The 288,358-nt window shown below is 41.2% G+C and overlaps 3 protein-coding genes and 2 long non-coding RNA genes across 14 annotated transcripts in view; 3 read left to right on the forward strand and 2 right to left on the reverse strand.

The window, feature by feature from the left end:
• Window positions 1–7,684: 7,684 nt before the first annotated feature.
• Window positions 7,685–14,498, forward strand: LOC135984270 (uncharacterized). Its single transcript, XR_010602186.1, has 4 exons — window positions 7,685–7,837; window positions 9,552–9,647; window positions 9,729–9,810; window positions 12,002–14,498. It is a non-coding gene; the product is annotated as an uncharacterized LOC135984270 (long non-coding RNA).
• On the reverse strand, window positions 13,432–74,250 carry LOC101935607 (cardiomyopathy-associated protein 5). 5 transcript variants are annotated; one of them, XM_005286428.5, is made up of 13 exons: window positions 74,019–74,249; window positions 60,606–66,177; window positions 56,413–56,508; window positions 55,467–55,700; window positions 53,240–53,262; window positions 50,049–50,170; window positions 44,426–44,575; window positions 41,589–41,735; window positions 35,981–36,128; window positions 28,190–28,323; window positions 26,660–26,759; window positions 23,271–23,447; window positions 13,432–21,871 (listed from the first exon to the last, which is right to left on the reverse strand). In XM_005286428.5, exons 1-13 carry the CDS (start codon window positions 74,129–74,131, stop codon window positions 21,619–21,621), a joined length of 7,269 nt encoding a protein of 2,422 aa, XP_005286485.2. In that variant the 5' UTR covers window positions 74,132–74,249; the 3' UTR covers window positions 13,432–21,618. The 5 variants fall into 5 exon arrangements, 2 of the variants coding, with proteins under 2 accessions (XP_005286485.2, XP_023966888.2); XM_024111120.3 differs by lacking the exons at window positions 13,432–21,871; window positions 23,271–23,447; window positions 26,660–26,759; window positions 28,190–28,323 and having other exon boundaries at window positions 35,990–36,128; window positions 41,589–41,778; window positions 74,019–74,250; XR_006172513.2 differs by lacking the exons at window positions 13,432–21,871; window positions 23,271–23,447; window positions 26,660–26,759; ... (2 more) ...; window positions 50,049–50,170; window positions 53,240–53,262 and having other exon boundaries at window positions 41,596–41,735; window positions 74,019–74,250.
• A 7,632-nt stretch (window positions 74,251–81,882) lies between these two features.
• TENT2 (terminal nucleotidyltransferase 2) lies at window positions 81,883–155,514 on the reverse strand. Of its 5 annotated transcripts, XM_065599070.1 has the most exons (17): window positions 155,283–155,464; window positions 146,606–146,658; window positions 146,275–146,466; window positions 145,379–145,504; window positions 143,767–143,836; window positions 142,966–143,215; window positions 141,129–141,243; window positions 140,932–141,023; window positions 139,545–139,611; window positions 138,016–138,085; window positions 126,083–126,159; window positions 120,427–120,555; window positions 116,038–116,081; window positions 101,677–101,813; window positions 90,061–90,152; window positions 85,103–85,182; window positions 81,883–83,021 (listed from the first exon to the last, which is right to left on the reverse strand). In XM_065599070.1, the coding sequence occupies exons 4-17, from the start codon at window positions 145,434–145,436 to the stop codon at window positions 82,947–82,949; spliced, it is 1,356 nt and encodes a 451-aa protein (XP_065455142.1). In that variant the 5' UTR covers window positions 145,437–145,504; window positions 146,275–146,466; window positions 146,606–146,658; window positions 155,283–155,464; the 3' UTR covers window positions 81,883–82,946. The 5 variants fall into 5 exon arrangements, with proteins under 5 accessions (XP_065455142.1, XP_005286490.2, XP_065455141.1 ...); XM_005286433.5 differs by lacking the exon at window positions 143,767–143,836 and having other exon boundaries at window positions 155,283–155,514; XM_065599069.1 differs by lacking the exon at window positions 143,767–143,836 and having other exon boundaries at window positions 155,141–155,374.
• A 12,131-nt stretch (window positions 155,515–167,645) lies between these two features.
• On the forward strand, window positions 167,646–184,190 carry LOC135972461 (uncharacterized). The gene is made up of 3 exons (XR_010588916.1): window positions 167,646–167,834; window positions 167,940–168,092; window positions 183,974–184,190. It is a non-coding gene; the product is annotated as an uncharacterized LOC135972461 (long non-coding RNA).
• A 17,059-nt stretch (window positions 184,191–201,249) lies between these two features.
• The window catches only part of HOMER1 (homer scaffold protein 1), a 144,083-nt gene continuing 56,974 nt past the window's right edge, over window positions 201,250–288,358 (forward strand). The window contains exons 1-5 of one of the 2 annotated variants that reach the window (XM_065550054.1): window positions 201,250–201,270; window positions 257,671–257,827; window positions 267,373–267,504; window positions 274,514–274,606; window positions 278,710–278,852. In XM_065550054.1, coding sequence (XP_065406126.1) covers window positions 267,403–267,504; window positions 274,514–274,606; window positions 278,710–278,852 — 338 coding nt within the window. In that variant the 5' untranslated portion in view covers window positions 201,250–201,270; window positions 257,671–257,827; window positions 267,373–267,402. Of the gene's footprint in view, window positions 201,271–213,279; window positions 215,144–257,670; window positions 257,828–267,372; window positions 267,505–274,513; window positions 274,607–278,709; window positions 278,853–288,358 lie in introns of those variants that run through there. The other variant, XM_005286435.5, reaches the window with a different exon arrangement.

A 288,358-nucleotide genomic window follows, 5' to 3' on the forward strand; every position in this document is an offset into this window, starting at 1 on the left:
ATCCTGACTGCTAGAACAGATCCTTGGTACTAAAGGCATCTGATCACAAAGCCAAACTAGCCCCAGAATTGAGAACTTGCTTAGCAGTCAAACAGCTCCTATTCCCCACCTGCTCAAGTCCTGTGATGAGCGCAGCTTGCCTGGACCCAAAATTCAGGGTGATGGCGTACTGATGCACGAGGTTCCTGTATTCTAGTCTGTTTCCCTTTTGATTGATGTGATAAGATATCCCTCCTGTATACCTGTCTGCTTGTTTTTTCCTATTCCTAACCCTGAACCATATAACACACAGTCTATACAAGCCTCTTCAGATCACTGCTTGTTAACTTCCTGACAGATCCAAAAAGTCAGAAAGGACACTTTCTATTCTTTATTTCTACACAATTTTATCTCGCCCTCTGCTTGAAAATAAAAGCCAAACAAAGAAAACCTCCATTCATAATTCCAAAGCATCTTGGTGCATATAGCTCCACTCGACTGCCAGTCAGGCACAAAATTGATTTTAGAAATACCATAGTCGATATGGGGAGGGGGGAGTCCTTATTTTTCCTTCTCATACAAAAGGAGATAAACTGTTCGATTAGAGAAGCCAATGTACACTTAATCTTGTGTCTTGCTAGTACTTTCAGTGAGACCCAGCAATTCTGTTCTTCTTGACATATATTGCCCCCTTATGGACAATGAATAGTTATAAACAACAACAGCAAGCACATTTATTAAAACAGTTTTATTTGCAGACTATTTACTGGGCAGTACAAGTTTCTCACTTTGAAAAATACACATCTATAACCAGATGTAACTATGTGGGACATTTTGTGATGGCTTTGTACAAGGGACCTTGTGTAAGAGAGACTTTCCAGTCCTCTCTTTGCATTAAATTGCACATCACTATTTTACAGTACTATTTTATACCACACTAGACATGGGCAACTCTCAATACCAAAGAGATCAACATTTCAAAATTACAGTTATAAAAATAGTCCAGCAATATTGTCACAATGACATAATGTTAAGATGCTAAGTGACGTCAAGCACATCAGATTATATTTCCCAAATGACAATGCAAACCACAGAAAAACAGGAGAAAAACACATTCCCTAGGTAGGAAAATACTGCTTATTTAGAACCAGGGAATAGATAGTTTAAAAGAGAGGGGGGGAGGTTCATGGCTTTTTTTTCTTAACTACAAATAAGTGAATGATTAACTTTTAAATAAAGCAAATGTGGAGAATAGCTGAGAAACATATTTTGCTTTTTTCTCCTCTCCACATACAGTCTCTTGTTGTCTTGTCATAGGGTATGTGTATGTGCAAGAGAGCCTTTATTCTTAAGGAGAGGGCAACATATATTATTATATAACATATGAGGCCAACCTCAGCCAGTAACTCATGTCATTCACCTCATTGCTGGTGGCATGGTGCTGGAAGGACTGGGGACCAAGCAACCGAAATAAGCCAAATTTGAGTGGCATTGTGGCATGCACCAACTGAAAATGCCACCCACTCAAATTTGGCCTGGCCACCCCTCCACCATGTCAGTAGGGAAGAAATTCTGCTATTACACCAGTCCACTTTGATGAGGGGCCAAAGGGGGGGAGGCAAGTTCAGGTTCTCAAAAGGGTGTTCTTGGCCCCCGATTTAAAAAGGGGGCATGGCCCTTTGCTACCCCCCATCTCCAATGCCCATGGCTGGTGGTTCTTCTGCTGGAACATACTCAGAGGTGGACTGGGTTGGTCACAAGCCTCTGCTGATGTGCTTCTTCCCTAATATGCACATTCTCCATAACCCCCAGTTCAGACACCCATCCCCTCTTGTCTTCTCAGCAGGTGCATATAGACATTAAATGCTGGTCCTGGGTGCTTGTGGGTGGTCTCGGTGGATGGTGGTGCTGTGATTGTGATTGCTGGGTTCAGACAAGTGCTGATAGTGCTACTGGGACTCAGGATTGAAACTAATTTGCTGAAGCATATAAAAGTTCTGTAGTCCAGCTGATTGTGAATGACTGTTCATTGCTCTCTCTGCAGCAACCTCAGGACTCTTGCTCATGAACTCAGCCTTCTGGAGGAAAGAATTCAGCAGGCTTTGGGTGTTGGGAGCATCTGGGAAGCTATGACCGATCCAAGAGCAATGCTGTGGTTTGTCTCTGAGACATATCTGGCTAAGTTCAGCTATTAGCAGAGTTCTTAGGGTGAAGAATAAACCCACATTTAGGTACTGGAGGTCTTTGTGATGCTGTATGCCACTGACCTCATACGATTGCAGCTCTCCTCTTCCTTATGATGACAGTCACAAGAACCAGCTCCCAAACTGTGAAGGATTTTTTTTTCCTGAAGCTGTTCTCGGTTGCTAAGCAGACTCTTTGGGTTACTATGTGGGCATTAGGCCTCTGCAAAATTTCTGGGATCTGTTTCACCAAAATGTCACAGGGAAGCAGAATGATTCCACTGAGATGTGATTACACTCAAGATTTCCAGTGATTAGTTTGCTGTGGTGGTGGCTTGAAATACATTTTTAAAAACCAAGAGGATTTGCTATTAGTTTTGCTAAGAGCTTGGGAGGTCAGGTGGAGATGAATGAGCTTTCAGGCTTTTGAGAACTTGGTAACACAGCAAGCAAAAAGGAGACAAGCAGCACTATTTCCCAAAGCAAACAGCTTCAAAGATGGTGATGGACTCACTTCATTCACCTGACTTTGAGGACCTGGGGCAGTGCGGGGGAAGTAGGATACAAGAACTATGTGACCCACCAGGATTGCACAATTTTCTCCTTCTGGAAATCCACACGTGAGTAGCAGTTAGGGTGAAATCACCACCTCGGACAGAGTGATGAGTTAACATAATGAAGTCCATGCTAGAAATTGGGACTACCAGAAATCTCTTTATCCTAGTGTGATAGTTCCAGGAGTGGTATCACAGAAAACTGTGATATCATCATACCTGTGGGTATGTAGAGTATTTGGTGACACTCCTTGATAAGCTATACTATATATACAGTACTGCTGCTGAATATATTGTAGAATAGGTAGGAGAAAGAGAGAGACCATCTCATGCTGGTGTATTCCCTCAGGGAGCCCACTTGTCTAAATAGGATTCAGTGTTCTAACTACCAGCTGCATGAAAGATGGAAGAGAAGGTGCAGTACTTGCTACAACTTCTAGTGTACTTGTTATTTTGTTCTCCTGATGCTATTCCCCTGAGGATGAAAGCCATAGGCTGTTTCTACCATCTAACCCACTTCTGTTAGTCTTTAAGGTGCCACTGGACTCTTTGTTGTTTTCATCTAACCCACTGTATTTCTGTAAACCAAAGAAAGCAGAATTGCCCCATAACATCGCAGACAAGGCCTCATGTGTTGTACAATGCATCAAGGCTCAATTATGTGCCTGACCTCAAAAGTTATGGTGAGGAGAACCACAGTGAATTCTGCAGCAAAACAGCCTCTATGCGGCAACACTAATTGATTGCAGACTTCTTCAGTGCCTTTTGCTTTTACTGCAGGAATTCTAAAATGCACCAGCAAAGGAAAATAATCCTGCTAATATTATTTATTTGCACGGTAGAACAGAGGGACATGCCCTGGCACATCCTGAACTTTTGTGAGTCTGTTGGATAAGTGGGCTGGGAGAGAAGGGGCAGAAACACTTGTTAAACTGGAAAACTGGGAGTAGCAGAAGAATATTCTCTGCCATACCCTGGCATGCCTGGTATTCTGCTGTGGGGGTGGAGGGGGCGCTCTCTAAGCTCCTAAACCCTCACAACTGGAGCTCTATGCAGGGGAGTTGCTGGAGAAGGCGGTAGCTGTCATGCCAAATTCCTATGATTCTCATGAAGGGAGTTCTGGTCCTGAGCCACTTAGGAGCTACACATGTAATATGCTTTTCCCTCCTGTGCAGTTCTTCCCCTGCAGAGGAACAGAGCTCCCCTTTTCGCACAACTCAGGGTTGGGGCATGGGAGCAACCTTCTGCTCCTGCATTTTCTTTGTTGTGCAGGAGTGGAGTTCAGAAAGGGAAGTCAGCTGCCATGCAGAGCTACAAGCCCAGCAGGAAGACATACTGAGGTCCTGTGCAGGCTCTTTCAATAAGGTCACCCATTTGCAGAAACAGGCTACACATTTAAGCCTGGTTTCACCTACCCCTCCAGCTGGCTAATGCATGTATGTTTCTGTCACGCCCCAGGCACCAAGACCCATGAAATTTTTTAATGCTTTGCTGGATCGGGGCCTCTCTAAATGTAACCTTCTGCCAGATGTTACCAGCAGCAAAAAGAGCCAGGTTCAAACAGCTTGAGTTCCCTCTGAAAACTAACTACAACCACCAGCTTGACACAACCACCCAGAAAGTCACTAAATAGCTTCCCTGGGCTCCCTTCACAGCCAATAGTTCCCCACCTGCAAACACTGAGTCTGTGTATGAAACAAGGAAAATGGTATTAGGGGAAGAGAACACAGCAGTAGTACATCTATATGAATGATCAGTAGATCACTTCGGCATGGTAACTAATTCTAGTAAGTCAGTTCAACACCCACAGTGTCTATGTCCAATAAGCAAATGTGTTTCTACTGTGTCACTTCTCCTTCCCCATCCACTAAGCCAGACTCATGGTTTGATGTCAGTAGGCCACATAGTCCCACAGTCCTGAGGCGCATGCATGCAGGCCTGTCTGCGGTCCCTTGGGACGTGTTGCCTACGCCTGTCCTGAGGCTTCACCATCTCATTCAGCCATAGTGATTTCAGCTTTATTTAGTGGTTGAGTAGGAGGGCCCTCACTAGAGTTCACTCAGCTCTGCTTCTGTTCTCAGAGGCTTTAGAAGAGACTTCTCTGCATTGCACTTCATCAGAGAATCCTCCTAACAGCACAGTACTCCCATTGGAAAGGAATCAGTAACAAATAGGACCCCAGAGCAAAGTCCAGGCCCCAGGGATGCACTCCTTGCCACAATATAGGAGCATTTCCTCCTCTCTCTTCTCAATTCAGGTCCACTTTTCAACTAACTCTGGACATTGTATGTGATTGTGGTGAGTCCCAAAGTGCCATTGGAGGAATTCTGGGTAGAAAGTTTATGCAAATAAGGCCCTCTGTAGCCATACTTCCACCTGTTCACCAAGTGATGGGAGCAGAGAGCTTCTTACTCTCTAAAGTTTCAGGCCACAAGGCTTACAAAAGAACCACAGCACACAAGTGTTTGAGAAGGAGAGGCTATTCTCCCTTGTGCAGTGTTAGGGGGCTTATTTTTTTTACCCTCTCACTTCCCTGGTCCTTCTCACACGAACAGAGAGCAACAATACCCGAAGTCCAAAGGCGCAAACAATGAGATGTTTATTGGGGTGAAGTTTCAGCAAGCATGATTCCAGTTTTCTCTCTGTGTCCCCCTTTCCAGCTTTGACACTGCAGAGCCTTGCCTGTCTCCCTTTTTCCATTCCCTGTTCCCATTTCCACCCCCCTTAGCAAAACATGATTTCAGTTCCCCCACCCCCACTCTCTGTTCCCATTTCCCCCACACACTTCCTGATTGACTGCAGACTATATAGTAAAACTTGAGTTTTGCTTAGCTATACCTTAACCAATTATTTTACTGAAATTTAACTAACCAATTCTAACACATTGTAACATGGTTATTTAACCAATTATATCCCACCACCTTAATTGGTTTACACCCAACAAAATTAATTGTACAGCAGACAAACAATCTCAGAACCAGACAGAGATTATACGGACAAACAATAGGAATGTGAAGACTACAGTGATAGAACAATACAGAAATGAGGATTTTACATTCCAGCTATTGATAAGTGAGTTCTTGCCAGACAGGATGTTACAGACTTATTATTATAGTGGGCCCGAGAAGGTTGGGTCCGGGTTGTATTGCACACTGCGGGGTGAAAAGTGCTTACTACATTACTTATAGGTTATTTTCATATGCAACATAACACAGGTACAGTTAACAATTTAACTTTCACCAGAGTTCTCATTACTTTTCACTTTCATCTCCTGCTCCAAAACACACAGAGATCTGAAAAAGAAAGCACAATCTACTATGGCTCCTTTTGGAGCCCTAATAGGATTTTAATTAAGTATCATGTTTTGTTTGCATTTCTTTTATCTCTTTTTCAATATACACTGCACACATCCTGGGAAATAGTTTAACCTCCATAACATTTTATTAGCCATATTAATTTTACACAAGGTGTAACTGCCTCCCCGTGCCCACTTCCTCCATTTCCTTCTTAATCTCATCCCAGGCTGACCCCTGTACCTGGTATGGGCCCTGGTTCTTCCTTATCCATTTATCCAAAAAATCCTTTACCCTGGCTTGCCAGAACCCGCAACTACCATCATGAGAGTTCACTATACCCCCTCCAAGCAGCTGCGCAGACTATTGGGGAGGGGGACTTACAGGCTGCCACTCACCTATCCGATGCGATGCATCCGAGTCAATGGCACCAAGATGTTAGGGGACTTATTTTTTCACCCTCTCGCTTCCCTGGTCCTTCTCACATGAACAGAGAGCAACAATACCTGAAGTCCAAAGGCGCAAACAATTGGGGTGAACTTTCAGCAAGCATGATTCCAGTTTCCTTCCTCAGTGTCCCCCTTCCCAGCTTTACACCCCAGAGCCTTGCCAGTCTCCCTGTTTCCATTCCCTGTTCCCATTTCCACCCCCTTTAGCAAAACATGATTTCAGTTCCTCCACCCCCTGTTCCCATTCCCCCCCACACTTCCTGATTGACTGCAGACTATATAGTAAAACTTGAGTTTTGCTTAGCTATACCTTAACCAATTATTTTACGGAAATTTAACTAACCAATTCTAACACATTGTAACATGGTTATTTAACCAATTATATCCCACCACCGTAATTGGTTTACACCCAACAAAATTAATTATACAGCAGACAGAAACAATCACAGAACCAGACAGAGATTATACAGACAAACAATAGGGAAGTGAAGACTACAGTGATAGAACAATACAGAAGTGAGAATTTTACATTCCAGCTATTAATAAGTAAGTTTAATAGCATCCTGTCTGGCAAGAACTAAGTTTTGTTTTTTTTGTTTTTTTTTAACATTTTCTAGGCTCTTCCCTTTCTCTGGAGGTAATAAAAATATCAGAACAAAATTGTATTCCTAACAGCCCAATAGCACCTTATTTTAATGTAACTAGTTTAAAATGTGAGGATGTGACCATTCACTTCTTAGCTTATGGCTGCCTCTGCTGCTTAGCCAAAGGCCTTACTTAGCCTAAGAACAGAGCCTCAGACTGTCACAGTACAGAAAGGCTCTTACACAGACAAACAGTGATTTTAATTCTTTTTTTTATACCTCTATAACTAGCTAAGTAATAAAAATGCATGTAAATTCTTAAAGTATAGACTTTTGCAGACAGGCCTAAATATCTATATCCTAACATGCAGTAAATGGAGTTCTGCAAGATGTGTACTCCTGTGTGTGTTCCACGTCAGCTGTGCTTGTTCCCTATGCCTTTGATCAAAAGTTTTTGGTAGCTATGCCCATTTGGCCTATTTATCCTAATGCTCCACACTGAGGCTATATGGGGCTGCGCAGGTGAACTGTCCTCAGTTCCTTCTCCATCGCAAAGACCCACAAGGAAGACTCCAAAGCAGAGGAGCAAAATGACAGGTAGTGGAGCATGCATTGGGACACACATCTTGAAGAACTCCAGTTACTGCACAAGGTCTGTATGCATCCGAAGAAGTGGGCTGTAGTCCACGAAAGCTTATGCTCTAATAAATTTGTTAGTCTCTAAGGTGCCACAAGTACTCCTGTTCTTTTTGCAGATACAGACTAACACGGCTGCTACTCTGAAACCTGCACAAGGTCAGTAACCTCTCCTTCTTCGAGTAGTGTCTATGTGAGTGCTCCACTTCTGGTGACCCCCAAGCAATACCCCGGTGTCCAGAAGCCCAGAGGGAGCCAGCTGAGGTCACTTAATTAGGGTGAACTGCAATGGATCAGACAATCCCCAAAGCTGGTGGATATTTCAATACTTCTACCAATTCCAAAGGATCGGACACATTACCTCCCAGGTTAATAGTCCAGATCTTATCCAAATACACTCTTACAGCCAATTCTTATTAACTAAACTAAAATTTATTTAAAAAAATAAGAGAGAGAGAGAGAGAACGGTTAAAAGATCAATATACATACAGACATGAGTTCAATTCTTGAGGTTCAGATTCATAGCAGAGATAGTGAGCTTTGTAGTTGCAAAGAGTTTTTAGAATGTAGGTTATAGTCCAATGTCCAATATCATATTCAGGGTGTACCAGCTTAACAGAGATCTTATCTTGTGACTCAAACTTCCCCTGATGAAGTTTAAGCAGATCTGAAACGACAGGATCAGGACCCAAGGATCTTTCATACAATATCAAGCCTTCTTTGACAAGCTGGTGTCCCTTGGCTTACAATAGGTAATCAGGGCGACTTTGAAGTAGGTCCATCACTGGTACTTAGCTACAAGAATGAACATAAGGCAATTGCCTGGTTTTTGCCATTCGCAGATGATCAGCAATACATTTCAAAGAGAGATGAATACAGCAATATCCCGTGTTTACAGTTCATTTAAATGCTAGGATGTTCTTTTGATCTTTGAATTAACAGAATACAGCATAGACAGGGACCATTGATTACATTGTTGACCACTACCTATATATATGTAAATACACAAAACACAAACATTATCGCCCTATATGTCTTTAAGGGTTGAATTTGAGTAATTTATCCTTCAGGATGTTTAAACCCCATTATGCAGATGGGAGATTCCGAACAGGTATCAAAGCATAAGGATTAGAAAAAGAACCAGATGACCAATTTGGCACTCTATGGCTGTCCTTAAGTAAGGCTATAGACATAGTTAGTGTTCTTGTGCAATATGCTATCGCTTTCAAAGAGAGTTGAACATGAGGTCAGTCATAGCAAATCTTTATATAGCCAGAGATCCATTTTGATAACCTCTGTTTTGAAATTACTGAACGCTATTTCTATCTGCAATGGATACAAATAGCCCAGGAGATCTTCTAAACAGTTTGGTCCTACCTAGGTAGTAGGTTAATGCCTTTTGTACATCTAGAGTATGGAATACAGCTTGAGTGACCTGGTGCGGTTTTAGGGGGAGGAGGGAGTGGTAGATGAATGGTTTGATGAATATGAAATTCTGAGGACACCTTAGGTAAAAATCTTGGATGTCCCCATTGTGACACTTTCTCTCTGATGAATACTGTAAATGGGGGGCAGGGTCTGCCATTAAGTCCCCCAATTCTCCGACCCTTTGGACATAAGTGAAGACTGTCTTCAATAAAAAACATATAGCTAGTGACTCAAAAGGGTGTTTCATAAGACAATTAAGTTCTGAGTTAAAGTCCCAGCTTGAAGTAGGATCTCTGATTTGTGGGCAGATATTGGGTAACCCTCTTAGGAATCTTGTTGTAGTTGGGTGAGCGACAAGTGAAAAATCTTCTATTGGTGTGTGAAAAGCTGTTATTGCTGCTAAGTGAACCCTATTGGAATTCATAGAAAGATCCAATGTTTTCAGTTCCAATAGGTAATCCAATACCCTGGAAAGAGAAGAACGAGTTGGAGAAATCTGATGACTATTACACCAAAGATAATATTGTTTCCATTTCTGGAAGTAAGTATTTCTTGTAAATTCTTTTCTACTATTTAATCAAATGTGTTGTACCGCTGATGAACAGGATACCTCTATTCACAGAACTACTGAGGTCCCACCATGCTTGGAGCCTGAGAATCTGCAGGTTGGGGTGAAGCGTTGGACCAGCATCCTGGGTCAGTAGGTAAGGACTGAGCTGAAGCCTCCACAAAGGGTCAGAGGTCAGTCTGACTAAATAGGGGTACCTCCAGACCTGTCCTGGACACACAGGTGCAATCAATTTGACTCGGTCTTGATCTTGTTTGATCTTATTGAGAACCTTGAATAGTAATGGTGTCAGTGGATATGCATAGAGAAGTGCTTTCATCCATGAGTTGAGGAACACATTTCCTATTGCTCCCCCTCTGGAGCAATACTTAATGCATTTTGTATTGGCTGCCATGGCAAGCAGTTCGACCTCAGGGTCATTCTGCACTATAAAGATGCAAGCTGACACATGTCCCAGCAGTTGAAGACAATCTCTTACTGTTACTTGAGGCCTTCTCTGAATCTTTGAGATGAAATTCACTAGTGAGAGAAATCTGCTGGACGATAGGCATGCTTTGCCTGTATCTGCATCCAGGGAAGTGCCTATGAAGTCTAGACACTCTAGTGGAGTAAAAATGAACTTTTGGAGGTTTATTTGAAGGCCCAGGCTGTGAAACAGGGAATACCTAATTTTTGTTGACATGAACACTTCCTGATCTGATCTTCGCTGATTAAACAATCGTCTAGATATGGGGAAATTATTGTATTCCAACGACATAAGTGAGTGACAACTACTGCCAGAATCTTTGAAAATACCCTTAGTGCTGAAGATAGGCCAAAAGGGAGTACCCTGTATTGGTACTCCTCATTGTTTATTAGAAAACAAAGACACTTCTTGTGTGAAGGGTGAAAAGCAAGGTGACAACATGCAAACCAATCTCCTACTTCTAACAAAGGAAATATTGCTGCAAGGGTCACCATCCTGAATTTTTGTTGCTTTACATATTTGTTTAGAGACCTGAGGTCTAAAATTGGCCTCCACCCTCCATTCTTTTTGGGAATCAGGAAGTAGTCTGAATAGAATCTGCTTTCCCTGTGTTGCACAGGAACTGGTTCTATTGCTCCTATACTCAGAAGAAAGGTCGCCTCTTGCAATTGATCATGAGAGGGGTTCCTGAAGAGGGATAGGAAAGGTGAATGGGTAGGTGGGAGAGATTTGAAATGGATAGTGTAACCAGGTGTTATGGCTTCCAAAACCCATTTGTCCAATGTTATATGCTCCCAGGCATCCTGTGGGAGAGGCAGCATCTAAAAGGATGGAAGAGGGGGTAAGATATTGCAGCCATAACAACTTGTCAATTGGATGGTTGAGACTCTCAACCAAGCCATCAAAACTGTCACTTGGAGGACAGGAATGGCTGACACAATGTAGCTGAAAGAGGTGGGTTTTTTTGAGTATGTCTGTCTCTTGGCTAGGGGTTCAGAGATTCTACGAAACGTTGAATACAGAACTGGGCATGCTCTTTCTGCCATCTGAGACCTATTAAAGCTCCTTTTATTTACAGGAGAATAAATCCTTAGGCTCTCAAGTCCTTTAAAGTGTGGAGAGTTGTATCCACTAAGTCCACACAGAGCTTGCAACTGTCAAAGGAGAGGTCTTTGGCAGACTCTGAACCTCTTGGAAAGCCCAAAAGCTGAACCAAGATACTCTTCCCATGATCACTGCAGTGGAGGTAGACTGTGCTGCAGTATCTGCTGCATCCAAGGAGGCCTTGAGCAATGTCTTTGCTAGCAGCTGACCTTCTTGTATAATGGACTTAAACTGGTCTTGATGTTCTTCTAGTAGATGCTCAATAAAATAATTGAATTTATTATAATTTAAATAGTTGTATTTGGCCATGAATGCCTGGTGGTTTGCTATCCTGAACTGAAGTGTGGCTGAAGCATAAGATTTATAACCAAAAATACTGAGCCACTTGTGGTCCTTAGTGTATGGGGTGGACTGAGTTATTTTGACTGCCTCATTCATTAATGGCCTCCACTACTAGGGAATTTGGAACTGGGTGAGAAAATAGAACATCACTAGACAGGCATTGCGGTGGAACCCCCAAGGCAAGCGGAAAAGAGGCCGTCCAAGAAACACCTGGCGACGCGATCTTCAGGCTGATAGCATAAAAATGGGCTATACCTGGAACCATCTAGAGCAAATGGCCCAGGATAGAGGACTCTGGAGATCTGTGGTTGGTGGCCCATACCCTGATTGGGGTGACGGGCATGAGTGAGAGTGAGAAAATAGAAACTCTGATTCCCTAGCTGGAACATAATACTTTTTATCTGCTCTCTTGCAGGTAGGCGGTGTGGTAGATGATGTTTGAGAAACCATCATAGCAGACCCCATAAGAGCAGCTTTTACTGGAATGGCAATCTTCATACACTTTGAAGTGTGTAAAATAGCTAGGAGTTTATGATGGGACTCCTGCAATTTCACTAAGGAAATCTGCAGCATGTCAGCAATTCACTTCAGTTTCTGAAACTGCCTGAATTCATCTGCCATAGGTGGTGGCAGAGGTATGATAGCTTCGTCAGGTGACGATGAGGAAATGTTAGTAAGAGGTGTCACCTCCTTATAGGCCCTTGCCTCTTGCCGCTCAAAGGTCTTCTCAGGCATAGGTGATGGTAAAGGAGGTTGAAGCATATGGGCTCTTCTCTTTTCCCTTCAGTGGCGTAAGAACCTTGATGTAAATTGTTGGTGATGGATCCCAGCAAGGCCACTGAGGGGGCCCAAATGGCATTGGTGGAGGAAGCCATCTGTGTTTCTGCCACGTGGATGCCATTTGAGACCTGTAATAAATCAGCATAGGAGGTAGAGTGATGTGTCCTAGAATAGGTAGGGGAACCCTGCACCGAAATTTGAGTCGGAGGAGTCCTCTTCCACATTGTCTGGGGAGATATCTGTTCAGCTTGCAGAGTAGATGAGGGTGCGTGTGGTGCTCTAGATGATAGAGGAGTCAGTGACAGAGAGGCTTGACACTGACAAACCCACAGCACTTGTTAATAGAGGAAACTCCAGCTCAGGAGATATTATCATATCCTTAGGGCACCTAAACTCTTCCGGTACCAACAGTATCAAAGATGAGGCTGAGTGGATACCTGTGGAGGACGGCTTTGGTACTGATGCAGCTGGTACTGAGCACGTGATATGGGATTCCCTCAGTACAGTAGGTGTTTTGTTTTTTTTTAAGAAAAAAAAGAAAGCAAACAAAGGGAACAATTGTTCCAACAACTATAACGCTGTAAGATAAATAACTATAAGGTAGCTATCTGAGAAAAAGCTAAATATTAGAGAACAGGCACACAGTAGACTCCGTTTGGGGCCAAAGGCAGTTGTGGAGGTACTTACGGAGGTTTGCCTGTGCAGCCCCATGTGTGGGGGCACTGCTACCAAAAATCTCTGATCAATGGGGCAGAGCAAAGGTGCACCTGAAGTGGAGCACCCATGGGATACTACCCACAGAAAAGCATTGCTCTAGACTCATTTTGTTTTGCAGCATTACAGATTCCTAAGATTTGTAATATTTCCTTTTCAAATGAATATGTATGTGATCTAGTTAGTTCAGATTAAGTCTAAGATGTCTAAACACTATACACGTTTGTTTGTTTTTTAAAAAAAGACACACCAAGAGTCAAGTTAAAATAATACAGCTCATTTCCCCTAACCTACAGTGTCTTCTCAATGATCAGTTAATAGAGATTTTTGAACAAGGAAAAACAAAAGTCATTTTCTCTGAATATGTTTAATGAAATAACCACTTCCAACAACATTTCTTCAACAGCAACCTGGGTAAAATACAGCATATTACAATAGAAAGCATATGAATTTTCATATATAATGCTTTGCTTAAAAAAGTTAGCACACTTTACAAAAATAATCTTTATTTCTACAAAGAAGAATTTAAATACAGCAAGCGTCTCAGGCTTTCCCCTATATTTCTCTCTTGCAATGTCAAACACCTAGCTGAAGTGCTGGTAAAATCACTGCTTCCATCTCTCTTTCTTGTTTCCCAGGTCCTGGGTTTACAACATTAGAAAGTAGGTTACAGCCAATTTAAATAGGCTGTTACGTGTGTATCATGTCTAAGTAAAATTCTCCCCCTTGATCTGCATGCTTGCTCTCTGATCCACCATACAGGTTCATATGGCATATTCTGCACTTGTAATATTCAATAAAGATTGCAGTACAATTCTTAAAATGCCTTTATTTGGTTTACAACTTTCCACTATCCATATGCTTTTGTCCTCCTAGCTAACTTCCCCTTCCACATCTTTAGTGGTCCTTATATTTTTTAACCTGCCTCCTTATCAACATCTCATTAAAGTACACATCTGTGGCTTTACATTAGCCCACTACACTAAAACTATTAATTCTCTCTATTACCTCTGCACTGCAGATAAAAGAAGTCAATGCAGTTTAGAGATGGGGAATTTTGGCCACACAATGTGCATCACCTTTAAAACATAGAGATCCAGGTATTTCTACTCCACAGTCATGAGAGAGAGACTTCATTCTAAAAGGTTCATTACTATCCACTGGGTATGTAGTGTCAGAGATTCCACAGTACTGTCTACACAAAATGAAAATTCTAGATGTGTTAGTTTTAAAAATCTGAAATGCAGATAATTCCATTTAATATCTCTATATTTTAAAAGAAGCTTAACTGCCGGCCCTTAGGTCAGTTGCTAAGAGATGAGCTCACTACTATTTTAAACTCCAGAAGATCAAACCAACCTGCTTAACTCAGTATCAATATTGTATTTGTTAACAGAGAGTTGCACTAATTAATTCTAGCTTTCTTTGAAAAATAGCTGACTTTAAAGAGAAGTGCTTATAACCACTCAGGGTTTTAGCATCTTCCTTATTTGGCCGTTAATGGAGATCTTTAAAAAAAGCAGCAAAAATGCTATAAACTAGCAATGAAGAGTAACCGTCCAGCTTGTTACGCATGCACAAGGGAAGCAAAAAGTGTGACACTAAATGGGCCAAATCCTCTGATATACTTTAATGAAACTACCTCCTTGAGTAAGACAAGAGGGATTTGGCCCTTTTCTTCTTTTTGGTGATTTACTTGTGCACTCTTATCTTCAGGAAGAGTAGCTTAGATTCTCATGCAGTCATTTGTAAATAAACATATGGGGCCCCGTCTTGCAGTCCTGAGTCCTGAAACTTCAATGGGAGTTTTATAAAAATAGGAATATGTTCTGCAGACACAGACCCACAGCTGTGACGGATACTTCCTTTTCCCCAGAGATGCCCCTGACTTAAGCCTCAAAGGTGCTCTGATACTATGGTGATGACAGCTATACAAACATCTGTGTAATGTCTTGTGCTCCTATAGAAAATGTGCTATTAGCTGAATCAAGGAAAAATCTTTGACTGACTGTTTTTAAAGCAAGAGATGGAAATGTGAATGGAAAGAAAATCTCATCTTTTTAAAGATAAAATAATCAACATTTATTTATTAAGCACTGGCAGTGTGATAAATCTAGAAAGTATCCATGTAAATAGTAACTTTATATATGGCATTTTATTAATATTAGAGATAAGAAAATATACATGTATAAGAAAGAACTGCATGATGATTCCTTGATATTATGTAATCAGTACATAACAGACAACTGTGTGTGTTATGGGAGTTGCATGTAAACTATTTTTTCCTCTGGTTTTGGCCTACATAATACTATTTGTATAATTTCAGTGGGGTTTCTTGGCTTTATGAGTGTGAATTTTGATAGGTCTAGTTGAGGAAACATAGGGAAAACAGGCAGATAACTAGTACATGGTTACAATAACCTTAGTTAATTTTACCTGAAGATGCAGTTCTGCTCTGAAAAGTTTCTCTGTGAAAATGGGTGTGTGGGATGACATATGTATCATGTCCCATGATCCAAGTCTGCTAAGCACCTCTCAGGAGGATTTTAGCACCTCGCAGGACTGGAATATGTAATATGTACTTGACTTCCAAGCAGAAAGATGATTTTTCTCATGGTCAGGCCTGCAAACTCAGATTAGACTCTGAAAGTCATACTGGGTTCACTCCTTCTTGTGCCTTATCACCTGAAATAAAGATTCCGCAAGGCATATTATGCCCCTAGTTACATCTGTGCAATCCCCTGGTCTTAAGTGGATTTGTAAAGGTTGGAATTGGAATTTAGAATTGATTGGAATTTATCTAACACATCTGTTGATGCATAATATGTAATAGACTCCAGTTATTAACATCACTCATCATTAACAGCATTGATTCTGCAGGGTTAGCCGCAATAAACTAAAATAAGTGAACATGTGTTTTTGTCAGTAAAATGAGCAGATGCATCTCTGAATACACTCAGGCAACATACATGCTGTGTAAGAAGGTGCCATTTATACAAAGTCATTTTTCAGAATAGAACAATACTTTAAACTATACATTTTTCACTTGATGACTTAATTATATAATTATTATCTTCTGTTTGGGGGGAATCTCTGCTCCATTCCCCAAGTGTTGTGCCTCATGAGGAACTGCAATGAGATGTGGTCCGTGACCAGAGAACACTACCCTCTGGTATGCAGAACATAAGCAGAAATATCTCTGTTTGTTACAATGAACTTTGAACTCATTTGCACAACACACTGTTGAAGGCAGAATAGGGGCTTTACTTTTCCTGGAGGGTTAGGTAAATAATCTGATAGGATCTAGCTTCTTGTTAATTATGAATTCCTTGTTTGTTAAATATGAATGACTTTATGCAGATTAGTGATGCTATAACATGTATTGCTATTTTCAAAATCCAAATTAACCCTCAACCTATCTGAAGCCCCAGTTTGTGAATGATTTTGGAAGAGGGAAATTCCAAATGAATCTAACTTCACTTTAGTCTTTATATGCTATTAAAAAAAAACAACCCAACCCTACAGTGGCAATAAGAATGTGTAGCTCACTCATATACCAAAGAAAACATCACTATAATGGGGATTTAGCACCTACATGTCATACTTTAAATTAGGCGTGGTGATTGATACCATAATCAAATTCCATAATCCATAGTTGCATCACCCATGAAAGCTTATGCTCCAATACGTCTGTTAGTCCATAAGGTGCCACAGGACTCTGTCACTTTTTACAGATCCAGACTAACAAGGCTACCCCTCTGATACATAATCCATAGTGTAAATTTTTTTTCTTTCTTCCATTACATATCTTCAAAATAAGGTCTCTCTAGACCATCTTTGGTACAAAGAAATTTAAACGTAAGTGATGTTTCCCTTAAAAAAAAAAGTACTGACTGCAACAGAAGAGGAAATTATTACTCATAGACACCCCCGCCCCCATATGCTCTGCAGTGCACTCGTAAAAGCAAGTTCTATTTGATATATACTATTACAAGCTGGCATTGAAATGAAGCATTTAGCTTTTTTTCTGGAATAGAAAGGCCTAACTGAGATTTGTTTTTGACAGTAGAAATTAATGATCATCTCTTATAGTCAGGCATATATTCTTACCTCCGAGCACAAGGATTTATGGACCTAATCCAAGCCCAGTGAAGCTAACGGGACTCTTTCCAGTGCATTCAGTGGGCTTTGGATCAGGCCAAATATTAATTAATGCTAATAACAGCTGCAAGTGCAAATCCCCATGCCTCAGGATAAAAACACACCTCAGGGTATTTCGAGCATCCTTAGTTTCTTACTGTTGCATTGTCTTGACTCTGAAGCGCACCTGTGCAATGATAAGCCTGGAATGATGAACAGACTGGGTACACATATTGCATAAACTCATTAGCTTTTGGAAAAATGTCTCAGCCACTACCAGCTGAGCTAGCAGCCTATGCATAAAAAATAATTCACACGGCTATAATGTATCATTAAACAAAAACATCCTCAAGAACATTAGCAATATATTTACTTGGATCTTGTTTTTGCATAGGTAGCTATTAATCACAGTAGCCAGAAAAATGGGTGTAACAAGCCCCAACATCTTGATTCAATACACTTCATAGTGAAAAGCAAGAGTGACTATATTTTATATTCAAATTTACACTAGAAGCACATTCTGGTAAATAAATTCTAGGAGCTCATCTCTGCCCTGTAGTCACAAAAGCACATACAAAAAGCACCATAACTGCATCTCTAGGTTCTTAAGGGCAGCAGAGTTTACACTCCGTACTGCTGTGTTTTGGCAGATCATATTGTGGGATTTCAACATCTGTACTTCTTGTAAATTTGGTAAATCTCTAACCAATATGTATGCTTACAAGTCTTGGGTAATGCATTTTATTTACCATGTGCTTTGTTCTGGCTGTCCAAGCGAGGATGAGCTTCCAAGCTTTGTTCATTCAATATTAATTAATGTGGACCAGATTAGTAATTGAGTCTGGCATTATGCAAGAAATAAACACTGATAGCTCAAAAAACAAAAGTATCCAACATCAGAGTGGGCATCAAATATATATAACTTTCTCCTCATTTCTTATAGACAGTTCCTGACAGCTGCAAACAAAAATGTATATAACCCAAGAACTAATTGTTTTTAATCAACGTGCTTTTCACCATTTAAATATATTTATCCTTTTCCTACCAGCATTCAATGTTCTATTGCGTTCTCTCACACATGGTATATTGAAACAGGTCAATTAAATAGACATTGTCCACATATTTTAGTAATCTGTACTGCATTATTCTTGAATTATTGGTTAAATTAAGATTATCCACATACTTCACAGAAAACATATAGACTGTTTGAGAAATCCTGGCCACACTGAAGCCTATGGGAATTTTGCCATTCACAACAATTAAGTTGAGATTTCATCCTGTATGTGGATGAGTAGAACCCTTACTTAAATTTATAAATCCAGAGGGCTAAATTCTGCTATCATGCACATGGATTTAACTGAAACAGATTCTGGCCCAAAATCTATCAGGGAGAATCACAGCTTCATATGATGTGTTGCATGCTGGATTTTGCATTTGTTTCGCTAATTTGCTTTGAAGAGGTGTAAAGTCACAGGTGGGCAGACAGCTCTATATTTATTTTGTATCCGACCAGTTCATCTGTCTTGGATATTTCCAGAATTATTTGGAATATATTACTAATGAAAAATGCTCCAGATCTTCTGTTTTCAGACAGAAGTATGCAAATAACAAAAGCGTAGAGATATACTGGTATACTGCTTAGGATCAACCCACAACCACCACTTCTTACGTTTGACAGGTCTAGCTTTTGCAGTAGGCAAATGGCAAAATCCTTGTGAAATCTAAATTTTGGACACAGCTTACTTGTAGTCCTGTAAACATATTCCTCTTTTTGGTGCTATGCACATATGCATCCAAGGTCAAAACTGAAGCTTAAAAATGTAAATATAAAAATACTGTACCCTCCCATTTAGCTAAACGGCCTGGGGGACATCTGAACATTTTGGATAACCAAGTGTTCAGCTAAATGGAAGTGCTATTTTGAACATAGGACTACATGGGGGACACACTGGATTTGGATGACTAGGATTTTTGGATGAAGGGAATTTGGATAACTGGAATTGTACAGTACATCTGGGAAGCCTATCAGGTAGTCCTTCAAAACAGACAGAGATCCTGTATTTGTATAATTGGAACCGTTTTGAAAAAGCCTTTGATCTAGAAGGACTATTATAATGCTACCTGCACAACAATGAATGGTTATAAACAAGGCTTTGTTTTGCCATTTGTAAATATTGCCTGAAAGATTCTAGTTTGTCACAAAACGTGTTTTTGGTTTTCTTTGCCATTCTTGCTCTCCTTAACCCTGATTTGTCCACCCTGCAATACATCATGGCATTGCTGATGAGTGAAGCTAACCTTGGCTCGTGGGACACAGCTGCCTGCAAGGATGCAGCGATGACAAGTAGTAGAGGACATTGCAGATAAAATAACTGGAAAACTGGGATTTGCAGATTTAGTTTCATTTTCATAAATATTTTCTGAATTTAGCTATTAAAAGCTCAACCCTGTATTGTTTCTGCACTCAAATCTCCAGTGAAATCATTGGCTATCTGGGAGCTCCAGGAATGCACACAGCCTGCACCTCTGACCTAGCCTCTTAGCCTCTCTCCCTCTATTCTATTTTTCTGCTTTCCACCTCCCCCAGCCCCTTCAGATCTGATAATATCACCACCTTTGGTGCCCCCTTTGTGTCTTACTTTTCCAATCATCCTGAGGCTTTTTCCATATTGTCCCCTGCACACACATGGAATCCTCTCCCCTCTCCCAAGCCAACAAGCCAGCTGAATCCCTCTCTCAATTCAAAGGACTCCTTAGGATGCACTCCTTCCAGGATGCTCCCAGTGAGCCAGGAATAATTTTCTAAAGCAAAAAAGCACTTTTAATTGACTCATCAAGATGTGCACAGGCTTAAACTAAATGACTGTGTGATCTTGTCATTCCCACCTTGTCTGTCCCTGGGTATTTGTTACACCTGTCACTGCACCAAAATCAGAGCGTAAACCCTATGGGACATGGAACATGTCTTACTATTGCTTTGTGAAGCCTCTAGTACACTTTTAGGTGCTGCTAAAATAAAACATAAATAAAATAGACTGCAGATTGGACACCAACTGTGATCTTGACAAGCAGAAACCTAAATTGTAATTAATTAAAAAACTATTTTCAACAGCAACTCCTCTCAGTTAGACATGTGAAACTCCACTTACTTCAGAGGGTACCGGGGATTAATTGAGATGAGAAGTGAGCCCAGTAGGGAACCACAAGGATGGGCAGTATGCATCACATTGCCTGCCATCCCTTAGGGTCAATACACACCAGAGGGGATCACAAGGCTTCATTGGCACCACCACCAATGAATCTGGCCGGTAGAGGAAGGGCCCATAGCACTGATTTGTAAAGTGCTTTGAAATACAGTCCTGTCTAACACTGGCCAGGTTAATACCAGAATATAGATCTGCTGGCAAATGTTTAATCATATTCTGATGCCATCTTTGTCTTCTTATCTAGCAATGTCTAGTGAGCCCATCACAATAGCCCCCAAGCATTGCAGCTTGCTAACTAGGGTCCAATGCTAGTGTAGACAAAGCTCAAATGGGACAAAAAGACAGAGTAGAGCAGAGGCAAGGAGATCATCTATGGGTAGTTCTATACTTAAGTGTGAAACTGGGTAAGGTAAGATCAAAGGCAACAGCAATTATGTCAGAGATGAAAAAGGGACAATTCACAGGAAGGTTGATGACAATTTTACTCCAGAGTCGCAGGCGATAGGACCCTATCTATTCTTTAAGCCATCCAGGCAGTAATTTTAGGACCAGAAACGCAGGCAACACTTTGGACTCCAAAATTGCACATGCATATTTTTGCTGAACATCTATTCACATTTCAAGTGGCATTTGTGCACACAAATCAGATAACTGTGACTGTCTGAACAATATGGATGGGAAATATTGAGTCTATGGATTCAAAATTTGTGTGAGCAATGTTGGAGGCTAGTTTGGGGCTGGCTTGAAAATGTTGCCCCTTTGATCTTATTTTCTCTGCCCATTTATTTTTGTAGAAATGCAGATTTCTAAAGCTCAAAGATAGAAGCACTTATCTCATATACAAGATCATCATCAAACGTAAAAAAATTCAGCTAATATTGTAATTATTTTTATCGTAGTAAAGACTGCAGTTCCTGTTCCTGAATTTATCTTCCCCCCTCCCAGTGCTTGGTTCTAATATACACCTTTTTCCTTTAGAGAATAACTCAATATATACCACAAGATACATACTAAGTGGGAGGGAGTCTATTATCCTCTCCATGCACAGAGTGCTATTTGTATAATTACAATTAGTGTTGATGTGCGGGAGAATGGTGTGGGTAACATTCGCTAAGAGAAAAATAGATACCCTCTCCCCGCCCCCCCCCAAAATTATAACGGTTTGTCTTCCGGATGGTTTGAAAGCAAGAGATTAGCTGTGTTTCACAAACTCTGGCAGCTCCATTCCTGTGTGCAGGTTAAGTACGCCAGCTTTCTCCAGAACAAAGGCAGGGTGAGCAGCATTGGTAAATTTGTGCCTGATGGTGAACAGAGCTAGTCCTCTCTCTGCATTGAAGAATGAAAGTCTCCCAGCATTATAATCCAGCAGAATGCCGACCCTGGCTGGCTGCTCCGTCATGTAAACATCACTCATTACACCATGGTGGAAGAATTTATAAATGAAACTATAGAGAATGGGAAATAGAAACAAAATGAGAATCCATGATGTCATTAATCAGAAATAAACTACCACCATTTATTTCCCAGCCATTAACAAATTGCTGCCTCTCGTACACTTTGCACAGTGCAGTTCACACACTGAAGGAGATCTCCGAGAAGTATGAAACTTACTACATGTCTAAGCTGACGTTATTTCACAATACTACCTTGTACACTCTGAACTCTTACACTAGCCCCTCAGCATTTCAAAGAACTCTCTTTCAGGAGAAAGACACCCATTTTAATCTTCTTCATCAATGCCACCTTCGTTCTTTTCTGGCCTCTGGGCCCCGTTATGGCGTCATGGGGATTTGAGGATGCTCAGCACCTCACAAGATCAGGCCCTATTGGTCTCAAATGCTTTATTTAGTTGATTGTTACTAATATGTTCAGATTTAGGATTAAATAAAAAATGTACTCCCCAAAGGTTGGCACTTTACTTGAACCTGTAGTATACTCATGTCCTATAAATAGGGCTATGATTTTGGCTTGGAAATTTTTAGTAAATTTCATGCCAAAAGTGTGGGGGGGAATAGAAAGGTCACAGAAAGGAGAACAAGCCCACCCCGCCCTCACCCCACAGCAGCAGTTCTGTCCCACAGTGCTGAGCCCGGCTCCCCTTGCTGGGCGTTGCAACCTGGCACACGGGGTCGTACCACGACTTGGGTTTGGCCCATCCACTGCTCTGCAGATAGAGGCAGAGGGGCCAAACCTGAGTGGTGCTGAACCCTGTGAGCCAAGCCACACCACCACTCGGGCCTAATCAAATGTCTTTATACAGCCATTTACAAGATTGCACTGACTCCATTCATGTTCAGGATTTCCGTAACCACAGTGACCTCCGTGACAAATCATAGCCTACCTATACAGCCCTAAGTGACCTGGGACTGTCCCTTTCCCCATGTCACAGCTGCAGCCGACAGGGGCACTCAAGCTGGATCCCCCTCATTATAAAAGAGCGGAAGGGCTGGCAGGGTGTGCTTTGTGTGATCTCCAGGACCCTGGAACTTGCTCCGTGCTCCAGAAGTGACCTTCTGCACATGCTCCAAAAGCCCTTTTTGATAGGGTTTTGCAAGCGGGTTGAGGGTATGTCCCCAGAACCCTGTACGTGATCCACTGGCTGGTTGAGCTAGGTTGGGGTCATTTGTGCCTGATAAATGTTTGTTTTTTAATGCTGCCGGATGTGCTAAGCTGCTGTCAGACTAAGTGTCAAGTACTTTTATAGGCATATTTTTATAGGTATATTTTTATCTTTTATGGGTATATTTTTAATTATGACTTAAATCTGAAGAAATAAAAACAAAGATGTCTTCCACCATGTGCAAAAATGTAACTTTGCAAGTACCTAGACTCACTCAGCTTTACCTTGTTTGTGTAGAACAACAACATATGCACCAAGAAGTATCATCCTGCCCCAGGATGCTGCCTTGTGGTGTAGAGTTACAGCAGATTCCAATCCGGTAGCCTTTGCAGCCAGTGACGGTGGTTTCCCAATAATGCCGACCACGAGCTGGCAGCAGCTCACCCAGGACAGATGGAATTCTACGAACGAAGAGAATACAGCAAAGCCAGTATTTCAGCATAATGACTGCATAATGTTCTTTTCATCGCTTATAGTCACATCATGTGGCAGCATCTTATATTGCTTACATAATAACTTCATTCTCCTAAGTGAAGCTTTTCAACATAAATAGCTTAGTTACTTTTAGCAAAAATCCTTTCTGATTCTACCTGCACATTGTGGTAAACTTGCTGTGAGAATTTAAAACTATTAAACATTCTAGAAAGCCATATGATGTCCAGTAAAAGACACACAAGGATGTAGAATAACATTTTCAAAAGTGCCTGGCTGATTTAGAAGTCCCATTCTCAAAAGAGACTTAGGCATTAAGGGCTGGTCTACACTAGAAAGTTTTTATTATACTAGTACAGTTAGATAGGGGAAAAAAACTAGTATGTATATGGTTATGTTGGTATAAAACTGCTTGTACCAATGTAGATTATGGAGGTTCAGGAAGCCAAACAAGCTATATCTGTATGAACATCTTCTATGCAGGTATAACTGCATCCACACTAGGGCTTGTACCAGTATAACAAAAAGACCACATCCCTAACTGACATAGTTATACTGGTTTAACTTTTCTAGTGCAGACCAGCCCTCAGAAGTCCCTTTTGAAAATGAGATTTAGGCTCTTAAGTGACTTAGGGGAAGTTTACACTTAAAACGCTGCATCGGTGTTGCTGTAGCACTTTAACAGAGATGCTGTAAGTCGACAGGAGAGAGCTATAAAGAGACAATAGTGAATACTCCTTATGAAAGGAAAGTAAGATGACCAGACATTTTTAACCATGGTCAATATGGCAATACAATCACAAATCAGGTCTTCTTGGGGCAATTTTCAAGACAGAAAGAGTCTCGGAGAGCCAGAGAACTGAACATGGGCCAAGACAAGGGCAGAGCCAGTCACTCCAGTATGTAGCTTATTCTCTGAATTCTTATCTCACAAAACCATGGTGACTGGGCAATAAAACAAAATTCAATGTTGATAAGTGCAAAGTAATGCACATTGGAAAGCATAATCCCAACTAGCATATAAAATGATGGGGTCTAAATTAGCTGTTACCACTCAAGAAAGAGATCTTGGAGTCATTATGAATAGTTCTCTAAAAACATCCACTCAATGTGCAGCAGCAGTCAAAAAACTAACAAAGTTAGAAACAATTAGGAAAGGGATAGATAATAAGACAGAAAATATCAGAATGCCATGGTATAGCCACATCTGGAATACTGCTGGCAGTTCTGCACTTCCCATCTAAAAATAGATATATTAGAATTGGAAAAAGTACAGAGAAGGGCAACAAAAATTATTAGGGATCTGGAACAGCTTCCATACAAGAAGAAATAAAAAAGACTGGGACAGGTCAGTTTAGAAAAGAGACAATTAAAGAGGGATATGATAGAGGTCTATAAAATCATGAACAGTGTAGAAAAAATGAATGAAGGTGTTATTTACCCCTTCACATAAGACAAGAACCAGGGGCCATCCAATGAAATTAATAGTTTCCAGGTCTAAAGCTAACATAAGGAAATACTTCTTCACACAACACACTTTTGAAAGCCAAAAGCATAACTAGGTTCAAAAAAGAATTAGCTAAGTTCATGGAGGATGGGTCCATCAATGGCTATTAGCCAAGATGGTCAGGGATGCAGCCCCATGCACTGGGTGTCCCCCTAAGCTTCTGACTGCCAGAAGCTGGGACTGGATCACTCACTAATTGCCCTGTTCTATTCATTCCCTCTGAAACATCTGGCACTGGCCACTGTCAGAAGGCAGGACACTGGTCTGAGCCAGTATGGCCATTTTTATGTTTTTATCAGTTTAATTTTCAGTGGAGGTTCAGTGCAGCCTTAACCTCTTTACAACATTAAAAAAGGTATCAGACTAACAGACATTGATATGTTGTATTTTCTCGTCCATCTGGCCTCAATTTTATTAAGGTATCTGGATAAGCCAGCTTGATGGTTTCTTCATTTGAGGATACAATGTTTTGTTACCCTTCTCTTCCTCTCTTAATATTAAATGTTAGAATATAATATTTTTAAAGTGTATATTTTGATAGTATTTTGTATCCCACTCCCCCAACCTTCAACTATTGGTTTGGGGGAGGGGAGTGTTTTAATATTTTGAGCTGTAATGGACAGGCACTACACATCTAATTTACTGATGTGAGCCAGCTACTTTGCACAGCTCCAGGACCACGGACTGTCACGCATAAAAGAACAGCTTTCAGGCTGCCTTAGCTTACACCAGAGACACTGGGACATGAGAGCAGAAAGGTGGTTGTTTATGCCAGTTGAACCACATAATCTGGCCCATTTCATCATCTGTATTGACAGTGCCTAGCATATTGTTGCTATCAGAATGCAAATAATTTAATTAATAATACAATAACAAATCACAACATCAGTGCTATCTTTTCTGAAACATTCCCTTGATACCTCTGTTTTAAAAAAAACAAGGTATTTTCTAAAGTTCCATAATAATTTATTGTAGGTGGGTTTTTCTAAATCAACTGTCATAAGCAAATAAATTGACCGCAGATCACTATCCTGTCGACCCCTGTACTCCACAAGAAGCACAAGGGGAGTAGATGGGAGAATATCTCCTGTTGACATAGCGTAGTCTGGACCCCAGGGTAAGTAGATCTAAGTATGCCGACTTCAGCTACGTTATTCACATAGCTGAAGTTTCGTAACTTAGATTGATCTCTCCCTTAGTGCGGACAAGGCCTCACTCTCTTATGCAGGATGAAGCAGATTCTTGCTCTCATTGAAGAGGTGTTCTTTTCCCTCCTAAAGCAGTTCAAGTCCAGTTTCTCTTTGTTTTTAAGGAGAATTCTCCACTTCCTTGCACCCTATATAAAAGTGGGTGTAAAATGTTGCCATTTGATTAAGCATTTTGCATCCACCTGGTGCAGGGGTAGATTACACAAGGTACAAGGCAATGAAGGCTTGACCAAACATAGGTTTTGCACCAATTTAACTAAATCAGTAGAAAAATAACTTCGTTAAACTGGTGCAGCCTTCGAGTGTAAACTCAGTTATACCATAACAGGGTGTTGCACCAATTTCACTAAATGTTTTTTCTACCATTTGAGTTACATTGGTGCAAAAACTGGGTGTAGACAAGCCTGAAGAGTCAGGCCCCATATTGAGACCTCAGAACTTCCATGCTCAGGATTCTGATACTTACCCAGTGAATTTAGTTCTCTCAGGAAGGCATATCACAGTTCCATCGGACGACACTTGCAAAGCAGGATGAGCTGTGTCACTCATCACATGAAATCTAGTTCCTGTTATTATTCATGACAAAAACACACACCAGTTCAGGGATGACTACAATGCTCATTTGAAATGAATCATAAAATACTAAACAATACAACAACATTTACTTTTTTCTAAACAAGACACAGCAGCAAGATGAGTTTCTCTTAGAGAAGGGCAGAGCCCGAACAGTGCATCCTTAGCGCAACTACTCTTCTCTTGTAATTCAGATCTGGATCTGAACGTGGCAGCTTGGATCCATCTTATTTTCAGAAAAGGAGGAGGTGGTGTATGCAAGTGGTAAGCCTTAAATCAGGGTGATACCTATATCAGCAGTGTTTTCCCTGCTTCACCCTCCCACACATAAAATAATTATACAGCAAGAGCAGCAGTGGTTACCAGCCAATTTTATTTTTGTAGCATTTTCTAGCATAACTATGAAAGTTTCACAAAAGGGAACCCAGTAGTTTTGAACTTTAATAACTTTCTTTACTAAACTATCGTGATCCAGTTCCCCACTAGAATAGCACACTCATAAACACGGCCTCACTACATAGACTTCCAAGTGAATCTGCCATAGGCAATCACACATTTAAAAATAAAAATAAGACAACTAAAGATATCCTGGAAAATTGTATGACTACTGTACATAGGGTTTGTTGCTGTAATTGTTCTCCACATTTCTTTACTAAATTTTATTGCCACCATCTGTTCTGCGTCCATCAAAATCTTTTTCATTAGTAATGGGTAATGTTATGCCAAAGAAGGTAAAGGCTCCCAAGTGCTTAGGGTAGTTAAAAAACTCTTTGGGCAACACAGAAATCCCTGGTATTAAAAAAAGTTTTGAAGTCAATCAATTATTTTTCAAAACACAGTTCTTGAAGTTTGAGCTTGCCATAATGTATCTTCTCCTAAAACACTGGACTAAGTTTTTGGGGGGTTTTTTAATTCACTTACAAACTTTTAGTTGTGTTTCAGATCATTCTGTATAATTTTGAATAGACTCTATTAGGAAATGTCTTGCCAAGGTAAAAAAAAAATCCCCAAACATATCCAGGTAAGGCACACAAGGGGCTGAAATGCAAACATGAGTTTCTGTCAACTGTTGAATTCACTGGGATTGCATAGGTCTAATGAGGGCAGAACTTGGTATTGTTTTAGGAGTTTTATATTCATAGGAGTTGTACAAAACTCCAGAACTTGAAGAACACTGGACGGTTTCCAATGGTCCTGATTTCACTTACACCAGCTTTATACTGGCATAACTCTATTAAATTCAGCTGAGTTATTCCCAATTTACACTAAAGGTCAGTCAAATCAGAAGCAGGCCCAGTATGTCACAATGAACTGGTTACTTTTGGAGACTAAATTTCAGCATTAAATTCTGGGGCAATTATGCCACCTTTGAGTGCCCTGCCACTCTACCTCATTGTTTTGATGTCAGAAAAGGCAGATCTACCTTTCGTTGAGATGAGGGCGGCTTCACTCTGCTCACTTGTCCCAGATGAGTTGGCAGCTCTCACATAGAAGAAATAATTCACATTGGGCTGCAGATTAACTTGCAGTTCAGGCTTTTTTATTCCAGCAAAAGATCTAGAAAAATTCAACAATTTTTACAATTGAAAATGCATACTAAAACTATCATGATCAAATGAAAATGATCTCTTATACAAACAGCCAAGCCATTTTAGCTACATAATACTGTACTTGGATATTACAGTGATGGGCACTGTAGGAAAACCTGAGGTTGGATAGAAGCGTAGAGACAGACAGACAGATCTTCTTTTCTTCAGATTACAGATGGATTTTGCCATTTTACCTATGACATTTTCCCTCGCTTTACTGGCTTTAAAATGACTTGAGTCTCTACTGCCTTGCACCTTATATAGTTATTTACACCTATGTAAACCAGGTGTGAAATTCAACTAATCTGATTTAGTAGCATTTTACACGCACTTTGTGCTCAGCTTGCACAGATGGAAGTGAGTATACAAAGTGCAAGGCAGTGGAGAATCAGGACCCCTAATTTTCATTGATCTTCCCAGTAAAACATCCATGTTGCCAGATGAACGAGTTAAACAAATAGAACCTGCAATAAATACAGCCACATATGAGAACACATGGCTGGTATGACCGGGCTACTTAAATACAGATTTCAACTGTGAGTGGAAGATACCACTTTTTGAATATACATGGGAACCACACATCTTATTGTGGGCTCTTATCTCACACATCATTCAGCAAAAAGAGCTGGCATCCCCCCCAACTTCGCAGTGCACTTTAACTGGCAAGCTTTGCAAGATACAGCAGTAGAAGAACTGCCTTGGCACAGTGTCCTACTTTGATTAATCCTGCCCTTTATGATTCCTCAAAAGCTCCTGCCTTCACATCCTCGACAGTCGGTGCCATTACACACTCCAGGAAAACTGAGAGAATCAGCATTCACTCGATGTACTTCACAGACACTTTGAAGTGACCTTGAAGGCACCTGGGTTGTCTAGAAAAATATGAACTTTACCTTTTATTCTGATGGAAACATGGGCTGAATTTAACGTTTTCTCACTTTCTGGGTCCATATTTTCGGAGTCCCATAGAATGCACATACACCATTGCATGCACAAAACCTGTATCTGAGTGCCCAGCTAGCAGTTACCTGCACAGATTAGGTAACTTTGCCCACAAGTACCAGTCTGTACATACCATACAGCTACCCAGTTTTCAAGTGTAAGTACAGGTTGTTGTCTACAATGTGCACGCGCGTGTGCACATTTTGGGGCAAATTCTGCCCCCTTCTGCATGCCTGTTCCTTCATAATGGAACCACATGGTTCTGTTGTACAAGGAGGAGCTGGGTGTGGGGGACCCTAACTCTGAACAAGACCCCTGTGTGCCAGCTTATGGAAGGTGGGAGGAGTTAGAGTTGGGGGATCAACCACAGCACAGAACCTCCTTCTCTCTACTTGCTGTGTCGCGTCTAGATAAAAAAAAGGCTCTGCAACTTTTCTGAAACATGGGGAAGAGGATTCCTCCCACCCTGGCTCCCACTGTGCATCTCCCCAGCACCCAGTCTGACTATTTAGACCAACTGCTCGGTTGGTCTCATTACTACAATTACTGCTCCTGCACTGACAGGGGGATGGAACTAGATTAGCCAATGAGTCTTTACCATCCCTAATTTCTATGATCCCACAGTATGTCAGACAGGCAAATGCAGTTTGCTATGCAAGTCCATTATTATTAATTTATCTAAACTGTTTTTCTGCAGATGTCCCACCAGAGAGCAGTACAAACTGAAGAATGATCAGTGCTCTTCCACTAGGATTTTCACATGCACATCTGAGCCTTGTTTATCAGCATGAGCAAAATCTCGCAGTCCTTACACGTTCTTCATGAAGGCAAAACTCGCTTTAACTTCAAAGGGAGCTTTGTGTGCACAAAGATTGCAGGATTGCACTCTATGTGCGATTTATTTCACCTCTCCATTGTATGCATTTTACAGTGCCTTTTGTCATGAAAATTTGAGAAAAAAAATCATTATGTTCTTCAAAGATGGTTCCAATCTGAGTGAACTTCAAAGGGTGGGGGGTTTTAAGCTCATCAGGACCAAGCCAAACCTTATTATAGAAATAAGCATGCAAATCCCAAAAGAGATGCAGTAAATGCAGAATCAGGTAACCCAAAGTTGATGGAGATTGACAGACTGTATCACTATCAAGTAAGTGATAAAGACCCTGATTCAACAAGGTACTTAAGCATGTGCCTGCCTTTAAGCAGGTGAATAATCATATTGATGGATTATCCTGGAAAGGCTTTGTGGGAGAAGTGTGACTAGAGGAGGGATGACTAAAGAGAGGGTGGTCTCATAGAGGAGAAAGACTGGTCTGAGTATAGGAGCAACATGGAAAAAGGCATGATGAGAGTACAAGAATAATACAAAAGAAGCACTTTGGAGGCAGGCTAAAGTAGAATAAAAGAAGCAAGAAAGGAGAGACAGCCAAGACTCAGGCAGGAATGGAGTTTTGCAAAGCTTTGAAATAAGTTGTCCACACTTACTTAAACTAGGAAGATAGCCTGGGACACTCTATAATGTCCTGTATCAGAGGGGTAGCCGTGTTAGTCTGAATTTGTAAAAGGTAACAGAGGGTCCTGTGGCACCTTTAAGACTAACAGAAGTATAGGGAGCATAAGCTTTCGTGGGTAACAACCTCACTTCTTCAGATGCAAGCCCGCTTGCATCTGAAGAAGTGAGGTTGTTACCCACGAAAGCTTATGCTCCCTATACTTCTGTTAGTCTTAAAGGTGCCACAGGACCCTCTGTTATCTATAATGTCCTAATACCCCAACAGTTTTTCCAGGTAAAGTTATTTTTCATAGTTCTCCATTAAAAGTTCTGTGACAGAAGCAGAACACACTGGAAAGGAGCCATTTTGCTCAAGTAGTTAAAAGAGTGCTAAAAATCGAGCTACAAGAAGACGTATAGAAAACTGAACAGGAGTACTTGTGGCACCTTAGAGACTAACAAATTTATTTGAGCATACGCTTTCGTGGGCTAGAGCCCACTTAAATTTATTAGTCTCTAAGGTGCCACAAGTACTCCTGTTCTTTTTGTGGATACAGACTAACACAGCTGCTACTCTGAAACCTGTATAGAAAACTGCTTGTCCGAATGAATGGGCAAAATCTCTCAAGCTCAGTGATTTCCTCTGCACAATGCCTTCCTGTTTTCCCTATGAGATGCCACAAAAGTCACTGCCCTACCATGAAAACAGGAGGTGTCCTTTCCCCCCCATTGCAGAATAATTATATCATAACATTTGAGATGGCTTCTTAGCCTAACCAAAGGCTATACAACACGTCCATCTGAGTAGAGAGGGGAGCAAGCTGCAACATTCACATCCTGAGTCAGAGCCAAACTTTCTCATAGCGCAGGGGCGTTCAGATCTGCAGTTTGTGTTCAGAGTAGGATCAGCCATCAAGTTCAGACTGGGATGTCCTCCAAGTCTGAGGATATTTGAATTCCGGCTTTGGGCCCATCTCAATATGAGAGTGCAATATTTCAGCTACAGCTCAGATTTAATAGCAGCACAAAGTTGTCTGGACTCAGACTGGACCTATCAGTAAAACAGTGATCAGGTTTGCCAGTAAGGTACTGTGCCTAGTAACCTATTTTAGCTAGCTTTGAGCTTCCTAAGAATACGAGCCCATCAATTTTATCTGAGATTAAGGCTTAAAAAATATCCCTGCTGGTGCCAACTAATGAAAGAGGATAAGCCAACAAGATGGACATTCATTTGCAACACTCAGTTAATTTCAGCCAGCTCCAGACTCACAACAAGCTGAGTCCCAAACGAGAAATGTCTTTGAATGCCTTGCCTTTTGGTCTGGCTGCTGGGGGAAGGGATGAGGTGGAAAACTGAGCCAATGAGCGCCCCTCCCCACCCCCGGCCCGAGCCACAGGCAATCACTTTTGTTGGTTATGCTTTAGGTCAGCCCTCTAGTCAGTAATACAAACTTTAGAGTGAAAAAGGCGTGATTACTGCCTGGTTTATGTGAGTATAAGGCAAGTATGTGGGAAGGGAATCGGCATTGTTAACATCCTGATGGTGCTATGGGAAAAGCCTGCTCCATTTCCAAGTCCCTGTGATAAACTGTGATGCTAGATCTCCCTTAATCTAGCATAAACCACTGAACCCTGTAATTTCTGTCATAGAAGGAAGGGAAATCAATCTAACAAAATATGCTGAGTGTTCGGTTATATACTTGCTTTTTAAAATATGCCTGCACATTTTACAGACAATTGGAAATGTAAAAAGATAATTGTATTGGCAGAGCATGACATAACTTGGCCTTTTTCCAAGAGGTTTTCTTTAGGTTTCATACTATTGCTACAAAACCTTTGACAAAAAGTACAGGGCGTTAAAAGTAAAGGAACACAAAACACCCGATGTTTTAATTTTCTCTTGCTCCTGTTTAGAATGAGAAATCTAAGTCTCAAAGCCAGTCTCCAAATTTCAGGTATTCTATTTAACAGGAACACTATTTGACTTTAAGCAAGAAGGAGTTACATTTTTCTTCACATTTAAATTGGTGAACAAGATTGTGTCACCTGACTGATGTGGCTCAATGCTCAGAAATTGCCTAGAAAACTGGAGATTTTTCTAAGTCATGAGAAATCTGATTTATAGCAGTTGTTTGTTTTCATCCACATAACAATTATATCCCATTTATTCCCATCTATTTCAATAAAAATTCTAAAGCCAATGGGTGACATATATATATTAAAATGTTCAGAATCCCCTCTGTATTTTAAATAGCTATTTTTGCTTCCAAACAATCCACCAGTGAAACCCAACATCTAGAGCTGTGCTGACATAATTGATATTCATGGTGGGAGCTGAACGTACACAACGTTTTGCAAGTATAGCACCTCACAGGATTGGGCCCACTGAGAGGGAAGGATGGTCTTGTGGCTAAAGCAAAGGCCTGGGAATCAGGTCATCGGTGTTCCATTTGAAGCTGTGCCACGTACTTCAGGCCTGCCTCTTGGATTTCCCTTGAAAAAGGGGTTCTGCAGCTTCTGGGCTTCATGGAGCTGGAGCAAAACAGGATGGGGCTAGAGATACAGGTTCGCTGTGTAAATGGCCTGTGCCTGGCATATCCCCAAGATCTGTGGTGTCTGTCAAATGTACTCCCTGTTTGCTTTTATTTTTTGTCCTTTCTGAAATTTCACTCTGGTCACAGTGAAAAGCTATTTTCTATCCACAGAAAGGCCAAAATATCAATTTGATTCAGTAATATATAGATGCATGAACATTTCTGATTTTGCACAGGCATACTTGACAATGAGGGTCAGTCAATTCTGTCATTTTGTAGGCACAGTTATCTTCACACAAGCAAACTGCTCCACACTGAACTTCTTTTGCTCACCAGTGACAGAAAACTGAACATTTTAAGCTTTGCTGTTGAGCAGAATAGAGGCTATTCCAATTAATTGTAAGTAAACTTGTAAACTTGGAGTAAACATGTACTGTATGGTCAGGAGCAACCACATTTTGCCTAGCTGAAGACAACATTGGTTGGAATTCAAGGGCCTCATAAAATTTGTATGAAACTGAGCACACTGCAGCTGCCTGTACCAGGGACAGCCATGCAGAACTCCTGTTCCTCCTCCTGCTTGGATTAAGACAAAGCATCATGTGCTGACACATTTAGTCTATGCAGGCCTCAACTCCCTATTTAAAGATCAGGAGGAGCCATGGTCTACATTGTAGAGCTCTGGGGGCTACATTTGGCACATGGGTACTGACTTTTTTTGCAGGCTATTTAAATATTCTTTTAAAATGTATTTATCCCGTTTGTTTTTCCTTTTCCTTAGAGACTATCACCAACTGCCTCTGTGTGTCACCTAATTCATTTCTGTTATTTTTAAGAACAATTAAACTATTCCCCCAAACGTCTTTGGGCAATGGAGGTTATACAGAGGGAAGAGCCCATCTTCCTTACTGTCCCTGCATCATGTGGGGCTGGAAGGTCATGAGGGGTCTGTTTTTTTTCTCATTCTCTCTGTTGCCATCCTTTGGGCAGGTACAAGAGGACAGAAAATATACTGATCAGTTATGGGGAACACACACTGAAGTCAGTGCAGTCTGGGACAGTGCTGATGTCACTGGAACCTGTCTATTACCCTCACCTGACAAATATGAGCCTTGATATGGATGATGACAACATATATACTCAGTGCCATCATTACTGTGTTTGAAGTGACGGATGGTAAGAGAGCTGGGTGGGAAATGGTTTTGCCGACCCACAAACATTTGAGATTTCGAAAATGGACCCATTCCATGTCAGGATGAAACAAAGACCCTTTGAGGTGTTTTGGTGAAAAAACAGAGAGAAATAGCTCCACTCCAGAATAGCCAATAGTCCAGTGGCTAGAACAGTCATGTGGGACATCAGCAACCCAGGTTCAAGTCCTTGCTCTGCCTGATTCAGACCCAGGACTTGAACCTGGGTCTCTGACATCCCAGGTGAGTGACATCATCACTGGACTCTTCTGGGGTGGGTCTCCCCCCTCTCCTCACCTCCTGAAATTCCATCCTGGACTTGAGAAACTTTTCCCAAAAGTTCAGTCAAAAGCAGTACATTGTCACAAAACGTTTTGGTTTCAATAAATTGGCATTTTCTGACCCCAAAAATTGTCAAAAAATTCCAAACCAGCTCCAGTCCAAGAGTTGGTTTGTTTTTCTGTGGGGAGTCTTTTTTGAGGTGGGGTAGGAAAGGTTATTTATTAGTGATGTTTAATTATTATTTATTTTCCTAGGAGAAATGGTTTATAAGTTGTATGCACGCATAATTTAGATATGCCTGTTATTGTAGTTTTTAGAGTACATGTATTACTAATTATTATTATTTGCATTGCAAGAATATCTAGAATCTGAACCCACTCAATAGCTGGGGCCCCATTGTTTTGGGTGCTGCACAAATACATAGCAAACTAGGTCTCTGCCCTGAGGATCTTACAATGCAAGTTTTTTTGATATAGCAAGATGATTTGCACAGACAGATACTGTGCCAGCATAAAGCCTGATTGAAATTACCAGGCGGTCACCCACACAGAACTCATTGATGGATCAGGTCTTAGGAAAGCTTACAATCTAATTGTAAATCTTAAAATTTAACATAGGAGAGCTTCATACCGATAGCGTACTAATACTTGTGATGTGTTTAATAAAGAAATCACATGAATGAATCCTTCTGCTATGCTCTAGTGATGAACCCCCACAACAGATTTTCAGGTCTCTTAATCTGTTTGTTTGTTTGTTTGTTTTAAGCAAACATACAGACTTCCCAGCCCCTGCCCTTTTCTGTGCAACACAAGTGCACTGGTTCTGCTGTGGAAGAGGGGGGCCTCCATAGGTGAAGAGGAGGAGGTAGAATTTGCCCCTTAATGTCTTTTATTTCCCAACTGAGAACTAGCTCAATGGAAGTTTTTCCTGAGTAAAGACTGCATAAGGACTTCAGGTTTGGGGCTGAAGTAAATGGGTTCATTAGTTTAGCAGAATAAAATTACGGTATTTCTAGTTTCTCCCGATCTAATATCAGAGATTAGCATCTGGCCCAGAAGCTGATTTCTTCTTTATGTAATTCAGGACAAACAGAATAATCACTTCTATAATAATCCATGATCTGGAAAGTGCTCCTTAGCTTCTATTTAATCTCATCTATCCACATTTCAAACCTTAGGGACTGACCTGAGACCCTCTCCTTCAGGAGAGTACTGTCTGCAGTACTCCAGTGTGAAAGACTTTGTTGCTTCTGAGTTGGCTGTGCTCCATCGGATGATGGCAGTGTCCCAACACACAGTACAGTCTTCTGCCTTTAGTAAGGGGGTAGAGGGTGCTGTGAACACAATGATGTATTAGCTGTACTATGAAGAATGCTACAGCAACTGCAATATATATGCTAGGCAGATTGAAATGAAAAGACAACCACAAAACATATATGTCACCAATCCTAAAAAACCAATAAACTGAATTAGCGTAGAAAGATCTTTTTCCTCAGATGGAAATAATGTGTGTGGAAACAACTCCACTACAATAATGTTCTCCCATCCCTTGTTAACTTTTTTTTTTGGGGGGGGGGGGGCAGGTGGCATGCTAATCAGGAAAAACACTTTACTACTTTACCCATCTCTTTAAAAAACAATAGTAAGAATTACATGCAGTTTATTCTGTAGTTTAAATGATAGTGCCCTATGCTTTGGAGCTGAAGGTCCCAAGTTCAATCCCTCCAGAAAGAACCCATTATGTAAATTCATGCAGTTCAGAGTTTCCTTAACAAGTTAATTTAGATCAGGGGTTCTCAAACTGGGGGTCGGGACCCCTCAGGGTGTCGCAAGGTTATTACATGGGGGGGGTCGCGAGCTGTCAGCCTCCACCCTCAAACCCCACTTTGCCTCCAGCATTTATAATGGTGTTAAATATAAATTAAAAACACTTTTTTACATAAGGGGGGTTGCACACAGACGCTTGCTATGTGAAAGGGCAGTAAAAAAGTTTGAGAACCACTGATTTAGATGATCTCGAACACTTTTTTCACTCATTTCTGTGGTGCTTTAAGGAATAGACCCATGAAGCAGCATAGGGTCTGGTTATACCTAGATTACCACAGCTCTGTCTTCAGCAGCCCTTGCATCAACTGTATAACAAAAATTAATATGATGCAGAAGAACTGAGTAGTAGCAAAGGGATAACTTTGCTGCTTTAATTGTGTCCAGTATATTGTTGCAATACAGCTACCAAAATTTAATACATTTCTCTTCCCTATGGCCTAAATTCAAGGACTACAAACCCTATTGCACATATAGACAAATGTACATGAAGAAGGACACGGATTGCAAGTGATCAAAGGAATATTGTGTGAAATAATGTACCGAATTAGCCTATCAGATTCAAGGTCTTATTTTCTAGGCTGAAAGTGATTTTGTTTACTCACTCAAAAAGAAGAACAGGAGTACTTGTGGCACCTTAGAGACTAACAAATTTATTAGAGCATAAGCTTTCGTGGACTACAGCCCACTTCTTCGGATGCATATGCTTCTATATGCATCCGAAGAAGTGGGCTGTAGTCCACGAAAGCTTATGCTCTAATAAATTTGTTAGTCTCTAAGGTGCCACAAGTACTCCTGTTCTTCTTTTTGCGGATACAGACTAACACGGCTGCTACTCTGAAACCTTTACTCACTCAGTTTCTCTCTACAAACTTTTCTCCACTACATGAAGTATTGGCATCATGTGAGCCTACCAAGTTCTGAATTTAACATTTCTGGGATAATATTAATATCAGTCCCTAAAATAATATCACTGGAATTTCTGTTCTTTGATAATAAACATAGATATATTTACAGTGAAAACAAGGCTAAGTGCTGTGGTGTTAAGCAATGTGGTGATCCTGAGCTGAATCTTGCAAGCTGGTATAAACTATTTCTTTGGGAACAGCAGGTAGTACTAGTAATATTGTACAAATGGATATAAACTGGCCATCAGGAAATTTAGACTTGAAATTAGACAAAGGTTTCTAACCATCAGAGGCGTGAAGTTCTGGAACAGCCTTCCAAGGGGAGCAGTGGAGGCAAAAGATATATCTGGCTTCAAGACTAAGCTTGATAAGTTTATGGAGGGGATGGTATGATGGGATAGCCTATTTTTGGCAATTAATTGATCTTTGACTATTAGCGGTAAATATGCCCAATGGCCTGTGATGGGACATTAGATAGGGTGGGATCTGAGTTACTACAGAGAATTCTTTCCTGGGTGTCTGGCTGGTGAGTCTTGCCCACATGCTCAGGGTTTAGCTGATCGCCATATTTGGGGTCAGGAAGGAATTTTCCTCCAGGGCAGATTGGCAGAGGCCCTGGGGGTTTTTTGCCTCTCTCTGCTGCGTGGGGCACGGGTCACTTGCTGGAGGATTCTCTGCACCTTGAAGTTTTTAAACCACAAGTTGAGGACTTCAATAGCTTAGACATAGGTCAGGGGTTTGTTACAGGAGTGGGTGGGTGAGATTCTGTGGCCTGCGTTGTGCAGGTCAGACTAGAAGATAATAATGGTCCCTTCTGACCTTAAAGTCTATGAGATAAGGGGCTGGACATTTCAGGGAATGATCAGAGGACTCGGGGGTTGGAGAGTAGTGTTTGTGCTGCCAGAGGCTTGTGGTTTCAGGGAGCTGATCCACAGCAGGCACAGATAAGACCGCTTTATGCTAAGGACAGGTGATGGTACCCTAGGAAGCATCACGCCAAAACAAGAAGTCAGTGGGCCTGATCCTTAGCTGTTGTAACTTTGTGTGGCTCCATTAATGTCAATTATACCAGCTTATACCAGCTGATGATCTGTCCCATGTACTGGCCCACCACAGGTTTGGTGACCGTCAGGATGTTATAAGACTCAGCCTGTTTTCCCGAGCTTTCAAGGAGGAAATAATGGTCACTGAGTGTCACTCTGAAACCTAAAAGTGTGAAATGATGGAAGCAGGTACAAGCATGGTTGAGAGCTTTTTATTCTGAATATCACAAGGCTGAATCATGCAGTCTGTTACTATCCAATTTTTAAGTTCTCAGCAATTGTGTCTTTTTTACTCCCATGACTTTACGAATTAAACTGTGCAACAGTGTGATGCTGGCAGACCAGGTGCCAGCTCATGCCAAGGCCCATAGGCCTCAACTGAAGACTGACCAATATATAGCTGGGAACCAGTCTGGCTCACCTGTTAAAATAGGTATTACAGTTATAAAAATGTGTTTCGTGTTTAGACTTTGTGAAACGCTAGTAGGAAGCTGCATGTATTCATCTAATTTATAACATCTGTACCCCATTATAAAGTTATATTAAGGGTTTGCATTGTAATCCTCTTTAATTGTATAAATCAAACAAGAATGAAACATTAATTAATGTAAAATGCTGGCTTCCTACAGAAGGTGTTAGGTCCTGCCCATCAAGAAGGCCCATTGTAACCAAATGAGACATTGTGAAACATCAAAGAACAAAGACTTTGTTAATAATATTCCTCCCTCACCCCCATGAAGAGGAGGTGAACGTATGAACTCATCCCATCAGCTTGAATTTGGGGGAGAAGGCAATAAAAATCCCTAACACAAAGAAACTGTCTCTATGCTGTTTGGACTCTGAAGGGCAAAGATTTCGAAGCGTAAGCAAGGGATCCGCAGCTGCTTAGTCTGGGTTAGCCCTAGGCTGTAACTCATTTGTGTGTGTATGTTTATCTGCTTTAATATTGGGAATAACTCTCTTTGCTTTTTCTTAGTTTATACATCTTTAGTTAGTTTATTATAGGACTGGCTACAAGCATTGTCTTCGGTGTAAGATCTAAAGCCCAATTGTCCTAGGGTAAGTGACTGGTCCTTTGGGACTGGGAGTAACCTGAACATTGTTTCAGAGTAGCAGCCGTGTTAGTCTGTATCCGCAAAAAGAACAGGAGTACTTGTGGCACCTTAGAGACTAACAAATTTATTAGAGCATAAGCTTTCGTGAAGAAGTGGGCTGTAGCCCACGAAAGCTTATGCTCTAATAAATTTGTTAGTCTCTAAGGTGCCACAAGTACTCCTGTTCTTTTTGCTGAACATTGTTGTGATTTGTGGTATAAGGGACCATCTATCGCAAATGCAAGCTTGCCTAAGTGGCAAGATAGATAGATCATTTGCAGACCCAGAAAAAATTGTGAATGGACCCCTTTGGAAATCTTAGACATAGTCTGTGGACCCCCCAAGGGTCCGCGGACCATAGATTGAAAACCTCTGATTTAAAGGATCTTAATATTCCAGCCTTGTGACCTAGCAGTCATTCCCTTAACTGATATGCTGGAGAACTAGTTTCTATTGGCAGTGATAATTTTGCTGTCCCTAGATGTCTGAGAGGGCAGGGTGATATAGTATCTTCCACTGTACAACATTACCATTAGTCCATTACAGAATGTAGCATCAGTGGACTCCAGAGGGAGTTCTCTTCAGATGGATGGGCAGTGACCAAAAGATGGAAGCAGAGTGAATAGTTCATATAAAAAAATCATCCAGCTTCCAAAAGGGGCAGGCATAAATAAAACAATATCAAACATAGAACAGGCCAAAGAGTTAGCCTTTTAAAAAACTTTAGATTTTGTGAGAAGTATGTTGACTTTCCAGCTGGAACAACTAATTTGCACTATAGCCTGATGCCAAAAATAACATTTAGCTGCCAGAAGCCAGATTTGGAGAGGTTAGATATCAGGGCAGGACAAAACTCTGGTGGAACATTTTTTGTGAAAATTCATGTGAATCATTTGGCCATTTAAATGTAAAGGATTTCGCACCCCCAAAACTGCGGGTTTTTCACAAAATTTGGCAAGTCTGAACTTTTTTTCCAGTTATTTTTTGCAAAAATCTTTGGTAAAAAATATGCACTGTGACTTAACATGCCACAGGATGAGGAGGAGGAGGATCCAAAGACTTTGTGGCCCAGTGGATTAAGCACAGGGGTCAAAGTCACAGCGTCTACCAAGTGGTCTCAATAATACTGTTGCTTTATAAACATTATTTCATTATAAAGCGTGTAAATATCATTATCCATGTTTTACCAATAGGAAATTGAATAATCCTCCTCATCCTGCGGAGTTTAAATGATCTGACAAAAGTCATCCAGCAAAGTAAGTGTCAGAACATGGATTAGAACACAGGACTCCTAAACCTATGCCTAATCTGCTAGATCATGGTGCCCACAAAGCAAGTCACAAACTCTGAACCTCAGTTTCCTAATCTGTCAAATGACGCTAATACATAATACTTATCTAATTACCTGCCGTTATTATCATTTATTAGTCGTATCATGATAGTGCCTAGAATCCCCAGTCAAATTCAGGGCCTCTGTGTGCTAGATGCTGTACATACCCATAATAAGAGACACCCCCCGCAAAGAGGTTACAATTTAAATAGACAAGACAGAAAAAAGGTGGGGAAAAGTAAGTATCAATATCATCCCCATTTTATAGATGAGAAACCAAGGCACAGAGAGACTGAGCGACTTTCCCAAAGTCGCACAGTGAATGTGTGACAGAGTCAGAAATTGAACTAATATTATTTCATTCCAATGCCTCAAGTACACGTCACAATTGGGGACATTTTAAATTCTGTGTTTTCTCAAATTTCACATATGGTAAATACATTGCTGTCATTTTACAGGTGGGGAAACTATGTGACTTGCCTATTATCTAGTGGATGGAATCAGTGAAACACTTCTCTACATTTCTAATAGCATTGTCTAGTTAATACTGTCTCAGGAACTGAGATCTAATCTTTAAATGCCAAAATATACCTACCAGTTCTGAAAGTGGATTTGTGACTTGGTAAGCTACATCCTGTGTAGTTCACAGCCATGACCCACACACCATAATAGCGATCCGGCTCCAGGTCTTCCAAAATGCAGTAGCTCTCCTTCACTGTAACTCTGTATTCTTCTACCAAGGCTAGTACAAGCACACACATACAGGTCATTAGAGAAATGCACACCTGTTAGAAACAATTTGTATGGTTTAGGGTCTCTTATATTGACCAAACAGGAGTCGATTATATCGGGGCTTGTATACAATAGGCATAACACTGCCACAAAAATATGGTCAAGAAGGAACTAAATGAGTTCTGCAGAGTAAGGAGATAATGGGAAGGTTTATTTGTGGTCATCAGGGGTGCTGGAACTAGGGGTGCAGCAGCACCAGGGCCGGTACAAGGATGTTTCGCGCTCTAGGTGAAACTTCCACCTTGCGCCCTTCCCTGAGCCCTGCGGCAGCTCCCCGCCCCCTCCTCCGCCCTGAGGCACCCCCCCGGGGCAGCTCCCCACACACACACCCGGGCAGCCATGCGGCAGCTCCTGACCCCAGCTCACCTCTGCTCTGCCCCCTCCCCGAGCCCTGCGGCAGCTCCCCACCCCACCCCGCTCTGAGGCACCCCCCCCCGCAGCAGCTCCCCACCCCCTTCCGCCCTGAGGCGCCCCCCTGTGGCAGCTGCCCGGGGAGCCATGTGGCAGCTCCCCACCCCAGCTCACCTCTGCTCCGCCTCCTCCCCGAGCATGCCGTCACTGCTCCACTTCTCCCATCTCCCAGGCTTGCGGTGCCAATCAGCTGTTTGGCACCGCAAGCCTGGTAGGGAGAGAAGCAGAGCGGGGTGGCGTGCTCGGGGAGGAGGCGGAGCAGAGGTGAGCTGGGGAATTCCCCTGCGTGCCGCCCCCCGCCCTTAATTGCTGCTGGCGGCCCTCCCCATGCCGCCCTGCCCCAGCTCCCTCCGCCTAAATGCCAGCAGTGACCAGGGCGGCCGAAGATCCAGCCGCCGCGGTCGCCGCCAAAGAAAATGCCGCCCCGCAAATCCTAACGCCCTAGGTGACCGCCTAGGTCGCCAAATAGGTTGCAATGGCCCTGAGCAGCATCCCCTGGCTTGAAGAGGTTTCCATCATATACAGGGTTTACAGTTTTGTTCAATAGCTTTCAGCACCCCCAGTATACAAATTGTTCCAATGCCACTGGTGGGCACCATCAAATTTAATTGCCAGTTGGCCTTTTATTGCACTTTGCATTTCTGGAGATAGCTCAGCACCCCCTCGGCTAATTAATGTGGAGGTATTCTAGCACTTAAATTGCTTTAACTCTTTACCATTCACTCTCAAATAAAACGGCAGAAAAGCAAAGTTAAGATACAAAGGGATTACTACAGGCAAATGTGCTAAGTTCTTCTTGCAAGGCATTGAGTAAAGATGTTTGAGAAACGGATGAGTGTTTTTCTATAGGAAATTTAGACAAAAATTACTTTTTGTTTGTTTGCTTTCCACAGAAAATTTAGACTTTTTGGCAATTTAATCACAAACCAAAATATCTCCAGTTAAAATGGTGCTGCAGTGCCTCACAGGAGTTGTAGTATGGCTGCTCTCTTGGTGAAAAACATCTCCTTCTCCCCTCTTAGTAAAGGCATGCATCATAGGAATCCCTGTCTGTGGTGCATCATGGGAGATACAGTCCAACCAGAGAGCCTGGCCTATAAATGAGAATGTAAGTGTAAAACACCCAGATTAAAATTCCCACGAGGCACTGGGACACTATTTTGAAAAGAAAAATCTTAGCTTTCAGTCAAAATTGAAAACTTTTTGGTTGGGGGCAATTGTTTTTTCAATTATATATTGAAATTTTCTCCTGAAAGTAGAGACTAGATGGGTAAGGTAATATCTTTTATTGGACCAACTTCTGTTGGAGAGAGAAGCTTTCGAGCTACACAGAGCTCTTCTTCTGAAAAAGAAGTGTGTGTGTGTGTGTGTGTGTGTGTGTGTGTGTGTGTGTGTGTGTGTGTGTGTGTGTGTCCAACAGAAGTTGAGCCAATAAAATATATTACCTCACCCATCTTGTCTCTCTACTATCCTGGGACCAACATGGCTACACCACCACTCCGGAAAGCAGACATTTTCTTTGGAAGATTTTGTTTAATTGGAAACCCAATTTTCCACTGAAAAAAAGTTCTTATTAACTCTTAGATCAGCCCTAGTGCTGAGTGCCCTCAGCTCCCATTGAAGTCAAACGGATATCAGAGCACTCAATGCTTTGAGGGACTGGACCCCAAATTTTTAGTAATACGTCAGCTGTAAACAGTTGTGAATCTTGGCTTCATTTCTGTCTTGTGTAACTAAATCTCTCAGAAATGAATTTAATTTGCTGCACATCTTACAAAAAGTGTTTAAGCAACATTCAAATACTTTAAATAATTCTTATTACTAGTCTGGTTTTTTACTGTACAAACTTCTTTATTGCACCTCAAATTCACATATTTAAAAAGTAAAATATTTTTGTGCCATTTTGAAAAATCTGTACCTGTGTGTTGAAATGTTGCATTTTTGTTGAGTTTTTCCTGCTTTGTTATCACTGAACATATTTTTCCAACTTGAGAGCATAAATCCAGACCCCTAAATCCATAATCAGGCACCTGATTTTTGGAGGTGGAGATCTGTATTTGCAGCATTATCTGTCCTTACTACTGTTAATATTAACTCTTCAGTATCAGTCATATTGTGCTCTTCCCCTTTATAGCAATAGCTTAGCCACATCTTTTAAGGATCATTTTAGATATAATTTTATTTGAGATGTTGAACTAATGTTGGTGAGATGCAGGTTCAGTCACATACCACTTTGATCTTTGTTTGGTTGAGGTTCCTCCATGCAATACACCTGGAAGCAATCAATGACGTCTCCTTCACTCACAGTCCAATAGATTGCAATTGATGTGCTTGTAGCAGAGTTTGGTTCCTGAGGTAGCAATTTTGGAGTCTGTGGAACTGGAAGATAGACTTTGGTAGTTATTTATACGGCTTATATTGAACCACATCAACTCCAGTTATGCATGTCATGAGGCAACCAGATGATTTATTTTCCCTTAACTATGAATATTTGAGATGACAGCCAGTTAAGGATTCATTAAAATAAAAAATAGGGGGACTATTTCAAATAACTGAATAAGGACAATAAGGTTGCAATTTTAGGCCAATAAGTTCATATCAATTAGGGATGGGTGAATCAACTGCTAGGAGTAAAATTCTGTCTGTCTGATTCACTACTCCCATACAATTCCACTGATCTGAGTGGGGTTGGCATAGGTGCAGAGGCTGACAGAATTTAGCCCAATATTTGTCAAATAGTAAAAATTTCAGTGCTATCCAGCTAAGTGAATATTCAGCCCATACCCAGCTACCAGTCTCAAATGGTCCATTTTCTCAGCAGCAGCAGCTCCCAGGCTTATGGGTGTTCAGCCAGTTGTTGCTACACGAGCACCAATGAACTCCTCCTCAGACAGCATGCCACAACCAGCAGCAGGTGAGCCACTGGCCTACCTCCACCTCTTCCAAACCTCACATGAGGCACCCAGAGAGACATAATGATAGTTCTTGGGAGGCTCAAGGATTGAAGCCAAACCCTGAGTCCAAGAGGAGCCAGGCACAAGGCTTCCAACACCTGGAAGGGCTAAATACAGATTATCAGGCTAAGCAGAGGCAACAGTTACACCTACAGAGGGGTATGTTTGGATCATATGCATATTTGGAGGCCAGAGTACTATCCAGTTGATAGGACCCCAGATAAAATAATCCTAAACCCAAATATTGAATTGATCACCAAGGCCTAACACTATTAGGTGAAGGCAGGTAAATGTTTTGTTCCCTGAGGTGGTGTAGAGCTTCCTAGCTCGACAGGTGCAGATTTCCTTTTTCTGCACATTTAGTCAGGGCCTATGAGTAGAATCAGAACTTCTCAACAGCTAATGATAATATCCCATCTTGTCCATTCTTTTCTTTAAAAACAAAAAAAGAAAAAACAAAACTGTCACACAGGTCTACAATCTGTGATGCAGACAATATTATTCCAGCATTAGAGGTATGATGGAAATGATGCCCTCATGAGGTTGGGAAAACTACTGCCCATTCCTCAATCCCCATTCCTTAGCCACAGTGGCAGTTCTTAGGAAATCTATCCAATGATTTGCTTCCTTTCAACTAGCTACAAGCCTCCTCTTCAGGGAATGGTAAAGTGGGACCTTCCCCACCAACCCAGAATCTGGTCACCCTTAGGAGTGCCCGTGTCACTAACTTGCTTTCTCCCAATCTACATATTAATAGATACAGGCTGCCTCTATCTGCCCTTTGGTGATATGGGAACCCGCATTCCACCACTGAGTCCAGTGATACCTTTAAAACTTAAAGCTATCAGGTATGTACTGCAGTGTAGTAAAATGTCATGGGCATCATCCCTTCCCCTGCCCTTTCCCCATGAGGCCTATTAACCTTAGTAGAAGAGAGTGAGTCCACGTGCTCAGGCATCTACTACTTTGTAGTGCACTCTGAGGCATAAATTCTGCTGAAGCCTCAAAGTGCCTCTTATAATTTAAGATGTCAGATTAGAAAGCCCAGCAGGAGGGTTACTACTGTGGGTTGCACTGTATTAGAGAGGGAAGCAGGCTGCTTCTTGGGAGAGCCTATTTTTGTGGAACTGGCCTTGCCCTGAACAGAGAGATTATAACAGGACAGCACCTGCTGAACAGGAGACCAACCAAAAGGACAAGTGAAACACTTGTTCATAAGAAATACTACACTAGAGCTAGTTAGTGGGAAGTGGAAACCTACTGAAGAAGGGAGCCAGGTTTCAGAGGCAGGAGTGGATGTACCCCACTGCTAGCCAAGGGCAGAAATAGTTGATAAGATTCCTTGGAATCTAGGAAAAGTACCCGTCGTACAATGAAGAGATTGTACAGTCTGTCAATTCTAGAGGGAGAGGTGACAGCTGAGGAATAGGTCTTTAAAAGAAAGGATGTGAACTATGGGAGAGGCCATTGCTCCCAGAGAGGAACAGACTCTGCTTGGACACAATGCTAAGTGGGCTCTGCCCTCCAGGGCTCAGAACTTAACAGCATGGAGAGGGAGAGACTCTTTGGAGTCTCACTATTGTTGAACTGTTCCCTGGATGTCCAGGGATGTTTTGTGGGGAGATAATCCTTTCAGGGGATAGACATAGAACTCTGCTTGAGCTCTGCAAGGCTGCCATACTTTGATTTTGAACCCTATATCATCTGAAACCTTGTGACCTGATTGGGGATGCCACAAAGTCCTCTAAGATTTTCACAAACCTCAGATAAGCACCAAAAGTTTGACTGCTGATCCAAATGGAACCAGCCCTTGTGAGATTGTTATTTCTCAGGATTATGAGTCAATGGAAGACAAAACCATATCTCACCATTAAATAGTCTGATTGCACAGAACAAAAATATACACTGTTTTTTCATTTACCCAGTAAATTTCCATGTTGCATGGATTCTATAAAGATCTAAGCAGAAAGTTTTTGCTCTTTTCAGTTATCTTCAGACTAATGATGATGATCGCCTGTGGCATTAACAAAGTAGATGCTGATGCTAGCTGTTTTCCTGTGATTTATACAGAGAGCTTCAGTAAGATTACATCTGCCTGTCATTGAAAAATTCATCCCTTTAGTTGCTAACAGCAAACCAGATTTGGGTTTTTTATTGCATCTAGAAAAGCCTGTCTTCTAATAGTATCTAGTGGGGAAATTATTGTGGGTTTTCAGTAGAGTTGTATGGAAACCAGAATTCCCATTTAATGGGAAATTATGCAATTTTCAAATTTGTTTCTGTTCCAAATTAGAATGAAAACAAAAAATTTCAAAATTTCCCAAACCATGAAATTTTTTGAAAAATTGTTGTTTCAAGTCAATCAAAACATTTAGTTTGTATTAAATCAAAGTATTTTATTTCAATATCAACTTTATTTTTTATAATATAGAATAAATTTCAAATTGAAAAGTCATTTCAAAACAAAATATTGATATATTCCCTTCAGAAAATGTTGAAATGGAATGTACTGACATCATCAAAATGCTTCATGTCGTGGCTTTTTTCCTGAAATAAAATATAATAAAAACTGACAAGTTTCCAGGGAAAGTTTCAATTTCAATGAAATGGCATTTTCCAATGGAAAAATAATCCATCAAAAACATTTCTACCAGCTCTAGTTTTCAGTGACATGCTGTCGCATAGATCATTTCATCCCGGATTCTACCCCCTCTGCTCACAGGAAAACCAAGACGACCCAAACATATAGCATTCCATGGAGGGGTTTTCACAAGGTCAGTGTAATGGGGAGAATGGTCAGTTTCCCCCTCCTTTCATAGTATCATTGGCAGAAAGTTGCAATCAGTGGAAGTGCTTGAGTCAAACAGTAACCTGATTTAAACAGCAGTGGCTGGTGGCAGGTTTTTATCAGTGACATGTCCTTGACCTTGGAATTTGTTCCCTCCTTTTCTTCCTGACAGATCTGATTACATTCTGGGTATGCTGCAAGGTTTATCTATGGTCCCAGGCCTTTACTGAGAGAATGGATTAAGTGAAGAGACGAATGGGTGGAGGAGAAAGTTACTGGGTGGGAAGCTCTTGGGGAGAATTTTCTGATGTGGTGGAAAGACTTTGAAAAAAAAATCTATTTTTGCTATTTTATCAACCCACAACACCTAGAGAGAGAGAGAGAGAGAGAGTGTAGTGGATGACAGGACTTCAAAGATCAAGATCTGAGGAAATTTCATTTCAGTGTCAGTGCACTGACAGAGAAGTGGAAGAAGTATGGTCCAGTAGTTATGGCACCTGGGATTGAGAAGAGCCTGGTTCAATTCCCTGCTCTGTCACAGGCTTCCTGTCTGACATTGGGCAAGTCACTTAGCCTCTCTCTGGCTCAGTTCCCCAACTGTAAAATGAGTATAATAGCACTTCCCTACCTCTCAGGGGTATTGAGAGCAGAGCTGGATGAATATATTTTTCTGCTAGTTGGCTGAAAAAACATCAGAGAAAAAAATTAGCTTTGGATTAACCTGAAACAAAAATGTTCTGGTGATTTGAAAAACTCAAAAATATTTGGTTTTGTTTTCAACTGAAAGAATTTGGTAAATTCAGCATGAATTTGCTAAATTTTCAGTTGACCCGAATGTGTATTTTTTTGGCAAATACTCTATTTGCGAAGATAAATAGATAAATACTGTGAGGCACAGTCACTTCATACAAGTACTTTAAATAGAATAGAGTGATGAAGCAGAGGTGAGCAATCAAAAGTCACAGAAGAGACAGCACAAAAAGGAGGATTAGATAGGAAGAAAAAGGAGCTAGAACTGCATAGGGAGCTAAGGGAGAGAGAGCATTACAAGGTATGGAGGAAAAGAAAAAAAGGAAGAGATGATATCTTCTGTTTATATAACAGACCGTCACTGGAATACAGAATTGCCTTGATACATCTAACTACATTTAATTTTCTTATTTCTTGAAACAACATTTAAAAATATGTTTTGAAAAGATGAAGAGAATGGTTGGCAGGATGCTGACAGGAGGGAAGCTGAATGGTGGCTTGCTGCAAAGAACTATGCTGACGCTGAGCTGTTAGTTCTCAGAAATCATAAAACTGAAGAGAAAGCTAGTAATGGATGAAGCTGATACACCATGGCCAGTAGACAAACATGGTTTGTTTATTCTCTTAACTTCCATGACTGCTGGTCAGATCTGGATGATCTTCATAGGTAAAATTCACACACACATATGGCACAAAGCACAACTAAACAAGCTTTAGTTTAAATTAAACAGGCTTGTGCACTAAGTATGGGCTGGGGAGATGGAATACACCCCATTACCCTCCATAGTCACTGCCCTTGCCTACAGAGCGGGCTGGGTCCAGCTACTGTAGCCACTGCTCCTTCATATCCATATGTGGATAGGTTTTCCAGCCACTAGATCCACATAAATACACATCCAGTGGCCTCTTTTTTCAGTCCACCCCAACTTTTCTCTCCACTCCAGAGGCCTGCTTCCCCAGCAAGGAGGTGGTTCAGAAGCACACCCTGAATGGCTGCCATATTTGTGACCCCACATACATGGGCACCATGGGGCTTCCTCAGCATGGAGAGTGTTACATAGGCTTTATGCCAATATGAGATTTTCATTTTGGAATGGACAGGTATTGTAAAGGGTGATTAGAATTTAGAATAAACAAGAGTTAGTGTTTTCTCCTGTGCTACCTTTTCCCCTGCCCAGCAATAAACCAAGCACTTGTGCACAATTAGACTTCATTTCAAATTCAGCTCTGATTGCTAATTACACAGGCTCACAACTCAACTTTTTTTTTTTTCAAAGCACATTCTGATTTTACTTTTCTATAAATTCCAAGGTTTTGTGAAAATGTTTATTTTTCACAGGGTGCGCCCATAGATTCTTACCAGCGACACATTTTAAGGTATTCTGATCACTTCTCACTGAACCGTCTGCATAATGGTCAAAAAGTGAAAATGCACTGGGCATTTTTTCTAATGAGAGAGATTTATCCATTGCAGAAAGTAACCTATTGGGAAGAAAATATATATCCAAATAAATCCCTGTAGTATTACATAGCTTCCAAAGCTCAAAGTTGAATAACATGTGACATGCACTGCTCAAAATATTTCCCATGGATTTAAGAGCAACAACCAAAGAGAAGAGAACTTCCTAACTTTGAACGTTAAGTAGGGGGTACACTGTTTAAAATTAGTTCAAAGATATCTTAGCAGTAAAGATGAACCCAATCTAACTACACAAATCTGTACACTCATGAACTGTGGGAAAGTTTAGATATGAAGTTCTCAGTAAGGCCCTCAAGAATATGGGGTTTAAACTTATTGACATTGTCCCTTTGTATATTTCAAGGCTACAGAAAATTACATCTATCTACAGGAAGCTGACTTCAGAGACATAATGTAAAGCAGCTGGTTATGAGGAGAAAAAAAGAAAAAGGAAAATGGATTGGACTCAATTATCCCTTATTTGCTTCGTTCATTATAAAAAACAACAACATATTTTTAACTTTGAGGCAAAAGCAGCTCCAAGGAAATGAAAGAATTCTTTCTACAAAGCAGTCAAGCAACCCCATTTGTTTTTACACTGAAGTTGTTAGTTGTTCACAGTTTTAACAGGATATACGTAATAAAAAAATAAATTTTCTTTAGAAAGACATGCAGCATTATATAAATCCTTTTCTTAATCTTTTTTAGTAAATCAGATACAATCAATTAAAATAATCTGGTTCATGCACAAAACAAACTAATTTTAATATGTAAACTAATGCTAGTAAATAACATGCAATAAAAATCCTTGAAAATTATTTTTGCATAGCCTACTTTTCAATAATCTACAATATACAAGTAATTGGACAGATTGCCATATGTTGGTATACAATTTTAATGTAGTGGGTGTCCCCCAGAGGTCTGTACTGGGACCAGTCCTATTCAACGTATTCATAAATGATCTGGAAAAAGGGGTAAACAGTGAGGTGGCAAAATTTGCAGAGGATACAAAACTACTCAAGACAGTTAAGTCCCAGGCAGCCTGCGAAGAGTTACAAAAGGATCTCTCAAAACTGAGTCCCTGGGCAACAAAATGGCAGATAAAATTCAATGTTGATAAATGCAAAGTAATTCACATTGGAAAGCATAATCCCAACTATAGATATAAAATGATGGGGTCTAAATTAATTGTTACCACTCAAGAAAGAGATCTTGGAGTCATTGTGGATAGTTCTCTGAAAACATCCACTCAATATGCAGCGGCAGTCAAAAAAGCGAACAGAATGCTGAGAATCATTAAGAAAGGGATAGATAATAAGGTATAAAATATGATATAGCCTCTACATAAATCCATGGTACGCGCACATCTTGAATACTGCATGCAGATGTGTTCATCCCATCTCAAAAAAGATATATTGGAATTGGAAAAGATTCAGAAAAGGGCAACAAAAATTATTAGGGGTGTGGAATGGCTTCCATATGAGGAGAGATTAATAAGACTGGGACTTTTCAGCTTGGAAAAGAGACAACTAATGGGGGATATGATTGAGGTCTATAAAATCATGATTGGTGTGAAGAAAGTAGATAAAGAAGTGTTATTTACTTCTTCCCATAACACAAGAACTAGGGGCCACCAAATGAAACTAATAGGCAGCAGGTTTAAAACAAACAAAAGCAAGTATTTTTCCCACACAAGGCACAGCCAACCTGTGGAACTCCTTGGCAGAGGATGTTGTGAAGGCCAAGACTATAACAGGGTTAAAAAAAAAATTAGATAAGTTCATCGATGGCTATCAGCCAGGATGGGCAGGGATGGTGTCCATAGCCTGTTTTTGCCAGAAGCTGGGAATAAATGACAGGCAATGGATCACTTGATGGCACTTGTTCATTCCCTCTGGGGCACCTGGCATTGGCCACTGTCAGAAGACAGGAAACTGGGATAGATGGACCTTTGGTCTGACCCAGTATGGCCGTTCTTATGCCACATGATTTCATAGCACAAATCCCGTGAATAATGAGAAATATGAAAGGATGTTTTGAGCATCACTTAAAAAAATAACCCCTTACTCACATAGAAATTTCCAATTTGATATTTCTTATAATAAAAACTTACTATTTTACAGTCTGTCCCTGAATTGGCCACATATGATTTACCTAGGCCCCAATCCAGCTGAACACTTTAAGCACATGCATACCTTTAAGTTCATGACTAAGTACCATTGACTTCAGTATTGATTAATCATATGGGATGAATATCAGTACATAACTCCGGTTTAAGTCAATAAGTGAAATCCTGGCCCCACTTCAAGAGGCGTTTTGCCATTGACTTCAGTGGGACCAGGATTTCACTCCATAACAGTGTTGTGCACAAAAGGGCTGTGGGTTCAGGCTTTATACATAATAAGAGATAACTTGTGCAGATTTTAGCAGATGGCAAATGATTTTAAGATTAAATTCTCTCTCATCAGGATGAGTCCCCCTAAACGGAACCCTCAGTGGCAAATCAGATGGGGAATAAGGGTTTGATTATGGGTTTGGGGGTTTTGTTGGTGTGTGTGTTTGGGGAGGGAGGAGGATACAAACACAGATGAAATAGTCAAATTCAAACTTCACTACAGTTGCAACCATTTATATTAGCTCTGAATTTATCCCAGCAGTTCCACCCATATAAGTGACATGTTGGATGATTTTCATTAAGATTTCATCTCATATGGAAATTACACTAGTAAAATATGAACACTTCAAAACAGGGTATTTAAGGCAGAAATCTAAGCAGCATCAGAATGCTCTTATATAATTACAAGCAGCAGCTATTTAAGAATGGCTATGCAGAATATTCCAAGTGATCTGACATTTAAAAAAAGCTATATTTATTATTATTTAAATTATGAATTATAAAACACATGCAAAACCCTTCAAAAGCTGTCAGCTACAGTAACAAGTGTAAGATTTCTTCCCAGACTATTATTTGTGGTGTTTTTAAAAGCAGAGATTTATACTGGAAGCATGCTTTCAAGAAAGTATTAAATAAAGCAGCCAAACATGCTAATCCTAATATTCACTACAATGCACCTAAACCACATTTCATGTACCTTTTATTCATTTCTTTAGATAACTAATAGAGAAAGGGGAAAAGAATGTATTAACAATAAAAAACAGAAATCAACATATGAAAGCAAGTAATTTAAAGACTGAGTCTGCTCTTTTCTGTTGATGTAAATAAGCACCACTTCATGAACTTCACTGGAAATTTCCCCATACGCACCAGCAGAGAATTTAGGTCTCCAAGTATTTTCCCCTCTTTAAGGCCATGAATGACTCAGCATGTTACCTAAGCACCTGCCTAGCTTTAAGCACAATTAGTCAGCACAAGGCTTAATTACTTTGCTGAAACAAGTCGTAAATTACATTTACAGGAGGAGATATAATTTCTACATTAAAACATTAGGGTCCAAATTCCAAGACCAAAATTGCCTCCACATTGCTGACCCTTAGAAGCTCCATGACCTTTACACCAGTGGAGCTGGGAATACTCCCAGGTCATGGGAATCCTCAGCTGTCTCTTTAGCAGCACAAAGAGGACATGGAACAGATCAGGATTAACCCTCCATTCCTTATAGAAAGGGCTAGAGGATATCGGCATTGCCAGCCTCAAGAGATCAAAAATCATGAGTTAAAGACCCCCCAAAATTAGGAGATTAGCCCCCCAAATCATGCCTTTTTTAAATAATAAAAAAAGACTATTTTGGGGAGGGTTTTAGCCTTTTTGTCTCACTCACATGTCTGCCCATCCCCTGCCCAGCAATTAATTCTGCCCCATCCAGCCCCCAACCCCATCAGCTTAGCCCCCAGCCCTCACCAGTTCAGCCCTCCAAGTTCACTCCCCCCAGCTCCCAAATCCTCAGCTTTCCCCCCCACCTCAGTTCAGCCTCCCCAAACCCCATCCCCTCAGTCCTACTCCACAGCTACATCTCTGCTCCTCCTAAGCTTCTTCGCACCCCCTCCCAGGTCTAGGGGGACTGCAGTGGGTCCCTTATCCCCCTTCCAGACCAGGGGAGAAGCACTTGGGGCTGTTCACAGGAGGAGGGAATGGAGTCACCCTGAACTGCTGCACTCGTTGGGCATGTCTACACAGCAAAGAAAAACCCGCAGCTGGCTTGTGCCACCCGGCTCAGGCTCATGGGGCTCGGGCTGCGGGGCTATTTCATTGCTGTGTAGACTTCTGGACTTGGGCTGGAGCCCAAATACTGGAGTCCTCCCACCCTGCAGGATCCTAGAGCCTGGTTTGCAGTTCAAATCCAGAAGTCTATACAGCCATGAAACAGCCCCGCAGCCCGAGTCAGCTGGCACGGACCAGTCATGGGTTTTTCTTTCCCATGTAGACTTACCCTTAAGCTCCCTCCCCGCCTGCTATGAGAATGGCTTCAGGATGTTGTGGAGAGGGGAGGAGAGGGCTCTGCCTGTAGCAGATGACTGGTTATTCTGCCTTGGGGGCAGACAAGTGAGGCCAGCAACTAATCAGGGAGCGCCAATTCTCTAGAGGGCTGGAGCCTCTTGCATTATTGAGAGACTGGGTCCAGCCCCAGCCAAAATCATGTAACTGTAATCTTTAACAACCACACATAGTTAGGGCCCCATTTTTACATCTGACCTGAGACATGGCATATCCAGTGGCACATGCCCCCCCAGATATTGTGATGGGCATTGAGTCAGTACTGACACAGAGGGGGAAGTGCCACTCACTGAGTCACTGACAATTCTTGCAACAACTGTGCATTCCTATGGGCATAGATTTTGGCCAGTGATTCCTGCATCTAACCCACAAAACATTTAGAGACTGTAAGTAATGGAGAATTTACCAGAACCCTTGGTAATCGGTTCCAATGATTAGTTCCCCTGACTGTTAAAAATGTCAGTCTTTTTTTCTGGTTTGGACTCTTCCGACTTCAATTACCATTTCCATTTTCTTCCAATTTCTTGTTACACCATCATTTGCTGTAATAAAGAATCCTCTCATAACAGATATCTTCTCTCTGCTAATTATAGATTGTGACTGAGTCATTTCCTAACCTGCTCTTCAATAGGCTAAATAGACTGAGTTCCTTTAGTGTCCCACAGTGAGGCATGTTTTCCACATGACAGATCATTCTTTGACCTCTTCTCTGAACCTTCACATGACCCAGCAGTTCCAGACTGGTGTATCTGAGATTTCAGAATTAATTTACCTCAGAAGACAAAGTAGGTCTTAGGATATTATATCAAATGCCATATGTGACTAATATCATTAAGGTTTCTATTATGAATGTAATTCATACTTACATTTAGGAAAACAACATAATCAAGTTCTTCAGTTTCTGTTACAGTTGTCTCTAAGGTTTCCTTCGCCGTAACAATACTTTGCTGAAAGTTAACCATCTGTTCATACAAGTATTCCATCTTCATCTTCTTCACCTCCTCAAAGTTCTGGGACATCTCATCATAGTGGGCTATCACTGTCTTAACCATCTCTTCATTTTGGTCTTCTAAAAACTGCTCATTTTTCTTACTGTTTTCCTGGAAAATAAAACATGAAAATCTGAGAAGTAAAACTACATCAGTGAATGAATATACATAAAACTCTCTAAATTATGTAAAACACCAACTATTAGTCAGGCAGCCTTTGGCATCCTTACAAAAAGACGTATGTAATTATCTAAGCAAGTTCATGTATAAGAAATATCATTAGGTAAATACTTTAAAAACAATGGCCAATATTTTCGAACTTGAGTGCCTAAAGTTAAGGTTTCTATAGTTAGGCACTTAAATAAGAAGCCTTATTTTCAAAGCAGCTGAACATCCAAATTTCCTATTGAAATCAACATAGGCTACAAATACTAAGCACGTCTGGGCATCAAACCACTCATTTAGATGCCCGAACATGAATTTAGGTGCCGAACTTTAGGTATCCAACATTTGAAAATGTTGATCCATGTAAAAGTTTAAAAATTAAACAAAACAGATTGAAAATGCTATCACAATCATTTCCCCATCCAGTGGGGAATATTCCACATAGTGTTCACTGTGCAGCGGCGCTGCATAGTAAAGGAACTATATATTTTTCTCAGTTAATCACTCTTAGTAAGGAAACTTTGTTTAAGGACTAGTGAAACAGATAATTCCTGTGAAAATGATAACATGAAACTACAAAATAGTATAAAATATCTTAAAAGGACTGCCAATATTGAAGGAGGAAAGAAAACAGGAGTAGTGTAGATATTAGACTTACCTCAACAGAATTAAACAGGGATTCTATTTCACTAACCAACTCCTCAAACTTCACTGACTTTTGCTGTAACTCTCCTAGAAATTCGTCTAATTGATCCTGAAATAAAAAAGTGGCAGCAATTTTCTAAATATGATGCTTGGGAAATACTGCTTTATAAAGCTTTCACATAAAATATATATGTAATGTTTCACCTTTAGATGTTATTAGAACAATTGTTAAAATTAATTTCATAGCTTCACCATGACTAGAAAGGCAAGCACAGGAATAGTGGTTGGAAAAGGTAGAAATACCAAATTCAAAAGAAGAAACAACAATTGATCCTTCAAGGTGCTTATGTGAGCTGTTTCACACCCTCCATTCTCACTGGCTGTGTGGGAATTTGAGGGCGCTCAGCACAGCACAGGAATGCTCCAGAGACTGCAGGATCAGGCCCACAATAAGAAGAGAACACCAGTAATTGTTACGGGCTAGCCTATGCAATAAAGTATCTAGGAAACTAAACATAAATATAGATGTTCCTGAGGTTCACTTTTAAATATTTTAAATAAATATACACAATTTAAACTACATATGTATTGTACACTGAAGGTCTGAACTTGCATTCCGTTTATACCCAAAACTCCCAAAGTCACCGGTTGTTTTAGATGTGCAAGCAATACAGAATAAGGCTCTAGGAACAATAAAGACAACATTGACCAGATATTATAATAATAATAGAGCTGTCTCTCTATGCAGCAGTCCTTCTTGACCTTCCTTGAGAGAGCTGGCCATCTGCTCATATGCAATTTATATTTCATAAGTGCACTCGGTTTTAATCAATTTGTATACTTCTGAATGGAAGGTTAGAGGAAGGTTGGTAGCAGCTTCCTATAATTTGGCAAACTTCCACATCCAAAACATGTTTGAAAAATACCACACGTGACTTCTGAATTATAAATATCATATTCTATTGTAAAATTTAATGTTAAATTGATAAATATTTAGGATTGATCACTTTGAGATCCCAATGTGGAATTCTGTTTGTGAAGATAATGGCTCTGTCAGTTTTTATAGGTTAACAGCTCATTTCACTTAACATGAATTTCTGCTCTAATGCCAAAAGCTGAGAAGGTGAGCATTGTGTTGTCTTCTTATTTCTTTAGCAATTATATCTGTGTGAGTAGGGAGAACTACACAGACAATCTAAGAGTAACATGAGCTTTGGCTGGTAGAAATCATGTGAAGTCAGACATGTGTTGTGGCCAGATTTAATTACTGGCTGTATCTCCAAGTTCCACAGCCAGGGAATTACATCAGGGGACATAGCCATCTCTGGAGTAACTCCACTGGCTTCAGTGCAACTACACCAGGGAAGACTTCAGACCTGTGACTTTATTAGTGACATTTTGGCAGCTGATCATAATTCACAGCCAAAGCAGGAACTGCCGTAGATAAAAAGTGATAAAATGTAGTACATGCACAGACCAGAGAAAAAGAAAAATGAACAGTTGCAAATTTTTGTAAATATTTATATTTGAGGGCAGTATTTCATCATCCTATAATTTTTTATTCTTACTTTTGAATTAGCATTATAATATACTAGTGCAACAGAACACATGCCAGAGATCCACTTTCAGGCCAAATTCAAGGGTGAAATGTATACATTTAATGTTAGTAAACCATACTGGTTTTAACAGTTAGTAAGAGAGTGAAAGTAACTTACATGCAAAGAGGCCAGAATGAGATGCAAAAAAGTGCAAGTTAAAGGTGAAATCAATAGGGAATTCTGCTTAAAAACTGATGCAACATGACTCAGAATTTTTAATAAAGTTCCAATTGCAAAATGGTTATTACTGGTGACTGTGCACAATCCAGAAAACACAGCATGACTTTCAGACGCTGGATTCAGATTGCAGAGCTGGTAACTAGAAAAGGAATACCTTTTGACAGGTAAACTGAGCAAATTGGATATGGAATAAATGAGATCATAGAGATTAGACCTCATAATACCATTTTTATAGTCACTTTTCAGAGCCGAACTGCAATTAAACATAGACAAGTTTCTAGAGGAGTGAAAAGTGTTTTCACAAGTATTTATATTGTAGGCATATCTGGATGTATTCATTATACATAGTATATTAATTAATGTATACCTATCATAATACTAAATTGTATACTGGCAAGAATAGTCTTGCTAGAATTATGGATGAGGTGAATTTTAATTTCATACCCTTATTTTTGAGTTTGTTTCAACCTTTTATATTGGATAGATCTGACAATTGCTATCCTAGAATCTGGCCGCAAATTTTTTAAAACAACAAAAATGGTGCACATTTAGGCTCCAGATCAGGCACTTCTCTCCCCTCCGCTGAAGACAATAAGAGCTCGTCTGCACTACCACTACAACCAAATGAAGGAAACTGATTAAAAAACATGAGTCTAATGTGTAGTGAAAGGTAAGATTTTAGCCATGTTTTGTAACCAGGCTAAAGCCTTTGTCTGACCTTTGTACTTAAACTGGACCGCTAACAATCTTGTGACAATGTCAGTGCAAGCATATAGAGGTTATTCTACAAAGTCAAAGTGAAATGAACCAGTGTTACTAAAGTTATGCCTCTCCACATGCCAAAAAATCCCACCTATATTAAGGATGACGCCAGGGGTGAAAGTAAGTTTTAGGCCACTTACTCGTACGGGCAGAAGGGGCGGGGCTGGGGGGAGTCAGCATTCCCCAACCAGCCCTTTCAGGCCACCTGGCCCACGCCGCCCGGGGCTCCTGTGTTGATTTAAAAGGCCCGGGGCTCCGGACACCACTGCTGCGCTAGCAGCAGCAGTGTCTGGAGCCCAGGGCCCTTTTAAATCGCCGGCTCCAGGGCAACTGCTCCCTTTGCTCCCCCCCCCCACCTGTTGGAGGCTGCGGGGGAGGGGGGAAATGGGGCAGGGACATTAAAGCACTGCAGGGCCCTTTGCCGCGGTGGGGGGGGCAGGAACATCAAAGCGCTGCCGCGGCAAAGGACCGTCCTTAAAGCGCTGCCGCGGCAGTGCTTTAATGTCCCTGCCCCTTTTGCCCCCCCTGTCGGCGGTCCTGCCAGTACAGACCCTACCAGCAGGGCCGCCGGCAAGGGGAAGGGGCAGCAACATTAAAGCTTTGCCACGGCAGCGCTTTAACATTAATAACTCCCACCTTCCAGTGGATTGGGAGCCAGTGCTGCTCACGGAGCACAAGGGTGATGTGTTCATGTTGGCCCAACCCAAGAGGTGAGCACTGCATGTATGTTCAGCACTAGCTGAAGCTTCTGAATGCAAGTGTAGGTGAAGGTAGTTGGACCCAAACTTTTTACTAAGGCAATCCACCCACTACATTATATCTTGCTTTGCAACCCACCCAGGGTCCACATTGGGGGAGGAAGGGGCAGAATCATAATCCAGCATCCTTCTCCTCTGCTACCACCTTCTCTTCCTTGTCCTGTGAAGGGGCCACTGACTATCCTCAGCAGTTTCCTCCCACCCTCCACCCCAGCACCACAACCCTAGTCCTGGCCCACGGCAGAAGAGAGGCTGGAGGCAGGCAGGAGGGGAAAGGATGCCAACCCCACAAGGGCTGCTCCTGTCCTGCAGGGCTGGGCCCGCTCCCCACTCTGTGACTCTGGCACATGACCAGGGTCACATTGCCTCTCAAGGTTTGGCCTCAGAAGGTAGGAAGCCAGGCCCAGCCCCATGGGACAGGAGCTGCTGCTGCGGGATAAGTGTGGGGTATGCTTAGTTTCCAACTCCCACTCCTCCCCAGGGCCTCACTCCACACTGGGCCCATGACCCATCTACAACCTTTCCATGACCTATTCCATGACCCACCATTTAGGAAACATTGGTATAAAGAAAGTGTATTGTAATAATCCAGCCCAAGGATGACTAAAGCATTGACAATTATAGCAAAAGGAAAAGTTCCTGTTAACAGATAGTATATATAGAAACTGAAAACCAAAATACTTGCATTCTTTCTGCTGAATCTGGAGCAGTCTCCAACTAATAATTTCCAATCCCAAATTTGGGCTAAGGTTAAAGATGAAAGATTCATATTTTAAACTACATAGTCAATCAAGTATCAGAGGGGTAGCCGTGTTAGTCTGGAACTGTAAAAAGCAACAAAGAGTCCTGTGGCACCTTATAGACTAAGAGACGTATTGAAGCATAAGCTTCCATTAACAAATTCTTACCTTCATATCCATTACAGCAGTGTCCAGTGTTGTCACATCATGGCCTTCATGCTCCCCAAAAATCTTGTCAATAGCAGAAATTGGGCACCTACACTGGCAGCAATAAGTATCAACATGGACCTTCTTAATTTCTTTTTGTTGACTCTCACTTTCAGATATGTCGAGTGATGATTTTTCAGAATTCATCATCACAAAGCCTGAATCCTCATGTTCAATGGGTGTCTCTTGCTCTGCCTCATTTACAGATTCATAACTATGGCTAATCGGCTCAAACGATTCCCTGTCTTCAAACAATAAATCTTCATGTGCCAATTCAGAGGATATTTCATCTTGCAAAAGTTCTTCTTGGGTAATCACTTTATAATCCATTGACTCAGCAAGATGTTCATCAGTCTCCAAGCACTGCTCCTCTCTTGTTGAATCTGATGGAAGGTTATCAAAATCAAGTCTAAAGGGCTGTAAGTCTAAATCACCTGATGCCTTATCAAACTTTACTCCAGGTTCTGGAAGGCCAGTCTTAGCTACTTCTAGGATATGCTTTGCTATATCGTTGGCAATATTTTCTCTGACTCTTTTTTCATTTGTCTGCTCACCTGTATCCAATAGATATTTTTCCCTGTTGATCACACTTTCAAAATGATCATGGTCTAAATCATATGCCTCTTTTCTCATGGGTCGAAGGTGATTATCCAAATATGAAATTAATTGCTCTGGTTGCTGAGAAGTACGAACATATTGATTGCTTTCACTTTCATCAACAGGTGTTCTTCCATGAGGCACGTAATTATCCATTTTATTAACTGCTGCTATTTCATGTTGTTCTTTCCGCTCATCTGTTCGAGGAGTTACTGTCTTTGATTTATCTTGCACAGATGCTTCTTTTTGATTGGCAGTTACCTCAGAATCTAGTACTTGACTGGACTCTTCATGACTCATTTGCTCTGACAATTCCTGGTGTGTTGCTGCAGGTGCATTTTCTTCCTCTCTTTGACTAGAGGGATCATTTCTTGCATCTGAAACATTAAGCTTGCTTCCAAAAGGAACTGCCTGAGTTGGTTGACAAATTGTTACTTTAATATCACTAATAAACGGGATTCTTTCTCCCTCCACAATTTCCCCTTCTGACAAGACCTGGGTTTTGGTGGATTCTTCAGATAAAATATGAACAGATTGCTGCTCCTTTTCAATTACCTCATAAAAATCCTTATGTTTGTCTCCTGAAACCCTCAATTGGCCTGACAGGTCTTTATTAACAGACTGAGCTTTTGAAACTTCATCTTTTTGAGACCCAGCCACGTTGCAAGGAATATAATCTTTAAGAATGTATTTTTCAAAATATATTCCAGTTTCATCGTCTGTGTCAGAATTTCTAGGAAAAGATGCATCAGAATTCCCACTCTCTTCATCAGAAGGAGGCTCATTTTCACCTTTTGCATTTTCTCCCACTGCTTCTGCATAGAGGTCCTTGTATAAAAATGCCAGTGCAGGTGGCTCCTCTAGAAGTTCTGGGTTAATCGCGCTGACTGATGTGGGAAACAACATGGATCGTTCTAACACTCCTTCTTCTGTATCAAATAAGGGTGTGCCTGCTAACTTCTGTTCATCTTCTATATTTATCACTTTTTTACTACAGTCAATTGATTTTTGCATAGTCAAAAATTTCTGAGCATCTACATGAGACTGCATCTTGCTTTCTTGTTCTATCATTCCATAAAAGGCTTCATCTAAGTCATTATCTAGTAAAGTAAATTCATCTTCCAAGGTATTAACATCAGAACTTCCAGTTGAAGAGATGGTTTCTTCTGTATGTTTCTTAGGGTTTGCCATTACAGCATCAAAGGGAGGTAGCCCCTGAACAGATAGTTCAGTGGGGGATTTGTCATCAATCAAAGTATACTTTTCAAAATAATCCATCTCAATGGTACTCTCATTAGGATTCAAAACTTCGCCACTTTTATTTTCTGACACAGTGGAAATTTCCTCCTCTGTTTCTACAATTTCCTGAGCATCTACTTCTTCAACCAATTCTTTTTGTTCCATATCTTTAACTCCCGTGTTATCTGCCACTGAGTTTTCTGAAATTTCTCTAGCTGTTCCATATGCTGACGCTTCATGGTCACCACATTCAAACGGTTTTGTTTTAATGAGGGTATTTGTTTCTAAGTATTCTAGTTTATCTGGCATGTGTTTGCTTTCTTCTTCGTCCACTGAAGAAATGAGTGGGACAGCATGAATATTCAATATCTCATAGCCTTCTGAAATTATATTAAACATATCTTTTTGTTCATCAGGTTCTGGAGTATATTTGGATTCTTCTGCAGAGTTCACACGTTCTGTTAATTTCTCTTCTCTTGGTAGATAATGTTCAGGCTCTTTTGACCCTGCTTCTACATTTGAAAAATGCTGTATTTCTTCTGCTGTTGAAAGGTTTCCAATGCTAGTTACTGTTACATTATTTACATTTTTATCTGAGACTGGATTACCTGGTAGTGAGGAGTATAAATTATGTGTGTGGCTTTCATTAATGGGCTCTGATAGGAGATTACGGGAAACTTCATTTGAAACAAAATCAGATACCATTGTCATGTCTGATTTATTCTCATTAGCACTTTGGGCTGTTCGTGCTGTCTGAAGTCTACCTGGAAATTGTTTTGATTCAAAGCATTTAGCTTCATTTGGAAAAGACTGAATTTCTTGCTTGTCTGCTTCGTTATTATTTGTAGGATCAGCTGAGCCAGTTTTTGACTCTTCTGACAATAAAGCAGTTTCCTCAAAAGCATAAGCTTGAAAATCTAGTTTCTCTGTTTCATTAAAAGGCCTATCCAAGGTGGTTTTTAACTGTGTTGATGGGTCACTGTCTGTTTCAGCTGAATAAGACTGATTTTCTTGCATCCCGGTTTCATCAATAAAGTCTGATGAAACAGCCATTGATTGTTCAGATGAAGTATATTGTATGTCAGGCAAAGAAGAATCAATATCATGCTTCTCTTCTTCATTAATGGAACCAGCTGAAAAGTTCAACACTTCTGAAACCAAGTCTGGCACTTCATGTGCATCAGGTTGTATTTCTTGCTTATCACTTTCAGCAATGAAGATGGGAGAAGGAGCTGTTAACTGTGCTGACAGCAAGTATTCTGTGCCCAGTGAATAAGCTTGAAGTTCTTGCCCATCTCTGTCATCAGTATGCATTAGTGACATAGTGCCTAACTGTTCAGACATCAAGTTTTCTATTTTAGGTGAATGTAGCTGAATTTCTCGCATCTCTGCTTCATCATTGTCATATGATGAAAGTAAAGAGTGACACTTTGATTTTGCAGGCTTGGGTCTATATGGCTGAATGTCTTTCTTCTCTTCATCATCAATAGAATGTGACAAAACTAAATGTTTAGGCATAGATTGTGCAGTTACAGGTGAAGAAGATTGAATTTCTTGGGGAATTACTTCATCCACTGAATAATATGAAAGTGAATGTTCAGGCTCCAGTCCTGCAGGTATATGTGAATAACATTGACTTTCTCGGGTTTCTGTATCTCCAATAGGATATGATAAAATTAAATGACCAGATTCCAATTGTGGAGTTGTGGGTGAATAATGCTCAATTTCTTCACTCCCTGTTTCAGATAAAACTAGATGTTCAGACTCGAATTGTGTGGGTACAAGTAAATATGGCTGAATTTCTTCATTCTCTGCTTCTTCAATAGAATCTGATAAAATTCGATGTTCACACTCCAATTGTGCAGCTTGTTTCTCTGCTTCATCAATGGAATATGACAAATCTGAAAGCTCAGACTCCGGTTCTGCAGTTACTTGTGAATAATACTGATTTTCTTGTGTTTCTGTTTCATCAACAGGATATGATAAATCTACATTTTCAAACTCCAGTTGTTCAACTGCAGGTGAATAAGACTCTTGCTCTTCTGCTTCTTCAATGGAATAGAATAGATCTGAATGTTCAGACTCTGACTGAGCAGTTATGGGAGTGTTGGGTTGGATATCTTGCTGGTCTGAATGTTCAGACTCCAATTGCTCTATCTCTTGTTTCTCTGTTTCACAAGTAGAATATGATATATCTAGTTGTTCAGATTCCAGTTGTGCAGTTACAGGCGAATAAGGATGAATTTCTTGCTTTTCTGCTTCCTCGATGGAATATGATAAATCTGGATGTTCACATTCAGATTGTGTAGTTATAGATGGATAAGGTTTAAAATCACGCTTTTTTATTTCAGATAAAACTGAATGTTCAGGCTCCAACTGTGTAGTCACAGGTGAATAAAACTGAATTTCTTGTTTCTCTGTTTCCTTGGCAGTATGTGATGAACTAGAACGTTCAGAGACAGATTCTGTAGATAGAGACACATATGGTTGAGTTGCTTGCCCCTCTGGTTCATTAATACAATCTGTTGAAATGGTCTTTGTGGTCAAAAATGAATTAGGCTGAATTTCCTGGTTCTCTCCTTCATCAATAAGAGATGGTGTAATGGACAGTGGCTGTTCTGAGATTACATTTGCAGTCTCAGGAGGAAAGGGCTGTATTTCTTCTTTCTCTGCTATATCCATAAGATCTGATGGCTCGGATATTGACCATTCTGATATTGATGTCAAGGGCATGGGTGAACTTGTGTGGATTTCCTGCTTCTCTTCTTCCTCAGTAAGGTATGATGAAAAAGACAGTGACTGTTCTGATGTCTCATGTAGAGTCTCAGCTGGAGAAGACCGTGTCTCTTTTCTCTCTTCTTGATCAAGAGGAACTGTTACACTCGCATTTGAAAAACTGCTAGATTCAATATTCGTTTTGACATGTTTTATATTATGAAGTGAACCATCATCCCCATCAGTGCAATCCTTTTCAAAATGCACCAAAGAAGGCGAGGAAGGGCTTTGATTTAGGAATCCTTTGTGCTGTTGTTTCTGCTTCCTTTTTATATCTGATGGCGTAGCTGGATCTTTACTACTCTTCTTTTGGAAAAATGTTGGCGTTTCTTCTTCTGAAATTGAACTGAACTTCTGGATTTTAGCTCTTACAGCTCCATTAAGGGCTGGCCTTCCTTTTTTCAGTTTATTTTCTTTACCCATGGACTTTGAGGCAATTGGAGCATGTGACACTGATTCCCCTGTAATGTCTAGCAAATCCTCTTTATCTTTTGAAGTTTCTGCATCCATAGCTTGTGCTTCCAGTTCAGCAGCATTTAACTTCGCATCCTGCACTTTTGCGGGAGCATCTCTTAATTCTTGCATCTTCATTCCAGATAAGTCACTCTTTTTGCTACACTGGCCTCCCTTCAAGTCTGATGTCCTATCTGATGATTTACACATTCTTTTCCGGACAGTCTTACCTTCATCCATGAGAAAGATAACTTTCCCTGGGGGAGAATCTACAGATGAACTTTCAACACTACAAAGATCAGAAGTAGCACTTGCTTCTGAGGCCCAAGGAGTGGAACATCTGCTTGAGCTGGTTTCCCATGTTATTCCACTATCTTCACTTTGAACTGTTACCATAGAAAAGGAAGGGTCGGACATGATGCATTGTAGCTTGGGTTTCACATCTTCATTCTGGATAATGTCCTTTAACCTACAATAATAAATAAAAGTATGGTAGGATCATTTATTATAAAAAATCAATTACAGTAAAATCAAACATACCTAAGGAAAACTATTTTTCAGATTTGTTTAAATACTGTAACAAATATAGTCATAAATAATGTAACATTTTGTCTGACAAATATACTGTTGGCATTGGTAACGTCGTATGTTGTAAGATTGTATAAAGACACTAAGGACTTCAAATTTTATCTCACTTATGCTAGCGTGAGGTCAGAATCTGGCTTTAAAACTTAAAGGAAGCTTAACGTTCAGCAAAAATCTAATCATGAAACAAATCAGCAATATCACTAAAGATCTAAGGCCTGATTCTCCAATGCCTGATACCTTGTGGAGTCATTTAAACCTGTACTATGTTGGTGTAATCGCTGACACACTGATTTGGTAGCATTTTACACCTACTTTGCACAGATGTAAATGACTAATTCAAAGCACAAGGCAGTAGAATCATAGAATATCAGGGTTGGAAGGGACCTCAGGAGGTCATCTAGTCCAACCCCCTGCTCAAAGCAGGACCAATCCTCAACTAGTAGAGATTCAAGCCCATAGTTTATTACTACCTCTTAGTTCTCTTCATCTTCCAACTTTATGAACTTTAATTTAGGTCAATTCTGTGTACAAGGGTGTTACAAATAATAAAAATATTCCTCCAAAATCATGGGTTTATCTGAGTAAGTCTTCTAACATACCAATAAATGGTTAACCATGATTTTATTAAGAAACCTAAAATATTTATGGTACATAAAATTCCAATAGCTATCATTTCTATCAGTGATTTAAGTATATTGTTGCAGGAAAGACCTACAGAACCATTTAGCCCTCCAGCTTTATAAACTACAGCAGCAAAAAGGGTTAAAATGATTAAATAATTAAGGATGAAGTCGCAAACTTATTTCAGTAAAGAAATTTGAATAGTAATATGGAGAAAATAGAAAAGACTAATAGCAAATGTTCAACCCTCTACATTTCTTCAGTACCCAATACCTTAAAAATTTCCATCGAGAAAAGCAAACCACAGAGAAGGCAGAAGCTGTCATCCATTAGCCATCTTGCTATGGAAAAGACCTTAAGAAGCCCTGTAACCTACCTAGCAACTGACTGAAGGAAAACTGCCAGTGTCACCAGCCCCATCTAATTGAGTACAAAGAAGAGCTCTGTGTATGCTCAAAAGCTTGTCTCTCTCACCAACAGAAGTTGGTCCAATAAAAGATAACACACCCACTGAAGCAACTACGAACTCTCAAAGCCTACTTCATGGGATGAGGCAAACTTGCAGCTGAAAGATCCTAGTTCCACTAAATAGAGGGAGATAGTCATGCTTTGAACTACCTTTATCTGGCTAATATAATGTAATTACACAGATAGGAATGAAGAGCTAACCTGTGATATATGAGACTCAAGGATCAGAGCCAGGCGAACTCACTGTGTTAGTGGACACAAGAAGGAGGCTGAGCAGCACTGAGTGTGAGTGAGATCTATGGGAAGCGGGAAGCCTCTGCCTTCCTCCCTGAACCATCAGGTGCGGTTAGTATTGGGTCTCTGGGGAATGAGCCCAGCGAGGAATTTCCATAGGACACTTCCTGTGAACGCCTCCTGGCTGCTGCTGATTTTGTTCCCCATTTAGTAAGGAAAAAGGGAGACCACAGGGCCAGACTTGCCTCCACTGCTTTCACCAGTGCTGGCTATTTTGAGGAAGGAGCCCCCAGATGTCAGAGGATTTCCATAGCCCACACCTGAAAGCTCTTCCTCCCTCATGGAGAGCAGCAACCAGGGAGGGAAAGGAGGCCATGGGCCTTGTGTCCTGAACAGGTCCCTCTGGGTTTGAAAAAATGGTAAAGATCCTCAGAGCTGCACATGACCCAAATACCATGGGTGAGAGAAGGCAGTGTTGGCACCAACCCGATTCAGATTAGTCGGTGGACAGGAAAAGGAAACTGCAGCAGGAATCTTGGCATAGCTGTGCAGGACAACACATCAGGTTGATCCAATGTACTGTGGTGATTTCGTTATCAGGGAGCATCTTACTGCTGTTCTTGCTATTTTACACTTGCAGTGAGTGGTAACAGAGGCATCCACCAGTTTGTTCATTTTGAGCCCTTTTACTTAAAATCTCAGCTCTAGTGGTGAATTTCCTGAGCCCAGACTACTTTGTGCCCACATTCTCGTGTGTTGTGGTAGAGTAACATCTTTACCCATCCAGTATACAGCCTACTGATTGCACGAGGCCTTTGCATACTCCACACCTTGTTTCTTTCTCCTCTCCTCACCTAGTCAGAAGGTGCTGACCTATTTGAGAGAGGCTAAAAAAATACTGAAACAAGAAAATACTCTCCAACTCCCATTTACTTTAGTAGGTGGGTCTAGAGCACCTTACAGTTTACAAACTTACAGTTACACCACTGTGACAGTCCCCTCTGGGCCCCTGCCACATCCCACCCACTCGCTGCCAGGCAGCTCTTTCTCCATGCTGGCTAGCGGAACCTCTCACCTACTCAGACCAGTCCACTACTCATCAATCCATTTCTCCAGCTTCCTTCAGGCTGAGGGCAGCCTCTGACCTGCTCTACCGCCTCTCACCATCTTCCTGGCTTTGTCTCCTTTTAATTGCAAGTAGGCTTGCCAACCCTCCAGGATTGTCCTGGAGTCTCCAGGCATTAAAGATTAATCTTGAATTCAAGATTTAATGTGATGAAACCAGGAATACATCCAAACAAAATGGGCAACTAATTGCATGGAGGGCATGTTGTTGTTTTAATGGCAATTCTCCAGACCCTTGTATTGGTCCCCCAGTTCACTTGCCTTCTGAGATTTTATCCTTAACAAAAATAATCAACCCCAAAAGGTATAGGAAATGGTTACAACAATATAATGTCTGGTTATCTTTTGTTTTCTGAATATTTGAGGCTGGGAGTCTGAAGTCCTTTTATCTATATGAGCCAGCTAATGGAAGGAGCCCAGAAACAGCAGTATCTGGACAGCTAACTGATGTTCTTTTCCTGTGATTAAACTTTAATTCCACACGTGTATCAGATTCCACAGGGAATCCTACAAATAAGGGTCTGGTAACTTGCATCATAATAGTTTGCTTGGTGTTTTTCTCAAAGATATGACACATCCTTTCCAAATACCATCACTGCTTTATAAGAAAATATTAGTTCTAAATGGCAATAGAAAAAATAGATGTCAGTCAAGAAGATAATTTCACAAGGTACAGTTCCAAAAGCTAGAGCACACAGCACAGGAGTTTATAAAAACAACTGGTTTATTCATGCCGACAAAGGACATGATGTCTTGTGCTGGCCTTACGACAGGGTTCTGACACTATTTGTTAGTCTCATTGTTTCCAGAAATGACAAAAGAATAACTGCAGTACCTGGCTTTGATAAAATGGTGTGAAAAGTAACGGACCGTGACTTTGCTGGAATTTTATGGAGACTGTTGCTATCAGAACTTTACAACAACAGATTTTAAAAAGGATAACTAGTTTCTGATAGAAACACTGCATTGTAGCACTGACCCCGATCCTGGAAACAACAACATGCATCACTTTACCCACTTGAGCATCTTCACTGGCTTAATTAGGACTACTTAGTGCAAGTAAGGATTTTTTCATTGTAGGCTCAGGCCCTTTACTTGTATGTTGCATGTTTTTATACACTCTCTCTAGCATTCTACTTTAGAACTTTAAAAATGACCATTAAGCTTTATGCTTTGTCACATCGTCTTTGCCAGTTTAAACAAACCACAAGCTGCTGCTAGCTTTTGTTTTCATAGATCTTATTTAAATCCTTCTTCCTCTTGCATTGAACTATTTTCTCCCTACCAAATAATGCTAAGACTGACTCTGTATGGTAGCCTGTCTACTATTGTGTTTCAAATGCAGCCCACCTGCTCTGTAAAGCTTTAGTCTAACTGGGAAAAAACACCAGTTACTGTTACCAGCAAATCCTCACACATTCCATGCTGGATAATCATGCTTTAACACCACTGTCCATTACTGTTGTTACTGTGCCGTCCTTGAATGCTACTTTACTAAGCACCTGCCTAAAACACTTAGAATATCTTCAACACTTTGGATCTCTTTTAGCTTATCCAAATGGCATATATTGTGTACACTACATTTTTACCTACACCACAAACTAATTACTTTTTACCTTTGTTTCTAAAGTACCAGACACCCTCTCCTAGGATGGCCTAGTCTCCAATTGACTGTACAAAGAGCCCAGTAATTTTTAATCCTGTACATTTTGTTGTATTCTCCTGTCTAAAAGGAATAACTCACAGTATTTTTAATATTTTAAAAAAATATTAGCCCTTTTTAGTAGATTCTGAAAAAGTGAAAAAAATGGTCACTCAAAATAACCTCTTCTCTTTGTTGGATACACAGGGTTTGTGTCAGGTTTTTCCACAAGCACTGCTACAGCTTTTTTTAACCAGCACTGACAAACTTTATTTTTATTTATTCATTAACTTTGCACTTATCACAGCTGTAGATAAGTACTTTCTATTAAATATACATATTGTTTCCTTAGGCTTTAGATACTGACTCAATAATCCACTGGTGTCCCATTGCTCATTGAGATCTCACCTGTGTTATATACTAAATGACAAAAAGATTAAATGAATAGTCAGATCTCTCTCTCTAGCACAATATATGAAGCTTGTCAATTTGGGTTCTGGCAGAATGTCAGAGGAAGCAAGCTCCAGAGACAAGGGCTCTCAGCTAAGAGCATCCTGTATAAAGGAACGTCAACAAAAGTGCACTGGATGACCTCAACTGTTGTAACGGAATATGAAAAGAACTGACATAACACAATCCCAGCCTTTGTCTTCCTAGCTATCATTTTTAGAACCCTACAATGCTAAAGTTATTCTGTTTGAGCACTGCTGAGGGAGTCAGGAAACCTGAGTTCTGCTCCTGTTTCTAAACAGGCCTGCTGACTTGCCCCAGGACAAACACTTGACTTCTCTGTGCCCTGGATCATTATACAGTACTCATCTTGCTCTATAAAAACACTTAGAAATCTATGGATGAAAAACATTACATAGGTTCCTCTTACGTCCTATGGCAAAACTCCCCCCCGAGTTTAATAGTGCAAGGGCAGGCACTATTAAACTGTGTCTAGAGCTGAATAGGCAACCAGTCCTGCACACAGCTCACAAATGTTAAATTGCAGTTAATGGCAGAGTTGGCTGCAGAATCAGGCATGTACAGCCTTGCAGACAGATTTAACATATCTTGGACTTTTCTAAAAAAACATTTTCAAAACATTAATAGCAATTGTAACTTGCAACAGAGGCACCAAATTTCACTTGTAAACTCACAACCAAGCTACAGAGTGCAGAATTACATCTTATGGGCTTGGCCTTTACATCTTTACTCATATTCCTGAGAGTTTTGCCTAAATAGTAATGACAGGGGAGGGCCTAAAGTTCCAAATCTTCATTTTATTTACATTTACAAAAATCCCTAACAGCTAAAAAAAAGTTTAAAAATTTACACCAATAAACCATTTCTGAGCTGAGAACTTGTTTTGCCTTATTTGCACTAAAGGCCAAATGTTAATTCCCATCACAGACCTCCTGGAAAAGCAATGGAATATCCTTAACAATCATGATGTGAGCAGAACTACACTAATTAAATTAGAAGCAAATCCAACTTAGGGCTTGTCTACACTGGCACTTTACAGCACCGCAACTTTCTCGCTCAGGGGTGTGAAAAAACACACCCCTGAGCGTTGCAAGTTTCAGCGCAGTAGAGTGCCAATGTAGACAGTGCACCAGCGCTGGGAGCTACTCCCCTCGTGGAGGTGGGTTTTTTTAGAGCACTGGGAGAGGTCTCTCCCAGCACTATGCTGCGACTACACAAGCCACATCAAAGCGCGGCCACAGCAGCACTTTAATGTTGCCAGTGAAGACATGCCCTGAGTTGAAAAAACTCAGATGCCCATTAAACACAGCTGTTTGGAAGTCCCTCAGGTAGACCCACCTATCTTAATTAAATGTGGGGTGTACATGAATTGTGCCATTATTAATATAATTGGCTGCTTAAGGAATTTATCACCATGCTTTATCAAATACTCACTGTATTAGAACATTCTTCATCTGCAGCAATATGATGCTATGCCTGAATAGGCAATGGTACTTTGCTTGTACAGTTGGTATTACAATAGCACCCACCCCAGCCAAGAATGAAATCTGATTGTGCTAAGTACCATTCAAATGCATAGATAGAGACACTTCCCGCACCCTCCACCCCCAGAACTGCTATTAAAGAAAGGATATCTGAAGATAGAAGGCGTGAGCTACTCCCATCTGTAGCTTAAAGATGATTGTTTAAGCACCATTATTAACTATTTAATTGTTGCTCATAGAAGCAGAAATATCCAGCTGATGACCCTGATTCAGAAACATACTTAAGCATGTATGTAACTTTAAACCCTGCATAGTCCCATTGACTTCAGGGGGCCTACACATGTGCTTCAGGTTACACACAGGTTGAAATAACTTCCCAAATCTGGGCTAAAGAGCTATAACAGCATGGTTAATATAGATGCCAAACATGCAAGCGATCTTTTGGGGCATGTAGTCCATTTTTTTTGCTAGTACAGGACTGCTCCTATAGTACATTTTGGTACAGTAGGCTTGGTCCCCTCTACTTTGAAATAACTCCCGTGATGGGGATTTCCACTCTTTCCTTTGGGAGAGTAACTCACAATTGAATGGATCTCACAATCAAGAAGCTTTCCTAATGCTCTGGACTAAGTTCTCCTTTTCTTAATCTCATTCCTTTACCCCTAGTTAGAGCCAGGGAGCAGATGAAAGATACCAGAGAAGAGGCTCATGGCAAAATTGGGCATTATTATGAGTAGAGTTACACCATTTTTTCTTCATCTTGTTGACCTCTGCCCATGAAGAACTTTCATGGTAAGGTTCCAAATCACTCCAAAATTTGATAGGCTGCTGAGAAGCTTTGTATAACCAAGAACAACTCCTATCACTTGGGTGGCTGGAAGTGTATTACTCAAACCACTTATCAAATAGACTTCAGAAAGTATTTTTCAAACATTATTACTTATTTTCCAACTCTGTTTACAATGTACATTTAACAATGATGATTCTGTCCCCACACAACAACCTCCTGCTCTTGATCTACATTAGATGGACAAGGATGGGCGCAAGGTGTCCCACTGATATTAGTGAGGTTCTGCAAGGGCACAAGGGTTTGCCCACATGGATCAGATTGCAGGATCAGACCCAGGATCATGGCGCAGAGAGGCTCAGAACTCAGATTTCTGGCTCCCAGTCCTACATGGAGAGCACTCATCCAAGCTATTTCTCAGCAGTTTCTCTATGTTAGAAACTTTGGTCTCTGTATAAAAATGCCTAAAATCAAACAGTATTCTGTGTTCCTTTTCACCCCAATAATCAGTCACAGAAGGCCTCAGATACCTGGTGGAAAGAGCTTAGAGTCCTCCTTCCTCACCCGACTGCTGACATGTAAATCCCCAGAATAAGTAAGATCAATATGTAACAAAAAGTCAGCCAGAAAGGGAGGGGCAGGAGATGCCACTCCAGCTGGCATGCTGCAGACTCTTTAAATAGAAAAGCCTTCAGTGCTCAGGATAGGCACTTACAGAATAAAACTTAATTACAGCCAAATTAACCAGAAAGCCTCGCTGGCAGATTCTCATTTGTTTTATTCAAATACGCTTTGGGGGAGAAAAAGAAAATAGGCCTGGATCCCAGGTCCCCCAAGTGTTACGCCCCGCCTATGCATGCAGAGCTTGTTCCTTTCTGGAGAGGGAGTACCTGTTAGTCAGCTCCGCCACTTCTTGGGGCTCCACCAACCCTTCGGGGACTTCATCCTCTATAGAGGAAATCTCAGACACTCTGTCGCACTCAGAGCCAGAGTAACCCTCCATTCAGTTCAAGCCTTTGCTGAGATTTTTACCCCCTACTCCGTCCTCCCCAGGGTTGCCTGAAGCGACTGTCATCCCCAGCAGCTTCAGTCCTCCTGACTCAGGGGAGTCTTTAAATAGAAGGCAGGAAAGTTACAACACCAAGTTGCTGTTGTTGCCTAGGTCTTACCACTGGGTCCTAGCACCAGCCTCACCCCAGCACACTGTGAATAATAAAAGGGACAAACCAGCAATTGCAGCCACTTCTCTGGGCTACTCAAACCATTCACAAACTCAGCTCATTTTTGCTACTAAGAAGCTTTTGGTAACAGTGTTTTATAGCCAAGCTCACTGGCTAAATGAGCAGAGTTACAAAAAGAAACACAAATCAGGGCTCCAAGTGACCTTCCCCAACCAGAAGAAAGGTAACACATGGACAGTGTGGGGCTATGAGAGTGGGGGAAGCAGATATGTAGAAAGAGTCGAATTGTGTCTCAATATCAGTTATTAAAAGCAAAATAAATGTATATAAATGTTTAACAGGGGGCTCTGGTGTAGAACCCTGCATGAGGGTTCAGAATAAAATGTGTTTTTCTTTAAATTTTTAATAAAGATTAAAATATTAAAAGAATACACAGCCTTAAAAATGAATGTAGTGCTTGTGAAAGGTGTCAGGTGATCCTGGGGTTTCAAGTTTCCTATCCTTACTTCTCGAAATTGGAATACTGAGTTTATGCACCATGTGAGGGGAGCCAATTCAATACCCTTGGTTTGAAAAACGTAAGTATTGTAATTAGGCATTCAGTTTATAAGGTAATGGGAGGCATGACTAGATTTACTGCTGAGACGCTACAGTATCTTGAAACAAGTTATGACTTTCCCTTTCCTTCCCATATGGTAACTCTGCTAAATAGTAGTTACTAAAGCCTATAAAGCAGGGGTAGGCAACCTGCGGCACGCGAGCTGATTTTCAGTGGCACTCACACTGCCTGGGTCCTGGCCACCGATCTGGGGGCACTGCATTTTAATTTAATTTTAAATGAAGCTTCTTAAAGATTTTAAAAACCTTATTTACTTTACATACAACAATAGTTTAGTTCTATATTATAGACTTATAGAATGAGACCTTCTAAAAACTTTTAAATGTATTACTGGCACGCGAAACCTTAAATTAGAGTGAATAAATGAAGACTCGGCACACCACTTCTGAAAGTTTGCCGACCCCTGCTATAAAGACAAAACAATTCACTAAGATGTGGATGAAGACACAGCTGCAGTTTGACAGCTACTGATACTACGTATTGTTATTGATAAGCAAACTAGCAGACTAACAACATCTGCTTTTCCTCCTCAACAGATGGAAATCAGCCACATTTGCACTGTAATTATTCTCTACTATCATACAAACTGGGCTGCTTTTCACAGGCAAGGAGAAAACTATCTTCAATATTCCTAAATTAGAATTAACCAAAATGAAGTGCTTGTCACAGTTCAGGGCAACTGCACCTGTATTTCCCCATAGTGGTTCAGCGATGGCACCCACCATCAGGCTTCCAGCTCCCCTAGCCATCACCTCTCTTGGGCGGAGACATGGGTCTCACTTCCACCGGGGAATCTCCAGGCTGCACAGTCTCCTGACTGTACTGGGATGTCCCAGTAGGAGACTCTGCCTGCTTACTTTCTCTTCAGAGTCTACCTACAGAGTAATTGCCCACAGTTACAAGTTACCATGCAGTACTTCCTATGCAAGCACATTTTCCCTCTTAAGGTAAAAGCACTACAGAGAAAACATTAAAACAAATAAATAAATAAAATGAACCTACACACATGCTAATAAGCTTACCAGTGATGCCCACAATCCGAACATGGGCTCTGGCAGGAGCAGTCCTTCAAAACCCCACCCAAGGGGTTTCCCTTGTGGTTTCGAGTTCATCACAGCTTTAGCTCAGAACAAGCACCCACTCTAATGGGGCCTCAGTAGGCCAAGTCCTTCAAATCTTCCCTAAGGATTGGGGCTCTGTTGTATTAATTTATATGGTATAAATGGATCAAAGGTGTTAACATCACCCAATCACTGTTTAACATTAAGCAGTGTTAAACAAGGTCCAGGGTTTGATATACAGAGGCCTCAACCTACTTTCTACCTTGGCAAACACACCATTAATTTTTTTTTTTTAACGATAAAAATGGAAAAACAGTTAAGGCATTTGAAATGTAAAGTATTACATAAAGCCTTTATTTTAGCAACGTCTCTTGTTCTCTTTTGAGCTGGAGAGTCTTTAGGAGGCAAACTCCCTGGCGTGGCAGTCTCTTAGGTGGTATCAGAGATGGTGATAACTGTCCTTTGGGGGAAAAAGAGAAGTTAGCAGAGATGGGCCGAAGCTGCTGCTGCTGCTGTTAAAGTTCAATTCTGTTTTTATTCCCGGGGATGTTTGGGATGCAGCTGGAGTTGGTAGAGGTGGCAATGTGATCTGGGTCCCTCTCTCTCTCTGGCCTGGCCAGGACATGTCCCAGGATCAGGAGGATGACAAAAGGCCGGGGGTGCCAGAATATGGTGGGGGTGGCAGCAGCCATGATGGTGAAACTCATTCCAGTGGCCTATTTTTCTCCCTATCGTTTCTTTCATTAGCCACCCAGCAAGGGAATGGCGGGCTAGCCCATCCCCTCATTATTTTGTCCACCAATTGGGCCTAGTTTCAGACACACCAATTTTGGATCACTGATTTCGGGCTCCATGTTTTTCTCATTTACCAAGCATGATCTTAAAAGTCTGAGTTACATCAGGAGCCTTTTCTTGGGGGTGGGGGTGGGTGGTGGGGGACTAATTCAATCTGTCTCCCTTTTGTACCATTTCCATCAACATTTGTTATTATAGGTTATTGTGATATTTTATGAAGTTTCTTACGCTTTTTACAGTTGAGTTCACAATTATGGTAAATCTGTAGGCCTTCCATGGTCGAGAGGTTCTGTCCATTTGCTGGATCAGGATATTTATCCAAGAATCCTTTGTCCATTGGTCCCTAAAAAAATCCATTTTTTTGAACTAGTATATGGAAAACTCCCAAGGCAGTGGCTTCAAAGGGCAGATAACCAGAGGAGTTAAATTAGCATCCCCATCCTCCTACACCAGATACACGCATTTCCACAACAACACATGCACAGTTGCATTTTTAATGCAACTGACGCCAAAGGTATTAAGCCTAATTCAATAAGGTTTAAATTAATTCAATAAGGTTTGTTCAGGATATAGTCAGTCTGTCACAGCACTCATTGTCGTTATATTTATAATGGGGGAACCTCCCTCAACTGAGATTTTGAATACAGAATCCTAAATGAACCAGAATGTTGTTTCTTGATACTTTGAGTGAAATAAAATAATTCCATATTTTATTTGGCAATTTAAATAAATTGCAAGTTGTAAATCAATCATCAAGCTCTGGTTGATATCACAAGATTAAGGAAGTCCAGCAGGACTAATTTCTGAATATAAGCCATCTCTCTAAAGCTAAATTACAAACTTGGGTGCCAGAGTCATCTCACCCAAAATGTTTCCTATGTACAGATAAAGCATTTTTGTTCCCCTTGCCCCAAGCAGTGAGACCTGTTAGGTACATGATGTACAATGCAGTCTCTGCATCACAGATCATTTCTTAAACAATTACCTTGATTTAAAGGGACATTAAAGTAGATTATGCCCCAGGTTTGGCCTTGGTCACTGAGATGGAGGATCAGCTGAGTGAAAGATTCTTCAAGTTACTAGAGAACAGTGTTATACCTTCTTCTATAAGAAAAGCTACCCTGGAAGCATCTCTGTAGGTACACAATGCTATGGATAACAAAGGTATAGATTCGTTCTTCCACACAGTGAGTGCAGTGTCATTGCTTGCTCCCACCACCACGGATTTAAGTGACCAGAATAGCATTCTCAACTTCGTCCTGTACCTCTCACAAATTGGCTTGTTCTGTAAGTAGACCAAAAAAGATTCTACATATCCCTTTACAGGGTCTTCTTGTAAGCACCACACTTAATGGGTAACAAAGAGATTGATTTACATTAGTACATGCAAACATTAACAAATAAACAGGAATGCGAGAGAACACAACATTAACAAGCATTCAGAGAGTTTAAGGCCACAATGCACGATTAGGTCATATAGTCTGACCACCTCTATGTCACAGGCCATTACATTTCACCCAGTTACCACTCTGTTGAGCCAAATATCTTGTGTTTGACTAAAGCATATCTTCTAGAAGGCATTCAGTATTCATTAGAAGACATCCAGAGATGGAGAATCCACCACTTCCCTTGGTAGTTTGTTCCAGTGGATAATCACCCTCACTGTTGAAAATGTATTCCTTATTTCTAATTTGACTGTATCTGGCTTCAGCTTCCAGCTGTTGGTTCTTGTGATGCTTTTTGCCAGTAGATTAAATAACCCTTCAGTTGCTGGTATTTTCTCCCCATGAAGGTACTATATACATAAACAAACCAACATTATTACTACCATTAATCCTGCTTCCTGTCAAAGATCTCACTGACTGACAGATTTATCTTCACTAATTTACACCTGCAGTAGTTATTCTTCCAACTGAACTCTAAACTAAAGCAGATCTTTGCCATGCATTCTTGTACTAGTAATGACACTCACTGATCTCTAGTTCTCCTTATAGCTCTTACTCTGGCTTCAGGGCACATATTTCAACTTTTTTTTGACTAATTTTACTCAAGTCACTATCTCCCCAGTCTAGAATTTCCAGAACCCAGCTACATACAAAATACCTCATGGGGGATTTACTAGAGCAATTCCTTGCACCATCAGTCTCTTATGTTAATTTAGAGTTCAGTTTTTTCACCCACACCCTGTCCTAATGACCTATTTTGGTCATACGTCTAAACTTATTTAATTCTGAGAGCTTGATTTAGATTTATAAAAAAAAATCCTCAATGAGTTCATAATAGTGTTTTGGCTCAACTATGATTATGTTCTCTTTAATCTCACTGACAGCATAAATCAAATAGTAAAAAAGCCAACATCCTACTATACGCAGTTCATGCTGATTCCAATACTGCTGCTATGGAAAGTGAAGCTTTTGCTATCATTCAGTGAAGTCGGTTAGGTCACCTGTCCAAATCAGAGTCTTAATTGAAAGTGAAATTATTAATTCCTGTGGCACTGGAACACTGAAGAGGGCTCTTGGAAAAGGATATAAAGTGAAACAGAATCCTACACTTGGCCAATTTCTGGCATAATGTAAACTGAGAAATGGGAAAGACATCAAGCAGCACATCGCTACCGAAACTCACATAGTATTCAAAGCTGTTTCTAAAGCAATGGAAGAGGTCTAAATTAAATCATTCCACTTCATTGCAGTGAGAAACCTCAAAGATGCTTCAGTGTCAGACTATGCACAGTGACAGAAGGAAACATTGGTCCAACATGACAAACCCTTTAACAGTTAGGCCATACCTACACTTACAAGCTTACAGCAGCACAGCTGTACCAATACACTGTAAGAGCGCTTGTGTAGCTGCATTATGCCAATGGGAAAGAGCTCTCCCGCCGATATAATAAACCAGCTCAACGAGTGGCAGTGGCTATGTCGGCGGGAGAGCATCTCCCACCAACATAGCACTGTGCACACCAGCACTTATGCTGGCAAAATTTATGTCGCACAGGGGGGTGTTTTTTCACATCCCGAGCAACAAAAGTTTTGCCAACTTAAGTGCTAGTGTAGACATGGCCTTAGTCTGTTACTTAGAGACTTTAGGTCTCTCAGAAAACTATTATTGCTGCTGATTATAAAGGAGGTGGAATCTGATTACAAATGAGGAACCTTATTTGAGTAAATTGGGGGAGAAAGATCTGAAAAAGTTAATTCATAAACATACTGGTTATTAGTGGACTCCTCACTCTGGATAGATGCCTAAACTAATTGAAGATTTAGCTCATCAAGTCATCTTCAAGCAACTACACAGGGTGAGTGATCCAAACTTTCTAAACTAAGTGGAAGATGAGCTCAAAAGTTACACAATTCAAACAAAGATTTCTTCAAGAGCTTTCATCCGGTTTCATGAAGTTAATCAAAAACTACAGCACACAATAGTACAAGCTTTACAGCATTCACAAGTTATTCTTCGAATACCTACTCCTGGTTGGCCAGAGAGAAGGATACTACAATACCTTGATATTTGTTCATTTTTTGAGTTTCCCTTATAAGTTATTCTTCATATTCCTGGGGTACTGCCACCCTCTGTGCTATCACCAGAGAGAACTACTTCAAAATAGTTACTCAGAAAGTATCTTGCTCAGGAGTATGGGAATACTTGCTGGAGGAAAGATGGTAGTGCAGATTTATTCCCACACATTTGAAGGAACTGCCACCTGGACTCATGGATTCCTGGTTACAGGTACAGCTGCTCAAAATTGTTTCAATTTTAAAATTTTTTTGCAATTTCCCTCACCGCTCTTTTTTTTTTTTTTTTTTTTTAAACCATTGAGTTGATGGCATTATTGAGCTTCATAAAGGAAGCTATAAGGGAATTTAAAAAAAGGAGACTCTATCCTACTAGCAAATTTTAGGCAAAGATGGGGAAATAGTGTGGGATACAAAACAATTATTTAAAGCTTGGAGAATGGTAACAAGGAGAGCTTTCCTTATGCAATACCTATTGCCCTTTCTGCTTTATCTGTTGGGAGAGATGCATACTCCAAGGGCTTGTCTACACTACTGCTTAAATCAATGCAACTTATGTTGTTCAGAAGTGTGAAAAAGCCACTCCCGTGAGCGAAGTAAGTTGCATTGACTTAAAGCTGTGTCTATGCCGCGCTTTGTTGTTGGGAGATGCTAATTGTCGTTGAGGTAGAGTAGTTACGTCGACAGGAGAGCGCTCTCCTGTCAACGTAGCATGTCTTCACCAGATGCGCTACATCAGCGCAGCTGCAGTGAAGTGTAGTGAAGACAAGCCCCGTGAGATAAAGTTTGTGGAAGATTATATATGTAGTTTTGTAGCTTTGACATGCCGCTCACTTGAAATGCATCTGAGATGCTGTCTTGTGTATGCATGTTCCTTTCTAGATCTTCTATTTCCATAAAGTTTTGTACTCTGTAGGCATAGGAATAGCTAGTGCCTTTTTAAACATTGTATACACACATCTAGAGTCACCAGAGAATCTTTGAATGCTGACATTTTGTGCAACAAGTTTTCATTGTTTTATGAAAAGCCACTTGATCATACTTTTACAACACATTTAAACAGTGAGTGACTCATTCAGACCAGTCTTAACATCTCAAGAAAAGGAAACAAAACCTGATTTGGAATAAAACATTTCAGTTTTATCTGCTTGATTGCCTTTGAACTGCAGATTAGATTAAAGTTATAGAAGCAAATTTGTTTTAAAAAAATTAGATGACAGATTAGAGTGAGATCTGTATAGTAAATGATTTTAGAACAGGCAACAACCTGACTGTTTAATCTTAAACATGAAAGTGTTTTGTAACTTTAAGAATTCTGCAATTGATGAAGCATAAATAAAAGTTACCTGCAACTTGGAGACATGGACTCAAGAACATGTTAAGAATCCAAATGAACATTTTGAGAAGCCTGTAAGGACTACATTGCACATAGGTACAAAATTCCAACAGCCACACATAAATTTCTGGTTTTGGACAAGACAATCCTTAGAGGACTTCTCATTCTACACAATCACAGGGAAGTAGAAAACATTTAGAAGAGCTCATGTGAAATAAGAGCAAAATGAAACAGAAAAGTTATCTGTATTTTCCATACATAAACTTTATTCCACTGGACACCATACAAAATATTAAACTTAAGAGGAAAAAAATGAAAATATTAATTTGACATCATCAAGAAGTAACAATTTTAACATATGAATTGGTCTGCAACAACAAATACATGAGAGGCACAAACTGTGCTACAGCAGGTCTAAAAGAAGTTTCACTGGGTTTTTTTTGGAAAAGTTAAAATTTTCAAGATTACTTTTTAAATTTCAATTTACAGCAGCTGACCAATTTACAAATATTTACACAAAATCAAAACAAAAACTTGGCTTATTAGCAGCTTTTCTTTAAGCAGCCATCACTACTACTTTGCATATGGAAAGGAAACATTAAAATAGATATCTGACCTAATCTGTATGAACATTAAGCATTTACATACATTGGTTTACCATGGATTATTTCAACTGTTTTGTAGTAGTTCTGCTGCTCAAAAATTCCAGTTTAGATTATAATTCCTGTGACCTGGAGCATAACAACAACTAGGGTATAATTTCATTTTGATAAATTGTTATTGTTGTTCCATGTAAGAGGGAAATAAAACTTGAAAGTGCCAAGTAGAGCAAAAGTGCATACTGCTTTAAGCAGTTGTAAAGCACAGCCTACTTATTTATCAAGAAACGTGCAATGTGTGCTATGCTTTAAGGATACAGCTGGACTTTTATACATTGCTTAGCTCTTCATTTCTTTATTTCAGTGTTAAGTGTGGTTGAATTAACCATTACACAGTTAAAGGTAACAATTTAATATACTCTGATACTTTCCTTAAAATTAATTTAGTCCTGTGGTCTGAAATTTGGGTCATAATATTCTCCTATACAAGTCAATGGTGCAAGGATTTTTAGAAAAATCCATCTTTGAATGAATGGTTATATTAACAAATGTCATAATAAAATATGCAATCTTTCTTATAAATATTTCCTTAACAAAAACTTGAAAGAGAAAACACTTCATAAAAAACTATGGGAAAACTGCATCTTGGTTTTGATATTGTTCTTTATATTTCAGCAGACTCCAGTAAGAAGAAGAAGAAAGAAGCCAATTATCTTTTCTGTATAGTTGCTCTTACAGGTAGTATACAGTTCAAGTCTCTCTTGTCTCGTAATCTCTGCCATGACTGAGGAAAAAAAGTTACAAAGTTTTTAAAAAGCTATTTTCTTCTATATCACCACCTCCTTTAAAACTGAAAGAGGTAAACCCCACACAGATCCACAAAGTTTTAAACAGTTTTGTTTTCCTCACAAATTTATGAACAGCATCAGGTACTTATTTCTTTAAAAAGATTGCTTACAGTAAGAGGGAATCTGTAGTAAGCCAGACAAAATAGCGTGTACTGTTGAGAACAAGGGCTAGTCTACGCTAGAACCGCTACATCGCCACTGTAGCGTGTCTGGTGAAGACACTCTATGCTGACGGGAGAGAGCTCTCCCGAGCATAAGAAATCCACCTCTGTGAGAGGCGGTAGCTATGCTGATGGGAGAAGCTTTCCTGTTGACAGAGCGCTGTCCATACTGGTGCTTAGACTGGAGTAATTTATGTTGCTCAGGGGGACTTTTTCACATCCCTAAGCGACATAAATTACACCAAAATAAGTGGTAATGTAGACCTGAACTAAATAAGTATATTTTCAGGAGACAAAGACAACTTGTGAAGGTGGGGGTATTAATATATTTTAAAAGAACTAAGTTTCTTATAATGTTCTGGCTTAAAAATGTTAAGTACCTTCACATTTCTGATTTTGGAGACATAGGCTAAATATCTGAGGAGATATCCCTTGCTACTTCTAAAAAAGAAGGATGTGTCCTTGAAATTGGTGACTTAAATTATATTATCTCTATTTCTGTCCTGGGTTACAGGAGTAGAGTAAGGGATAAGGTCTTTAAGGCCCTGATTTGGCAACTGACTTTATACAGGCAAACCTTGTGCCAGTGTAGTCAGTGCCTTTCAAGTAAACATTTCACAGGAACAATGGGCTGGAACGATTGATTACTATCCTCTTTATAAACAGCCCTTAGTCTTCAGATATGTTATCTGGGCCTCTCCTCGGGTCTTCTTTTTGCAAGACTAAACACACTCATTTTTAAAACTTTCCTCATACATCAGGTTATCTTTTTAAGATCTTTCATCCTATTTGCTGCCTTCCTCAGAGAACATAAAATACCTATGAAATGTGACAATATTTTAAAAAAACAAAATATTTTACTAGTGTTTGTGACACAGAAAGATATTCAATTTTAAAGGACTAATTCTGCTTGTTTCTTGCATTAGAAAAATCTGATCTTCACTTCCTTCTCTTTGTTGGAGAAACACGAACAGTGATACCTGCTATGAAAAATCTCAATGAACCCACAGTACAAGTGCAGCTATAGGTACTTAATTCCAAACAGATATCTCACATACAACACAAACTCTATGATGGGGAATAGGGGCAGGAGACAGGAAGTGGTCAGAATTTGCAGATTAAGCCCTCTAAGGCCCAAATCTTACATTCCAAGTAAAATCACCATCTCTCCCTCAGCTGGAAATAGGGAAAGTTGCAGGTCAGATAACAGTCATGTCTCACTACAGTTAATGTTCTCCTAAGATTGTGTCAATAAGCCCTTCTTGCTGAAGAAGGGTGTACCTGATATTTAAAGTGTGTACAAAGAGCAGAAAAACAATTTGTAAATTACTAGAGGCCATATTTACCCATGATAGAAGGAACAGTAAAGACAAACTATTTTTTGTTTGTTTTTGTTCTATAGGTCCCTTTCAGATTTCCATAAGAAACACTACTGAATTCAGGAAAAGTTGAAAGTGTTCTACCCCCAAAACATTAATAAGAAAGTCAGGCTGAGACTTTCAAAGCTGACTAAGGGATTTGGATGCCCAATTCTCATTACGATTTATCTCTGCCTTGGAGTCCTGAATTTAAACACAAAGACCATTAAGAAATTTTCATTTTAGGTACCCACTTCAGCGTTAGCCCTGCCCTTGCGCACACACACCCCAAAACAAAACATTCTTCCTTCATATTTCTCTCCTTCTATATATATTGGGATGAATTCCTATTACGCAGATTCTGAAGTGTAAGGCAAACATACCTCAGGCCACCACTGTAGTACACAAATCCTCTGACCCTCTCTGTTTTCATTTTTTATTCCAGAAACTTTCTTGCAGACAAGAGGGCTACAAGAATTAATGTGATGTATTTTTTACCTTTAGAAATTCATCCTTGATAATGTCAAACTTCTGCTTTTCATGTACAGCCCTAGCTGTGTTTGTTCCATCAAAAGGCTCTGCAAGGTTAAACGTAAAATTTAAGTGTTAAAAAAACCAACCTTTGCTTTATCTTCACCTAGTAAACTACAGTGAGAGAAGCAGAGGATGAGTCAACATATTGTCACTTTCTATGAAGGCTTTTAGCAACTGGCTGCATTTTCCCTTTCTGACATGTACTGTGCAGGTAACTCTCATACCGTAAAAACACAACACTAATATTCTGCAGTTACAGTAGAGATTGTTGGAGTATTACTCTTTTAAATCTAGATAGATGGCATTGTCAGCAGGAGTATTAATACAGGTCTTCTACCAGGTGCTTTCATGCACTGTACAAGTATTTCAAGTATTATAGAAGTCAGCAGTCTATTCAAAGTCTCAGAACAAGGAATAAAGCAGCCACATCCTTAACTAACGCCTTTTGTTAGTTCATAGACCATATATTTCTATCCCATTTTAAATATTGCTAAATATTCTAAACAAGGAAGGTCCTGTTACAATCAATAGTGTGTATTATACATCTAAATATGACTGTGCAACTGTTCTGAAAGGTCCATGTGCAACAATGTACTTATATCAGATCTACAAGCAACTACTTTATCTTATTATACATTATCTTTTGAGACAAAATTATACAGACTGAAGTGGTAAAATAATGTTATTTTCCTTATACCTGAATATATAAAAACCAAAAGCCCTGTAAAATATTTAAGAAAACCCATCTTTCAAAAAATCTCTATTCTTCCTACTATTTTTGTCTTTTTCCAGTTAGCAATGTATAGTTTTTCTCATTTGCTTCTAATGGACTAGAAACCAACACGACTCTGGCCTATTATTTGTCATCCGCATAATCAATATCAGCATAATATTCATAAATTTGTACTCCCCTCTGCAGTAGAGCAAATATACTATAGGGTTACCATGCACAGACCGCCTTTCAATTTCATTGCAAAACAAGTTTTAGAATCCAGTCTTTTTACACTTTTCCAGATGACAGTTTAAGTACACTATGGTGTATTTCAGGGGTCGGCAACCTTTCAGAAGTGGTGTGCCGAGTCTTTTATTCACTCTAATTTAAGGTTTTGCGTGCCAGTAATACATTTTAACATTTTTAGACGGTCTCTTTCTATAAGTCTATAATATAGAACTAAACTTTTGTTGTATGTAAAGTAAATAAGGTTTTTAAAATTTTTAAGAAGCTTCATTTAAAATTAAATTAAAATGCAGAGCCCTCCCCCCCCCCCCCCCGGACCAGTGGCCAAGACCCAGGCAGTGTGAGTGCCACTGAAAATCAGCTTGCGTGCTGCCTTTGGCACGTGTGCCATAGGTTGCCTACCCCTGGTGTATTGCATACTTGTAAAGGTACAATAGCCAATGACAGAGCCCTGAGGCAAAATACAGTCCTAGCTAGATTAGTCTCCTTTTAATGTGTCACATTCTGGGTCGTAAACTAACTTTATTTTTAATGGTTTAGGAATCCTTTTAATTTTAGTGGATGTGAGCATAAGAGTTTTATGAAATACATTAATACATATAAGATGTTCTGGAAAAAAAACAAAAAACAAAACTATAAACAGCCATGTATAAATTGAGCACAATATTGGTCACAGTTTTGTATTTCTCATATGCATTTTTAATTACAGTAGCAATGATGCAGCTGTGACTTTCCAAAGTATTCATTTATGGCCTGTTTTTACAATCCTTATTCAAGAAAAGCAGTGTGGCAGGGTGGACTAGGTCCAGAGGCCCCTGCTGGAGGCCTCGCAGTCCTGCCTCACCCCACCCCAAAAAAGAGCAAAGGAGTAGTCCTCCAGGCAGCCTAGAGCAGCTGCAGGGGAAGCAACCAATCAGAGGGGCTGCTGGAGAGCCAATCAGGGTCCATATAAAAAAAGCAGTCAGTTGTTGCCTGGAGCTGAAAGAGGGAAGACTGGGTTCCTGGTTGGCTGGAAGAGCAGCAAAACCACAGACAACTCAGTGTGGGCAGGTGTGAGCCCAGGGAGGGCTGCCGAAGACATGGGGAGCTAAGAAGAAGCTCCTGGCAGGCTGCGGGGACCAAGGGAGGACTGAGCCCAGAACCTAGCCAGACCAAGCGAGGGTACCGCGATGGGCCCTGTTGGACTGTTATAGCGGGCAGTTTCTCTGGGTAGGATGCCTTGGCGAAAGGTAAAGACTGTATACCCTGGAAGGGGTTTGTTTGTTCTTTTCCACCTACAGTGTGTGAGATTCAGCCAGAGGGCTGAGTCATTGAAGACCTGCCGATGAAGCCATCGACCAAAGGGTGGGTGGGAGGGGTGAATGCTTGCGAGAGGTGGGTGCCACCCCGTTCCAAGAACTGAGAAACTGCATGCTCACACTCGACCAGAAGGGGACGCTCGCAAGAGGTGACAGCACCAGATTACAAGCTCCCATTTAACTCACGGGGATTTTGCCAGTATAGGGACTATAAAACTGGGACCTTTCATTAGCAAAACCATCCAAATTACACTCCAAATTTAAATGAACTTCAGTACTCATAATTCACCAGCATAATGGGCTGACTGGTTTTGTTTGGCATGCTTCTAGAATTTTTTTTCCTTCCTAAAAATATGTTTAAATATTTAACTGGGTACTTACTAGCAGATTTTACTTTACAATGCGACATGCCTTTATACTGGATCAGAATATTGGCGATCTGATCCACAAGATGTTCAGCATTCTAAAATCTAGACACAGAATTTGACACAGTGACCTGTTACTACAGTGAAATGCAAATGCTGATTATATGCTATGTGAAGTAGCATAGTATTTCCTTTATCTGTCTGAAATTTGATGCTGAATGATTCTGTAACATTAGTTAGGAGCCTCCAGGCATTCCATATTGCACCCAACATCATAAAGACTTTAAACAACAAGTGAGGGGCTGCAAAGCCTTCCCAAGGTTGTCAGGAAACTGTCCCAGTGCAGACTCAAACCTTTCCCATGCTATGCTAATAAATGACAATAAAAAATTGTATTCTATTCTCCTGTCAAAAGAAAAACACTTGCATTGGAAGAGTGGACAAGAAGAATTTTGCACGACTATGTATGCAACATTTTAATTAAAATAAATCAACCGTTAAGTGTCCCTCAATTTTTTCTAAATGTCAGGAAGTTTTCAAAGGAAAACTCCAGTATAATGTAAATTTTACTCACTAATCAGAAAAATAATTCATTAAAAATGAATGTCAAATATAAAATAATCAAATTGCCATCCTGACAATTTGATGATTCAGAAGAGGACTAAAAGTATCATCTTTCCATTAGGAAAGATTAGAATCTAGAATTTTCAAGCGTAGTGGCAAGGCAGGTTTGTAGAATTTTTTTCAAAAATAGTTCAAATGCACTGCTGTGTTAAGGGCTTATGGAAATGAGACTAATACTGGCCTGAATCAGGTACAGTGCAGACAGCTACTGTGCGAGCGTCTCTAAAAACATGTGCAGTCCAGTCACTCACAGGAGCTACAACGGGATGGAACATGCTTGGGGATGGCATGGCACACGTGCAGTTAGGTCAGCACTAAGGGCCATGAGGGGCTAAAGCATTCCCAGGGTGGATGGAATCAGTCAGAGCCGGCTCCAGGTTTTTTGCTGCCCCAAGCAAAAAGGGCCAGAGTGCCGCCCCTTGAAAAGTGCCACCCCAAGCGCATGCTTGGGACGCTGGTGCCTAGAGCCGGCCCTGGAATCAATGATTTAAGCTACTAAACTAAGACGTCGCCACTGAGCATGAGCAAACTGAGATTTTTCAAAGGCTTATAACTTGGCCCAATTTGGGCCAATTTTCACAGGAATAGCAAGAGACGCCCTTGACACAAAGGACCCCACCCCCCATCACCACCAAATTCTGACTCCCTGCTCCAAAGCTTTTAACATTGCAAAACAATGTATTTTTCTCTAGCCTTGTTCTTGGAAATGGCTGGACCATTATGGCTGAAACACTCTAAAAAAAATTCAGCCTGAGGCAGACAGACAATCAGAATAGAAAATTTGAATTTGGCAAATTTATTAGCAACTGAAAAAAGGATCAGTGTGAGAGTGTACAAATCCCACACTGGACCCAGGGAGTCCTGCCCCTCCCAACCTGCAGAGCCTGCTCCAAATGGAGAGGAATCTTAAAAGGGAGCAACTCAGCTCAAAAGGGGGAAGATGACAGAACCAGCCTCGGGGCTCCAGAATAAGGGCACTGAAGCCTCCAGTGAGTCAGATATTGTTGTCTCTCACAGGCCCTGGTTCAGAGTCCAGTTGAGAGGGAGGCAAGGCCCAGGCTCCCCTACCAAATGTCTTTGTTGCAGCATGGGCCAAAGCCTCACCCCACTCTAGTAAGGAGAGGGTAGGACAGCGAAAACCTTGAGGTGAAGCTAGGCCACATAACAAGGGTTAGGAACTGGACTGAAAGCCCTTCCCGCCGGGAGGCGTGAGACTGGAAACTGGGAGTGCTATCCACTAGTCCACCTGACCCTCTGAGGACATATTAAAGTATCAGGCACCCTTAACACTAGGCAACAGTATCAGCTCTGCCTGTAACACATGTACTGTAAGTGAAGGATAAACTGGGAGCAGTCACCGCATAAAAAAAGCATGTGAAGTGAAGCAGGAGGTATTGTATGACAATGGTTTAAAAAAAAAAAAAATCACTCAAAGGAGAGAAGCCAACAAATATTTCCACTTTAGTCACACCGGACTTTGCTACATAGTTGTAAAACAGTAATCTAACTTTTCCACTGAAATGTCATATACTATATTACGTATCTGCATGTATTATTGAAAATGCCTGAAAAAAGAGATAAGCAAAGCCTATAAGTGACAGGCTAAGTTAAATGAACGCTATCAAGGAACTAAATATATGAAACTGAAAACACAAAAATTGCAGCTTCACTCTTTACCTTCTACACAAATGAATTTGTTTCTCCATTCAATGCCATCAGGTCTTGGAATGGCTCTGGCTTCACGAATTGAAATCATTTGGTGGCTCCAGCTAGAGGAAAGGAAAACAATTTGCAGACACTTTTAACACAGATTGCTTTTTGAACCATCAGTATATGGTTACATATAAAATAGGTAAAGTGTTCATACAGAGTTATGACTTAGGAATTTCAAAGGATAGTAGTTTGAAGAAGCAATTTTTTTTAGCGTTTTTAGGCAGGGCTGCTCTAGCCATAGACAAACTAGGCCACTGCCTGGGGCAGCCAGGCCAAACTTGAGTAGCACTGCAACTCTGTACACCAGGTTGCAATGCCACTCACTCAGATTTGGCTGGCTGCAGCCTGCTCTCTTGATGGAGAGGCAGCCAGATCACACCTGAGTGAACAGTGTTGTGACCTAGTGCTGAGCTCCCACTCCACTTCTACCATAACCACTGAACCATCAGAAGGCTCACCACCCTCAGCCCAGAAAGTCGAATGCAGGGTGCCCCTCCCATACTTGAGAACCTCTGTTGTAGGGGGTAGGAGTGGAGTGGCACACTAAAATTTTGCCTAGGGTGGCAGACTGTCTTGAGCAGCCTGTTTCTAGGCAGAAAATAATGCAGATTAGTCTTCATGGCAATTAACCATTTTGGAGAATGGGAACCATGAGGGGGAGACAAGAGGTAAAATTTTCATATACACACACATTAAAATAAATTATGAAAACATTTCAGCAATACAGAACACCACAGACCGCAATGGACATTATAACTTGGTGGTGAATTTTTTTTTTTTGTTAAGAAAGTAATCCCTTTGCAGTTCAACATGCTGTTTTAATTTAAAAATACAATTAGAACTTGACACACTTAAAATTCTAATTAAAACAAGCCAAGCTGACCAGTGTAGGTTGAGAAGCAGGGGGAAGGGCAAGGTAATAAATCAGGTCCAGCTGTGGCTACATAGTCGGTGCCATTAAAAATGTCCAACATTTAATCAGAATATACAGTACAGTAGTTTACTCTCAGATTGGTGAAATTCACACCTGTGCAGAGAGCCTGCACAAAGCCTACAGGCAAGGTAAGGATATTAGAGAACCTTTACACTTTTTCTCTCTGAACCTTTTGATTGTTTAAAATTGTACATCAATGAAGCCATGACAACTTACATCAACTGAGAATCTTCTCCCATAGCTTTACGTATTTAAAGTATTTTTTACAAACTAGTTCTTATTCACGACTTCAGACTAGACACCTGAAAAGTTTCAGCTTATGAAGTTCAGCCATTTGAGTTAAGTGCATATACACCTTTACAGCAGAAAATATATTTTTACTCTTCCATAACTCAAAAAAATATATATGTTTAACAGTTTGTTGAAATTTCCCATGGGGTTACAGGACAAATTGCTTAATGTACAATTTAGCTGAAATACTTCAAACAATTTATCCACACATTTTAACGTATTTAAATCTCTCTTGACTGGACTCTTCCTATGCAATAACAAAAGTATAAATGGTAAATATGTCTAGCATTCAAGACCAGCAAAAACTTTAGCTCTTATCCACACCACCACTCTAGTATGTCCTTGCGTCTCCCACTAATTTTCACAAATTAGGGAACATTTATCAGTATAATATGAAGTATTGTAACTAAATACTGTAATGCCCACGTCAAATGAACAATGTAGATTTACTAATTCATTAATCATGTAGGCAGGTTCAGAAAGGGCTTCAGGCATAGAGTGCTACTTGGAAGGATGCATAGTGACCACAGTATCATTGGCAAGGTTCCACTGCAGTTCAGGAAAATATGGGTCATGGAGGAAAGAGTAATATTAGACACCATCATTTAGCTCTCACCCCAACATGTCTATAAGCTTATCTTAAACAAGCTAAAGGGAAGAGTTATGTAACAGAATATCTAAACTGAGCAGATCACAGCAGGCAGTAAAGCCACTTTGGTGCACAATGAACATGATAAACATTCCCCCTCCCCACCCCCTTACAAATTATTGAGGTTCTACCTGGCTTCAAGATAAGCAGTTGCAGCTACAGAAAAAAAATGTATATTTTATTGCAGAAAAATCTAAATATTATAAGCTGTTCTATACTAAAAGTGTTTGGGAACAACGAAGTAGCATTTCTAGTTGTTTAAATCATATTTTGCACTTCACTGAATCATGACAGTAACTACCTTTACTTGATATCCTCACTTACCATTCATTAACATTGTATTCCTACTAAAATTAGAGTCTGAATTAGAATTGAACTATTCACAGCAAGTGATTTATTTACTGACGTTAGACTTTTTGGTTTGTAAAGAATGTTTACAAGTTTTCTTGCTATTTGTAGTTGCTCAAAGAACATTTTATGCAAATATATTTCAACCTATGAGTTTAAAATACGCTCTTTGTTTCAACTATTTCATCAGCTATTTCTGGTGTCACTGATCATATGATGTTTTACTCTCTGAGCAGCAGACAAACATTTCAAGGAAAAAACCTCAAAGATTTCCAGACAGCCAGGCAAACGCTTCTGGTATAATCTTTTGTACCAACGCATTACGCATTCTTGTGGGCAAAAAAAAAAAGTTACTTACACAAATGTTCAAAGAAAATGAACAAATACATTGTGAATACATTCAAAAGCAATTAACTGTTAATTTAAATCAATGTTCATGATTGCATTATCTTCCCAGTTGTATTCTGAATTGATGAACATAGCTGTGAACTACTCAACTTGTTATATACTTTGCTCTTCCTCACATTCCAAAAATGGAGAGAAACCACATGACCAATCCATACTTATTTTGTCATCTCTAACCAAATACAGCTTATTCATAGGTTGACCTTAAACCCATAGCTCAACATCAATTATGTAACTCAAAAACACTTGCTATAAAAATCAGCACCCCTAACCCCTCCAAGGACATTTTAGAATCTATTTTTCCTCAGTAGGGAATATATAGTTTCAAGTAACATGCCTTCATTATATAGTTTTTGATTTAAAATTCTAATTCAGAAGAATGAATTCTGAAAGTAAAACATTTTCACTTTTCAATAAATAGGTAAGATTTAAAAATAAGACCATCTTTCATCATGCCTTTATTTAGTCTCCAATTCCACAGCAAAATCCACTGGATATAAGCAAGGCATTTATCAAATCAGCCCTTGCTTTGTTAAAGAGCGTTTGCCAAGTAAAAACCTGCTGCCTTCACTCAGAGCTGCTGTGTGAAATCAGACACGAGGCTCATAAGAGGGTCTGGTAAACAGAGAGGAGTTTCAGTAGATTATTTTCTTTTGAATACACTTCCAGACTACTTTGCACTGTGCATTAGACTTCGATATACTGAAAGTGCAGCTTTGATAATTTGGAATAAAAAATTATGTTCTTTGAAGAGATCCCATTTATTTATTAAAAGTTTACACACTCAAAAAAATATTTAAAAGCACATCTTCAGCAAGTTGAATTATGTACAAAACATTATGAGAGTGAAATTTAATCAATCGCAAACCAGTGTATGAGAATCAAATTGTGTATTGTTTGCCAATATTGCTTCATAACAAGTTTATTTGAGATTTTCCATGTGTGGTGCTTCTGGGAAAATCTCCAAGTCACAATTCCACATCTTATTTTCCCCTTGATTATTTTATTTATAATTTGTATTACAGTGGTGCCTAGAGGCCCCAACTGAGACTGGGGTCTCATTATGCTAGGCACTGTACAAACACATTTTAATTGACAGCCTCTGCTTGAAAGAGTTAACAGTGTAAATAGACAAGACAGACAAATAGTGAGAGGGGAAAGAGAGGCATAACAAGGTGAAGTGACTTGCCCAGGATCACACAGCAGGACAATGGTGTAGCTGCGAATAGAACCCAGCTCTGAGTCCCAGCCCAGTGCCCTACCTACCCGATATGATGTATATTAATTTAATTTTAAAATCTACTGTCTTCATTTAGAAATGATCTCTCTCTCAAACTGATCACCAAATAATATTATGTTCTTCTCCCCCCACCAAAACCCCTGTGACAGCTGACCAATTAAGCACTCAAGCCAGGTAACAACAGCATTGAGGACGCAGATGAAACTTTAATTGTGTCCCATTGTGAATATCCATTATGATACAGTCTTCAATTATATGGTCATACTACTTCTAAATTGTAATCTTGTAGTATTATGTATTACTCTGTATAGGCCAGAAGCTATGAAAGCTACTTATATGATTTCTACATACAAATCATAATTATTCTTTAATCTGTACTATGTTGTATAATAGGTCAACAGTGAAAATTCACTGGAATATATAGGCTGCCTCAGTGTGAACTAAGTGCATAGTTAACTACCTCATTCTCTGAAACGCAACTAAGTTGGGAATGGACGACAGGGGATGGATCACTTAATGATTACCTATTCTGTTCATCCCCTCTGGGGCATTGGCCACTGTTGGAAGACAGGACACTGGGCTAGGTGGACCTTTGGTCTGATCCAGTATGGCCATTCTTAAGGAAGGCTCTTCTGCTTGTTGAAAAGTAGTATCGTATAGTGCATGCTGCTGATTAAATTATTCAATTATATAGAGAATTGAAAGATCATTAGAGGTATTGGAGCATTGCAGTAATGAAAACAGCGTTAAGGATGTAAGTATGAAAAAATATAATGGGAATCTATATGCTGCAAAAGAGTTTGATATACTGTAGAACATTTGTCTTTTTTTATATGAATGCTCAACCATACAATATTCACGTTCTCTTAATGTGAGAATTTTTTTTAATAAAAACTCCCAGGTTTCATTATTTTCTTTTAAAGGAAAATATTCCAGAATGGTATCACAATGTGCTCTATTTTGGAAAACTGAACACTGAAATAATTCATGCTCTTCTTGAACTCTTGTCCTCTCAGTTTCCATGACTGTCCTCTCCTCATTCTTCTCCTATCTCTAATTGCTCATTCAGTGCGTCCTTCGGAAGATTCTTAATGTGGGGTTCTACGGGGCTCTGTTGTTGGTCCCCTTCTCTTCTACCGCTATACCTTAACTCTGGATAATCTCATTCGCAAACACAAATTCAACTACCATCTCTATACTAAAACTCACCGATCTACCTCTCTACTCCAGACCTCTCCTTCTATCCAAATTAAAATCTTGGCCTATCTCTCTGACATCTCTTAATGGATGTCTGCCATCACCTCAAACTCAACATGACTAAAACATAACTCTTAATCTCTACTACCTCCTCTCTCAATCACTATGGACCACACCACCATCCTGCCTGTCACTCAGGCCAGTAACCTGGTCATAGTCTTCAACTCAGGCCTCTCTCTCTAGGTTCTCACATCCATGTCTAAATCTTGTGGATTCTTTCTGCATCACACTTTCCCTATCTATCCACATAGCTAAAACCTCATCTACGCTCTTCTCTCATGTTTCCGCTACTACAACATCCTTCTCTCTGGCCTTGACAAATGAAATCTTGTGCTATTCATATCCATTCCAAATGCTGCTGTAAAAATCATCTTCCTAGTTCATCATTATGGCTGTCACCCCGTTCTTTGAATCTCGCCACTGGCTCCCCCTTCTTTATTGCACCAAACATAAGCTATGTTTTCATTTTCAAAGCCCTTCATGGCCTTTCTCTACCCTACCCATTATCTTACAATTTACTGTTATGATGTCAACTCCTTTCTCCAACTGACCCATGATACCAGTCTCCAATCAGCCAGTTATTACATTTTCAAACAAGTATCTTCGTATTTTCTCCCATGCTGCCCCTCATGCTAGGGAGCAGCTCATTGTGAATATCCACAAAGCTACCTCATTATCCTCCTACAAATCTCTCCTTAAAACTCTGTTTGTGATGCTTACAAAAAAACTTGTCAAAGGTTAGGTGGTTGGTATGCTGAGAACACTGCCTATCATACTGACCAGTACTGTCTCATTGTTTTCTTGTACACCCCATCTCTTGTCTCACACCTAGATTTTAAGCTCTGTGGGTTAGGGACAACCTTTTTGTACTGTGTTTGTCCACCTAGCACAAAGAGGTCCTGGCCCATAACCAGTAGGGTTACCATATTTCAACAATCAAAAAAGAGGACGGGAGGAGCCCCGCCCTAGCCCCGCCCCCGCCCCTTCCACTCCCTCCCACTTCCTGCCCCCTCAGAACCCCCAACCCTCCCCCACACTCCTTGTCCCCTGACTGCCCCCTCCTGGAACCCCTGCCCCTAATTGCCCCCCAGGACTCCACCCCCTACCTAAGCCTCCCTGCGCCTTGTCCCCTGACTGCCCCCTCCTGAGACCTTCCCCACCAGGACCTGCTCCAGGCACCAGCCCACCAAGCATGTGCTTGGGGAGGCGCCTGGAGGGGGGCGGCGCAGCGGGGCGCTGTGGCCCGAGAGCGGGGCAGCGACTGGGCTCGCCACCCTCCCCGCGGCGCTCCTGCCGCCGGGGGCTCTCCGCCCTCCCCGCGGCACTCTGGCCGCCGGGGAGAGCGGAGAGCCCCGGCCGGGCTCGCCGCCTTCCCCCCGGCGCTCTGGCCGCCGGGGAGAGCGGAGAGCCCCGGCCGGGCTCGCCGCCTTCCCCCCGGCGCTCTGGCCGCCGGGGACAGCGGAGAGCCCCAGCCAGCAGGGCTGGCTCTGGCTTTTTTGCCACCCTAGGCAAAAAAGCCACCCGCCGCCCCCCCCTCCCCCGCCAGCGCGGCAGGGGAGGGCGCCGAGCAATCCCCCACAGGCCGGAGCGCCGGGAGGAGGGAGGAGGGCGGAGAGCCCGGCCGGGGCTCTCCACTCTCCCCGGCGGCCGGAGAGCCCGGCCGGGGCTCTCCACTCTCCCCGGCGGCCAGAGCGCCGGGAGGAGGGCGGAGAGCCCCCAGCGGCAGGAGCGCCGCGGGGAGGGCGGCGAGCCCAGTCGCGGCCCCGCTCTCAGGCCGGAGTGCCCCGCCGCGCCCCCCCCCTCCAGGCGCCGCCCCAAGCACATGCTTGGTGGGCTGGTGCCTGGAGCCGGCCCTGCCAGCCGGACTCTCCGCCCTGCTCCCGGCGCTCTGGCCGCCGGGGAGAGCAGAGCCGCTGCGGGCTCGCCGCCTTCCCCCCGGCGCTCTGGCCGGTGGGGGATTGCTCGGCGCCCTCCCCTGCCGCGCTGGCGGGGGGGTGCGGGGGGTGCGGCGGGTGGCTTTTTTGCCTAGTGCGTCAAAAAAGCCAGAGCCGGCCCTGTTCCCCACATCCTATCTGGCCCCCTAGGACCTTACCCCTACCTGTCCCCTGACTGCCCCAACCCTTATCCACACCCCCTCCCCCTGCTCCCTGTCTCTTGACTACCCCCCCCCCCCCCAGAACCTCCCTGCCACTTCTCTGACCCCCCCGGCCCCCTTACTGTGCTGCAGAGCGGCGCACTCGGCAGCGGGGGAGGGGAGCAGGGTCGGAGCTCCAGACTGCCCGAGGCGAACGGCTGGCCGGCGATCTGCGAATGCAGGGCGGGAGGGGGGGGGGGGGAAGAGGGAAGGGAGGGAGAGAGAGGAGGGGAGTGGTGTCAAGTTGCAGGGGAGAGGAGGAGGAAGTGGAGGAAGGGCTCAGGCTGCCAGAGCCCCGTGCGAGTGGCACGATCCGGCCGGCTGCCCTGTAAGCCGCGCACGCTCTGCATGGGGGGGAAATCCGGACATTTACAAATTCCCCCCGGACGCTATTTTTAACTCAAAAAAGCCGGACATGTTCGGGGGAATCCGGACGAATGGTAACCCTAATAACCAGGGCTTCTGTGCACTACAGTAATATACATTTTTAATTAAAAAAATACCTTTAGTAACTGTTGTTCTTCAAGATGTGTTGCTCATGTTGATTCCAACTAGATGTGTGTATGCCGCGTGCACAGTAGCCGGAAGGTTTTTCCCCCTAGTGGTATCCATTGGGTCAGTTCAGGTGCCCCCTGGAGTTGCGCCTCCATGGTGCCGCATATAGGGTCCTGACAACCTGCTGCCACTTCAGTTCCTTCTTTCCAGCAGTGCTCCAACAGAGGGATAGATGGGTGTGTCTTGGAATGGACATGAGCAACACATCTTGAAGAACAACAGTTACGAAAGGTAGGTAACCGTTTTTTCTTCTTCGAGTGCTTGCTCATGTTGATTCCAATTAGGAGACTCAAGCAGGAACTTGGAGGCGGGGCTGGTGCTCATGGGTTTGCTGACTGAAGCGCCGCTCTAGCCTGCTGGGTAATGGCATAGTGAGAGGCAAAAGTGTGGATTGAGGACCAGGTCACAGCCATCTAAATTTCCTCATTTGGAACCCAGGCCAGGAACGCCGTTGAAGATGCCTGCGCCCTCATGGAGTGCGCTGTCACGGTGGGGGCAAGCACTTTAGCCAGATCGTAGCATGGGCAGATACAGGATGTGATCCACAATTAAATTATTTGGGAAAAGACTGGGAGTCCCTTCATTCTGTCTGCTACTGTGACGAATAGTTGAGTAGCTTCGTCTGTTTGATATAAAAGGCCAATGCCCGGTGAATATCCAAAGAGTGAAGGTTTTTGCTCTCGGCATGTGGCTTAGGGTAAAAAACTGGAAGAAAAATGTCCTGATTAACATGAAACTGGGAGATGACCTTGGGAGGAAGGCTGGGTGCGGTCTAAGCTGAACTATAACTGTCCTTATAGAAGACTGTGTAAGGAGGTTCGGATGTTAGGGCATTAAGCTCTGACACCCTCCTGGCACAGGTTATTGCCACCAGAAATGCCACCTTCCATGAGACAGAGAGCAAAGAGCATGTTGCTAGTGGTTCAAAGTGGGGCCCCATTAGTCTGGAAAGAACAAGGTTAAGGTCCCAGTCCAAGATCGGTTGTTGTACTTGAGGGTATAATCTGTCAAGTCCTTTAAGAAAACATGCAACTATCGGGTTGGCGAAGACCGATCGGCCAGCCACGCCTGGGTGAAAGGCGGAAATGGCAGCCAAGTGGACTTCTATTGATGGCACAGAGAGCCCTTGTTGCACCAAACATAAGCTATGTTGCTTCAAGTGCCGAAGGTACCCAAGATAAAAGGCACTGACGAGTGCGTAGGAGATGTATGTTTCTGCGATGACCAAACTGGGTAGGTAGGTGGCACTAGTAGACTGTTTCCTACTACCAAGGAGGACTTCCCTAACTGGATCAGACCAAGCAAGCTCCATCAGATTTAGTCATGGAGCTTCCAAGCCATGGGGTGGAGAGATTCGAGGTTGGGATGCTGAAGACGGCAGTGATCCCAAGTTATCAGGTCCAAGAGCAGCGGCAGAGTGATCGGAGTGTCTACTGACAGCTCCAGAAGAGACATGTACCAGTACTGACACAGCCAGGCTGGAGCTATCAATATCAGAGGCTTCATCCCATCAAAGCTTGAGTAGCACCTTGTGAACGAGTGGAATGAGTGGAAACTCAAAGAAGGTGGCCCTTTTCGCCGTCAGGGGCAGGGAGGCGAGGGTCTGCCATAAGCTGCAGGGCAACTCAGAGAGTCACCAGGGGGTCAGGATGTCTATCATGGGGTCCAGATCTCCTCAACCTGGATCCCCAAGTACCGGGCCATCCTCTTCAGGAGCTGTTGGTGGACTCTACTGTCCTTGAGTACAGGAGCCGTGGAGGTTCCAGCCACTGCTTCATCTGGTGATGACGAAGATGAGGCTCTAATCAGGACCAGCTCTTGCTCCTGGCCTTCGGCACTGAGAGGATCGTGCAGTGCTGGATCTTCTGGTGCGGTGACTAGTGCGGCATGCGGCAGCTAGTCTCTCCCTGTCCAATCTGGAGCATCTGAACTCCGATCTGTGCTGGCTCTACCTGGACACAAAGGACTCTGGCTCAGAGTCTGATTGGGAGGACTTGCTCTGAGAGGACCACGGAAGAGCAGTGTCAGGAAACTGGGGACCGGTCTGACTTCCCTGCTGGTCTACAGCTGGCTTGCCTCAGGACGGCACCAAAGGTCTCGGGGGTGTCATTGCCTTTGCGCTTAGTGCCTGGTCTCGCCTGGATGGGGAAGGCAGTGCCATGAAGGCAATGAGCTCTCTCACCGCCTCGCAGATCTCTGATGTGGAAGGCAGCTCCAAAGCCTCTCCGCGACTCTCCCAAAGAGGGGAGTCCTGCAGAGCCAGACTCAACTGACCCCTTGTTGGGGCAGGAGTTAACTGTGGTGGGCTAGGTGGTGCTGCGCTTGCGTGGCCCAATGCAGGCCTCACTCTGCTCGAGTTTTTCCGTCCCGGTCTCAGTGTGGGTGAGTGCCCTGTCCAGCGCCTTCTTCTTGCAGCGCACCGGGGACTGGGAGCGGTGCTGTGCATGACTACGTGCGGAGCCCCTCTGCAGGGAGCCCTGCCGGTGCTGAGCATCTCAACCAGAGTCCTTTCTCAGCGCCGAAGTCTCACGTTTCGACGCCGGGGCACTGTGCACCGATGTAGAGATGCTAGCATTGGCTCGACCAAACTTTGCTCCGAGTGGGGATGGAGAGCAGTCTCCATCAGAAGGATTTTTAATCATTGGTCTCTTTGCAGATCTTGCAAACAGTCCTTCTGATGCAATTCCCACAGACTCTTCGAGCAGAAAGTGTGAGGGTCGTCCCTGGGCATAGGCTTGCTACATGCTGCACCGGGTTTAAACCCTGGGGACTGAGGCATGCCCCGGTGCCGGGGCGGGGGGAAGAAGGGTAGGAAAAATGGGGAGTAACCCCCAGAATAATTCCTTCCTGGAATTCTAACTATACTATACAATGACTAAACTAACTACAACTAACTAACTGATTTAACTATTTACAGAGAACAGTCTGAAGACCACTAGAGAGAAGGCTTGCCGAAGCAAGAGAAATGAGCGTGCTAGCTAACCATCACAGGCGGCAAGAAGGAACTGAAGTGACGGTGGGTTGGCAGGACCCTATATACGGTGCCATAGAGGCTCGACTCCAGGGGGCGCCTGAACCAACCCGACAGATACCACTAGGGGAAAAACCTTCCAGCTACTATGCACACGGCGCACACATACCTAATTGGAATAGACATGAGCAAGCACTCGAAGAAGAACTGCAGATCATGTAAAATGTACTCTGATCTGCACTAAACAGCAGTTGATTTTCAGGTGAAATTTCAAGGTGTTTGTTTTGACCTAAACTGTTTGGTTCAAACAGGGGATTGTTAGGTCAAGCATCTCAGTTAATATAAGGTGACACTATGAAACAAGGGAAGAAGCCACTGAAGTAACCAGGACCCAAACTACTTCAGGTCAAAATCAATACCTTAAGTTGCATCCAGAAACTCTGAATCTCTTTGGAGAGGGAAGTAATCCAATCTAAAATAGCACACTAACAAATAGCTGGCTTTAGGACAATAGAGCTATTTGATTTTTGACAGACTATTTTGCAGATTAAACTGAGGTAGTTTATTAAACAATAGTAGGCACATCTCACTGCCAAGCTTACACAGACACATTCAAGTGTCGTCATGTGTCCCTTTCCATTTCTTTCTTTCCTTGCTCTTCATCACCCCCATCCTGCCTCCAAACCATTCCTCTCTCTCTGCTGATCAGTCTTAAAATGTTACCATGCTACATCCAAGCATGCAGCATTTTCACCTATTGCAAAATGCTAAACACAGGTAGAAGTTTATCACTTACTCAAATTCTGTGGCATAATATTTGAAGAAGCCCACTAATAAGTCTCCAAGAGTTGATCCATTTTTGGAGAGGTAAGGAGGAACGGTGCGTGGAGCTTGATGTACAAGGTGCAGCTGCATAGTAGGATTAAAAGATTCCTGTCAAAATAAAAGAATAGAGAATATAGCCTTTCGTCAAGTACATGCTGCATGACTGCACTTAATCTAGGTGCTTTCAAGATCACATACACACACGAAAGTTGCCCATCATTTATTTAGCAAGTGCTGTAATTGTACATGGCCCAGTTTCTATTTACTAGAGAAGTGCCCTATTGTTCCTCCTACTCCTCTGTTGCATACAAGTAACTCCACTGACCTCAAGGAGAATTAATCATCCCCTGCATGGGGACAGTCAGTATATGTTATTGCCTGTGCTCCCTTTCCCTTCATGAAGCTGCCTAAGAACTGTCACATCAGAAAAATCTCAAAATTGAATTTTTATTTGCATACCCACTATGACAGACAAGGTCTGAAAGGGAGGGGAAACTTATTTCATATTGCATAGTTAGTTTTAAACCAATATGTCAAACCCCTCACTCCTATGTGACCTTGAATCTTCCCATACAATGATTTCAAAGACTGTGGTAGCATTTCCTCTAATCAAGTTAAGTGAAATCATTAAAAATCATTTAACAACCAACATATACCTGACTATATAGTCCATAGCACTTTTGTTTTTCCACCAGAAATATTGGAGGCTGACCACATGAAGAGTTGCCTTTACCAATTCAGAAAGTTCTCCACCCAAGACTAAATAACTTAAAAAAAAAAATTAAACAAAAGAGAAAATTTAAGTAACAATTTAACTTTCCTAAACATAAGCTGGGCATGTTAAAATAGCAGCAAACAACTGCCAGTCTTGCCATTTTGCATACAGGTCCTGTATTATTAATTATGATGTTTAAGAAAAACTTGTACAGCACCATATCTTGCAAGTTCACCTCAGAATATGGAGGCACGGCAAAAGGAATCGTAAGAAAGGGGATGTAACTCATCCTTGTGTTCCTAGCTAATGCAATAGGTTTGAAAACCCTGTAATATGAGGGCACATATGAAAAGATTCTAGTTCTTGAATTGCAACTTTAATACTAATTGTATTACTTTTTAAAAAGGAAATGTATAGAAATTAATAGACTTCTGAAAGCAATCTTGCAGCTGGCAAGAGAAGAAATTAGCAAAAACTGAAGTAACCTCTTCAGGGTCACTTATTTATTATTCTGTTTGTTATTCGTTTCAATGTGCTTACTAAGCTCTCAGAAAATAAAACTGAAATTTACAGCAAGCTTCTCAAGTTTAGCAGTACTCCAAAAAGGTTTTTGAGCACTATCTCCATGTTCAAAATAGACAACCATCTGTAAAATGGTCAGGTATGCTCAAGTGGTTAGATCAGCAGAACAGGGTTTGGGACTACTGGATTCTGTTTCCATTGTTGCCAGCCTTGCTGTGTGACCTTGGATAATTAACCCTCTCTGATAAAGATCACTCTACCAGTTACCAAAAATATTGTTCCTCTTCTACCTCACATAATTATGTCATGTATATTCATTTATATTATAATGTCCAGAGGTCCCCATCTAATACCTTACAATCTAAAAGACACAGGATATACTAAGGTCAGGGATGTGGATATCACATACAAGTAAAGTCACATTCTCTATCAATAGGCACTCAGTAAACATCTAAAGATCCTGCAGTGTACCATACTGTTTTAACATCAGTTCCACCAGAAATGTAATGTCTGAGTGGAAGCTATCCCTATAGTTTGCTGTGGGTGTGAACAGAAGAGCCATAACATATAGTAACAAGGACCTTAAGATATTTCCCCCTCCTCACACACACAAGTTGACAACTGGGGCTGCTGTCCTCTAAAAATACAGAAAGGGGAACATAATAAAGTTGCTATTGCAGACATTTACTGTTTCTACATTTACATGCTCTTACTAGACACTTCTGAAATGGAATCTGGGATTTATCGCGGGCTGTTTTGTATTGGAACAAAACACCAAGATCTTCCCAACTTCAAGAAAAATCCACCAGTCTGCACTGAGGCGGTCATACTGAACTGGTAAGGAATTAGGCTAAGGGAGTATTGCCCCATTTATTTTACAGATTAATAAATGAGCTATTTTCATTAGTACAATTACTAGCTCACACTTAGATCAGCACCTGACCATGGAAAACAACATAATCTAAATTAACAAAACTTGGCCAATATTTAAAGAACGTGATGATGACAGTCCCTAGTTTTTATTTATGGAACTAAAACAAAGAAAATCCAGATTGCCATGAAAAGTAATCTACTGCCAACAAACAGTTATAGTAACACCATCAGTCAACACATCAGGCATCACCAGGGTAAATATTTTAGCCAAGAAGAAAGCACAAACATACACAGGAAAAAAAAAAAATAAAGGATGGGTGAAAAAATATCAGATACCATTATCACTAGAATTTTTTTTTTTTAAATTGGCAACCAAAGCTTAAGAAGACAAGTATTTAGGAAAGCTAAGTTCATAGACAACATACTCATAATATAGACATCCTAAATGTTATAATAATCATATAACTGATGGAATTTTCGGGTATATCTATTGTGCCTGCTTCTTCACTAAATTTACTGCTTACCAGCAATCACACAGGCACCAGCATAGCAAATATGAAAAAGACTTCTCCTGTGACAAGCTGGAAATGCACCACATTCAAAAGATCCAAAAATGCCAGCCGCTATTCTCGGCCGATAAGAACAATTCTTAAACTTTCTGAAACAGAAGCCTTGTTTTCTAATTTCTGCTGGTCACAGTGAATGATTTTTTTAAAATAATTTTTTGAAAACTGAAATCAGGCTTTTAAAATATATATACTATTTTTAAAATAAGCCTGTTTGAAATTTAATTTGAATTCATGACAACCTATTATCTTTTTATCATAATCTAGTATCATCTAAATAAAAGATGTTGAACTAATGAATCCTAATATATTTTAACTACTAAGTTAAGGGGGCTTTTCTAAAAAAAACGGCAGCAAGAGGAAAACATTTAACTAAATTTGGAGGTCAAGCTTTATAAATACGGCACAATGTATCATATATTGTATTACCTATTTTCAGGTTTAATGACGTGAATACTGCTATTTATTTTTTTCACCAAATGCCAGTACTTTGTTGTGCCTTAGTTGTTGAATAAATGTATGTTAAACTAGCTATATAATTGCTTAAATGTGTATAGTTATAGTGTGTGCTCCTGTTTTAGCAAGAAGTACTACCAAAACTAGTCTAAAAGCTGCATTTAGCTGTACAGTAAATAAATCAAGTCACTATGTTTTAATGGTTATACCAATGAGAATGAAATTTTCATTTGGAAAATAACTAAAATGTACAAATGGTTAACATGATTTTCCACTTGCTGATTTAGTGATTTAAATCAAAGAAATTTATCATCAATCCACCCTCATTCCTCCAAAAACCCAAACTGCATATCACGTATTTGATATTACTGCCAGGAAAATGTTTAAGAACTTTGAGGATACTCCCACACCTCCATAAGGTTTCCCAGGAACTCCAAGGGCTGCTGATCACCAGTTGACAAAGTTAATCAGGCAAAATACCACTCTTTAAATAGATAACTGGTGAGAGCTTGCAAATTCTTTAGGGCTGAAATTCATTATTCCAGCTTTATGCATTGATTGAAGAACTAACAAGTGTCCAAGAATGGTAGCTCCCACAACTAAAACAAGCTGTTTCACTGACAGAGTAATGGAGATTAAGGACTACTTCAAAGCTTTTATATAATGTATAAGATAGCACACACTAGCTTTAGCTTTTGCAGGCCATGAATTCATATAATGAAAAGTAACATGCATGTGCAAGAATTCCTTCCTCCCACTTCTCCCTTTGAAATTAAATAATTTTTCTTCTGACAGGTTTTAACAAAAAACATTCCTTATGTGAATACTAGGCAGCTAAAAAGACAGTTACCTTTTTCCGTAACTGGTGTTCTTCGAGATGTGTTGCTCATGTCCATTCAACTTACGTGTGTGTGCTCCCAACATGCACCGATTCCAGAAGTTTTTTCCTCCGCAGTATCTGTAGGGGACCGGATCTGGCGCCCCTTGGAGTGGCGCACGTATGCAGCGGCATATAGGGCACTGCCCGCCCCCTCCACCCTCAGTTCCTTCTTGCCAAAAACTCCGACAGTTGGGAAGGACGGCGGGTTGAGGAATGGACATGAGCAACACATCTAAAACAACAACAACAGTTGCAGAAAAAGGTAACTGTCTTTTCTTCGAGTGATTGCTCACGTCCATTCAACTTAGGTGACGCCCAGTAGTACCCCTGGAGGCAGGTAAGGAGTTCACGGACTTGTAGATTGCAATACAGCTCTGCCAAACCCAGCATCGTCCCTGGCCTGCTGTGTGATGGCATCGTGGGCCATGAACCACGCCATAGCTTTACAGTTGTCCTGGATCAGAATGTGTGCCAGGAAGGACGCCAAGGATGCCTGCGCTCTAGTTGAGTGGGCTCTGACGATCAGTGACAGAGGGACTCATGCTAACTCGTAGCGGGTCCGAATGCAAGAGGTAATCCAATTAGAAATCCTTTGCGTGGACACGGGGAGGCCCTTCATCCTATCAGCTGTACAGATGAAAAGCTGAGTCGACTTACGGAAAGGTTTTGTCCGATCTAGGTAGAAAGCTAGTGCCCTTCCTATGTCCAAAGCGTGAAGGCGCCTCTTTTCACTAGTCTCATGGGGCTTAGGGCATATGACCGGAAGAAAGATGTCCTGGCTCATGTGTAAAGCGGACACCACCTTGGGAAGGAAAGCCAGGTGGGGCCGGAGCTGGACCTTGTCCTTACAGAAGGCCTCGTATGGCAGTGCTGAGGTCAGGGGCTTGCAGCTCGGAGACTTGCCGATGTCACCGCCACCAGGAAAGCTACCTTTCATGATAGATGAGATAGGGAGCATGAGGCCAAAGGCTCAAAGGGTGGACCATGAGCCTGGGCAGAACCAAGTTGAGATCTCACTGAGGGATCAGGGAGGGATCAGGGACCAGACTTGAGGAACGAGCCTCTCGAGGTTTCTAAGGAACCTGACCATCATGTCATAGGAGAATGCAGTCTGCCCCTGGATTGGTGGATGAAAGGCGGAAATGGCCGCCAGGTGCACCCTCATGGAGGAGTGCGCCAGGTCCTGGTTCCTTAAATGAAGCAGGTAGTCTAAGATCGACTGCACCAAAGAATGAGAAGGGGAGATGTCCCGTTCAGCCACCCAGTGGGAGAACCTCATCCACTTTGCCAGATAGGTCTGCCTAGTCAAGGGCTTTCTACTCTCGAGAAGGACCTTCTGGACCCCATCCGAACAGGCCCGTTCATCCAGTTTCAGCCTTGCAACATCCACGCTGTGAGGTGGAGGGACGCGAGGTTGGGGTGCAAAAGTTGGCCGTGATCCTGTGACAGCAGGTCCAGTCAGTTTGGCAGGGGCCAGGGAGGGATCTAGGACAAGGGCAGAGAGGCTCGAGGTGGGGCTCACTGGTAACCAGGCGCCGACTTCTGGAGGCACACACCCCCCAGCAGGCGTTTCAGAGTCAGCACCTGGTATCTCCACGGCACCAGTACCGCTCCAGGGACAGGTCAAGGGACCAATAGTACCATTCTCCAGACCATCGCCAATCCCTCAGGGCAGCATCACTGCATGGCTACATCTTCATGATGCCAAGCCCGCTCTAGTTCCCGATCCTGCTCCACATCCCGGTACCACGCGTTAAGTGTGAGGCATAGATCGCCGGCCTGGTGCCATCGCAGATCTGCTGATCGCCGCTGGTCACCGAGGCCCCGATCTAGACACTCATCGAGGTCAGCCAGATCCAACTCCGGGAGGGGCAACCGGTACCGACTGGGACAAAGCCACCAATCGGCCCCCATCTTGGTCATAGGGGAGCAACCACTCGGGCTCGGGCTCAGGTTCGGAGCAAGGTTCCCTAGCAGTGGGACAGGCTCCAGCCAGGCCTATAGCATAGGGACACTTCTATGAAAGAATCATTACAAGCACCTTCTTGAAGATTTAGCCTAAATTATATCTTAAAGGATTTATGGCTCAAAAGGCTAAATAGTATTTAAACTCTGAGATATGCTGCAGATGAGATAATATGGATATAGTCTATTATGTAGCCTTGAAAAGACTATGATTTAGACTTAGGGCTCATCTACACTAGAAAATCAGGTTGGTGTAATTAAGTCGGTCAGAGGTGTGAAAAATCCACACCCCAGAGCAGCATTGCTAAACTGACTAAAGTCCTCCTGTAGACAGCGCTAGGTCGACGGAAGAATTCTTCCGTCGGCCTAGCTACCACCTCTCGGGTAAGTGGATTACCAACACCAACTGCAGAATCCCTCCCATCAGTGTAGGTAGCGTCTACACTGAAGCACTGCAGTGGTGCAGTTATGCCGCTGAAATGTTTTAAGTATAGACAAGCTCTGAATGATCCTGAAATTTTGCATCCAAATTGTCATCTTCTGGGTTTATTCTTTGCATTCTAGGTGGAAAATGTTCCTCTAGCTTGCATAAGCAGTGAAACATTTGGTACTGACTGGATGAAACTGAATCATCTTGTTTTTTGGGGTCATGACTCCTTTCAATTTCCATTGTTTAGCTGGTGGTTCAATTTCAGTGAACAAAATATCTTTATAGTTTGCTAAAGTATTTTTGGAGAACGTAATCCTGTGACAGAGAGGTGCTGATTTGTCAAGTGCTGAAGCTCAATGTTAAGTTTCCTAGGCACAGGAGTGTTACACAGCTAGAGTATGTTTTCCTAATGTTTAGCCACTGAATGTTAGGGAAACCAAACTCCTCCAGCTTATCATTTTAAAACACCTCTTCCCTTGCCCTCTCTTTGGAAACTTCCTTTATTTAGGGCTCAACCGGAAGCTCAAAAGTTATAGTTAGTGATGCTGCTGTGCAATAAAGAATTCCAACAGACTGAAACTTAAGTAGGATCTCCCTATCTTTAGTGAGTTTCTCACTGCAGGCAACAAAAAAGTGGAATGTGCCCACATAAAGCAGAGTGGTGCTTATCTATTTCTTCCACGGGCTTGGTGCAGAGTACCAATTAGTGCATAGATGAAGCTGTAGGGAGTTAGTTACTCTTTTTTACTAGAATATCGATTGGCTGTTACACATTATGATTTGGAAGTTATATACATGATCTAATATTGTAATAGACTAAATAGATAAGAGACTAATCAAGAAATTTAAACAGGTAATATGCTTGAAAAAGTATTTTTTACACAGAGCTATTAACAAGAGTGCCAATATAAACAATCAATTCTACAAACCAACAATATAGCAACCAAGTGAGTTTTGTATCACATTTGTAGAATATTAACAAAACCATATATTATATGGTACCATTACAGTAAGATAGTACAATGCTTACTAATAGGATAACCAATGCAATTTTCTGTAATTATGGTGGCACTGGTATTGACCTATACTTAAGGTTGCATTATGACATCTGCAGTAGTAGGGGGGGATTATATCCCTTTATGTTTGAAAATAGTCTGTATCAACAAGCTCTCAACACGTACAACTGTATTTTCAATAAAGTTACAAGTATATCTACCTATTAGCTTAGAATTGAATGTAAGTTAAAGTGTCTCTCTTTAGAAATGTAGACTTCTAGTCCCACCTTTTCTTCATCTCCCTCTAGCTAACAAATTTCTTTGCTGTCACATTTCTAAATTAACATCCAAATGGCTAAATCTCCAACATAACATAGCATTCAAAAAATGACGATTGTTCATTATAACTGTTTCAATTTAACATAAGAATAGCCATACTGGGTCAGACCAAAGGCCTAATCAGCCCAGTATCCGGTCTTCAGAAAGTGGCCAACTTTATGCTAAAGTTGGCCAACACAAGTGTCTTCTTCATAGAACAGATAACTTATAGGGAATGAACAGAACAGGTAATCATTAAGTGATCCATCCCGTCGCCCATTCCCAGCTTCTGGCAAACAGAGACTAGGAACATCATCCCTAATAGCCATTGATGGACCTATCCTCCATGAACTTATCTAATTCTTTTTTGAACCCTGTTATAGTCTTGGCCTTCACAACATCATCTGGCAAGGAGTTCCACAGGTTGACTGTGCCTTTTATGAAAAAATACTTCCTTTTGTTTGTTTTAAACCTGCTGCCTATTAATTTCTTATAACACAAGAACTAGGGGTCACCAAATGAAAGAGTAAATAACACTTCCTTATTTACTTTCTCCACACCAGTCATGATTTTATAGACCTCTATCATATCCCCCCTTAGTCATCTCTCTTCCAACCTGAAAAGTCCCAGTCTTATTAATCTCTCCTCATATGGCAGCTGTTCCATCCCCTAATCATTTTTGTTGCCCTCTTCTGAACCTTTCGCAATATATCTTTTTTGAGATGGGGGCACATCTATATGCAGTATTCAAGATGCGGGCGTGCCATGGATTTATACAGCAGCAATATGATATTTTCTGTCTCATTATCTATCCTTTTCCTAATGATTCCCAACATTCTGTTCGCTTTTTTGACTGCCGCTGCACATTGAGTGGATGCTTCCAGAGAACTATCCATGACAACTCGTTCTTGATTGGTAACAGCTAATTTAGACCCCATCATTTTATATGTATAGTTGGGATTATGCTTTCCAATGTGCATTACCTTGCATTTATCAACACTGAATTTCATCTGCCATTTTGTTGCCCAGTCACCCCGTTTTGAGAGATCCTTTTGTAGCTCTTCGCAGTGTGCCTGGGACTTAACTAGATTGAGCAATTTTGTATCATCTGCAAATTTTGCCACCTCCCTGTTTCCCCCTTTTTCCAGATCATTTATTAATATATTGAACAGAACCGGGCACAGTACAGACCGCTGGGGGACACCACTCTCTTCACCTCTCTCCATTCTGAAAACTCACTACCTATCCTTTGTTTTCTATCTTTTAACCAGTTACCAATCCATGAGAGAACCTTCCCTTTTATCCCATGACTGCTTACTTTGCTTAAAGCCTTTGGTGAGTAATATATATTTCCATTCTACATGTCTTATTGGAAGGGAACACAAACCTCCACCCAACACAGCTAGTTACTCAAAAGCAACACACACAAGGAAACTCTGGCCATGTAATTTTCCTTTAAAAATCTACAATTTGACATTATCAGCATAGAATCTAGCAGTCTTGGAGTGTCTTCCCTCACATACCTTTTCAAGGGGTGGAGCTGGAAGGAGGGAGGAAAATACAAAATAGTCACTAATAGATGCCTCATTCAGAGGCAAATACAATGCTAAACCCAGTGCAGATTAAAGGAGTTTAAGAGGCAGGTTCAGGGCTGCTCTAATTTATGCATCTGACTATGGCCCAGAAGAGGCTGCCTGCCAGCCTGGAAGCACCAGAACACAACTCCACATGTGATATGACCCAGCATTCCTCCGAAACTCAGAGGTACAAATGTCAGCTCATTGCCAGCTGCAAACTCCCCCGTGACAATTAATTCCACAGGTGGGCAGATCTGGTTGCTCTCCAGCCCCTCTGCACTGTCACAACACTAAAGGGGCTAGACTGAAGCAGAAAATCTGGCCTTTATTACTTCCTATTCAAAACACTTATTTCCTCATATGTTACCTATTATCTGCAATTTAGATTAGACATTTCTCAAAGTCCTACGAGTATTTTCAGGACAAGTTAAAGCTGTGTATTTGATTCTGAATAACTGGAATGGTGTAGGTTTGTATTGAAAGGGAACAAATTGCATTGGCAAACAGTATCAGAATGTGGAGATATATATTGTTCTGTGGGACTGTGATCACAAGTAATATATGTGTTTTTCTTTGGACTCTGATATTTCTGTAACTAGCACATTTCTTATGTTTTTAGTGGGTCTGTCAAACTTTAAAAAATTAATCGTGATTAATTGCGACATTAAAAAAGTAATCGCGATTAATCACCATTTTAATCGTACTGTTAAACAATAGAATACCATTTATTTAAATTTTTTGGAGGTTTTCTACATTTTCAATACAAAGTTTACAGTGCTCACTTTATATTATTTTTATTACAAATATTTGCACTGTAAAAAGATAAACCAAAGAAATAGTATTTTTCAATTGATCTTGTACTAGTACTGTAGTGCAATCTCTTTATCATGAAAGGGTAACATAAAATGTAGATTTTTTTTTACATAATTGCACTTAAAAAACAAAACAATGTAAGACTTCAGAGCCTACAAGTCCACTCAATCCTACTTCTTGTTCAGCCAATCGCAAAGACAAACTAGTTTGTTTACGTTTACGGGAGATAATGCTGCCCACTTCTTATTTACATAATCTGAAAGTGATAACAGTTGTTCCCATGGCACTGTTGTAGCTGGCATTGCAAGATATTTACATGTCAGATACGCTAAACATTTGTATGCCCCTTCATGCTTCGGCCTCCATTCCAGAGGATGTGCTTCCATGCTGATGACGGGTTCTGCTCAATAACGATCCAAAGCAGTGCAGACCGATGCACGGTCATTTTCATCATCTGTATCAAATCCAAGAACAGAAGGTTGATTTTCTTTTTTGATGGCTTGGGTTCTGTAGTTTCTGCATTGGAGTGTTGCTCTTTTAAGACTTCTGAAAGCATGCGCCACACCTCATCCCTCTCAGATTTTGGAAGACACTTCAGGTTCTTAAACCTTGAGTCGAGTGCTGTAAACTATCTTTCGAAATCTCACATTGGCACCTTCTTTGTGTTTTGTCAAATCTGCAGTGAAAGCGTTCTTAAAACGAACATGTGCTGGGTCATCATCCGAGACTGCTATAACGTGCAATATATGGCAGAACGTGGGTAAAACCGCAGAGCAGGCGACATACAATTCTCCCCCAAGGAGTTCAGTCACAAATTTAATTAACGCCTTATTTTTTGAAGCATCATCAGCATCGAAACGTATCCTCTGGAATGGTGGCCGAAGCATGAAGGGGCATATGGACGTTTAGCATATCTGGTACATAAATACCTTGCAACACCGGCTACAACAGTACCATGCAAATGCCTCTTCTCACTTTCAAATGACATTGTAAACAAGAAGCAGGCAGCATTATCTCCTATAAATGTAAACAAACTTATAAGTCTTAGCAACTGGCTGAACAAGAAGTAGGACTGAGTGGACTTGTATGCTCTAAGATTGACATTGTTTTGTTTTTGAGTGCAGTTGTGTAACAAAAAAGTCTACATCTGTACATTGCACTTTCATGAAAAAGAGATTGCACTATAGTTCGCATACAAGGTGAATTGAAAAATACACCTCTACCCCAATTGAACGCGACCCGATATAACACAAATTCAGATATAATGCGGTAAAGCAGTGGGGAGCCCCGGGCACTTTAAAGCATCATCTGAGCCCCTCTGCTTTACCACGTTATATCTGAATTAGTGTGGAGCCCCGGGCCCTTTACATCTCCAGCAGCCGGGCTCGGGCGGTGATGTAAAGGGCCAGAGGCTCCAACCGCTGCGGGGAGCCCCGGGCCCTTTAAATCCCTTCCTGAGGCCCGCTGCCGGAGCTCCGGTGGTGATTAAAGTGTCCGGGGCTCCCCGCAGCGGCTGGCGCACCGGGCCTTTTAAATCACCACTGGGGAAGCCGGTCCAGTCCGGCACAACGTACCAGACCGAACCCAATATAACACGGTCTCACCTATAAGGCGGTGAGATTTTTTGGCTCCCGAGGACCACGTTATATCGGGGTAGAGGTGTATTTCTTGTTTATCTTTTTTGCAAATATTTGTAATAAAAATATTATAAAGTGAGCACTGTACACTTTGTATTCTGTTATTATTGAAATCAATAAAATTGAAAATGTAGAAAAACATCCAAAAATATTTATAATAAATTTCAATTGGAATTCTATTATTAAACAGTGCAATTTAAACTGTAATTAATCCCAACTAATTTTTTTAATTGAGTTAATTAATTCATGTTAATCACTTGAGTAAACTGTGATTAATTGACAGCCCTAGTTTTTAGTGATTACATTAATGTGAAATGCACTTGAGCATCCTGAGTTAAAGTTTTTTGTAGGGTCTTCCTTATTTTCATTCTAAATTTGTAGTTTATCCAATGTGTAGGAGTTACAATTTTCAGATCAATAGTTGAATACTTAAGTAACTACATTCTTGGTGGAGAAGGTGGAGCCAGCAATATACTACAGTCTGCTAGAAAATTGCAAGAAGCCAACATTTTTATTATTTTAATACAAGATTTTGATTAGACTATTATTACATCTTATGGTACTATATAGTCATAAATTAATCCCCAAAGAGTAAATGTAATGGCTATTAACCATATAATACCTACCCTGCCACCACAAATACAAGTGCCTATCTGTGAAATTGCTGTCACCTAAACACAGTTAAAAATAATCTACGCCTTCAGATTAAAACAGATGAATTCCCACAATATGTTTTCCTAGGAAAGTTCTATTGCTTTGGCAAGTCCACAATGTGAACACCTGCATTTTGTGAGAGTTCAAATAAACCCTAGAAACACTGGGGGTGCGGTAATATCTTTTATTGGATCAACTTCTATTGGGGAGACAGACAAGCTTACACAGAGCTCTTCTTCATATCTGTGTAAACTCAATAGTTTGCCTCTCTTACGAACAGCAGCTGTTCCAAAAAAGATATTACCTCACACACCTTGTCTCTCTAATATCCTGGAACCACAGCTATGACAACACTGCATTATAGAAACTTGTTCAAATGCTTTTTTACGAGGAACAAATTGTAGGAGTCGTGACACTCAAAAATATATGCTGAACAAAGGACAACTAAATTTCACATGAACTGCAATATTCATGACATAAAATGTTGACCTGAAGGCAAGTTCAGTTATCTTTAAATACACAGACTATGATATTTACAAAAAATAATAAGTAACTTCAGAGGTAATGCAATACCAAAAAAGTGAATCTTGAGAGAAGAGATTAAAAGATATAAAAGTATAGTATTCTTCTAAAGAATAAAAACACCATGTAAAAATAAAATATACCTTTAAAGACTAATTTTAGCTACCGAGTCAGCAGGGTCAATGGAATTACAAATTCTGAGTTTTGTATTCTATTTCAAAGTTTTTCTTGTTAATCTTAACTGTGTGTAATAGCTTACATTGGACAACTGTGAATAAAAATTGCTATATGAGAGCTGGATATTATTATTTCTCCCTGCAGTAGAGAGTCAGCAATTTTGAAAGCAGCTCTTCCTGCTGTCAGTGTGTGATGGTAGCAAGCATGGTTTTCTGAAGGGTTGATTCAGCACAATTTGGACAGCTAACTGTCATTATCAGTAACATCATAAAGCATAAAGAGACCAAGAGAAGAGACTGAGTGGAGTTATAGGAAATATGAGAGAGAAAGGAGGAGCAAAGAATATGAAGGCACAGATGGAGGAAAAAAGAAAGATGTTCGGGAGAAATATGAAAAAAGTGATACACAGGAAGAAGAAAACAGAATAAGGAAGGAATAAGGAATGTGTCTGAACAACTTAAATACAGAGTATAGCCACTCAACAACTTCCTTTTCTTTTCCAATTGAATATCTGTAAAAGGGCAGGAAGCATTCAGTCAAAGAGCCACCAGTTAAGGCCATGATCCTACAAACAGATCCAACAGCATGGAGTCTTATGCCCAGTAGTCCCATAGGAAATCAGTGGGACACCGCCTGGGCATACCAGTAAGTGTCCCCCCCCTACACACATACTTGATGGAATTGAAGCCTAAAGTCATGGGAAGGTCGCGCACAATCCTCCATATTAAATATGCAAGGTTTGTCCTCTCCTGGCCTAAAAATTTGATCAAATGGAAGATCCAAGTGATTCAACAGCTAGGCAGTTGGCTCTCTCCTTGGCCTTTCCTGCTGCTGACAGACAACAAGAATGAAAGCACTGCTGGAAGGAGTATTAAGAAATAGCAAGCGGAATGTTACACCAGACTAATATATGCAACTGATAAATTTTCAGCACAGTACATGGTCAATTAGGTGTGCAGCTCCTATTAACAACAATACAGCACATTGTCTGATCCTGTGTTGAAAACTGATCTTGTATGTAACTGAAACTGTTTATAATAAAAAAGGAATGATCAGAATCAGCAGATAACCTTTCTGCACACAAATGAAATGGCATTGAGTGTTCCAATGACCATGACCATAAGCTATATTTAATTTTACCCAATGCTGATTTAAGTATTCACATTAATATTGTAGCTAATCAGTTTTATATACAAAATATGATGTAATAATAATTTATAAGAAACACTTACTGGGTAATTTTTTTGGAGGGATGGAAGGATGGGTTCAGGTAGGGCTATAAAGAAAAAGTTTAAAGTTGCTGTGATTCACATAATTCACAGAAAACAATATTGTATCAGTTACACCAAAGGTGTGGACTGAAAGTCCATGATAGAAGCTTTTACTCTGAATTTCACTTTCATGTACTTTGTGAAATTAAAATTATCTGCATAAACTTTATATAATTATTGTATATCTCATAATATGAAAATTATTCAGTTAAATGAAAGTGTTGTTATCAACATATTGCTATTTGTAGAATAAACATATGAAGACTTCTAGGTCAGCTGGACACTGCATTTTAAAATTCATGTTAATTTGTTATTGTAGGCCACTATTATTTAGACTCCAAAAAGGATAATCATAGCTTAACTCAAGTACTTGGATCTACCCTAACATGATTATAACATGGCAGATTCCAGATTCTAGATAATACACAGTTCTTCAGATATAAAATCTGCCACACTGTCATCAAAAGTAATTAAAAATAAAATAAAATGTCCCACATATCCAGTAGCCACTGCTGACAAAAGCCCTAGAGAGATTATTTTCTGTGCTATTTCCTGCTATTACTACACAGCTAAGCAGTGTCCCAAAGCCATGTGGACATTGGTGATGTTAGTGCACTAACAAATAAACTGGTAATTTTAACTTTCATAAAACCCTGAGGTGGTGGAGCGAGTTGTGTTGGGGGTGGGGGAGGGGAGGGAAAGAGACAGGACACATACAAAGAATAAAAATAATGGGGCAAATATTTATCTTCCATATCAGATGGTGTTAAACATAATAGAGAGAAAAAACCCCCACAAAAAACAGTTGAGTTTCCATTTAACGATTTATTATTTATTTATTTATTAGAGCTGCAGATCCGGTAGCTAGCTCCTTGTTGCACTAAAGCTATGATGTCACTCCATCAGCATTTTTTTAAAACAGTTCATCTATACCATTCCTTAAGAGAACGATAACCAAGTTTAGCATCTAGAACTCAAAACTGGGTCTCAGAGGGGAACAATCATTAAGATATCCTTTGTTTTGGGGAACTGAGAATTAGACCTGCAGAATTCTTAGCAATAGGACTTTCATATTTTCAAAAAGAATGCTACAATGACTAATTGAGTTGCTAAGAATAAGATCACAGCTGTTTTAATGCTCAAGGTTTCCTTTGCTTGTGGGCGTTTGGGGATATGAAGGAGCTATCTTATTTCTATGACATCTTGGAGATTTCCCAGCATTCTGTCAGAATGACAGGAAAGGAAGCAAAATCTGAGCCATCTGAGTGCTCAAGATATTTTCATCTGAGTCTACATCATACATCAAGAGTCTAGGGCTATAAAGGGGGGAAATGTTATTGGTCAGTAATCACACTTGCCGTTTGAGTTCCTCTTTTCCTACAATACAGTGCAGATGGACCTGTTCATGTAGGAAGGTTAAAGCTCAAGAAACGTGTGTACCTATAAAATAAACTCAAGCCATAGGTCAAAAAAGATTTCCATAGTAGCATGGTTGGCAAAGAGAAAAAGGAAACAGAACAGAGATTTGATTGTACTAGGGAGGAAAGATGGACTCAATTTTACTGATAAATGAAATATCTGCTTTTCCTTTCTTCCCCTATACCTCCTTACTAGGATTTTTGTAGGTAAAGTATAAAATTAAGAAAGATAAGCTGTTTCCAATAGCCTCCTACAAATGTGTGATCAGCGGTTGTGTGTTAGTAAATCTTGCAGAAATAAAACATTAGGAATACAACCACTAGCAGCTGTGCATATATCCAGAGACACATTCCCCCAGCCTTTTTAGCCCAGGAGGTTAATCTAACATAGCTAAAAAGCTCCCAAACTATGGTCTGTGAATTGTTGGGTCTCCTCGGGGAGCTGGCTGATCACATGGTGCTGCTTCTCCAACTAATTTCCAATTGCTTAATAATATTAGGAGATAGCAAAACACACATTAGGTTCCTAATAGTTTCCCACAAACAAATGCAGTGGTTGTCCCAGGGATTTTGTGCAATTATTACTCCTCACAAGTAGTAATTGCAAAATATCTAGGTATATAAAAATCTATGAATTTCATTGTATCTCCCTTCCCTATCATTTGTAGAACACTTGTCTTCATAGACTGTAAACTTTTCTAACCTGAGAGTGTCTATATCTGTGGCTTTGCACAACACTTAGCGCAAAAAGTTCCCCAATGTGAACCAGGAACTCTTTGGGTGCTACTGTAATACAAATATTAAAATAAAAAAAATAAAAACTGAGGCCCTTGCCTTCAATCTCCAAGTGAGGCAGCCTATTTACACTGAAAGCTTACCACCGACCACATCAAATGGTTTATAAGTTTTGAGCCAAATCAGTTTTAAAAGACTGCTAAATGGCTTTCATAACTCTTTGAAAATATGTTTTTCCCTCCCTCTTGCACACACTTCAGCTCTCTTATTTGGAATCTTAGGATCGGAAGGCCCACAGTGGTTTTGATCCTATAACCAAAATGGCCAGGACTGACAAAGACCTCACTGATTAACTTCCCAATTATGTCATTTTTTAAAATTGGCTGCTTCAATGATTTACATCCATTCCACCCAGTTGCACGCAAACAATATAGCCATTTTTTTAAACCTGCAAGGAGTAAGAAACTATTCTGGAAACACTCCACCACCTACCAGAAGGTTTCTGAGTCACACACACACACAAAAAAAACCAGACTTAACAATATTTTGGCTAGTGACTCTTACCTTCCATAGACATCTCCCCAAAGGAACCTATAGCAGACAACCAGACCAAGAATATACTCATAATAGGACAATACGGACTAACTCTTACATTTGGTGCCTAGATACCATGGTGACTGCTACATTAGGAATATCTACACAGTCTCAGCAGGATAGAATTAAGAGGTAACAATCTAACTGCTCATGGAATGACATATGCCTTTAAATTGCTATGCTTATAGATGTTGTCTTGATACAATAATCAGAGCCATCAACTTGGTTAACTGTGTTTTTAGTTAACTTCCTGAATTGTTGTAAAAAGCTTGCAGAGCAATCATGGTATCACATGCTCCTTGAGACATTTTAGTAAGTAGTCAGCTATCCATTCTAGGCTGGATATCAGACAATCCAGGCCAAGAAAATTATGTAAAAGTGAATAAATAGAGCCATGTCTATCTTCCTACCTGTAGGAAAGAAAAACTAAGCACCTGAAAGGCAGTAAACTGATAAAAGAAAAACTTCAAAATGCACACATAATTTGCAGGTAGAACAGCAAGGGATTTTTGTGGCCAAGAGCTTAGTAGGATTAGAAAAAGAATTGATATTTATATAGATAAGAACATGGAGAGTTAATTAGAAAAGATTAAAAACAAGAATTTGGAAGGAATACAAACCTTCATGCTTCGAGGCATAAATCAGCCTCTAAGTGGCAGAGGCTACACAGAACTTCCTCTGAAGACAAGTTACTCCATAACTGTACACCTTAGAGTTTCTTGCACTGTCCTTCAAAACATCTGCTACTGACCACAGTTGGGACACAGGATACTGAACTAGCTGGAACACTGATTTGATATAGATTCTCTATTCCTATGTTCCTAAGCAGGCAGAACAGTTTAGGAGATGATGTAGAGGGATTTTTTTAACATAACAGCGCAATATAAGCATATTGGGGGGAGGGACCCATGAGCATGCAGTTCAATCTTATGCTTACAGAAGCAATCTCTGCGCTGCACCATTCCCCTGAATTTGTAACAAGGAGCCTCAACTCAGCAGCCCTGAGACTTAACCAAATACAGACAGAAATTCAATATTTCAATACGTAAACTACAAGAAAAGATGAGACACTATGGACATTTAGAGACCCCAGCAGTTCATGATCACTGGATATACCTGTCCCTTAATGAAAAATCAATAGTAAGGAAGCTCTCATGAACTTAAGCTCTGGTTGCATGAATTCATTGCGCCCCAGTTGTTCAGGTCCTGGGAAATCAGAATACAGAGGGAGGCCACCCAATAGCATGCAATCCCCCTTAGGATATCCTGAAGACATTCCTGAACACAAAAATAACCTGAAAGCAGAGCAGTTAACCAAAATCTACCTCTTGTAAAGTGAAAATATTAAGTTGGGCTTGAGTTTATTTTATAGCAATACAAGGTCTTCTAAACACATTTTTATTAAGAATTAGTCTGCCTCCAGCGAACAGGTCCATCCTCACTACATAAGAGGAAGCATTAAGGAAAAAGAATACAAAAATAATTTGCACTTTATCCTCAGCCACTTCTATCAGGTTACTTGAGATCTTAATGTTAAAAAAATGAAAGCTAGGAAAATATTACTTTAAAAAGGGACAATTTCAAAAGCTGAAAACATACTTACTTTGTAAATAGTGCAAAACCATCAACACAAGACTATAGCTGCTTAAAGTACCACGACTGGCATCATTTATGTCATGAAAACTCGCCCACTTCTTAACCACCAGTACTAATGGACGAACTCGATTCTCAACTGTAAGTAAAATAAATACTCATCAAAACAAGCAATTTTTAACTAATTGTCAATGCTAAAGTTTTTATATTCCCTCCAGGTTAACATGTCACCACCTACTATACGTTGCCCTCCCCTTTACTTGCCTATTACAGAATTTCATTAGTTATCCCAGTGCTACTGTCATCTTACCAGAATAGGAAATTGAATTCGTGCTTACTTGAAAATTTCCTTTCTTTGAATAATAAGGCTCACAGATCCATTACAATGGATACTTGAGCCTGGTTGCAGCTGGGGAACAGAATTGGACCCACCAGTCACTGGTAGCAGGGGAATGCCCCGCCTCCTGAAGTTGAGATAACTTCCAAAGCTAGGATAATTCAAATCTGTTTTCCTAAATTACAGATGATGTTAAATATACTTTGAAGAAAACAATTTCTCTTATTGCAGAGCATGGTAAATTCCACATAACAAACAAACCCAAATTCTTGGATGTCAGTCTCTACCCTAGATAATCCATTGCCTCCTAGGTAGGTCTTATAACTTGAAGAAAGGAAATTTTCAGGTAAACATGCATAATTTTTCCTATTTTTCTTTGTGCTAAGGTCCACAGATCCATTACAATGGGATTTTCATAGCAATGTGCCTACAGGGTGGAAAGCAGGATCATCCTTTAAATATGGACATTAAAAATAAGTAAATGATGTGTCTCTCTTCCCTCCGCATTAAGCTGTGGAAAACATTTCTGCCAAAAGGAAGGAAATGTCATCAGGTAAGACTGCAGAATTTGGTTAACTAATGGCCATCTCAATACAGAACACATATATACTCTACCCTGAGATTGTCAGCATGCCTACGGACTGTACTTTGTTGCTTAGCCAAAGGAGGAATATTTTGAATTTACTTAAGTAATTAATGCAATGAGCATTGTGAGGGCTATCTTTCCGAATTAAAAGCACAATACTGAGTCTGTAAGGAGCACAATGAGGTTCCTGAGTCACACTCTAACCTTGTGGGGTTGGAGTAAAGTTGATGCCTTAAGAAAATATTTAATGTTGGATTTGTATAAAAACGTCTTTTCTTGAACATGCCGAGAACACATTACAAAGACTTGAGTTTATTGATCTTATGGACCCCAAAGAGAAGTCAAATAGAACTTATTCTGGTACAAAGCCCTTAGTTTAATTACCATGTTAAACCAGTGAAACATAGCCTTGAGTTCCCCTAGACTGGCTTTATTTTAGGAATATAAGAGTGCCCAAGCAAAACATACTTCATCCAAGTATTCATTTTAAACCTGTATGGTCCTGGATGGAGGACTGGTCTTGCACTAACAGACCTCCTGTGTGAGACAGACACACCCAAAGATCCGTTGCTAGGTTAATCAAGCCTAAGAGAAAGAAAGGAATAATCAGTAACACTGCAACTGTCTTGTTCCTTTTGTATTATCTTGGGGAGCAGTGGAAAAGGTGGTAAGATATATAGCCAGGACTTTACCCAGCTTTATGAGATGTCATTCACTACTTCACACCTTGGCTCCTCATGCATAGCAAGGTTATAAGGTTTCCAGATGCACAGAGATCAATCATTAGCCCATCAAACTGGCTTACAATAAGTGAGATTTTTGGGTGGAGGAGCCAATTTGCTAATTTGACTTTTGCCATGTAAATCTTGGTGTTCATTTCCCCATTGGTGGGCAGTGCACATAGACATAAGAAACTTTGTTCAGGCTTCGATGAGAGAATCTCTCTGAGGTAGGCCAGATTCTGTTCTTCCCAGTTATTATGAAAATCTTATCTGACATGCTGACTGTCTTGACCAGAACAGGTGAGTTATCCATGTAAAAGATAAGAGTAAGTGCTCTGAGACCTCACTGAACCACTGCGTTCCAGCTAGTGGATGATGTGCTCTCTCTTTCAGGTATCCATTCCCTGAAGGGAATCGGAAAGATCCCTTGAAAAAAGAAAAGTCTTTGATTCTCTGCATTCAACAACTGGGGGAGTGGAGAGTATATATTTGCAGCTAGAGCTCTGCCAACAGATGATATAGGGTGATTCCTGGAGTTACTGGACAGGTATATGAACTCTGGATCATTGAAGCATGCCTGTGTTTGAGATCAGAATTCCCAACAGGATGCAGTAAGAATTAGATTTTCCTGTGACACCACTTGTTTTCCTTATGACAATCTTCATACTCGGTTTACATTCTTCCAAGAGGAGACTTTGTAGCTGGCAGTAGTCTCCTCAGCATAGGCCTATGACTAACTTCCGTGGCACCATGTGTCTGGGTCTGTCCTGAATCTGAATAGTAGGAATTGTATCATTCTGTGTATTTGCTTCAGCCTTCTCTTTGTACAGACCCTTATCAGAAGAATTGGCCAGGAAGAGAAGTGACTTTCCTTCCATAAAGCCAGTATTATTGCCAACATGCTCCTGGAAAAAGACCCTGGGAACACATGTAAATTCACAAACAGTAATCACTGAAGATGGGAAAAGAAACAGGCTGCCCTCCATATGCAAACATAAAAATTGTGGATGGTAAAATGGGAATGCTTTAAAGACAAGCTTCTACTAGAAACTTAGTTAGATGTTTCAGATACGGCCCTGCTCTCCTTGTCCCGGATTGTGAGGCTAGAAACAGGATGGGAAGTGTGTTGCAATGCTCCAGTCTGAAGTAGATGATGATGATTTTGTTCATGTTGTGGCTTTTGCATTGGTTACTGAGACTGGGAATGGGACAAAGATGTTCTTGAAATTCTCACACAGCTACATTGGACAGGGGGAAGCCTGTCACCTCATTTGATCAAAACTATAGGTAGCCGTTTTTTCGTCTGCAAACTGAAAAAGCCTGGCACTGATCAGTGGCCTAATTCCAGACAGGGCTGACAGGCAGGTAACTTAGGCAATATATGACAGCTACTGACCCTGCACTTGTTCTAGCTACCATTTGCAAAGCGGTAGCTTTTCCTGTTGTACTTCACAGACTGCTCCAACTTGCCAAATAGTCTGTATTCCTTTTTCTTTAGTGTCTGGAAGAAGTAGAAGTCAACTCTTCTGATGACTGAATAGCCTCTGTTTTCCATAATTTTTTCCATTATATCACTAAGATAGCTAGGATCTGATTTGCCTGAGCATCTGATCCCAAGGAGCAAAGCACTATATAACTGCATCAAACAGATTTGATTCCCACTTTCCCCCACAAGAGAGAAGCATTTAGGCCATATGATTTTTAGGTTGAAAAAGACCATGTTAGTGCTGCTTGTGAAAGTATGCAGGGGTACTTAGGGTACTAGTTTATTTTTGTTTGCCTGATGCCATCTAAGAGTTTTCATGCCAAAAGGAGGGAGCTGAGATGATATCTGTGAAAGGCCGGTATAGTGAAGTGGTCACCCAGGTAAAAATCTCCACCAGTTAGAAACACAGACTCCCTGGTCACCAAATAGCCACATTTATCTTGGGTAGTGAAAGCAGATTACATTTTGTCTGGTGCACACCGAGGAGGCCTTCTACCCTTATAAAATTGAGTCAAAGGTAGAAAAAAATTAAGTGGTAAACCAAGAGACCCCTCACTGCCTGACTGTTATTCTGTATCTGGGCTGATGTCCTGCCATTAATCCACAGCTACCTGCTGCGGGAGAGGGAGAGGCAGTGGTGAGGCATGGCAACCTGCAACAGAAGCTAGGAACAATAATCTGAACATTAGGGCCCGGTGACCCACAGCACCAGCTGGAGATGACAGCATGATACTTTCCCAATCTTTTTGGTGTGACAGAGAATCCCTAGCCTTCTATTACATCTTCCCAAAGTGCATCAAGAGGGATATACAGCTACAAGGCAGCTGCAGACCAGCTAGGGATAGCTTTAAAATATCCAGTACTCTCATCAACAAAAGTCTATCCTCTTTTTGTTTGAGAGGGGAGGGAAATGTTAATATATTTTACTCTGTCTCTCTCTACTCTGCTTTGAACTGCTGGTCTGAAACTGGGGTGAAAGCATCCCTAGAGGAATCAGCATGTCTGTGGGCTGATCTTTCTGCTTATCTTCTCTGGGAGGGTGAGCAGAAGATCTTGGTGCTGAGAATTAGCGGATATGCTTCACTCCATGAAGGTGAGCAGGGGAACCAAGCACTGATTTTATTATTCATTTATTTCTCCTTTGGGAGTTTGTCCCCATAATCCTGCTTCAGAGGGAGAAGTGAAATTGGGCTCAGATTGCCCTGGGAATATTTCAAGGGGTTAGCAATTTCCATGACCTCAGAGATGCTGAGGTTATTTGTCTCTCCGCCCTAACACAGCCCTCTCTAGGTCTCTCAATGAAGGCACTAGCTTTGGGCTCGAGAACAGGCTCCCCAGCAGCTCTATCCCTCTCTTTTGTATGGGATCCACATGGACCAGATAAGTCTGTTTTCCCCAGGGATGAAGAGACTCTCATCTAGGATGTCAGCAGGAATCTATTCAGGTTGGGGGCTGTTATAGAAGTAGCAAGAGGGGGAGGGAGCTGGGTCCAAAGGCTCCTTACTGCATCCTCAGGCACTGGCAGTGACTGTGCTGTATCTGGAGCCCCCCACATCAGTGACCTGAAGGGAAGCAGGGGCAGCTGAACTCTGCAGTCAGAGGCGTGGCTGCTAGTGTGGGCTAAAGGGACACTGGCACAGTCTTCCATCTGGCATACTAATCTTCTGGCTTCAGTCTCCTCAGGGAGATGGAGGGGGCTGCTTCCCCCAGAGCCTGTTCTTTCCCAATCCTGCCTGTCCCGTTTTCCTACTTGGGCAGCATCTTACCCAGCACTGCTAGCCTCTCTAATCCTGCCTGGCTCCTCTCCTGTCCAGGGGCGAGGGTCTAAGGTGACCCCACTCAGACTGGGAAATTGCACTCTGCCTGCAGAGCTGATCAAGCTTCCCAACAAGACACAGACCCTTCCATTTACCTCTAGCTTTTCGCAGGCTAGCTCTCTCTCTGCAAGGGTGCCAGCTGCTCCAAACACCTCAGAAGGGGAATCAGAGCTGAGAGGGCAATCTCCCCCCAAAATCAAAGGCAGGCCTGGGACTCTGCTAGGAATTAACCAGACTAATTATTCAATGGAATTTTCAGTCTAAATCTGAAATACTGTTTGGAATTCCCCTCAAAGAAGCTCTGCAGTAGGAAGGCAGAAAAAACTGGGGGAACTTCAAGGAGCAGGGCATTCCACTGCTCCCAGTGCCTGATGGTGCTGATTCTGCCCCCAAGCTGCAAGGCAGGCTGATACACCCACTGTAATAGCTCTGTGGACCTAGCATGAAAAAAATATACATTTTAACTTTTGAAAGTTAAAAAGATTAACTAGTCATATTAAACTACACTATTTTTCTCCACATAACTGATCTTTTAAGAATTGTAGGTAACAAGAATTACTGTACCTATTTTAGTTACTTAATAAGACAGATAACATCCCAATATGATTAGATACTAGTGCATGTGTAATAAAAGCTCCTATCAAGAGAGTTTAACTGAAGTGCTAGTTTAAAGTAGGAGAAAGTTCTCTGGGAATAAGAAAATATAAAGACAACTTACTGTATGCATAGGTTCTGAGAAGGAATGTATTTCTTATTCCTACAACATTGTTTACATTCAAGTCAAACTCCACACAGCTATGTGGGGGGAAAGAAGTCAAATTGTATCACACACATTTTTCAAAATAAGACATAACTACAATATATTTATCATCATCATCCTGTCATTGACTGAATTAACAACCATGAGTTTGTTTACTGGAAACTTGAGTTTAAGATAAGCCTCTAGACTATTGCTTTTTGGAGTCAATAAAAGCTGTAAGGATGTCAAATGTGCTGTTTGCTTCATTATTGCTCATGCCTCAATTATGGACTTGAATTCGGTTGTGTCTGATACAACTAAATAATACTGAAATTGGATAGTATAGGATATGCAAGAAGAACATAGTCCAAACCAATACGATGGCTTAAAATCCTACATGTTTTCGTATTAGCCTACACATTTACACTGACAATATTTAATATATATATTCCTTTGCTAAACAAACAAACTTGGGTTTGATGAAGCATCTTTTGAAATCATTTCTGTGATGTTTTAGTTTGGAACAAGTCCCTGAGAAAGGGAGAAGGAAAATACAGGTAGAAGGTTTCGAAACACAAGGATCTTCCTATACAATTCAGGTTCAGATTTAATTGATCGTACTCTAGTGACACACCAATGGGCTACACACACTTCAGTGTCCTGGTTGTTTCTTAACTCTGCAGTGGTGTTTGAATATCAAGCAACAAGCACTTTAGAATGAGATATTTGTTTTGTACAAAATATGCAAGATTTGCTATTAACTCAGTTTCTCCATTGTTAATCTGACTTCAGTGTGTGCGATTTTTATAAATTTCACGTTATTAGCAGCAAAACAAGTGCAGCAAGAAAAGCATAATATGCCCATTCCCAACTGACAAATTGTAATTGTAGTGCCTGTATGAGATTAGAAAACTCTAGATTAGTGACAGCATCTGAATTTACAGTCAAAGAAGAACAGCAATGTTTTAATCTATAACAGAAAGGACACACTGCAGATAGACCAGAAGGGAACTCAAATCAATGATACATTAGAGATTCAGGACTGATTCAGTCAAATTTTCTCAAAGTGTCAAACACTCCTTATTTTGCTTTGATTTTAACAGCCATCTCTTTTTTAAATTTTTTAAATCTATTTATGAAGCTTTAATAGGTTTACAAATCATTGCCTTAGAGATATCAAAAACAAAACAATAATTTCAGCAGTGAGCTTTTGTTGAGAGAAACATTACACAGTAATATAATCATGAGATCGCTGTTTAATAATCTCTGTTTGGGAGAAAATCCCTTTGGCATGTTACTTACATTTCCTTTATAATAAATAATCCTATAAATTGGTATATTGGTGGAAACAGAAGCATGCCAATTAAGCTATCAATTCTGAATATCTGTAGAACACACTATACTGGTAAAGGAATTTTTATTTTGTTAATTGCTTTAAAACAGCCCATTGTATCCGACATATTATTTTAAAACCTATATCAGAGTTAAACCTTACTCTTTCAGAAGTCATCAGAGAACAATAAAGCCCCACAAAGTAAACAGAAAATTAGCAGAGTAGGAAGTTTACAAGTTTGAGTTAGTATTTGGTAGATATTGTAAATAAATTTGAAAACACCGCTGGGAATATTAGTGGTCATTGAACTGCACTGAACTAAATATGCTTCCTGGGAGCAGCTGGGAAAGAGAGAAGATGCCTGGACAGTGAATTCCCCTATATTTAATTTGGTTTATACAGGGTTAGTCCTCTAGGTATTCATTGCCTGGTTCATTTTTTGATCTCTGTATGGGTAAGTGCATGGGTACATTCATGTGAGAGTTAATGAAGAGTGTGGGAGAGAAAGAGGTTGATGGGATAAGATGGAAAAGTAGTATGTCATGGAGACTTTAGGAGAAGAGGGAGACAGTAACATACACAATTAGGGAAAGAATTAGGTGACGGAAAGGAGGCAAAAGAGGAAATAAGACACTGAAGACTATTCAGGAAAGATGTATCACCTTTAGGGAAATTTTCTGATGAAACTTAGTTTTGTCAAAAAATGCCTATTCAGTAGAACAAAATCTTTTGTCAAATCTTTACTAGAACTGGAAAAATCTTCATGCAAACACAGCAGAGCACAGGACACTCTGCCTCCTCCGCGAACCCTCTAGCTCAGGAGAACAAGCAGTACTGCTCTGGGTCCTAGAGCTGGGGGGTTAGCAGGGAGGCACAGCGGCTCAGCTCTCTGCCTTTCTGGCAGCTACCCTCAAGGAAGGCTCCTGTCAATTTCAGAAGAAAAATTGACAAGTGCCTTCCTTCAAGGCGGCCAGGAAGCAGGAAAAAAATAGTTTTCAGTCTTCTGAAACAGGATTTTTCTCAAAACCCCTTCCCATGAAAGTTATTTTCCCTATAATTAGATTGAATCTAAAAAAGAAAGAAAGAAAGGTCTAACAAAAGCAATAAAACATAGAAAGTATGTTACAACTAATGTTACAACTAAAAATACACAAATAGTACAGCAGCTGTTTAATTCCCATAAGCTACAGGTGTTGGCAGTATAGTCTTCTTGGGTGATAGATTTGCCCTGGGGGCTAATAGATGACAAGTAAATTTTTCAATCCCTGATTGTAAAGAGTTTCCACTTTGTGTGTTGGTGTTAAGATTATGGCAATGTATTAGGTGAAACTTTACGTAGTAGTATTACTGGCAAAACTAGTATGAACTGTAAGCTTATCAGAATATTTATGAAAACTACCTAATATGGTCATTTTCATACATATTCTTAGGGTTTGAGTTTTTTTTAAAACTTGCTGTTACATAAAGATAACTACAACTAATCACTTAAGTTTCTCACTTGTGAGTTACTACTAAATGCGCACAGGAGACCACTATGGTATCTGGGCAAACTTTACATGATCCTTGCTTTTACTTCACTGTTTGGATAATTTATCCACTGTTTACCTATGATTGATCATTTGATTCAACTATTTTAAAAGTAATATTTTGCATATTTTGATCTTGTGTCCCACAGTCCTATGCCCTATCCAACAGACCACTTTTCTATTTTGAACCTCATTGTAAATGGAAAAAGTATGTAATGAAATTCTAATTAGCATTTTATAATCCAGAATGCAAGTATAGCAAAATTGGAAGGTAGTTACTAATAAAAACTGAGGAGATACTAGATTTTGTAGTACCAAAGGGGATATAGTAGGGGTTTTTGATCTGATCACAATGGCTCTCTCCAAGGAAGGTCTCAATAAGTTTTGGGTTCCCCGCCCCAGGACAGGATGAAGGGGGAGGGGGGAAAGCAGGAAGAAAGGGGGCAGTGAGCAGAAAATAGCCGAATATTAGAAAGCTGCTCAGGAATGATTCTCTACTAGGAATGATTAAAGTATAGTCATCATATGAAAATGATATACAAATTGTCTTCCTATCTTAACATGCAGGCCCATAAATTAGAAAGACTTGGGCACCATTCCTATACTTTGTCACTAATTTAATGCTTTTACATGTAATCTTTTTTCCAAGTAAGCACTCAGATGTTGAAAACTTAGCTAGGGTAACAGGATATAAATAGTTATGCTGTACAGCAGGGGTCGGCAACCTTTCAGAAGTGGTGTGCCGAGTCTTCATTTATTCACTCTGATTTAAGGTTTCGCGTGCCAGTAATATATTTTAACGTTTTAGAAGGTCTCTTTCTATAAGTCTATAATATGTAACTAAACTATTATTGTATATAAAGTACATAAGCTTTTTAAAGTGTTTAAGAAGCTTCATTTAAAATTAAATTAAAATGCAGAGCCCCCCAAACCGGTGGCCAGGACCCAGGCAGTGTGAGTACCACTGAAAATCAGCTCACATGCTGCCTTTGGCATGCGTGCCATAGGTTGCCTACCCTGCTGTACAACATCCTAGTGCATCCCTCTTATTAGGCTAATGTTATTTTCATATTCATTCATAAATTTCACAAGAACTTTTTTGCATCCATTATGCTTTCATTGAGAGGTCTATTTTTTCACTTAGATACACATTTTTTAAACACTTAAGGAAAAACAAATAAAAATTAAATACTAAGCCAAGTATTTAATGCACATGCATAATCCTTGTACTATACTGTTAGCATGGAAGTCCATAATTTGTGTTACAAATTCAAAACCTCTCTCCACAAAGTATTTAGAATGTTAATTTTGATTCAAACCAGACTCTATAGTTTGTGCATAATGATTAAAAAACAATACGTCTTTACAAAAAAATGATGTTTATTTGATGTTAAGGCGGTTTTACAACAAAGTACAAAGATCAGTTACTTACCCTACAGTAAATATGGTTCTTCGAGATGCTGTTACTGTGGATCCCACCATGTGTGTGCATGTGGATCACACGCTGTGACCCTAAGCACCACTGTATTCACACCCTACACACTACTGTAATAAACTTTGTACAAAATATGCCTTGTGAGGCATTTGAAAATTTAATAACTCACTGATCATTAATATTCTTGAGTGAGGTACATATGCAGCATGTATTGAGAGTTATGGATGTATGCTGGAATGATTAATAAAATGTGTTTAAACCAGGCATGCCAGGGGAAGTTGGTAACCAGGTCTGCCCTAGACAAAGGAATGTGTATTTGCTTCTCTGACCAGCCTGGTGATCAGGCAGAGACAATGAAGACCCATTTTTACATATCAGGTAAACACAGCTATAAAGCTAACAAGTGGGGGAGGAGTCAGCATGGCAACTATGTCCCAGCAGGAGAGAAGCTTGGTCTGGGTTTTACTTTTCAACAATACATTGCAGAAGTTTACTGGTCTATAAAGATAGGGGTGGATGGGCTGAACCTCAAGTGATAAACAATTGAATCGACTGATTGTATACAGTGTTACTGTATTATCAAAGTTTACAGGGTGAAGTCTTTTCTGAAAAAAGAACGAGGAGTACTTGTGGCACCTTAGAGACTAACATTTATTTGGGCATAAGCTTTCGTGGGCTAAGACCCACTTCATCGGATGCATGCAGTGGAAAATACAGTAGGAAGATATATATATCTATATCTAATCACTAGAGATATATATAGATATAGATAGATATATACACACACACACACACACACACACACACAGAACATGAAAAAATGGGTGTTGCCATCAATGTAGCGCAAGTAGAGTAGGGGCGTTAGGAGACGAGAGCTCAGGAAGCGTTGTTTTAAGTCAGCCATAAAAATGTTGGCATACTATGGGGCCATGTGGGTACCCATAGCAGTGCCCCTGACTTTAAGGTATACATTGTCCCCAAATGTGAAAAAGTTGTGGGTAAGGATGACGACATCATTATCTGGACCCATAGAAAGAAGCCCTTGAGGAATTCCACCATGATTTTAACAATTTCCATCCCACCATCAACCTCAGCCTGGATCAGTCCTCACAAGAGATCCACTTCCTTGACACTACAGTGCTAATAAGTGATGGTCACAAACTACACCCTAAACCTACTGACCACTATACTTACTTACATGCCTCCAGCTTTTATCGAGACCACATCACACGATCCATGGTCTATACCAAGCTCTAAGATACAACCGCATTTGCGCCAATCCCTCAGACAGAGACAAACACCTACAAGATCTCTATCAAGCGTTCTTAAAACTACAATACCTACCTGGTGAAGTGAAGAAACAGATTGACAGACCCAGAAGAATACCCAGAAGTCACCTACTCCATGACAGGCCCAACAAAGAAAGTAGCAGAACGCCACTAGCCGTCACCTTCAGCCCCCAACTAAAACCTCTCCAGCGCATCATCAAGGATCTTTAACCTATCCTGAAGGACTGTGAGAGTGAGGAATCGACCTTGGGAGACAGGCTAGTCCTCGCTTACAGACAGCCCCCCAACCTGAAGCAAATACTCACCAGCAACCACATGCCACACAACAAAAAACACTAACCCAGGAACCTATCCTTGCAACAAAGCCTGTTGCCAACTCTGTCCACATATCTATTCAAGGGACACCATCATAGGACCTAATCACATCAGCCAAACCATCAGAGGCTCGTTCACCTGCACATCTACCTATGTGATATACGCCATCATGTGCCAGCAATGCCACTCTGCCATGTACATTGGCCAAACCGGACAGGCTCTACACAAAAGAATAAATGGACACAAATCAGACGTCAAGAACTAGAACATTCAAAAACCAGTCAGAGAACACTTCAACCTCCCTGGTCACTCAATTACAGACCTAAAAGTTGCAATTCTCCAATCAAAAACTTCAAAAAACAGACTAACGAGAAACTGCAGAACTGGAATTAATTTGCAAACTGGACACCACTAAAGTAGGCTTGAATAAAGACTGGGAGTGGATGGGTGATTACACAAAGTAAAAACTATTTCCCCATGCTAATTTCCCCCCTATTGTTACTCACACCTTGTCAACTGTTTGAAGTGGGCCATCCTGATTATCACTACAAAAGTTTTTTTTCCTCCTGCTGATAACAGCCCACCTTAATTGATTAGTCTCTTTAGAGTTGGTAAGGCAACACCCATTTTTTCATGTTCTGTGTGTGTGTGTGTGTGTGTGTGTGTTCCTACTGTATTTTCCACTGCATACATCTGATGAAGTGGGTTTTAGCCCACGAAAGCTGATGCCCAAATAAATGTGTCAGTCTCTAAGGTGCCACAAGTACTCCTTGTTCTTTTTGCTGATACAGACTAACACGACTACCACTCTGAAATCTTTTCTGAAAGTTAACGATACACCGGTGATTATTAGGATGATGATAATGATGAAATGTATGCATGTATGTATTAACACTATGTGAGGAAATATGAATACTTAATGATATTAGGCTTTAAAGTCTGTGCCCAAACAGAAACAGGTTCCCTCTCAGCCAGGAGAGATGGCAGCTATCTACTGGTCTTCAATGAAATTAAGCAAAGCGTGACCAAAAAACTATAGAAGTGCCATTTACGTAAGCAGGGGGATGGGAAGTCCACAGGAAGGGAAGAACAGCATGAGGTCATCCTGCCTCTTGAAACAAGGTCACTCAAATTTGGAAGATATAAGCAAGGACAGAAGCCACCTTTGACATCCATCACTAGACAGACAAGGGAACAGCGGAGAAAGATGGGTCTTTCAACCAAGGTTGTATTGAAGTCTCTGGACACTGAAAATAAAGTGAGAAATCTGCTTAGGCCAAGATCTTTCACTCACAAAGACAAGCGAAGCCAGCACCTTGTGCTTCTGTGGAAGGTCCTGAGAGAAAGTCAGCCATGACTGGGAAGAAGGAAAACTGGTGTGAGGAACCATCTTGAACAAAGCCTGTGCCTTGCTAGTTTATCTTTTAGATGCCTCTTTTCCCTTTTGATTTGCTTGTAACCCTTTCTAACTTTATTTCTTTTACCTGCATCACTTAAATGTATTAACAATAGGACATGGTTTATAGTAAAAAAAAAAAAAAAACTAATTCTGTGCTGGGTTTGCAGGAAAGGATATATTTATTCCAATTAAATTAATAAACTGTGAGGTGCTTTTGTTCCTTTAAAGAGACATACGGACCTTATTATTTCTCTGAACTGTCCAGGCGAGGGCTGGACATAGAGCACAAGATTTTGGGAAAATTTGGGACTGAGAGCATGTTGGGGTCACCTTGCTAGTTGTAACCAAGGCTGGTAGAAGCCAGAGTGGGTCTGTAGACAGGCTGCTCAGGTCAGAATTGCTGAACCAGGGCTGGCTGCATAGCACACAGACACTCAGGGTATGACCTGCATGCTTGCTGCGGACTCAATGTCCCAGGTAGTGAGTTACAGTGACAAAGCATTGAGAGGCACTAAGTGTTACAGGGTAAGAAGGGACAACCCCTCCCTGGTCTGAATTGCACATGCACAAACTTAAAATCTTTTCAACAGCCACATCCAGCAGGGCTGCACACGTGCCTGTGCTGCCTCATGCTCCTGTGCACTGGCCATGTCCCTCCCCCTCCCTCAGTTTCTCGTAATTCAAAGCCCTTGACTGCTGAGGACTCCAAAAGCAGGGATGGAGAATGGGTCATGGGACCCACACTTACCACAACATCTTAAAGACCACTGCTACTATAGAAAGGCAAGGGATGGTGGCACAAGGAGCATCAGCTGAATCAGTTGAACAGAAATTGAAGTACAGCTTTCCCAAACTTGGCATCAGATCTAGCTAAATCCAGTGCATAATGCTTGACGTACATGAGTGGGTTGCTCTGTGTAACTACCTTGCAGATTTCAGTACATTTCAGAAGTAGGCTACAGATGTCACCTAGGCTCTGCTGGAGTGAGCCTTAATAATCATTAGGATAGGCACAACAGCCAGCTGGTAACACAATTAGATACAAAGACTACTTAAACGGATAATGGAGTGCATGAAGTAGCCTGTCCCTATAGCCACAAATAGAAAAGGAGACATTCTGAAAGATTTGGGCCTGTCAATGTAATATAGAAGAGCTCTGAATATGTCCAGAGTATATAGCTTTTTTTCCCCCTGGTGGGGAGTTTCGGGAAGAACAGACATACATTAACGGATTGACTTAAATCGACCTCAGAAACCACTTTGAGAATGGATTTTGCAATGATGTATCAATACCACCTTGCCCTTACAGAATGAGGTATACAGGTTGTCATAACTATAAAGGGAAGGGTAACAGCCCTCCTGTGTACAATACTATAAAATCCCTCCTGGCCAGAGACTCCAAAATCCTTTTACCTGTAAAGGGTTAAGAAGCTCAGGTAACCTGGCTGACACCTGACCCAAAGGACCAATAAGGGGACAAGATACTTTCAAATCTTGGGGGGGGGGGGGGGGGGGGGGGATGGCTTTTGTTTGTGCTCTTTGTTTTGGGGGAGTTCGCTCTTGGGACTAAGAGGGACCAGACATCAATCCAGGCTCTCCAAATCTTTCTGAACAAGTCTCTCATATTTCAAACTTGTAAGTACAGCCAGGCAAGGCGTGTTAGTTTTATCTTTGTTTTCTCAACTTGTAAATGTACCTTTTACTAGGGTGTTTACCTCTGTTTGCTGTAACTTTGAACCTAAGGCTAGAGGAGGTTCCTCTGGGCTCCAAGTTTGATTACCCTGTAAAGTTATTTTCCATCCTGATTTTACAGAGATGATTTTTACCTTTTTCTTTAATTAAAAGCCTTCTTTTTAAGAACCTGATTGATTTTCCTTGTTTTTAGATCCAAGGGGGTTGGATCTTGATCCACCAGGGAATTGGTGAAGAGTCTCTCAAGGCTACCCAGGGAAGGGAATTAGCACATTGGGAGTGGTGGCAGTGGACCAGATCTAAGCTGGTAGTTAAGCTTAGAAGTTTTCATGCAAGCCCCCACATCTGTACCCTAAAGTTCAGAGTGGGGAAGGAGCCTTGACACAGGTGTTCTGACCTGAGTGCCTGACACTCTCTCACTGTTCTGGCCAAATTGATGACCACCAAAAAGACTGTTTTGAGAGTAAGACTGTAGATGGAGCTCTCTGAGAGGGGTTTGAAGGGAAGCTCCATAAGCTTTGAAAGGACAACATTGAGGTTCCACATGGAAGCAGGTTCTCTAACCAGTAGATAAGCAAGCATTAGTCTCAAGAAATTTGGATACCATTAGATGAGAGAAGATGGAGAGCAATTTTATCACAGACCAGAACCCCATTGTGCTAGGTGCTGTACAAACAGAACAAACAGATATTCCCTGCCCCCAAAGAGGTTACAATCCAAGTATAAGGCAAAAGACAACGGAGGATAGAGGCAGATAGGAAGTACAAGGAAATAGTCAGTCAGTACTGGTCAGCAGGACAGGTAGTGGTCTCAGCACATCTGCAGCATAACCATTGCCAAGTTTTGTGTAGGCCTCATAGAATTTTAAGGCCGGTTTTGAAGGAGGATAATGAGTTAGTTTTGCAGATGTTTATGGTAAGCTCTTCCCAAGCATGAGTGGCAGCATGGGAGAAGGATGAAGGTGCTTGTTTTCTTAGTACATGGGATGAGGCTCTGCATTTCTGAACACGTGGAGGAGTAGATCGCAGCAGCGCCAGTAAGGCCAAGGTGACAGATTATAAGGGTACTGGCCCAATTACAGTTCTCCTGTCCACTGCCAGTCACATATCAGTGCCCAATACAGAAAGAAACCTAGAGGGAACTCTGGGAACATTCTGACCCACTAGGGAGGATTCCCTAATTGAAGTAGGGAAGAAAGAGTGGCTTGGAGATGGCAAAGAGGAGTATCTCTCTTTCAAAGGCTTCTTCTCCCCACTAGAACCAAGGTTATGGTGCCTGGTTACAGGGAGGCACTTACCATGGATGGGCTCCTCAACTCTGGGTTGGTGGATTTCTCTTCCCCAGGGTAAGACATGACTTTCATGGATTGCTCAAGTAGAAGTAATTTGAGCCTGATGTGTCTCAGTTTGAGTGCAGGATGAGAAGTTGCAGCAGAAAAAAAACACTTGCTGGGGACGTCCCTGTCCCTGAAGCGGAAGAGACATCTGCTGAGCCCATCAATGAAGAGCATATGACCATATGAAAGATAGGGTTTAAACCCTGTGGGTTTAGAGTTTGAAATGATGACAGTTGGTGCAAAATGCCTTGCCCTACTCTACAGGGGGCATATGGGGCAAGTACCCGTTTTTTTTAAACATCCAAGTCAAAGATAACGAGAAGTGAAGAAGAGTTTCTTCACAAAACAAAGTTTGAAGCTCAAGAAGTGTAGTGGGTTGAACATTTGCTAGGTTCCATTTTGCTGCCACAGACAGTAAGAGGCAACTGAGGGAGGGTTGCAGATATTTTGTCTTTTATGTCTTGGTATGGGAACATGAGACGGCACAGGGGGCATGTGAAGCACTGACAGATACTGCTGTTCAAAAGATTCTGAGCTTGTGTATGTGAGGCACATTCACATCTACAGTGGGATCCACACTGCCACACTCAAAGAAATCATGAATTAATTCTTGACAACAGTTAAACACTTAAAAGGTGAAAACATCTTGAATTTTTTCCCCTTTGAATTTTATCCTGCAATGAACTAACTATTAACTAGAGCTGTTTGAGAATTTTTTCCTAAGATGTCATTTCTTTGGGAAAATGCCAATTTTTGCAGGACTGCACCAGCAACTACACTTTTGGTGGGAGAGATGCCTCAGGTCAAAACTAGAAGCCATCCCCCACCTCAGAATAGCCCAGTCGTTACGGCCCTCACCTGGGAAGTCGGATGTACAGGTTCTAGTTTCTGCTCTGCCTGATTTGGGGCACGGGCTTAAACATGGGTCTTCCACATCCCAGGCGAATGTTCTAGCTACCAGGCTATTTACTACTCTGTAGTGGATGACTCACTCTCTTCTGTTTGATCTATTCCACTTTGCATAAATAAGTAAATATTCAATAGATCAGAGATAGAGTTCGATTCTCTGTCTCTGTAGTTAGAATATTCACCTGGAATGACTTGAACCTGAATATCCACTTCCTAGGTGAGCCCCCTAACCACAGGAATACTAGCTATTCTGGGGTGGGAGCACTCACTAATTTTTCACAAAAGATTTCAAAAGGTCTCTGATATGTCCCAATGTGGAACTGGACATTTTTCAAAATCTCAAAAATGTTTGCAGGATGAGAAAAGGTTCTTGCCCAGATCTACTATTAACTAAGGCCTTTTAGAGACAAAACGCTGTGTACATGATATGTGACGTGGTGCTGCTATTTATTCACATCATAAAAACTCAACAGGCACTCCAGTTGTGAGAATTGCTTAAGGCCAGGAAGAAGATAAGCTGACATTATCACTGCGCTAGCTGACAAGATCTATGATCTGACTACAGTACATGTCACAAAGAAGCAGCATGATTTTAATGGGACTACTCAAGTGCAAAGTACATGTTTAAGAACTTTACTCTATCAGGCCTAAGAAAGGATGTTAATTTAAGGTACTTGCCTGACTTTATCCCTGAACTTCACTATTGGCACTTTTGCTCGAATCAGCTGAGGTCTCTCAATGTAGTTTGCTGAAAGGGAGGAAAAATATATTCAGTGAAGTGTCAGGCAAGATGCTGACTGTAAGAAAACTGGATCCTAAAGTGGTAGTCAAATTGTTCACATTTAGTAAATAGGAGCTGACTAGTGAATTTAGCTAAAGTGATTTAATGAAGTCCAATATGAACTTTTGCAGTAAACCTAGAAGAACTACTAGCTAAAATACAATCTAGGTGATAAGAAAAAATTAAAGTTAACTTCATTTCTACTGTGAAAAAAACATTGGTGGAAGGTTTTTCAATGGGACATGAGACATAAGCAGATTAATCCTAAAGAGAACAATTCTTCAAATGCTACATTGAATATTCCTTGCTCACATGAAAAGGACCATCGAAGTCAATGAAACTGCTTATATTAGTGCTACTTACTTTGTAAGAGGTACAAAACCAGACCTAAAACTTGGAAGCCAGACCCACAGTCTGCTGATATACAGCAAAACAGACTAGCACTGAGCTGTGGGTGTGAGATGTAACTAGCCTGTCTAATTTTTAATCATTTCCCTTAGTACTTAGGATTTTTTAATCTACATTTTGTTAGATTAGTACTTTGATTTTGTCTTAACGCAAGAATTGTATCTTTATTATACATACATACTGTACTTAAAACTCTCGGCAGAAACTGTTAATTTGGTTAATTGACTCTGTTCTAAGAAAGATGTTCCCTAGCATTCTATCAACATAGAAGACAAAATTATTGTTATTTTTGTAATTAGGACAACTCTTTCCATCGAAGGGGAAGAGGGGGGATGGACCACACCTGCACTTTGTTTTTCGGAAGCTAGGACATATCTTCCCAGAGGCATATCTCACTCAGCGATAATCAGGAGAGACAGAGAGAGAAAAGCAGAGTCCAAAGGAGCTTAACCATTATGGAGAACCATCAGGGAACAGAGCTTTTAATAGTCTTCACTATGTTAGCAAAATTTGGGACCACTTGAACTTTGCATGCTTTCTGTATCAGACACATAACATTTTATTTTCCCTTTTCACTACTGTAAATTAAGCCAGAAGTAGAAAGTATAAGAAAAATAAGACCACATTAAATTAACTTACTCCTCACTATAATACTATTTTGTATTTCTCTCAAAGTAGTGAATATAGATTAAGCAGTTTATCATCATGTTTACAGTCAGGTTCTCAGTAACCTAAAGATATAAGGTTTGGGTTGCAAGCACTAGAGGGGAATATTAGTTTATTAAAAATAATCTTCCCAGTGAAATTTAAAAAGTCATGTCTATCTGATTTTAGAATCTGCAAAGGCCTTTCCAACTACTGTACCACTTACCCCTTCTGATAAGATACTGTATATTATGTGATATTTTATCCCACATGATTGGAATCTAGACAACATACACATATAAAGGTAGCTTTAATGAACTATCCATTTTGCCTCCAGAATTACAAACACTGTTACCAATTGTCTGAGACTTACAAAGTTTAGTACAGAAGAGTTTTTGGACTAAGCTGAGTATATGCCTTGCTTCAGTCTTCTGATTTACCTGAAATATGAAATTTAAGATACAGAACATAAGTACGTGACCTTCTCTTTCCCTTATACAATATTTACAGTGAATAGAAAAAATCTGTAAAAAGCAACAGAGGATCCTGTGGCACCTTAGAGACTAACAGAAGTACTGGGAGCATAAGCTTTCGTGGGTAAGAACCTCACTTCTTCAGATGCAAGTAGAAAAAATCTGATATTTTAGGAGATGAGCATGTAAAAACCTATCAGCATTCAGGAAGTTTATCAAAACCTTCATAATATTTTCTTTAGCACCAGCTAAAATATTTCATACTGAGTACTGCTTATTATGCAGCATAGTCACACCAGAGAACAACTATGACAGGAAGCTAACCCATAACTGAAGAAACTGGAGTTTTGCAACCTTCGCTTTAATTGGTGTTACTTACAAGAATACTCCAGAATCCTCTACTTAAGACTTAAGTTTAGAGAAAAGGAATAATAAAACTAACACAGTTCCCTGTATTTAGTTTCCTCTCACTATATGTAGTAAAGTACAATAAGTACATTTTAGTGATGATATACTGCATAATAAGTTTTCTTACTGTGGCAACTCAGTAAAATTACTGAGTCTCTATTCCCTCTTAAAAAGTTCACATTCTCTGTTTTTTTCCTCAATAGGATTTTGTTTCACAGAAAGTTTGTCTTTGTTGTCTCATAATAATGCAAATAGCTGTCACCACTATATGTAACCTGGACTTTAAGTCATTTTCACCTTTGAGAACTTTTTTCCTATTGAAGTAAAGTAAGCGTATTGAAAAATCTAAGACACGGAAGGTATAGCAATATTCGCTATTTCTGCCTTACTTGATGTGGCAACTAAGAAAAAAACATTACTTATTAGAACTATCAGTCTTGTGCCTTTAAAAAAAGGAAGAAGAGCACAGAACTGGGAAACAGGATACTTGGGTTGTATTCCCAGCTGTGTCACAGATTTCCCAGCGTGACCTTGGGCAACTAACTCATCCCTCTGTGTTTCAGTTCTGCCCATTTGTAAAATTAAGGTAACTACTTTACAGGGCTGTTGCATGAAGCTATATTAAGATTTGTAAAGTATTCTGAGAGCCACAGATCAAAGCTCTAGCAATGTGAAAGATAATTGTTAAATAGAAGGTTTTGACACCCCCTGTATACACCTCTCAATTTCTTACATGGGTGGATTCCAAAAACAGACTTAATCCACTAAACAAAAACCACATTTTTCAAGGTAATATCTTGAAAGGGACAATTTGCTTTATTACAGAGCTCACTGTATGAACAGTCTTCCCATTTTAACATCTTTTTTAAAGCAACTTACTGGCTCCTCTTTAACCACCAGGCACAGGTCACCATCACTGCTACGAGTACCAAATCCATTCAGTGAGGATCCAACCAAGAAGAGTCTGCTCTCTGTAGCAACAGAACCATAGAATGAAGCTTGAGGACTTTTCTTAGCTCGAACAAAATCATGTATCTGAATATTCAAATATGTACTAAAAACCTAAAATAACATACGTGGAAAAATTCGCTGAATTTCCTTCTGGAGTTCCGTTCGGCAGAGCTCTTTTTTGTTCAAGTCACAGGTTTGTTGCTGACACGCTTGAAACAACTCCAGAACCTGTTGACTTAACTTAACACCCCCCCACACACACAAAAAAACTTTTATAATGGGCAAAAAATACAGATAATGGGTGAAAAATTCCCGTGAAAAATGCAGTTATATGAAAAACGGAAGACAGAATACATCATAATTAAGAGCCAATAACATACATATAATATATATGTCTATATTAGCTTCCAAAGTCTATTCACTCTTAGAGCCTTATCCAGCTCAAATTCACCTTAATCACCCACACAAGACTGATTTGGCCAACATGTGGAGAGAGGCTATCTTCAGCCAGGCAATATCTGCAACCTTCCAAGCAAAGAGCAGCCCTAAAGGCTACAAATATTTTCTACTGACTCAAACAAATAGGAAATTTAAAGTTATCAATGTCAGGAAAAAACAAATATTAAAAATACTGTTTTGAAGACAGTTTGCATGAGAGGAAAAATCAAGACACTAGCTATCTGGCAGAAAAATTCTGGTTTTATTTGGAAACAAGCATTAGTTTTTCTTAATCTACTGTATAGCTATGCATTATAATAATCATCATCTTGAAGTAAGTATTTTCACAGTAGTATAACAAGACCTTATAAAATATATTCTTGACCTTATTAAAAATGAAAATTCTAACATGGCACTTCCCTGTTATTTGTTACATAATGCACTACAGTCTTTCAATTTCAAAAGAAAAGGCTGCAGCTTTGTTCTTATTTTGTGGCTCTGCAAACATTATATCCAGAGGTGGTGCTAGCTCACTGGGGGCCCTAAGCAGGAATATTTTTGCCACCCCCAAAAGTGAATAGGTGGCACCCTTGAGCTGCTCAGGACCCTAAGCAATTGCTTAGTCAGCTTATGCCTGCCACCGGCTCTGATTATATCCACTATGCCCCTCCTCCCACACATCCTAGAAGATGCAGGATACAGCAAAAAGCTTTTTCCTCCCTTACACATCCCCAGAACTGGAATGATAAATTCTCCCTCACCTCCTCCCGGTTTGGGTAGAGAGGCTTCTCTACAGCTCCCTCATTACACTACAAAGGGAACCATCTCCCATGCTACTGGTCTTTTTCCTTATTAGTCTTATCTCTGCTGTTTCACAGGTGATGCAACAAATGGAGACCCCTATGATTTGCACTCTGCCTGACCCATATGCAGATTTCATGAGACCCACATGTAGGAAGAAAACAGGGAGATAGCGTTGAGCTAGAGACATTGTCTGCCCCTTGCATGAACACACCCCAGCAGCCATGTTTGTTAAACCCAGCAGCAGATACTGCCATAGAATCCCCCAAAAAGTTTTCTTGGCAACCTGAGAGACAAGGGTCTCCCTACTAGCTGGAGAACAGACTTAAATTAGTTAATGTTTGTAAGTGCTCTGTAAAAGCATCATGCAAGTGACAAGTAGTAGTATAACTAGCTCATTTAAATTTGTTAATAGATCATAGACTATTAGAGTTGAAAGAGACCTCAGGAGATCATCTAGTCCAACCCCCTGCTCAAAGCAGGACCAAACCCAACTAAATCATTCCAGCCTGGGCTTTGTCAAGCCAGGCCTTAAAAACCTCTAAGGATGGAGATTCCACCATCTCCCTAGGTAACCCTTTTTAAAACAGAGTGGTGTCTTACCTTTAATACTTCAGAAAAATCACTAGCATTAAATGTTTTCTTTATACTTTTTTCATATAAATTATAAAATATGAACATCTCACAAGAAGAAAGTAAAACTCAGGCCTGTTTTAGCATTACCTTATCTTTGGCCACAGGGAGCGTGGTTTCTATAGGGTCTGGAAATGGAGCATCTCGCAAAGGTGGAACACATCCAGTCAAATCTGGTATGTAATGTGCATGAAACAATGGTGAAGGAATTGATCCGGGGAATGAGTATCTGCGTTCTTCTGGTAAAGGCACTGTTTGGTTAACTAGAGTTGACTCACAATGAGGTGAATGAAACCGCTGACGTTTGACATCATAAGGAACATTTTGTTCACTTAGCCTCCTGCAAAAAACAAAGACAGTATCCCTCCAGTTTGTAATTTAAACATGTACCAACATCCAATAATGAATTACTTAAAGTAGAGCCTGAAGTACAAATACTAACAGTTAATTACAGTGAATATTTCAGCAAAACCAAGTTTTTTTTAAAAAACAAAAAGGTACGCCCATCCTAGATACTAAGTAAATCAAAATCTTGAATGGAGAACATAAGAGAATGGATAACCGCTGAAGTGCAGTAAACTCCAAAGTGCAATGCACCATCAGCTGCTTAGTGGCACAATTTACATTATACAACAGTAAAATGAATACCATCGTCAACTGAAACTAAATGGTGAATTCGGTTAGGCAAAAATGTAACTAACCAAGCTGAAGTCCGGTCAGACTATTTTTATGAAAATACTATACTTTTTTTTCTGAAATACTCACTACTGAAAAGTGTGTTTTTGTAAATTACATCAACATTGGTGCAGTGAAAAGTTGTGTCCAGTGTGTATACCCAGTGACAAATTTGATAAATTCAAGGGTGGGAAGGGGAGAAAGAGAGAAACTTACCACAATAGCCATTCAAAATGTAGAATTTGTCTGTGTAGGTTTAGATTGTACAGACAGTAAAATGTGTAATCTGGGCAAAAAAGAACCACTATTCATTTGGCAAATATTTATAGTTTAATGCATTCATCAATGTGGCTCAAAGTTAACGTGTCCATTTCAAACACAAACAATATAATTGAGCATGATCTTATTAGCTTTAGAAATCTAAATATACTTTATGATGTGATGTTGTGGTCTTACATTCATCTTGACATTTCCAACTCCCATTGTGATAAAGCTGTATTAGATGTTAGAGTCTATACATTTTACTTTCAAACAGCTGTCGTACAGAAGAGGATGCTCTAGTTTTGTATACAAAGAAAACATGAATATAAAAGAAAAGTATATTTATTCTTTACAAAAATGCACCATGAACGAACTTTTCTTTTAAAAAAAGTAAACCTGTTTAAAATAAAAATTTGAAATTTGAGAAACTGATTGGGAATTTTAAAAACAGATATGTTGGTTTCCTCTTCCAATCTATGAGTAAAAATCAGGTGGAAGAGGAGGAGATATACAAATTCTAAAAACAAAGGACATGGGGACAGATTTTCAAAGATATTTAGTCACCTACAGATGCAGATGTTTGCCAATGGGATTTTCAAAGGGTGTCTATCTGCATTTTTAGACACCTAAATACCTTTGCTTCTGGTCACCATGGCCAGATTTTTAAATCTGTCAATTTGTTAGCTACAGTTAATACTTCCTTTGTTTAATAAATAATCAGTTTAAATGCAAAAACATGTTTTGATTATTTTTTCCTTATGTATCCTATTTTTGCACATTTACTTGAATTCCAATTTCCATCTAAATCCAGCTTGACACAACACTGAGTAAAACCCAGTTTCCATCTGGAATTTCCCTTTCAGAAAAACCTAGGACAACTGAGAGGGACACAAAGTTAAGTGTAAGTTTGTTTGTTTATTGTAGAATAACCACAATTTGCTTACAAAATTCCAAAAAGCAAGAATCTTACTTGTTTCATATATATATATATATAAATTATAAAAAATATAAATATAAAAAATAAAAGTTATAAAGGCTAAATTTAATTAATACTGTACTTCAAACACGTTCTCAGATGCAGAGGCAAACAAACTGCAAACTTCCTGTTTTCTATGTCACAGAAACATCATAATCTCCATACAATGTATATTGAAAAAGCAGTTCTACTCAACTTGAATTTTTACTTCCTCATAATTTTTAATCAAATTACTGACACTAATCTACTTCAAGTTAAAAACATGTGTGTGTTTGTTTATACAGAATCAGGGCCCTGATTTGCAAGTCAGATGGCGGAGGGACCACTAGTAATTGAAAAGGAAATAAAAGAGCAGTATATGCCAAACACTTTTCTACTACAGCTAATATTGTCACAAGCAGGTGTATGAACGCTTAAAAATGCTGCTTTGCATGCACTTGTATCTACTTGATCATAAACTTTTTATTCAATATTGCTGATTCTAGACAATTTTAAATAAAAATTGCAAATTGATCTCACCATCAAGTCTCTCAGAAAATCACCTTTTCGTGCATTACAAGCATAAGTAATTATACACTAACAAATACTTACTTCCTGCCTCGGAATAATGTGGGGGCAGCTGATGCAGGTCCTGAGCTGCCATTTCCATACGTCAATGGCTGTGGCGAAACAGCTGGAATAGTTGAAAGGTTCCCACTCAAGAGAGCTCTAGAAAGACTGCAGTACATAATTATTATTCAGAATATTTTTTTACACTTTTCAACAAAAAAATTAAGCAGAAAACCCCAACTATAACCTATTTGTTAGAAGTAGTAGGTCTATTCTTTACATTTGAAAGGAGGAGGAGAAGAATACTTTTCACAGGATGAAATTGACTAGAATAAGAAAATGAGGTAATCACTGTGCAGAGTACAAATACAAAAGGAACTTTGCAAACTCACTCAAAAACAACAGTGTTAACATGAATTTCTCAAGAGAACATTCATGCTTTAAAACTTAACCTCAGCCAAATGTTCCTTTCCCTTATTCATCTCCTCCGTTGACTCTCCACCCCCACCCATTCTCAAATTTAAGATCCTCAAAGACCCACTGTGGATTACTAGCTCCCACTGCTGTGATGCATCATGTATTGCGCTGGTGTGTATTTCATCCACCACTGAACAGTAATGGAATATGCAGGCCACCAAGAGAGGTAATGCAAATCCATGTTTAGAAATGTATCAATTTCTAAACAAAATTAAAATATTTTATATGACAAAGTGTAAAATATTGGAAAAATATATCCTTCCAGTGATTGAAGGAAAGTAATTTCTATTTAAGGAAGATAAATTTGGGGCCTGATTTGACAGTGACATTTGTTAATTCTCTGAGAATTAGCTTCATTTGATTCCTCCCTCCAACCGAGCTCAGTTTAAAAAAAAAAAAAAAAAAAAAAAGCTCAGGCCTTTCAGGAACCATTTCCCACTCTGAAATTCTACTGTACTTACGCTGCATTCTGAAAGTTGAACCGAGCATCAACAATTTGCTGATGAGAGAGAAGAGTGGGTGGTATGTTCAGAGGAAGCTCATTGAAGAAATTATTGTGCTGCTGATGTTTTGGAAGAAAGGGTGGACGACCCAAGTTGGAGGAATTTGGGAACATGCTCTTCTTCACTGAAAGTGAACATGTATTCTTCTACCTAGATCAACATTTTAAAAAAATCCTGAAATTAGGCAGCTAACAAAATACTAATTATGTACTTCTTTTCAAATCATGCATTGATTTAACTATTTTGCCACTGAACAACTAGAATACTCAAACAGATTTCTAGAAGTCACCTTAGATTTTCTCAGCCTTGTCCTATGGGTATTTTATCACCTCTGAGAAGACACTGTGTAAAACAAAATCATTTTAACAAGTAGTTACCTTGATTTAGCAAATTCTTTTAAAGGGAAATTTTGATTAATTCCCCATATCTAATTTTTGTTTAAAATGTTTTATAAAACCTAAGGTAGGCGTTTCCACTGTCTTGTTGAAAATTGATTTCCATGTAAATAGTCTACTTGGAGTTAAACATTTCTAGGCAATACTCCAAAAGAAACGAAATAGTACTCAGTTACTACATAAGAACCAGAAGGTGCAACTGACCATAAAATAAAACAAAACTAATATATTATCGTGTTCAAGATGAATATGCAAAAAGTAAGCAGCCAACATTAATGGTGAAATGTAATTTAGAGTTTTAAAATGATTTTAGTTTCAACAATATAACTAAGTTCAATGGAACTGTTCACATGCATAAAGTTACTCATATGCATGTTTATAGGATAGAGTTCTAAGGCAGAGGTTCTCAAACTGTGGTCCATGGACCACCAGTGGTATGTGAGCTCCATTCAGGTGGTCCGTGGATAGTTCCCTCTAAGGTGCATGCATGGGCGGCCGCACACAAGAGAATGAAGGGCCACCCACCTAATTAGTGGAGCCGCGCAGGCGTGGCTCCACTAATTAGATGCCTGGACCCTGGAGGAGACACACATGTAAGGTGAGGTGGTAGCCTTGGGGGGAATAGAGGGTAGGTGGGAGGGGGCAGTGGGGTGAGATGAGGGGGTAGGGGAGAATTTGGGACGTGCAGGGCTTTTCCCAGCTCCAGGGCTGTGGCTGCTGGGGAGAGACGGCCCTCCTTCCCAGCCTCAGCTCTGTGGCTGCTGTAGCAGGGGAGAGACACCCTCCCACTGCCTTCCCAGCCCCAGCTCAGGCGCTGCCGCAGCAGGGGAGAGAGGGCACATCCATCGCATTAGAAAGGTAAGACTCCTGATATTAAAATATGAGTTGTGCATTTTTATTTGTAGAACAAAAAACGATTATAATTAAGCTTTTTTTTATATATATAGTGCTTTTATCCAAAGCGCTTTACAATAGTTAGCTAACGGTACAAACAACATTTGGAAAAATCATGAAGTGGTCTGCCGAGACCCTTGGCAATTTTCAAGTGGTCCATGGAAAAAAAAAAAGTTTGAGAACCACTGTTCTAAGGCAATAGTAGTAAAAGTTTGATTTTTTTATTATTACACATTGCTTCAGCTGACTGTGACAAACATTTGTGAGTCTGTTACAGTTTACCTAACCTACTATTTTCATTTGCCACCATGTAGGAAAATGCCAAAATGTATCATTTAAAATTACATACATTGTATAGAATCAGAAAAATCAGATGGATTAAAAGAGAAAAAACAGACATTAAAAAACGTCATCTTTAATACAAATTAGACACAGAATTATAATGTACTACAGAAGTTCCTGAGCATTTCTTCTTAAACTCAATTTACGTTATAAACAAGTTTCCTTTCTTAAGTTACTAACGCTGCCTCAGAAGAATTTTCAAATCCAGTTTGCTAATCACTGCATACTGCTGTTTACTTTTCACATTTCTATTTGCTGCAGTGAAAGCCAGAGAGTTTTTTCAATTTTCTTTATAGTCAGTTTCATGTTCAGGGTCTTAAACCCAAACACATAAATCCCAACACATAAGTAGCCCCACTGGCTGCAAGAGTTAAGATTATACAAACATCCCTATGCACAAACAACCTTTTTCATCGGAATGCCTAAAAATAATTTGGAAATAAAATTAGATATTTCCACATTTTTAGGTTGTCAACTTGATTTTATAAACACTACCCCACCAAAAAAAAGCGCCACTCACAACACTGATATGCTCATGCTAAAAAAAAAAAAAAGTTAAACCATTAAGGAACTCGGTGGGAATTTCCCAATTGCTTAAGAAAAGAGAAACCATATATCATAGAAACAAAAACTGCTCCAGTCCCATTTCCAGCACCAGATACATCCCTTCAGATACGCTAAGTCCTTGTGTATTCCATGACACCCCCCCCCCCCGCAGCGACAAAACCTGAAGTGAACACATCCTTTGCAAGAAAATGTGCTTCAGAATCCAAAAACTTTCTTTTAAAAATGGTTGTGAAAAACCCGTGAACCAAGTATAAATCAATGCACCAGTTATTTTCCTGAATCAGAATACAACCTAAACACATGGCTCAGAGATCTGAACTGCTCAGTTTGTGCAAATGGTGATAATTTTCAAGCTTAATGATAACTATGTTAATATTTAAATTAATTTTCATTACTGACTGTCTTAGTAGAAACATTTAGTAAGGGCTTGTCTTAATGGGGAAATTTACCAGCATCATCATACTGCCACATGGGGATTTATACCAATATAACTACAGCAGCATGGTAATGCTGGTAGATTTCCCCATACAGACAAGTCCTAACATGCATAGCTGACAAACCTAAAATGACACCCACTTGGATTGGAGGGGCAATTAGAGACACTGCTGAGAATCAGAGAAGCTAAGGATTCTAGACAGCCAGATTCAGGAAATATCAGTACTCCAGGTTCAAAGAGCTGGCCACCAAGGAGTCGAGGGAGAAACAGACAGACAGAGAAAACACCTGGCAATTTGTAACCACCAGAGGCAAAAGGTCACGGCAGCATTCTATACGGCTGGAGAGAGACCAGCATGGGCAGGCTGTGGCCACCAGAAAGACAAGGATCAAGAGGAATTCTACAAAGCTAGAGGAGTTTCCAATTGATATCAGGTCCCCAACGCGGAAACTGTGGAAGAGACCTCTCAAGATCCAGCTGTTCCAAAGGAACGGAGAGATGTACAGGACACACCTGTGAATGACTGCTCAGCCCAACCTATAAGAAAAATCAAGCTTGTCCACAAAGAGCTCTCCTGCTATCCAGGTATGGGACAAACAGGCTCAGCCCAGCAGAATCCAAGGAGAATTCCCCCCTTACTGTGGGGGAATCCAGGTGTGGGATGAGAGGGGGTTCTGTGTGGGGCAATCTGGGTGCAGGCAGCTCATTGGGGTGTTCCACATGCAGGGGGGCTGGGACTCTGCAGGGGGGGGTCCAGGTGAAGATGGTTGGGGTTAAGCAGGGAGGCTGTGGGGGAATGAGGCTCGGCAGGAGGGAATCCAGGTGCTGGGGGAATGGGGCTTGGTGGGGTGGAGTTCCAGGTGCAGCTGACTGGGGCTCAGTGGGGTGAGAGGCTCGTTGGGGTGGGGGTTTGAGTGCAGGGGGCTCAGCGGGGGATGGTCTGCGTGCAGGAATGGGAGTCCTGGTGCAGGAAGGAGGGGCTTTCCAGGGGGTTCAGGTGCGGAGGATGGGGGCTCAGCAGGGAGAAAGGTCTGAGTGCAGGAGTCCTCTGGATGCAGGAGGTGAGGATCAGAGGGGTGGAGATTCGGGGTGCTCGGTGGAGGCGTTCTGGGTCCATCGTCTGTGGGAAAAGGGAGCTATAAAGTTTGGATGGCCTCCAGCTCCGTAGAACGGGGACCAATCTTCTCAGGGGCTGGCTGGCTAGCTAGAGGAGTCAGGAGGTGGTTAAACTAATAACAAAAGAGGAGGGTAAAAGAGGGAAGGTCTGAGCACGCCACACAAATATCAAGATGTTGAGAACAAAATTAATCAAGAAACAAAAGGACATGAAGAGAAGAAATTCTTTAATTGCCTATGCACCAATGTTAGGAGCCTGGGAAACAAACAAGAGGAATTCTCATTTATGAGCATAAATTTGATCTAGTTGGTATAATTGAAATCTGGTGGGATAATTCCCTTTACAGAAGGTTAAAAATCAATGGTTAAAACCTATGTAGGAAGGATCAAGTGATCAAAAGAGGAGTGGGAGTGGTGCTCTATGCACGGACGGCTCTAGGCACCAGGGGCGGCACAATTGCAGGGGTGGCCTTCCAGGGGTGGCAATTGTGCTTTTTTTTTTTTTTTTGCTTCAGCAGTTGCGCTCTTGGAGGCGGCAAAAAACCTAGAGCCGGCCCTGGCTCTATGTAAAAAAATTGTATTACACCTCTACCCCAATATAACGCGAACTGATAGACAGCGTTATATTGGGGTAGAGGTGTACTTGTTTCCAAGTCACTGATAACTCAGAAGAAAATTATCTTGAATGCTTATGGATCAATGTCCTAACAATTAAAGCACACAATGAGGAATTAGGGGCTGCTACAGAACTTCAAAACACACTATTGGGGGGAGGGATAGCTCAGTGGTTTGAGCATTGGCCTGCTAAACCCAGCATTGTGAGTTCAATCCTTGAGGGGGCCATTTAGGGATCGGGGCAAAAATCTGTCTGGGGATTGGTCCTGCTTTGAGCAGGGGGTTGGACTAAATGACCTCCTAAGGTCCCTTCCAAAACCTGATAGTCTAAAAGCAGCATCCGAAGAAGTGGCACAAAGCTCATGCTCCAATACGTCTGTTAGTCTATAAGGTGCCACAGGACTCTTTGCTGCTTTTACAGATCCAGACTAACACGGCTACCCCTTTGATACAAAACACACTAAGTAAACAGATAACTAGCTCCTTATCTACTTACAGAAAAAAGCGCTGATAATGGGGGATTTCAATCTGGGTGACACATGCTGGAGGACTCATGCTGCCAGTACCAAAATATCTTTGGAATTTCTCAATATTGTAAATGACAACTTCCTGGCTCAGAAATTGTTTCATCCAAGATGGGGGAACTCTATTAGACCTCATCTTGATAGATAATGAAGAAATGATCACAGAACTTAAAATTAATGGTAACTTAGGTACAAGTGATCATGACTTGGTCACATTTATAATGTGCAAGCAGAATAAAGTCCAGACCAGTAATATATATACTTGGTGCTTTAAAAGGGCCAATTTCACAAAGTTGAATACAATTATGAGTCAAATCATCTGGGAGGAAGAATTTAATCAGAAAAATTTGAGTGTTAATTGGGAATTATTTAGGAATACTTTACTAGATGCCCCAAAAGCCACTATCAAGAAAGAAGGCCATCTGGGTTTAAAAAATGGCCTGGTTTAGAGGGAAAGTGAAAAGAGCCATAAAAAATAAAAATATATAACAACTAGAAGAAAAGAGAAGCTGATAGTTCTGAATATAAATCAGATGCTAGGACTTATAGAAAATTGATAAAGGAAGCAAAGGGACACAAGAGAAACCTATTGACAGCCAAGTTAAGGATGATAAAGAGTTTTTAAAGTATATTGGGAACAAAAGAAATTCTAACAATGGTATTGGTCAATTATTAAATGGAAACGGTAGAATTACCAATAATGCAGAAAAGACAGAAATGTTCAATAGATATTTCTGTTTTGTATTTGGGAAAAAAGAGAGATGATGTACTCATATCATATAACTCTCTTTCCATTCCATATCTCAGGAGGATGTTAAATAGCAGATACTAAAGTTGGACATTTTTAAAATCAGCAGGTCCAGAGAACTTGCATCCAATAGTTTTAAAAGAATTGGTGAGGAGTTTATTGGATGAGGAGTTTATTGGACTGTTAATGTTGATCTTAAAGAAAGCTTGGAACACCAGGGAAGTTCCAGAAGACTGGAAGAAAGCTAATGCAATGCCAATATTTTAAAAGGGTGAACAGAATGGGCGAGGGATAGCTCAGTGGTTTGAGCATTGGCCTGCTAAACCCAGGGTTGTGAGTTCAGCCCTTGAGGGGGCCACTTAGGGATCTGGGGCAAAAAACAGTACTTGGTCCTGCTAGTGAAGGCAGGGGGCTGGACTCGATGACCTTTCAAGGTCCCTTCCAGTTCTAGGAGATAGGATATCTCCATTAATTTATTATTTATTTATTATTAGGCCTGTCAGTCTGACATCGATCCTAGGTAAGATAATGGAGCAGCTGATTTGGGACTTGATTAATAAAGAATTAAAGGAAACTAATATAATTAATGCCAATCAATATGGGATTATGGAAAATAGATTGTCAAAATAACTTGATATCTATTTTAGATGAGATTAAAAACTAGGATAATAAAGGTAATAGTTTTGACATAATATACTTAGACTTCTGCAAGGCGCTTGACTTGGTACCACATTCAATTTGATTATTTTATATCTACCTAGTTCTTTTTAACATGGCACACATTAAACAGCTTAAAAACTGACTGACAGGTCTCAAAATGTATTTGTAAACAGGGAATCGTCATCCATGAAGTGTGTTTTTAGTAGGACCACACAGGGATCAGTTCTTGGCTCTACACTATGTAAGATTTTTATTAATGACCTGGAAGAAAATGTGAAATAGCTATGAACTTTATCAGTGACTAACACAAAAATGGAGAGAGTGGAAAATAACTAAGAGGACAGGTCACTGATATAGAGCAATCTGGATCCCCTGGTAAACTGGGCACAAGCAAACAATATACGTTTTCATAGGGCTAAAGTAAACGTACATCTAGGAACAAAGAATGTAGGCCATGCTTACAGGATGGGGGACTCTTTCCTGGGATGCAGTGACTCTGAAAAGGATTGGGAGCCATGGTGAACAATCAGCTGAACATGAGCTCCTGCAGCAATGCTATGGCCAAAAGAGCCACAAAAGGGCTAATGAAATCCTTGGATCCTTGCTCCCCCAGTCTGGTGTAAATTTTTAACAGTGAGAGTAATTAACCATTGGAACAACTTACCAAGAGTCACAGATGATTTTTAAATCAATATTGGATATTGTTCTACAAGATCTAGTCTAAGAATTATTTTGGGGAAATTCTATGGCTTGTGTTGTACAAGAGGTCAGACTAGATAATCACAATGGTCCCTTCTTGCTTGAAATCTATAAATCTATTATAAACATCTTACCAGCTGCCAAAAGTCCCAGGTATCCCCTACCCAGTTGCCCCAAAATCCTCTAATTTCTCTTCAACAACTTCTCCAATTCAGTTCTGTACCACCAATACAAATATCTTTGGCATAATAAAAACTAAAAATATGGGGACAGCATAAAATACGTTGAATAATATATATAAAAAAATGGAACTGGGGCTATTGGATTCAGCCCATTATTCAGTTCATGTTTAAATCACTAAAAACAGTTATTTCATTTAAATGTAGAATTTCCAGTCTGTTTCACCAGTGCTCTGCAGAATTGTGGAACCATTTTGCAAAGCTTAGGTTACATTACATACCCACCTTTGTGTTTCCATGCTCACCAACAACTGCACCAATATACACACTGCATGCTTCCAACCCCGTGGAGTCCCACTTGCATTTGCAGTGTGCTGTGGCCTAGTGCCTCCAGACCCCAGCATGCACGCCACACATATGCCTCCAGTGCCCTGCAGCTGGTGCCCCTCAGCCCCCAGTTATGCACTACACCACAACCCACCCCACACACACCCCTCAAGTGTTCTGTACTCTAGTGCCACGAGCACATCCCCCCATATCTTGCCAGCCCCCACACCACAGAACAGTACCTTTGCCCAAGTCGTACATCCTAGCTCTGTACCCCCCACACCTCTAGGGCCCGAGCCCCCAGCTCTGTACCCCACACATCTCTGCACACACATCCAGTGCCCTAGGCGACCCCAGCACTGTACCCCGTACCTACCCTGCCACACACCTTCAGTGCCCTCAGCTCTGTACCCCAGGCCCCAGCTCTGTACCCGTCACATCTTATGCAAAGTAAGCTGTCATGGGATAAGAGGGAAAGTCCTCTGATGGATCAGAAACTGATTAAAAGATCGGAAACAAAGGGTAGGAATAAATGATCAGTTTTCAGAATGCAGAGAGGTAAATAGTGGTGTAAAAAAAGCTAACAATGATTGGAATCATTAGAAAAGGGAAAGATAATAAAACAGAAAATATCATATTGCCTCTATATACATCTGTAAGTGCAGATGTGATCACCCCATCTGAAAAAATGATGTATTGGAATTGGAAAAGGTATGGAAAAAGGACAACAAAAATGATTAGTTGTATGGATATGATAAAGCCCCAAAAAATCATGACTGGTATGGAGAAAGTAAATAAGGAAGTATTACTTACTCCTTCTCATACCACAAGAACTAAGGGTCACCCTAATAAAATCAATAGATAGCAGATTTAAAACAAACAAATGGAAGTATTTTTTTCACACAATGCTCAGTCAACCTGTGGAACTCCTTGCCAGAGGACATTGTGAAGGCCAAGACTATAACAGGAATCAAAAAAGAACTAGATAAGTTCATGGAGGATAGGCCCATCAATGGCTATTACCCAGGATAGACAGAGATGCAAAACCATGCTCTGAAGTCTCCCTAGCCTCTGTTTGCCAGAAGCTGGGAATGGGGGACAGGGGATGGATCACCTGCTCTGTTTATTCCCTATGAGGCATCTGCCATTAGCCACGGTGGGAAGACAGGATATTGGGCTAGATGACCCAATATTCTGACCCAGTACAGCCGTTCTTATCCCCCACCCAGTGCCAAAGTTGCCAGCTCTGTACCCCACACATCCCCCCCACACCTCCAGTGCCCCCCGCGCCTTGCCACCGGCCCTCACACCAGGCGCAATACCTCTGTCCCAGCAGCGAGTAGGGGGCGGAAGCGGAGCGCGGGGCCCTGGCCCTTCCCCTGTGTCCTGAGCAACGATTCACCCGCGGCCACCCAGGAGAGAGGACCCCGAGGCTGGCACCCGCGCCCCGGGCGGGACACTTACTCCAGTCCGGGGGCAGGGACGGGCAGCGGAGGAGCCGGGGCCTCGCCAGCCCCGCGTAGGACGCAGCGCCGTGCCGGCCCCGGGCAGTCAGCGGCGGGCGCTCGCTCTGCTTTCCGCCGGCAGGAGTTCGCCGGAAGCCAACCGGGCCAGGGGCTGCCCAGCTGAGAGCCGCCCTCTGACCCGGATCCACAACGAGCCGGCAGGACGTGAGCTCTCCGCCCCGCCCATTCCCTGCCTCATGCGGGTCACCGTGCGCATGCGCAGCGCCCCCGTGCAGAAGACGTGGGGCTCTGGTACACAGATGCGGGTCGCGGCGGCGTTTTTTTCTGTTCCCTGCCCGTGGGCGCTGGGACGAGCGAGTCCTTTGGGGGCCTCCCTCGTCCTGGGACGAACTCTCTGGGAGCGGGCACAGCCCTCCCCACTCCTGCTGCACCGGCGTGAGCCTCCTGGAGGCTGTCACCCAATTTCACTGCGGTGCGAGCTCCGCCGCTAGGCGGCGCTGCCCTCACGCTGCGGCAATGGGGTTAATGGTCTGTTGCATCAGGATAACTTACATCAGGGGGCGTTGCCATTTACCCTTGGGGTACACAGAGTTTGTGCTTTAAGAGGTGACTCCCCGCTGAGATGATCCCGCCTAGGCTGCTGGAAGCTGTAGGGCACAAGCGTAGGCGGTGGAACTGGGAAAGAGGGCACGGGAACAGCTCCTTGCAGCTAATCATGTCCTGTAGCAATGTGTTAATCTGTAGGCAGGTTGCATTTGGACTGTTGCTTTAGAGTGCAATATTTTCCTCTCCATGCACTAAAAATTAGGCTGTTCCTGTCTCTAAACACTTTCTTCTCTTTCCTAACTTCCATCCTCCTTGGAAGGGCTTCAGATGTGGATGCTCTTTTAGTGTACAGACTTTTGAGGAAGGGATGAGAAGAGCTGGTAGTTTATGGCCTGGTATCTAGGGTTGGAAAGTATAAACATAGCACTACAGATATCTTGTTTTCTGAACTCACTGATGGATTTAGCACTGAAAGACTTTGCAGACTAAGGCTTGGTCTACACTACAGAGTTAGATCGGCCTAAGGCAGCTTATGTCGACCTAAACTTTGTAACAGTCTAGGCTACTACGTTGCTCTCACCGATGTAAGTCACACACTACTGGGGGGATAAAAATCAATGATTTAAAAAAAATCTGATTTTTATTTGAATCTTTTTTTTTTTTATAAAATGCTTTTTGAGGAAAAAACCTATCTAAAGAACTTAAAAGAAAGTTTTGATTAAGATTCATTATAGCTCAAAAATATCTCATGGAATGGGGATTATAAATTCTAATTCTATAGTATGAATATGGTGAAAAAATAGACGATAGTACTTGTCCCATTTGGTTTTTTATGCTTGTAATTTAACTCTGTCATTGCATGTTTCTCTTTTTAAGATCTCACTCAGTTCCTTCCAAATTTCAACAGCATTAGCAATAAAACAGCTATTTCTCTGCATTTTGTTCAAGGCTACAGAAATAGGCTGCAGGGTACTCAGCATGTGTTCAAGATTTCTCTTAAGCGCAGTGTTGAGAACTTTGGCTGTGACAGTGCCATCTATTTTTTCACAGTTTTGTTCACAAACTGTCATCCGATTAGGCCAGTTCTTGATATAGTGCTCAAAACAGTCCACTACTGAGTTCCATCGCACATCTTGTGGGAGAGTTAGCTTGGTTCCTCCCACTTTTTTCAGAGCAGCTGCTGCGAAGTGGTTGTTGTTGAAATTGCAAAATACTTCCATATTACTAGCCTTTATTTCTGGAACACTGAAGTCTTTGGCTGGGAGGTGCATCAAATGAGCACTGCAACCATATGTTATTATCTTGGGATTCTCTTCACTCTCTTCTAAATTTCTTCTCATCTTGGATATATTTGCAGCATTGTCTGTGACCAAGCTGTGTACTAGACATTTGATTTTTTTCACAGTTTGTTATAGCTTTTACTGCTGCTTCTTGTAAGTATTCTGCTGTGTGTGCATTTCCTGATGTATCAATTGTTTCTGTAAGGAAAACATTCCCTTCTTCTGTTGTAACACAAGCACATAGCACAGGATCATTGTGAACATTGCTCCACCCATCAAGACTCAGATTAACAATTTCATCCTCTAGACCTTTTGCACACTGCTCAATTTCTCTTTCATGTACTTTATCCAGCAATTTGCCTGCAACATCTGCTCTGTTGGCTGGACTGTATCATGGTCTTAATGACTGAACCATGTTAACGAAGTGTGGGTTCTCAATCATATGGAAAGGAGAGTTTGTTGCATAAACAAATCGGACAATTTTTTCATCAATTACCTCTTTTTGTAATCTGCTGGTTCTTATGACAAATTTATCTACAGTTGTTTCTGGATGATGGAGATTTTTTTTTTCTTTTTGCTACAGGTGATATACTGTGGCTATGTGACATACATGATGTGACTGAAACGCTATCATTGGCAGATAACTCTGAAACTATAGAAAATGATGGTGACCTTGAAGGTGGATAGTCTTCAGAATCCTGTATGTTGAGGATGGATTCTCCTAAACAAACTAAGTCAATGCAGTTATTTAATTATTATTATTACTATACTGCTCATTTAGTATTACTCATTGCATTCACTGACACTCAGTACTACTTTAAAGGTGAAATTGTAAAAGGAAGATCTGCCTATTTCAGCTATCTATTTTTTATCATAACTGCATCTAAAATGATAGTACCATAGAGTAGCAACTGTATTTTTTGCTCCAACATGAGAATTCAAGAATAGTCCAGAAGGAAGACAGGCAGTCCTTAAGAAAGAAGTATGAAATAAAAACATTTACCAACCTGAAGATCCTGCATGTTCAGACATGTTCCTTTCATCATCTTCAATGCAGCTTCCTCCTGAGAAGGAACACTTCTCATGATGTTTCATTCGGGCAACCAGGCCTTGCATTTCTTTGTTGCACTGTTTGCATTTTGCACGCATGCCTGTCTTACCCACAGGTAGAGGAACTTCATTAAAATATTCCCAAACTGAGTCTCTTTCACAGCCTGCTGCTATTATAGGTTTTCCCTTCTAGTGAGAGAATGGTATGGTAGATCTCAAGTCAATGAAGGCTACCCTCAGAAAGACCTCAAGACTTCTGGAATATGCTGCTCAAACAGTTTCACTTTTGTTTCTACTGCCTGAACCTCCCTTCTCACATTTATCTCCAGACTTCTTCTCCTTGTCCAGATCTATTCCACCCCCAACAATCTTCTAGTCATTGAACTTTTTGAAACTGCACTTTTAGAGAGAGGTAAGAAATTGACTCTTTGTACACAAATTTGCAGAGGGATAATAGGGTTGAGGTCTGTTATTTCTCACCTCTATATATTATTTATTTATTTTAAAACATTTTTGTTGTTAACAAGCATGTTATCTCTGGAGACACAAATTCACAGATTGAGAACTGCAAAACTAAGCATCTCTGATGGTATCTTCTAGACGACCACTGAGTCACATTGGGTAGATACAAAGATTAACCTACATAATCTATACAGAAGCCCCTGGAACCTCATAAAATTGGGTCCCTAATCCATGAACTATTGGAATTCATTTACAAAAATTTTCTTAAACATTACATGAATATATTGTCTCATACTATAGAATTAGAATTTATAATTCCTATTCCATGATGAGATATCTTTGAGCTATAATGTATCTTAATTAAAACTATCTTTAGATAGGTTTTATCCTCAAAAAGCATTTTATCAAAAAAAAAACAATTTAAATTTTAAAAATCAGATTTTTTTTTTAATCATTGATTTTTATCCACCCTGACCTCACCTTCCTTGTCTCTCTAATATCCTTGGACCAACATGGCTAAAACCACAACTCCTGTCTTCTTCATTCATATTCATTGACCTTGTTTTAAACCTGCTGTCTATTAATTTCATTTGGTGACCCCTAGTTCTTGTGTTATGAGAAGGAGTAAATAACACTTCCTTATTTACTTTCTCCATACCAGTCATGATTTTATAGACCTCAATCATATCCCCCCTTAGTCATCTCTTTTCCAAGCTGAAAAGTCCTAGTCTTATTAATCTCTCCTCATAAGGAAGATGTTCCATACCCCTCATCATTTTTGTTGCCCTTTTCCAATTCCAATATATCTTTTTTTAAGATGGGACGACCACATCTGCTGCACTCATGGATTTATATAGAGGCAATATGTTCGTGATGCTTGCCCCTGGTCTTTGACTCCCAACTCTGATTCCAGCTCTGACCCATGGCTTGATTGGGATGATATGATAGGAGGGGAAAAGAGACTGGGATGTACCACAGGATACCTGCATCATTCAGTGCACAGGCTGGACCGTGCCCTGGGGATGAATCAGAGTTGAGTAGTGAACAAGGCTGTTCTCAGTTGAACCCCTATCTCACTTGTTGTGGAAGTTGGACAGTATGTAGTGAATGAGGCAGGCAGGAGTCTGTAGGAAGAGAAATGATGGTTTCACGAAGAAGAGCTCTGTGTAGTTTGAATGCTTGTCTCTTTCACCAACAGAAGTTGGTCCAATAAAAGATATTACCTCATTCACCTTGTCAGTCTCATGGTTAAGGCAGTTAAATGCCGCTTTGGAGAAATGGATTCTATCCCACCCTCTAACACAGATGTGTGATGCGCGGCAAGTAATTTAAACCAGACTTTTCACAGGTTGCCACTAAATTTGTTCCTCATTTTCTGGGTGCCCATCTTGAGACTCTGAGGTCTGATTTGCAGAGGTGCTCAACACTCAGCTGCAACTGAAGTCAATGAGAGCTGTGTTTTATACATTTAACGTGCTATACAATGCTAAGTGTTCTGAAAAATCAGTTCCTCGGAATATCACATTGGGCACCCTAAATTAAAGGATACTTTTGACCTTAATTTCTCTCTGCTTCAGTTCTCCATCTGTAAAATAGGAATAATACCAACCCCTCACCTCACAGAGGTTTTGAGAATATACCTTAATGTCTGTGAGCTACTCCGACAATATAGTGCAAAATGCCATAGAAAAGCCTCTGAGGAAAATAATTCTGTCTTCAAAGCAGGGTTTGAAGAGTGTATAATCAAAATCCTGAATAGCTGTTCATTCAGTGAGTACCATGTACACTGGTCCTGTGGAAAAAGTAGTGTGATCATGTCAATGAAGAATGTATCATAATGAATATGCGCAAGGTTGCTCAAGTAACCTTAATTCTGGCGTTTCCTAACTTGTGTGTGCTAGACTTCGTAATCTTAATATTCTTCTAATGCAGCTTATAGTGTGTAATATATAGAGCTCGCTTGAAGTTCAGTAGAGACTGAAATAATGAAGTTATTTATGGACATCCAGCTACTGTTCAAGATTTTCCTCATGTGCAATAAACCCTTCTGAACAGGAAACTGTGGTGTAAGAAGTTTACTAAAATATTATCCTTCCCCAGCAGATGAAGAGATACTGGGCTAATTCTGTACACCTAGCACAAAATGAGATCAGGCTCCTTGTTAGATATTCATGTAGTATACTGTCATGGAATTGTTGATTAAGACTTGGACAACTTTGGATCTGATCAGAAGGAAGAAAACCCTCCAGGTGAGATTAATAGTTGTCAACTCCAGCAATTTGAAATTAAGCTTCATCTCTGGGGAAGCCCACAACATTGACCAGTGTGGAGTTTTGGAGGAGCCCCCAGGCCTTCTAAAGCACCTGCAACCTGTGATTATTACTGGAGACAGCAAGGTGAGATGGGGACTCCTTGACTGGTATGTTCCTCCTTTAACTACTACAGTAGATTTTCTTGAATGACCTAAGGTGACCCTGCTATCAGGATAGGGATAATACATTACCAGTAAACAGCCTTGTAGACTCTTCTGAAATAGTCTGGGGAATGGTGTCATGAGGTGTGTGAAGCCTAACAGCTAGAGGAGAAACCATATTTCTTGGAGGCTGGAATTTTGCAGAGGATATCGTGTAGAGCTGGTCCACTGGCAAGCAAATTTTCAGAGCTGTAGAATCTACCAAGGCTTCATGAAAATAACAATAAACAATAACAGAATACCAATTGAAATTATGAATATTTTTGGATGTTTTTCTACATTTTCAAATATATTGATTTCAATTACAACACAGAATACAAAGTGTACAGTGCTCATTATTATATTTAATTACAAATATTTGCACTGTAAAAAAGATAAACAACAGAAATAGCATTTTTCAATTCACCTCATACAAATACTATAGTGCAGTCTCTTACAAATGTAGATTTTTTTTTTGTTACGTAACTGCACTCAAATGTAAAACTTTAGCGCCTACAAGTCCAATCTCTGTCTGCTTCTTATTTACAATGTCACCTGAAAATGAAAAATGGCATTGTTGTAGCTAGCAATGCAAGGTTTTTACATGCCAGATATGCTAAACTTTTGTATGCTCCTTCGTGTTTCGGCCACCATTCCAGAGGACATGCTTCCGTCATCAGCATAGAAGCATGTTCTCTCGAATGGTGGTCAAAGCATGAATGTTCAGCATATCTGGCCTGTAAATACCTTGCATTGCCAGCTACAACAGTGCCATGTGAATATTTCTCACTTTCAGGAGACATTGTAAATAAAAAGCAGACAGCATTAGCCCCCCTAAGTGTAAACAAATTTGTTTGTCTTAGTGATTGGCTGCACAAGAAGTAGGACTGAGTGGACTTGTAAGCTCTAAAGTTGTACATTGTTTTATTTATGCATACAGTTATGTTAAAATTCTACTTTTGTAAGTTGCACTTTCACGATAAAAAGATTGCACTACAGTTCTTGTATGAGGTGAATTGAAAAATACTGTTTCGTTTGTTTATCATTTTTACAGTGCAAATATTTGTATTAAAAATAATATAAAGTGAGCACTGTATACTTCGTGTTTTGTTGTAATTGAAATCAATATATTTGAAAATGTAGAAAATATCCAAAAGTATTTAAATAAGTGGTATTGTTTAATAGTGTGATTAAAAGTGTGATTGAGGTTGTTTTTCTTTTAATTTCACAATTAATTTTTTTAATTGTTTGGTAGCCCTGGGTTGTTGTTTTTTTGTTTGTTTGCCAAAAACTGCAGATTCAAGTCGACCAAAATTCATGTCAATTTTGACAAACTGTTTTGGATGAAAAGAAAAAAAGAAAAAATTTCTGAAATGTCAAAGTGAACCAATTCAACATTATCAAAAAATTTTGATGCTAGAGTCACAAGGGGATATAGGAACCTTTCATAAAACCAGTTATGGTTGCCCCCTTATACTCTATAGCCCACTGGTTGGGGTATGCACGTGGAATCTGGGAAACTCAGACTTGAGCCCACCTCTCTCCTCCCACCCACATGAACACCCTAATCACCAGGCTGTTGGCTATTCTGAGGTGGGACTTTCTCGGTCTCTCCTATTCAAGTATTTCATACAAAATGGAACAGCTTCAGTAGTCATTGGGTTAGAGAAAGTGCATGAGAATGACTCTGTAGCATGGTGGTTTGGACACTCACTTAGAAGTGGGGGGCACCTGGGCTCCATTCCCTGCTCCTGAGCTGGGATTCAAACCTGTGTCTCCTGCATTCCACTGGACTATTGTATATAATTTAATTAATGGAGATATCCTATCTCTTAGAGCTAGAAGGGACCTTGAAAGGTCATCGAGTCCAGCCCCCTGCCTTCACTAGCAGGACCAAGTACTGATTTTGCCCCAGATCCCTAAGCGGCCCCCTCAAGGATTGAACTCACAACCCTGGGTTTAGCAGGCCAATGCTCAAACCACTGAGCTATCCCTCCCCCTTCTTGTTTTTGTGAATCTAGCCCTTCATTTTTTTTTTTTATTAAAAATGCCATAAATGTTTTGTTTTGGGTCAACCAAGACATTTTGTGCAATCACAAATTATTTTTCCCACTTTCAATTCAATGAAAATTCTGAAAATTTTTGATTTGACCCAAACTGAAATTTTTTCAGACCTGCTAGCAAACCGAAAAAATCAGTTATTTGTGCTGCTCTAATACAGAACTACTTGCCAGTAGCTGATTTACTCTTATGGATCCACCTACTACGAAGTAAGAGGCAAGAGGACTGTCTGTCATGGCCATTATAAAGAAACCAGCCCAACCACTTCTACCTCAAGACAGAAGCTTCTGGAGCAAACCACTAAGCAGCAAAATAACAAACAGCATTCACCTACTCATCTGTCTAAGGTATTTATACAGCCCCAGTCACTCCAGTGCCTCACAGTCCTTAATGCATTTATCTTGTCAAACCAATCTGATAGCTTTCTTTGATAGGATAACGAGCCTTGTGGATAAGGGTGAAGCGGTGGATGTGGTATACCTAGACTTTAGTAAGGCATTTGATACGGTCTCGCATGATATTCTTATCGATAAACTAGGCAAATACAATTTAGATGGGGCTACTATAAGGTGGGTGCATAACTGGCTGGATAACCGTACTCAGAGAGTTGTTATTAATGGTTCCCAATCCTGCTGGAAAGGCGTAACGAGTGGGGTACCGCAGGGGTCTGTTTTGGGACCGGCTCTGTTCAATATCTTCATCAACGACTTAGATATTGGCATAGAAAGTACGCTTATTAAGTTTGCGGATGATACCAAACTGGGAGGGATTGCAACTACTTTGGAGGACAGGGTCATAATTCAAAATGATCTGGACAAATTGGAGAAATGGCCTGAGTTAAACAGGATGAAGTTTAACAAAGACAAATGCAAAGTGCTCCACTTAGGAAGGAAAAATCAATTTCACACATACAGAATGGGAAAAGACTGTCTAGGAAGGAGTACGGCAGAAAGGGATCTAGGGGTTATAGTGGACCACAAGCTAAATATGAGTCAACAGTGTGATGCTGTTGCAAAAAAAGCAAACATGATTCTGGGATGTATTAACAGGTGTGTTGTGAGCAAGACACGAGAAGTCATTCTTCCGCTCTACTCTGCTCTGGTTAGGCCTCAGCTGGAGTATTGTGTCCAGTTCTGGGCACCGCATTTTAAAAAAGATGTGGAGAAATTGGAAAGGGTCCAAAGAAGAGCAACAAGAATGATTAAAGGTCTTGAGAACATGACCTATGAAGGAAGGCTGAAAGAATTGGGTTTGTTTAGTTTGGAAAAGAGAAGACTGAGAGGGGACATGATAGCAGTTTACAGGTATCTAAAAGGGTGTCATAAGGAGGAGGGAGAGAACTTGTTCACCTTAGCCTCTAAGGATAGAACCAGAAACAATGGGTTTAAACTGCAGCAAGGGAGGTCTAGGTTGGACATTAGGAAAAAGTTCCTAACTGTCAGGGTGGTTAAACACTGGAACAAATTGCCTAGGGAGGTTGTGGAATCTCCGTCTCTGGAGATATTTAAGAGTAGGTTAGATAAATGTCTATCAGGGATGGTCTAGACAGTATTTGGTCCTGCCATGCGGGCAGGGGACTGGACTCGATGACCTCTCAAGGTCCCTTCCAGTCCTATAATCTATGAATCTATGAATCTTCATAGCCCCCATATGAGATAAGGAGGTACTATTATCTCATTTTACAGATGGGGAACTGAAGCACAGAGAAACTAAATGACTTGTCCTGGGTCACATAAGAAATCTGTGGCAGAGCAGGCACTTCCAGGTCTCTAAAGACCGAAGATACTACCCTAACCATTGGATCATCCTTCCTCTCAATAATTATTCCCTTTTGACAATGCGGAAACAGAGGCACCAAGAGGTGATATGATTTGCCTAAGGTCTCATACAGTGGCAGAACTGGGAATAGGGCGCAGGTTTTGCAGTGCCTAATTCTCAAAATGTTTTGCTGGGCCCCCCCCTCTGAAAATATTTCAGGCTGTCATGACCTCCCCCCCCAAAGTGATTGGTATGATATGATACTATATGGTACGGTATGGTACCATACAATGGTATAGAATTGAAGAACTGAAAGGGATCTCAATTACCATACCATGCCACCTTTCCTTCTGCGCTGCTGCTGGTGGTGGCACTGCCTTCAGAGCTGGGTGGTCAGCCAGCAGCCACCCCTCTCTGGCCGCCCAGCTCTGAAGGCAGCTCAGAAGTAAGGGTAGCAATAGCAAATCACAGACATTTGTCTGCCCAGACGGAGATTGAAGGACCAAAAAAGAAGTCATGTTCAGGAAAATCTGGACATATGGTAACCCTAATCTCATGACCCCCACTACAATAGCATTGCAACCCCCTTTTGGGTCAGGACCTCCAGTTTCAGAAACACTGCACTAGAATACATTGGTTCCCTACTTAGTCCTATTAGTCTTCAGAAGATAGAGTAGAATGGGAAAAAATATAAAGTAATCACAACTTAGTCTCTCTTATTTTAACCTCTTCTCATCTCCTCTTCCATTATGATGCAGCAGTAGCTGCTCTATAGTCAAGGTTGTGTTAGAATTCAGTTTACTGAAACCCTTTATTAAAAATACATATAAAATATAAGTAAGTATTATTTGCATATTTCATGGTGGTTTGATAAAAAATAAATTGATACAGAGTAAAGGAGTTCAAAAATCACCCATTTGGTGATTTTCACCTGACTCTCTCACTTTTCTTTATACCCCTTTTGCAAGAAATCTGAAACTCTTGCATCTGTGCTTTGGTCTCATGGTTGTTCCTCGTATTCATCTATAAAGCCTTTTATAACTCAGGCCATAATGGAAAACGTGGCAAGCTGAACCACAGAATTTGACAAATTGGCTGCACTTGCAAACCCCATCAACTCCCACTCATTTCCAGGTGCAAAAAGCCTTACACACATACAAGAGTGAACTTCCTAAATAATCTTGTTGCCTAGAGGAAGTTCCCTTGATCTTGGAAAGAGAAAAGTCAAAGTTCAAATCTCAACTTTTTATCTGTTTTTTAAATTCACATACAATTCACTATCCTTATTATTGATTAAGCCCCAGAATCCAAAATTGGAAGGTAGTTAAGGAAGAGCAACACAATTCCCTCCACCTTACATCCATTTTTATATGTTAGCAAAGAGCTTATGTGAGGTCACTAACACAACAACCCCCAATCTTATCCACTGCACCAAACTATCTTGCAGAGTGACTAAGATTGTGGCAGGACATACCCCATCCACCCAAAACCTTAAAAGCATGAAAATAAAAAGTTAAGGGGAAAGACGTGTGCCTTCTTTTAACCTTCATATTGCCTACAGTGCTATGGATACTGCACTCTAATGATCTATAAGGCTTTCGCTTCCATCTCCAACAGATATTAAAAAGCAATATGTACAACAGCTCCATCAGACTTGTGTTGAGGTAGTATAACTTCCCAAATGCTTGGAATGTATGACAGTCAGATGTGCTGATCTTTTTATATAAAAGCATGAGGTCACTGTTAAGATTTTGTGTTGCAGTGAAAGTTTGATGAAATTGGAGTATGTATTGATTTTGTTTCTGTGCTTTTAAAATTTTGGCTGGATGAGGTGTGTCTTAATACAATCTTAACCATCTGTAAACATAGTTTTTGTTTGATAATAATATGAAATTCAGAATTCAGAGTAAGTTGTATGAGACTAGATAAGCCACATAAGAGAAGTCTCTAGCTTTGCTCAAACAGCAGCTTGTGGACGTCATGTGCCCCTGTTCCTCCCCCCCCCCCCCAAAAAAAAGCCTCTGAAGAAAGGAAAGAGTCCAGTTTATAAACTTATTGGACTAGACCAAGTTTTAAGTTTACAAGTTTTGTTTGGCAATGTCTTAACTCTCAAACTTGCAATACCCCAGATCAAATGACCTGCCAGGGATACCAGAGAGAGACAAATCTACAAGGCTATACATATCAATACAACCTTTAAACCAACAGCTTTAAAGTATATTTATGGTTAGAAAAAAACTAGAAAAAGTCACCTTATTATTAAACAGATCTGCGCCTGTGAAAATTCAGAATAATATTTTAACTACTCAAGTAAGCAGATAAGATTTAATTACTGCTCACTCCTGTTAGCACTGTACAACAGATACAGCTTTGTGAGAGGAAGCTGGATTTTGTTCATGTGTGCACATTACTAACAGAATATCTAACGACAGCCTCTATTACTGAGGATGACGCACTAACCAGAAAAAAACAGTTTATATTTCAGTATCCAGGTGGGGCTTGTAGTGCAGACAGTATTTTCACACAGAAATAGTAATGTGAGTGCCAATAAGCATAGAACCGTCACTTCCATTTGCGTAATATTTTTCAGGACTATAACTGCACCCTTATTCCTTCCACGCATATAAACAAAGACTTCAGACCAAATTTAGAGCCAATATACCCCTGAAGTCTTATTTATTCTCAATGGGGCTAATGGGATAGAAATCAAGATAGAATTTTTCCCTTGGCCATTTTAGCCTCAGAGTGTTGTTTCCTCTACTTGAACTGAATTTGGATAAAAGTACCACTGTTAGGGGAAAAGGGAAACAAAGGGGGGTATTAAAGGACCCCAGCTAATGATGGAAGTTTGGATTATCCTTATTGTAGGGTCTGTCACCTATGGTCTCAGTGAAACAGAAGGAGGACAAGATTAAAGATGAACAAAAAGATTGTTTATTAGGTACAGGCAAGTAAAGAACACTCGGTGATTTGGAATTAAGGGTGTGAAGCCCTCTAACCCTTACAGATGTTATGGACTAACAGTCAAGAAATCTATACTTTACAGATGAGATGTCAGTCATGGAGGGAGGGTCGTGTCCGATTGCCACAGCTCCGGTGCGATGGACGACCCGGACCTTCTACTGTGCCTGGAGATGGTGATGTGCACAGGAGGAACGTGGATCAAATCAGCTACTGGACCAGAATCCCTCAATCTCAGGTAAGTAGGGACGAGTTGATGTGTTGTCTCTCGAAGACTGTTCATGACAACCGATGACTGACACGGGCTGCCACCATGATGGACAGCACCCTATAGCCTGTGAGAGGAGCTTATATACTCTCTTGTCTCCGGGCAGAATTGCCAGATCATGTGACTGATCTTTTCCCACCTTACAGGAAAAGGTTGCTAAAAGCCCAACAAGAAGGGAGACCAACATGGCTCTCAAACAACAACTTTACAGAATTCAAAATGACGATTGTGAACAAATGTTTAAAGTGATACATAACACAAAATACAGTTAGAATACATAACATAACAATTTTCCCATACAATTTCCCTTCTTTGACAGTTTGAAGGACTCTGTGAGGGCAATTAAGTAAATAGATGACCAACACAGTGATTACCGGATGCAACAGAATATTCCAGAATTGATTAAAATCTACTGAGCCATTGGATAACCCTTACCACCAACGGAAAGAGTCCCTTTGTATCTTTTTAATATCCTCTTGATTTGATTAGAGGAGTAATACACAGTAACCATCACTTCCCGGCTTTCCTGTTGTAATTGCCTTAAATGTTGCTTCATGTCAGGGTGCAACATTAACTATTTTAAGGCAGTAATATTAATTCCTAAATGAATGGGCTCTAAATGAGTATATAAAACATAATGTATGTTAACAGTTTGAACAGTTTGAACAGAGATTTGGTGCCTTATAAATTTAACATCATAACCCACGATGGAGAAAACTGAACATAGACACAAATTAATATAAGGGTTATTAGAGATCTTATAATAGAAATTTACTAAGAACTCCCTGCATCAGCTTCTCAAGCATATGCATGTCGGATCAACCAACACTGAGCTTTTAGAGCTGGATGGCTGGAGTTTATAGTTACATTTGCCCTCGTTGGGATTTAGACAGATCTGAGAGATCTCCAAAACTCCAGAGTCACATGTATAACCCAATCCTTTCTCCTCTAAACAGGATCGTAAATTGACACCTTGATAGGCTCCATTCCTGTTGTGCACCCATTTGCTCAGTTCTATTGGGAGCGGGACTGAACTATTGAGGTTTAAACCTAAGGGTACCAAAGGGTGTATCTTTCCTCTTGGGCATCTAATAGGGTGAGAACATACGCTATAATAGTGTCATTACTGGGTAAATATGAGAAATTGAGTAGTCTCCACCATGCCTGGTGACGTTGTTCAAAGGCATTAGTGGCATTCACCCAGACAGCATTTCGTAATTCGATAGGGATTAAACCACTGAGGCCACTTCTAATAATATCTTTAGCCACGCTTAGTACCTGCTCCTGAGCCTGGATACACGCCAATGCCATGGAGCTATTTGATTGCAGGACGCGAATGGCTCCTACCAGATTAAGGTGGTCTGCCTCCTGCAGCTACATCCAGCCTGGTAGAATGCTGGCAACCTTATACTTTAGAACACTTAACTGGTTTAATGATGTTGTGAACGGATTTGTTAATGAGGCTATATCATAACCTAGTGCCCCAATCGTATTGGCTAAAACTTGCTGATCTATCATATTGAGGACACCTAGCCCCGTTCCTATCCCTTCCAATATGGTTGCTATTGTGTCCCTTTTTTGTACCTGTATAGGGGATGCTTTGGGTACCACACCCTTGAGCCATGTGTGCCACCCAGATATTAAAGGAATGACATAGAGTATACATTCTACATGTACTTCAGATAATGAAATCTAGACAGGTATGATTATTTTTTTTAGAGCATAAATTGGGTTAACCATTAACAATCGCTTAACACCTCTTTTTACAACAACTGGACCAATGTTGCTGACATACGGTTCAGAGACGACAACAACATTGGTTATTTCGTGAAGTCCAAACAAACTTTTACATGTCAATTTCCCATTTCTTTGGGATGCGCTTATATATTTACACTTCCAAAACATTTGATATGAAACGACACATTTCTTTTAGCACAAAACATATTAGTGCCATGATGGTTAACATAACATAACTGAGTACAGTTAAAACATGTTAATTGAATGTGATAACTGAATGATGGAGTGTTCAGATATGCACTTACATTATTTACTGTGTACTGGAGACCCATTGAAACCTTAACCTTAAAATTTCCAACTGGCCTGGTGGAGGGAATGTTGGATTGAATATAGGCGCATTTACGCAGCTCCTGCATTGCTAATTTGTTTGAACACTCCTCCAAGAAATCATTATTGAACTGCCACACAAATTCATGTGGTAATGTTTGAACACATGAAAGCTGTTCTCCATCTTTAATGATAGCTTCATGATTCTCTTTGTCATTTTCCGTGAAAGCCATCAGAGACTTATTATCGGTCTCCTGTTTCCAAACTACGTAGCAATAGTCATTGTGACTAAATACATACACGGAAATTATTCCATGACGTTTCATACTAGGCAATTCATAGTCATGGCCACGTGCCCACGAGGGCCAGCAGCCCCCTGCATCAGCAGAACGGCGGGGCTGGAGCTGCCAGAGGTCGGAGCCAGTGGCTGCGAGATGCTTTCACCCGGCGACTCTACAAAGCCCCCCCCCCCAGCACCCCGCGCTCTCACTGCCTCCGGCAGATCCCCCCAAGCACACAATATACAGCCGCAGCAAAAGCAGGAGTTGATCCACTGATTGCTTACCTGGAGCAGCAAGCATCCAGCAGGCAGGTCCCGTTCCTCTGGTTCCTAGCCTAGTCCTGAGCAGCGCGTGGCCTCAACCAGAAGAGGTGGGGCCTTTCAAAATTTAAGGGCCCGGGGCTCTGGCCCCTGCAGGGTGCCCCGGGCTCTTTAAAGCGCAGTTGGAGCTCTGGCAGCGGGGCTCCCCGCAGGGGCCGGAGCTCTGGGACCTTTAAATCCCCACCTGAACCCAGCTGCCAGAGCTCCGGCTGGAGCCCTGGGCCCTTTAAATCACCACCGGAGAAGCCGGTCAAGTGCGGCATGGCGTACCAGCTCTTGCCAGTCTGCCATACCAGCTTACTTTCACCTGTGGTTGGTGGAGGGAACTCAAAGAAATGGCATAGTGGATACACTACTAGGTTTCTATGGTGCAAAGCGGCAGGAGCGGAGCTCACTCTGTAACATATGTGTTCTCATTATTGTTTTCTTTCCTTCTGTCCCTGCTGCTGACTGTTCCTATTGCATCTCAATTTAATCTAGATTTAAAGTTCTTTTGGTCAGGGATGGTTCCTTACTATATGATCCTAAATGGGGCCTGTGGGTGTTACAGTGATGATGATGATGTAGATGTCTTCAGTTATGAAATACAGCGCAGATCCTTTTTTAGCTAACACAGGGTGCAGAGTCTTAGTGATATTTTTCAGTCATGCCACACAAAAGAAATGGATTGTTTGATCAAAACAAATCACCCTCACCTAGCAAAAAAAAGAAAAGGGGGGGGAACTCTCACTACAGGTATTTCTGCAGCATTCTAGTAGCTTGTATTTTATTATGGCCCTTTTTCAAGTTCTCCATGTTCCTTTTTCCAAAGAGTATATTACTCTGACATAAAGAAGGGTCTAACAGATTGTGATGACCTGGACAAACCCCACACTGGACCAATACAGAAAGGAGTTAATGGTCTGTGCAAGAGTCAGGAGCTGAAGCCAGTCTCACAAAAACTGACAGCAATATTTAGCCTGGAGGGAATAAAAAGGAGAAAATGTTTCAGAGGTAAATTGTTCTGACAATGAGTTTCTTGGATTTGAGGCAAAGAAGACTTAGGCTACGTCTACACTACCCGCCTGAATCGGCGGGTAGAAATCGATCTCTCGGGGATCGAATTATCATGTCTCGTCGGGACGCAACATTCGATCCCCGAATCGACGCTTGGACTCCACCAGCGGAGGTAGGAGTAAGCGCCGTCGATGGGGAAGCCGCGGAGGTCGATTTGCCGCCGTCCTCACAGTGGGGTAAGTTGGCTCCGATACGTCAAATTCAGCTACGCTATTCACATAGCTGAATTTGCATATCTTAAATCGACCTCCCCTCCCCATAGTGAGGACGTAGCCTTAGAGTTGGGCTAACCAGTATTAACTAACAAAACCCCTAAAAGTATCAATGTCTAGGGAGAAGGTTTAAATTGAAACCGAGAAAGGGGGTGAATTTTGACACCACAGGAGGTGCATAGACTGTTTATCGGAACAAGTGGAAAAGTCACCTGCTCATGTACAACAAAAGCCCTCTCAGGTGTGATGTTAAGGGAAGCCTGCCCAGGTGTCTGAAAGGGGCATACACTAGTATTTGCTATACTATTCTATCTCCCCTGTGGAGAGAGAAACAGTATGATATTTCAGATGTTGAAAGAAGGAAAGTTAAAGTGTCCAGAAGAAACAAATGTATCAGCCCAAATCTTGCCTTTCAAGCAGCCCACTTACTACTGTTATGCATGTTTAAAGATAATAATCACAAGTCCCTTGGAAGTACTTTACTTAGACAATGTTTCTGATCAGACTCCTTTTAAGAAAAAAATGCTTGCTAAGACTTTCAAAATGGGGTGCCTAAAGCTTCATTCCTAAATACTTAGTTAGGCAACTAAAAAAATTGCCTGAATTCAACTGTGAGCTGATGGATTTTCCATGCTCTCGAAGATCAGGTCACTTATTCAGGTATCTAAATATAGATGATGGAGGCTAATTTGACTGTTGTTTCTTACCCTGTAATCAGAACTGTATGGGCCATACATAGCAAGCTCATAAACTAGAGGGATTCTGGCAACAATGAACTTCATTGTGAACATCACTTTTTGCATCATATGATTTACTAGAGCTTGCAAATGTCTTAGGAAAAACTTCTGTATAAATGTCAGTACAAACTATTTGCTATTTACCACCTGTAAGTGTATTGATGAGTAAGGTAGTAGGAGGAGTTCCTGACCTGTCTTTAACAACTATAGAGTAACTGTGTGATGGGGTGTACTCCTCACACCTGCCCTCAGAAAGTGGGCCTGCCTGGCCTAATTCAAATCAGCTCCAAATAGGAGAGGTCTGCTCACCTTCCCAGGACTTCAAAAGATGCAAACAGGGGAGATGTAGGCTGAATGGGTGGTGCTAATTATGAGGAAGCTCATTTGTGAGGGAATAGGTAGGGTTTCTATAAAGCCAGAATGCAGGCAACGGTGTGCGAGGAGAGAGGGAGGAAGTCTGCAGTCTCTCTCCCCCTTAGGAAAGGAGGAAAGAAGGGGAAATAAAAACCTAGGAGGAAGAGTTTACGTAGTAGTCCTAAGAGAGAGGGTCTGACTAGGGTGGTTGGAGAATGAGAAGCATGGTAGGAAATAGTCCAGGGGCAAGAGCAATAAGGTAGATATAGCTGCAGACCTTAACTGCTCACTATAGGACCTTGGACTGAAAACCAACATAGAGGTCAGGCCTTGGTTCCCCTACCATCCACTGTAGCATAGTATTGCTAGGGGCTGTGAATGGGAAGATTGCCTGAGTCACTGTGGGAGTGAGAGCAGTGGGCATGAGGAGTGCCTGATGCTGCTTGGGCAGAGAGATTTGAAAAGACTCCCTGGGAAGGGGAAATCAGAGTATAATCTGGCCCGAGGGCCAAGTCACGAGGCGGCTGTTCTGTGACTCCATGAGCAGCAGGACAGCTGACACAGTGTCTGAGCAGAAAGGGGGTGTTGAACTGGGGGTAGCTAATTGCTAGAAGGAGGCACCACTCAGAAGTGAGTAGAGCACTCCATGACAAACACCTATGTAATTCCTGGCCTTTTTCAGAGCTTATAACAAGAGGAATCTCTATAGATAGAATGGAAACTACTATGCAACGTTATTTATCTAAGTCCCTGTTTTCAGTTCACAATTTTCTGAAGCTCTCCTCTTGAGCTGAAATTCTCTCTAAGTTTGTGCCTGAAGGTAAATCGTTTTGATCAAAAATGGCTCAACTATTCATAAGTCAAAAGAGTGGAAAAGAAAAGGTTACTTGCCGTATGCAGTAATTGTGGTTCTTCGAGATGCCCCCCTGTGCCTAAGATCAGAGCAGTGTCCACTCAGCCCGCACATGCGCTTTCCCAGTCTCATGTCTTGCATTGAGGCTATCTAGCACTGTGTAGGCAAACCATCCTCAGTTCCTTCTCTATTGCAGAGCCCCTTATTAATAGCTCTGAAGTATGGAAGGAGGGTGGGTTGTGGAGAATCCACAGGGACACATCTCAAAGAACCACAGTTACTGCACAAGATCAGTAATCTCTTCTTCTTCTTTCAGTAGTGTCCCTATGCATGCTCCACTGGGCTTTGGAGTCAAGTCTAGTACTGATTAATCCAAATGTATCACCTATGATTCAGCATCAGATGCTTGCATAATGTTCCACAAAAACGTGAGTAGATGTCCAGGTTGCTGCTCTGCATATTTCTGTGATGGGAATGTTTTTTGATGAAGGCTACAGAAGAGTAAAGAGATCTTGTGGAATAAGTTCAAACTCCAGATGGAGGTTGAAGATTGCAGGTATGATAGCAATAGGTAATACAGTTTGATATCCATCTAGAGTCTTTGTTTCGAGGTTGAGGATCCTTTAGACCTCTCTGCAATTGAAAGTAATAGTTTAGGAGATTTTCTGAAAAATTTTGTTCTCGCCAAGTAAAATGCCAAAGCTCTCCTGACATCAAACGTATGTAATCTTGCTTCTCTGTTCTCACAGGGTGGCTTTGGGAAGAAATTGGGAGGTGAATAAGTTGCTTTATGTGGAAGGCAGTGGCAGAGGATTGTTTTGGGAAGAACTTTGGTTGTGGTCTGTGTGACCTTATCCCTTTAAAAAAAAAAAAGTTAAGGGTGAGTGTGCCATTAGAGTCCCTATTTGCCTGATTCACCAAGCCGAGGTGATGGCTACTAGGAATGTTGTTTTCATAGACAGATGCGGAAGCAAGCATGTGGCCACCTGTTCAAAAGGAGGCTTTGTAAGGCGCTTGAGGACCAGATTAAGGTCCCATGTTGGTCTAGGATGTCTGATTTGTGAGAAGTTATCCATACCCTTGAGGAATCTCTTTGTTGTTGTAGGATAAGTGAACACAGAGTAGCTGTCTGTCTTGTGATGAAAGGCAGTTATGGCTGCAAAAAATGTACCTTTATTGAATTTAGAAATAATCCTAATTTCTTTTAGATCTAGGATGTAGTCTAGTGCTAGTGAGAGGGGAGAGCATGTAGGGGTAATGTTTTGAGTCACACCAGAATTGGAATCTTCCATTACTGCATATATGTGTGACCAGTTATTTTTCTACTATGTAATAACACTTTGTGACACTGACATACTAATATTGCCTGACCCTATCAACCTTCATAAATGTTTGAATTAATGGCCAATTGATCTGACCGTGATAAGGTTCTTCCCCCCAGAATCAGGCTACTCAGAATTCACACTATGGAGTTCAGAATCTTGTGAGGAGTCTCGGAGTGGATGACAAGGACACTCACGCTGGAGGCAAAGTAAAATCTTTGATACGTTTATTAAAACAATGGATAAAGCTAGAAAAGATCCAAGCCACATAACGTGATAGAGACAATACAGTATCGGGGTAATCTGTGGTATCATTCTATGCATAAGCTTAGAATTGCATACTCATACGCTTGGTTGAGGACCTGGTGGTAAGAGACAAAGGACTAGTCTTGTCTCTGGTATGCCACAGTGTCCAATGGTCCAAGTACCCCAACGAGTTGAAGGGTCAAGTAGTACAGAAGTAGACAGCAATGGAAGAGGCCCAGGAAAAAACAGCCTCGGACCACATGGTGACTGCCCTGTTATAAGAGCATCATCTGCTCATTCTCAGTCCTCCAGGCTCATGTTTAGCCTTTTCACCAACAATACTGAGCTGTACTTATTCTATAGGTTAACATATTGATGTGTGTAACTGCCATTTCCGCTCTTGATCACACCGTCACCCCTTGCTTAAGTGGATTTGCGGTTATTACTTCCATGCTCCTTTGAGGTAGCACTTACTGAAACATTCTAACATTGCTCTTTGATCATTTTAGGAGATGCTCAATAAAGGCACTGAGTGTTGCATAATTGATGTGATTATATTTTGCCATAAGGGCCTGGTAATTTGCAACCCTAAAAAGCAGGATTGCTGATGAGTATGATTTCCTGCCGAATAAGTCCAGTCTTTTCCAATCATTGTTGAACAGTATTGATTTAGCATGGAGCTGTCTGTCACATTTATTTACAGCAAATTTGTGATTGGGGGTGGGGGGAAGTCCAGGTATTTAGACAGGTTTCAGAGTGGTAGCCGTGTTAGTCTTATCAGCAAGAAGAATGAGGAGTACTTGTGGCACCTTAGAGACTAACAAATTTATTTGATCATAAGCTTTCGTGGGCTAAAACCCACTTCATCAGATGCCTGCAGTGGAAAATACAGTAGGTTTTACTGTGAAGAGTGTGGGTGGACACAAGGGCTCTGCAGAAGCTCCTGGCTAAGATCCTGCAGGCACTGTAAGGGGCAAGGGGAGAACTCTTCAGCCTCTCTGGTCACTTGATTACAGACCTCAAAATTGCAATACTCCAACAGAAAAACTTCAAAAACAGACTCCAACGAGAAACTGCAGAATTGGAATTAAATTTGCAATCTTGACACCATTAAATTAGGCTTGAATAAAGGCTGGGAGTGGATGGGTCATTACACAAAGTAAAACCTATTTCCCCATGCTAATTTTTTTCCCCTACTGTTGCTCATACCTTCTTGTCAACTGTTGGAAATGGGCCATCCTGATTATCACTACAAAGGTTTTTTTGTCCTGCTGATAATAGCCCACCTTCACTAATTACCCTTGTTATAGTCAGTATGGGAACACCCATTTTTTCATGTCCTCTGTGTGTTTGTATATATATATCTTCCTACTGTATTTTCCACTGCATGCATCTGATGAAGTGGGTTTTAGCCCATGAAAGCTTATGCTCAAATAAATTTGTTAGTCTCTAAGGTGCCACAAGTACTCCAGGTATTTAGAGGGGACATAATAATTTTTGTCTGCCTTTTACGTTATCCTGGCCAGCATTTGCCAAATGATTTTGGCTAGATCTAGTAGGGCCTCATTAATCAGGAGTGCAATACAAGCAGAAGGGGACATATGGAGGATGCCCAGCAGCTTGTGCTGTGACTTCTTCAAAGGGAATCTGAAGTGAGTCTGCTACTTTCTTGATGAGGTTGAAATTGTTTGAAGTCATCTGCCATAGATGATAGAGGAGGCATCACCGCTTCATCTGGAGAGGATGATGAAATGTTTGTTGCTGGAGTACCTTCTTTATCCAGTCTTGGCTCCTGCTTCTTAAAGGTCTCCTCTTGAGGACTATGGGGTCTAGAAAGGGAAGCTGAGGGAGATTATTGTCCTCTATCCATATGTGAGACATTCGAGGTCCTACAGAACTGGTCTATAGGCTACTCATGGGTTCCAATATGGCCACTGGGGTGGTGCAAAGGGCAAGAGTGGTGGTACCCAAGGGTGCCAATGCCAAGTAGATGGGCCTTGCCTCTCTTGTCAATATTGTGGTTCTGCAAGTGTTTCTAGATGACTCGTCCCCTGACGTTTCCCTGGGGAACTTTGCACTGAGACCAAAGAGATCATCATCATCATCACCCTCTTCTTCTTGGCTCGAGAGAGGTGGAGCAGATAAGGCGGCTGATGGTGAGTTTCTCTACTATGGGGAATTCAAGAGATAAAGATGTGGTCAGTACCTCAACGCTGGTACTGAGTAGCAGGGATTCCAGCATTTCTGAAACCAAGAAGTCCTTGAAGAACTGAATTCCTGTGCTACCATGGTGGTAATTGGTACCAACAGAGTCTGTCTAGAGGGGCCCATCGGTATTGAGGGAGTCAGCGGTACCTGTGATCTGATGATTGGCCAGAAGTTGGTGTGCTGGTGGAAGTGCTCAGAAGGCTCACCTTGTCTCCAGCGATGCCATTTTAGAAGAAGTAGTCTGGTCTCTACCACTTCTCTTGTCTGACGGTACTGATGCCTATTGCGGTACCTGTACTTGAGGAGCCCAACGCCTCATGGGTACCATGTCGCAGCTCAGTTGATACCGAGGTTGATGATTTTGCTGGGCATCTCTTTTCCTGATCAATTCGTCAGTCTGGGGACTTGTAGCCCTCTTTTTTGAGGTTTTTATGAGAGGAATCAGCAGATTGCCTCTTTGAATCCACTGGAGTTTGATGTTCTGTGGATATTGATGGTCGTGTCAGGGATTGTTGCACCATCTGGGGCCGGAGGCTGGTCTAAGGCCTGGTCTACACTACGAGTTTAGGTCGAATTTAGCAGTGTTAATTCGAATTAAGCCTGGACATGTTCACACGACGAAGCCCTTTTTTTCGACTTAAAGGGCCCTTTAAACCGGTTTCTTTACTCCACCTCCGACGAGGGGATTAGCGTTAAAATCGGCCTTTGCGGGTCGGAATTGGGATAGTGTGGACGGAATTCAACGTTATTGGCCTCTGGGAGCTATCCCACAGTGCTTCATTGTGACCGCTCTGGACAGCACTCTCAACTCAGATGCACTGACCAGGTAGACAGAAAAAGCCCCGCGAACTTTTGAATTTCGTTTCCTGTTTGCCCAGCGAGGAGAGCACAGATGACCACGCAGAGCTCATCAGCACAGGTAACCATGATGGAGTCCCAGGATCGCAAAAGAGCTCCATCATGGACCGAACGGGAGGTACGGGATCTGCTCGCCATATGGGGAGATGAATCAGTGCTAGCTGAACTGCGTAGCAGTAAACGAAATGGCAAAATATTAGAAAAGGTCTCAAAGGCCATGAAGGACAGAGGCCATAACAGGGACGCACAGCAGTGCCGAGTGAAAATTAAGGAGCTAAGGCAAGCCTACCACAAAGCCAGAGAGGCAAACGGAAGGTCCGGGGCAGAGCTGCAAACATGCCGCTTCTACGCGGAGCTGCATGCCACGCTGGGAGTGCAGCCACCACTACCCCAACCGTGTGCTATGACTCCGTCAATGGAGAAACACGCAACAGGGAAGCGGGTTCGGGGTACGAGGAAGATGAGGATGAAGATAATGTAGATAGCTCACAGCAGCAAGGAAGCGGAGAAACCGGTTTCCCCAACAGCCAAGATATGTTTATCACCCTGGACCTGGAACCAGTAACCCCCGAACTCACCCAAGGCGTGCTCCCAGACCCTGAGGGCACACAGGGGACCTCTGGTGAGTGTACCTTTGTAAATATTACACATGGTTTAAAAGCGTGTTTAATGATTAATGATTAATTTGCCCTGGCAATCGCGGCCAGTACAGCTACTGGAAAAGTCTGTTAACGTGTATGGGGATGGAGCAGAAATCCTCCAGGGACATCTCCAGAAAGCTCTCCTTCATGTACTCCCAAAGCCTTTGCAAAAGGTTTCTGGGGAGGGCTGCCTTATCCCGTCCGCCATGGTAGGACACTTTACCACGCCAGGCCAGTAGCACGTAGTCTGGAATCATTGCATAACAAAGCATGGCAGCGTATGGTCCCGGTGTTTGCTGGCATGCAGACAATATCCATTCCTTATCTCTCTTTGTTATCCTCAGGAGAGTGATATCATTCACAGTCACCTGGTTGAAATGGGGTGATTTTATTAAGGGGACATTCAGAGGTGCGCGTTCCTGCTCGGCTGAACAGAAATGTTCCCCGCTGTTAGCCACGTGGTAGGGGGGAGGGGTGAAGTGATCATCCCAGAGAATTGTGTGTGTGTGGGTTTGTGCTGCATGTTAACCTGGAAACCGCAGCCCCTCCTTTTACATTGCAAACCCATTTTAAATGGCCAACCCAAGGGGTGCTTGGTATGGGAAATGAAGGCGCTACTGTTTGAAACCATTCCCACATGTTAAGAAGGTTAAAAAAGCCAAAAGACTGTGGCTTACCATGGCTGCCTGCAAGCTGAAATCTGTTGCCTGGCACTGCGTGAGTGATCTCTCACACCAAACCGGCAGGCCGTCATATAAGAGGAAAAATGCGACCTTGTAACGAAAGCACATGTGCTGTGTAATGTGAACAGCAAAATTTAACGTGAAAGAGTGTACCCATTGTTCTCTAAAATGTGTCTTTTTTAACCACCTCTCCCTTCTCCTCCACCAGCTGCAAATGTTTCTCCTTCACAGAGGCTAGCGAAGATTAGAAGGAGAAAACGGCGGACTCGGGATGATATGTTCTCGGAGCTCCAGATGTCCTCCCACGCTGAGAGAGGAGAGCAGAATGCGTGGAGGCAGTCAGTGTCAGACTACAGAAAAGCACAATATGAACGAGAGGAGAGGTGGCGAGCTGAATCGCGGGATGAACAGAGCAAGTGGCGGGCTGAAGATGATAGGTGGCGTCAGCTTGCAGACAGAAGGCAAGAGTCGATGCTCCGGCTGCTGGAGCATCAAACTGATATGCTCCAGCGTATGGTTGAGCTGCAGGAAAGGCAGCAGGAGCAGAGACCACCGCTACAGCCCCTGTGTAACCAACAGCCCTCCTCCCCAAGTTCCATAGCCTCCTCACCCAGATGCCCAAGAACACGGTGGGGGGCCTCCAGCCACCCAGTCACTCCACCCCAGATGATTGGTCGAGCATCAGAAGGCTGGCCTTCAATAAGAGTTAAAGTTTTAAACTGCAGTGTGTCCTTTTCCTTCCCTCCTCCCCCACCCATCCCGGGCTACCTTGGCAATTATTCCCCTAGTTGTGTGATGAATTAATAAAGAATGCATGAATGTGAAGTAACAATGACTTTATTGCCTCTGCAAGCGGTGCTCGAAGGGGGGAGGGGAGGGTGGGGTGGTTGGTTTACAGGAAAGTAGAGTGAACCGGGTGGGCGGGGCGGAGGGTTCACCAAGGAGAAACAAACAGAAGTTTCACACCGTAACCTGGCCAGTCACAAAACTCGTTTTCAAAACTTCTCTGATGCGCACCGCGCCCTGCTGTGCTCTTCTAACTGCCCTGGTGTCTGGCTGCGCGTAATCAGCGGCCAGGCGATTTGCCTCAACCTCCCACCCCGCCATAAATGTCCCCTCCTTACTCTCACAGATATTGTGGAGCGCACAGCAAGCAGCAATAACAATGGGGATATTCTTTTCGCTGAGGTCTGGGCGAGTCAGTAAGCTGCGCCAGCGCGCTTTTAAATGTCCAAATGCACATTCCACCACCATTCAGCACTTGCTCAGCCTGTAGTTGAACAGGTCCTGACTACTGTCCAGGCTGCCTGTGTACGGCTTCATGAGCCATGGCATTAAGGGGTAGGCTGGGTCCCCAAGGATCACGATAGACATTTCAACATCCCCAATGGTTATTTTCTGGTCCGGGAAGAAAGTCCCTTCTTCCAGCTTTCGAAACAGACCAGAGTGCCTGAAGACGCGAGCATCATGTACCTTTCCTGGCCATCCCACATTGATGTTGGTGAAACATCCCTTGTGATCCATCAGGGCTTGCAGCAGCATTGAAAAGTACCCCTTGCTGTTTATGTACTCGGTGGCTTGGTGCTCCGGTGCCAAGATGGGATATGGGTTCCGTCTATGGCCCCACCACAGTTTGGGAATCCCATTGCAGCAAAGCCATCCACTATGGCCTGCACGTTTCCCAGAGTCACTACCCTTGATATCACCAGGTCTTTGATTGCCCTGGCACCTTGGATCACAGCAGCCCCCACAGTAGATTTGTCCACTCCAAATTGATTCCCGACTGACCGATAGCTGTCTGGCATTGCAAGCTTCCACAGGGCTATCGCCACTCGCTTCTCAACTGTGAGGGCTGCTCTCATCCTGGTATTCTGGCGCTTCAGGGCAGGGGAAAGCAAGTCACAAAGTTCCATGAAAGTGCCCTTACGCATGTGAAAGTTTCGCAGCCACTGGGAATCGTCCCACACTTGCAACACGATGCAGTCCCACCAGTCTGTGCTTGTTTCCCGGGCCCAGAATCGGCGTTCCACAGCATGAACCTGCCCCAGTAACACCATGATTTGCACATTGCTGGGGCCTGTACCTTCTGTGAAGTCTATGTCCATGTCAATTTCCTCATCACTCTCGTCGCCGCGCTGCAATCGCCTCATCGGTTGGTCCTGGGTTTGCTTTGGCATGTCCTGGCTCTGCATATACTCCAGGACAATGCGCGTGGTGTTCATAGTGCTCATAATTGCCGCAGTGATCTGAGCGGGCTCGATGATCCCAGTGCTATGGCGTCTGGTCTGAAAAAAGGCACGAAACTATTGTCTGACGGAGGGAGGGAGGGAGGGAGGGGCGAGTGACGACATGGCGTACAGGTACAGGGAATTAAAATCAACAAAGGTGGCTGTGCATCAGGGAGAAACACAAACAACTGTCAGACAGAATGGCCCCCCCAAAGATTGAACTCAAAACCCTGAGTTTAGCAGGCCGTTGATTTCACGGAGGGAGGGGGAAGCAAATGAATACAGAACAAATCTATTTTTTACATCTTAAGCTGGCAGCCGACGGTGCAGCATGACTGATAGCCCTCGGCATCTTCTGGGTGCTTGGCAGAAAATACTGGGCGCTTGGCAGAAAATAGTGTACTACGACTGATAGCCGCCATCATCATTGGGAAGGCAGCAGAATATGACTGGGGGACATACGGAGTTTCAGCCATCATCTGATCGAACTGCAGTATGACGACGACGGATACCAGTCGTAATACACCATCTTCGGCCAAAAGGCAAGGGGCTGCTGCTGTGTAGCAATGCAGCCCCACGTCTGCCAGCACCCAGATCGCCGATGAAGGCTACCAGTCATACTGCACCATCTACTGCCAAAAGGCAATTAGCTGCTGCTGTGTAGCAATGCAGTACCACGTCTGCCGGCACCCAGATGACATATGGTGACGGTGAGCTGAGCTGAGCGGGCTCCATGCTTGGCGTGGTATGTTGCCTGCACAGGTAACCCAGGTAAAAAGGCGTGAATCGATTGTCTGCCGTTGCTCTGACGGAGGGGGAGGGGCCTGACGACATGTACCCAGAACCCCCCGCGACACTGTTTTGTATCATTCAGGCATTGGGATCTCAACCCAGAATTCCAATGGGTGGCGGAGACTGCAGGAACTGCGGGATAGCTACTCATAGTGCAACGCTCCGGAAGTCGACGCTAGCTTCGGTACTGTGGACGCGGTCCGCCGACTTAATGCACTTAGAGCATTTTATGTGGGGACACACACAATCAGCTGTATACAACCGATTTCTATAAAACCGGCTTCTATAAATTCGACCTAATTTCGTAGTGTAGACATACCCTAAGTGAACTTTCTATCATAAGGAGTCTGAACTTAAGTTCATGGCTCTTTCTTGTCCTCAATTTCAGACAGAAAGTACACTTTTGTGGTATATTGGATTCTCTTAAGCGGCAAATGCAGTGTGAATGGCCATTGCTGACTTGAATTCCTTCTCTTCAGGAGAGACAGTGCTTAAATCGGGGGAGACGGGCATGCCCTTTCTTGGGTTCATTCCCCCCCCCCCGAAGGGGAGAACTGTTATCTCCCTGTCTTTATTGATTTAGTTTTCAAAAGCCACACACAAAAAATAATAAAACAAAAGAGAAAGGGAATAGTGTTAATCTAGATAACATAAACTCTACTAGCTACTCTATAAACTTTATTTTAAGTTAAGAAATGAGCCATCTCTCAGACTCTGCTAATGCTCTGTCTCAGGCCAAGGGTGGCTGAGAAGCAGCTAAGGACAGTTCACCTGCGCAGCATTAGGTAGCCTAGACATAAGGCATGAGACAGTCTGTTTCTGAAGTTTTTTTGTTCAATAATAGTGACTTTTAAATCTGTAATAGAATGACCAGGGAGCAGACTTCAAAGAGAAACAGCAGAACTAAAATTCATTTGCAAATTTAACACCATTAATCTGGGCTTGAATAGGGACTGGGAGTGGCTAGCTCATTTTTTGTTTTTTTTTTTATTACAGAAGCAGCTTTTCCTCTCCTGGAATTGACACCTCCTCATCTATTATTGGGAGTGGACTACATCCACCCTGATTGAATTGGCCCTGTCAACACTGGTTCGCCACTTGCACAGTAACTCCCTTCTCTCCATGTGTCAGTATATAATCTGCATCTGTAACTTTCACTCTATGCATCTGAAGAAGTGAGGTTTTTACCCACGAAAGTTTATGCCCAAATAAATCTGTTAGTCTTTAAGGTGCCACCAGATTCCTTGGTTGTTTTTGTAGATATATCTACAGTGGAGCACCCATAGGGATGCTACTTAAAGAAGAAAAATCTACTTTTCTACAGGAGCCTTTGGCTGAACTCCTTTGCCCCTGAAAAAGTGCAGCTCCTTTCCTTATCCCCCTTGACCCTTACAGTGCCTGCAGGATCTGAGCCAGGAGCTTCTGCAGAGCCCTTGTGTCCACCCATACTTTTCACTGTAGCTAAATTAGCCATAAGCAAAAAGTATAGAATACTACAATTTTTGAGAAATGGTATGCTTTGCAATCACCTTTTATTATATATGCTCAGTTAGTTGCCTGGGAAACATTAACTGTGGCATATCCTGACTGATGAGTATCTAGCTGTGAAACCTTAGCTTTCTTAACATGGTTTTGTGTTTGGTATGTAGCTGTGGTACATTATTTATTAGTCACGGGTCTGCAAGACATCCTTGCAGTATAGATAAACTTTTATCAACACACTATTTTATATTTACAAGCGTCTGACCAAGTGGGTATTCACCCACGAAAGCGTATACTCCAATACGTATGTTAGTCCATAAGGTGCCACAGGACTCTTCGTTGTTTTATATTTAAATATAGCTATGCTCATATTGCATATCAGGGCCAAATTTTGACCTAGTAAATCTAAGTATGTTCAAATCTGAAATGTACCTCCATTGAAGTAAATGAAGCAATAACAGGGATTAATTTAGGCCAAAATCCACAGTGAAGACTGTAGCTTTTTAAAAATGATACCCATGTACTATACTTTGAAGTTCGTTTAGAAATCCGCATGTTCTGGGATGCAAGCCAAAACAGAGACTTAGCTCTAAAAGAAAATTTCTGTGTCCATGAAAAAGCCGCTTTCCTTGTGGAAAGCAATATAAGGCTTTAATAATACAAAGAATTTAAATCAGATGTACATTAAGAAACAACAATAAATTAATATTCCAAAAATCAAATAATTTTTAAAAAAATCATTAAATGACAGTTTAAGTACCGACCTATTATTTACAAAACCCAGAAGCATAAGAGCCAGGAGATAAATAGTAGAGAGCTTGATGAATGTTTTTTCATAACAATAAACACATTCTTACCAAGTATATAGAACTACACCTCTACCTCGATATAACACTGTCCTTGGGAGCCAAAAAATCTTACCGCGTTATAGGTGAAACCGCATTATATCAAACTTGCTTTGATCCACCGGAGTGCGCAGCCCCGCCCCCCCGGAGCGCTGCTTTACCCTGTTATATCCGAATTTGTGTTATATTGGGGTAGAGATGCACATATTTTGTCACAACACAACCTTAGCTGTAACCTAACAGTCAGTTTTGCTTTTAGCAGCTATACGGTGGTTCTTCTAACATGTGACAGTGTGGATCCCAGCATGGGTAGATACGTGTCTAGTGTCCGAGCTCGGACTCTTTTGAATACCAGCATCCGGGGACCACCATGGGCTTCCTTGTGCTCTTGTATGAGGGCATAAATGGCAGACCAGCCCCAATCCTCCCTCAGTTCTGTTATCATCCATAGCAGCAAGACTGATCCTGGATTCTATCTGAACCACTTTGGCTTTCTGAGTTTCACAACCTAACTTTTTGTGAAGAAATATCTTCATTTTTTAAATAAAGTTCTTGTTCTCTTTCACCAACTAAGCAAAGCATTCCAGGTGCTGAGGTATGTGTATTCAAAGATCTACCCTCACCCTTCCTCCCAGCACCAGTACCAATGCCTGCTCCTGCAGCACCAACAGAACTACACTCAGTGCTGTCTGCCATTCCCTGAGGAATACGCCTCTACTCTGGGAAATTCCTTCTCCTCTATTTAGAATAAGGAGCACTCCCCAGAGGGAGGGGAGTGGTACCTTAAAGTGTACTGTAGAAGTTCCCAGTACTGGGTCTGGGCCCAGTTCTGACAGTGGTTGGGCCACCCACAATCTGGCCAATACTTCTCACAGGTCCTGGAGTGGAGCCCTGTCACAGAGTCCCTTTCTTGTCACCAGAGGAACCTCCACATGAGAGGATAAAGCAAGCCCAAGAGAAGCTCCAACTTCCCTTTCTGCCTAAAGAATCAGCCTCTTTCCCTGACAGGGTAGTTGCCTCTTCCCTGACACTGGCCATGGATGACTTTTGACCCTTCAGAAGCTGCTCTCCAGCACAGCAGACACCTTGCAAATTGAGATGACAGTACTCGAAGAGAACATGTATAAACTGTTCAATATCCTCAGTGCCCACAAGGATCTCCCTATCAATTAACAAACATATATTGGGCCCTGCAAAAGGCCTTTGGCACGCCCCAGCCTTGCTTCCTCCAATCTTGATAGCGGCCTTCGTTTGCTTCAAGTCCAGTCCAAGGGAATTGAATGGTCCTTTGTTTCCCACACTAGGATCACTGGTTTGGTGATCCAAGAAAAGACTAGCTCTAGTACATGGATGCTAAAAAATAAGGACCTGTAGTGGGGTGGCTTGGTGGTCTGAGCCTCTGATTCTGGTCTCTCTATCAGCCCAATAAAAACAATAAGGAGTCCAGTGGCACCTTAAAGACTAACAGATTTATTTGGGCATAAAAAAAACCCCACTTCTTCAGATGCCCAATGTGGCCTGGATCACCTGGATGGGGTCCCCGCTGGGTCGGTTTTCTTGCTGGTAACTCCTCATCCTTTCTGTCCAAGGGACAGATGTGCAGGTGAACGAGCCCCTGATGATGTGGCTGATGTGGTTAGGTCCTATGATGGTGTCCCCTGAATAGATATGCAGACAGAGTTGGCAACAGGGTTTGTTGCAGGGATTGGTTCCTGGGTTAGTGTTTTTGTGGTGTGGTGTGTAGTTGCTGGTGAGTATTTGCTTCAGTTTGGGAGGCTGTCTGTAAGCGAGGACTGGCCTGTCTCCCAAGGTCTGTGAGGGATCATTCTTCAGGATAGGTTGTAGGTCCTTGATGATGCGCTGGAGAGGTTTTAGTTGGGGGCTATAGGTGACGGCTAGTAGCGTTCTGTTACTTTCTTTTTTGGGCCTGTCCTGTAGTATTTGATTTCTGGGTACCCTTCTGGCTCTGTCAATCTGTTTCTTCACTTCAACAGGTGGGTATTGTAGTTTTAAGAATGTTTGATAGAGATCCAGATGATGATGTCATCAATATAGCACAAGTAGAGTAGGGCGGTAGGGGACGCCCCTACTCTAGAGCTGAGGAAGCATTCTAAGTCAGCCATAAAAATGTTGGCACAAAAGGACTCCTTGTTGTTTTTGCTGGTACAGACTAACACCCTAAAATTCTTTTCAGAGTGGTAGCCGTATGCTGCAGCTATGTCACAGACCACCAGTCTTAAACCCTAGTTCTCAGGGCTCTTAGGAGTTAGTAATTTCCAACCTGCCAACAGTTGCCACAATAGAAGCTGAACCCTGACGGAGGACTCCAGTCCTGGAATCTGATTGGCAGAATGCTGGGGGTCCACTGAGCTGCTCTTGCAGAGCTTGTTCAGCTCCGCCCGCAGCGGAGAGGGGGGTTGGGGGGCTCTGTCCTTCTCATGCTGTACCCCCCTCCCCCAGGCACATTTCCAGGTCTCTCAGCCCCTCTCTCCAATAGCCGGGCCTGAGCATGAGGCAGAGGGGGTGGGACAGAGCCGCTTCTCCTGACAGGTGTGGGGGTGGCCACTCCGGGTTGCTGCCTCTATGCAGCGCAGCAGCTGCCTGTGAGAGCCCAGCTGGGGAGGTAATGGCAGCCTGCCCTCTCTGCTCTGGGCCCACCCATGTCCAGCTGCTGGGAAGAGTGGGGGCCCTCTGGTTGTGCTCCCCCCCCCTCCCGGCATGTTTCTGGCTTGCTCGGTCCCACTCCCTGGGCCAGGGTAGGGAACGGAGGGGGGGGGGACCACCGCTGCCTCCCCAGCCAGGCAAAACAAAGCACCCTGCAGCGACTGTAACCTTGGTCCTAAAAAGCTAGGCCTCTATCTCCTGAGTTAAAGGAAAATCTGCTAGAAGTCAGCTAAATAAATAACTTCATGTTCTTCCTAAGCTGTAGCCAGCTACTAAAGAGTAACATGCTCCAAATGTGCCTACCTGCTCCCACTTTGGGTGGTGCAACAATACTAGGGTTACCATTTGTCCGGATTCCCCCGGACATGTCTGGCTTTTCTCAGTTAAAAATAGAGTCCGGAGGGAATTTGTAAATGTCCAGACTTCCCCCCCATGCAGAGTGAGCGCGGCTGACAGGGCAGCCGGCCGGATGGTGCCACTTGCATGGGGCTCCGGCAGCCAGAGAGAGCCCCTCCTCCGCTTTCCCCTCCTCTCCCCTGCAGCTGAGATCACTCCCCTCCTCTCTCTCTCTCCCTCCCTCCCCCTCCCTGTATTTGCAGCCAGCCGGCCGTTCGCAACGGGCCTCTGGCAGTCTGGAGCTCCTCCCCCTGCCCAGCGTGCCTCTCCGCAGCACTCTGCGAGGGCGGGAACCGGGCTATGTGCTCCGTGGGGGAGAGGGGCAGCGTGTCGGGCTGCGCGTGGAGCCCGAAACGCTGTTCTGAGCGGCACGGTAAGGGGACCAGGGGGTCAGAGAAGGGGCAGGGAGGTTCTGAAGGGGGCAGTCAAGAGACAGGGAGCAGGGGGAGGGTTGGATGGGTCAGGAGTTCGGGGGGGGCTGTCTGGGGGTGTAAGGTTTTGGGCAGTCAGGGTACAGGTAGGGGGTAGGGTCCTAAGGGGCAGTTAGGGTGGGGGGGTCTCAGGAGGGGACAGTTAGGGGACAAGGAACAGGGAGGCTTAGGTAGGCGGTGGGGTTCTCTAGGGCAGTTAGGAGCAGGGGTCCCAGGAGGGGGCAGTCAGGGGACAGGGAGCAGAGGGGTTTAGATGGGTCGGGAGTTCTGGGGGGGGCTGTCAGGGGGTGGGGAGTGGTTGGATGGGGCGTGGGAGTCCCTGGTGTCTGGGCATGGGGGTGTGGATAAGGGTTGGGGCAGTCAGGGGACAGGTAGGGGGTAGGGTCCTAGGGGACCAGTTAGGATGGGGGGAGGGTCTCAGGAGGAGGCAGTCAGGGGACAGGTAGGGGATAAGGTCCTAGGGGGCCAGTTAGGATGGGGGGAAGGTCTCAGGAGGGGGCAGTCAGGGGACAAGGAGCAGGGAGGCTTAGGTAGGGGGTGGAGTCCTGGGGAGCAGTTAGGTAGAGTTACCATACATCCGGATTTTCCAGGACATGTCCGGCTTTTTGGTCCTCAAATCCCCGTCCTGGGGGAATTGCCAAAAAGCCGAACATGTCCGGGAAAATAGCTTTGCCGGCATCCCTGCCCCAGTCCCCTGCTTACCTTGCGGCTCCCGCAGGCTGCGAGCTGCAGGCAGATTCCCCCGCGGCAGCTGCTGCTGCTGCTCCCCCCAGACACCTCAGCTCTGTGTAGCTGAAGAGCCGAGCTGCCCGAGCGCTACCGGCTTCACGGTTTGCCGGGCAGCCCCCAGACCTCCAGACCCTGCGCCCCCGGCCAGGCGCTTCCCCTCCCGGGCTCTGGCTGCACTGGGGAAGCGCCCGGCTGGGGGCAGGGTCTGGAGGTCTGGGGGCTGCCCGGCAAACCGTGAAGCCGATAGCGCTCGGGCAGCTGTTTCGCAGCTGGGAGGGAGGAGGGGGAATGCAGGGCGCTATGGGGAGGGGGCGGAGTTGGGGCGGGGACTTTAAGGAAGGGGCAGAGTTGGGGCAGGGAAGGGGCGGAGTTGGGGCCAGGGCCCCGTGGAGTGTCCTCTTTTTTAATGAGGAAATATGGTAACCCTAAACAACACCCATTCCAAATTAAGAGAGCAAAACTGGGACCCAAACTATACCCACCAAAAATCATGTATAATGTTACTTTTTTCCAACCATCTTTTTTTCAAATACAGGAGGCACATTGGTTTTTAATAACATGTAGCTCAGATCATTTGATTTTTCTTCAGACTTTACAGAGATGTTCCCCTTTGCCTTCAGTTTTATTCTGGCATTTTCTCAGGACAAACAGTTTTCTAAGGCATCATTATAGAGGGGATAAAATAGGGCTCTGTAATAGAAGCTGACTGTAACTTTATCTAGGGAGAGGCTACCACATCTCCATAATACATTGCATCAGATTCAGGCAACCTCAGGCTTTCTTGTGAGCGATATATTAATAAATTTTCTTTGAATAATTTATAATGTTGCTATGCAAACTAGTTACAGTATTAGGAGTCCTAGAAATGTCAGGTTTCTAAAAAAGTCTTCTATTGGTAAACATACACAATGCAAAATACTACATTAATGCAATACTGAGGCTGTCTTTAAACCCACTAAAGGTAGGAAACCCAGAGTTAAGGTTCCCATGACAACCTTTATGTATGCAGTGCTATGGTTTTAATTACCTGCTTTATGTATAACTCTATAAGTACCCTATTTTCATTTTATGGATTTTAGGTACACTGAGCACTATCTATAGTACATCTTAATTACACTTGCACTACTCAGCAAATCTCATACATATGAGTTAACTATAGTAAACTGATGTATAGAAATATCTTTCATAGTAACATTCAGTTGTCTGTTATATGCATCCAGATAAGATAATTATAGCTTACTTGCCTGCCCCACTGTAATGCATTGGCTAATCCTGTTTCTCAGAGTTATAGTAGCGGAACACCGATAACTCATTATAATATAGAGAGCTCCTAGAAGTCAAGGCAAGATAAAGGATGAGGTAAACTGAAACCGGTACTTAATGGTAAGTTGAACCAGAATGATGGTCACTTTATTCAGCTCAGCATGAAATTATAGCTTCCATATCCTACACATACGTTGTTCCCCAACACTAGCACGTCCTTTACAAGGGCAGTACTATTGCTTACTTTCCTTCTACTTTCTTCAATTCACAGACAGCTTGACTGACAGCGTGAAATCCTTGCAAAGCTCATATTAGGCTGCCAGAATCACTATATACCCATACAAAATTAAGAGTTACTTTTTGTGAGTTTCTGAGCCCTAGAAAGGGGCAAGTTTAGCTGCAGTTTTGCTGTACTTAACTTGATCATTGGCTCTGCTAATCCTTTAAGGGGTGCACAGAACTTTAAAGTTGGGGTTACTAGAGTCTAGTACCTCAACCTCTTGACCTCTTTTGGATGAGATCCTGAAGGGTATAGGAGACTACAGGGCAGATTATTTAGCAAAAGAGGACCTATCTCAGTGCAAGCAGGAAGTGAAGCACCATTTGGTGAATTTTGTAGGGGATATTTTATTTACAGGCACTCTAGGAAGTTCATAGTTTGTGGCAGTGAGAATCTATTTTAGGGCAGGGAACCTGCATGCCTTAAATTCCATAAGTACTCAGTAAAAGTTTGGAAGACTGTCACCAAAAGAATATAATAAAAAAAGAAAAGAATGTGTTTGTTAAAAAGCAGATTTGAACACCATCTAGTGGTTTTCAGTTCTCAAACTACTAGTAGTACCTCTGGCAAATTTGTAGGGATAATATTACATGTACGAAAAATTAAAAGGTGGAAATGAAGGCCTGGAAAAAAACCAACCTGTTTTTATGTCTGCAGTTGTCATTGGCAGTAACCTGTTTAGAAATGCATAAATAAGGGTTTTTTTTTAATTTGACAAACTAGCAAATATATTTGTTAAAGTAATCATCTGTTATTTAACACTGAATAAATAATTTGAACCTCCACTAAAGTCACCAATTACAAAGGGATAAAAATCCAGTGAACATCCTCAATGAACAACAGTTTGGAGGAGAAGAGCAAAGGGAAATGTTATAAATCTTGAAATCCATATAACTTGATCAGTAATAAAGCCTTGTACATAACTCTATTAAATACCACTTGCAATATATCACTACACATAAATATTCTACATAGTCATAAGTGAGAAATTGTCATTACTATCTTAGCATACAATTTAATGCAAGATTGGAACATGACTACTCCTCAAAGTAAAAGGGAAGCGGGGATCAAATTCAAATACACCTCTACCCCAATATAATGCGACCCAATATAACACGAATTTGGATATAACACAGTAAAGCAGCGCTCCAGGGGGGCAGGACTGCGCACTCCAGTGGATCAAAGCAAGTTCGATATAACATGGTAAGATTTTTTGGCTCCCAAGGACAGCGTTATATCGGGGTAGAGGTGTAGTTGCTTGACTTTAGCTACATTATCTAGCTAGGAAGAGACTCTATCCCATCCACTGGCTCTTTTAGCAAAGATTCAATGGGTCAAAATCTCTGCTGACATAAGTAGATAAGTTCCATTGATTTCAGTAGTGTTTCAACCATTTATGCAATCAGGGAATTTGGCCCAATATTTTATAAGGTACTGTCATCTGAAATTTGACTCTAGGAATTTCAACCTTCCAAACAATTTATAAAAAAGGCAACTGAAGTTCTGATGCTTAAACAGCTTAAACCTTTCTTAAGTCTTACTTTCCACCCTAATGACAGGTTTCAGAGTAGCAGCCGTGTTAGTCTGTATCTGCAAAAAGTACTCCTGTTCTTTTTCCACCCTAAAAGTGTTAAACTAATCCCTCATAGGAATTTGATAATTTCTTGCAGCTCCAGAATGGACAAAGAAACAGGCTGAGACAATAATTATTACTTTCAATCCTATCAGCAAGTTGAAGACTCACCAGGGGCCAGTCCTCTTCAAGCTATAGAGACAACAATGTGGCATCTCCTAGAATCTTTCTTTTTAACAAGACAAAATACAGTGAGTTTCAGTGGTGAAAAATCCAGGCACCAGGCAATCAGATACAATTCCTAACATTGGCCCTGATCTTCCAAGTGACTCTGTGTGGATGAAATCCTGAGCCCATCCAGAAGCCTTCTGATGTTAATGAGGCTTCATACAAATGTGATTCACCCCCACTCTGCAAATTGGGGGCCCTTGATAGTATGCTGGCATCCTTAGGTATGAGAATAAAGAACATGCAGTCTTAGTAACAGGCAAATTGCAACTAAAATCTCTCGAGGTTAAAAAAAATCTGTAATTTAAAAAAAGGCTACTGGGCTGACTGAGGACAAAGAATGTTGGAGAGGTAACGCAGAGTCAAAAATTGTAGAATTCTAGTATTCCTGAGCAAATCAACATTTACTAGTACACCTCTACCTTGATATAATGCTGTCCTCGGGAGCCAAAAAATCTTACCGTGTTATAGGTGAAACCGCGTTATATCGAACTTGCTTTGATCCGCCGGAGTGCGCAGCTCGCCCCCCCAGAGCTCTGCTTTACCGCGTTATATCAGAATTCGTGTTATATCGGGTCGCGTTATATCAGGGTAGAGGTGTATTGGTGGAAGAAGAAAAAAAGATACCTCTTCTGTCAGGGTTAGAACTCTTAAGATTACTGAATATGTAGTTAATTAGAAAACAAAAACTATGTTTAGTGACAATTAAGGTGGTGGCAGGACAAACCCTCACCTGTGGAAAACCTTAAAAGCATAGAAACAAGAAATTAAGGGCAAAGATTCCTGCATTCATTTCCACATTCATATTGCCTCCAACAATAATGCACTCCATAATTACTCCCACTCGCCTTTTACTTCCATCAATTGTAGATACCCAAAAGGAACAGGCACCCCAATTTCATCAAACTTGCACCCTGATGCAAAACCTTAAGTGGCCTCATGCTTTTATATTAAGGGATCAGCATAGCTGATTGTTGCACATTCAATGCATATGGGATATTGTTTTGTCTTAACACTTTTGATATCCTGATCTTTTATACAGCTTTGCTGTACCTCAGTAGATAGTTATGCAGAGACAAGGAAAAGGGGAGCAGCACCTGCCTGGGAATCACAGAAAAACTGTACTGTTGAAGCTGCTCCTGACCGTGCCAAACCTCCTGCAGGATCTCAGAGGATGTGATGTACCTCAATTTTTTGTCTAACATTTTCTCAACATTTAAAAGTTAACAGAAGTAAGTACACAAAGAGCAGTCCTCCATGATGAACTGGTGATGGCATAGCCTTTCAGCGGGAGCCAACTTCCACGAAAAGAGGAGTCTATGTCATCACTCCCCAAAACATAGCCTCTCATTGGCTTCTGGAAATGGATACAGTCAGGACTGGCTACAGCAGCAAAAATGCAGGTATGCTAGCAGTTCTGCCTTTTGCACTCTCCTTTTGGGACCCAGTCCCTTCCTGTGTGAAGCATACATTCTCAGCATTCAAAAATACCTATGCTAGATAACTTCAAGTATGACAGCCGATTGTGACATTAGCCAGGGTACAATCTGGACTGATGGACAGCTGTGTCCTCTCAATTTTCCAACCTGGGGTGCTCTTTACTCTGCTTTGCTGTGAGAGCAACCACTCCTAGCCTGCTCTCACACAGTTCCAGCTATATGGGAAGAGTGCCCGCCACTCATGAATTACACTGCAGGCCAACACCAGCAAACTCCCAGTCCCAGTCTTTCCCCCCAGTAATGTGCATTTTGTACTGCCCAGCACCCTCCTGGACAATACAAGCTCAGATAAAGTCCATCATATATTAGTAGAAAATGATATCCACAAACCCTTTTATCCCAAATAGAGTTTTCCCAAACCCTTCAATCCAAACACACTGATTTAGATAAAACAGAAACACCGATGTATTAACTACAAAAAGATAGAATTTAAATGACTACAAGTAATGAGGCATATGTCTGAATTGGTTACAAAGAAATAAAAGATGAAGCACAACTTAAGCTAAGTGAATACAAAGCAAAGGTGTCTCTCACCAGTGTTCCAGCAATCTTACTGGCTGAACCTCTTTTAGTCAGGATCTCTTTCCCCTTCCCTCTGTCCAGTGCTGCTTCCTTTGTTCTTCAGGGGTTGATGCTGTCATGGGTAGAGAGCAAGGGAGAGATGATTTGGGGCATCTGCCCTCTTCTCTTATAGCCCTTTCTCTTGCACAAGAATCCTCTCCAGCTGATGTTCAGGAGACAGAAAGTTGGGATGGCCAGGAACCTTAAGCTGCTTCTTTTTCAAAATGTAAATCTTTTGTCCACACCCTCTCTCCTGCTAAAGAGTGGCCCCTTGATCAAGTGATGGTCCCTTTGATCCCATTGACACCTGGCTGAGGTGTGAGCTAGCCTTTCGTCTCTGGGAAACTTGTTGTGATTGCCCTCCAGAATATGTTGGAACATGTCTCAGTAATATCACAGTGGAATCTTATATCTTTACATACAATGTTACCACTCAAATTTACCAGGACAATAATTATCAGCAAATCATGAGTTTTCAAATGCTACGTTACACTTTGTACAAAATTTAATATAGTCTTGTAAAAGGGGTGAACATAGAGATACAAACTGTTACACCCATTCTTGGCCAATGCTGGGAATTGAACTGGTGACTTCCAGAGGTTTAAAAAAATATATATGCTCTTTAACTGCTTGAGCATGGCTCTCAGGGTGAGAGCCATCACGCATAGGCACCAACTCCATGGGTGCTCTGAAGCTGGAGCACCCAAGGGAAAAAATAGTGGGTGCTGTACTCCCCACCATTCCCCTCCCAGTGCCTCCCACCCATGGGCAGGCCCCATGAATCAGCGCCTCTCCCTCCATCCGTGTGCCTCCCACCCGCTGTGATCAGCTGTTTCATGGCGTTCAGGAGTTTCTAGGGAGGATGGAGGAGGAGCGAGGGTGCAGTGTGCTTGGGGGAGGGAGCAGAACTGGGTGGGAAGAGGCAGGGCAGGGTCTTGGGGAAGGGGTGGAGTGGGGGCAGGGTATGGGGTAGAGCCAGGGGTCAAGCACCCCTGAGCACTTTGGAAAGTTGGCATGTGTGGTATCACAGACTTATAGCCTGTGTGGCTTGGACACAGAGCATATGTATGCACTGCATCTGGGAGTGAGCCTCCCAGCCCAGATCACAGACTCTCACACTAGTAGGGTTACCATATTTTGAGTGTCCAAAAAGAGGACACTCCACGGGGCCCCGGCCCCACCCCCACCCCCGCCCCAACTCCACCCCTTCCCCAAAGTCCCCGCCCCAACTCCGCCCCCTCCCCTGCTTCCCGCGAACATTTGATTCGCGGGAAGCCTGAAGCAGGTAAGGGGGAGGGGGAGGAGGCGCAGCCCAGTCTGGCCCCCCCAGCGTCTCCAGCCTGGCTCGGCTCGGGCCCTGGGGTGCCGGCCCCGGGCCAGCCCCCGGCCGAGCACCCCCGGCCAGCCCCAGCACCACCGGCCCGGCCCCGGCCCCCGGCCCAGCACCGCCAGCCCAGCACCGCCGGCCCCCAGCCCGGCCCAGCCCCGGCCCCCGGCCCAGCACCGCCGGCCCGCATGTTCAAATTTTCCCGGACATGTCCGGCTTTTTGGGATTTCCCCCCAGACGGGGATTTGAAGCCCAAAAAGCCGGACATGTCCGGGAAAATCCGGACGTATGGTAACCCTACACACTAGCATACTAAAAATAGCTGTGGAGAGGTTGCAGCAAGGCTCTGAGACCTTGTGTCAGAGCCTGAGCACCAGCTTGTGTTGCAATGTCAAAGCACTGACTATACAGCTATTTTTAGCATGCTAGCGCCAGCCCCACCAGCTCAAATCTGTGGACCTAGGCTAGGAGGCATGCTCCCACATGCAGTGTAGATATACCCAGAAAGGACATATGTCAGAAACAGACAGTTAAGGGTTAATCCCCCTTTTACCTGTAAAGGGTTAAGAAGTTCACCTAGCCTAGGTGACACCTGACCAGAGGAACCAATGGGGGGACAAGATTTTTCAAGAGGAAGGAGGGAAGTTTTCCTTTGTCTCAGTGTTCGTTAAGTTTTGTGCTGGAGAAAAAAAAGATCCAGGAATCAGCCTCTTATCAGAGTAGTGAGTATTAGAGAAGAAATAAATAGGTTTATGTTTATTTTCTTTTGTGACTTGTCTTGTGCATTAGAGGGAAAATCAATCAGGTTCTTAAAAAGAAGGCTTTTAATTAAAGAAAGAAAGGTGAAAGGAAAACCTCTGGGAGAGAGCATACAAGCTTCTCTCACAGACAACAGATTCAAAACACAGAGGATGTTCCCCTAGGCAAAACCTTAGTTACACAAAAGAAATCCCAATTTGATTTTCCCTCTAATGCACAAGAGGCATTAACCCTTAACTGTCTGTTTATGACAACATATAACACACACACCATGACAGGTTTCAGAGTAGCAGCCGTGTTAGTCTGTATCCGCAAAAAGAACAGGAGTACTTGTGGCACCTTAGAGACTAACAAATTTATTAGAGCATAAGCTTTCGTGGGCTACAGCCCACTTCTTCGGGTGCATATAGAGTGGAACATATATTGAGGAGATATATATACACACATACACAGAGCATGAACAGGTGGGAGTTGTCTTACCAACTCTGAGAGGCCAATTAAGTAAGAGAAAAAAACTTTTGAAGTGATAATCAAGATAGCCCAGTACAGACAGTTTGATAAGAAGTGTGAGAATACTTACAAGGGGAGATAGATTCACACACCATATTATTTCTCTGAACTGTTCGGGAGAGGGCTAAACATTGCAGGGCACATGGTTTTGAGAAAATTTGGGCACGCCTTGGAGTCACTCTGCAAGTAGTAACTAAGGCTGGTGGAAGCCAGAGTGGGGCCATGAGGCTGCAGACAGGCCACGGGGGTCAGAGCTTGTGAACCAGGGCTGTCTAGCACACAGACAGGGTGCAACTTGTATGTTGGTTGTGGGTGGCACAGGTTGGGAGCTACAACAGCAAAGCATTGTGAGGCATCCAGGGTTAGAGGGTAGGCAGTGACACAACCCCTCACTGCTTTGGATTGTACCCAGAACATGACATTCATAAAAGCTATAAAGATTAATATTTTTCATTACCTTCCAAAACTTGCACACTATTGTCCAAAAGTTCTCCCTTGTGAGCCAGTTTGCTCACTCTGGATGGACCCAAAAGCATCAAGCATGATAACCAAAGGCTTAATGTCTTTTTACTAAGATTTGCTTTAGTGGACCTCTCTCTTCTTTGCAACATCTCTTCAGGACATAAAGAATATCCACATGACTCCTAGCAAAAGGAAGAATGACTGCAGACCCAGCAACCATTGATCTATCAATGGAACTATCACCAACATCTTCTGAAAGTGATACGTGGGGAAAAGCCTGCTTTCATGAGCATTGCAATAACAGTTAAAACATGAATGGCCACCAGCTTGCTCTGCCCCCCTTACCATGTTTCCCACAAGTTCAGGGACTGTAATATTTCCTAGCCCTTCTGTTGGGAACTGGGGAAGTGAATCTGGCCCTATATATTTACAAGTTTGTTTTAACGGGAAGAGTTTACCTGTGAACTCTGACTTAGTCCTTGACACTTAACAGCAATTTTTCCATTGCTTGGAAAATCGATAGCTATATACTCTTTATTCGGATTCTCTTTTTTGCTATTTTCTTTCCTATGCAGAACCAGCAGGGAGCCCCAGTGTTTCCTGTCAGGAAACAAGAGCCCTCTAATATTTTTCTCAACTCAAAACCTTTCTCTTCCTCAAGGCAAAATTGCCTCAGGGAGATAGCCTGATATTTTCCCAATTAATCCCTTGCCTCAAGGGCAGGGTCTCAGGAACCCCATATACTATCAGTACTAAGAACTGACAGTATAAATCCATCTGCCAAAGATCTACTGTCACTCCCAACTGCTACAGAACCTTCTGATTTCAATATTCCATCCCTTCAACCTTTAAAGGACCATTACACAATGTTATACAGATGTGCACATTAATATGGAATATCCCTGTTTGTGCTACTACATTAAGAACATACCATCAAAAAGAGATCTCTATTCACTTTGATTTTATTCTGCTAATAATGAATTACCTTTCCTTTGGTGATTTTTTTTTCAGGCTGTACTGCAGGGACCATTACAGGACTTCATTCAGTTGCCTGGGAATGGCTGGAATGACCATCCTGAGTCTGCATCCCACATGCAGAAATTGAAAGAAGGTTAATTAATAACTTCAAATCTCATGGCTATCATAGAGCTTACAGAAGAACTAGGAAGCCTTTGATATTCTTTCCGTCTCCAGCCCAGCCATCCCTGTTTGTCCGCTGGTCCTGCCACACCCATTCTCACAGGCACATCTTCTTTCCCACCTACCAGCAACTGGTCCAGTTCATCATCTAAAAGCTCTGTCGTCTTCTGCCTGCTTATTAATCTGTCCTATCATCTGAAAGTTCCATTGTCTCCATATCCCAGTCTCACTAGTCAACCAGTCTCCCTAGTAAAGCTTACATTTTCCACCTGAGATCTCTGCCTCCTCACAATTCTTGAAAGCAAAGATGTCATCCCCCATGCTTGTGTAACTCCCATACTTATACTGCAGAATTATTAATTATTATGTTATTATATTATTTTATAAGTCCAAAGAAATGGAGTGAAGCATTGGGGAGGAGACATGGGTTTTAGTTGAATCATCTGTGTCTGTGCATATGTGCAGAGATCAGGTCATGGCAACTTAGAAAGGCCCAGAGACATCTAGAGGAGGAAGGTATGTGATAGTTACTAGACATGCTCAATAGCTCTTTTTAAAGCTGTACAGAAATTTTCCATTAAAGGTAAGCAGTCTGTCAGGTCCACACATTCACCCTCTGAGAACTGAGTCAGAGGTTAAGTGGGAAAGGTTATAAATATGGGAGTTGGAGAGAGCCCTAGAGAATCAATGGCTGATCAATGCATAGCTAAGAGATCTGTGTGTTATGAAGGCAGCATCTCAATACCTGTACCATTTTGGATATAGATTCTCTGTTTTGCTAGAAAATGGAGACAGTCAACTATTAGTTCGGGCATTGGAATTAGCTTCTGACTGCTAGGCTCTTAGGACTGTTGTTTTGCTGAGGATATTCTGAAGTATTTGAATGGGATCTTAGAGGCTTCTATTCTCCTTAGGCTCTGAAGAATCCAGGTGACACACACATACATTTTGAGGCCATGTTATAGGGACTGAGAAATCCTTTCTGTGAAAATGTGTCTCTATGTGTGTACCAAAATATAAAATTATATATGGTCTTTTGAAACCTTGCACAGAAGTATATGTAACTGCAACAAGTGGGGCAGTCTGTACAAAGAACCCCCATAAGTTTACTGCCAAATAGTCTTGTTTAAGAGGTTATTCAGAAGTATTCCAAATACTGTTTGCAAATATTTGTGTATGAGTTAAATGTTTGTTCACTAAGAAATTGCATAGTATGCTCTATTTGAAGCTGATTAACAGCTGTTATTAACACCTATATTCAGGGTTTTGCATAGTATAGGTCTGAGTTTTAACTCCATGTTATATGTTCTGAAGGCTTGAAAACACTAAACCCTGGCTTGTACTTCAGCACAGAGGCTTTGACAGAGTGAGAGTAACCTCAGGCTGACTTGCCACACTTTGCAAGCTTCCCCATGTGGGCCAAATTGAGGAGATAATTGGTTAAGGACTGGATGAGTAAACAACTAACAAGGTGATTCAGCTTGTCAGCTGGGGACAGTTAAAAGAGAAACAGGAAGACATAGGAGAGGAAGAAGAAATTTGGAAGGAGGGGCTAGAGAAGTCCAGGATCTCATTGTAATCTCTAATTCTCTTTCTCCTTGTGTGTGGGGAGAAGGTAAAAACCTTATGTTGTAGGGAACAAGCATTTGTATAGCATAGTGTCAATAAAGCATGTGGTGTTGAACCTCTGCAGGAGTTTGTGGGGACTGTTTGCAGTAAGGAATCCATGGTGAGGGAATACTGCCTTGTGATAGAGGCAAACTGAGATGCAGGAAAAGGGGGAGTATAATAGTTATACAAAACATTATCTCAGCAGTTAGTGAGTGAGCCAGGTATTCACATTTAGGAAACAGAGAAAGTGGGGGGAGGCTTTGCACTTATGTAAGGGAGCTGTTGGCCCCTTACTGAAACTTGGTGAGATATATATACTTTTGGTTGTCCCTCTTCCACTACCAGGAGAAAGGGGAAGGGCCAAAGAGAAGTCAGGATCCTGAACCTGACACTTCCCAGGGCCAAGTGGGAGAGGGCAATGTTACCAACTTACAATTTTGTCATGAGTCTCATGATAATTATTTTCCTTAAAGCCCCAGCTCCTGGAGTCAAGTGGATATGGGATGATTTCAGTCTTCATTCTTAAAGAAAAAGTAAGTTTCTAGCCCTTGTGGCTGTGAAGAAAATTTCAAAATGTGACCCCAATGCGCACCCTAAAGCTCAGAAAGCAAATGAAAAGAACACCAAATCTATTATTGTTACAGAATTTCATGATTTGTGATGAGCCTGACTCATGACTTTTGAATATTTGGGATGGGCAATACTGAGAGGGCAATGCTCCAAGTCAGCCCGATGGACAGGGAAGGTAGGCCAAGAAGGGAGTCAAAAGCCCAGTGGCCCATTTTCCCTGTGAGATGGGGCTGCCTGAGCCACAGTGGGCAGAGCTAAGGAGAGAGCAGCAGCCAGAGCTGGGTGGGGGAGAGAACTGTCAGGGGCAGAGAAGGCAGAGCTGAGCTGAAGGCAGAGCAGCAGCCAGAACCAGAGGAGCCAAAGGAACAGCCCAGAAGGTAGAGTCAGGCTGGAGGCAAAGTAGCAGTAACTCTGAGCCAGAGGAGGCGGGGCTGGGCTGGAGCCAGGGGCAGTGAAGACCTGCCACACTGACAGTAAGCTAGAGATGAGCTACAACAGGGAGCTGCGGGGCCAGAGTCAGGATAGTGGATGCCTGCCATGCTACGAGTACACCAAAGCTGAGAATGATGAACCGTTGGGGAGAGCGAGGTGGGGACGCTGGGCAGTGAGGGCCCAGCGGAGGGAGATATTGCCATGCAAGAGGACCTTGAAAGTTGGACTGGGGGAGAGGAGGGTGACCCCTATGAAAGGGCTGATGCTGGGGAGGAGGGTCCTGCCACCTATGGCCTGAGGGCATGTAGCTGCCATCAGACCCATGGTATCATTGCAGTGCATCCAAGTTCTGGGAGGGAGGCCTGGGACATGTGAGGAATAGACTGTGAACTTTTCTTAAGTTGCAGAGACTACTGTTTATGGTGTTCCCCATGCTCATAAGGAAGGGTCCTTTGTTCTTTTGATCTTTTCCATTTTTCCCCTTATTTTTCTTAGTTGCTGTTTAATAACTTGTATTTGGTTTAAACGTAATGTAGTGATCAGTGGGTCAGGAAAGTGGCTGGTGTGGAGAGAGTACCCCAGAATGGTGACACCCTGGCCTAAGTGACCACAACAAGATTGAGGGTTAAGCCTCAGAGGAATCCTGGACCCAGCCTTATTGGGGTTACGAGGACTACTGCATTGGAGAATGGAAGAGGAGTTCTCAAGGTCAGGCAGGCATCCGAGTTTAGAGTGAGGACTCAGATTCTTTCACTATCCTATTCCACCAGGATGGTACAGAAGCTAGGAAAGTTCCCCACAATAGCGGGACAATTCCCCTACTTACACCTACACTGTAAACTGGCCAGCTTAATGAAAGTTCAAAGAGAAAAGCAGATGTATGCTGGCAAACAGAAGGGAGAAGTGTCTGTATTCCTAACCAGTTCAACATACACCCTACTGCTTTCTTATATGGACCAGCTGGGATAGTTGCGTCTCCTCTTCTTTCCTTAACTGGCCCCATTCTCTGCAGTTGATGCCTTTCACTAAATCAACTCTCTCTAGTTACAATTTGTAACAATATTCTCCCATAAGCTGACTATTATTTGCAAGGTGTTGTTACCTTGTCTTCCCTCTGTTTTCAAGTTTAAACTATTTTTTTGTTTCTTTGTCTGCTAGAAAAGTTTGAACCCACTTCCCTTTCTTTCTATTGTATTCCAGGGGAAAAGAATCCCCATCCCAGAGTTCTTACACCTAGGGTTACCATATCCAGCAAATAAAAAAGGACCCTCCACGGGCCCTGGCCCTGCCCATTTCCCCACCCCCAACTCCGCCCCCTCCCACTCCCAGCCACGAGGAAAGGGCTGCCCGAGCGCTACCGGCTTCACGGTTTGCCGGGCAGCCCCCAGACCCTGCGCCCCCGGCCGGCGCTTCCCCAGCGCAGCTGGAGCCCGGGAGGGGAAGCGCCCAGCTGGGGGCGCAGGGTCTGGAGGCTGCCCGGCAAACCGTGAAGCCGGTAGCGCTTGGGCTTCGGGCAGCCCCATTGCCTCCGGACCCTGCGCCCCCAGCCGGGCACTTCCCCTCCCGGGCTCCGGCGGCGCAGGGTCCGGAGGCACGGGGGCTGCCCGAAGCCGGTAGCGCTCGGGCAGCCCGGCTCTTAAACAGAGCCGAAGAGTCGGGGAGGAGCAGAGCCTCCAGCCGCGGCGGCTCTGCTCCTCCCCGACTCTTCGGCTCTGTTTAAGAGCCAGGCTGCCCGAGCGCTACCGGCTTCGGGCAGCCCCCGTGCCTCCGGACCCTGCGCCGCCGGAGCCCGGGAGGGGAAGTGCCCGGCAGGCGGCTGGGGTCCGGAGGCAAGGGGGCTGCCCGAAGCCGGTAGCGCTCGGGCAGCCCGGCTCTTAAACAGAGTCGGGGAGGAGCAGAGCCGCCGCGGCCAGAGGCTCTGCTCCTCCCCTGACTCTTCGGCTCTGTTTAAGAGCCGAGCTGCCCCAGCGCTTCCGGCTTCGGGCAACCCCCATGCCTCCGGACCCTGCGCCGCTGGAGCCCAGGAGGGGAAGTGCCCGGCTGGGGGCACAGGGTCCGGAGGCATGGGGGCTGCCTGAAGCCGGTAGCGCTCGGACAGCTCGGCTCTTAAACAGAGCTGAAGAGTCAGGGGAGGAGCAGAGCCGCCATTTTCCCGGACGTGTTCGGCTTTTTGGCAATTCCCCCCGGACGGGGGTTTGAGTGCCGAAAAGCCGGACATGTCCGGGGAAAAAGAGGACGTATGGTAACCCTACTTACACCAGTAGCTAAGGAGCCAGCCCTCCCTAGGTATACATCCTCTCCTGCACTGCCATTTCTCAACTGTGCTGGAACATCCTGGTCTGACTCCCTGCATGAGTCAACTCCTGTTGCCATTCTATGAGCAAATCAGCAGCACCTATGAGAGCGCCATATAAACCTCTTTCATGGCATACTCCAATTGCATTGCCATCATAGTTTAAGTACAGTTATTCACTTGCACAACAAGACAGGGATCAGGTCCTCATAGTTTTGTTTTCCCTTGTACACTAAGACATAAGAGTGTAAGGAATATGTTGTCCTTAACAGCGATGCCATCAATTATTGGAGGAGAGACCTGAGAGGCTTGCATTTATCTGGGCAGATAAAGAACCTTTCAGGTTACCTTCACAGTGTATTTATTTGTAATTTGTAAATTCACAGATGTATTCTGTGAACTTTCTTATGTGGTTTTTAATTTTTTTTTTAAACATTTCAGTGCAAGTATTTTCAAGTACTTTTTTATTTTCTCATCATTGAGCAGAACCTAGTAAGATCACTGTATTCTCTCCCTCACTTCCAACCTATTAAGGTCTCCATCTTGCAGGAATGCAGATAAGGATTGTGAAAGTGCACTTCTGAACTGTGGATGGGACTGCTCAGCATGGTGCTTTGTTATTCATGACACAATAAGGTTAAGTAAACTGAGGGGAGTGGGCGCTGCTGGCTGGCTGTTGAGCTGGCAAGAACACTGTGCCCAGTATTTATTAAATAATAAATCCTGTTCCCTCAGTGTCAGTTTCCCCATACTGGGTCACTTCTTGTGGCAAGACTAACCTGTTTACTCTGTTGTTCCTGCCCTTTCACATATGTAGATGTTGTTTTTATGAGCTATGACATTATTGTCCTTTCAGGGAACTGATTGCTGTGGAAGACACTGGGTGTATGTTCCTTTATTTTATAGAAAATGTAGATCAGTTGTTTATGTAAAGGGAGCTCAAAAGCTTTAGTGAGAGGTGCCTTACAAATGTATACAATAAAATAATGAAAAATATGCATTTTATCTCTTCCTTGTATAGAATGTAATCCGTTATCAAATATCTGAATTACTTTTGGATTAAAAATACAAATGTGGAAAATAATAGTATCCTAGCATACAATTAAATAACTTTCTTGTGAGATGCAGGTGGGGAAGAATATGGGTTTTTGTTTTTTCTATGCATGTTTGAAAAACCTTGACAACTATTATCATAGGTAATTTTCTTGAACCACCACCCTGGGATTGGCTAGCTACACCATATCCCGGATGTTCAATGATTATCCTTCTGTTTAGGACAGCAAAGAGTCAATGATTTAGAAAAATTAGAAGAGGGAATGAGAATTTTATTTGCCTGCTTTTGAAGATGAGGTAATAAAATAGTATACTATTTTCTCACAAAATAACTAAGACCCCCCAACTCTACGAACACTTATGCACACACTTAACTTTACTGCCATGAGTAGTTCACTACTCATGTTAGTAAAGTTAAGCATGTGCGTAAGTAACTGTGTGCAGGACCAGGGCCTAACCCAGCAGTTGGAGAGGATAATAAGTGACCATGTAATCCGTCTACCTCTCATCACTATTGGTTGAGGGCAAAAAAGAATTAGTTGAGGTAAAACTTGGATTATACTATCTGGTTTGGAGGAAACAGCATCACTTTTCCTCTTGTGATTTGATCATGGATTTTAAATGGGATTAGTTTAATGTTTACCCCAAAAAACCCCACCACAACTTAAAGTTTACATAATTGCACCATAAATATTGCAAACTAAAGGGGCAGCCAGAAAGTTCTAAGCAAGATGTTTCAAGCAGAATTCCTTCATAAACATGCTTTTTCCCTACACAACAGGATTAGCCTTTAAGACCTCACACAGACCGCTAACTGCTATCTTGAGAGCATGTCTTGTATAGACTGTAAATCAATATGGAGGTTTAGGGATTATATCAGCAGATGTTGAGGGATGAATTGGAGCTGGATGAAAAGCAAATCGGGAAATATTTTGAAAAGTTCCTTATCCAAGGAACAGACTGAATCCCCAGTTCTTTGTCTGACAAGAAAATAGGGTTGTCCCCTATTGGAACCATTATGGAAATACTAGTTATGGCTCAATAGTTACAGTTAAGTTTAGTTTTGCACTTATAGCAGAGTTTCAATGTCTGTAGTATGTATAAAAATACAGTTAACCTCCCCAAAATTACAGCACTTTGAGTATAGAATATGTGTTTTGAGCAATGACAGATAAATCTGCTAATTTGTTTAGGAGTTACATTAATTTTAAAAGGGGATCTTTACGAAATTTAATATAAAGATGTAGGGCTGTTAGGGACCTCAAGAAGTAATCGTGTCCAGTCCCTGGTACTTAGGCAATACCAAGTAAATCTAAACCATTCCTGATAGGTGTTTGTCTAACCTGTCTGTAAAAACCTCCAATAATGGTGTAGGACAGTGATTCTCAAACTTTTGTACTGGTGACCCCTTTCACATAGTAAGCCTCTGAGTGTGACCCCCCGCCTTATAAATTAAAAACACTTTTTAATACCATTATAACTGCTGGATGCAAAGCGGGGTCTGGGGTGGGGGCTGACAGCTCATGACCCCCCATGTAGTAACTTCGTGACCTCCTGAGGGGTCCCGACCCCCAGTTTGAGAACCCCTGGTGCAGGATAAGTATAAAATTAAAGTTGCTTTAAGTTTAATTAAGGAAATATGTGCTGTAAAGAAAGGTCCAGACTAGTAAGTAGAAGGAAGGCCTTGAAAATAATATGGTGTAAGGCCAGAAGGAATAAAATAGGGAGGATGTCTGATGCAAAGAATAACTAATGATAAGGGGAAGTTTGTTTTTAAAAAAAAAAGGGGGGGGCTCTGACCAATAGGGATGGCTGCAGATGATTTTAAATAAAACAAAGGGAATCTATCCTAAAATGAGCCAACATGGCCCTTCCCCAAACCACATACCAGCGCTAAAGCCTATGTGAACCCAGGTGCAATGGGAGAACTGTTGGACAGTAAGAAGGAGGGGAGGAAAGGCCTTGGGAAGAAAGGAGATTGTAAATCTTATATGGCTTAAGATGGGAAATAAGGGTGAGTTGTTTCCAATTGGTTTTTAGCTGAAATCAGTAAATGGCAATGACTTCACTTGTTTGTTAAAGAGAATAAAAAGTAATCTCCTAAAGGGTTTGTTGCTAATGCCTGCCTGACCATGTTGGAGGCAACCACTATGGATCTAAGCACCTATGGGTTTAGCCCATTTGTAAGTATCTTGATCAAATGCTTATAAACGTTTTATAACTGTTTGGCTGTAGTAAATTGCTTATTTTTTAGGCTCTTTAGGCATGTTTAGAACAATTGTATAAATACTATTTGGCCTTTTAATCACAAATTCCTTTATTAAATCCAATTAGTGTTTGGTGGTTTCACATTTTTATTATTCAATTCATATTATTAATTCCAATTCCACAACTTCTCTTGGAAGCCTGTTCCAGTGCTTAACTATGCTTATAGTTAGAAAGTGTTTCCTAATAGTTAACCTAAATCTCCCTTGCTGCAGATTAAGCCCCTTACTTCTTGTCCTATGTTCAGTGGACAAGGAAAACAATTGATCACCATCCTCTTTATAACAGCCTTTAACATATTAGAAAACTATTATCTAGACCCCCCTCAGGCTTCTTTTCTGAAAACTAAATGTGCCCAATTTGTTTAACCTTTCCTCACAGCTCAGGTTTTCCAAACCTTTTATCATTTTTGTTGCTCTCCTCTGGACTCTCTCCAGTTTGTCCACATCTTTCCTGAAGTGTGTTGCCCAGAGTTGGACACAGTACTTCAGCTGAGGCCTAACCAGTGCCAACTAGAGTGTCACAATTACCTACTGTCTTGTGTACAATACTTCTATTAATACATCACAGAATAGTAGCCTGTTTTGTAACTGCATCACATTGTTGACTCATTCAATTTGTGATCCACTATAGCCCCCAGATCCTTCTCAGCAGTACTACCGCCTAGCCATTTTGTTGATTTGATTTTTTTTCCTTCATAAATGAAGTTCTTTGCACTTGTCTCTATTGAATTCAATCTTGTTGACTTCAGACCAATTATCTAATTTGGCAAGGTTGTTTTGAATTCTAATCCTGTCCTCAAAAGTACTTGCAATTTCTCCCACCTAGTTGTCATCTGCAAATTTTATAAGCATACTCTTCACTCTATTATCTAAGTCATTAATGAAAATATTGAATAGTACTGGACCCAAGACTGACCCCTGTGTGACACCACTACATACTCCCATTTAGTTTGACAGTGAACTGTTGGTAAATTAGTCTTTGAGGACAGTCTTTCAATAATTGTGCACCCACCTTATAGTAATTTCATCTAGACCACATTTCCCTAGTTTGCTTATGAAAATGTCATGTGAGAATAGGCAAACCATTTATCCAAATTTAAGCTGGACAATCTGTTTTTGGTAATGTTTGTCTCTGTCCTATCCTGGACTTGGTTTTGTTTGATATCAGAGCATGCTACTTTGCTCCCACTGGTGTGACCTCACATACATGGTGCATGGTCATGCCAAATGGAGGACACCATTTTGAAAAGCATGCCACCTTGTTCCCACTGGTGTCATGCATGTGCGGTCACACAGGTAGGGGCAGGCCCATGCTGTTCCAGACGTACCGAGACCTCTGGTATTCTGTGGATGCATCAGTGGCTCCTGTATGAAGGACTGTGTCAAAAGTCTTACTAAAATCAAGATATATCATGTGTACTGCTTCTACCCTATCCACTAGGCTAGTAACCCTGTCAAAGAAGGAAAATAGGCTGGTCTGGCATGATTTATTCTTGACATCCTTGTTGGTTGTTCCTTATAACGGTATTCTCTAGGTGCTCACAAATCGATTGTTTAATAATTAGTTGCAGTATCTTTCCAGGTGTTGAAGTTTGGCTGACTGGTCTATAATTCCCCGGGTCCTCTTTGTTCCTGTATTTAAAGATAAGTACTATGTTTGCCTTTCTCTCTTCTGGGACCTCGCCATTCCTCCATGTGTTCTCAAAAATAATCAGTAATGGTTATGGGATTGCTTCAGTTACTTCCTTAAGTACTGTGGGATGAATTTCATCAAGCCCTGCCAACTTGAACACATATCGGTCAGTGGTTCTCAACTTTGCAGATTACCTTTCAGTGATCTGATTTGTCTTGTACCCCAAGTTTCATCTCACTTAAAAAGTACTTGCTTACAAAATCAGACCTAAAAATACAAAAGTATCACAAGCAATTCTTCAGTAATAGGGTGCTAAGTTCTCATTTTTACCATATAATTATAAAATAAATCGATTGCAGTATAAATATTGTATTTACATTTCAGTGTGGTACTTGAGCCTGTTTTTCACATGTGAGCCTTTATCTGAAGCCTGAGTTCCACCACCCAATACTGAAGCATATAACTAAGCTCCGCAGGGCCCCCTTTGACAGGCGGCCCTGGGCAACGGCCCTGCTTGCCATCCTGTAATGCTGGCCCAGCACTTGTGATCCCCCTAAACCTGTCCTGTGACCCTGCCCCCCGGGGTCGCAACCCCCAGGTTGAGAAATACTGATCTAGATGAATTGAGTACCCATGGAAAACCTACGTACCCCCAGGGGTACATAGATCAGTGGTTCTCAGCCAGAGGTATAACTCATCTACATATTCTTTAACCTGTTTTTTCCCTATTTTGGCTTGTGTTCCTTCCCACTTGTTAATATTGTGTTGAGTATCTGGTCACATGAGGTGTTCCTTTTTTGGTCCTTAATTTTCTTAATAGAATAATGCAGCCACAATGACATACTTCACTATATCTGAAGTGGCTAATGGAGGATGGGTGCTGCCCCCAAGGAGCAGGAGGCCAGAAGGGTTGTCAGGTGCTACCTGCCTGGGCCACTCACTCACACATAGCCTGTCCACCCCTCCATCTCCATTTATGGAGGAGTGGAGGGGCCAGACTTGAGTGGTGGTGCAACCCTATGTGCCAGGACTCAATGCCCAGAATTGAGAGCCAAGCCAAGCCCAGCCAGTTCTATGGGACTGGGGCTGCTTCACCCAGGACAGTCCCACAAAACCTGGAACTATTGGGAGGTCTGCTTCAAACTTCCTACATTAAATTAACTGAAACCTTGTGCACAGACTACTTTTGAAGATTTATTTTTCAAATTAATGGCCACCTCCCCCTGTTTTTCATAACTGACCGTTTCTTCAATTGGACCTGAAGGGGAGAGCTCATTCAGATCCCGGCTTGCATATAAATATTGCACAAAAACAAGTTAAAAGAACATTACAACAGTTGCAAAGATCAAGCACTCAAAACTAGGAAAAAACAGAATTAAGATTGCCTGTGCAATCCTAATTCAGCTGCCTTGTGATTATGCATTATGATACAGTTCTTAATTATATATTATTTTTCCCACAGGACCCCTGCCTCATTCAATGCACAGAATAGACAGTGTACATTTAATGAGCAGTTATTCAATATTTTGTTTTCTCCTCATTGTTCATTGTTGTGCCCCATGCTTTATTTACTGCACACTATTCAAACCTTGTTCAGAATACACTAACTGATTTCCTCATGGGCTTTTCTCTGTCTCTTGTCACTACAGTATCTCAGTGTTTCACAAACATTAATTTATATCATAACACTCCTATGATATGACTGATTATTATCCCCATTTTACAGGTGGGGAACTGACACAGAGGGAGATTAAGGTCAAAAGTACCCACTAATATTGGGTGACCAATCTGAGACCCCCATACCCTGATTTTTCAGAGTACTTAGCATTATATAGCACTTCATCTGGTCAAAGCATATCTCTCAGTGACTTCAGTTGCAGCTGTGAGTGCTGAGCACTTCTGTAAATCAGACCCCATGCTTTCAATTGAGGCATCCAGAAAATGACACACAATGAGACAGCTTCCCAGTGTCCCAAGTGGTGGTGGTCTGGAGATGGCTCAGTCTTACTCTGCTCTGAACCTGCTCACAGCTCTGGTTCTCAAGACACTATGTAGTTGTTTCCCTCAGGATTTCATAGAATCATAGAATATCAGGGTTGGAAGGGACCTGAGAGCGCATCTAGTCCAACCCCCTGCTCAAAGCAGGATTTGGTTTGTGGGTTTTATTTTTTATTTTGCCCAGACTCAGGAACTTCTGGCGTTTTCCTACCACGTAGGACCAAAAATATTGTATTTCATGATGGCCAAAAATGTGAACAAGTTGAATGGTAGAGACAGACTGAGCCATCTCTGGAAACTTTAAACATCTTCCTTTGGACATCATTAAATCCTACAGCATTTTCACCAGTTTCAGAACTCCTGGTTCAGAGAACAGAACTGGTGGATGCATGGCATTTCTCATAAGAACTTGGAGCTTTAGTTAATTTTTTTGCCCTTGAATTATGTTGCCACAAGCTAAATGTGTCATATTATGGGTTAATAATACACACGTTTTTATCCCCTCAACAAGGATTATATTTGTAATAATTGGCCTATTTTCTAGTCCTGGTCTGTTTAATCCTAAACTATTAGTGTGGAAAAAAGGAGTGGTATTCAGCTTTATTCCTCCCAGAACACCCATTTCCAGTGGGGTCCATTACAAATAGTTTTATTTCTAAAGCCACATAAAAAGCAAATCTAACTCTTTAGAGCAAAATACATATATGGAATATGAAAAAGACAGCCACAGTTTGAGAGTATTATATGCTAACCTCAATTATGCATACTTTGAACATTGCTAATACCAAATTACAGATTTATACCACTGATTCTAAAGTTTTCATAGCTGAATGCCTACCCTGTACTCTTAATTGCGAGGGAGGGAGTGGGAAATGTGAAACTAAGGAAACTGCTGTTTCCTCCCTTGTGATGAAATCCACCTGACACCTCCATGCTGCTGATATGAATGATTCACACTATTTTTTTTGTACTTATTTTCCTTTGGAGAAGATTTCCCTTGCTGTTTAATGTATCAGCCTCCTCCTGCTTTGTAAGAAGTCCTCTTTACCTATGTCCAGTTACTGCTGTAGGTAAAAATGCTAGGTAAGGCATTCTTACTCATCATATCTACTCACACTTATTAATTAAGCTCACTTTTTGAAAATGTCAGTCAGTGCTTTGTGGATGCCAAGTTCAATAAAATCATGCTACAGCTTTAGAGTTCCCTACTGAAATATGCTTAGTGGGATGTACTGTAGCTGTTGTCATGCAGGTATCCTATATGAGGAAGAGCTTGTCTGTTAAAGGAACAGCTGTGAACATAATTTTATTTGTTTTTGTTTTGTCATTTTTCTCAGTGAGGCAGTGCCCTATGTACCCCAATGGTATAACTCAAGGCTAATCAGACTTTTACATACAGGTAGACAATTTGAGTGTCTTGTGGATACCTCCCTTCCCATTCATGATTGCATAGTGTCCCTATGGCAACTAGATTGCTTATATGGGGAAAATATTTAAAGAATTATTGGTTGTCTAATTATCAGCTGGAAAGCGCACCACAGACCGAGACTCTTTGATATAACTGCCTCACTGTACTAGCTTTGTCAAGGATCAGCTGCCCTTGATCTCTATTTATGCATTAGAATTTAGAGATTTAGGTACAAAAATTTGCTGGACCTTTGAAGAATCAGGTGCCAGATAAAGGATTTTACATTAAACTAGCATCAAGCTCTGACAGAGCCTGGCAATTTCCCGTCTAGTAGCAGCAGCAACATGTTATCTATTTTGGCAATACAGTTGGAGGAGTGGGCCAAAAATAGTAGGATCTGGAAAACTCTAGGTGCTGGCTGTGTCTTTGCAGTGCTACTGAGCAGGAGTGCATGAGGATCTAGATTTTTGCAGTACAACTGGAGAAGGTGCTGCACTTCTGAATTTACCTGGTAGAATGTGGAGGTTTGGGATTTGTAAAAGTAGCTGGTTCTAAGGGCTGGATACATATCTTTATGGTGCTAGTGTGCCAGTTTGCAACAGGATCAGGATTTTTTTGGTGCACTGGGAGCTGTTAAATTTTGATAGGATGAACACCAAAAAACCCAAATTGGGATTTAAAATTGGCAGAAAGTAGGCACTGGATTGGGCTGCAGTGCATCAGGTTCTGGATTTTTTTTTTACGGTTATGTAGTAGAGGCATACTTATTTTATATTTAGATTATACATTTTGGGGCTTTGGGCCAAAAATTGCAAAGATCCAGCTATAACTGTTCTCTATCCAGGCTATGGAAGTTTTTGTAGTGTTTATTCTCTGAGATGCATCTGGGTCTGGATTTTTATTTTCTGGTAGGGTAGGAGGCAGCTGGACTTGTTCACTATTTTGATGGTACAGTTTGGGATTTTGGAGTCAAGAATCAGCAGACTCCAGATTTCTTCCCATTTTCTGAACGCGGGATGTTCTGTTGAGAATCGGTGAAGTGGGCAGAGGAGGTGGGAGATGGATGCGCTAGGACAAGGCACAGCCAGTACTCTGGGGAAGATCACTCATTGCAGTGGGCGGCAGCCGAGATTTCCCTCTGTTTCTCCCGTTCCATTCCCTAATATAGAAGCGCTTCCGGCGGCGTGGAACATTTTGACATCATCCCCCGCACTCTGATGACGTCAGCGCCGGGAGCTGTGTGTGACGTTGGTGCGTAGGGGAACGCGCTGACGTGTCCTATTTAAAGGTCCCCAAGCGGAGGATGGAGACAGAGCGAGCAGGTGCCGCTGTGGGGAGCGCCGGGGCTGCAGAGCACAGGGAGGGAGCGCGCGGCGCAGCCTGCTGGGGACCGTAGGGTGCCCCGCCGCAGGGAGGAGGCGGGGCAAGTGCCCAGCCGGGACCGTTAAGTCGCCGCGGTCTCTCGGACAGAACAAGCGCCTCGTCCGGCGCTCGAGGGGTGGGAGCGAGAGACGAGGGGGCCGGGGCAAGCAGTGCCTGTTCCCGGGAGCGCGGGAGGCAGAGAAGGAGCTGGAGCGGGGGCGAGTGTGAGGGAGGGGGGAGGAGCGCGGGGAGCCGGCGGCTCGGGGGCGCTGGAGCAGCTGGGTGCAGCCCGACATTGAGCTCCCAGCCGCGATACGCCAGTCGCCGCGCGACACTGGGATCCCGCCGCCGTGTGCGGGGCCAGGGAGCGGGGGGGCCGCGCGGCTCCGTCCCTTGGTCCGTACCGTGCCCCTGCGGTATAGGGGAACGGGGGGCGCTGCCGCTCTCGGTGATTGATCCGCCTCTCCGAGCCCGGAGGAAGATGCTCGCCCGCTCGCTGCAGGATGAGGCGTGACTGAAAGGACCCGTCCCCGCTGGAAGAGGGAGCGGCGCCCCGCGTCTCCACGGCCGGTAGGGGGGCCTCTCTCTGCGGGGGATGTGCCACCGGTGCTCCCCCATAGCTGCTGCTGCCGCCGCGCTCTGGGAGCCTCATGCCCCCGCCGGTGAAACGGCTTGCTCCGCCTCCGCCTGCTGCTCGGGAAAATGAATCGATACCCCCCATCCTGCTGCTGCTGCCGCCGGCGGGGGTGTTAAAGGGAGAGGCGGCGGGCAGCGCTGCGCATAACGGCGGCCGCATCCCGCGCTGCACCTGACATACCCCGAGCTCGCGCTGCCCTGTGGCTTTGCTTACCCGGGGGATAAACGCTGCTGCAGGGTCCCTCGCCCCCGTGAGAGGCGAGCTTCTCCCCGCGCAAGGAGAGGCTGGCTGGCTGTGGGGAGGGGATTTGCTGTCTGCTGCTACTTCCGAGGCCATCTCCTCTGGCAGCGGGCTGGAGTTACTCTAGGGCTGGAGATACAGGAGAAGACCGTGCTGCGAGAGGATATGGGAGAAACCCCTCTCGGGCTTCTTCCTTAGGACACTTCGGCTCCTTCTCCTTCCAAAGGGGATTGTGATTTCTTTGGCTACAACCCCACATGCCTATGGACTCCCGTTGTGGTAGGCGCTGACCCGCTAGGGCAGTGCTTAAGCCCTACTAACAGGAGCCCGGGGCCACTTGGATTTCTCTGAAACGCCTGGGATATTCAAGCAGGGAAACGTGGTGACCCAGACTCGTGTCAGCATCGCTAAGGGAACGTCGGACTCGGACCAGAGGGGTGGAGAGGCGAGGAAAATCCTCTGGGAATCGTCTATAGAGCAACTTCGGTGCAAGTCTCCATTGGGCATCATGGGGTAAGGATTTCATACTAAGAAATGGACTTGTCAAGAGGAACATAAAAACGAACTGGGTTTCCAGGTGATTCACAAGTTATAAGCAAAATACATAGGCCCAACATGAAATGCAGAACAAATGAGCTTTTAAATTCTATTGTCAATAAGCTTTTCTGGTACAGGAAGTCTGGTATGTAGAAATGTGTCATTTTAACTTTAGTAGAATGAATGCTTTCATGGCCATGTGATATAGTCTTTGGTCTCTCAGCACTATGGACTTGGATAGGGCACCAGGAGTTGTATTAAAGGACACTGTTATTTCTATAACAGGTTTCTGCTAACAAGTTGAGTAGGGGACTAGGGAATATTTCAGCAACAAGACATGAAATGATAGCGAGAAAAACAGCAAATTGGTGTTTCTGCCCTTTCCAGACTGGCATACCATCTATTAAATGTTTACATTTTTAATTTTTACTCTGAAAAGTGAATGAAAATGGCATCTCCCTACTGAACTGATCATTTCCTTATGTGACTCTAGTCATACTTACTTGCATTGTGACAAACCATTTTACTCCTCTTGGCTCTGCAGGGCCAGATCAGCTAAGAAAGCGATTTGCATTCTATTATTTGGGCATCCTCAGAATTATTTAATAAATTACATTTCGTAACCTGTGCAAATCCACCGAAGATGACAGAGTTGTGCATTGATCACAACTTGGTTTGCAGAACTCTCTCTTTCTGGTGCTGACACACAAGAAGAAAAGAACCCAGCTTGACTTTCAGATCCCAGACTGGGAGAAACATGAAAACTTTCAGTGACATTTTTAGTCACTTTCAGAGTTGAACCATAGTTTAAAGTATAGCTTGTTACATTGACTTAACAGTAGGTACCAGGGAAGGAAACATTTGTTCTAGCTCCTTTTCCAGGTTCCCTACAGAACAGAAATCAGATCTAATATATAGTTTTCCCAGCTTTTATAGAATGTTCTCTGTATTGGAAAACTACTGTACACTAGTTATTCTCTGTAAATCAGAACTTGTAAAGTAGAGAGATGAGGTAAAATTTAAGTCATTTAGCCTCTGACGTGACTTAGCCATTCTGGAATTTTTTTCCCATGGCCAAGTGGAATTTTAATAAAAAGTCTTGAAGTCATCCCAAGCAGCACACTTGGTTGGGCAACCTCTACCAAGTATAATGGAAAAAACATATGATCTCTCTGGATCTCTTTATTTATTTTTTTTCTTTTTTAATGTCTTTCTCCTTTTTCCTTCCACGGAACATCAGTTGGGGATATTTGGCTAATTCACTATACACAGGAAACAGTAGTATGGATTATAAAGAAAATGTTATCAAATGCACTGAGTAAACCCCAAAAAATCCTTCCTCCCCCAGTGTTTTGTAATTATACTAACTTTATACAATAGTAAGGCCAACATTTCAGACAGAAATGTGACTCAAGACAAGTTATGGTCCTTCAGTGTCTCGTTCATATAGGGGTTTGTGCTGGGAAGTGAAAAGTGCATTTCTCCTCAAGGACAGTTAAATGGGCATTTTAAATCTCCATTTTTTTCAGCAGCTACTTGGGGGGGCTTTAGGTAGTTCTGAATATGTTCTGGTATGTAATTCTAGAGTAGACTATATAGAAGGCATGGGATGAATAGACTGATAATCTTTTAGATCCCAGTGGTACACCTCTCTTGTTCTTAGGCTAGCTATTATATTCTTGCTTGCTTTCTTCTTTTCCACTCACCCACCAGACAACAACCCAACTCACTTTTCATTTGCAGCAAGCTACATACATAGAAGATGTATTCAAGCAAGCAGTAATGTAGGTACTCCTTGTGATACAAGTGGCTAAATGATTGTGGGGTCTTCAAAGAATATAAATGTTGTGCAGACCTTAGTGTAGTTTTAATTCAGATGTAGGAGTTGTTGCTTTTGGAAGATTTTCAAAATACTACTAAAGTCTGCTCTTAATAGTTTTTCTAAGAACTTGGTTAGTTGATCTTACTCCACATATGAATGGAAAATGTACTTTGTCCTTCACAGAGCGGTGAAAAATATGAACATACTTAATGCTACCTGGATATATATACAAGTTCTGCCCAACATCCATGTTTTCACTATTCTGTAGTTAAAAGTAATGAGTTCCTCACCCCTTCACAACTTTATCATTTCTGAAAATAAAAGCTAGCCAGTATAAACTGAATATTTCACCATTGCAGAAAAATTAAAGTGTGTTGGTCTGGTGTGTTGGTTATTTTTTGTTAATTAACCAGTGCAAATTACCTCTCCTAGTAGAGGAGGTGGAAGTTTCTATAAATATTTCTTACAAATATATAAAATGTGAGGGGCTTTTGGAGTATATAGAGAGGAGAGACGACAAAAATGGTTTCCCAGAGAGTAGGTCCCTTAACTGAGTAATTTCAGCAGCAAATCACTAGCAGATCTTCATCTGAAGAATGACTCTCTTCAGAGAAAGTGCATGCAGGATAATGTAGAGAAACTTATTAACTCAGAAGCTGTACTATTCTCTCTGCAGATTTCCTTGTAAAGGAATGGGCACAATCAGATCAGAAATGCTGATATTAACCATTGCTAAGACTATTGCTGTATAGCCTTGTCTACACTTATCTCTTCCTGACAGTTTCACAATGAGTGCATGGGGACCACGTTTATCGAAGATTCAGCTGAATCCATTGTTAAGAATGGGCAATTTTGCTAGTGTTGAAAGCCACGTAGCATGAAGTAACAGTACCCTTCGTGGGACGGAAGTCCTTTTTTGTGTTAGAGGGTGCTCTGTGACATTTGTGTAGATGCTTTTTCTAATGTAACATATAGCAACTGTAACACCGCAATTTCTAAAGTTATCTCGATCATGGCTTTTTCTTCAAGCTTCTATTCAAAATGAATTCAAGTGGCATGCAAAGTGAATGACTGTAAACTCTTGAAGTTTAATCCTTTAGAGTCAAGTTACAAGAGTGCATGGCTACTCTGATAGAAGCAGTGAGGCAGCTGGTAATTCAAACATTTAGGCAGGGGTGCATCTATTTTAGCAAAATATCTAATACTTAATAGGTGCTGTTTTTCTACACACCTCTCATTCAACCTATGAACATACAAATTGGTACCAGGCCACACCAGTGGTGTACCTATTTCAGTGCTTAGTACCAGATGCTTCAGAGGAGGCACAAGAAACCCCATGTAGACAATTGTGGAGTAAACTGTCCAAAAAAGCAGCTTTCTGTTTTAGTCCTATCTAATGTAACTGGATGTTCTTACTGACACTATAAATGTTATCCTTCTAAGCTCTTGAACTCATAGCCTCAGCATCTTGTGGCAAATAGCTTAACTATGCACTGTATAAAGTATTCCTTTTTTTTAGTCTTCAATTTGTTCATTTCAATGCCATTGAATGTCCCGTTGCTTTTGTAATGTAAGAGAAGGTAAATAGAAATGCCTGATCTACTTTTGTCTGTAACATTCATTATTTTGTACCTTTTCATCATGCCCACTCTTATTCATCTCACTAAATAGTTCCAATATTCTTGGTCTCCCCTTGTATACAAATTTCTATATCTCCAGTCATTCACTGTCTGTTTCCTGAGTGTCTACAGGGTAATTTCAATTCAAGTCCTATTAGAAGGAATAGTTTGCACTACTCATGAGTATTACCTTTTATTGTTTAACACAGAATTTCACCTGCAATTTTGCAGCCGGTTCACCTTCTTTGTTTTAACTTAGTGAAGACAACTTTGTCATCTAGAAGTTCTCCCAATTTGTTGTTCACCCTCTTTTTAAAGATAATTGAAAAATATATTTAAATACCAGTTCTTCTATGAAAAACTTGGGCAACGCCTGTTAACCTTGCAAAGTGAAAACTGATCTCAGCTACACTTGTACTTTCCTGGATAAGATCCTGGTTTACTACACTACCTTTTGCCCTATAATCTTCTTTCGTTAGGGTTACCAGTTTTGGCTGGATGTATTCCTGGACTGAAGGTTTCATCATGCCATAATCTTTAATTAAAAATGAATCTTTAATTCCTGGAGACTCCAGGACAATTCTGGAGGTTTGTCAACCCTTTCTTTCCTATGGCTTGGGTAGGTAGCAATGACTACAAATTTACACTTAAGTTTGATAGCCAGTACGGTGCTGCAGCAGTAAGCTGGTGAACGCCCTTCAGGCCCCTGGCAAATTATTAATTCCCTTAATAGCCTTTTTGCAGGACTTTGTCAAATCTTTATTGAAAATACAAAGAAATTGTTAACCAGTTTGCCTTTTATTTACCCTTGCTGAATGATCAAAGGATTACAGTAATTGCTATCTTTGCTTTCTTTTTTCTCTAATGATAGTTATGACATTTGTCAGCCTCCAGTCCTCGGGTGTGGCCGCAGACATTAACACGTGTCTGTTTTTGCACGCACTAGAACTTGAAAAAATTGCTGGGAGGTTGCGCAGTCTGGATAGCAAAGCTTTCTCATCAACTGGGGAATGTTGTAGAAAGTAGTATGTATGTACTTATTCCACAGTTACTATTCGCTTAACCTAAACAGAAGTTCCACATGAGTACTTGAAATAGTGCATGCTGGGGCTCTTTTTAGACACCTGGCAGAATGCATATTTCTAATTGACTGATTACCCTAATTTTGACTCATCTACATGTGGTCTCTGAGTCTCAGGCATCTAGCTAACACTCTAATTTTTAGCAAATATATATACGGTCTCTTTAAATCTTCTTAAAAAGTGGATTTTTCTTTAATTGTGTGGGACTCTGTCTCTGAGATAGGGCTTAGCTGCGGGGGGAGGGAGAGGAGAGGAGGGAGACCCTGGAGTAGCTAGTGTGCAATAATTCCCCATGTGAACACTCTTACTGCTCACTCAGAGTGCCTTAGTGCATAGTAGCTTAATGCACTTTGGGAAAAACCCGTAAACAGGCAAGTTGTTACACTTAGGCTATGTCTACACTGCACAGCTTTTAGCGACATGGTTGTCTCGCTACAGCTGTGCCACTAAAAGTCGTGCAGTCTAGCCACTGTTTGTCGGCTCTCCTGCCGACAAAAAATTTCCACCACCAACAAGCTGCGTTTGCGTTGTCGGCAGGAGAGCGCTCCTGCCGACAACGCACTGTTCACACTGGTGCGTGTTGCAGCAAAACTTTTATTTGGGGGGGGGGGGGGGGTTTAACATCTCTGAAAGACAAAAGTTTTGTCATTCAATTGCCAGTGTAGTTGTAGCCTAAGGGCTAGGCCACACTAAGCCCCCAGTTCGAACTAAGATACGCAACTTCAGCTACGTGAATAAGGTAGCTGAAGTCGAAGTATCTTAGTTCGAACTTAAAGGTACTTACCCTGGGTCCACACGCGGCAGGCAGGCTCCCCCATCAACTCCGCCTACTCCTCTTGTGGAGCAGGATTACCGGCGTCGACGGCGAGCACTTCTGGGATCGATTGCTTGCCGCCGAACCAGGGGGTAAGTATAGACGTACCCTAAGTCTCAATCAATCCCTCTGCCTCTCCTTTCCCTCCCCCCAGGGCCGTAGCAACAAAGAACGTGGCCCCCCTCCGAACGGTGGCCCCTTCCGAACATATGTCCGGGCGGGGCCCCTTACAATGCAGAAACTGGAATGCAGTATTTATTTTGCCACTTTTAGGGGCCCCCTTCCTTGTGGGGCCCTCTCCGGTCGGAGGGTACGGAGGGCGTTCGCTACGCCTCTGCCCCCCCCCCCCCCCCCACCAAGCGCCCAAACAAACCTTAGTCTTAAAGACAAACTTACAATTGGTGTTGTAAAATCTACATTGAATTGTGCTGAACCATTTTGTTTGGACTTACATCATAGAGATGCATGCTATACAACTTAAATATTCATCTGAGGGATTTATAAAACAGAGAAGAGAAATGTCATTTTCACTTTTTTTTTTAAGCATTTAAGAGATTGTCTGCCCTTTATATTTCTTCTTGCAGACTACATTAACTGAGTATTAAACAATATTTGACAATACTAGAAGCCTTCACACACCACAAACTGGACCTTATATTAAACAGCCAGCTAGGATGTGATGTCCCCTGTTGAACACCACATCAAATTTAAGATTCTTATCCTGATTTTTTTTCAAGCTACCTAATGTGCTGGATTCAGGCTAACCCAGGAACCAGCTTTTTCTCAGCAGTAGTGGTTTCCTACAGAAGTTGGAAATATTGCTTATAAGTTTGAGGGCAGAGCTTTTTGGTAATGCATTAGTGATCTTGAAACTCCTTTACACACAAGCCACAGACCGTGGCACTTCCAGGACAAAATGAGATTTTCACTGCTACTGCTTTTCCACTTAAATACTTTTTTAACACTTAAAAAATTTCAGCCTTTCCTCTGGCAGGGGTGGACTGTAGTAACAAACAAGAAGAACTCTTGTTACAGATGTACCCATGTCACTCAACAAAGTGTATGTACTAGATGAGTGAGGTATAAATGCCTAGAAAGAGTCCAGTTTGTGTGTCTTAATACTAAATAGTTCATAGACTACTACCTGAGGAAGTAATATGGTTAGGAACTCCGCACACTTAGAACATGTGTTTTTTATGGCCTTGAAACAGGCATGAGAAGATTAAAACTGCTTTTGCAGCCATTCAGCACGTAGGCATGGCGTAGATTGGGCTGAAGACATCTTTCTCTCCCAATCCTGCTCCCTAATAAAACTTGAGCATGTTATAGGTTTGTTAGACACATTAGACCATCCCCCTAAAACTTTTGTACTAATCAACTGTTAGTTTAGAGACAAATATAGTGAAATTGGTATGACCTGCCCCCCAGCATGGATGTGGTTTCATATTGGTATAGCTGTATCCACTAAGGGTTGCACCATTTAATCACTTTGTTTGGTAAAGCAGTATAGCTAGATCAGGACGAAAACTGTGCCTAAGGGTGAAATCCTAACTCTGCTAAAGTCAACTCCGTGTCACTTCAGTGTACCCAGGATTTCACCCTTAATGTCTCAAGACAAACATGGTGGATACCAGAGGATTATTTTGCGAGTGGATTTATTCTTGGGATGTCTTTCAAATACATAATAAATGGAAACGGTGGCTAAGACTACAGACACTGCTGCATTGCATATCTCATTGTTAACATGTCATTTCAAAATAGATTAGCGGGCTGCTGAGTGTGTCTTTTTATGGCTTGCAAATGATAATGGAATTACCACAGGTTCTTATGAATAGTTTTAATATACAATCCACTTAAAAAAGGATGAAAACATACCAGCATGACTGCTTAGTGCATTATTGGTCACTTGTATTAGAAGCAGAATGCATCACTACTGGCTACATTTTATTTATTTATTAAAAAGAACAACTCAAGAGTCATAGGGTATGCCTACACTGCACTTAAAAATCTATGGCTGGCCAGTGCCAGCTGACTCAGGCCGAGGGGCTGTTAAATTGCTGTGGAGACGTTCTGGCTCTGGCTGTAGCCTGAGCTCTGGGACCCTCCCACCTTGTAGGGTCCTAGAGCCTAGGCTCCAGCCTGAGCCGGAACATCTACATAGCAGTTAAATGGCCCTGCAGCCCAGGTTGGGTGTCCCTGGGAAGTTGGGAATGGGTGACAGAGGATGGATCACTTGATGATTACCTGTTCTGTTCATTCCCTCTGAAGCACCTGGCATTAGCCACTGTCGGAAGACAGGATATTGGGTTAGATGGGCCTTTAGTCTGACCCAGTATGGCCGTTTTTATGCCATCTGTGGGTGTCTGATTGCAGTCTACGCACACCCACAGGGGCCAGGACAACAAGTAATATAAAGGCGAGCACAGAAAGTTACACATTTAAAAAAAAAATCCTTCTTATAATAATTGGTCCATCAAAAATTATCTGCTTTACTCTTATTTGTCATCTCTGTTGTTCAGCACTGCAACTTAATGTTGAACCCTATGGCTAATCTTTTTTTTTTTAATCAGAATTATTGCTTATCTATCTCTGCGGTACAGTAATGCATAGGGAGAAAAAAGTATTGATTTAGTGTTGTAAAACTGGATTACAGATATCTGTATAAAATAACTGTCCAGATCACCTTGGTCAAATATTAATCTTGTAGCTACAGCTTCCAATGTATCTCAAATTGTGTATATGTAAAGAAGTTTTGAAATATGTAAGTAGACAGGACAGTTTCTGTTGATCAGATATTATTATTTAAATCTAAAGGACATGTTTGTTTACAGACTTCATGTTTTATATAATGAAGGATGTGATTGAATTAGCAGCAACTAGTGGAGAATTAGGATGAGACTTGAAGTGAACTGCAAAAGCAAGTGTGTGCCCTTCATTATTTCTTTCTTTCTTTCAAAAATATTTTTTCCTTTCTCTTTCCCTCCCTCCCTCAAAGATCAAAAATATCTGGTTCAGATGTTGTTGAAGGAATGAATAAACTGGCAAAACCAACAAACTGAAACTGGAGCTGTTATTCTTCAGGATGCAGCTTGGGTTTCAGGCTCCTAGCTCTAGTTTCCAGTCTGTTTTGTGTAGGGGTTCATTGTCTTGGTGGTAGGGTAAAGGTATAGGTTTTTTTTTTTCTTTAACTCTGTGATATGATACTGACACAATCTTTACCTCCATGAAGGGCACAAACAGAAGGGTGTGTTGACAGATCTGCCAAGCACCAAAAAAAAAAAAAAACTATACAAATTGGGAAGCTTGGAGTTAAGGCTATAGTAGTAGGTAGGAATTTATCTCTTTGTGGACAGATTTTTAATTTGAAAGCATGGTCCTGTAAAAGTCTTTAATTTTGAAGGTTTTCAAATAATGTGCCACCATTAGTAGGATCTTTACTTCTAGGCAAATATGCCTTTAAGGGGGTAGAATTAAGGCTACTCTTAGGACCTTTAATATGAATTTCCTGACTTTAACAAGATTTAAAATCTCTCAAATGTTGATTTCTTACAAATGTCTGTAATATAGTCTCTTTTAGGATTAAATGAAAAAGGATGACTAAGTGCAATGATCATGAAAGAACCATGTAAGACACCATTAGAATAGGGTCCGAGGACTAAAATTACAGATAGCATCCTAACGCTTCTAACTTTGCACAGTTTTGGGGTCTGACAAAATTACCAATGGTCATGGTAATAGTGCAAGTTACTGGTTTCTGGGAAGGAGGAGCATGGAATACATTGCAGTTCCAAGGAATTAAATAACAGGGTTAGAAATGAAACACACACTGCTGGCATGACACCGAAGTGTACTGGGATTGATATCTTTGTTCTGTTGGCAAATATAATGCTGGTGACAGCAGTCATTACTACTACAAAAACAATAACACCAGTCCAGAAAGACTGTGTTCAAGCATCCAGCTGCTCTCATTCCAAGTGCAACTGACAGATGCTTTCACTTGAAAAATCAAGGTAAACCTATATTTCCTATATCTTATACTGGTTGTCACCAACAAGTATGAAGTCAACTAATTTGCACCTTTGGGCTTGGCTGGCTTGAAAGGATGGCTGATAGCTAAGCAGCTCTGAGAGAAATTGTGATTCAAATTCACAGTTCCGCTCCTGCTTCTTTTCTACCCTTCAACGCCCCCTCACGCACACCTGCCAAATACACACACTTTAATTTACTACTGCATAGAGTGAGTACTGCACCCCACCATGGTGCCTGGCCAGCTCTGGGTGCAGGAGCCAAGGCTGTTTCCTCACAAACATTGGCCCTGTTCTCCGCATCTTCTCTGGGAATGAGGCATAGGGTTGAATCTAGGAGAGTTTTCTTTGACCATCTGGAGGGCTGGGTTGGTCTCTGTATTAAGACAAGTACCCTTTCATGATTCTCTACAAGTATCTTGTTGACAACATAAACCTAAGTATAAGTAGGTCCTCTTGTGTTCCTTGGCTATGGAAATGACCCATTCCCACAAGTTAAATTATTGAATTTAAGTGTTTTTTTTTTTTAAATGCTTCTTATCCATATGGTTGCAAAGACACTGTGGATGTGACTAGTGTAAGTTAGGGTGAAAAGTCTCAAATCTACATTAGCCAAGAAATATAGCTCTGAGAAGTGTGAACTCTCATGCAACTCAGTGAGTTCTTAAGTCTGAAAGGTAAAGATTTGATTTATTTTTAGCAATGAAGTATTCAGCTGAAATGTCTATCCCACCATTCCTAGCTTCCAACCATGCAGCCCATGCCTCCCAGGTGCCAAAAGGCTTAGTTCTCCCTCACCCAGCTGTGAAAACTTCCAGTGTTACCCAAATCTTGTGATGCAGCTAGGAATTATCAATACAAAAATTATTAGCATATTGAAAACCAAAAATAGTAAGACAATGTAAAATAAATTGCGTATATCAAAATTAACTGCCTACTGGCTGCTGTCCTGCTTGTAGTATTTTCCTATTTAATTCTTTATAAACTTCCATTTAGCAATATGAAGCTGCTGCAGAATTTCTTGTCATAACGGTATCTATCCTTTTTGTCTCTTACTAGAAATTTGTTGAGTAAAAGAATAGCCATTGGTTTGTGTATACACAAATGTAATCAGTGAAGGAAACGAAGCAATAATGGCTGGTAGTCAGTCGCTTTTTCACCAGCATTCTAGTTACATAAGTAATTTGGGGCCTTAGCAGTTATTTAGCCTACTGACTTTCAAACAAGGCATTGTACCATCTGTACTTCCATATGAGTTATGGACTTCTAATTTCCAATACCCACTGATGCATACTCTGAATTGTATACAAAACTAACCTACGTTGGTTCAACTTGCTTCAACTTTTTTTATTTTCCATTCTTCTCTCTTGAATATTTCTTCTCTCAAATATTTAACTGGACTACTGACAGTGTTCTTATCACTGTACAAAACATGCTGGATGATCCTGTCCCTGCCCCAAATAATTTGCAGCCTACAAAATCCAGATACAAAATGCATTGGATGACTGGGAGAATGGGTCTAGTGTAGTAAATGTTATATATGGGTGTATAGCAGTGCTTTCTGTTTTTAAGTGGATTAACACTTGATGCTTCATGGAAATACTGAGTTTAAGAAAGGGATTTGAATGAAGAAGGTGATTGCCTTGTTCAGCAGGGTCAGAAAGGACTTTACAGGTAATAGCAACATCTATAAAGCACTGTCCCCAGATGAATGGGAAATGCAAAGGAAGAGGTGAGGAAGGAGATCTAGGTGGAGGAAAAAATGGGAGTAGGAAGAAATAAGCATGGATAGCACATGGAGAATCTTGAAGGACAGTAGGAGAAATCTGAACTTGATGAAGGTGAGACAGTTCATGGATATTTTCAGCGGAGAGAGTAACTGGGCAGGGGTCAGGAGAATCTGGTTTAGGCATGGTATCTCAGATGGCCTGGAGGAGATTGAGCAAGGAGACCAGAGAGGAGGAAGTTACAGTAGCCCAAATACGAGATTGCCTGTGGCATAGTTGTGTGTTTGGCGTGAAGAGTAGCTGAGTAGCCAACTGGATGTAGGAAGCTAAACCTTCCACCCAATGTGTTGGTTTTGTTGCAGGAATTTGAAAAAACATGAACATAGCTCTGAGAGGGATCATTTAAAACATTGTCCACTATGTTAAGACCCCCATTTGCAGCCATTTAGCTTTGTAAGCACTCATCCAATTCAAAACACTCAAGTTATTTAACATGTTAAATTAAAAAGTGAGGGTTAAGCTGTTACAAACATTTTAACCAATACATCAGTGGATTTCTTAAGGGTTTAGTGTAGAGCTTGAGCATTCAATACAATGCAAGGAGACACCTTTGTCTAAGCTCATGGAAGGAAAACAAGCAAGTGAAGTAGCACTTCTAAAATTTGAGGAGTGGGTAGCAGGGGTCTGTCAGACAAGGTAGATGCAGATACTAATGAGAACATATTGAGCTCTCATCTTCTAAGCCACAAAAGAAAGAATATAAGTCTTATAGGTCAGTTTGTACTCCACTTCTGCTGCTCGTGGCTGTAATAGGTTAATTTTCACTGGCTGGTGGGGAAAGTTGTTAAATCTAGCTAGGCAGGCTGGTGTGATAGCAATTTGAAATAAAATATGTACTAACTAGCTCATTTGTTTGTCTTTAAAGAAGAGTGAAGCTGGTGAATGGAAGTGATGAGTATGTTGCATAGCATGGGTTAGTCTGGTCAAAGGCCTGAAAGAGAGTGTGGTGGGAAAAGCACCAAATACTGTCAAGAAAATTTATTTAGAAGAGTAATCAGGGGTCTGGGTAACACCTATGCTCCAGATCACTAGTAGTGATCATTAGTTATTCTGAAGTGAAGTTATTCTGACAGCATGTCTCCACTTGCTGTCCCCTACAACTCCTATCACTTCTGGCTGCAATTTACTTCTAATGGTAAATGTTTACCTCTAGAGAGACAAGCTGGGTGAGGTAATGTTTTTTTTATTGGACATCTCTTTCACCAACAGAAGTTTTCAGGGTACACAGAGCTCTTCTCCAGGTTTACCTTTGTCATTTATGGCATTCAATATATTCTAAACTTAACAGCATTTGCAAACTTCTGCTTGTACATCACCTTTAAACCTATTTGCAAAATAAATTATTTTCTTTATGCCATTTATTTTGTTTCTAGTAAATGTTGTTCTTCTGTTCAAAAAGGCCTCTATTTATTTTTGAAAATGAAATGTCAGCATGCTTTTGCACTTTGTGAATGTTAGGGAATTGACAGTAACAAATCATACATACACCATATGTGCTAGTTGGTTTTCTAGACCAGTGGTCTCCAAAGTGGGGTGCGCAAGAGGATCCTTGGAGGTGTATGGCAAGAGGAGCACTTTTTTTGTGCTTTGGCAGTTCGGCCGGGACTCCAAGCGGCTTTTTTTTTTTTTTTTTTTTTTTTTTGCGCTTTGGCAAAAATGGTAGAGCTGGCGCAAGGGGTGCGTGCTCAAAAATTTTTTACTGATGGGGTGCGCAATCAGAAAAGTTTGGAGACCACTGTTCTAGACTATCAAAGTACTAACTCTGAAGAGATTTTTTAAAAAATGAAGTAATTATTTTCTTTAAAGTAAAAGTTAGGCAGTTATGTGTTAATTGTACACATTTGCAAAAGACACGTAAATATCTAGGGTGATTAATACTAGAGAACTTCAGAAGGACCTAACAGAAATAGGTGCCTGGGCAGTATGATGGCAGATGAAATTCAGTGTTGATAAATGTAAAGTTATGCTATTTGAAAGGATTAACTGAACTGGTATCAAAATCTGCTGAAAAAAGACATGGGTATAATTGTGGACTTATCAATGAAAATTTATCAGCATGCAGTGGTAGTCAAAGTAAATCAAATGTGAAGATGCATAATGATTGATAGAAAATAAGTGTTATAATGCCCTTGCTTGGGATATTTTGTTCATTTCTGGGCATGGTGTCTGAAAAAGGAGACAGAAATAATATGGGTTCTGGTATAGACAAAGTATATCCTTAAATATAATTCCATTGCTTGCAAGTTTTAAAACTAGGCTGGAATAAATATTAAAGTGTACTCTACAGAACTCTCTTGGCTTGACATTGAGATGGACTGGATGATCTAAGTAGGCTCGTCCCTCTTGATGGCTCTCCCATTATGACCACAAACCACCTTCCATTTGCTTCTATTGTCAGTAGTCTTGGTGTCAGCTTAGACCTCAGACACTATCTCCGTCATCTCCAATACCTGAAAATATGCCTGTTGCTACTTCCTCAACAATTCCAATGTATATTACTACCTTGACTCAGCCTGTGATGAAACTTTCTTTCATATAATCTTCTCCTTTGATTATTGCTATTCTTTTCTGTGGCCTCCCTAAATCCTAGCTCTCCACAATGCTACTGCTGTCACGCGCTGGAAGACACACAAGCACATCACTATTTTCCACCAGCTCTCCTGGCTCTTTTCTTTTTTAGTTCTAAATGTTATGAACCTCATCTGACTATTCTCCTTCTCACTTGTCTATCTCCTGGTTCCCCTTCCTCTCCCCCAGACTTCCCACTGGTACTGTTTGTGCTACAACCTGTACTGCTGCCATGTGGTAGAATCCCTCATTCTCTACCAGTCATTGATGCACTCACGTCAAATATTACCTGAAAGCTTCTCTTCTCACTTACTATACATCTTAATTTCTGTATTTTATCTGCTAATATCTTTAAAAATGGTTTGAGTCTGTGTAGGAGCTAGGAATAGAACTTGAGAATTCCTGTTTCATAACCCTCTGCACTCATCACTGGGCCACATCTCTCTGTCTCCTGTGGAATTGAGAGCAGATGCCTGATCAGCATTTACCCAGATTTTTTACAGAGGGAGGGAGGTGACAGACCCAGAGGAGGCACTCCTGGTGCTACAGACACATAAATTTAATGTTAATTTCATCATCTGCTAAGGATCCACATTGGAAGATATAGGATGATGAATCCAGGCAGCCTGGAAATTGGTTAGCTGCTTTTGGGAGACCAGGTGGTGATTATATGCTACTATAAAACTTTATTCTAGTTCAAAGAGGCTGGCTGCATTCCATTAAATTATTTTCACACTCCCAACCAGATTCTTAATGTTAGTGTTACTGCTTGGCTGTTGCTACAAATAATCAATTTAAACTATTTTTTATTTTTCAGTTCTGAGGATATAGCGACAGCTAACTCTTATAGCAGATCTTTACCATTCTCAGAGTATTTTGGGCATCACAAGGTTGATACACCATTGGTAGGGTCCTACCAAATTCAAAGCCATGAAAAACATTTCAGGGACCATGAAATCTGGTCTTTTGTGTGCTTTTACCACATACTATACGGATTTCATGGGGGAGACCAGCGTTTCTCAAATTGGGGGTCCTGACCTAAGAGGGGATTGTGTCGCAAGGTTATTTTAGGGGGATTGCAATATTGCCACCCTTCTCTGCTGCCTTCAGAGCTGGGTGGTCAGAGAGCAGCAGCTGTTGGCCAGGTGCCCAGCTCTAAGGGTAGCACCCACCCAGCCAGCAATAGTACAGAAGTAAGGGTGGCAATACCATACCATGCCACCCTTACTTCTGCACTGCTGCCTTCAGAGCTGGGTGATGGAGAGTGGTGGCTGCTGACTGAGGGCCCAGCTCTGAAGGCAGCAGTGCAGAAATAAGCGTGGCAATACCATACCATACCATACCATACCATCCATCCTTCTGCACTGGTACTGGCGGTGGCTCTGCCTTCAGAGCTGGGCTCCTGCCCTGCAGCCACCACTCTCCAGCTGCCCAGTTCTGAAGGCAGCGCCGCTGCCAGCAGCAGTGTAGAAATAAGGGTAGCAGTACTGCAAGCCTCCCTACAATAACCTTGTGACCCCCCCACACACACACAACTCCTTTTTGGGTCAGGGACCATGACCTCCCATAATGTAACAGTCTTTATTATGAAGTATGTTGCCAGACATAAGGAAAAGGAGTAACTTGCCAGATCAGTGATGGCAGATAGCCCTGGAGTACTACATATAGGGCTTATTAAAAATGAGTGTAATTGATTTGATACTTATTACTCTAAGATGAATTCATTTACCTTTTTAAAGACGCTCATCCAGTTCCCCATGTAGCATGATCAGCAATTCTTTTGAAAACTTAGCATGCTTCTAAAGCCTGGAAGAAAATGTGAACTGTTTGGAAATTGATGATGGAGACAGTGGGTATGTATCCATTTTAGCCCCTCTATTATTTGTCACTGTTTAACCCCAACACTGTACACAGTGCTGATGAAGATACTGCCCCTGTCCAAATGAGCTTACAGTCTAAATCAATAGACCTAGAATACATTGTGAGAACCAAAGGACAGTTATCTTTAAACTTTTAACTTTGCAATTGATTGATAATAATTTTATTAATGTAGGTTTGTGCTTCTGGGCTAAATGAGTCTTTGGGATGGAACTGAAAGAAGACAAGTGGGGGCTTAGCACACTGGGATAAGAAGGGAGTTTGATACATAGCACTGAAAGAATGCACACAGGAGTGAGCAGAGGTGAAGAGGAAAGATGAGGCAGAATTCTTTCATTGGGTGAAGAGAAAAGTGGTAATAAATTAAGGCAGAGATGAGGCAGGGACTGAGCCTTGAAGGCAAGGACAAGGAGTTTAAAGTTGATGTGGAAAATGTGTTGAAGGAGAATGACCATAGTCTTAGTGCCAATTTATGAAAACTTATTTTTGCTGCTGAAATATAGCAGATCCATTCCAGGTGACTCATTCTGACCACACTAAGAAGCTTACTTTGTGTTTATAGATTTTTGCAGCTGCTTTTCACTCATTGTATTGATCAGCACTGTGGATACTGCTGCACCAGTATGGGGTGCCTGAGGGCTAAGTATGCTTAGCGGAGGAACTGAACTGTGGTCCACTTAGTTGTGTGAGGGTCAACAGTTGTATTGCAGACTGGTTTTCAATAGAATCAGGAATACAGCAGGGATGCATTCTCTCACCTATGCTATTTAATGTTCTAATAGACTATCTGATGACAAAGCTGACTGAGACCAAAGTAGTAAGAGGTGTGAAATCTAAAGATTCATCTTTAGAGGATCTTGGGTATGCGGCTGATATTGCCTTACTGGGAGAGACAATGGACCAACTACAGCTAGTGGTGGAAGAGCTGTGAAAAACTGTAGAATCTATGGGACTTAAGATCAGTAGTGGTAAAACAAAAGCTATTTGTGCCTCCTATAAAATGGAAATAAATGACCTGCAGATGCTGTCTGTAGATGGTAGTGATATTGAATGGGTGAACAGCCTTTATCTGGGTAGTCAGCTGACAGCAGGATGTTCTATATCTAAAGTCACATGTCAAATTGGTCTTGTCAGTAGGATCAAGTCCAACGTGCAGAAAAAGGTATACGGTACTTTTACAAAAGGGTTATAGAGGTGAGGTTGAAGGAAGTAGAGCACAAGGCCAACCACAAAATGAGGTTGGAAGATGCAATTTTGGGGGGATTTCAAAAACCAAAATCCTCCCATATTTATGTAACCCACACACCTTCTGGGTGTGGTGTTCTGTCCCATCTAATGGCACCGAGACCACCTAGAGAGAGTTAAATGAGTTTGCTTTACAGCCTTAGCTAAGAGCCAGTTGGCTTTTAGCTCATGCTGTAGAGGCTCATCCACTAAGCTCCAGAGGTTCCCGATTGAATCCTGCCCGCCAACGACTGGGGTCTGTTGGCATTACACTTATTCTTTCCAAAAAAAGATGACTTTCCAGGGACTGTTCAAGATAGAAGTCTATTGTACATACCACCACAGCTACATCATAGCCAGGTGAATCTTCTGTTGCTGCTGCATTATGACCATTATGCTTCATTCCTTTGTGGAAGAATTCATTGTAGAATCCATCCCTTGCTCCAGAATCTCAATTTTCCTCAAAACAAAATAGCCTTTGTGGTTGCAAAGAAAACCCTGAACAGGGTGTAAATTGATTGTTACTTCCTGAGTCTTAGCCTGAAAAATTACTCTTGGATGTGATCTCTTCCAAAGTTGATGATTTTTAAATATCAACCTTTACTACTTCACTGCTGATTAAGTGAATATTTCTGCTAAAATCCACCTGTTCCATGAGCTTAACTGCCTTCTACTTGTCCCCATATACCAAACACTTGAATTATCCTCTACCCCATTGCCAAAACCTCAAGCTTGGACCTTGTTAACTTCTAGGATGCAGTTTGTTGTTACTACAAACATCTGCAGCATATCAAAAACTGCAGATGTGGAGACAACATAGAATTGAGTAATATCAAACGAGAAGGGCTACCATACTACATTCATTTTTGTATTTAGTTTATTCAAATCCTTCCTTTTACTGTAGAATTTCCAGTCTGCTACTACAGGGGCTGCAGGATTTAGATGAAGCTTTCAACAGAGTACATAGGTCTTTAACCAGCTCTTTCTCTGTGCTCTTACTGTATGCAGGGACTCTTTTTTTTTTTTATATGTCTGAAAGAAATCATTATGGTGGGGAGGTGTTTTTATCAGATCAAACTTCTGGTCACAAAATATGTTGGTTCTGGACAATATTTCCTGTAGGTTTTGCATCAGTATAAAGTGTCTCTGTTACAGTGGTTAAATCCTCTGATTTTTACAATTAAAGATACTGAGGGGGAAATGTCCACTTAGACTTATGGAAAAATAAATGTCTACACTGCTAAATGTAGCTTTGTCTAGTAAGGTACTCTACCTTGCCACCACAACCCATCCATTAAACTGGGGAATAGGAGAGATGTAGGCATCAGGGCATGCATAAAGTGCTGTTTTCTGCCTGTTTTTGGCAATTGCAGGTTGTGTAATCTGATTGCTGTCTTGGGGTGAGTAAGAACTAGGCAGCTGAGCATCAGTAAAAACTTGAGCTCATGTTCTCCCCTTACATGAAAATAGTAGAGACCCCATGAGATCATTTGGACATGCTTTCCCACTGGATACGAGGAGGGGTGGATAGAATTAAATCAAGGTGATTTAAATCACCAAGTAGAAAGCCTAGATTTTTATCAACTCTTCCATTTGTATTTTCTAAAGAAAGATGTATTCTCATTAGCTGATATAACCATTAAAACATGTTGATTTACAACTAAATAGAGCCTTTACACTAGATTTGGTATATCTTTTCACTGCTTAGGAGGGTATACTATAACTATAAACTTTTCTTCAAGCAATTGCATAGCTTAATATTTTCAGATCTTGTTAATACTTTTTTAGTATGTTAGAAGATGGTGAATGATATATAACTTTTTGCTCATGATTTGTGTCAAGCTGCAATAGGATAGAAACTAGAATTAAACACACAACAGCATATAGAATTTGGTTTTATTAAACAAAACAACCTTACATGTTTTGAATGCATAAACTTTTCTCAAAACATGTTTCACATTTACAATTAAATGATTTATTAAAGGAACAGAGGGATTAACTGTAGTCAGTGAATTAAACTGATTATTTCAGTTCAGCTTGGGAAAATTTTCAAATATGCCTAAGTGAAAGTGACTGGAACATAAATTTCTACTTATCTAAGTCTCTTGAAAATGAGACTGGAAGAGAAACAGGTTTTCCTTTGTTTAAAAAACAACAACAAAAAAACAACCTCCCAATCGATTTCTCAACTTTGAATTAGTCCAAATGAAGAAAATCTCTTCAGTAGGCACAGAAAGAGTACTACTGCTTGCAAAAGCTGGTTTAGCACTTAAGCACCTGAAACCAGAGTTGTTGAGGTAGTGACTTCCTGCAGTTCAGTGGTAAGACTTTCTTTAAAACATCAGCAAACATGTACTGCGTGAATGGTTCACCTCGAGTCCTGAAACTTATAGTTGACGTGCTTTAGTGACTTTTGGATGCCTGTGTCATAGCAGTAGCATCTTCAGCATTTAGGCATCTACACTGGTATTTTAGGTTGAGAGTAATGGCAAGAAAATGAGGTTGAGTAAGTGTTTGATCTATATGCTGCTTTACTGCCTGCAATTTAACTTTGTTGTTGGGTATTTATTTCTTCAATGTCTCTTGAAGTTCCTTCCAAATTTCACCAGCATCAGCAATACAGCAGCAATCTTGCTACAGTTTGCCCAAGGCTATGGAAATAGGTTTCAGTATATTCAGCATATCTTCTACGTTTCTCTCTAATCCAATATTGACTACTTTGGCTGTGATAGTTCCATCTACTTTGTCACAATTTTCTTCACAAATTGTTATCAGAATAGGCCGGTTCTTAATAAATAGCTCAAAACAGTCAACCACTGAATTCCATTGTACATTTTGGGGGAGAATTAGTTTGAAATCTTCCTGCTCTCTTCGGTGAAGCTGAAACAAAGTGGTTGTTACAGAAGTATTATGCAATTTTAACACTTTCCTTTATTTCTGGAATTGTAACTAAACACACATTTAGATATATGATTATCTAAATTATCATTTACTAGCATTGTTAGAAAGGATAGGTAGCCTAGAAGAATGGTGCAAAAATAACTTTAATATCCAGTTGATCCAGATTGTTCAGACTTGTCTGCATCATAATCTTCAAAGTTGTTGCCTTCTGAGAAGCATTTTTCTTAATGCTGTTTCATTCTGACATCCAGGCCTTGTATCTCTTTGTTGCACTGTTTACATTTGGCACGTGTTCCTCTTGTACCCAGGGATACAGGAATTTCATGAAAGTATTCCCAAATATGGTCTTTTTTTATGACCTGCAGTCATGGCAATATTTTTTCCTCCAAATCTCAGGTGTTGACATCAGCACTAGAGGCTACACTCTGTCCCTTCTTTCCACAGCGACCTGCTTTTACACTAGTGTTGCTCCTTTCTGGTTACACAATGTGCTCCTTCTCCCTTGTTACATAACTTCCCCCCGCTCCCACAAAAACAAAAGAACCAACAATCCAAGACTTCTGTTCATGTAACCCACATGCCTTTTACACTACAGTATTTCATTTGTTTATGGACAGAGGGAGACAGTTGAGAAATTATTGGAATGTGTGTATGTGTACACATGCAAGGAGACAGAGCAAGGCCATTTACCTGAAGTGCCCAGAACCATGAAGAAGCAAGGTCTGGTAGTTAGTTACTGGGCAGATCAGTGTTTTTCCCTGAGCTGGAGAATAAGTTTCCATCATGTAGGGTGACCAGACAGCAAATGTGAAAAATCGGGACAGGGGGTGTGGGTAATAGGAGCCTATATAAGAAAAAGACCCAAAAACCGGGACTGTCCCTATAAAATCGGGACATCTGGTCACCCTACCATCATGAATGGAGTCATAAATATTCAGAGTTTTTTAGAACTGAGCCAATTAGAGCTCAGGTAGGGAAAGGTTATAAATAGGAGTGTGAAATCACCCAGGTGAGCTCAGTGGATGATCCTGAGGGGATCACATGAGAGTTAGAGGCTGGGTCCCAATGCTTGTCATAACTTTGCTAGTCTCTTGCACCCAGTAGCATAGCCCTGAGATCCCCCACAGGATCAAGCCCTTAATACAGCACTTGACATCTTGTGCCATATTTATAAAGCTTGACCTCAAAAGTTAGATGTTTTTTCCCAGATTCTTTATTTATATAGAAAATCAGCCTTTAATTCAGTTTTTGATAGAGGCTCATGGATACAGCATATTATTTTTTAAATGTCTTGAGAGATTATAATTTTAGCCCTTAACATATTTTGTATTAAATTCAGATTTCATTTTAAATAGGTTTATTTTTAAAAAGAAAAACGTATTATGATTTAAATAAAATAAAAAAACTGTTTTAAATTTTAAAATGTTCTTTTTTTGCTTAAAAAAAAATAAACCTGTATTTGTATCCACCTTGACAGGAGGGAGCTTTGAATGTTGACTGTAAATGAGGTCTTCCAGCCATATGGGGGCTCTGAGAATTGTGAGGGAATATTGTTTATCTCTGTAGCTCTTGGGGCATCTCTACTTGGCTCATTCTGGAACCCTTGCTGTGCACTCAACTTCCCTTTCTCCTAACAAAGGGTAAACTAATGTTACTCCTTGTAGTTCTGTGCAGATATCATTTGGAATATTTGCTGGCTTGCCATGGGAGTGCTCTGTAGGAAGAGGGAAGTACTGTGTAGGCTCCACTTCATCTCATCTGCAAACTTCTCCATTGTATCTTAACCCAAGTGCTGCAACAATTAATATAATAAATTACTTTAGGAAATATTTATTGGATTTTTTTAAAATCTTTCCAGTGTTGTAAATTCATAGACTATATTAACTGATTTGTTGGATTCTTTTTATTCTGTTTGTTTAGGGATTAATTTTTTGGTTAGCTAGTTTTCTTATCTACTATCTTTTTTTTTTTAAACTTGATTGGCTGGTCTCACAGTATAAAAAACTTCTTTCCCTTTTAAAATTTGTTAGGGCTTTTGGTGAGAACAAAGAGTATGAGGCTTTGATTCGGATGGGGTTTTGCTGCTGTTTGGTGACCAGAATATTTGCTTTTTACTTGATTAGACTGCTGGATGATATTTTTACTGATTGTAAATTTAATTGCTATAATATCACTTTAAGATCATAGACTTTTTTTTATTTTAATCAAAAGAATAAGTTAAAATAAGTGGTAATTCAGAAGTAGTATACAAATAAATGGAAGATTTCCAGATCAATAAGCACTTATAAATCTTTTAAAAAATCAGCCGTTAAGATGTTCTTTATACGTTTATTAATGGTAATTCATGAAGGTATTCCAAAAAGGAGCTGCATGAAGCCAAATGCTTGTCCTTGTTCATATCCTTCTCCTTGTTGTTCACATCTTACTCCCAGAGGTCTCATTTGGTACATGGCACAAGGAAGATGAATGTTATGATGGTTGGCTGGAAAGACAGAGTAAGGGAAACTGTTCAGTGAGATGGGCCTTCAAAGCAGCAGTCAATGAAACTGCCATATTCAGCGATTAATGTTGATCTTGCCTTTCTTTTAATAGCACTCTGGGAGAAGTGATTATGCAGAGCTGAAATGGCACAGGATATTTTGGGGCAATGGAGGGGGTGAAATCTTTTTTTAGTTTGTTGGACCATTTAAAAAACTGTCTTTCTCCCCCATAATAAAAACAAATTCTAAACAGCATTATGTACATGTCCCACAAGAATGTCATCACATGTGGAAATATTGGTAACTGTTTTTGGCTCCATGATGATGATGATGCAATTCTCTGTTTTCAGGAGCTTGTGCTCATATTGTATTTAGAATGCATCTTACTAAAAAAAAATAGCGGTTTGCATTTTAACAGGTAAATATCTCTCTAAACACTGAGCCTCTCTTTGGGGCCAGGAATTTGGGGGCAGATGGCCCCAACAGCCTTACTACACTACTTAGACCTCAACAGCAGCATCTGCAAGTTGCACCTATGCAGCCTCATGAAAAACAGCTCCATAGTCTGAGCTGTTGTGTGGAGTAAGGAGGCTGACTGGCTGAGGCTCACTACAGTGGGAGGACAAGTCTTTCGGGAGGAAATGGTTATGTTACCAGAACTTTGATACAGAATGAAATTCTTAATTAGATACAATTCATGAATTCAACTCACTTTTTATAGATGCTCTTATAACTTTTACTGCTGAAGATTGTAGAAGATTATGATTATTATTAATCAGGGCCAGATTTAAGAAGGACTCCATCCCACTCTTTCACTGCAGAAGCCTGTGCATATTTTGGAAATCAGATAATTTTCTATCCTTGCACGGGCTTTCAGAACACAGAAGACAGTCTGGGGTTTTATGAAATCTGACAGACAGAGTGATGTTCATCCTTGATCTAACTTCATTAAAGTTACACTGGGGTGAATTTGGTCCATTGCTTATTTGTGCAGGGATGTGAAAGAAAAATTGTCCTTCCATTCATAGCAATAAAAGCATCTGAATATAGATAATTTGAGGGGGTTCGGAAATGTAGAAACTTAGTCATTTAAGCAGGCTAATACACTATAGAGAAATAGGTCTAAAAATTTTGTCACAAACAATAGAATGTACATTGATCCACTGAAATACCTCTTAAGAGTCACTTATTCCACAGATGTTAACCTATGTCAATCAATGCTCTTTCTGCTCACATTTTGTATGTGAAGAGGAGATGAGAATGAATATAAACTAATGACCTCTGGCTTCCAGGAGCAGCTTGTATTCTGTTTCTGTTTTTACACTGTAAGCTCTTCAGGGCAGGGTCTATTTTTATTTATCTTGCACAGTTCCAAATAGAGTAACAGCATTTAAATAATTACCTAATGAATGCTAAGCCCACCAGACTATTTCTTGAGAGGCTTTGATATTATAAATCCTTATTTGGTGTGACTTAAATGAACCCAGGGTAGTCACTGTTTCTTCTTCCTTGTCCTTGTCCATGTATCATGCATTTAACATGTTTTGGGGTAGTATCTATGCTAAGTACATAAACGCAACCCAGAATTTATTAAAATGGATATGTGAAATCAAAGCCACAGAGGCCAATAAAAAGTAGAGTATTGGACTATTCTATGTAGGCATTTATGTGGTTCTCATTGTGGTTTATGAGCACCTCACAGTCATTAATGGACTTTATCCTCACAATATCCCTGGAAATATGCATGTATTATCCCTGATTTTACTGAGGAACTGAGACACCAGACAAATCAAGCAACATGTCGCGGCTTACACAAGAAGTGTGGCAGAAGCAGGAATTGAACCCAGTTCTCTTGAGCCCCAGCCTAGTGCCCTCTTCATTAGATGGACTTTCCTATGCCTGAAGTATTGGGTTCGTAAAACAATCACCTCTCTCCCACCACCATTATCTGCTACCTTCCTAATCTATCCTAAAATTGCTAGAAGAGGATCCTTATACTGGCTCATGCCTCTCTTTTATAAGGCTTGGAACCTGGACATAGGTTTATTCAGTGTTTGTAAATTTGCCAACATGTAACCTGCCAATGCTACATTTGTGAGATAACTTTGCATTGGCAGGTTTCAGAGTCAGGGGCAGCACCAGCGCACCAAGCGCATGCCTGGGGCGGCAAGCCGCTGGGGGCGGCAGTCAGGCGGCCTTTGGCGGCATGCCTGCAGGAGGTCTGCTGGTCCCGCGGCTTTGGTTGCAATTCGGCTGCGGGTACGCCGAAGGCACGGGACTGGCGGACCTCCCGCAGGCATGTCGCCGAAGGCTGCCTGACTGCCATGCTTGGGGTGGCAAAATACATAGAGCCGCCCCTGTTCAGAATGGTAGCTGTGTTAGTCTGTATCAGCAAAAACAACGAGGAGTCCTAGTGGCACCTTAGAGACTAACAAATTTATTTGGGCATAAGTTTTCGTGGACTAAAACCCTGATGAAGTGGATTTTAGCCCGCGAAAGCTTATGCCCAAATAAATTTGTTAGTCTCTAAGGTGCCCCTAGGACTCCTCATTGTTTATGCATTGGCAGTGATTTTAAAGTTGGAATATGCACTGTTGAAAAGATACTTCCTTCTATTTATTCTAAATTTTACCAGCCATTGACGTCATTCAGTGACCTCTGTCCTCCTGTATGATAAAACAGGGTAGAAGGAGTAAAACTTGTATGATGTTCTTCAAAATATTGAACACCTTTTATTGAAACTCTGTTTTTCCCAGGCTGCGTAATCATAGCTGTTGCAATTTTTTTTGTTCTTATGTAAGTAAAGATTAGAATGCTAATGCTGTCTGCTGTTTTAGCAACACCTGCTTGCAGTTTCTTTTCTAGTTATTCCTTACCTCTTTTTGAAATTATACCTTAGGGGCTTCCAGAGCATTCAGCTGACGTTATAGCACACAAGCCAAATTTCCCCCCCAAATGCACTATTTTATAGGATTAAATACTCGTAAAGATTCTATCAGTAACTAGTGGAAATGCCAAAACATTATCAAAAGGATCTAATTTAAGAAAGTTTTCTTATTCTATTTTCTGCATAGCTATTTGGTTTCCTGATGTATCACCCATGCAATACACATACACAATTTATGCCCTCAGTGTATAAAAATGTAAGTGGCCACCTACAACAGATTTCAGTGGCATCACACCTGCTTATAGCAGTGTTAAACTTGGCCCTGTGTGAGCATATTAATGTAACTGCATATTACCTCCTGTTTGTAGTGGTATACATGTGACTTTTAAGTTAAATATATTTAGCCTCTTGGTAAAATGCTATGATTTTTATCAGCATGGTGGAGAAGAGGGGACGACTCTGTATGGATAGGATTTTTAAAAATGCTCAGTGAAATGAGTCAGATTTAAAGATGATGATTAGGCAATGCTGCGCACTTTTTAAAATCCCAGACTCTGAGTGGGTGTGGTGTTATCAAATATAGAAACCTAAAATGCCTTGTGCCGGCTGTACACTTTATCTTCACAAACTGACCCCTTCTAATATTTATGTCTGTTCACTCTATTCTGCTGTAGAGCTGAAGCTGCTAGGTGGTAAGATTTCTAAGTCATCATGTGTTTATTTAAAAAAAAAAAACCCCATACCTTTTGAGATGTAATAGATTGTCCTACCTCATAAAAGTTTAGTTGTTTCTCTTGTATTTTAAACATGTAGAGACCTATATACTTAATTACAGGTAGGTCCACTGATCCAGTAATGAGTTTTTACCAGGTGAGACAGGTTTGTTTGTCTCGGGAAGGGCTGCATAGCTGGGAGTCTTGAGTCTGTGTTCAGCCCGGTGTTTGAGTGGTTACTCTGTTAGTAAAGGTGTGGAGCTGAACAGTAAGGCTTAGGGTATGTCTTCACTAGAGCTGGAATGTGTCAATTCCAACTTGAGGAGACATACCCACCCTAGCTCTGATTGCATAAAAATAGAAGTATAGCTGCAGCAACATGAGCCACAGGAGGGGTTTCCTCTCCTTACTACAATCCTGTCTGAGACCATAGGTATGTACTTGGGGCAGTACTTCCCATTGCTCTTGCTGCCGCTAACTGTTTTTAGCACTCTAGCTCAATCAGCGCTAGTGTGGGTACATCTCTTCAAGCTGGAATTTACACCTTCCATTGTCTGGGTATACCAAAAGAAGGACAGGAGACACTTGATATGGATTTTATTCAGGCCACAACTTTATTATTTAGATATCTGGGATTACCGGGCAGACAAAGTGTACAATGCAGGCAAATCCATGCTTATTCAAATCATTACCTGGGACTTCCACCAGCCCCCTCTTCATTTTCCATCCAGGTCTCCCCAGCCAACCCATGGCTTGGACCTTACCACCCACCCCCCTCATAGGAGAGTTAAGGTGGGCTATAATAACGGGGATGGGGATGTTGGTTCCCTACCATACCCGTCATAGGAGTCCCCAATCCCCTCCCCCATTTTGTTCCTTTATCCAGCACATCCTTTTAAGTCCTTTACCAGGCCATTTATCTGGTCACTGGATGCTTTCCCTATGGAGTACCTTCACTGGACATCTGCCCCACACTTACAAAATAAGTTGCAACATATAGCCTACCACCTTTTCTTCTTACCAGAAAAGGTCCTCCCTGACACCTGCTGTGGGGAAGGTGAAAAAACCTCACTGCACCGAAGCCAATCTGGTGGTGTGGGGAAAAATTCCTTCCCAGCCCCCCTTAAAAAGGAGCAACTAGTATAATGCCCACAGCAGGCCCTAACCCAACCTGATATTCGCCACCCCTAGGGGAGGGAGCATGGGTGTTGCCTTGCCTGCTGTGTGGAAAAAGGGGCTTCCAACGCCCGGGCTTACACCTTTATAGCCTTCAGACCTCACATTCCTTGGGGGTGAGTCAGTGCTGCAAAGCTGACCACCATTCACCTCTTGCAGCAGTTTCTGACCTCGTTCCCAGCCATAAAGAACAGCTGCCTTCCCTCAGCAAGCCTAGACAACATTCCACCCGCTTTAGGTGCGGTGCGGTCAACTCTAGTATACAAACTGGTTGCCAAGTAAATGGGAGATGCAACAGGAGGGGTTTGGAGATAGTGTGGTTCCTTCTGTTTAGGGATGGCTCCAAGCTAAGTAGTGGATATGGAGAACAAGGGAACAACTGCTGTGACCTGCCTTGGATATGTTGTTGTTTCCATTCTGCTAGAAGACAGACAAGACTTTTGGTATATGAAGAACAAGTTGATGACCATACTAGTATACAGGATGCATTGTCTGGAAGTGCAAGTTTCAACACTGCAGCATCTGCGACTAAGCATCTGAGAAAACAAAGACTTCTTGGACAACTAGATTCAGAAATTGTTTCCACAAAAGTCTATATAAGGGGGAAGGACTGACTATAAAGGAACTGGAGAGAGTAGAAACCAAAGACCCAGACTGGCAACTTTTGACTAAGGGCTTGTCTACTTACGTGCTGGTTCGGCAGCAGGCAATCGAACTTCTGGGTTCGATTTATCGCGTCTTGTCTGGACGGGATAAATCGAACCCAGAAGTGCTCCCCGTCGACTCTGGTAATCCTGCTTGGCGCGAGGAGTACGCGGAGTCGACGGGGGAGCCTGCCTGCCACGTCTGGACCACGGTAATTTCGAACTAAGGCACGTCGACTTCAGCTACGTTATTCACATAGCTGAAGTTGCGTACCTCAGTTCGAATTGGGGAGTTAGTGTAGACCAGACCCAAGAGGGGAAGTAGAATCAAGAGGCTTTCAACCTGATTAGAAGTATTGAATCACTATCAAATACTCAGTGAGTAAATTACTAAAGAACCTGTCTCTGGAGGAACAGAAAGCTACAGGGGTTGTACCTGGTAAATAACCTTGTGGTATGAAGCGAACAGCTAGAAGGAGGTTCTTCATCCATCCGAAGAAGGCAAGCAATATTATTAATGACTCCATATTAAGAAAAGTGAACAGAGAATTCAAGGAAGGGACACAAGGACAATAAAACAGCAAAAATACAAGATGTAACTGCAAGATTAGATGGGGTTATGCAGTTGTCTGGCAAGTTGACATTGGCCATACACATTGAAACCAATGGCATAGCATCGCATGGAACTATATGGATTATGGAAGACTTCAGGGATCTTGGAAGGAAGCTGAAGAAGAGGAAAGTTCAAGTGATCTTGAAGATCGTTCCAGTCCCATGAGTTGAGAGAAGGTAGAAAATACCGCATGTGGGTTGTATGAATGGTGTGAAGCCAAAGGTTTTGGTTATGTTAGGGTTACCATACGTCCGTTTTTTCCCAGACATGTCCGGCTTTTCGGCAATCAAACCCCCGTCCGGGGGGAATTGCCAAAAAGCTGAACATGTCCAGGATAATGCCGGCTGGGCACTTCCCCTCCCACGGCTGCTCTGCTCCTCCTCTGACTCTTCGGCTCTGTTTAAGAGCTGAGCGCTACGGGCTTTGGGCAGCCCCCATACCTCCGGCAGCGCAGGGTCCGGAGCCCAGGAGGGGAAGTGCCCGGCCGGTAGCGCTTGGGCTTCGGGCAGCCCCCTTGCCTCCGGACCAAGCGCTACCGGCTTCACGGTTTGCCGGGCAGCCTCCAGACCCTGCGCCCCGGGCTGGGCGCTTCCCCTCCCGGGCTCCAGCTGCGCTGGGGAAGCGCTGGCCGGGGGTGCAGGGTCTGGGGACTGCCCGGCAAACCGTGAAGCTGGGAGCGCTCAGGCAGCCCTTTTCGCGTGGCTGGGAGTGGGAGGGAGGAGGGGGCGGGGAAGGGGCGGAGTTGGGGCGGGGCTGGGGGGTGGGAAATGGGCGGGGCCAGGGCCCCATGGAGGGTCCTCTTTTTTTTATTTGTCAAATATGGTAACCCTAGGTTATGTGGAACATTAGGCCACAATCCACCAAGAGAGGGGGGCCGTCTGAATGGGACTGTCTGCAGCTCATAGGTGAGTCTTCTCTGGAGCTTGGCAGAAGCAGCATGGAGGTCTTCAAATTAACAATGCAAAGGGAGGGTGTTAAGGAGACGAGTTCAGTAAAGAATCACTCAGCATGCCACAAAGAACGTGAAGAGAAGAGTTTTCAGTTGCTTATAAACAAATGCTACAAGTCTGGGTAACAGGCAAGTGGAATTGGAAATCCTCATTAAGAAACTTTGATATAGTTGGCATTATTGAAACTACAGCCACTGGTTACAACTCCAACAATACTCTTCTCTCTGGAAAAAGAAATTCTGCAAGAGAAGAGCAAGCCAGTACTTCTCCACTCTGGGCTATTTAGTGTCCTGCACCCTCTGCAAAGATTGGTAGGAAAGGAACAGCTCAGTGTCTCATTGAAATAGCACCTGCTCTTTCCCCCTGTATCTCTATCAATCTGAATAGTTCAGCATCTACAAGGAGACTTCTGAGACTTTCTGTCATTACAGTTTCCCTCCCTCCAGTCCTGTACCTCTAATGTGCTTCTGACATTGATTCATCTGCCAATTTTAAGCTCAACATGACCAAAGCCAAACTTTTGATTGTCTTCATTGTAGATAAGACAATGGATTTCCCCCCCCCTTCCACCCCTCTCGTCATAATCTGTGTGTCCTTTTTACTCTGCCTTCCCAATGCACACATCCAGGCACTGTCTGAGGCTCGCCTCTTCTGCCGCCATAATGCCAAGATTTAATCCTTTATGCTCAGACTGCCAAGTCTCTATAGTAGACTCAATATGAGATGATGAGAGTCAACAAATCTTCCGCTGTCTGGCTTTAATGCCAGCCATGTTGCCCCCTTCCAGTCCGTTCAAAATGTTGCTCATGGGGTCATCTTCCTGGCTCATATCTCTGACTAAGCTGATAATTTTAAAATATTTTTAATGATCCTTTATGACAAATAGGACAATATCTTTGTTGTTGCAGCTTCTGGGATTTTTGGATCCCCTTAAATTCCTAGTGCTACCTACTGTTTTATCCATAGGGTCTGATCCTGCAAGTGGTTTAGCATTGACTTCAGTATGAATTGAAGGCTCCCTCACAGTTTGGTCCCTGTGGCAAATTAAAATGTTAGAATGGTTATTCTTAAGTTTATATTGCATGCTGAATTTTCATTCATTTTGTTAACTAGGCCAGACAAGCATTGTGGTGGTTGTATTGCTGTGTTAAATGGACTTTAATTCTGTTCTACATCGGTTTTTATACAGCGCTCATTGTCATATCTAAACACCTTCCTGTAGTGCATAAAGCAGCTCAACTGCACATTGTTGTGAGTGTTCTCTCATCCACTCCCCAGAGGGAGAAAAATGTGTAGAGGAGTGTCTTGTTTTGGTAGTGGCTCTTTTTTTAATATAAATATAGCTTTGCTATATGTTCATTAGAGAAGACAAAGTCAAAGAAATGCGTCTTCTACTTGGAGCAGAAAGTGGTGAGGTTTGTGATGGTCCTTGGTTCCTGGGGAAGTTCATTCTGCAGTTGTGGACCTCCCCAGATAAAGTTCTGTCTCACGCACAGATGAGCTTTACTTTTTTTGTTAAGAGTTTCATTGTGCCGGAGGACATAGTTGTCTACCATGGTCTGCATTCCAGAGCTTTACACGATCTTCTATATATCCTGAGCCCAAGCAATGGAATGCTTTGCAGGTAAGGACTGAGACCTTGAACTTCTCTGGGAAGCCTGTAGAGGAGGACAGGTTTGATATGTTTGCGGTAGCCTCCTTTGCTGAGAAGATGCACTGCAAAGTTAGGAAACTAACTAGTTCAGAAGTGCTGAAGCTTTATGCTGAGGCATATTACATTTCTGAAATTCAGCTGAAAGGTGATTGAAGTGTGAATAACTAAGACCAGGTCTTTGTCCACCGGAATGGGACAGAGTTTTCTAGCCAAGCAAGGGTGGTAGAGTACTTGTGGATGCTGCTATGCGAAAGTTCAGTGTTAGCAAGGAATCAAAGATTACTCTGACCTAGATTACAGGAACTGACCAATTGTGGGTGTGTATCTTCAATCAACAGAGACTGCATCATAGCCCTCAAGCTCTTCAAAATACTCTCCTCTTTTGCCCATCAGCATCACCTTTGTGTTGCTTGGTTCAACTTCAACCAGCTGCTCTTTATCCAAGAGCTGATCTAATTCAAGATGGTGGTAGTGGTGTGGTTGTCTGTGGTGAAGGATAGGTAGAGCTGTGTAACATGGACTCGTCAGCAATATGTAGATGATATCAGACCAGTTCACCTAGTGGTTCCATGTAGTCCGAAAACTTAGATAACTCAGCCTGCATAAATAGGAAGGAGGCTATTGGAAATGTATTGATATAATTGTTCATACTGAATAAGTCATTAATGTAACCATAAATTCCTTTATTAAATCCAAAGGCCAAATGGTATTTATAAAGTTGCTCTAAACATGTCCAAAAGCCTAAATACTAAGCAATTACTACACCTATACAGTAACAAACATTTATAAGAAGTGATCAGATACTTACATAAGGACTAGACCCAGGGGGGCTTAAACCCATGTTGGCTGGCTCCAGCTTGGTTAGCAGGTCTTAGTAATTATATATATATATATTACACACCTTTTAACAATCAAGTGATGTCACTGCCAATTGCTAACTTTAGTTAAGAACCAATTTTGGGTAGTGGTATGTTAGGGATTACTACTGGCTCAACACCTCCTTTATTGTTCAAACAAGTGATTATAATCCCTTTTAACCGGGGCCTTCTTGCCAAGGACTTTTCCTCCTATCTTACCAGTTACCTTTCAGGTCCAATTTTTCCAATTAAACCATATTCTTTCAAGGCCTTCCCACAACTGCTAACAGGACCTGCACTGTACACAAATATATTTTCTTTAGCCCAGCTAATTTAACTATTAAATATATACATAATCAATCCTACAAACATTCAGCAAAAATTAGGCCCATTTCTGTTCCCTTTCAAAGTCAGAAGTTTTTTCCATGAAATTCAGATATTTTAAAGTTACTTTTCGTCTAAGGGAATTGTCAAAATGGGGAATTTTTTCAATAATTCAAATATAGACCAAGTATGACCTATGTTTTCATGGGAGGATAGGCTTCTCAGCTGTTTTTGTATCATGCTACATATTTCTGTTTTCTTTTAAATTGCTCCCCTGTTCTACTCAAATCCCTGTATACTTTTCAATTCAGGCATGAGCCAATAGCACAGAGCAGATGGGGAGGAAGAAAGTGGTTGAAACTGAAAGCAAATTCATGATGCAGGAGTAGGTGAGGAGCCAATAACAAATTTACAGGATGAGGAAGAAGATGGAATGGGGGCGGGGGGAATGGTTGGACTCTTCTTAATAATAATTTTGAATTTGTCCTTTATAAAAGAGAGGTAACGGTAGGTATCAGAGTTTCTGCTAAAGTAAAAGCTTTTCAGATAACTTATTTTAAAATAATAAATCTAAACATGCTGTTAAGTTAAACCATGACTTACAGCTGGAGCAGGAAAGCACTAGAGCCAGCTAAAGCTGATTAAACCAGCAGGCCCGACAGCTGTTTAGTGCTTAAAGTACAACACATCAGTGAAACCTCCTTTCTGTGATTACCCATCATCAAAAAGCAGCTATTGAGGCTTCTCTTATTAATGATTAACACACACATAGGAATTTATATGCCTGGTAAATGTAAATGTTTTGGTTTCTTAATTTTCATAAAACTATCCAAGATTGCCAACTTCTCCCTCATATCACTGCCCACCTCTTGTGAATATTTTCAGTTTTTCATTTTAGTTGTATTCCAACTTTCTTAGTGATAAAACTTCAACTACTAGAAGACCTATGCAACTAGATAACGTATGGGAAAGTATAGTCTACCTAATCTAGGAAATTAATCAAGATGACATATTGTGGCACTCCTCTCTTATAATCAAACTTTTAAATTAAAACGAAACCAAAACTTGAGTCATTGAAACCCCTATAGAATTAGAGCGTACTTTTAAAAACTGCTTGTGAATGTGAAACTTCAGTGAGAAAATGAATTTTTTTCTAAATTCTTTTCAGCTTTTATAGACACCATCTTTCTTTTAAATTACTGACAGTCAGCAAGTCTGAAGATTTGCATGCCAAACACCATTTCAGATTGAATAGCTGCGAGAATTAAAGTGTAAAACTACTTAGGACAAAACTCTGTCAGTCAATCGATGGTATAGAAAATCTTTTCAATAAATGTTTGATTGTGATTATAGCTTCCAGATTTTTATTGAGTGACAGATTGCAGAAATAGGATTAATGTGGCTACCTAGCTAAAAAAGCAGTTGTATCTTTAAGATTGTCATTAGTCATTTAAATTTCTGACATGTTACTTGGTGTATGTAGTGTAAAAAGCAAAATCTGTTAGCTTTTTCTGTAATTTAATAGACCGGATATATTAGCCTCCAATAAGCTTTTAGATAGTCTAATGAATCTTAATCCTTATGATTAATGTTTGTTATCTTTAAATACCTTCTTTTTTTCTGTACAGGGAATGTCTCTGTATATTGTAGTTGCTTCCATAAAGGTTGTAAAATAACAAGACCCTAATCCTATGTAATACTGTTTTTAATAGCAATTATACTCAGCAATATCAGATGATAGGTACTAGTGCAGCATTATCTAGAAATAGAGTAAGTGCTTTCCAAAAATTCAGTGAATTGTTTTTAGAGCTGGTTGTCTATGCTTGGATTCTCAGTGACCTAGTGGCTCGAAAGAAAGTGATAGTGTTTGTGCTAGTTTTTTCAAAATGTTGTCTTTTTATATATCCATAGATAGCCGCTTTAAGTTTTGTGTGTATGTATATGTGCTGTCAGTGGCATAAGTTCTGCCAAAATGCAAGTAATAATATTTGAAGTTGAAATGCAGCCTTCCCTAATAGTAAACAATTGTTGCTATAGGATGGCTGTTCACTTGTTTATCTGACATACATTTTCACGGGGTCAGTTCAATTTATAGTGGACAGTTGTACGTGTCCCACAATATACTACCATAACTCCATGCATTTATTTGCATCCTCGTTGGCAATTGCAGAAGAGGCCAAGGATTGAAGGGGCATGGAGAGTGAATAGTCTCTTACTGCTAGAAGAGGCCCCTCCAAGTCATGATTAAGTTGCATTGATGGAGCACTGCCATTGAGTCTGCCCTTTCTACATCTATTTTGTGAGTATAGGATCTCAGTCCCCAGGGTTGTGCATTTGATACCTTTTGAGCATTGAATTCTCACAAAATTTGCCACTTGAAAAAGAATAACATATTCTCTATTCTTTGTAGTATCAAAAAAGTTCAGAGGGTTTTGAGGTATTCTAAACTCAAAGAAAACAAATCTAGGATTAAAAACATCCTAATTTCAAGATGAAATTCATCTACTTAATTTAACCAAAGTTGTTTCTGATGTCCACAGTTCTGCGGGATACTAGTTTATACATATCCATGTGGCTAGCATGCCAAGAATTCATGCATTTTACAATGAATTGCATCCCATATATGCATGTTGTTCCACATTTTGGGGCTAGCAACAACCTCCAGCTAGTTCATAAAGTTCCTGGTGTAATTACTTCACTGGGAAGAAAATAATTTAACTTTTTTTATCTAGTTATATGCTTCAATATTCAGGTAGCAACTGAGCTGGCATCACATAAATCTGGCATAATTTTAAAAATCTTCAGGTTTAATAGGTATAGATCACTTTGCATGACAACCACAGCAACTTCTTCAACCAATTAAGAAACACATGGTGTAAAATTTTAAAATGCCTAGGTGATTTAGGAGTCTGGAAGTCAATGGGTTTGTCTTCACTACAATGTTAGCTTGAGGTATAACTTGAGTTTTGCCCCTAGCCCACCTCCCATCCAGACACAAATTTTAAATGGTGTTTCAAGCACCAGCTAGGGAGTATGGGTTGACACTCCTGAGCTACTGAAGCTCAAGCTAGTAACGTAGTGGGGATGCAGTACCTTAGGTTAAAACTCATCAGCTGCTAACCCAGTCTGTCTGCTAATCATATCACTGTGTGGCTGCTTTCAGTTGAAATACGCTAACTCAAGTGTACTAACTCAAGCTAACTGTTGCGTTCAAGACAAACGCTTAGGCTCCAAATGATATTTCTGCACCGCAAATATAGACTAATACCTGTTCCATTTCTGATGTTACACATTTTTCAGGCATAATAAGATTTGAGAGGCCTAAGAAATTACAGGATATATATGGCTTTCAACAATACCATTGTGTACTTTGTCATTATCCAATCATGTATGGTAAGCAGGATTGGACCCACTCATTGGATGGAAAATGTCAAAGAAAAGCCTGTGTGTTACAAAGAGTGTTGCTGTTTCAGTAGATGGCACTCTTCCCTCATATTCAGCTCAAATGAGGTCTTGACTAAAATCTCCATGCCAGTCTTCGTAAGAATAAGGTTTTCTCTCTGATGTCTTAGCCAAATTCCAGCTTAATTAATAACATTGTTCTTTCTAGTTATGCCACATATATTTAACTACACTGATAGTTACAATTACAGCACTCATGGATCAGTGGCAAATGACAGAGGTAAAAACTGGATTGTAGTAAAATATTTCTTGGTCTCCCAAATTTGGCTTGTCAAAACTAACTTAAAATAGTGTGAATATGAGAATTGTCACACTGATAGAAAATTGGCTGAAAGCCTGTAAACAACAATAAAAGTGGTAATTTATCAACTTGGGAGGAGGTCAGTCTAGTGGGGTGTTAAGTCTGGCCTTTTAACACCTTTAATGTTCTGGACATGGAGACAAATTGCATATTAATAAAATTTGTAGATGGTCTTAATTCTCTTTGAGGTAGGAAAGCTAAGAGTCTGTGACTGAGTTAGGGAGACTGTTTCCCCATTGTTTTCCTATAGCGATGGACCTATTTCTAACTTTTTTCGGGGGGAGGGAGACTGTATGTGTGACAGACTCATGCACACTGGTAGAGATAATAAAGAGAAAAGGGATTATAGTTTTCCAGCCTGTAAATTTGGGCTTCCTGTCTAGAAGCGTTTACCAGTTCTAGTATAGACCAAGCTTTATGTGCTTATATTAACTAGTCTATATTTTCTGGGGCAGAATTTTTGACAGGGTTTGAAATGGAACTATAGCTGAGAGGGAGCCTTCATGCAAACATTCTCAGCTACTTTGAAATTAAGAATAGATGGGACCAACCCATCTATAATTGAAGCCTGGAAACAACCAGCAGATATTCTTCCTATATATGTAGGGTGACCAGATGTCCCGTTTTTAAAGGGACAGTCCCGTTTTTGGGGACTTTTTCTTTTATAGGCGCCTATTACCCCCCACCCCTGAACCATTTTTTCACAGTTGCTTTCTGGTCACCCTATATATATGTTAACATCTTGTTAAAAATCCTGGTCTATTAATGTGTAGGCACTGCAATAAGTAAAGGGCTTGTTTACACTACAGATGCTACAGTGGCACAGCTATGGCCCCGCAGCTGGTGCTGCAGTAGTGTCGTAGGGCACATCTATACTACAATCTCAAGTCCACCTATATTAGGTTAACTTACACCAACCGCAGTAATTACTGACGTGGCTATTGTCCACACTACCCACCTTCTGTTGGTGGTGCACGTCCTCACCAGAAGCGCTTCCACCAACTGAAGAGAGGCGGTGTGGGAGGGAGGCTGAGAGCCAGGGCTCCCAGCTCCCCACCAGGAGCCCAGCTGTCACCTGGGGCTTCTCACCTCCCCATTCCTAGCTGAGAGCCAGGGTAGGGGACAGCCACCTGGGACTTCTCACCTCTAGCAGGGAGATCCGCTCCTGGAGTCCAATCAGTTGCCATGCTCACAGCAGGGAGCCAGGGCCCAGGAGACAGCAGGCCTCCTGGTGGGGAGCCCAGGCAGCAGCCCAAGCCAAGAGCCTGGGTGGCAGCCTGGCTTGGAGTGGAGACCTGGCAGCAGGGTGACTGGGGAGCCAATAGCTGATGTAAGGAATGCAGTGTCTATACGGACATAAACCCTACGCCTCTCGTGGAGGTGGAGTTGTTACTGTGACGGGTTGGATTGCAGAAACCCCCTGGGAGCTGCCACCTGATGTGCCAAGACTACCTCTGCTCCTGTTTTCCCTGCCAGCTCAGGACTCCAGCACCCTGTTTTGCTGAGCCAGACACTTCCGTCTGCTCCAACAAAGACCCAGGGTCTGAATTACTTGCCCCAAAGCTGCAGGTTTACCTGAAAACAGCTCACAGTAGTGTGCTTATCTTTAGCACTCAGATGCCCAACTCCCAATGGGATCTAAACCCAAATACATCCGTTTTACCCTGTATAAAGCTTATGCAGGGTAAACTCATAAATTGTTCGCCCTCTATAATACTGATAGAGAGATGCACAGTTGTTTGCTCCCCCAGGTATTAATACATACATTGAGTTAATTAATATTTAAAAAGTGATTTTATTAAATACAGAAAGTAGGATTTAAGTGGTTCCAAGTAGTAACAGACAGAACAAAGTAAGTCATCAAGCAAAATAAAATAAAATGCGCAAATCTATGTCTAATCAAACTGAATACAGATAATTTCACCCTCAGAGATGCTTCAGAATGTTTTCCCTCAGACTGAACACCTTCCAGGCCTGGGCACAATTCTTTCCCCTGGTACTGCTCTTGTTCCAGCTTAGATGGTAGCTAGGGGATTCTTCATGATGGCTGTTCTCTCTCCTCTGTGTTCTGTTCCACCCATTTATATATCTTTTGCATAAGGCGGGAATCCTTTGTCCCTCTGGGTTCCCCTCTCTCCTCCCCCCCCCCCCACTGGAAAAGCACCAGGTTAAAGATGGATTCCTTTTCAGGTGATATGATCACATGTCACTGCAAGACTTCATTACCCCCTTGCCAGCACACACACATACAGGAAGACTTGCAGGTAAAACACAGCCATCTGCAGACAATGGTCCTGGTTAATGGGAGTCATTCAGATTCCAAACCACCATTAATGGCCCACACTTTGCATAATTACAATAGGCCTTCATTGTATTTCATATTTCTAGTTTCAGATACAAGAGTGGTACATTTATACAAATAGGATGATCACACTCAGTAGATTATAAGCTTTGTAATGATACCTTACAAGAAACATTTTGCATGAAGCATATCCCAGTTACATTATATTCACTTATCATATTTTTATAAAACCATATAGACTGCACAACGTCACAGTTATGTTGGTGTAGTAGGGCACTTACATTGGCGGAAGCAAAGCTGTAGTGCAGACCAGCGGTTCTCAAACTGGGTCAGGACCCCAAAGTGGGTCGCAACCCTGTTTTAATGGGGTCACCAAGGCTGTTAAACTTGCTGAGGCCTGGGGCTGAAGCCAAAGTCCAAGCCCTACTGCCCTGGGCTGAAGCCCTCAAGCTTTGGTGTCCTCCAGGGCGGGGGTCTCAGGCTTCGGTCCCCCTTCCTGGGGTCTTGTAATTTTTTGTTGTCAGAAGGGGGTCGCGGTGCAATGAAGTTTGAGAAACCCTGGTGTAAACACATAGTTAGGTTGACATAACCTGCCTTATGTTGACCTAACTCTGTAGTGGTAGAGCAAGCTCTAGTGTAGACATTTGCTACAGTTATGGAAGGTTTTTTTTTCTTTCGCTGTAGTAAATCCACCTCCTCATGAGGTGGTAGCTAGGAAGACGGAAGAATACGTCTGTTGACCCAGAAGTGTCTGCTCTGGAGTTTAGGTTCACTTAACACCCTGAGTAACGTAGCTAGTTTAGGTGTAGACCAGGCCTAAATTCGTGAGTCTGTAGAGACCACTGGAATATCTGGGCACTATAAAGTGAATTAAGGATAGCAGATTAGCCTAGGTGTGTCTGCCACATGCAGATGAACTTAAATTAAATTTAAACTCGAATACTGTGCCACTTCTTTAAAATTCCACTTTCCATTGCTCATTGTCAAGATTTTTCTGGAAAAGAATTAATGTTCTTAGTAATTAGTAACGAGCTCTTGCCTTACTCCTAGTTTGTGCATTTTAATGAGTACAGAAAGCATCTTCATAATAGTGGAGGAGCAGTAAAAGAGGCAGTAGCAAGCGGAAAATAGGAAAATGATAGCTAGGGGAGGATGGGACTAACTGTTCTTATAGACCTTTTCTTTATAAAAACAGTTCTTCTTTTTTCCCTTAAAGCAATCCATGCAGACAAGCACGTAGCTTTTTAACTTTTTGTTGCAAAATTTTAGAGGTCTCAGAACTCATTGAGTTAAAATTGAAACCCATGCCGATCTATATTTAACAGTGGTGGTTACTCACTTCTGCTGTCATATGTAACAATGCAATGACTTAGGGGGGAAAAGTTATTTAGCTGTGAACTTATAGAAAATACTTCATCTATATTGCACATAAGTTGCTTTTCAGCTATATGACTACAAAAATGCTCTCTAAGAGGTTCTGATTAATGATAGTACAACAGTTTGATTATACTATATACGTAAATGCCAGAACTAACTTTGTTCAGGTTTCATGTAGTTTGTATGTGTGGGCCTACATTTAGGTAGAAGATAGGATGTTTTTCAGTCTTTCTGAAATGTTTACTGTTGATGGATCCAGTAAACCATCAGTGAATTCTGTGAGCATACATACAATATCACTGATGTGCAGAAAAGCCCCGAAATCAGCTGCTTAACACACTGAATACTGGTGCCAAAACTGCATGTGTGTGTTTAAGTAGCTAAAACACATATTCATCATCACCTCATAGGTAGAAAGTTACTGATTACTGTTTTAACCGTAGTTATTTCCAAGTTAGAAAGAAAGATAGGGCAGCGTGGCCTACACTGTTACTGGACGAAAGCTCTCAGAAGAGAGGTTTAACCAGCTTAAGCCATGAGTCTTGTATACAGTTTTAGAAGCAAGTACTAAAACTTGTTAGCTGCTGATTGTATCTGAATGTCTTAGGGCTTGGCTACACTTGCGAGTTACAGTGCAATAAAGCAGCCCCGGGTGCCCTAGCTCACTCCCCATCCACACTGGCAAGGCATGTAGAGCACTCTGATTCCACGGCTATAGCGCTGTTGGTACTCCACCTCAGCGAGTGAAATAATGTTTGCTGTGCCCCCGCTGGAGCACCATGGTGCCAGTGTGGATGAGGTGTTGCATTACTGCGCTCTGATCAGCCTCCGGAAACGTCCCATAATCCCCTTAAGTCAAGTGGCCACTCTTCTCATTGTTTTGAACTTGCTGTAGGAATGCAGATATGCCATTTTGAAAGCTCCGTTTCTGACAGCCAGCTGCTTATCTGCTCTGAGACAGATTAGTGTGGAATGCTGTGTGTGTGTGTGAGAGAGAGAGGCGGGAGGGAGGGGGGGGTCTGCCGCTATCTAAACTTACAAGACCGCATGCTAACATGCTCTCAGCCCCCCCCATCTACTCTCTCTCCCCCACATACACATAACACACTCCCTGTCACACTCCAGCCCACCCCCCCATTCCCATTTGAAAAGCACATTGCAGTCACTTGCATGCTGGGATAGCTGCCCATAATGCACCACTCCCGATGCCGCTGCAAGTGCTGCAAATGTGGCCACGCCAATTGCAAACAGCTGTCAGTGTGGACAGACTGCAGCACTTTCCCTACTGCGCTTTCTGAACGCAGGTTTAACTCACAGCGCTCTACATCTGCAAGTGTAGCCATGCCCTTAGAAAATAACATAGGAGCTACTTATATTTATATGTACTTTATGCTTTAATGCTACTGTAGATGAATACAAAATACTTTATTTTACTGGAACTTTTGAAAGGCTTTAATGTTGAATGACTAATTGAGATTCTATAACGTTTTCCCCTTAGAAATAACATTTCAATAGTTTCCATTTGTTTTTGGAAGCAAAGATTTATTCTAATGTAATACTGGATTTGTTGACAAATGCCCCTTGCGCATTCAATTTAGTATAACTTTTGGTATATCTAAAAATTAAGCATGCCAGCAGAAAACGGGGGCATGGTTCAGGTTTTTGATCTTTCTGAGAAGGCTTTTTTTTTTTTTAAAGCTTCCTCTCTTCTCCCTTCTGGTGAACAGACCGCTTTACAACGTACAAGATAGAAAGAGCAGTCTTGCTTTAATTTACAGAAAGCATTAAAAACAGTGCAAGCAAACTTGATAGGCACTGCTCTGTACTTAACAGTAAATACCTACAGTTTACGTACCAGGGTACTGACTCATGATATATTTGGGGGAAAATCCTCCATTTTGATAGAATTGAATAGGAACAGTGCTCCTATTGGGTATTTGGCCTGCTGTTCTTATAGTAGTTATCAGTATACCTAAAGGTTGGATTTATGATGCCAAAGTATTTTTCCCCATTCCAAAATGGATCTTTCCCAAATAGCTGTTCATAAAAATTTGTAAACATTTTGTTTTTATGGGTTTTTAAACTTCTGAACACTGGAGAGAACTGGATTTGTGCCATTGCAAAATTCTATTGCATTCAGTTCAGGTGTAGATGCAGCAAATTTTGGGTCAGGTATTGAATGAAGGCCAGAAGTTTAAACATGATATGCTAGACAAGTGGAGTAAGTGAAATGATTCAGAAGGAAGGGATGATATGAGGACCAATGATGAGGAAGATGACTTTTAGCTTCTGAGTTCAGCTGCTGTATTTTGGTCAGGGAAAACAGCCTTCCAACCCCATGAATCCTGAGGAAGGGATGACCCAATACTGTGGATGCAGTGGTGTCTGTGTGGAGGACTGGCATCCTGTACTGATCTGTTTCATGTTCTCCCCAGACTTCACTTGGAACTGTGCTGCCATTGGCTAATTACGTGGTTCTGTTAGAACATTCAAGTAATAAACTCCAAAGGATGAGGGTTTCACAACACATGTTCCTATCACCAATGAATGTCATCTGTAGCTTAATTAAATCGAGCAGGCCAGTTCAGTTTCAGATGACAGACCATTATTGAATAATCAGAGTATTTAGAAGTTTAAGGAAAAGAAGGATTTGAAGTCCATGCACTCTGCAATGCTCAGTATACTGAGATGTAATTACACTGGTATTAATGACTGCTAGTGTTTAAAGGGGTAGACAGATGGAGGGTGGGAGCTGAGGTGGTGGTGGATCAGTGGTGAATCTATATTTAGATATCTACTGTGTATCCTTTTTTATCTGACTCTACGGCTGGCCACTGATTTTGTTTGAAAAATCTTGCCCTTCTCTGTGTGTTAATGCACTTAAAGCTGCTGTATCCTACTTCACATAACAATTTTTGTGGAGGAAAATTACTCATGCAAAGCAAAATATGTACATTCCGATGGTCAGAATTGTCAGATCACTAAGGTAAAAAAACATGCTGTGTCCAAACCAGATTCATCACTTTTACTTTCTGTCCTTCAGGGAACAACCCATCTTCAGCACCCGAGCTCATGTCTTCCAGATTGACCCAAACACTAAGAAGAACTGGGTTCCTACCAGCAAGCATGCTGTTACTGTGTCCTACTTCTATGACAGCACAAGAAATGTCTATAGGATAATCAGCTTGGATGGCTCAAAGGTAAGTCTATTTATTTTAAGATTATTTACTTTGACTTGCTTGATCAACTTTTTAACTATGTTTCGGTCTGGCATATTTCACACACATTCTTAGAAATGTGTCCTATGTCACAATCTCTCCCAACTGGAAATTTATTGTTGAAGTTTTAAAATGGGAACGCTTTTATTTACAATGTTTAATTGTTCATGAGAAAATGCTGTTGTCAATACATTAATATAAAAATCTATTACCAAAGTTCAGGAATTGCCTTTTAGTCACTGGGCAATCTCAAAAAGTGCATTTACTGTAAAAGATACTGGAAGTTGTGTAGGTGATGATCATATCAGTTTTCAGCTTAGTTTTCTATGGAGTATTAATATAACTAGTTCCTTGGCATTATGAAGGACATCTGTTCAGTGATCATAATCTCTCAGTAAATCCTTGTTTGGCATATAATCCTCCATTTTCTGTATGGGGGAAAAATGGTGACTTTTCTCCTATAATGCTTTCAAAAGTAACCTCTTATCAAAACTCAATACATATTTTGATTAGGCATTGTAAATTGTCTAGTACCTGGATTTAGAGGACTAAGAATCAGGAATCTTGTTCTATTGTGTGATGTGAACAAGACCCTTGTCTGTCCCTCATATTACCCATCTGAAAATACATATTAAAATACTCACATGGAGTTGAGCTTTTAAATATTTGTAAAGTGCTTTGAAATCTGTGGACTAAGGGTACTACATAAGTGCAAAGCATAATTCAAAAATTAAAAGCTGGAATTTTTCCCGAAAGACTTAATTTACAAAAAAGTTGCAACTTCTGTGGGCGTCACTGAATTGAAAAATAGGGGTATAGCAAAAACAACCCAAGAATTCTGGGGCACAGATGACGTGTATCTTAACCAACGTTTTAAGGCCTATTCCAGTGCTAATTGCATGATGCAGTAGAGTTTGTCTTAATTCCTTAATGAATGTTCTGTATTACTTGAGGTTTACTGTGTTTTGTAAAAACTTTGTAGGGTTTGGCAGTGTGATCCAATGGATAGAGCACTATAGAAGGAGTCAAACTCTATTTGGATGAGCTTTCATGCCCACATGAGCTCCCATTGAAGTCAACAGGGTGTTGCATAGTCACAGACAGGGCCGGCTCTGGCTTTTTGGCCTCCCCAAGCAAAAGAAAAAACCTGCGGCGCGGCCAGAGTGCGGGTGCAGGGGAACCGGCTAGTGGGGGGGGAGGGAGCGGGCGGGAGAGAGAGAGAAGGGGGGCGGCCAGGGCTACAGCAGTGCGGGCTCCACTCTGATCGGCAGGGAGGGAAGGACAAGGAGTGCCCTGCCGGGCTTGCTGCAGGGCGCTTCCGTCCTCCGGAGCGGAACAAAAAAAAAAGCGCCCGTGCCACCCTAGGATTGGGCCGAATGCCGCCTCGTTCAATCTGCCGCCCCAAGCACCAGCTTGCTTGGCTGGTGCCTGGAGCTGGCCCTGGTCACAGAGATCAGAGGCTAACCCTAGTAAAATAAATTTGCATACAGATAATTTTGAATAAAAATAAGTGTAAGTTCTGACCAAAATTGACTTGGTTTCATATCAGATATGTAAGGTGAACAAAAGCTTATAACAACAGAACTCTGAAAATTACAATAGATGCAAATGAAGCTTACAGATGTTTTTATATTTAAATTGACAAAATAATAAATTAAGTATCAATAGTAATATGACAATATTTTGCTTCAAAGTTCTGTTTACATTGTATTAATATCAGTTTGCTTAAATACCCAAATCAACATAACGCTCACATCTGTATTGACAGCTTTTTCTGCTTTGGATTTTATTTGGATCTGATTTGCATAATTAAAAAAGCCACCAGCTTGGGAGGTAGGGGGAGACACTAAAGTAGTGCAAATTGAGTAGTGTGATTTGAGCAAAGTGCAGTTTCTAGAGTATTTTCTTTTTTTAATAAAACCTAAAATGTGAACCTCTGCATTTCTTAAATAACATTCTTGATGTTTTTTAAATTAAAAAAAATGAAAACCTTATTTTTATAGAAACCTGTAGGGTTTTTAAATGGATGTTTTGTATGACACCACTTTAGGCAAGTTTAGAAGGGGGTATCAAAAGAATTCTAGCAGACTTCTCTAGTATTTATTTTTATTGCAGCTACTCTACTTAGCCGTTGTTCACATAGAAGGGAGAATGATGTATGGCTTTCTTCCTGACTCTGCTACAGACTTACTGTGTGATCATCAGTCATTTGGTATCTCTCTCCATTTCGCTAGGGGATAATGCTCCTCTACCTCACAAAACTGTTGAGCTATAATTCGCCAGTGTTTGCAAAGTATTTGAAGATCTTAGATGGAATGTGCTATGTTAAGATCAAAGGTAGTAATTAAATAATTTTCTTAAACCTAGATGTGTTTAATCTATTTGCAGCACTAATCCTTATTCATATGTTCACCATTTTCTTTTCCTTTATGTATAGAGGCTTCATTGTGTAACAGCATCAACAGTCCCAAAATAGTTGTTGAGTTGTGTTTTCCAACTGCTAGCATTTGAAGATTGTAATATCTATATTTATCTATTGGCTCTTTTCTTTTGTGTATTTATGTATGGGGGAAGCTCACAATAATAATTATCATTTCCTCTTCAAGCATTCCATCAATAATACAGTACTCATTGAGATCTTGGCAGAAAATACATGGGCTGCTGCTGCTATTTATTTTTTAATTTTAATTTTTTACTTGTTGCCCAGAAACCCCAATCAGGATCAAGGTCCCATTGAGCTGGGTACTGCTGCAAACACTGAAATACACACATTCTACCTGTGTAAATAATGCACTAGTGGAAGATTGAATTTCTAGTTTGAATCTTAAATTCAGGATAATTACCGAGATGTATCTCTAGGAATTAAGCTATATTTAGTCTTGTCCCCCGCCCATTACGTGTAAGTGTGTGTGTAATATACATATATTGCTAAGCACACAATTCAGCTGTGTGGCAGCTCCCCACCCCAGCTCACCTCTGCGTCGCCTCCTCCCCGAGCACGCCGCCGCCTCCTCCCTGAGCACACCACCCCTGCTCTAATTCTCCTCCCCTCCCAGGCTTGCAGCGCCAAACAGCTGATTGGCACTGCAAGCCTGGGAGGCAGGAGAAGTGGAATGGCGACTGTGCACTCAGGGAGGGGGCGTGGGAATGATGTAAAAAAAATTTGGGGCACTGCTTTTTGGAGCCCCCAAATCTTGGCGCCCTAGGCAACCACTTACTTTGCCTAAATGGTAGCACCGGCCCTGCCCATAAGCTATTCACATTGTGGGGGACATGGAGAAAAGCCTCTGTGAGGCTGCTACTCTTCCTTTGTGTGTTAGGAGTGGGCAGAGCCTTGAGTGGTTCTGTGTGCAGACCAAAAGGCATGGCTATCAATTGGAATAAATCTGAGGGACTATAGAAAGTAGTGTGCGCTTTTGCTGCATGCAAAACACACTTTTATGGGCAATCCCTACTAAGACCATGTGTGATCCTATGAGTGGCCTGTACAATGCCTTCTATTGGATCATCGATATGAGGTATGGAATAAAAGTGAATTTTTGTATTGACTGTCTGAGGATATTCAATCCCAATTTTCACTTGAGCCTCTTCTTAGATTGCCGCTACCATTCATTCCAGATTTCTATTTGGATTTTGGTGCATAAGAATCAGGTTTTTAGTGTACTAAGAATATAAAAATGGCTGTACTGGGTCAGACCAATGGCCCATCTAGCCCAGTATCCTGTCTTCTGACAGTGACCTGGTGCCAGATGGTTCAGAGGGTGTGAGCAGACCAGGACAATTTATCAAATGATCCACCCCCTGTTGTCCAGTCTCAGCTTCTAATAGTCAGAGGTTTGGGGACACCCAGAGCATGGGATTGCATCCCTGGCCATCTTGGTTAATAGCCATCAAGAACATATCCTCTGTGAAATTATCTAATTTTTTTTTAACCTAGTTATATTTTTGGCCTTCACAACATCCTCTGGTAACAAGTTCCACACGTTGATTGTGCATGATGTGAAGTACTTTCCTTACGTTTGTTTTAAATCTGCTGCCTGTTAATTTCATTGTGTGACCCCTGGTTCTTGTGCTATGTGAAAGTGTAAATTATACTTCCTTATTCACTTTCACCACACCATTTATGATTTTATCGACCTCAATTATCTCTTTTCTAAACTGAACAGTCCGCCTTTTTAATCTCTACTTGTATGGAAGCTGTTCCAAACCCCTAGTCATTTTTGTTGCCATCCTGTGTACTTTTGCCAATTCTAATGTATCTTTTTTAAGATGGGGGTAACCAGAACTGCATGCAGTATTCCAGATGTGGGTGTACAATGGATTTATATAGTATCTATTACTTTCCTAATGGTTCCTATCATTAGCTTTTTTTTTACCCTCTTGCACATTGAGCAGATATTTTCAGAAAACTAACCACGAGTGGTAGCAGCTAATTTAGACCTCATTTGTATGTATAGTTGGGAATATGTTTTCCAATGTGCATTATTTTGCATTATTGTACATTGTTAAGGTTTTTCCTGGGTACCATCATCAGCAGGGCTATTGAATGACCAGAGTTATCTGAAATAAGTCACACTGCATCAGTCTCCTGTAAATTAAAAGCTCCTCTTCTAGTTCCTTTTGGCTTTTCTCCACAGTCTGTCACTCAAAAATAAATTGCATATCTTCCTTCCATTTGCTCAAGAGATAAATGTTCCATACTTACTGCTACTTCACCCTGTCTGACAGAGGCGTACCATTTTCAAAACCTTAAACCCATGCTATTTCACTACCAGCATACTCTCTGAAGATTTTAAGATCTTTCACCCTAGTTAAAATTTTCTTTCATTGGGCTGCTACAGTAATAAGGGTCATAAACAAATAAGTTTCCTCGAAAGAAGACCGGAACAAGGAAAGACCAGAATAGGAAGAGATGGTGAATGCTGGGAAAGTGTGAACCTTCTGTCTAGCAGCCCACATTCTCATATTTAAAAAAGGAATTTAATAAGAGAGGTAAGAAAGTAAAAGGTATTTTTTTAAGAAGGGCCTTCCTATTACGTAGTATGTTAGGTAAGATACAGTTTAGGCTACTGTTGAGTACGCATTCACTTCCTGATATTGAGGTGGATAGCAATAGCTGGCTTCTGTAGCAGTCTTTATTTCAAATCCTGAAGAAGTTAACCTTCATATTCAGGAACTGATCAGGCAGCAGGTCATACTCTTTCTAAAGAATCAGCTGTACATCCAGAGCCAATTATATTTTTAAATTCAGCCTTCTCTAATTTCCAAATTGTAGCTTCCACACACATTGTTACTTTAAACTAGTGGATACCGACTTCCCAATTTAATCAGGTTTTGCTTACTCTGAGTCATGTGGAGGATGATAAACTCCAGTGCAAAATGGTGATTAGTTCTTCATTTAGTCTTTGGCAAAAGTCTCAGAACAGGTGTTTTATAGTGCTTTGAATATGCAAAGTGCTATGTAAGTGCTACGTATCTTTTGTTTATTGATTTATATTAAGTCATTCTTAACGCATACAGGTAAACTCCAAATTAGTTCAGATTTGTTGTACCCGAAATTGATGTTGCCATTATGGTAGTCTTAGGAAAAACTACTGTTCTGAGAAGGAATTGTTTCTGGGGACTACACAATTTATTTTCTATTATGGTGCTGCACTGAAGACATTTTTTGAGAGTTCAGGAGTGCAAATGACCATGCCACACCTTAAGTGGGGAGGGGGAGGAACAGTAAGGGGCATTATCCAACTTGCTGGGGGAAGGGGAATAGCACTTTACGGGGGGGGGGGGAGGTGAGAGAGGGGCTCAGAAGCTGCTACAAAAGAGGGAGTGGGCCAGCATGGTGATGCTGACTCATCCCCAGGGATGGAAGGGCTGGGGAAGTGAAAGTGGCAAGCCTGGTGAGAGAAGCCCCTTTTCCCTGGACTAGGTGGAGCAGTACCCACCCTCCCTCCCCTTGAGATGGTAAAATACCAGGTTTGGTCAGAACCTGCTGTGGGCATTGCACTAGCTGCTCCTTTCTAGGAGTGCTGGGAAGGAATTTTCCCCCTCACCACTAGATTGGCTTAGGTGGAGTGTGTGTGTGTCGGGGGGGGGGGAGGGGGTTAACTTTCCCCACAGCGGGTTCAGGAAGGGCTTTGTTATGGTGAGATGGGATGGGAGTTAAGTTATGATGTCACAGCTCATTATGTAAGTGTGGGGCGGATGTCCAGTCCATAGGGAAGGGATACAGTGATCAGATAGATGGCTTGGTAAAGGACTTATATGGTATTGGTTAAACAGTGGAACCAGGAGGGAGGGGGTGCTTAGGGCTCATACGACTGGCATGGCAGGGAACCACCTCCCCTTCTTTATAGCCCACCTAAACACTCATTTGGGGGGAGGGGGATGGTGGGGTCCCAGCAGTGGGTTGGCTGGAGGACCTGGATGGAAAAAGGGAGGGGCTGGCGGAAGCCCCCGGGTAGCTATTGTACGATCATGGAGAGTTACGGATACTGTACACTTCTCCCCCCACCCCTGCCCCACGGGGTAGTCCCAGACATCTAATAATAAAGTTGCGGACTGAATAAAACCATATCAAGTATCTCCTGTCCTTCTTTCAGTATAGAAGGACAATGTAGGTTGAAAAGAATGTAGCATCCCTTCCCTTCAAAGGAGCAAGTTAATTGATCTAACTTCAGAGAGGCAAGATCATAGAGACAGAGGTAAGAGACAAGAGTGAAATCCTGGCCCCACTGAAGTCAATGGCAAAACTCCCATCAACTTCAGTGTGGCCAGGTCTTCACCCCCCACCCCCCCTCCGGGCATGTTGTGGGGTTTTGTTTGGGGTTTTGTTGTTGTTGTTGTTAGGCCCTTGCAATCACTAAATATATCTTTAAGCCAATAAGAACTTCTCAGCAGAAATGTACTAGTTTTAGGAGATGTTATTTTTCTTCCCACTCCTGTAAAAAGGAAAGATTGACATAATTATGGTAGAAGACTCTGGCCACCATAGAGCTCTGAGTTGGGGACCTTGACACAAAGTTTCTTTGTATGCAGTGTAGTTGTAGCCACATCAGTCCCAGGACGTTAGAGAGACAGGGTGGGTGAGGTAACATCTGTTATTGGATCAACTCCTGTTGGAAAGAGAGACAAGCTTTCAAGCCACACAGAGCTGGTCTTCATGTCTGGAAACTTATTTAGTGTCTCAGCTAAATACAAGATGAGCCAGATAGTTTAGCACATGTAGTTAACGCATATTTCAAGGAACCATTCGAGGTGAAATGGCCCGTTAACAGGCCTTCATCTTGAATGGTCCCTTGAAATATATGTTAACTATTTATGCTAAACAATCTGTTCTATCTTGTATTTAGCTGTGATACAAAGTCTGATCTACACTACAGACTTATATCAGTATAACTGCGTCACTCAGGGGGTTGACAAATCAACACCCCTGAGTGACATAGTTATACCGACCTAACTCCTGTGTAGACCACACTATTTTGGCAGGAGAGCTTCCTCCACCAACATAGCTAATGCCTCTTGGGAAGGTGGATTAACTACACTGATGGGAGAGCTCTCTTCCGTCACTGTAGAGCATTTTCATTAAAATGCTATAGCGGTGCATCTGTGCAGATGCAGCATTTTAAGTGTTGATCTTGCCCTAAGTTTCACAGACCGGAAGAGTTCTGTGTAACTTCAAAAGCTTGTCTTTCTTGCCAATAGAAGTTGATCCAATAACATATATTACCTCCCACACCTTGTGCCTCTCTTGTTCAAGATGTTTAGGATGGTGTACAGTTCCCACCCTGCTTTACTAAAGATAGTTTTTGTTTGTTTGTTTGTTTTTTTTACTATATCCCAGTTTCTTATTCCTTCCAGAGAGTCTGCTTTTCCAAATATTCCACAATATATTGTAATTGTACTTGAACTATTCTATATTGTAGTATTTTTCCTTGACTTTAGCAAAGCTTTTGATACGGTATTCTTGCCATCAAGTTAAAGAAGTATGGGCTGGATTAATGGACTATAAGATGGATAGAAAGTTGGCTAGATCGTTGGGCTCAACGGGTAGTGATCAATGGCTCCATGTCTAGTTGGCAGCCGGTATCAAGTGGAGTGCCCAAAGGGTTGGTCCTGGAGCCGGTTTTGTTCAATATCTTCATTAATGATCTGGAGGATGGCATGAACTGCACCCTCAGCAAGTTTGCAGATGATATTAAACTGGGAGGAGTGGTAGATATGCTGGAGGGTGGGGATAGGATACAGAGGGACCTAGACAAATTAGAAGATTGGGCCAAAAGAAATCTGATGAGGTTCAACAAGGACAAGTGCAGAGTTCTGCACTTAGGATGGAAGAATCCCATGCACTGCTACAGACTAGGGACCAAATAGCCAGGCAGCAGTTCTGCAGAAAAGGATCTAGGGGTTACAGTGGACGAGAAGCTGGATATGAGTCAACAGTGTGCCCTTGTTGCCAAGAAGGCTAACAGCATTTTGGGCTGTATAAGTAGGGGCATTGCCAGCAGATCGAGGGACGTGATCATTCCCCTCTATTCGACATTGGCGAGGCCTCATCTGGAGTACTGTGTCCAGTTTTGGGCCCCATGCTGCAAGAAGGATGTGGAAAAATTGGAAAGAGTTCAGAGGAGGGCAATGAAAATGATTAGGGGGCTGGAGCACATGACTTATGAGGAGAGGCTGAGGGAACAGGGATTGTTTAGTCTGCAGAAGAGAAGAATGAGCGGGGATTTGATAGCTGCTTTCAACTACCTGAAAGGGGGTTCCAAAGAGGATGGATCTAGACTCATCTTAGTGGTACCAGATGACAGAACAAGGAGTAATGGTCTCAAGTTGTAGTGGGGGAGGGTTAGGTTGGATATTAAGAAAAACTTTTTCACTAGGAGGGCGGTGAAGCACTGGAATGGGTTACCTAGGGAGGTGGTGGAACCTCCTTCCCTAGAGGTTTTTAAGGTCAGACTTGACAAAGCCCCGGCTGGGATGATTTAGTTGGGGATTGGCCCTGCTTTGAGCAGGGGGTTGGACTAGATGACCTCCTGAGGTCCCTTCCAACCCTGATATTCTATGATATTTAAAACACAGAGATGTGAGGTTTTTTCTTATAGTTAGGTGTTATCTCATTAATGCTAGCCATGTTTAAGAAGAGTACCGAAAACTACAAAATTGTGTTTCTGAACACACATTTCGAAGCTTTTATTTTAGTGTAAGACAACAGCTGTCTTAGCAGTATGTCTTTAGAATGATGCATCAACGTACCCATCACAAAATGTTTTTTTTTTCCTTCTGACCCTATTGGCATCTCTCCTAGAAAAAAGTGCCACTCTGCATATTAATAACTTAGATGTGATTGGAACAGTTTGTATCACCTCTAAATCATGGCTACCAGTTTATATGGCTTTGCTAAAGAGTTCTTTTGAGACCATGTAACTGTACCCAAATATTTGGATATATCTGTATGTTTGCTGATGGATCTTACATTATTTAAAATGTGGTGAGAACTTCTTACGACTGCTATTACATTTTCTTTGCAGGCAATAATTAATAGCACTATCACCCCCAACATGACATTTACTAAAACATCCCAGAAGTTTGGCCAGTGGGCAGACAGCAGGGCGAATACTGTCTATGGCTTGGGATTTTCCTCTGAACATCATCTTTCAAAAGTAAGTAAACCTGTTTTTTTTAAAATACCCAAGAGATGTGGAAAAAGTTGTTGTTTTTTGGGGGGGGGAAGTTGGTGGGTTTTTTTGGTTTTTTCTTTTCCCCCCTGAACAGTCAGGATGATTTATGAAGAGCTAGAACCAAATTAGTATCTTGTATAGCCTTGACACTCAATAGTGTTAAGGTAATATTTACATATTCTCTGAATCCAGCCTATATAATATGGAGAAGTGAGAAGGGCAACCCTGGAAGCAAGTTTTTAAACTGCTTTGTGATACCCATTAATTTTTTTTTTTAAGGGAGAAATTTTAGATTGATTTTTTTTTTTAACCTTACTGCACAATGTAAAATGTCAGATTTTTCTCTTCTCTTTTGTCATATAAGAGTGATTTTTTTCCCTGTAGGAAACCAAAACATTTACATGGAAGATCAGTTTACTTTTTTTCTTTTAAGGAAGAAGATTCAGGCCCTAAATTCAAATAGTTTCTTTCTTGCTATATTTAGATCTCATGAGGAAAATTTTTGCTCAGTCAGTGACACTCTTTTTTTCAACTGTAATTTTCACCCACATTCTTCTTTCATCTTTTCCTCCATTCTCTGCCATATAACTAATATTTTATTACAAACATTTTAAAAATTGAAAACTTAAGGGAAAGTTAGAAAAATACAGTAGAGGTAAAATAAAACTGTTATTATTAGAGTATAGAAAATTCACATAGATTACCAGCAATATTGAGAAACACCTTGTGGAGTATGTGAAATTTTTATGCTGGCCTGCTTGAAAATAAAAGTCCACTTTCATAGTGGGAGGTAAGTTGCTCACATTTCCCAGAGAAATCCCAGTTAGTATTCCTGATGTCTTTAGTGCTGCAATACTAACAACTCGCAGTCTGTTGTTCAAAGTGTATGCAGTAGTTCATAGGGCATACTGAAATAGAGAAACTCCGGAAAGGTTTTCTCACTGAATTACCTGGTTTTCCAGAGAACCTTAGGCCTTCCAGAAGACCCTACCTTTGCTTTCCTTGGAGCTCCCTTAAACCAGATTATCTGCACTACTGCATCCACTCTACACTTAGGAAAATGTAGAGCCAGCCTCAGTCCAGATCAAGGAGTTACAACGGTTCCCTTGTGCCCACCCCCTTCAAAATATTTCCTGATGGAATATCTGTCCAGTTGGATATTATTGTGATTTACTTATTAAAATTATTTCTGCTTTTCATAATCAAATAGCATCAATCTCTACTAAGTTACACAAAACCAAGGAAAAAATTCTGAGTGACATTGATTATAATATAATATGCATGTGCATTCTCACACGTCACTGCATCAGTAAGCTTAAAAAAACAAGTTAATGTAGATCGTTCTAAACTGGTGTCCATATCTACCCAAGAGACAATTACTCATTAACATGGTGTATATCTTGCATTGCTAATACTTACAAGGGTTATTTGACGAGTGCTGATTCGATTTTCCTTTCTAATGTACTACACCTCTACCACGATATAACGCGACCCGATGTAACACGAATTCGGATATAACGCGGTAAAGCAGTGCTCCTGGGGGGGCGGGGCTGCACACTCTGGCGGATCAAAGCAAGTTTGATATAACATGGTTTCACCTATAACACGGTAAGATTTTTTGGCTCCCGAGGACAGCATTATATCGGGGTAGAGGTGTAGTTTGTTGCAGGTCACTCTCTTCATTTCTCAAAACGGAATCTCATACGAGCGTAATAAGAGTGCCTTGTATTCAGCCTTCTTCCAACATTTGGAAGAAGGAGCAGAAATTCCTGTTTTATGTTTTTTGTTTGTTTGTTTTTCCCTAGCATCTTGATACTGCCTCTTCATTTGCCCCTTTCTGTGGTTCGTGGTGTCTTAATCCTCTTGGGATGTGCGTATATGTTGGCTATATCATTATTTGCATGTGTGATACCAATGTGCTGATGAGGAATTGAAAAAAATTAGAATTATTGTAGGAAGTAGTTGTTAAGCAGTGCACATCCTGAATTCCATGCTCTTTGGCAGATATGTAAACTTTTTGTATAAAAATCAAACTGTCTTTTTCTGAAGTTTGTGATAATGAACATTCAGTACATGTTCAGTATGCTATTTTCATGGTGCCTTCCTTATCTTAATTATTAAACCTACAGATATGTTAGTCACCAATCCTTGTTCAGGACTCCCTCCCCACCTCACACACAAAACAAGACTGAAGTTTTAAAATTAAGCTGTTTTGTCAGTGTGTTTTTAAAATAGCAAAATGCAAGAAAAGATTATGAAAACTTCTTAGCGGGGGGGGAAAAGAAATCTTCACTTTTTGATCGTAATCTATTCAGTCACTTTTGAATTGGGAAATAAGTTTATTTAGTGGACACTGGACTGAGACAATAGAAGACCTGGGTTATAATCCAACTCTATTAAATTCCTGTGTGACTTTGGGCAACTCACTTCCTCTGTCGCTGTGTCCTGTCCACAGTGACTGCCTTTCACTAGGTATTTGAACAGTGCCTAGTGGAATGGGACTTCAGTTGTGACTGGGGCCTCAGGGTGCCAGAGAAATATTAATTTATATTAACACTTGTTTCTGAAATTTCTGAAACAATTTATTCCTTTATTACCTATAATTCTAGTATTAAAATTCCTTTTCTATGTTTGTGACTATCAGTGCCCCTAGATGAGCTGTTTCATTATATATAATTTGAATTACATCAGTATACAGGGGCCTTAATCAGAGTCCCATTGGGCTAGCCACTGTAAAAACAGCAAAAAGACAGTTCTTGCCCCAGGGAGCTTACTTTCTAGGTTAATGAGTAGACACGATAGATGGATGAAACAGACAAGCAGAGCTGTGGAGGACAAGGTAGTTATAAAACAAGTATCTTTTTCGTAATAAGTAGCATTCTCAACTTGCTACTTGCCTGACCATTGCCTGTTCCCTTAGCAGGTGGCACATCTTCTCTAGGTTGACAATAAATCCTAAAAATTAGACTAGTATTTTCACTTTGTGGACAGCTTCCTCTTCTGCTGGTATTACTGCCCTCCCAAACCAATCATTCAAGCAGGATAGCCTCTTTCCTCAACACAGAGCAGCTATTGTAATCATTACTTCGGTGAAAATCACCAAACTGAAAATACTAATGCTGAAAAAGAACAAGAGAAAGAAACAAACAGACTCTGGAATCTCTGGTGGCAAATATGTAACCTTGAAGAGATAAAAGCTATAAAGCAATCTTAAGATATGAGGATGAAGTAAAGAATCTCCATTTAAACATATCTGTTAATTGAGTTGTTCACTGGGAAAAGGCATCTGTTACTGATGGTTAAGGTGAAAAACGCCCTTGAAGGAAAGTTCCCTTTATTTTCTTGAATCAAAGAATTTGCTGACAGAATAGGAGGACTGGAACTGTATACAGTAGCTCCAAAAGGTCATTAAGAGAACTTGTTTCTTATCCAGGACATGAGGTCATGCTTCCTGGAACTAAACTACTATAATTGTTAAAAGGCGGTCAAAAAAGCAAACAGGATGTTAGGAATCATTAAAAAGGGGATAGAGAATAAGACGGAGAATATATTATTTCCCGTATATAAATCAATGGTATGCCCACATCTTGAATACTGCGTACAGATGTGGTCTCCTCATCTCAAAAAAGATATACTGGCACTAGAAAAGGTTCAGAGAAGGGCAACTAAAATGATTAGGGGTTTGGAAAGAGTCCCATACGAGGAGAGATTAAAGAGGCTAGGACTTTTCAGTTTGGAAAAGAGGAGACTAAGGGGGGATATGATAGAGGTATATAAAATTGAGTGATGTGGAGGAAGTGGATAAGAAAAAGTTATTTACTTATTCCCATAATACAAGAACCAATGAAATTAATAGGCAGTAGGTTTAAAACAAATAAAAGGAAGTTCTTCTTCACACAGCGCACAGTCAACTTGTGGAACCCCTTGCTTGAGGAGGTTGTTAAGGCTAGGACTATAACAGTGTTTAAAAGAGAACTGGATAAATTCATGGAGGTTAAGTCCATTAATGGCTATTAGCCAAAATGGGTAAGGAATGGTGTCCCTAGACTCTGTTTGTCAGAGGGTGGAGATGGATGGCAGGAGAGAGATCACTTGATCATTACCTGTTAGGTTCATTCCCTCTGGGGCACCTGGCATTGGCCACTGTTGGCAGACTGGATACTGGGCTAGATGGACCTTTGGTCTGATCCAGTACGGCCGTTCTTATGTTCTTAAGAAAATTTTCTCAGGCTTGTTAGCTGTTTGGAAGGTCTAAGAAAACTTCTAAAATGAGTCGTTGGAATTTCAATCTAGACTTTTTGGCCTGATTTCCCACTGCTTTGCACCTTGCATATTCATACACAAATGCAAAACATGTTAAATGCTACCCTATCAGAACATCCTCCCTTTGTACTCATTTTGCACAAGAGTGAATGACTACACAATGTGTGCAGCAATGGAGAATCTCTTCTTCTGAATGTAGCCAATAATCTTCAGATAAGGAATATGGTGAGAATGTCCAAATAAAAAAATTGATTTTTCAAGCTTGAGACACTTAAACAGAGATGACATTCTCTTTTGCTTCCTTAAGAGTGGAATGTAGCTGATTTGCAGAATACAGAACTCCGCTGAATGAGAGGACTATTCATTTTTGTTATGTATGGAAAATTCCTAAGGATGCAGCCAAATTATTTGTTTAGCACACACTGAGGTGCCCATGAGGTTGATTGCTAGCTTCAGGGAATATTGGAAATGTATTGTAATATTAAAGGCAATGAGGCACCTAGATGGGATAGTGATGCTCTTTGGGGAACTTTGTGCACAGTGCCCCATTAGTCACAAAGCTGTCAATCATGTAATAATTTGTTGAAATATGTTTAATCCACAAATTTTGTCCTAGTTGTGAAATGGTCAATTTCCCGAGTAGGGAACTTTAGTTTTCTGGTACAGTGTTAATCTGGTGGGGATGTTGGAATCCAAAGGAAAGAGAAGAAAGAAACCTTAGTGTGAGAAGTCCTAGTCATAGCTTGTCGCTCCGAAATTGTAGCCAAAATCTGGTGGTCTCACTTATTTCAAATAGTTCCTCTGGAGGAGAGGATATTGACAAGGGGTACTGCATCAGACAGCATTCAAGTGATTGCGGAGGCTTTCCATATTTGCATTTGGGGTCATTCCTCAGCTTCTACTTGGTCGTGTTGTCACCAGTCTTTTCCATCCCCTCTCTCACTCAATTTAGAGTACATCACTGGTTTTGTTCAAGGTCGGTGCCTGGGGGGAGTTTTTTGGAAGGAACCAAGTTCTCCAAGATGATTGGCATTTTCTGCCTTTTTTGTGTAAGGAGTAATGACTGTCTATTTTAGATTACACTAGTTTGCTCTTTTTTTGTAAAATTTTTATATTTGGTTTTTAAGAACTCAACTAAAAATATTTTATTGTCTGAAGGAGAGATCCAGCTCTCTTCTACTAGGATATGAAGGGCAGAATGAGCTTTCTTAAATTTACCTTTCTTTAGGAAAAGAGAAATCCTTGTTACAATCAGATTCCTGTTAGGAGTCTGCAGTGTGTTTCAGGAAAGAAGCCTAAACTTCTTGAAAAACTCTTCTGACTCATTTTCTCTCTAAATCACCACCTTCTGAGACTTGAGAGGAAGGAGATGTAATTCTGAATGCTTTCTCACATCTCCTGGAAAATAAATCTGAGTTTTATTGAAAATTGATACAATTCCAGTGAGGAGGATACCACATTCCTCCAGACTTCGGTAGACCATCTACAAAGCAGGTTTATTTACAGTAGCGGAGCAGCTGACCTCTGGATTAAGTTATTCAGAATTGCTTTCATTCTGAGAAACTGGTGTCCTCTTTGTCTCCGTTTCTAGATCTTTGGCAAAAGGTCAGGTTTTGCTTGAAAACGGGTGAGAAAGTTGCGTAATACAATAACATCTTCCATTCCCTCCAAATCCATGCGATCATATGCAGTGTAAAAAAACAAAACAAAAAACCCGAGTATACCAGTATCAGAGAAATTAAAATATTTCTGCAAACTCTTTAGTCAGATGCTTCTTCAAAACCAGTTGTTCTCAAGGAGGTCTTGAATAAGAAAATTATAATTCAAATGAAAACAGTTGCTTGGATACTACGATGAGTGCCGTGCTCGTCAGGTTTAGGCACATCAAGCCAAATTCATCTCTGTAATTCCATTACTTTAATAAAGTTGCTCAAAAGATTAATTTAACCCATCATGTTTACATTTAACATTTAATTCAGAATAATTTCTCAATCACTATTAGAACTAGTTGAACAGTTTTCAGGAAGAAGACTCTGTGCCGGAAACATTGACCTTTTTATGAAAATTCATGAAACAAAGTATGTGAATAGTAATCCTTGAAATTATCCTTAACTAAATATTTACTTAGCTGTAATGAAACAAATTGATCCTTCGTGTAACTCCATTGACTTCAGTGGAGCTGCATCAGAGATTAATTTGGTTTAGTATTCCTCTGGTTGATTTTTCACCCATTTGAGTTTCAGTTTTAGCCAAGATATGGGGAGAAATCAGTATATTTTCCAATGAGAAAGGATTAAGGCCATTGAAGACCAAGAGACTCCTATTGACTTCAGTGGGTTTTACATCCATCTCAACATCTGTAAGGAGGAAAATGAATTTCAAACTTCAAGGAAGCTTTTTAAGGCTACCTAACACACTTAATACCCATGCTTGAGATGGCTTTTTCACACTATCATTTGCGTATAGCATTATATTTTGTTGGTATATCACAATTTTAATGTGGTTGTTTGCTGATGGGTGTGTCTGTATTGCCCATATACAAATGGATTTTTAAGCATATGTAAACTCATGTACTATAAATAATACAGCACAGTTTGGTTAAATGATCATTTACTAAGGGGGAAAAACCCTTGACTGACTGAATCTGTAGTGGTCTTATTTTGTAAGATGTTTTGTAACAATTATTTTGTATTTGTACTATAATCTTTTTAAACATATGTACCTTCAGTTTGCAGAAAAATTTCAGGAATTCAAAGAAGCTGCACGATTAGCAAAGGAGAAATCCCAAGAAAAGATGGAGCTAACAAGTACACCTTCACAGGTGGGTTTTATGGTTTGATCTGAGCTCAGAACTTTATAGCTTAATAGATTTTGTTTATTATAGATTAATAGACTTATTAATTTATTTGGCAGGCAGTGACCATTGAATAATGCAAGTGGTCACACTAGACTACTAACACAGGCGATAGGACTTAATTCCTGCTTCAAGTCCAATAGCTGCGCTTGAACTAGAGCATTTTAAACCAGCGTAGCCTTCTTTCTCCACGGTGGCTTTTTGGGCATCTAGTAAAACATGCTTAAACAATTCCCAATTATCATTAATATTTTTCTGTTTAAATTTTTTTCTTCTAGCTGACTTGACTCACAATTATTTTCCGCTGTGTGAAATTGGCCCTTTTAAAGCAGCAAGCACATATGTTACTGGTTTGGATTTGACTGAACTTGTACAAACAGAATTAAGTCATGATTACTTGTACATAAGCAACCACTCATTTTGAGTTCTGAGATCAGTTCTCTGTCAAGACGAAGTCCTGTATAGAATTGCCCTGTGGTTGATGCAGCACTTTTTGAGTTAAGAAATTGACATCTATATTTTTTTTTAGAACTTCCAAAGATGTTTTAGTACTGGCAGTGAGAGACCTCCAGCATATGTCACTTGGATTGAAGTCTCCTGTGGCAATGCAACTTTTTTCCTACACATTATAGATAAGTGAATAAGGAGCCAGTCATTCTGTTCTCTAGTGTGATACCAGCTAGTTACCCCATCTTGTGCTTTATCTGTTAAAACACTAATCCATAAACATTAAAGGTCATTTGCTTCAGAGTTGTCACTGACCTGGAAACAAGTGTACATTAGAACCTCAGAGTTATGAACACCAGAGTTATGAACTCACCTGTCAACCACACATCTCATTTGAAACCAGAAGCACACAATCAGGCAGTAGCAGAGAGGGGGGAAAAAAGCAAATACAGTACAGTACTGTGTTAAACATAAACTACAAAAAAGGGAAAGCAGCATTTTTCTTCTGCATAGTAAAGTTTTAAAGCTATAGTAAGTCAATGTTCAGTTGTAAAATTTTTGAAAGAACAACCATAATGCTTTGTTCAGAGTTATGAACATTTCAGAGTTACGAACAACCTCCATTCCCAAGCTGTTCGTAACTCTGAGGTTCTACTGTAATGCTATTTTTTGACAGTGTCCCTCCCCCTCCCCTTTTGCCCCCACACTTCTCCTTAAGAAGATCGTAACCATTGATGTTCATGTTCCAATAATCGGAATCTTCCCACCAGGTTTCAGTAATATACTGAGTGTTGCTTAGTGTTTTTAAAATGACTTTTTCTCTCCAGTTTTACTGTTCTTTTTTTAAAGTGTTTTATAGTCTGCTGCCATGTCGGTGTTCAAAGTAGACATTTAGGGTCTGATTCTCAGTTACTGTAGCAACGAAGGCATTAATGTCATCAGGGCCGGCACCAGCTGAGCAAGCAGGTGCTTGGGGTGGCCAAGGGGAAGGGGCGGCACGTCGGGCTCTTCTGCGGCGGGTCCCTCAGTCCCTCTCAGAGGGAAGAACCTGCCGCCGAATTGCCACCGAAGAAGAAAGTGGCGCAGTGGAGCTGCCACCGATCGCAATCGTGGCTTTTTTTTTTTTTTCTGCCGCTTGGAGCCGCCCCTGGATGTCAAAACCCTGGAGCCGCCCCTGAATGTCATAGAATCATATGATTGGAAGGACCTCTTGAGGACATCTAGTTCAGTCCCCTGCACTCAAGGCAGGACTAAGTATTATCTAGACCATCCCTGAAAGATGATTGTCTAATCTGCTGTTAAAACCCTCCAATGATGGAGATTCCACAACCTCCCTAGGCAATTTATTCCAGTGTTAAACTTCCTAACTCTCATGGTGGTTATTCCTAATGTTCAACCTAAAGTGCCCTTGCTGCAATTTAAGCCCATTGCTTCTTGACCTATCCTCAGAGGTTAAGGAAAACAATTTTTCTCCCTCCTCCTTGTAACAACCTTTTATATACTTGAAAACTGTTATCCGGTCCCCTCTGTCTTCTCTTCTCCAGACTAAACAAACCCAATTTTCTCAATCTCCCCTCATAGGTCATGTTTTCTAGACCTTAATAATTTTTGTTGCTCTTCTCTGGAGTTTCTCTAATTTGTCCAAATCTTTCCTGAAATATATGGTACCCAGAACTGGACACAGTACTCCAGTTGAGGCCTAATCAGTGCGGAGTAGAGAGTAAGAATTACTTTTTGTATCTTGCTTACAACATTCCTGCTAATACATCCCAGAATGATGTTTGCTTTTTTTGCAATATGTTACACTGTTGACTCGTATTTAGCTTGTGGTCCACTATGACCCCCAGATCCTTTTGTGCAGTACTCTTTCCTAGGCAGTCATTTCCCATTTTGTATGTGTGTAACTGATTGATCCTTCCTAAGTGGAGTACTTTGTCCTTATTGAATTTCATCCTATTTACTTCAGACCATTTCTCCAGTTTGTCCAGATCATTTTGAATTCTAATCCTATCCTCCAAAGCACTTGCAGCCCCGCCCAGTTTGGTATCATCTGCAAACTTTATAAGTGTACTCTCTATGCCATTATCTAAATAATTGATGAAGACATTAACAGGACCGGACCCAGAATTGATCCGGTGGGACCCCACTTGATATGCCCTTCCAACTTGACTGTGAACCACTGATAACTACTCTCTGGGAATGGTTTTCCAACCTGTTATGCACCCACCTTATAATAGCTCCTTCTAGGTTGTATTTCCCTTGTTTATTTATGAGTTGGTCCTGCGAGACAGTATCAAAAGCCTTACTAAAGTCAAGATATACCACATCTACCACTTCCACCCCATCCACAAGGCTTGTTACTTTGTCAAAGAAAGCTATTAAGTTGGTGTGACATGATTTGTTCTTGACAAATCCATGCTGACTGTAACTTATCACCTTATTATCTTCTAGGTGTTTGCAAATTGATTGCTTAATTATTTGTTCCATTATATTTCTGGGTACTGAAGTTCAGCTGACTGGTCTGTAATTCCCCGGGTCGTCCTTATTTCCATTTTTATAGATTGGCACCCTATTTGATGTTTTCCAGTCCTCTAGAATCTCTCCCATCTTCCATGACTTTTCAAAGATAATCACAATGGCTCAGATATCTCCTCCGTCAGCTCCTTGAGTATTCAAGGATGTATTTCATCAGGCCCTGGTGACTTGAAGACACCTAACTTTTCTAAGTAATTTTTAACTTGTTTTTTCCCTATTTTAGCCTCTGATCCTACCTAATTTTCACTGGCATTTACTATGTTTGATGTCCAATCGGTATTAACCTTTTTGGTGAAAATTGAAACAAACAAGTCATTTAGCACTTCTGCCATTTCCACAAGTCCTCAAATCTTGATTTTTAAAGACTTCAAGTTACAGAGAATCCACCATTTACTCTTGTTCAAACCAGGAAATTACCCAGGCCCCATGCTGCAGAGGAAGCTTAACACACTCCTCAGGATCTTTGTCAATCTGACCTGGGGGAAAATTCCTTCCCAACCCCAAGTGGGCATCCTCCACTACCCAGACAGCTGAGAGAGAATTGTTGCTTTTATGTTCAGTAGCATTTGTTTTTACCGATCACTTATATTGATGGTACTTTCTCAAAGTTAGTCCCATATGTGGCAATTTGATTTAACTTCAATACTGATAAGATGTGAGAATTTGTTTGAAAGGATCAGATTAGAAACAGTCTTTGATATTTTCAAAGGCAGGAAAGAATTTCTCACTTTTGGAATACCAATTGGCTGCAGGTAAATAATTTAATATCTAGTGGAAGTTCTAATTATATGAGAGCACTAATTATAATTTGATTGACCTACTTGTGTACTTGTTGATATATTGTACATATTGATGTGTACAGTCTTTTCGTATAAGTAATATTAAGTTTCTAAATCATCACATGATTGCTTGGGTGTTTGTTTGGTTTTTCAAATTTGTATACTGATGATTTTGGGTGCCTCAGCTTAATGTCATTTTAAAATTAGTAACCATGCACTTAAAAATGTTTATTTTGTCATTGTTTATATGCACATTGTGGCATAAGCTTAGTAGATAATTGTAATTTTTTTTTTTTTTTTTTACTAAAGGAATCAGCAGGAGGGGACATTCAATCTCCTTTAACACCAGAAAGCATTAATGGAACAGATGATGAAAGAACAACTCCAGAAGTGACACAAAACTCGGAACCAAGGGCTGAACCAACCCAGAATGCATTGCCATTTACACATAGGTACAGATTCAGTTCACACATATTAATTAAGTAATACATGTTTACTTCATTGTTAAAGGGACCTTTTTTTCTTCAGATGGCTCCAAAATGGCAGTGTCCTGAATTAAAGAATCTAATATTCTTTTTTAAAAAGCAAAGTACAGGACTCAGCTTCATCTTTGCAGTACAGTCTGTTTTCACAGAAAAATTGTATAGGAAAATCTACTGAGGAGGTTTTTTGGAATTTCTCTTACAATGTGAATATTTTAGTACAAGCACTTTATTCCTAAACACAAGGTGTCCCTTTAACAAGAAGCAATACTTACATGCCTGAGACCTCAGCAGAATTAACTGCTTCAAAGAACTTGTTCCAATTAACTTACATTTTTTTTGTTCACTTTAAATTATTTTAAAAGACTGATAACATTAGACTCAGCCTTATGGTGATAAGTTGTTGGAAGATGAATGTGTCTATGTAATCCTGAAGTGCTTACATTTAAAGCAGCCTTCTAATTAAACATCTCTCTGACCATTTAAAATATTCCTCAATATTTTTTTCAAAATATAGAAGAAAGTTACATTTGCGCTTCAGCATGAATTATAATTCATTAAACTGAGCATGTTTTGCTCCACTGCCCCTTAGGAAGATTGAAACAATGTTTTTATTTAAAGTTGAAAGTTCTAAGCTAAAATGGATCTAGCTTGAATATTAGAAATTATAATAAATGGGACATTCTTTCTCTACAAGCAGAATAAGTAGAGCAGGAAAAAGTTAGGTAAATATATAAGTCAAGCAAAGTTTGAAATATTAAATTTCTCTTAAATTATGAGTTTGATTCAGTTTAAGAAGAGTTTAAAACTCTTAAATTGCTAAGATTGTGCTTGAGAGACTGGGCGACAACAGAATCTTTTGAAATTTTGTGGGGGAAAATAAGGATGAGCAGAGACATGGACTTTAAATTGTTCAAGAGTTCAGTGTTCCTTATGAAGAATGTGTTAACATCACCTGGAAAAGCTCACAAATTTCCAAACTCTAAAATACTCCTCATTTTGCACTTGAAAATTCTTTGACGAGTGACTGTGTGTGTTGTCATTTTTATATTTGAACTGTCACCAATATAGTCCCAGTATGTCTGTAGAGGAAATGGTCTTTTTTTTGAGAGAGAGAGAGAGAGAGAGAGATTGTTATGTTTTTGAGGGAGGAATATTCAAAATACAGTAAACGCTTGTTTGCAGCAACAGCTTGTTAAAAGCAACCATTGCTGATGAGCAATGTTTCCCCGGGGACCACTTTTTCTACTGTGAATTGTCAACACTCCCCATAGCAACAGCCATTTAGGAGCAACATAGCAAAAGGATAACAATATGTTACTACTAGGGCTGTCGATTAATCGCAGTTAACTCACGTGATTAACTCAAAAAAATCAATCGCAATTAATTGCAGTTTTAATCGCACTGTTAAACAATAGAATACCAATTGAAATTTATTAAATATTTTGGATGTTTTTTCTACATTTTCAAATATATTGATTTCAATTACAACACAGAATACAAAGTGTACAGTACTCACTTTATATTTTATTACAAATATTTGCACTGTAAAAATGGTAAACAAAAGAAATAGTATTTTTCAATTCACCTCATGCAAGTACAGTAGTGCAATCTCTTTATCGTGAAAGCGCAACTTACGAATGTATATATTTTTTTGTTAGATAACTGTACTCAAAAATAAAACAATGTAAAACTTTAGATCCTACAAGTCCACTCAGTCCTTGTTCAGCCAATCGCTAAGAGAAACAAGTTTATTTATTTTTACATGAGATAATGCTGCCTGCTTCTTATTTACAATGTCACCTGAAAGTGAGAACAGACATTCACTTGACACTTTTATAGCTGATATTGCAAGGTAATTACGTGCCAGATATGCTAAATATTTGTATGTCCCTTCAAGTTTTGGCCGCCATTCCAGAGGACATGCTTCCACGCTGATGATGATGATGCAATAATAAGGCGTTAATTAAATTTGTGACTGAACTCCTTGAGGGAGAATTGTATGTCTCCTGCTCTGTGTTTTACCCGCATTCTGCCATACATGTCATGTTGTAGCCATCTCAGATGATTACCAAGCATGTTGTTCGTTTTAGAAACACTTTCACTGCAGATTTGACAAATCGCAAAGAAGGTATCAATGTGAGATTTGTAAAGATAGCTACAGCACTTTGACCCAAGATTTAAGAATCTGAAATGCCTTCCAAAATCTGAGAGGGACGAGGTGTGGAGCATGCTTTCAGAAGTCTTAAAAAAGCAACATTCCGATGCAGAAACTACAGAACCCGAACCACCAAAAAAGAAAACCAACCTTCTGCTGGTGGCATCTGACTCAAATGATGAAAATGAACATGTGTCGGTCTGCTCTGCTTTGGATCATTATCGAGCAGAACCCGACATCAGCATGGACGCATGTCCTCTGGAATGGTGGTTGAAGCATGAAGGGACATATGAATCTTTAGCATATCTTGCAACACCAGCTACAACAGTCCAATGTGAACGCCTGTTCTCACGTTCAGCTGACGTAAACAAGAAGCAGGCAGCATTATCTCCTGCAAATGTAAACAAACTTGTTGGTCTGAGCAATTGGCTGGACAAGAAGTAGAATTGAGTGGATTTTTGTACATAATTCTACATTTGTAAGTTCAACTTTCATGATAGATTGCACCACAGTACTTGTATTAAGTGAATTGAAAAATACTATTTTTATTTTTACAGTGCAAATATAATAAAATTAAATATAAAATGAGCACTGTACACTGTATATTCTGTGTTGTAATTGAAATCAATATATTTGAAAATGTGGAAAACATCCAAAATATTTATATAAATAGTATTCTATAATTTAACAGCATGATTAATCACGATTAATTTTTTAATCGCGTATTAATCATGATTCATTTTTTTAATTGCTTGACAGCCCTAGTTGCTACTAATGAGCATCTACTGTATTGCATTTCTCTGAAATCCTGAAGACAGGGTTCTAGTCAATGGGTTTATTTAAACTTTTTACATTTGCATGTTTAAATTTTCTATAAATATTTTGTGTGAAAAAGGAAAGGGCTAAATCCACAGTGTTTTTAAAAAAGAAAATTATGATCATTGCAAGAACTGCCCCTTACATAATGAATAGTCATTTCTGCTACACCAGTATAGTAAATGGACCTCCATCTTCACTGAGTATGCATGGAAAAAATTACTTTGGACGTTTTTTAAATGAACCATATGTACAATTATTTTTCTGAAACTACAATGTTACAAAACTTTTTCTGCATTTCTCTTTTCTGTCTACTTCATGTATGTATTTTGAGTTTTCTGTTTAATATTCTATTATACTATGTTTAACTTTACTAGCTAAGATTTGTCTTCCAGTATTGACTCTGTATTTTAGAGTGTCACTTATTCATGAAGTTAATTTTCACAAAGCCAGTGTTTCTTTTGCTAATGGCTACTTACAAGTTAGCCAATGAGCCATTCATGTGTTTTCAGAAGAAAATCCAAAGGAGGTAACCTTGTGAAGTTAAATTATTCTGGGTTAAGTAGTTTATACTGTAGTTCAATACAGATTACAGCAAGCCATTTTTCTAATTTTACTAAAAAGCTCAATTGCAGATTTTTATATAGTGGTATTTAACATTGAGAGAAATATTATTCTTCAAGGAGTTTTATTTGTATAAAATGTTTCATATGAAAGTTATTTTTTATTGAGGATTATGAGAACTCAGTCTTTGCTATACTGGAATTCAATATTTTTTCTGATAGATATAAAGTTGCCTCTTTTCAGGAGTAACTCAATTAAGTAAAAACTTTTCCCCCCCGCCCCAGCCTATGACAGAACTAATTTTGAAAATCAGTTGCCTTGATTTTTCTGTAATGGTTTGGTGTTAGGTTTAATGAAGTCTCAATGGGCCAAATTCTGTAGTGCGTGTACAAAACAGATGTAAAATGAGCTTACATAGGCAAGTAGTCATGGTCAGAAGTGCAAATATGAGATGGGATTCTACAATGTTGAATGGACGAGTTAGAGAGATGCAGTTTTTGGTGCACTGGTTGGTAGGGTACGCTGTATTGATTTGACAGTTCAGTTTTGCTGTACAATTCAACTTGCAGGTGCCCATTGGAAAACCATTTGTGTAAAATGCACACTAAACGTTGTAGATTATCTGGGATTTTCACAAGAACTGAACTATAGACAGGAATTACAGTCCTGTAGTGCCTGCTATATCTTGACAGCATTTCTCAATACTTGGCGGATTTAATCTCCCTTGATATACCATTCTGATGCTTCCCCACCCAACCCCCACCATTCCACATGCACAGATAACTAGTGATGGTTATTGCCCATAGCACTGCTGTAAAGAACAAAGTGAATGTCCCCTTTCATTGTCACAGTAGTGCATTTCTGAAATTATTGCTACTATGCAATTGTCAGGTGTCTCCCTGGTGAATGTGTAGTGACAAAGTTGATATCTTGGCAGTGTTTTTGGTTGTGAAGACCAATGGAGAGCATGTAAAGGCTCTTATGTGTAGTGCTGGATTTTTAAAATGTTTAATGTTTATTATTGATAGTGTCCACAGTTTGATACGTACTTTCTAAACAGAAAATCAACCATGATCTTTTCTCCAAGGAGTTCACAAAGAGGGTAGGGAGAAAGGATACAACAAATTAATAGCAAGGTAAAAGTAGTGATGGGCCATTTGGTAAAATAAGGTTAGCTTAACAAGTTTAGTTTTTCCAGCAAATAGTGTGTGTGTGTATATGTATATATGTGTATGTGTATATGTGTGTGTGTATGTGTATATATGTATTACTCCCAGATGTACAGTATAAGTCAGCTAGTTTTCCCACTGATGGTATAGTAGAAGTGGGTCTTCAGGAGAGATGTGAATGCAGGGAGTGTGGTTGCCGTGAGCTCAGAAAATGCAGCTCATAGAAGAAGGCATGGGAGCAATGTGGAAGAAGCTGACAAATTGGCAGACAGAGCTAATTTAATGGACAGAGCTGAGGAGGCAGGAGGGCCATGCAGATGAGACAAGGACAGGTACATAAAGAGAGGGAATGAAAGACTTTAGAGGTGGTTACAAGAAGCTTGAACTTGATCCAGTAGCAGGAGAGAGAGGATAGAAGGATTCAAAGAGGCGATGGTAGAATAACAGTCAAAGAAGGGGATTTTAGTGGCAGTGTGGTGTGGATTGGATGGGGAGGATGTGAGTGTTGATGAGAACAGATGATCAGAGGTGTAGGGGGTGTTACTTTAGTTTGCACCTTTCCTGTTAGTCACTTCTAGTCTGCTAGCACTTCTACAGAACAGGTTTGATTTATAGTTTTCTCATGATGCACCCTCTCTTTGGCCAGCTATACTCCCTTTGACAGATATACACACTCTTCTCTTTGCCTGTTAGTGGAGTTGCTTTTATTTTGCACATTTGCACAATATGTCAGCATCATAAGTTTAGGTCAGAAAAAAGTGTAAGTAGCATTTTTGCACCCAAATAGTAACTTACAGCACCATGTAAATCACCACACCACAGAGCTTTGGCTATTTTGCGAACTTTAACTTTTAATTATTTTAGTTAAATAATTATCAATATTGAGACAAATTCTGCTTGTCACTAAATTGCTGTAACCCCATTCATATTCTGTGAAATATGAAAGCGACTACTGTAGTTAGCATTGACTGATCCAGTAATACTGTTTTGCAGTTCAATCTCTCCCTTTTGCAATAGTTAAAATATAGTATTGCATTAACCTTGCTCTGGTAACTGAAACATAAGATAAAAAATAAAATGATTTGTAGCCTATGATGCCACAAGTAATTGTTGGCATTGTGTACTTTTAAAGGTGCACTTTTCACCAGTCTTCTTTCTTCTCAGCCCTGTCTAGGCAATGTATATCCTGTATATGCAAACTAGTTTTTAGGAAGATACTAATGAACCAGAGGTCATGTGTAAAGTAAAATGAGACCTAGTAAAATGCACAAATTATCTTCTCGCTTAACTTGAAAGGGGCAAGAAAGGACTAAGATTTTTAATACCGTCAGATGTGTTGGGTTTTTTTTGTTTTTTGTTTGTTTGTTTTTTGGAGGGGGGGGTTAATTCTTTTCCACATCCTCAGTCTGAGTTTTATTTGTAAATGTTAACTGTAAAATGCCATCCAGAGAGAAGAAAGACAGTTAAGAAGGAGCACTTTGTTCAGCCTTAGAAAGCAGATCTAAAATTATAAGTTTAATAAATAGGTCAGTGAACTCCTATCTTATTACTTTGAGTTTGCCTAGTAACTGTTTATAAAGTATCAAAGTGTTGTTTTCCTAGCAGGATATATTTCAGTTCTCAATACCTTGTAAAACTATGTGATAAACTTGAGCTTTCAAAGGCTTTACTAAATAGGTGAGGACTTTGTTTTTGACAGATCTTGAAAGATTTTTTTTTCTCAGCAACCATGACTTGAAGCTGTTACCTCACATTTCATGTAATACAAAATTTTATATATATTTCAGTACAATACATTTGTGGTATGCCAATTAAATTTAATGAAACTTTAAATATATGGTGTTATATTTTGGAAAAAGAAGTGAATGTTCTACATAATGTTTTGACAGTAAACAGATTTATTAATAGATATATATAGCCTGTTCATTAAAATAGTTCATATTTTTGTATTCAAATAAGTTTTAATAAGAAAATTTGATTCACTGCCTTAGTGAAAAATAGGCTTTTATTTCAAATGTTGGTTATATCTTAGATCTTTTATTGTCTAGACTGAATACCATTTGACAATGTTGCATGTAAATCCAGTGCTGTAACAACAAAAAAACCTTGCTGCTAGTCCTTGTTTTTTTATGGGTTTTCATTAAAGGTTGTGTGCAGAAATCTTATTAGTAGATCAGTTTGCTTCTTTATTTTATATGTTACAATTGCACTTTTGCTAAAAGACTTGAATATTTCTGGGTTTACTTCTGCATTATAGTAAAACTATATTTCATGGATTATGTTGAATTCTTACTAAGTTTGTCTGAGTTACAAAAGAGAAGTTGAGAGTTTAAATAACTGCATTCCCTGACTTAGGGCATATGGAGATAATTTGTACTGGAATCCAAATGTATATTTTCCCTTTATATTGTCATTTTTAGCTGCTTTTGCATGGTCTTAAAAAAACCAGTTTTGAATGAAATGATTAAATTTGACCTTTTATAAAACAATATTATTGTTGATATAGCTTCTCTAAATAGTAACCTAAAGAGAGCTAGGTTCTTTTAAAAGTTTTGCCTTTTTATAAAATTAAACAGTCTATAAGTGACTGGTAACTTTTTCATTAAAGATAAGTTCTGTGTGTATTGGAAGAACTCTAATGGATTCAATTGTTTTGTTGTGAAGAGAAAAGAATGCCTTGAGGTGTGCTCAAAGCGCTGACTACTTCACCCATTAAACAACGTAATGTGTTCTCCCTGCCAGTGCTGGCATGCAGCCACTAGTGGGTGGGGGAAGGTGAAGTGGGGGGACGGACCAGCCGCATGTGGCTTTCACTTCAACCAGCTTGTCCTTCACTACTGTGGAGCACCTGTCTGTGTGCTGTCCTCCTATCCTTTGTGCTCAAGAAGAAGTTCAAGACCAGTATGCTGGTTGTCCACTGTACAAGTGCATAGGGAGAGGGGAAGAGCTTCCTGCTTCCCCCTTCTCCCTGGCACTCCTCATGGGCTTCCAGAATTTAGCCTAAGGAGTTTCCTATCAATAAAAAAATTAAATTCTTAGTGTTTGTCAGTGTTATGTTCTTAATTTGAAAGAAAAATGTTAGCCAACTTTAACTGAATTCATTTAACTCAAATCTTTGAATTTCTTCTAAAAACTTTCCTAATTGTGACAATCCCAGTAAGTAATAAGGAATTTCTAGATTATATAGTCAGGCCTATGAAGACATTCAAACCAGAAAATGTTGTACTGAATATTTAATACAGATCTCTTTGATACTTACCTTTAGTTACACTAGCAATCTCCACAAGTGGGGGTGAAAGAAGGATTAATCATACTGTTGTAAATGTAGACATAAAGCATACATTGCTAGGTGCCTTGAAAAATCATGTACAAAACTGAAATCTGCATTGGTTGGAGCTAATTTTAGCAAATGTAGGAACTGGTGGTAATTGTAACTAAAATCCATAAACCATTAGAATAATCATTTTGTCAATATTTGTTTGACTAATATATAAAAGTCTATCAAGCACATTCTTAGAAGACAAAGACAATCATTATGTACAGGTTTCAGAGTAGCAGCCGTGTTAGTCTGTATCCGCAAAAAGAAGAACAGGAGTACTTGTGGCACCTTAGAGACTAACAAATTTATTAGAGCATAAGCTTTCGTGGACTACAGCCCACTTCTTCGGAGTTTACATAAAAGAATGTTCATACAATCTATATTGTCATGCTGTTTTCCCCTCCAGCTTATCACATCCATAAGAATTCTATATAAAAATTAAAAGTTGGAGATGGCTTGCTTAACGGATTAACTTATTTCTAATATCAGGAACAGCCACAGTCTTCAACCATTCAAAAACCAGATCTCTCAAACCCTATATTTAAAAAAAAATATTTATTTGATGATAAATACTATTTATGGCTCCATAAACCTGAATTGTGTCCTTCGGTACTTTAAAAATAAGGAATCAAATTCCGAGTTCTCTATTGGTTAAGAGAGTTGCTTTTAAGCATAGCCATTAGAATTGCCCCGGCATGTCTCAAGAATACAAATATTTGACACTCATTATTCCTTTTCAAATGCCACTCTCACATATAGAGTGATGAGTTTCTTGTCCTTTTGAGGCATTGGTGAAAGAGCTCTATTCCATTCAAATTTTGCTGAGATTATAGGTTAGTGATAAGATTCCTGCTGTTTGATTACTATTTATCATAGTTTTTTCTAGTAAATGTCATTGAGCGTAGTATGTCTTTTATTTTAGTTGTAACATTATATGATTGTTTTGTGTTTGTCCATGTGTGATGCCTCTGGCATTCTTCTATGAGACAGTTTGGTCTGAAATGCTGTGAGAATACATACACAGTTTACAATATCATGAGTTTTAAGACTGTGACCCTTATCTTCCTTCCAATGAAGAAATCTTTAGGGGATGAGTTGTAGGGAAAGCCTTCTATGAAAGATAGTTATGTCACCTTGTCGTGTTCTTACACACACTTCCATCTTTAAGCTTTTTTTGTCATTGTTTGAACATTAGGGCACTGCAAAGAGTAGATTTAAACTGCATGATAGACCTTCTTCATTGTAGGACTAGGGATTCCAAGCTGCCTTCTTTCATTCAGCAAATATCTATCTTGTATTTATGATACTTTCCACTGAGCTAAATTGAAGAGTCCAACTTTTGTCACAAAGATCTTTCCTGTCAAACATGTCTCTAAACACCTTAAAACATTTAAATCTTGTCACAGAAAATGGACACCAAATAAATGTTGTGAATTCTAGCAAAGTGTAT

Source organism: Chrysemys picta, chromosome 6 (assembly GCF_011386835.1).
Source record: "Chrysemys picta bellii isolate R12L10 chromosome 6, ASM1138683v2, whole genome shotgun sequence".
Classification (NCBI taxonomy): Eukaryota; Metazoa; Chordata; order Testudines; family Emydidae; genus Chrysemys; species Chrysemys picta.

Coding starts and splice junctions, on each gene's coding strand:
- LOC101935607 (XM_005286428.5), bottom strand. CDS start 74,131: ATGGAGGGTTACTCTGGCTCTGAGTGCGACAGAGTGTCTGAGATTTCC. Junction 56,509..60,605: donor CTGCTGTAATGGATATGAAG/GTAAGAATTTGT, acceptor TTTTTATTTCAG/GATCAATTAGACGAATTTCT. Junction 41,736..44,425: donor ACCAAACAAAGATCAAAGTG/GTATGTGACTGA, acceptor TGCTTGTACTAG/CCTTGGTAGAAGAATACAGA.
- TENT2 (XM_005286433.5), bottom strand. CDS start 146,429: ATGTTCCCAAATTCCTCCAACTTGGGTCGTCCACCCTTTCTTCCAAAA. Junction 139,612..140,931: donor TGGTGGTTAAAGAGGAGCCA/GTAAGTTGCTTT, acceptor TTCATATTTCAG/GTAAATCAGAAGACTGAAGC. Junction 85,183..90,060: donor CAAATTCATTTGTGTAGAAG/GTAAAGAGTGAA, acceptor TTAACCTTGCAG/AGCCTTTTGATGGAACAAAC.